The 288358-nt window shown below is 38.9% G+C and overlaps 2 protein-coding genes across 3 annotated transcripts; one reads left to right on the forward strand and one right to left on the reverse strand.

Moving 5' to 3' along the window:
* Positions 1–5354: 5354 nt before the first annotated feature.
* Positions 5355–114021, forward strand: LAMA1 (laminin subunit alpha 1). Its single transcript, XM_063149871.1, has 64 exons — positions 5355–5422; positions 13145–13344; positions 34660–34830; positions 35178–35290; positions 42312–42554; positions 47518–47697; positions 50457–50546; positions 51003–51120; positions 52174–52352; positions 53815–53920; positions 54421–54581; positions 57428–57568; positions 58511–58684; positions 60243–60344; positions 61052–61263; positions 62428–62539; positions 63453–63563; positions 64319–64446; positions 65042–65128; positions 65378–65589; positions 66087–66193; positions 67138–67318; positions 68583–68719; positions 71299–71535; positions 72616–72759; positions 73106–73285; positions 73893–74078; positions 74190–74317; positions 75264–75384; positions 75607–75744; positions 77440–77561; positions 78470–78556; positions 78801–78994; positions 80593–80735; positions 83577–83675; positions 84654–84765; positions 84933–85095; positions 87406–87616; positions 87844–87960; positions 88057–88220; positions 88836–88974; positions 90161–90254; positions 91450–91566; positions 92967–93149; positions 93427–93581; positions 95344–95487; positions 96798–96931; positions 97108–97258; positions 97774–97898; positions 99178–99328; positions 100424–100568; positions 101156–101297; positions 102414–102528; positions 102718–102888; positions 103339–103490; positions 103982–104167; positions 104642–104804; positions 105917–106029; positions 107077–107266; positions 109201–109359; positions 110472–110625; positions 111630–111763; positions 112843–113065; positions 113521–114021. Exons 1-64 carry the CDS (start codon positions 5355–5357, stop codon positions 113679–113681), a joined length of 9480 nt encoding a protein of 3159 aa, XP_063005941.1. The 3' UTR covers positions 113682–114021.
* A 1240-nt stretch (positions 114022–115261) lies between these two features.
* Positions 115262–191972, reverse strand: ARHGAP28 (Rho GTPase activating protein 28). 2 transcript variants are annotated; one of them, XM_063166436.1, is made up of 15 exons: positions 191787–191971; positions 150871–151070; positions 146118–146335; positions 140500–140587; positions 138423–138580; positions 134148–134313; positions 133944–134035; positions 132553–132630; positions 129157–129319; positions 127927–128009; positions 124821–125018; positions 123980–124123; positions 121747–121901; positions 121020–121084; positions 115262–119193 (listed from the first exon to the last, which is right to left on the reverse strand). In XM_063166436.1, exons 1-15 carry the CDS (start codon positions 191915–191917, stop codon positions 119102–119104), a joined length of 2031 nt encoding a protein of 676 aa, XP_063022506.1. In that variant the 5' UTR covers positions 191918–191971; the 3' UTR covers positions 115262–119101. The 2 variants fall into 2 exon arrangements, with proteins under 2 accessions (XP_063022506.1, XP_063022508.1); XM_063166438.1 differs by lacking the exons at positions 121020–121084; positions 121747–121901 and having other exon boundaries at positions 191787–191972.
* Between the last annotated feature and the right edge of the window lie 96386 nt (positions 191973–288358).

The following is a 288358-nucleotide window of genomic DNA, read 5'->3' on the forward strand; positions in this document are numbered from 1 at the left end:
ATTTCACAGCCTGGCACACTTTTTCTCACTTTGCTCTTATTAGGACAGCCTAGGCCAATGCCTTCCATGTTTTTACCTGAGAATGGACCAGTGGAGTCCAGCAGTGCTACAGGAGCAGTTTTTTCCTAACCAGCTTCTGGAACTGCAGTTGTACTCCCTGGTGCAAACAGGTCTACATTTCTTGCAATACTATATGTACAGCTTTTAGGAAGTATGAAGTTTTTCTATTGCAGCTTTAAAAAAAAAAAGGAAATAGAATTAGGCAAGACACTACAGCACTAGCTCCCAGCTCCCTGTTATGTGCTCCATAGTGAATCCTTCTCCCTGTGCTCCATAGTGAATCCTTCTCAAGACACCAGTGAGCACAGTTTCCACTACACAGCTCAGCTGAGGCGTAAGTTTTGGCATCACCACATTTGAAAGAGCTCAGCTCCAGCTCCTGCTCTGTGCTGACCTGAAAGCAAGGGTGTCCCCTGATGAAAACTTACTTCCTGAAACATTTAGGCAATTTGGGGTCTTCTAACACAAGTGCTGACAGATGAGCTTTGTTTCAGACATTAAAAACACACGTGATATAAATCCCTCTATTCTTGGGAGATCCCCATTGACAAGAGGTAAGCCCATCTACAAGACAGGCTGGAAGGAGGATCTGGAAAACTGCAAGCGTGTCAGTCTGATCTCAGTGCCAGGGAAAATCATTTGAGTGGCATTATGTGGCATACTCGGGCCAACCAGAGCTCAGGCCCAGACAGCATGGGTTTATGGAGGGCAGGACCTGCTTAACTAAACTTTCATCTCCGTATAGGTGGCCACTATTTTCATATGGTATAGATATATATTTCCAACATAACTCTTGAAATTATGTCAACATTATACTGTGTTCTATGTATGTTTTATATATGTAAAAACAACCTTTTTATGCAATCTATTGCATGCAATCCATTTAGATAATTGTGACTGTGTGAAGCTATTTTGTATTCTGGGGCATTAACCAGACAAAAATGTTTTCTAAACAACACGTCAAATTCAGAATCAATGTCAGTCAATGTTGTTTATTTTGGAAGTCATACCTGTTAGTTTTCAGATGGAATATGACCCTCTGGCTTTGCATCTTAAAGATTCACACTTATCTCAAAGTCAGAAATGGGGGGGAGCTTTCATATAGACCCTTGCAATTACATCTCTGCATCCCTTCCTTATATCTGAAGCTAGAAAGAGCTCTGTCCAGTGCTTATTGGAAAATTATGCCAGAACAGCTAATTTCCTTTAATATAAACTCTCTATTGGCATTTTAGCAGCAAATAACTGTACAAAATCCATTGGATTTGTTCAGTTGTTGTGGCAGGTAAGACACATGCCAAAAGACAAGTGCAAGCCTCTACATCTTCATTGAACAGAGATTTGCAAGCACTACTGAAGTTATTAAATGTACATCATATCATTTATTAATGGAAAGCTCATTAGTTCCTGACAGAAGCTAGGAAAACAAATAGCTATATAAATATTTAAGGTATTAATTCAAAGATTTTTAAGGAACATGCAGGGGACACTGGAGTATAGGAGCCAGGGTTTGTGTAAGGCTTGTGATTGCAAGATTCCTTTGTGAGATTTCTTCTCCCTAAACCACTGAGCATCCTAGTAGAGTGTAAAGGAGCATTGAAGTGCTTCATCAATTATATAAGAATAGGTGCTTAAATATACCAAAATATATGTACAATTCAAGACTGATTGTCTCAACTGATGATGTGATTAAAATATGCCAATATTGTTTGTTTTCAGGAAATATTCAATTGTGCTTGTATTCAGATTACAAAAAATAAGAGTTGAAGCCTCTTATAATTTTGTCTTATTTAGAGAGATTTTGCAACTGAGATCTTTAATATTGATAGGTGGATTAAAGCATTGTCCACCACTGGCTCTGACTGTGTTATTTGATCTTCCAGGGGACTGCCTCACAGCTTTTCTGGAAAAGCTAAAAATCCATGTCACGTACTTTGGTGTTTGCAAGACAGGAGATGCTGCAGAAATAAGATGTTCATATTACTGTGGATGAAAAGTGTTCAGCTCTGGCCAGAGAGGGACACACTGCTCCACAAGCAGCATCTGGCCCGCCTTTAAATCCACAGCCTGATTACAGATGCCTTTCTCCTCTGCCTCTGGAGGTGAGGATGGTAAAGCTTGGCCAGAGACTGGGAAGGCAGCTCAGAATCACTCTGCCCAGAGCACAGACATGGTTGGGAAGCTGGAAGCTGGGGCAGAGCCATTGGGTGAGTCCTTGTTGTGACCTGGATCTTTTATTTTGGAGGTATTAGTCTTGTTTTAGCCATGTAACTCCCAGTTTATGTGCCCTTTATGCAGATCACACTGCCTTTGGTACCAAACTGTGTGTATTCCTGCATCTCCAGCATTTCTGCAAGAGGAGATCACGTGGGGTATCACTACCACTATCCTGTACCTCCATCTCTTCATGGAGTCACTGGCCATTTTGTAGCTCTGCGCTCTGAAATCTCATCTATAAAGCAGAAATTTGGTACACTGGCTCTTCAGAGAACAGGGGTAATCATGATAGCAGAAATATTAGTGCTCCAAACCCATTTCCTCACAGTGCCTCAGTCCTGATTCAGAAAGATTGCTTTTAGAGATAGAAGGATAATTCAATCATCATTTGGTTTCTCTTCCTCTGAGACTCCCAGCCAGGAATGATTTATTGAAAATTGTCATGATGGCTGTTATATTCTTGGAAAGGCTCTGTCACAATGTGTAGCAAATTCACATGGGCACAAAAATTAACTTAATTTTAAAGACAAGTGTTTTAAAATACATATTAGAGGGAAAAAAAAGATTTTGAACTGAACAGCTATTAGCCTCCCTAGATAATATTTTTTTAGTAACAATTGCCTATTAATTATTTACTGCTAGCAAAAGATTTGATCTCCAGCAACTTTGGATTTTGTTAGCTTTGCTGCAGTTGCTGCTGCAAAGTCTGGCATGTGGTAATTCTGAATTCCAGGCTCAGTTGCTCAATTCTTTTTTTTTTCTTTTTTTTCTTTTTTTTTTTTTTTTTTTTTTTGTAGTAAAGTTCAAACCGATTTTAATGAGAGATTTGCTTCAGGATAGGATGTGGAATTTATTATTTTGTCGGTATTACACCACATTACACAAAATATATAAAAGTTAAACCCATTACCTTGGCAAAGCAATTAAACCCATGATCTTTGAAGGTGTCCTACTTTTCAAATGCAAATAAGCTGGTTCAGTATGGTACCTGGAGGAGCCCAATATCAGAAAATTTTAAGTAATAAAAGGCTCCTGAAAGTTGTTTTCCAAAGGGATGAGGGTAATTTGGCATTTAGATGAAGCAAAAAATAGACATTATGTATTTAATGTAGTAAAATGCTACAGCCAAGAAGCAGCCATTGTACTCACAATAATTTTCAACATTGTACATTAGTTCCAGTACCCACACCCCACTCCCACCCACACTTTTGCAACCTACTCTGGACTCTGCTTCTTGCAGAAATACTATCAGGGGAACAGTGTGTGAAATAAGCCTGATAATGTCAATCTTTGGGCACTATATGCATGATGAGGACAATCACACAGCTAATAAGTTACATCAGGCCGTTGAAAAATAAATGCATAAGACTCATGCTTTATGAGACAAGCTAAACTGTTTAGAAATGGAAAAACTCCCCTACAGACAGCCTGTCTCATAATTTTTTTTCAATCAGAGTGGCAGTTTTGCCTGTCTGAAGCATCCAGAGCTGTCCAGCCTCTGGATCCAGTGTCACCAGCACCAGGATTCTGCCTGCAGTGACAGCAGCCGGGTCTGTGAGACCCTGAACCTGAGGGTGCTGATTTGCTTCGGGGAAGGTGCTGGAAATTAAAAAAAAAAAAAAAAAAAAAACCATTAAAGAGTAAAGTGGTGGGATCTGCTTTGCGACGACTGGTTGCATTGATTTCAATTAGCACATTGAAGTGGGTGTTAGCAGGAGCGGAGTTCGAGGTTTTGACTTGCAGTTTTACAGTGCCATCCTGTGGCTGCCTTAAATGTTGCAGAATAACATCAGAAACTTCGAGTTTACTGAAGCTTTCTCTACAGAGCAAGATTTTCTCAGGTCCTGACGGTAAAACTACATTAACTTGATTAATAGTAGTTTATATTCCTTCTTTTAAATAGTTACGTTTTATTACAAGCATTTTCTCCCTCGGTAGTGGAATCCTCCACTACAAGAAAGACATTGAGGCTCTGGAGTAAGCCCAGAGAGGGAAGGGCAACAGAGCTTGTAAAGGGCGTGGAGCACAAGTCCTGTGAGGAGCAGCTGAGGGAGCTGGGGTTCTTTAACCTAGAAGAAAAGGGGGCTCTGGGGGAACCTTATCACTCTTTACACCTTCCTGAAAGCAGGCTGTAGTGAGGTGGAGGTCAGTCTCATTTCCCAGGTAACAAGATGGGACAAGAAGAAATGGGCTCAAGTTGTGCCAAGGGAGGTTTAGTTATCAGGAATTTTTTTTTCCATTGAAAGGGTTGTAAAGCATTGGAACAGACTGACCAGGGAAGTGTGGAGTAACAACCCCTGAAGTTTTCAAAAAACGTGCGGGTAAACTTGAGACATGATTCAGTGGTGAACATGGTGCCATCAGATGGTTGGACTTGATGATCTTAAAGGTCTTTTCCAGCCTTAACAATTACAGTACTCTATGATTCTACAAAAAAAAAAAAAAAAAAAAAAAAAAAAGAAACCCAACCTCATTGGGAAGTTCTTAGCCTACTTGTTAGTCAGCTGGTTTGGGATTTAAAGTTTGGAGTTTTTTTCTGTAGGGTCATGCCTTTGTGGCTTCATTGCCATGCCAATTAATTCAATCTTACATGTAGGTGTCATCAGCTCACAGAGATCATAGAGAACTGTGATTTCCCCCAAAATCACAGTATAAACTCCACATGCCAACATATATAACCTATGTTTCTTTTATAGTTGGCTTGTATTCAGTCATTCACTGTCAGAACAACTTCCAATCTGCTGTAGTTTTTTATATTTTATCAAAACTCCTACAGCAGTAATAGCTATATTTTATGATCCTTTATAGCATTTACAAAAGACTCTAAGGGAAAAAAGAAGAAAATTAAAAAAAGAAAAAGAAAAAGAAAGTTTGCTTGGTTTCACTGTGCTCGAGTCACCAGTCAGTTTTTTCTTTTGCTTTTACACAGGAGGAAAGCTGGAGAAAAAAAAAAAAAAAAAAAACAAAAGAGAGAAAATGGTTGTTTTGTGGGCAGCTCAAGATGAGATATGCAAACATTATCTTCAGGCTGATGGAGCCTCATACCAGAGATTTGTGCATTCCTGGGAATACCTGTGATGGGGTCACCTTTGGCTGCAGAGCAGTGGGAGGAAAAAGGGAAAAAGAAGAAAGTTTTTTCAGCTGGGTAAGAATTTTAATTACCTCTCCCAGGACAGTACCTTTGCCTGCTCCCTGCAGACCACCAGAAATGTGCAGGGAGGAATCCAGGAGCAGTAAATCCAGCACTGCAGTGTCACTGAAAATCATAATTGACTAAAGTCTGATAATGTTTTCATTTGTTTAAGCACAAGCATTTCTTGATTGAAGTCAAAGACAGCTAGTGAGCTCAGCTTCTAATCTCTCAGCTCATCAAACTGATTGGCTTTGTGTCTTGTTCTCCAAAACAAACTTCCAATTAGCACTGGAATTTACACAGAAACAGTCACCTTAGTAAATACAGCCTGACGCCTGACGATCCATCCATCATGTGCATAACATTTGTGTAGTCACAGAGACATCCTCTTTTCACTATGCAATTCAGATTCTAAACATTTCCAATACCTTATAAATTTTTAATTATAATTCTTTTTAAAGTGGAGCTGATACCTCACTAGATATTAAAAACTGTTAGACTGCTTCTTCACTGATGAGCCTTTGTTTACCCAGCACAAATGAGACAGCAAGCACTGCCAGCCTCGGCAGCATTAAAGACAGACTTTGCACTGTGGATAGCTATGTAGGTAGAAAGGGAATCTGAAAATAAGTTCTACTCAGTGCAATTCCATTTGACAGGAATTAACCAAAGATTGCCCCATTGCAAATTTTGTCCTTTGCAACATTATTTATGAATTATTAGGCATCTGATTTCCCCTGGTTTCCAAGTCAGGCTATTCTTTCAACAAAACTTGAAGGCTGATCCCATAACTACCTGTAATTAGATAAATATAAGAGTATTTAATTAAAAAATCATACACCTCAAATAATGCAGAGTTCATTTTAAAGACAATGTAAACATTAACTCTGTTTCCATCCTCTATACTAATGGTAATGTTTGAATAGTAGAGGATGCCTCTAAATAGCATTATAAAAGTGAAGCACAGAGATTTCCAAGTCACAACTTCCCACTTCTATCTACCTGTGAAAATTCAGTTGAAACTCATGTAAAGGTGGCCATAAGGTAGCAGCAAAGCACAGTCACCTGCCTTTATAGACAGGAAAAGCTGGTTCTGGTTTTAAAATAAGGCTCTCTAAATTGCACATTAGGACATTCCTACTGCTCTTCAAATTAGGAACCTGACATAAGTTTTTGAATTATTATTTTTTAAATGGCTTCTGGTTTTAGTCTGAGGAAGGGCTAATTTCTTGTAAATTGGAAGTGATAAATTATTCAGTTTGCTAATAATGGCTTTCTAGATAGGTGTAAGGCACTTTCTTGCAATAGCAGGAATGGCAGTTAAGGTTAAAAAATAGCTCACATTATGCTCACATTTCCTCCCACATTAATAAAGTTAAATTGCCTCTTGAATTGGATTCTATGGTAAATTTCTATAACAGAAGCTTAAAGCTGACATCAAATTCGTGTTTAATTGTATAAATAAATTACTTAATTTTAAAAGCTGCAGAAGACAACTGGAGATGTTCATTGTTCCACAAGTTGGACTAAGGTCACATATTTAAGCTCTTGGCTTTCATCTTATGCCTTCTTGAAGTTTTGTTTCTTGCATTATCTCTATATAACCTACAAAAAAAGTAATGAATCCCTAACTAATCTCACACCAAGATCTTTTAACACAGATTTTTTGCATAAGCAGGTGCATTCTCTGAGCAGGAAAAACTCACCACTTGCTAGTAAAAGATCAACCACCAGAACAACACTGGTGTCCTACAGATTTTTCCCAACTGCATACCCGACTACACTTGAAAAGAAATGCAAGTTCACTGAAAAAAAGATCAGAGGGTATGATTAACTGATTAACTCCTGTTTAATAATTTTTTGCAAAACAATAAGAAAGCAATAATTATCCACAAAATACAACTGCTCTCACAAATTAATTGTGGTTTAAAAGTATGAGCTAAATTATAAGTTTTTGATCCACTCGGAACTATCTGAAATGTTAGAAGCATAAATTAAATGCCATTTAGCTTTCATATCTCTGTGAAGGCCAAGTCATATTCTCACTGCTTCCTAAAACAAATTTGGAGGTGATGGATTTGGATCCTTCAAGTTCCACAAGTTTTTCCACAAGATCAGGTGGGAGATGAATAGTAAGTTTTTTCATGCTGTTAACATTTATTTTTCATGTTAAATATGCCTCTTGTGAACTTTATGGTGGCTGTTCCTTAGCCTGCATTGGCTACTGAGGCCTTCAAGTTCTTGCAAAGTTTAATCAAAACATAAGGAAAAGTCTCATGCCCAGACTGGGAAGAGCATTCTGGAAGGGTTGTCGCTGCTTACCCGTAGGGACAGTGTTGGAGAAATTTGCTCAGACATGCCTTGAAGGAAAAAAGGCCATGAAAATATACAGCTGATGGAAAAGTAAAAGGCAGCTGTGAGGGGCAAATTCTCAAAGCCTGTTTCTGTAAACAGCAAGAGTTCTCAAGCCTGTCTTCAATAACAAGTAAATACCTTGTCCTTGGATAAGGTATGGGAAAGCAAAAGTGACAAACATGGAGGCCTTGAGAACCATTCGTATCAGGGTGAGAACACAAATCTTGGTTTCAATAACAAACCACAGGTATTGAAAACAAAAGGAGGGGTTGATGTCTAATCTGTAACCTATGATGAACTCGGGTTTTGCAATATGTATGAGCTTAATTAACACTGTTATAAAATGTGCCTGGTGGATCAATAAATTGGAGTTCGATGCTGATCAGAGGATGGGTCGTCTCCCTTTGCTTCCACAGGACAGCATTTCACCCTTGCCTACAGGTTCCATTTTTTCAACAAAAGAAAAATTATTGTGAGTTCTCTCTGATCTTTTGGGGGGATTGTATTTGTCATAATTCAGTACACCATCCAGTCAGTCCTGTTGAATAATAACCAGTTTCGAGCATGTGATCTGTATCACAGAAAAATACTGAGTCTTGCCTTCAACATCATTGATGCCAATGAGTCTGTTGTAGCAGGAAAACAGCAGAAATCAATCCACAGAAACCCATTGCTTTGCAATGTGGAACCAGTACACCTCTAATAACCTGTTTCCAAGCCAGGGCACCCTTTGCAGGCACAGCTTAGGGCTGCCCTGTGTCTCTTGCTGCCTGCCTCTCCTGCTTCGGTAGCCATGAAGAGCCCAGAGTTACAAGCAGTGTCTCTGTAGTCAAGCATGTGCAGTCAGGCATGTGTGCCTAGGCACAGTACAGGCATGTGATGTATTTGCTGCAATATAACAAAACAGTTCTGTATTTCATTTCAAAACAGAGAGTCTGAGAACTGCACTGCTGTCAGTGGGTCTATCCAATGCTCCATCAAAGCAGAGTTCCCAGGATGAAGAGATCTAGGAATTACAGTCTATATTCCTCTTATTATTAAAGCACTTTTTAATGCTAGTAGCTGATGTGCCTTTTCTATTTAAATTGGGGAAGGACCCTGCACAACCAGGCTGTGATGATGCTTCTGTGCTCTTGTGATTCCTGCCCACATCCCCTCCTTGGCAGGGCTTTGGACCTCTTTGCTGTAGACCTTGGTACCTCCTTCTGAGCAGCCTGACAGGAGGTGTCTGGACCCTTTGCCTTTCCTTTAGCTCCTGGGATAGATTCCAGCTAGTAATAAGAGGGTGTGACAGACTATTCACAGCCCCTGGAAAGCTGGATGGAAGGGTACCACTAATCCTAGGTGCTGTCAGTGTGAGGGATGTGGAGCTGCATGAATGTGGGGCCATATACCAGGCATAGGCAACATCTCAAGTTTTAAAAAACCTTTGTGGTATGGCATTTATGGTTCTAAGAAAAGTATGAATTTACAAAGTTTCCTGTTTTGTTCTGCTCCCCCTTTGTGGCATCCAGGCTGTCCTGGAGCTCCTCCTTTTCTCCAAAGTCAGCCCTGCTATTTGGTGAGCACTTCAGTTCAGGCAGCTCCTGAGGTCAGTGAAGCTTGTACCATGAAGTAGCCAAGCCCTTGTGGGACCTTGCTCTTGGGGGCAGCTGATGTGGTGTCTTTTCTGGCTAGGCAGGAGGCACTCAATTTGCTGGTCCCTTTTGCACTGGCCTGTGACAGCTTTGTGCAGGCTCCTGGAGCAGCTGTTTCCCAGATTCCTCTGAAAGATCAGTTTTTCTGAATCCTCATGGAAGCCTTTGTCTTCTCAGACCCAAGTAATGTGGAATTCAAATTACAGCTTGAAATCACTTTCAGGAATAGAAAGGGCAAAGACTCTTGCTGCTGAAGCAGAGTGTCAGGCTACCAGCTGTGGAATACCAGGAGGAACCTGAGAGATATCTTGGTCTACATCTCTTTACGGTTGCACTTCCAGCCTATCAAGTTGTTGAGGTAGTGTCTCTGTTTAGAGGAAGTTGTAGGCAGGGTGTGCTGTGAAGAGCTTTTTGCTTTGAATTTACTCCTCTCTTTAATCTGTCTCAGCTCAGATTTATTAACCTCTGGACATCCTACTCTGAGGGAGGGAGAAAAATACTTGAAGATTTCTGGAGAACAGCTGAAAAGTTATCTAAACCAGCTTTTAGTAGTGACTGAATGTTTATATTAGTGGCAGACAGGCAGTTTATTGTATTGTTTTTACCTCTGGTCACAAGTGATAATAATTTCCAAAATGCTTTTTCAGAACGCTCAGGAGGTGCTTATGAGATAACGAGGCAGAGAGGCAGAATGGATTCCAAGTGTGTGCAAAAAGCCCAACAAAAATTAGAAACTCTTTGTTGTACAGTACAGCTGCAGATAAAAATCTCATTTAGCCATTTGATGTAGCTTTGTGTGTGTTTATCTACTGGTAAACAATATACCTCCTTTTGGAAATTATGCCAAAATCCCTATCCCAATTCCAGCAGCTGTTGCACCAGTGGTGTTCACAAGTGTAGTGAAGTCCCTAAATGCATTGGGAGCGGGGTGGATGGTAAGGTGGGATGGTGGGATATGCAAGTTATTAAATGCTATGGATGAGGAAAAGCACAGCACCGCTGACAGCTATGAGTGCCCCCGCTGCCCTCTGGGGTCAGGAGGTGACCTCATGCTCCTGAGGGGCCTGAGGGAACCTGCCAGTAACACAATAGCTCTGCCTTCAGCACAGCAACACAGACAAAAGCTGAAAAAACATAGTTGGTGTTCTCTTGGAGTTTACTTACGTGCAGGATAGCAGAGTGGTTCCATGCAGACTCAGTATTTGGGTTTTCTCTGTTTTGAACTCTCCCAAACCTCTGCTTTTGTCAATGGCAATGTTTTCATCCATGGTTTATTATCTGTGGATGGTTGGATTAACATATCCACTTTCTGCTACATCACCCTAACTATCAGGATTTTCTATTCCTTTGCTACTGATGCACTCAGTCCTTAAGACAAATGTAATTAATGAAAATAGGTGAGAGAAAAATCAAGATTTTAACAAGTTCCCTATCTCTGAGTATTTTTCTGGGTATTTACAGATTTTGTCTTACCTTTCAAATCTGTTTGCTTGCTTTATTTTGTCGTACATTTTAATTGGCAAGACCAGTACGTGTGAGGCATTCAGATATTACAGTTCCTAAAGTCTGTGCAATCTCTGTCTTTCTTTCAAGTGAAGCTGGAGCAGCAGCAATTTATTTATTTTTTTTAACATAGATGCTTCCTGTACTACTTGAATGTGTAGTTCTACTAGCTGTGTTATGCATACGTGATACAGTGGCATTCAGAGTTTCAGTTTGTGCAGATGTTTTATGGGGAATGTATAAACATGCACAAAAGTGCTCTAAAACACTTTCATTCTTGCATTTCTTCACTCATTCGTGGTCTTACCTGTACCACAGCATTCCATTTTCTCATTGGGTTGGTTTGTCAAAGACTAAGAAATTTCTAATCTTCTCCTTGCATTCACTTTCTAATCTTCACCTGTTGCATTCACTTTGGGTAAACATGAAGTTACGCTTGCTTAAGAAGGTGAGATTCTCATCCGTCCTCATAATCATTCAAAGCTCACTAGAAACCTATGCTAGGAAAAAATTCTATTAATGGTGCCGTACCTTGCAACGAGGACCATTCTGATTGCCTGGTACTTTATAATACCAGCAATGAACTGGGGGAAAGGAGCAATAGAAAACACTGTAATCCTCTTCTCCAAGAAGGTTCATACTGAAATGAAATTTCAGAAGAATCCCTTTTCTTAGGAAATCATTATAATAGGCACCGAACAACGCTGATATCCTCCTGAAAACTAATTAGATAGCATTTTTTTTAGTTCTATACAGATGTTTAGTCAAACTATAATAATCAATTCAGATGATAAAGTCCAGAGAGGGATCTCAGTTTACATTTCATAGCTCTTGTGTAATATTCTGATGAGGATAAATACATGTAATAGTAAACTGGCATTTATCATTCCATGGTTGCAACATAGTGCTCTTCAGCTTACTGTTACTTGAAGAAATGGTTAAACTGATCATAAAGCTGTAAACTGGCAGATTTTATGTTGCACAGATGCTCCCTCTTTCCCTTTCCTTTGTACTTGGCTCCCAACTGGTGCTTATGATCCTGCACAGAGGATTCCTTAACCTGACCTCTATGATTTTAGACCAAACGACATTTTGGCTCTTGAAATTTGTTGACTTTTCTCTCCACAGATGTTTTGCTTTGCTCCTCCTTGCCTGTCCTGAAATTTAAGAAGTTCCTGGTGTGAGCAAAGAATGGATCTGTTGGAAGGGACAGATGTGGAGTGTTATTTATTTGCAGGCTTGAAGGCCTTTGATAAGGTTTTATGGCAGAAATTTTTCATTTTATATCTCCTTGACCCATAGATATTTCTCTTTGTCTATGTTTTGAATATAAACATTGCTATACTTTCTCAAGTATAACTCACAACTCTGAGTTACACAATACAAAATTGCTTTTATGTAAAATATGTAACTCACTATTATTTTCCTGAGTTTTCTGACTTCTCTCACTTCCTTGATCAATCAAAAAAAAAAAATCTCCAGCCAACCAAGCTGAAGTCCAAACTTTGCAAAAGAGCTGCCCACAATTTGAAAAATTGCAGCCTAACTCTGCTCATGCAACTCACACATATTTTTGTATTCTGAAATATGGTTTTTAATGCCATACTGCAGAGAGGAGCACAAGGTTTTCCTAAAAAATAAACAGCATTTTTTAAACAAACATACTTTTTTTTCTTAAAAAAGAGGGAATTCACATTTGAGAAATGGTATCTGTTGACTCAAATTCCCCTGCCTTAACCAATTTTTGGCATAGAGTTCTTTTCCCAGGAAAGTGTTCCCTGCTGGACCTTCCTTGAAATACTCATTAGGGAGTATTGTAAATATAAGCTCTGTGACCTGACAAACCTTAAAGCAGTAAAGCCTAATGGAGATGAACTTTCCCAAAGCACCAAATAAATGTGTCTATCTCAAGAAATCTCTACAACTTTTTTGCTATGTTTTATACTAGTTTCATAAAGTAGCTGATCATCAAAAACCTGCAAAGATTTCCTATGGGACAAAAAAGTAATCAGCCTCGTAGTTTAGCAGCTGAGAACTCATTCAATTTACAAACATGGCTGTTTTGTTGTGGTTATGTGGAAAAGGAGCTGGAAAAGTATCAGCACGGGAACGAAGTTTCAAAGGTGGGGGTGAGAAATTTATAAGGAAAGTCTTAACATATGTTTGTTTGTTTATTTATTTATTTATTTATTTACACGTGAAAATATCAGCCGTATGGAAATGCTGTATGTTGAATTAGCTTCGCGGTGCTTTCTCCCTTCCCACTCACCTTTCCCTTCTTCCTCTTCCTTGCAAAAAAAATCCTCAGTTTGACAACTGCGGCTTTCTGGAACTTTTTAGGCACGGGGCTGGGGCTCTCCGCACTCCGCGCATCATCCGCAGGATGCAGTCGGGACCGCAAGTGCCTCAGGGGCGGTTTTGCGGGGCCGGAGACTCGAGGTGCGTGTGTGTGTGTGAGGAGGGGACAGCGTGTGCGTGAGGAGGGGACAGTGTGTGTGTGTGAGGAGGGGACAGCGTGTGTGTGAGGAGGGGACAGCGTGTGCGTGAGGAGGGGACAGCGTGTGCGTGAGGAGGGGACAGTGTGTGTGTGTGAGGAGGGGACAGTGTGTGTGTGTGAGGAGTGGGCACTGTGTGTGAGGAGTGGGCACTGTGTGTGTGAGGAGGGGACAGCGTGTGTGTGAGGACGGCACAGCGTGTGTGTGAGGAGTGGGCACTGTGTGTGTGTGAGGAGGGGACAGCGTGTGTGTGAGGAGGGGACAGTGTGTGTGTGAGGAGGGGACAGTGTGTGTGTGAGGACGGCACAGCGTGTGTGTGAGGAGGGGACAGTGTGTGTGTGAGGAGTGGGCACTGTGTGTGTGGGGAGGGGACAGCGTGTGTGTGAGGAGGCGGGACTGTGTGTGTGTGAGGACGGGACAGCGTGTGTGTGAGGAGAGGGGACTGTGCGTGTGAAAAGCGCGCGCGTGTGTGTGAGGAGGGGTTTGTGTGAAGGAGTGTGTGTGAGGAGGGCTGTGTGTGAGGGGGGTTCTGTGAGGAAGGGTGTGTGAGGAGGGGAGGGGTGTGAGCAGGGGTTTGTGTGAGGAGGGGTCTGTGTGAAGGGGGATCTGTGAGGAGGGGTGTGTGTGAAGGGGGGTGTGTGAAGGAGTGTGTATGAGGAGGGGTGCGTGTGAAGGGGGATCTGTGAGGAGGGGTGTGTGTGTGAAGGGGGGGGTGTGTGAGGAGGTTTGTGTGTGAAGGGGGGTGTGCGAGCGAGCCCCCGGTGGTGCGGGGCGGGGCGGGCCGGGGGCGGCGGGGGAGCTCATATAAGGCGGGCGGGCGCGGCGGGGCGGGCAGCGTCCCTCCAGCGGCGGCACCAGCGATGGGCAGCGGCGGGCGGCGGCTGCTGCTGGCACTGCTGGCGGCCACTTCGCTGCTGTGCGTGCCGGGGCAGGGCCAGCCCCGAGGTGAGCGCAGAACGGGGGTGCGGGGGTGAGCAGCTTAGGGCAGAGCAGGGCAGTGCCTGCGGGGGTCTGCAGCCGCCCGCCGCGTCCCGTGGCAGCCTTTGGCCCCCGCGGGGCTGGGGCAGCCTCGGCAGAGTGTCCCTGTCCCCGTCCCGCCGGGCACGGCCGTGCGGGGCCGCGTTGGGCTGCAGAGGCAGCGCGCTGGGGGAGGCGGGCTGGGGTCCGGCAGTGCCGACCGCACGCTTCCCGACAGCCTCCCCCATCCCTTTTATCCCTGCTCTCTTCCCCCATCTCCACGTTTTGCAGCCGCCCTCCCCCACCTCCCTGAAGTCCTTTCTCCTCCCTCGGCGGCGGGGGCCGCCCACTCCCTTTGTGGGAGATGCTGTGGAGCGGCAGAGACCCGGGGGAGGAGGGGGCGACCCCGCGGGCCCCGCTCCTGGGCCGGCAGAGGGCTGCGGCAGCCCAGGGAGCCCCCGGGGAGCCTCTGTCCCGGCGGGAGATGGGGGCAGAGCCGGGCTCGGGCCGCTGTCCTGGGGGTTCCTCTCTGGGGAATGAGAGGAGCCGGAGCCCCGAAGGATGCCGCACGCTGTCGGTAATACAAACCATACTGAGCTCTGTTATAAGGAGCGAGAAGAGTCCCAAAGCACTTTCCGGGCAGAGGTAGCATGAAGAAGTAATGGAGACAATTTACGAAAGTTTTCTTTTTTTGCACGTGGGCTGGCCGGTGCGTTGCGGCCGGGACACCGGAACAGTTCTTACCCTGCCAATGACTTCGTCATGCGCTCCCTCTTTGTTCCGAGTGCCGTAACTTGGGCTGGTTGTCCTGGTGAGACCCGAGCTGCTGAGCACATCGGCTCGCTCTGCTGCTGGGCTAACAGTGATTGACTCTGCGGTGTGCTGGGTCGTGATGGGAAGCGCTGGTAGACACCGATGCTCTCACCTTCGGATTGGGTTTCCATTCCACCACAGAATTTCTGCCGGTCCCTACTCCCTGCACATGAATCCCCAGTCCCATTAGGTCTCTATTAAAAACAAAACAAAAAAATCTTGAATGGAAAATGGTTGGAAGGCATATGTTGTGCAGATGCATGACTTGTTTTCTTTATGGCGAAGCAGGGTGTTTGAGATGGATGTAGGGTGGGAGATTAGCATCTGGATGTTTACAGGCTGCCGTAAAAGCCAGTGTTTATTAATATAATTGTGTGTACAAAATATTCTCTAGGTAAAAAGGACGAAATCAAGCCCAAGTAAATTTCAGAGGCCATATGTCTCAGCTTGAAAATAAATACGCTTTACTTGGCTTATAAAAATTCAGTTGTAGAAACAAATGAAATGTCAGACAAAGTGATATCAATTTTGCTTTTTCGTTTTTTTTAAGGTACCATCTTGCATCAAATAACCTTAATTTAATACTAATTCCTATTTGAATAAATATGATAGCATGCAGTATAAATAAGAATTTTCCTGAAGCTTGTCATTATTGGTGACAAGAGCAAATACCAGTTTTTTCACTGACATTTGCACTGATCTCTCTGCAGTAATGTGCAGCTTTTATATAGCAGCCCACGGGTGCTAGAGGCATCTGGATAAAATACTTGCTTTTTATGTCAGTGATTGAAGCCACCAATAAATTTAATTGCTTCTAAGCCGCGCCTCCTGGGAATATTTAAATTCATAATTATGTTTTTCTAGTTGAAAGATCAGGTCGAGAGACCATTCCTCCTATTAGATTAAGTTGATAGAATTTTTTTTCTCAGCGTGAGAGCACAGATCATCCGAGGAAGCTGCGAGTTTCAACCCCCTGGTGGTGAACTGCCTTACAAAAGCCACAATTCAAGATAACTGATCCTAAAACAATGTGAAGAATGTGATGCAGATTAGAGTAGCAATGTTGCTTTTACAGAAAGTAAACAACTTAAGCTCAGAATTGTAAGCATCTTGTTGAGGTAAAAAATACATTTTGAAGTGAGGATGGGAAGGTTTCTCAGTGCAGTTGTCAAGAGAAGTTTGGGGAAAAGGTATCTTGGCATGGCTGTGGAAAAACTCAAAGCATTTCTTGTTTTTCTGTTCAGTTTTGCTTTGTCCTGTCAGCAAATGAAGAAACTGGGGGGTTCCACAGCTGCAAGGGTCTGTCAGAAAGTGCTGAAGTCCATTCTAAGAAAAAGAAACACATGGTACTGAAGCCACTGCACTGAACAGCTTTGAAAGTTAATGATTGATTCTTTCAGCCTAAAGATTAATATCTACATAGCTATAAAATTTAGTTGGAATTCTAATTACAGGTGTTTTGTTAAAGTGTTCCTATCATGGTCAAAAGTTTCGTTTGCATTTTCTGTTGAGTCTTTTGTATTCACTAATGGAGGAACTCTTCATGAAGCATGTAACTCAGTGTCTAGATACAGAGGAATTATTTTATGTCAGAAGCAAAAAAGCCATTTTGGAGGCTTGTAGCAGCTTTGGTCTGTTGGAACACATTCTTTGTTATACTGGAGTTTAGTGATACATGTCTTCAAAGTGGAAAGGAAAATCAGTTAATGATTTTGAACACTATTGCTTGTATTTTGGAAATCTGACTTTGCCACTGTCAGGTGATTTTTTTCTATAATTAAAAAAAAAAATCTTGCTACTGTAAACCTGTGGTAGTGTTAACTTGGAAGGCTATAGTTGTAGACTAAATATTTCCTTAGCTGCATCTCAGTTTGTTTGTGTAAGCTGGTGTGCTGAAGTAGCCTGCTCTGTTCCTGCCCGGGGTTTTGGGTAAGTGCTGGTGCTTGGGGAACTGAATGGCCGTGGGAAGGTGCTCCATCTGGGCAGAGATGAACTTAGGTATTTCAGATGCCTGTCACCCTTTGCGCTTCAGACCTGCTTTGCTTCAAGAATCTGGTTTAGTAAGTATTCTTAGGCTATGATAATATGTAAATTACGACATTATGATCAGCAACCACATTTTTTGCTGAAACATAAATGATATAAATTATATTGTTAGAGCACATTCCCAGGCAGTGGGAGATTTATGTTAATCTCCTTACTTTGAGGTGGTTTGAGGTGGTTTGAACCCACATTTCCAATCTCTAAATAGATTGCTGTATTACCAAGTTGCTGTGACAGGTAATGCAGAGGAGGAGGAGGAGGAGTGTGTGAAATCTCTCCAGACCTCTCTTTGGAAAGGAGCTACTGTACTGCCAAGATGGCAAGTTTCCTTCTGGAAGGACAAAAAGCTGATGCTTCAGTTGGATCATTGCAGTGCTCAAAATGTAAGGAGAAATAAGTACAGGCCTCCATCTCTTTTTTTTTATTTGCCACAAGCAGCAATAATGTGTTTGACTTCAGGAGAAACTCTTATTGTACCATTGTCTACTGGGACTTGTTTGTTTGTTTGCTGTTTTAGTCTTTAGTTGTTTTTTACTAGGTTACTCAAGCCTGGCACCACTCATGGGTGCCACTCACTCTTCACCACCTAGTGAAGAAGGGCCCTTTGGTGCCTAATTCAGGGTGGTGAGTTCCACCTTGAGAAGTGATGTACTTCAATTGTAGGAGTTACAGCATTTGACAGAAGTTTGGGGTGTTGTAGATTTGGCTGTTAGTCTGTGAACCTGGGTAGGTGGATCTTGCACTCTCAGCTGCCTCACCACAACCTCATGCATTCAAAGGTGTTCTGTGCAGTGAAATAGTTTCTTGTGACACTTTTAAAACAGAGCGACAGACTTCCAGAATGTGCTTGGAGGAAGTTTTTTTTATGGAGTTTCAAGATGACTTAGATGTTGCATTCAAAATTGCTTTCTGTATGAGATGAAAAAAGAATCTTAAGTGCTTCACCATACTTCACCAATCTTGGGTTCCTGTATGCTAGTGACTTGAATAGACCTTGTTGCCATCAGTCTTAAATATCAGTTTTTTTCCAACATCTGCAATAGAGTTAACTGTTCTAGAAAATGAGAAGGTTTCTATTCCCTGCCAAGTTTGACTTTACTTCTAAATATTTTCCTTTAACATTTCTCCGATGTTTCCACCAATGTGAATATTGTTTCCTGATAAGAGAACACTAAAAGAAACCTCAAGTTCCTTGAGGCTTGTGGAAAACTTAAAAGCAGCGCTGTTTGCAGCTTGCAGTGTGAGGCAGGAGACCAGTGAGCTAAAAATATGACAGGAGTTTGAGGCAGAATCACTTAACATTGTGGTAAGGTAAAAACTTCTTAATTTTTGGCAAAGTTGGGTACGGTGGTATACTTGGCTTAAGTTTCCACTTTTTCCTCAGGGTTGGAAATCTCAGTTACACTGAACCCGTACATCCCTTGTGTCCTTGGGTGGGCTAAGTAGCCGGGCCCCAAGATTTTTATTAGCTGTCCACACTCTTATTTAAGTTCTTAGATTGCTTGAGAAGTCTCATGTCCACCCACAAATCAACACGAGATCAAGGTGGAGCAACATCAATAATGAACCCAGAGAAATGAGCCCCTGACAGGGCTTTTCTGCTGACAGCCACTGATGTGTTATGGGAGCAGCTCTTCAGAGCTCACAGGATGGGGTGGTGGCAGCCTGCAGGGGTATGGGACCCATCCTGGAATATACGGGAAGAACATTTTGGGATTGCACAGGACTAATTTTGGGATGAACGGAAGGGCCAAATATACAGGGATCAAAGTGACTGAGCAAAGAGTGAGTGTGTAGGGATCCATTGTGTGTGTGATGGGGCTGGTGTGTGTGCAGGACAGTTTGTGCCTCCGTGCCTGGGGTGCAGCTGTGGGTCCCAGGGGCTCACGTGCCAGATGCCGACAGTGGGGAGATCTTGGATATGGAGGAGCACAGTTACTGGATCCAGTGAGTCTCCAGCTTTGGATATTTAAGAAATGCACGCTGTGGATGGGCATTGAAGAAATCCATCTCTGTGAATGAATCCATGTTTTTCCCTGGAGCAGGGAGCAGGATGAAACCATTGGTGGTGATTGCATTTGTGTATCTGTGTGTCTGGCCATATGCATTTGAATATATCCATATATCCATTGCATTATGTGTGTGGATTTTTATGTGCCTGTTGGGAATACTTGCTCAGCTTTACTGGTGGCTGGGCCTGGGAACACAGAGCTGCAGCAGCCACCTCTCTCTTGGCCTTGGTACACCCCAGCAAAACTGTGGAAAAGCAGATGTAACTCTGGAGCTCTTGGCTTTTGTTTCCTCTGAGCCCATTTGACTGTCAAAGCCTTAATGTAGTGGACTTTGTTCTATATAACACTCTAAAAAGGTCAATTTTAGATGACCTGTTGATGATGTCACCTCAACCAGAGGCCACATTTCATGTCCTCAGGAATGCTGATTTTGTGGATACCATTGTGTTCAAGTTACAAAGTTCCCTAAGTTCATGATAAGCAACACAAAAATATGTTGAAACTTTATGAAATAGAAATGAGGTTTTATCTTATTATAAGGAATATGTAGTGTAAAAAAGTAATTGATCTCAACTAGGGACAAATTTTGCTGATTGAGACCTGACTTGTGGTTGGGGGGAGAAGAAGAAAGAACTGAGAAATGTCATTTTTTTCTGGTAGTCAGAAAGGAACATCATGGACATTCTGTGGGGAAAGTGTGCTTGGTGTTGATTAAAGCCCTAAATTTAAAATCTGCTTTGTGTTTTGTTCCCTGATTTATTTTGCAAGAAATTACCAACAAGCCACAGACCCATTTTCTTTTTTTCTTGGAGTACAAAGGTATGTGACAGAGAAAAATCCCATGAAAGCATTCTAAGTTAGATTGAAGATTAAGATAAAAAAAATATTTGTCTGTCGTAAATATTTTTCCCCATTCCCTGAGGGGTTAGAAAATGCATTTCTAGAAGTTTAGGGCTATCAGTGTATGTTGATCAGTTGTTGGTATTTGCATCAGTCTCAGAAAAGATCTTCAGGTGGGGTTTGTTTCTGTCCCCTACTTTTTTAAAAATTTTTTCTCTCTTTTTCCCTTCCTGGCCAAAGAGAGGAACAGTTTGTTGCAAAAGTTTTGCAAGGAGGATTGGTTAGGTCAGCTTTCAGGAGTTGTGATTTGTGAGTTGGTGTTAACCTTAGGAGTGCATCAGTCAAAATTTTTTATTTATGCTTTTAGGTACTTAAATGATATCTGAGGCTCTGTACTCTGCCTCTGAGCTTGCAGATATGGGAAAAGCTGCTTTTCCCCTGAAAATAATTACTTTATGCACATTTTTGAGTATTAAAAGCTATATACATAACAATTTTACATGAAAATGGGAAGACTTCTTTTGTAATTACAGTAGAGATAAAAAACAGTCTGAAAATAGGAAAACGTAAAATTGTAAGACTAGAAACTAACTCTCACTATTCTAATAGCAAATATTATAGATGCCCATAATTTTAAGTTCTCTTTCTGATGTGAAACAGCAGTTCCAATTCCTAAGTAGTGCAGGGCAAAACATAGAGATAGAATGCTTTAGTTTTACCTGAAAACCTGATTTTTTTCTTTTTTTTTCCCTTCTAAGTATCTCTGGAAAATCACAACTGTTCCAGTGTCCCTGTGAGCTCAGAGAGCCATTGGAAGGGAGGTGGATTCATGGCAGGCATTTTCACCCACTGCCCTTTCCAGAAGTTCAGCTTGGCAGGGTTTGTAAAGCAGCAGCTAATGTGGCTCGATGGGCTGACACGGTTGGTTTTTTCCTTGTCATTTCTGGGCTTTTCCCACCAGGCAAAGGCCGAGAAGATCCCACTGCTGCTTTGTGTAGGCAGAGTAGATGTCAGCCTTCAGCAATAAATTCCTTCTGTTTTGTCATCTTTAACTTGTTAGCTTGTGCTGATTTTTTTTTTTTTTCTGAACTGTCATTTGATACATTAACAGATCTGTCAGAGATATTCCCTAACCAATTTTCTTTTAGATTAAAGATTCAGATTTGAAAGTTGTTTTGCAAGCATAATGTAATTCCTTTCTGTGAGCTCATTTATTGCGCTGCGGGACTCAGCCCCCGTCTTGATTCCCGCATGAAAATAAAGCTTAAAAAGCTGTTTAAGAAATGGTCTTCCCAAAGTGGAAACTTGTTTTTTCTCCTTGGCTCTGCGTGCATTTTTTATTGCTGCTTGCTCAAAAATGACCTTGAAAGTAGCTTGATGTCGACTACCTTCTTAGCTGTATTTCCATAACTTTTATTTGCTCAAAGTCTGAGAGGACAGTGCAGAATCTGTACAGGTAATTCAAAACAACTCCTCTAATCTTGATTTGATTCTTTGATTAGTATTTTTGTCTTGTGGACCCAGTGGAGCGAGGAGTTTTTAACAGCAAAATCCTAACTCTGCAAGTCAGTGGCATAGGTCTCACTGACTGTAAAAAACATTGGAATTCAGTCTTTGAGCATAAATGCGAATTGGAGCTGTCGTTGATGGTAACTTAGATTAGTATTGATTGCTTTTATCAGGTTTTTTGAAAGCATGCCTGGAATTTTGCCTTCTGTCACAAAACCCAAAGATGTGTGTAAAGAAATATTTGTGTGGGAAGGAGAGGAAAAAAGCCCAGTAGCAACTGAGACACCCAGTGCAATCTGATTGTGGCTGGGTGCAGCCTTGCTGGGGAGCATTGGAGCAGGGATCCAAGTCATCCCTTATTTTTTGTGGTTGCTGGCAGAGTGAGCTTTGCAGGAAGCACACAAGGTGTTGGGCAGGCTGGGTGCCTGGGAGGGATGGCAGCCTAGGGAGCCTGACTGCATCTCTGATGCTCCCTACCCAGGCAGAGCAGCTGCCAGGCTGGATGGTGCCCAGCCAGCCTTCACTGACTCCTGATCCATCCAGGGATATCTCGACAGTGAGTGAACTGGGAGAGTCTAGCACCAGCAGTAGGCCTGTACTTTAAAAACCAGTTAACTGGATTCCACCTTCTCTGTTTCTAGCTCTTGCTTTACAGAAGTGAGAAATCCAGCTCCTGAAAGTGCTCCACTACTGATAAAACTATTGAAGAGATTCCACTGCTTTTTCCTGACTGGTTTTAATTCAAATGCATGAATAGCTAAAGTGTGTTTTGCTATTCTCCATGCCACACCATTCATATATTTTACTTTCCTTTGCTGTGCTGTCTTTTGTGCATAGGACAGGAAGGCAGAAAAGGCTTGTAACAGTGTGCCAATGCCTCTGAAGATTAGGCAGTTTCTACTTTATTGGCTGAGAAGGGCTAGATAACAGAAGTTTGATGTGAAGGTTCTTTGAATTGTCAAGATCTGTGGATACTCTGGTTTAAATTAGCGTTGTGAAATATATGCTGTTGAAATTTCTAGGATTCCCTTTATTTACTTTAGCTTGTAGTCTCTGAAATGTGTGCTCAATGCCTTCTACTAGAAAACACCCTTTAAAATATGCTGAAGAGATAAAAGATTTGATGGCAAAATTAAGGATTAAATCTGCTTCACTGGCTTGGGGAGAGATGCTGTGATTAACATTACATCTAATCACAGTTCTTCATTCCTTCAGTAGCTGCTAACTAATGTGTTCGTTTTGTGTGTCTCTTTTAATTGCCAAAGTAGTTCAATTGATAATACATCTCTTACCGTGTAAAGAAAAAGGCTTGTATAGATAGAAAGCAAATCTGTGTCTCTGTGATTTTTTTTTTAGCTGTAGCTAGGTTATTGAGATATTATCAATAAATCTCACGACAACTTGATTAGAAGTTTTTAGGAACCACATATTTTTTTGCTAATGCAAAAATATGAGCTTGATACGGAAACTGTCTTTAGATGTAAACATGAATTTTAAACTAAAAGTTGCAGGAATTAAGTAATTTCCAGACTTAACCCAATTCATCTTCCTTGAAGTTGGTTTACAGTGTGTCTGCCAATGTTCTCCAGAGCAAGTTCATCAATGCTAAAGGCTTGCAGCAAATGCACAGTCCGTCCTTGGATGACCACACTTTACTTGAGAGTGGTCACACTGGGGACAGCTTAGTTTGTGCATATTTGATCACATTGTAATGTGGATATTTCTAATTGAAGAAATGATTCTTCAAAGTACAGTGCAGGTTTTCAGTGCCGTGGTGGAGGCAGCCCTTGGCAGGCAATGAGAAAGAGATGTATGTGATGGGATGGGATGGGGAACTTCCAGATGGATTGAGTGTCTTTCCATAGTGATGAGCAGTAGGATATGACCTAAAGGAAGTGATGAAGCAATAGGTACAAAGCACGGCTGCTGGTGTACAGATGTGTTCAGTGAGTATCTTGGTGTGGGTCAGAGGTTGCCATGCTGGTGTTCAGCTCCTGTGATGTGTCAGGTTGCTCAGAAACTTTGCTGTGGATACTTGGTGGAAAGATCTGCTTGTTGCTGTGCTGCCATGGCTAATAGTGGTAATAGAAACATCCAAGTTTGGGTGTTTCTAGTCGGCTGAGAATCCTGCAGAGTGATAGGGGAAGAAGGTCAGAAGGGGATTCTTGGTGGTACAGTGGCAGGGAAGAAGTCAGGACTTTTGCCCCAAGGAGGAAAACACTTTTTCTATACCGCAGAGTATTGACAGATGATACAATCTCTAATTTGAGCAGCCCCCCCCCCTCCGTCCTTATTTTTTCAGTTCTTAAGGACAATGGGAAATAAGCTGCCCACTCTGCAGCTCTACCCATGTTGCTGTGTTTCCCACAGTCATCAGCAAAAAATGTTTGGGGTGTTTCAGGAAGGATCCAACTGTGCCTCACTATTATTTTAGCGTCACTGTAACATTGCTGAATTTTGAATTAAATTACTTGAACTCTCAGTCTGTTAGAATTTTGCTCAAAAATTGTGCTTTGGGCTGAAATGCATCATTCTTGTTTTCAGGCCAAAGGCAAAATACTTTCAGAACACTTGATTAAAATTCCACGCGACTGGCTGAGTTCTTGAGTATTAATGGCAGTACAGAAGAGAACTTGTTAAAATATTGTTTTCTTTTTGCCCATGTTTTTTGCGTACTTAAAATGACACTTTTTAAAGAATTTGACCTGAGTGACACAAATGCTTTTGAAATTCATGGAGGTATTTACTGTAAAATAATGAAATAAGAATTTGCACCTGGTGAGAATTTGAAGCATAAAAAATGTGCAACAATTGACTCAGTATGAATTTTTTTCAATAGTTGCAGTTTCTGCCCTGTATATTTGTTAAACTGTGTGCTTGGAGACCAGCAGATGCAAGACCAAACAAAGCATGGTGATTTGCACTTTTATTTTGTTGCCTAGAGTAAAATGCTTAGGAAAAAAAAAGTAGCAAGATATATTTTACTTTTTACAAACAGCAGAAAGATATCTTTATATCATGTTGAATAGTTGGTGACTACTGAAATAAAAAAAAAAAAATCCGAAAAAATACCCTGATAGGTTTTTCCCAATTAGTGTTGAAAATTAGAGATTGCTAAGTCTTGTCAGTAGAGATCGGGGAATGACCAAGCTTTGCACGTCCTTGGGGTTACGCAGTTGCAAATCCTTTCAGGTCCATTCAAGCTGGAGGAAATGTGCTTCCTTCTACCCAGGAAGATCTGGCACTGATACAGGGCTGTTTATGCCCTGATAATGGTTTTGTGCCTATTGGAATGAAAACATTTTTCTTCCGTGTCTGAAAACAGGAGAGCTGGTAGTTCTGAGATGCCAAAACCTCTTGAACTTGAAATACTTTTTGTTAATAAATGTAAAAATTCAACTTAATTTAAATAGAAATTTAGCTTCATCTAACACAGCTGCAGTTTCTAACATTAGAGGAAGTGACAAATCTTTTTTTTAAATTAAGAAAATGAAATAAAGTTTGGGCTTATGTACAGGTAGTTAATAACAAGCTTTCATTAAGTGAAAAATACATTTCAGAGTTCTTTTGTAGTGCACCTACTTCATTTATGATCACAAGGTGATGCCAGCTGTCTCAAGGGCATTTCTAACTGTTTTAACCTTCTTAGTGTTTGCAGAGGGCAAAAAGCAGTAACACTTTGTTTGGTTGTGATACTGAGTCACAGTACCAAAGTGAATGGGACCTCTAAGCCTTTAAAATTCTTCTCAAGCTCAGGTCTCCCAGAATTTGCAAGTGATAAATGGAAATTTAGAATCAGAAGAGGGCTAATAGATACTTGGGTCATAAATTCCTTTTTATTATAATGAATGATAATGAACGATTTGGTGTGCAGACTGAGGCTGCACATTTATGCATGCAAATTTAATTAGGATTAAACCCAAGAGGATTTTCATTTGCTAGACAGTTGCTTCAGGTTGAAAACTAGTGATATAAAAGAAGTTCAAGGGGAGATATTATTTAAGGAATCATATTAAGGAGGCATGAGGGAAGTCTACTCTGGATCCTACATCAGTAAGAACAAAAATGTTTCATTTTGTTGGTATTGGGGCACATCATAAGTGACAAGTGACTGAGGTCCCTGGTCTTTGTCATGCCAGTCACACTGCCAGTGCTTCTGTTATGTTGCTCTAAGCTAATGCTATGTCTTAGGCAGCATAAAAGTAAAACTGACAAGACACTGAAGTCTTTAATAGCTGTGGCTTGTATTTACTTCAGGTTTGAGCAAAGATTGTTCCCAACTGATGACTTCAGAAAAAAAGCTAGTGTACTGGTAAAAGAAATAACAACCCCCAGACCAACAAGCACAATGATGCAGACTCCTCAACGTGTGGAAAAAGCTTTGGGTGAACAAGAAAGAACTAATTTCATGGTCTGGCAGGTTTGTTGTTCCTTGGCAGCCTGCCCATCTGTCAAATTGTGGCTCTTTTGCTTTGGTGCAAATGCTGTGACAATTTCTGGGCAGATTCTTGAACTGGCCAACAGTATACAAAAAATCAATACTTGCAAGACATGACTTGACAGCAGAAATATTGATTATAGTTTGAAAATGCATGGTAGAATATTCAAAATTACTTACCTTTCATATCAAGTTGTACTGTATGATGCTGAAAACTAGCATGAAATCTAGTTTTCTTTTATTCCACTACCCCTTAGTTTGTGCTGATCAAAATAAGCAGTAAGTTACTGTCAACATTGAAGGTATTAGAAATACCTGTGATAGATTTTTTTATTTTTCCCCAGGAACTAATTTTTTTTTTCTTCAAATCCGTGAAATCTGTGAAAGGACCAAGCCATAATACTAGGAACCACTTTAGGGCTGGGATGTAAGCTATGAAACGTATTGAATTCACCAATGTTTTCTCTGCTCAGGCTGTCAAAGATGATGTGCACTCCTTTGGGAAACAAGGAAGCACATTTATAGGAATGTCTGGTTGGGGCTGAAAACTTGAACTTCTTCAGTTTCAAGCATCTGCACCCTGACCATGTCTTTGCAGCCTTATCCTCTCCTTAGTTTTCCTATCATTTTCTATAGCATGCTTCATATACTTGGAAATTTAATTTTTTTTTAGAACCCAAATTTTCTACCTTCCTTTGGAAAAGAAAAAGCACTTTTTTAAAACCTTGTTCAAATTCTGTTACATTGGGCCTATCAGCCTGGCTTTGTGCTGGTGCTTGGGAATTTTAAGGAAGACATGTAAGTTATGCCAGACACTTGCTCCTTAACCTTCACAAACTATATTGAGGAAACTAGTTGTGGGAGAAAAGTGCAGCTGGTGCTCATTCTTGACTGAGCAAGCTTTTGCTTACTTTGGTTCCAGCCTGAGTTTAATGGAATTTTATTAATCTGTAGTGTTATGACTTGATTAACTTTATTAATTTGTAGCGTAGTTATTTTCAATACATTTCTGAGCACACAATACTAATTAGCACATCATCGAGCCTAAGGGAGACCACAGTAGGTAAAATACTTTTGCTGTAGTACCCTGTCTGCATTATGATCCTCATTAATAATGCTGAGTGCACATAAGCAACTGCAGAAAAAAATATTTGGCAGAGAAGACTTTGCCATTTAGAAGAAGGGGCAAGGTTTCGTCCTCTGTAGCTTGTTTGTGCTCTAACAGCTTGTGGAGTTCAAACAGAATGTTTTCTGTTACATTAACTGGTGTAATGAACTTGTTTTGTTGTCCTTTTTTCTGGGGCTCCAGTTGGATTGCTTCCGTGTGATTTGCAAAAGCTTGAGTGGATCAGAGCTGTAAAATAATCAGCAGACTGTTCTGAAAGCAAGAGGTTGAGTGTTCAGCAAATGGCTGCAAAGTAATCTGTTTTACAGATAGCCTGAACGCATCCAGGGTCTGATGTGGAGTATACTTCAGCAGACCAGGATCTTTTGCTTAGGTTGGTGAGCACTGCAAACAGAACAGCAGTACCTGGAAAAACCACAAAACTTATTCTCACGTGTGTTAGCAAAACTGTCAAAGAGTTTAAGTTATTCTACTCCAGCTGGTGCTGATGAGGTCTGAGCATCCAGACTGTTGGAAAAATGCAAGCTGCCAAGAACTCAGGAGGATAAGAAGTTTAGAAGGTGGACTGTAGAAAGACGGAGAGGATTGTTTACATAGTCTGGAAAAGGGTGTGTGATAACAGCTCAGGTAAACAAAAGTTGTAATCAAGGTCATGACTGATGACGAATGCAGCGAAGAGGACTGAGAATTTGTAACTTTTAAAGTAATTAAGTGTCAGAATAGACTTGTCAAGGATGTTGAGGAATAGCCTCATTGGAAGCTCTTGAGAACAGACTAACTTAGTATGTTCTTACATTAAAAACTGATTAAATTAAATAAATGTAATCTTCGCTGCCTAGTATTTCTGTGATTGACTCATTAGCTTTGCTCTACAGCATGAAAAGAAATAGAGAATGGGATTTAGGAAAAGATAATGCTCTGTCATGGTAGAGGTTTATTTTAAATCTGAAGTAGTTTTATTTAAATATTACAAATTTAAATTAATTACAAGTTTACAGATGTTCTGCTAAAAACCCCTAAACATACTACATAGTTAAACTTCATGTTTTGCTAGCAGAAATTCTCCTCTCTGTTGAGCTACAGAAACAGGAGTGTTCAGTTTTCAAAATAATTTCTAACTAGTGGCTTGCTACCTAAGCTTACTGTGTAAATTGTGGTGAAGCTTTCAGCTTTTCAAGTGGGTTAATGCTGCAGCTAACAAACTTTAAGCAATGTCTCCACAAAGTGGATTATAAGGCAAGTTGAGTGTTAAACCCACATTTCTTGCTGACTGTAAGAACAGAGAATTAGTACCTTAATTCCTGTAATTGTAAGTTAACAATTTCAGCCCATTTATTTTAGGGAAACCAGCCTAGATATTTGATGTGATTACGGGGTAGGATTCTGATGAAAGTGTATGGAGAAGGTTAAAATAGGGGTGCTTGTTAGTAAAATATAATGAGAGTAAATCTATTGGGCAGGCTAGGAATCTGAACCCAAGCCTGATAGTTCCAGGGTTTTTATTTAGTAAACTCATTTAATCCAAAACTTGAATAAAACAGAATAACTAAATTAAATCTGTGCTATTGAAAACAGTCTGAGAATGTTACCAAGAATGTGACCTCAACTTGTGTGTAATGCTATTACATATTTTATGCATTCTAATACTGTGACATTTTATTACATTTTGTCTTTAGTCTGTTTGGTTCTCCTGAAGTGCATCAAACTGTTCTGAACAACTGTGTACTCTGTGTATGTTTTCAGTGAAGGGAGAATCCATTGCTTGTGAGCAAACTTCAGCATTCCCAGCTTGTTAGGAGCTGCCGATTGCCTTTGCATTTCTAAAAAATGCAAACTTGCAAATGAGATTAGACCCCTTCAAGTATTTCTGTGTTCTCAAAAATGACACAATAAAAGCTCATTGTTAGTGAACACATCAGCTCTTTATGTTTTTTAAGTCAGATCTACTTTGTTCACTTGCAAATTACTGCCTTATTACACTCAGCACAAAAAAAGCCAAAATACTTAGGGAGCAATCAGGCTGTTGGCATCGCTGAATGTCTCGATGTTGCTCACTGAAGTCTGGGTTAGAGTCTTCATTGTATGCACTGATGAACAATCCAGAAAACTTTCTGAACTCAGTCCTTGGCTTGCTTCATATAATCTTTTGTGTTCATTTCCCATTAGTCTTCTTTGAAAGAAAAAAACCAACAAAAAAAAACTAACAAGCACCTCCCTAATTTAGCTAGCTTTCTAGAAATATCAGACAGATCAGTGAATCTGGATTCAGGAAGAAGCTGTCTTAAACATGGCATTTCTCTAAGAGTTTTGCCATCCTTACTGTGTTGATCTGGATACCAAAATGTATTGTCTTTGTGTTTCTTGAATATATTTGGTGGTGTAGTGAAGCCCATGTACAGTAGAACTTTCATGTGCATCCTTCTGTTTGTGCAACTGTTTTTAAAAGAAATTATTTTAATCAGCTATGCCTTTGCAGGGAAGATTTTTATTCTTGGGACTGTCTCCCTTCATGTACCATCTGTAAAAAGTAGTTTTACCCTGTCTGTCACATTGTGAGGATTCATACAGTTTAGGATGGTCAAAAACACAGATCGTGCATGTGTTTTGCCAAAATGCGCAAGTCCACTTATCTTCTACCCAAAACCCAGTGATTAAATACTATTAATCTTCTGATTGAACAAAATCATTAATCAGAAAATGCGGTTGAGGTTTTGTTGGCATATACCTGTACAAAATGCAGCCAAGGGTCCTGCATTGAGAAAACTTGAATAGAAGGAAGGGAAAAAAGAATGTCTAAAAAGACTTTCATAGATGGCACAGAAAAGCATGTGATTTCCATATTTTCATTTAGTGATGAATATGTGCTGTGGGCTGAGCATGAAGAGTAAGTCTAATGTTATACTGCACTGATGCTGCTCAACATGGACAGGATATCTGAGCTGGACAAAATGCTCAGTAAGTCCAGATGTGTCAGACTTAGTGCATAGTACTATGGAATGATTATAATTGCTGTGATCTGCTTGTGTGCAGATCAGGTGTATCCAGAATGAAGCAACAAATATGCATTGACTGCAGTTAGAGTTACCAGAATCCTGCAAATGTCCGAAATCCTTGAAATAGTGAGAACTTCAGGGTGTTTGGTAACCTATATATGTAACAAAGTTAAAACTTACAAACGCACAAACTTGAGTCCTCAGGAAAGATTATGATATTTACATCAGCAACAAGGAGCTTGTGAGGACTTCTGTATAACCAGGTTTAAAGCAGAATAATTCCCAAAGAAATGTAGGCTGTATGCTCGACCATTAACTTTACAATAGAAGGATAGCTGTCCTGGGTAGAGATGTCTTTTACTTAAGCAATACCTGCATGAATTATCAGCACTGAATCTGCCCCAATAAGCTGCATGTTCCACCTGTCCCTGTTCATTTGAGGAATCCGAGTCAATTAGGCATATTGAAGCACATAAAATAGAAATTACCTCATCCACCTTAAGGCTTTTTGCCTGTCGTCTTTTCCCCTGGCATTCTGCATGCTGACCTGTTTATAATTTGAAAATGTTACAACTGGCTTCATCATGAACAAGCCTTTTCCCTGAATTTTGCTGGAACACTGATGCTATGTTCTTTACCATAAGGTCTGCCTGCTAGCTGTACATACAACAAATGCATCTACCCTCTGAATTACTTCTTGTCATGTCCTGACAGATTGAATAGTGTAGAGTGTGGATGTGACAAATTCTGCACTGTCCACATTGCAGGTCACTTTACTAGGAATGTAATTCCCTCCATTTCCTCTGAGCTTGAGGTCTTTTGTCTCTCTAGGAAAGCTCTGAATGACATAATTCTGACAATATCCACTCAGATTTTCAGTTCTCCCTTACTGAGTTTTAGTCATGCATCTGGCTGAAACCAGGTCCTTACAAATGAGAGCAACTTGTTTAAACTTCTAATGAAAACATTGTGCTTAGCTTTTGTGCTGAGCGGTGGTGGAACCAATTGTTATTCTTTCTCAAGGTCAAATTAACATCTATACACTTCATTTTCTGGCATTGGGGTGTGTGCGAATCTCTGGTTTGAGGCAAATGAGCATCTGAGTAGCTGGAAAATAATAAAGGAGTTCACCTTACCATGAAAAGAGCTGGCCAGCAGTCAGAAGTAAATGAGTTTAGTTTAAAAATTCTTCCAGCCTTTCGCAGGACCACCGTAGTCTCTTGCAAAATGCTGAGCAGTAATTCCCATGGTTTTGCATGGAGCACTTGCCTTCCTTTCTAGTGAGAATAATTTAATAAATCCAGTTTTATTTATCATTTGTGCTGTACTTTAGATAGAAAACCTAGAAAGCTAAATGGATGAAAGGTGTAGAGGGTAAGTCCTATGAGGAGGGACTGAGAGGGCTGGGGTTGTTTAGCCTGGAGGAAAGAAGGCTTGGGAGAGGCTTTATCACTCTCTGTAACTACCTGAAAAGGAGGGTGTTGCCAGGTGAGGGGTCAGCCTATTCTCCCAGGCAACAAGTAGTAAAATGAAGGGACATAGCCTTAAGCTGTGCCTGGGGAGGTTCAGGTTTGACCTCAGGATCGGAATTTCTTCATGGGAATAGTTGTTAAACGTGGGAAATGAACTGCCCAGGGAAGTGGTGGAGTCACTGTCCCTGGAGGTATTCAAGAAATGACTCTGTATGGCACTTGGTGCCATGGTTCACAATGTTGTAATCAGTTAGAGGTTAGATTTGATGGTCTCAGAGGTCCTTTCCTAAGGTCTAAATGATGCTGTGATGGCCTTAAAAATGCAAATATCATTGCTAAAGTTTCAGTTTACTGAAATATGTTATCTTCTGATGGAGTTTTATGTCAGTTATGGCTGCTTGCATTTCACACCAAGATGTGATGTCACTTGTTTATCTGTAAATGGCTTATTTCAGTGACCGATTCTGTGGTTGCTCATCTTTATCATACCTACTTACTGCTTCCTACAAGGCAGAAAAATATGTTAGCAAATGTTTGGTTTTCTGATTTTTTTTTGGGGGGGAGGGGGGTGGAGAAATGAGGGAGAAGGGAGTTTGTCAGAGCAGCCTCTAAGCTTTTGAACTTGTAACTCTGAGTACCTGGCTCTCCTTAGTAAAAGAATAAAGAGGAACAATGTTCTTTGAAGATGCAACTTGTTTATTTGAAATTTGCCTTTTTAAAATTGCATTTGTTGCAGATGCTTATTGTTTCCTAATAAATCATCTCCAGCACTATCCTTGATCTTCCCTGAAATCAGTGGCTGCATCTCTGCAGTTTGCCTTAAAATTTAATTGTGGTAAAGAGATTCAGAGGTGAACATAGTCATCTAGGATCTGAAGAGATGCAGTACCTTGCAGGACAAAGCTGACAACCTCTTGCTTTTCATTTGGTCCTGGGGCAACTCGCTTGGATTGAAGTGCTCTATTTTTCAGTCTGTGGGACCCAGAAAACTCATCATGAGATAGTGTTGCTGATCCTTTGGCACAAGTCTGTTGACTGAAGGTTGTTGGAGGCAAATTATTTCACTATAGCAAATTGAAAGAAGTGGCAGGGTTACTGTATAATGTGAGTGAAGGTAATGGGTGACCTGGGAGATAATGGGTAGCTCTTGAAGATAGGCTGCGTGAGCAGTAATTAATACTGAATAAGAAAGGTTTTGTGTATCTCTCGTTGGAGAGCAGTGTTAAAAAAGGTGCCCTCTCCTACCACTGAGCATTCTTGTGGAGCAGGAAAACAGAAGTAGCATTTTTTCTTTGGCTCCAGCTTTACATCTGGAGATGTATAGCACACATACTGCACAAGGTGAGAGAAGCCTGTGCAGAAAATGTCTTGCTGGCAGAAGAGCCTTACTGGAGTAGTCATTAGGATGTCTTCAGCATCCTCTTCTGCATCAGATTTAGGTGTATTGAGATCAAGGCATCTGACCTAGTCTGGATTTAACATAAATGAAGTCAGGATTCAAAATAATACAAAGTTCCATCTCCCTCCTATTAAATTTCAAGTATATCACAATTGAAAATACACAGTTTGTTATTCAGATGGTGGTGCAGAGGGTTAGAATTTAGCCAAATTTTCAATAGCTGAAGGCAAGTCTTAAATAACACTAAAACTTTTCTCCAGGATTTCTAGGGTAGTACAATTACTGGCCAAAGGCACTTGAAAGGAATATTGAATGTTGCCTTGTTAAATCACAGAATTGTTTGGGTTGGAAGGGACTTTTGGAGGTCATTTGGTCCAATGACACTGCCAAGGCAGGGGTCACCCTGAGCAGATTACAAAGGAACTTGTCCAGGTGGGTTTTGAACGTCTCCAGAGGGAGACTCCATAACCCCTCTGGGCAGCCTGTTTCATTGCACTGCTGCCCTTGGTGTGAAGAAATTCTTCCCTATGTTGAGGTGAAACTTCTGTTTTGGTTTATGGCCATTGCTCCTTGTCCTGCTGCTGAAGAGTGCTGAAAAGAGCTTGGAACCCTCATCTTGGTACCAACCTTTGAGATATTTATATGTATAAACTGTTAAGGAAAGCAAAACTTTAATATTGCGGTCTCTTTTTTGATGTATATTGTGGATAATGAAGTAAAAGAATTCACACAGTTTTACTAGTGGAATAGCAACTTTCACAAATATTTCACAAATACAGCTTGATTTTTATTTTTTACATATTCCTTTCAACAGAAGACAAAATATTTTGATGCCTTACTGTTGCAACACAAGCTATTCTTGTGTCATAAAAGTCTCTAGCTTTGATTTTAGCCCACTGGGTTTAATTCTCTAAAGACAGAACTCCTCTTTCCAAAATTGGTTGTTTTTCAGAGTTACTTATGAGTGGAAGTGGAGTATCTTTGTTACACCATAACCATGCGAGAAATAAAAGCTTTTTAGCTCATGAGGGACAGCTGGAAGCTGACTGAGAAACTGTGCTTAACTTCTGTCACATACAGTATTCTAGAAATTTTATCAGTAGCCTTCAAACCAAAGTAAAATGTTACTCCTTTTAGTAAAAGTGAAGGATTCCTGGTCTGGTAACTGTAATCTTGAAACTTAGTCTGTTGTTACGCTATTCCAGTGCACAAGAGCAAAACTCTTTGAAAGTACACTGAAGTGTTTGTATGAAGATTAATAAGTGACAAGCAAAATATCCCTTAGACATTACAGAGACTGCAGAAGAAGTCTATAGCAAAGGTCTAAAGTTCAGTCCTTAAATCTTTCGAGTCTGGAGTGTCCTGTTCAGGCCAGTGGGGCTGCTGCTGCAAAGAGCTTGTGTAAAATGCTGATTTCCACACCAGCTGTGTGTGCTCTATGCGCCCTCTTTGATTCTGACAGTGGGCAGTTGTCCCCCAGGGTTTGATCAATTCACTATGTAAGGGAAGGTTTAGTATCTGAGAGAGTTGTTTTGCAAACTCTTGTGTTCCTCAGCATAAAGCATCCAAATGTGGAGTGAAATAACAGGGATACTGCTGCCAGGGTGCCAGCTTTTCATGCCTTACAATATGGCTGATAAATATTATTTCTTTCAAGGCCTGTTTCCTGCCATTTTGAACCTGGCCAGCAATGCTCACATCTCCACCAATGCCACCTGTGGAGACAAGGGACCGGAGATGTTCTGCAAGCTGGTGGAGCACGTCCCCGGACGGCCCCTGCGCAACGCCCAGTGCCGCGTCTGTGACAGCCACAGTGCCAATCCCAAAGGCAAGCTTCACATGTTTTGGATCTTGTTTGTTTCATGAGTTTGTGTCTTTTTTTAACCCTTACCCTTGAATGCAGAGTGTATTGGAGTCAAATGTGTTTTGGTTTTAGTCTGTCGACTATGGGAGTGCAATTACCTTGGAGCAAAAGGCTGACAAAGTGTGAGCACCATGTATGATCAATGAGCACTGCAAGATCCAGTGACAGCCTTTTTGTCTGAGGGCAGATTTCAGCTTTTACTTCTTTATGACAGGAAAAGATTGTTCTCCATGTGAAACAAATATGCTGGGTCAGAAAACTTCAGTGAGATTTATTTTCAAGAGATGTTTAATTTTTTTGCTTTGAAACAGAGCAGCACCCAATTTCCAGTGCAATCGATGGTACCAATAACTGGTGGCAGAGTCCCAGCATTCAGAATGGAAGGCAATACCACTGGGTGACCATTACCTTGGATTTAAGGCAGGTGAGTAACATTTATGTGTGCATCATTAAATGGATGTAGGATACAAGCCAATACAAACTGATTGCAGCTCTTCTGTGTTTAGATTTAAAAAAAACAGTTTTTAGTAAAAACTATCTTCCATCTGTATCAATTCCTTTGTCTTGGTAACTTTCCTCTGCCTAACCTTCTGTCTTTTCCTCATGCTTCTGTCTTTTCCTCATGCTTCTGTCTTTTCCTCATGCTTCTGTCTTTTCCTCATGCTTCTGTCTTTTCCTCATGCTTCTGTCTTTTCCTCATGCTTCTGTCTTTTCCTCATGCTTCTGTCTTTCCCCCATGCTTCTGTCTTTCCCCCAGCACTCCTATGATACTGTTTTCCTCCACCTTTTATTTCTTAAAAGTTGCTTGAAGTGTGTGTTTTCAAGGACTTATTTTTAAACAGGAGTATTTTCAGGGTATTGGCCAAAGCACACATTTTATATGTGAGGATGCATCTGACTGATTCCGATCATCATCTTGTTGGAAGGAGCACTGGAAAAACATGTTCTAAACTATATCTTCTAAGAACTTTTGCTGTCTGCTGTTCTGCAGAGCTGGGGTTTAAATTTCTGAAACAATGATTTGTGACCCTAGGGAGTCTGGAACTGTCTGGGCAAAGTTGTTTCCTCTGTTTTGGCCACTCTGTATAGCCAAACTTGGAGGGATTTATCATTCTTAGACAGGAGCATGCTAAACTGTACAGGGAGTTTGCTAATTTATAAGTTTCTCTGCTAGGCGTGAGAATCAGAAATCTCCTACCCTGCTCCAAGAATAGATAAAGTAATTGGTGAAGAGATTAATTTTTCTTGGCTTTTTCTGATTGTTTTGCTTTGAACAGATCTATGTGCTGGCCTACCTAAGTTGTTTGAAAGTCATAGCTCAACAATTCCTTATTAATATGGGGATGCCTCCCAATTCTGGAAGAACAGCTTTATTACTTACTAAGAAATGCTTACTTGAGGTGTAGAGTTGGTAAGAAGCTTCTGCAGGATCTCTAGACCCTGCTTAAAAGTCATTTTAAAGATTAAAACAGAGGGTTTAACTTTGATGTTTTCCAATAAAGCATAGATTAAGCAGGTGCCTAGTTTACTCTTTAATTAGAAAGCAGAACTGTTAGGGTAATGATCACAGGGTGTCTTTTTCAGTGACAGAAGGTTTGGATAGGATGTTAGTGTTGTTTGAAGAGTTAACTTTGTGTTTGGTTTGTAAATGGACAAACAGGAAGGAAAAATGAAGGAGGAGGTGATGCCCTTAGTTTTTATCCTCCTAGAACAATTTCACTTTGGAGACAGACCAGCTGAGCTGCCCTCTGAATCATTTGTTCTTCAGTCTTAGTGCTGTTGATGTTTCAACAAATACATATCTTTCCTTTCCTGACCCATGCTCAGTTTCACTAATTCGATTTGAAAAGTTTCCCCTAAGGGGCCTTTCTTCTGTTTTCCCTAGAGAGTTTGAGAGAGAGAAGGCATCTAAGGCTATGCAAACTGAATGTAAATTACTGCTCTGTGAGAAAGGATTTGGTTAATAGAGATGGCTTGAAGTCAGTGAGTTATTAGAGCTGACTTGGTGTGCTTACTTGAAACGAGTCAGCACAAGTAAAGAAAACACAAAAGAAAAGCATATAAAGGACCTTAGTTATTTTAGCAATTGTTTATTTCATATATTTTTTTCAGAATTACTTAAAATAGGACTTGTAAAAATATTCCTGAAAGTCAGTACCAGTGTTCAGTATAATTTGATCATTGATACATTTCTTTTGCATTTCAAGCATTGTGCATTAAATCTGTCAAGTACCATAATAAAGTAAACAATTCCATCAACTTTCCTTGCTAGAGAATAGAATATATTCAAATTTTTTGTGATGTTAAATATCACGTCATTAATTATGAGTGGTTTTTTGTGCAATTATCAGAAGTTCTAGGACTAAGAGGAATTGATTGTTACTTGGGATTATTACTAAGGCACAGTTTAGTGATATAATCCAAGCAGTTGGGTTGGTTAGTGCTGAAACATACACTTGGGTGGCAAATATGGGGAAGATTCCCAAAGCTGGTGAACACTGACTCCACACCAGTTTTCCTAGGTGAACGTCTATGACTATTCATCTCTTGGCTTCAAGTTGAAGGGAATAGAGGATGTTCTTTTAGGATATATCCTACCTTGTTCTTATGTATGTAGTCTAAAATGAGCTGTACTACAGAGTAGTTTGATGGGATCTCAGTAAGAAAAGAAGGCTAGCTAATAAAATTGGCATTGAAATTGCCGTTTTTATCTTTCTCCTTTGCAGAATCTGTGCTATTTGTAGCTAATATAGCATTTTAGAAGGATAGTGGATGCTTATGTTATGATTTTCTAGCTCATACACATCCTGATAACTAGGTACATTTACTCTAGTGTGCCTTTCAGTCTTTCCAGGACCCACATGTATGATAGCCTTTCCTTCCCACGCCCTACACCACTGCCTCCTCCCCCTTTCCATTAAATGTATGGCAATGATCCAGAACTGGGGAAAGAGCAGTGTAGCAATGAGGTGTAGGATTGATGTACAAGACACTAAGATGTGATTTATGACCTTGTGCTTCCTACACTGGTAGTTCTACAGAAACAAAATACACAGCAGTGGTTTTCTATAAAAACAGTATTTTTTTTTGTCTGAGTTTGACTCCTCTGGGCAGTTGCACTGTGAAATTACAATTCTAATAAATCCTGGCTATGATACATTTTACTGGTGTGATTGAGCCAGCTGTAAAATATTACTCTGTGACACCATTAAACAAAGATGACTTACCTCAGTTTTATTACCATGCTTTGGACTTTTAAAGGTATTTAAATGAATTCTGTATCCTCAGTGTAGCAGAAAGGCAGATGTTGGTATATCAAAAAGTTCTTGAATTGCAAAACAAGACTAGTTCTTGTTGGAAGACCCATAGTATCATGTTGAGTTGAGAAAACAGCTCCACTTCTGATTAAGTCATAGCTTATGAATATTCTATGAGTACTGGATTACCACTTGGAGGCTGATGTAGGAGTAATTTGTAGTTTCTGCTATTACAAAGTAAAAAAGAATGTAAATATTATAAAATGATTTTTCTAGAGCTTTCATCTTGAAATCAATGGGCAAGAACAGGTTTCTGTAACAATACATGGTTTGCTGATGTCAAAAAAAGGTATTCTGTTGATTGTACAGGACTAATGCTGATTTATTGTATGTGGCAAGCTTTCTTAAAAGCCTTTTGTGGCCTTGTAAAACTGACATTGCAAGATTCAGGGTGTTCATCTGTATATTCTTATGATAAAATTCTCAAGTAAAATGAATTTCCCTTCAATTCCAAATTAATGTTTACACATAATGAATCAAAATCTTGAAGAAAAGATAATTAATGAGACCAGAAGTTCTTCTGGATTTAGTGTATTTTGCACTTTTAATGTCACAGAATCGTCAGAGAAAAATATTGCAAACAATTGCTAGGCTTCACAGTGTCTAAGAAGATGAAGCTGTCTTTTAACTCTTAAAATGATATTTCTTTAAACAATATAAGCTGGTAAACATCCCTTCATCTAGTCTCCCACTCTGAGAGTATTCAAGAATGATGCATTTGGTGTTGCTGGATCAGCATTCAGGGAAAGAAAGTTTTTAGAAAGTCTAATTAAAGCAGAAATTTCTTGTTTTTTTTAGCATTGCAGCTATGAAAAAGGTTTTTTAGTGGAAGTTTTTTGGCTGATCTTAAAAATCAGGATTGAAATTCCTGTAAAATGGCACTTTTAATATATGGCTTGGGAACTACTAACTTGCTCTGACTTGCCCTTTTTGCCCTTGTAGTTCAATAAGGCAATTAGTTCTGAGCAAGTTATACAGTCAAACTAAAGTATACAAATCATTAGCTCTTGCTCAGGTTTATCACGTGGCTGGTTGGCGGGTGCTGAACGAACATGGAAAGTGATAAGAAACTGCCATTGATGTTCTAACTTGAAGAACTTATAAAAGTCAAATTCTTTTAAAAAGTGCTCAAGGGAAAAATCAGTTTTCATTACATGGATTTCTTGACCTATTATGGGTTGCAGAGTCTGTGGGATAGGAGGTCTATTACAGATATTCCTTTAAACATCTTCATCTGTGAACATTGTGAGCACCTTGGTCCCTTTCTCCAGCTTCATTCCCTTGCTGGGAAACATAATCCCTGGGAATACAGGTTCTCCTGGTAAGCTGTCTTGTGACTTCTAAAGTTTGAGAACATTTAAACAAAATCCTTTATTTATTTAAGCTATATTATTTTCAGGGGCTGACAAATTTTCCTGAGGTTGTTGTTATTCATTATCCTGTCAATTTGCCTGTGAAGTAAAATGGGATACCTGTGAGCTATGTGTGTACATGGAAGACTTGAGAGGAGATTCAGTTTGTTGAATTATGCATTGAATTTGTGCACAGTTGTGGTGAAAATGTTAATATTTAACTGTCTTTTCCCTCCACTCCCCCCTCACCAAGGAACTTGATATTTAAAATAAGTTTAACTTGCATAATCTTGTGAATACCTTTTACAGCAGCAGTTAGTTTGTGATGGAGGATAGCTTATTGTTACTGGTTGGAACTGGATTTAAAACTAGCCACATCAGCTGCAGACTATAATGGGTCTTGAAAAATCTCAAAGTAATCAAAAGTAGATCATTTGTTGTTCAGCCAACTGTGTAATAAGTAGGGAAGCAGTTTAGTTGATGACAGCAAGCAGAGTGGGGAAAAAAAAATAAATAAAGGACATATGAGAGTTTTTGAGGGAGATTTTTTACCAGGGCATTTGAAAAAGGTTTGGTTCCAGTCTTGCATCTTTTATGCATTTGAAAAAGATTACTGACTTCAAAGGAACTTGGAAGTGCATAGCTGTTTCCAAGCCCAGTCGATAAAACTTTTCTAGTTTTAATAGTTTTGTTATGTTCTCATCTGTGATGGAGGAAATACCCATACAAGCAACTCCTGTCACATACAAGTGTATTCAGGTTTTGGGTACTGAAATGATGGTACACCAGATTCTGCTTGGTCATAACTGAGTGCAAAGCTCAATACCACTAACTGAATCAATGAAATCCAGATTGTGTGTAGGGGGAATATAGTTGTTTGGTTTGAAGTCTGCCCAAATGGTGTACTTTGTTCCTTTAAAACCATGTGTTTTGGCTTTTATTTTTCAGCTGAAGATTGTTGGCATGATGCAGGTTTTATTTAAAAGGCATTCCTCTCTTCATGGAAGCTGAATTATAATTCTTGATATTCATTTAACTTCGATCAAATTTTAAGGTTAGGTGATACAACAAAGGATTCACAGACCACAGAGAAATTTTATTTCCAGGACTGACTAAAGAGTGAGCTGGCTTCTCCTTTTGCCTGCATCTGCTTGCATTGCTGAAGGGTCACAGTAAAATCCTCATTTTCTATAAATTTTCATATTTATTGCAACAACTAGAAATGTTCTATTTGTATCTGACTGATTTTAACAGGATAAAACTGGAGTGCCTGTAAAGAAAGTCAGACCAAATGAACATTGTAGTTTAAGTTGTCTGATTTAAAAAACAGTAAGATTGTTTTACTTTTTAAAAGTTATTATATGTAGTAAATCAATGGAAGATAAATATCACCAATTTTTTTTCTTCTCATGTGTCCAAGATCTCCTAATCAAAGCTTTGTTCACTTAAATAATATTTTGTCTCAAAAGTCGTTTCCTGAATTGCATACACAACACAGTTACTATTTATTTTTGTGAGTTTATTTCCCCATTTCGCAAAATCAAAACCTGCTTTCATGTGGCAAGTATTGTTCTTGCCCTGGCTTTAATCTGTACTACAAAAAAAAAAAAGTCCTAAAAATTTAAATTTATAATGTATGAAAGGACTGATTGCAGCCAGATTGGAGCTCAGCACAGTATTAATATTGCACATGCAGGCAGGAATTATGATGATAATAGCAGCTGACCAGGCAGCCTGCTCAAGTGGACGTATATTTCTCTGAGATGGCTGAAAAATACAGAGTTTTTCTTTCATCTAAACCTGGCTTCTTACTCCAGTGCATATGAAACATTAAACTCCTCTGTAGAAGCCTTATGAGTTTGCAAATGCAGCCTTTTTGAGTGAGGTGATGTAGCAGGTACTGGCTAAGGGAGAACGTGGTGGCTCTGCAGTAAATGCTCTTCAGTGTTCATGTCTGATGCTCTTGTGAGCTGCGGGCCAGTGCTGGTTGTCTGGCTGCATGACAAGATAATTTAAAAGGTGATATGAACTTAATTACTGCCCTGCCTTATCACAGAAGTGCTGAACAGTCCTGTTGTGTGCATGGGAATTTCACTTTGGGTTGTCAGAAAAATAGTCAAGATAGCTGCATAGTTCACATACATCTCAATGTTACTTAAGAATATTAGCTCTTTTTATCATGGTTATTTTTGTCACGTTCAGCTTATTTGTCTCTGTGTATTTTTAGCAGTGACTGTAAGTAGTCTTCTGCTGAAATAACTTCAACAAAGGGTGAAATTGTAATGCAAAGAGCTTTTCAACATAGGGTATAAAAAGTTTTTCAGAAATGTTCTTACAGAGAAGATTACATTCCCTGCTACATTGTAAACCAAAGAGCTTTTTGGTCTATATCTATAAAAAACCTCACAAAAACAACCAACCAAGCACTGAAAACAAACAAGAAAACCCAACCAAACTGTACTTTTTTGAAGCTCTCAGTGGTTCAGAAAAGCTAAACATTTCCCACAGATTGTTATACCCAACTAATTCTGAAATATGCAGTATAGATATAGATTTCAGCTATTACATCAGCGCGAACGGATGCCCTGGACACAATTAGATGGACCTCTAGTCAAACATTTGTGCAAAAAATTTATCCAGTTACTTTACCAAATTTTACCCTCTGCCCAGGCAAGCTGTATCCTGCTTTGAAAATTTAAATTTATTACCCAGTTGGCTTCTGGTGGTGTTTTACAGTACAATGAAGTGTTAAAATTTTCTTGCATTTTTTTCTCAGGTCTTTCAAGTTGCATATGTCATCATCAAAGCCGCTAATGCTCCACGACCTGGAAACTGGATTTTGGAACGCTCCATAGATGGCACGGAGTTCAGGCCATGGCAGTACTATGCAATTAGTGATACCGAATGTTTAACTCGTTACAACATCACACCAAGAATTGGGCCCCCAACTTACAAGAGGGATGATGAAGTGATCTGCACCTCCTATTATTCCAGACTAGTTCCCCTGGAACATGGAGAGGTATCTTTGTGTTTGTAGCTTCAGTTTGTGATTAAGGACATGGAGTGATAGCAATCTGAAAACATTTGAACTGCAGTTACAGAATATATCATCCTCAGCACTACCAGGTCATCTGTTATTCTTTTAAATAACATTATCTTTCTATCATGTAGTATAGCAAACTTCTAAATCTTGGGATGAAATGTGTCTTTGGTTCTATGTGTTCCCATTACTAAACTCTTTGTTCTCTCTTTCCATATGATTTGATGGTAGCAATTAGCTGTGAATTATTAGTTCCTTTATCCCGAAAAACTATAACAGAGACTCTGTGTTCTGCCAGTTTTTTCATTTAGTAGGGAAAACTCCTGTGTTAGGAGCACCTGGTTGTGTGAGATAAAGCAGCTGACACTGTTGAAGTGCTCAGCACAGCTGGAACTCCTAAACAAGCCTTGTCATTGTTTCAAGGATGTAGCATAATTAAAAGGGCTACGAATTGTGCAGTCTTGCTGTTGATTGTTCTTTCTTTTAGTAAACTCTATTCACGGTACTTGTGTAATTTATTATGGAGAGACAGCCACACAATGAAATGATACATTAAAACCAGTGGTTATTCCATCGTGAATGCTATAATGTGTGACTGTGATAATAAGCGTGGTGTTATCCCATGGAGGGTGCTAGTAACTCCTAGCTTCATAGAAATCAATATGTTTTTATTTCTTGGTTAAAAAAAGGATTGGACTGTGTGTAGACATTCACATAAAATTAAAACTAACAGCAAGAAAAAAAACCCAGTGAAATTCAGTAAAATCACACTTACTTTAATTCAGTGTTTATTGCAATGTTGTGAGCATGTGATCAATATAAAATCAAAATAAAACTGACAGATCAGATGAAACAAAGAAACCTAAACCTGTTTCTCCATACAATGAACCAGAAAACCCTTATTGACTGTATAGGAAGTTGACTGTATAGGAACAGTGCTGCTTGTAATGTACATTTAGTAGGCTGTAAAACTACAGCTCCTGGGATACCAGAAATTCAATTTAATGACTTTTTTTTCCTCATTCTTTTTTTCCTGACGGTACATATAATTAATTGGGCTACACTATCAAAACACTGGGGTTTTTTTCTGAGTGTGGTGATGGAAAAACATAACACAAAAAATTGGAAGAATTAAATTTCTGTCTTCTATGAAGAACCTCAGAATCTTTTAGATTGGAAAAGACTTTTAAGGTCATTGAATCCAACTATTACTCCTACTAATAAGGACTAAGGTCATTGAGCCCATTGAGTCCTACTATATGAGTTCAGCATTGCCAACTTCACCCCTAAACCATCTTAAAGTGGCACATCTTCATGTCCCTCCAGGGATGGTGACTCCATCACTTCCCTGGGCAGCCTTCTCCAATGCTTGACAATCCTTTTTATGCAGAAAACTTTCCTAGTTTCCCAACTAAAACTCCCTTGCACAATTTGAGGCTATTTCCTCTTTTATCACTTGATGCCTGAGAAAAGAGGCCAATCCCCATTTGGCTACAGCCTCCTGTCAGGTTAGGGAGTGATAAGGTCACCCCTGAGCCTCCTTTTCTCCAGGCTGAACACCCCCAGCTCCCTCAGCTGCTCCTCCTTGTCCTTGTGCTCCAGACCCTTCACCAGCTCTGCTGCCCTTCTCTGGACACACTCCAGCCCCTCAATGTCCTTCCTGAACTGAGGGGCCCAGAAGTGAGCTCAGGATTTGAGGTGCGGCCTCACCAGTGCTGAGTACAGGGGGACAATCACTGCTCTGCTCCTGCTGGCCACACTGCTGCTGACACAGGCCAGCAGGCCATTGGCCTTCCTGGCTACCTGGGCACAGCTGGTTCAGATTCAGCTGCTGTCAACCAGCACTGCCAGGGTTGACAGTGCTGGTTGACCGCAGCTGGGCAGCTTTTCTGCTGGGCAGCCTTCCAGTGACTCTGCCCCAGCCTGTAGCACTGCCTGGGGTTGTTGTGACCCAAGGGCAGGACTCAGCACTTGACCTTGTTGAACTTCATCCAATTGGCCTCAGCCCAGCAATCCAGCCAGTCCAGATCCTTCTGGGGAGCCTTCCTGCCCTCCAGCAGATAAAGGCAGATACATAAAAGCTGTCATTCACAAAGGACAGGCTGCTCCCTTGTAACTGAATTGTCTGTCAGACAGGAACATTGCCTGCACAGAATATTTCACAGTCTACGTTAGTGAATCTTGAAACTCCATGGAAAATATATGTATTTAGAGCTTTGTAGTTTGTTCTAGCCAGTCTGTTGCACTTAAGAATGGCCCTGCAAATCAGCTGATCTCTGTAAAAGCCTGCCTTGTATGCAGCATTTGCTAGCATCTCAGTTTTCTGCCATCAGCTTGGAATGTCTTGATGTGAAATAACTGTTAGGGTAAAGAGACCACATATCTAAATATGGATGCCATTAATAACATCCTTTATTTTGCCAAATGTGACATTCTGCCAGTTTGGCTGCTAGGTTTTTCTCAGGTTTGAAGAGATATAGCTGCTTGGCTGTAAGTTCTGTTGTTTACCTGATTTATACTGCTTGAAGATCTGCTTTTGGCAATTTATGCAGTCAGTTTATGACTCATGATGAATTGTAAGGCATCAGCTGTAGTTGTTTGAAAATGGTCTTGAATTATGAATGACAGGTAAGCCAAAAATACATAACATAGAAATATCAGTGTGTATAAGCTTATATAAGCAATATATTAGACAAATGTAGCAGTGTACCAGGAGTGTACCACTGTCCTTTCTGTTTCTCCCTTTTTCTGCTTGTTAAGATTCCTCTACAGTCTCTATAAAGATTTAAGTGTATTGTTACAGAACTTCTATTAATAGAATTTCTAGACAGTAGAATTTCTACTGTTCAAGCTTTAAACTTGAGAGTAAAAAAGTGAGTCATAATTTATATTTCATCACTTGAAGGCACTACTTTTGAGTAATGAGACTATATATTAGACAGGAAAGACAGTGTAGAATGAAGTGGCGTGTGACACATGGCCAATTGGTTGGGACAGGCATTTTTAAATGTCTGTTGTCTAAGTGATAAAAAGCAAGCACAATGTGTTACAAATTCTAGTGCCATGGTTGGGTCCTGTTGTCTTTGCTGAGAAAATCAAAGGATTGCAGCAAGCCCAGCAAAAATTCTATGTCTGTACTGAAAAGTAGATGAAACTAGGATGTGGTGCACCATGCTGAAGTTGTGCTCATCTATAGTTGAGTATATATGTGTAAATTCTTTTCAGTAAAAGGAGAACAGTGAAATTTGAATATTTGACCAACAATTTCTGCCTTGTAATTCCCAGCAGAAAACCCAACTTGTGAATGAATATGTCACAACCAATTTGCCTGAAGAAAACAGACTGAGATGTGGTGGGCATGTTCAGTCTTCAGTTGCATAAAACATGGGTACAAAGAGGAAAAACATTTTCTGCATGTCTGTGATAGGATCCAAGAAGAGTTTTGAAATTGCAACAAGGAAAAACATGGTTTAAAGATTAGGAGCATTTCTAACAATAAAGCTGAAAAGGCCTGGAATACATTGCCTTGGAAGGTTGTAAAGTCAGCACCAACACTGGTCTTTGAAAATGCGTTGGTCAAACATCTAAAAAAGCTCTAAATCCTGCTTTAGCAAAGGAAATGGACTAGAAGAATTATCTGTATTTCTATGAGAGCTGAATATTATATCAGGTGGTGCTAATTTGCAGGATAAGACCTGGGAAACATTTTGGTTTTCATAACTGTTATTCTGCAGTTGAAAAATGGATGGGGTATCAGAAAAATAGAAATCTTTGAACACGCTGTGTTAGGATATTAAGAAGGAATGGTGCTAATCAATAAATGTCAAAATTAAAATTTTGGGAATGTGACCTCTATTACAAGTCTGTAATGCCTTTTAAATAACACAATTACTCCCTAGGGAGCCCCTATCTCCATTAGATAATTAAGATTTTTTTAAAAATAATCATTTAAAAAATCTATAACCTGTAGGAATATTTTCAGGGGAACAATTTGACAGTACTGGACAAAGTTGAAACCATCAGTTCAAGAGTAGTTTATGAGACAAAATTACTCCTCATAAATGAGAATATGTCATACACTCTGAAATGCACCTGACAAGCCCAAAACTTGACCCTTTGTTTGTTATGGACACCAGGTGAACTGTTGAACACTTGTTCATTGTCTGTAGGGTAGGATCTTGTTTTTCTGGTTTTTTTTACATAAAATGGAGCAGGGACTGTGTGGTCATAGGGGACTATATCCTAGTGTGTTCCTAAGTAGCTCTGGAAAGAAGAAAAGGGCTGTTGCCAGAAAAAGCTGTGCAGTTTCATACCAAAAGTCATCTTAGTGGGCCAACTGTAATTGTGCAAGAAAGATGCAGGTCAAATGAGTGGGTTTGTTTTGACAACTTGCTTTCAGTTGTCATCTGTGTTGGCCTTCCCACTACATTGTCTTATCACTGAGTACTTCTTGCTGATTGTGCAGCCCTGTCACTGCTAGGAGTAGAATTAATGACCCCAGATTGAGAATGTGGACCAGTTTATGATTTGTAATAAGATCTTTGTATTTGCAGAGAAGAAATATATAAGGACAAAATTGAGCTTATGGCCACAGTTACATATTCTGTCTCAATGAGGGAGAGGAAGGAAGACTGCAGGACCTGGGGATTCACCTTGATACTGCACCTTGGTTTTTCTCCTTATTTTATCTCCACAAAAGCCCAGGAGACTTGGGACTATGAGACCACTGATAATGGTGGTTTCAGAACAGTGTGACTCAGGCAGCAGGAATTTTACCTGCAGACAGACAATGGGGAAATAAAAAGAACTCCGGGTAGTCTAACATGTCACCATCCTGAGTTGTTGGGAAACAAGATAAGTTCTGTGGTTTTGATTCTCAGACTAATGTTTATTGTGGTAAGTGAATCACGGTGTTTGTGACTAAGTCAGCCTTTCTTTCCAGATTCACACCTCACTGATCAATGGTAGGCCTAGTGCTGATGACCCTTCACAGAAGCTGTTGGAATTTACTTCTGCACGATACATTCGCCTGCGACTGCAGCGTATTAGAACTCTGAATGCTGACCTCATGACTCTCAGCCATAATGACCCTAAGGAGCTAGACCCCATTGTTACCAGAAGGGTAAGCTGATTATTCATAAATGGTATTCAGGATAGCTTGATGGGAGAGTCTATTCTGACCTATTTGAGAAGGAGAAATACTTAATCCATGTCATTCAGAGTGGCATTAGTAGATTTTAAATAATTCTTATCTTGCCTTTGACACCATTAACAACAATATCTTGTCACAAACAGCTTTTAGAAAAAGCTTTTCAAGATAGTTTTTGTTTTAATTTATTTGTTTGCATGAATGATTTGTGCTAGAAGCAGTGTTTATAATGCTTTATCGTCAAAATACAAAATGTGGTTTGGCTGATGGAGATGCCCTTTGAGGTTGCTCTTGACCCCACTGCAGTACTTTCTGTGGTGTTATCATGGATTTCAGGACCCAGTGCTGTGGTTCATAAACATAATTATTTGAAAACATTGCTATTGTGAATTTTCATGTATTATAAGAGTTTTCTTCATTTTTTTAAGGCTGTTATAATCAATTGTTTTAGAGCTCATAAATTAATGTAAAATGTTTGTATAGAATTCCGAGGGCATTAACAGATTTCCAGGTTTGCTACTGCAACTGTGGAAACTGAGCCCCAAGCACTTGGGCTGACTGCTTCAGGTTCTCACATAAATTGGAAGTCTCAACAGTTTTTCAGCTGGAAAAGGATTTCTGTTTTGTATATTGCCATTTTGACCATCTTAATTTGCCCACGATTCATAGGTTAACACTTCAGAAGCTTCAAGTTTTCCTGTGAAAGTTGTTTCTGATGAGGACAGAACATAAAAAGTGTTTCCTACTTCCCTTCCTTTGTAGGTCCTTTTCTTGAAAAACATTTGCAGGCAACTCTTCCTTGTGCAGTAACAGGATCATTGCAGTTTGTGACTTCTCTGATACAGGCAATCCTTGTGCTGCTTGGATAGCTGAGCACAGAAGGGAGGAAGCAACTTGGATTTGGTCAGGGATTAATGGGTGCTTTCAAGGTGTCCTTTAAACTGCAGCATTGTAAAGTGTAAAATCTGGATGGTTTGCATTTTCTGTCAATGCTAGCAGGGAGACTGCAAGAGCAGAGTATTGGACAGCTGCTCCAGCTGTGCCTTACTTGTCAATAGGGAATTGCACAGCCTGAGAGGTGAGATGTTCCCACAGACCAGGCTGGTTGATATTTAGATCTATTGATAGTATTGGCATATCAGGACATACACCCCAGAAAGAAAAGTTTGACATGGAGGAATACAAACATACAGCTGGGAAACAAGAATTTGGAGGCCAAGCACTGCCACTGGTTTTATAACATACACAGTTGTGCAATCCAGGGCTTAGTACTTCTCCACCTAGCACTGCTTAGTTCAGTTTTACATGAAGAACTGCACATATTGGCCAGGTTTCCCAAATCCTGATGTTTCACCTTGAGTCTCACTTTGTTGTGCAACCATCTGCAACAAAGATAACCACTTCCAGCTTTTTGGATGCTGTTTTTATTGGCTTTGAAGATCTTGCTATAGTTGTTGATACCAATTATGTTTCCTGTACGTAGTATTGAAAAATGGCCAATCCAGATTCTGAGTGTTCAACAGCACCTTTATTTCTGTGTTCTTTTTATTTATTTCTGTCTGTAGCATTTGATTATTACTGGTTGCTCATTCAACTCCAAGCTGCACACAGCTGCTGTGAGCCATACACTGGCAGAAAATAAGACAAAGGACATGTAGTAGGGAATGCAGTGAGAAATTAAATTCTGCTTTTGTCCTCTTCCTTTCTCAGCCTGAACCTCCCTCTTTGTAGTTTAAGACTTACTGTTCATGGTAAGTCCCTGAATGATTTTTGTAGTTCAAGCCGATAACATTAAAATCCTCCCAAAACAGTGAACATAAGAAATTTAAGACCATAAAAAAATAAGTATGAAATCAAAGAAGATAGTTTGCTCCAACTCCAAGAGTCTTCAAAGAAATAACAGTCCAGGAGTCAGCATGTCTGACCACCCAGGGCTACCTCTCTTCCTGAACCAGCTGACATTAGGGGTGCTAGGTCTGAGAGCATTGAACTCTTCCCTTAGAAGTATCCTCAAAAAGAGTTTCTTTTTCATTCCTCTGTAGTACAAACTTCCCAGGATACAAACAGGCTAACCATGTTGATACTGCAGCTGTAACTGAACCCAGATGGTCATTTCCTGCCTCCTCTTTGCCTTGAAAATTAAATCCTTTCCTTATGTATGTTGTTTCTGCTCACCACCTGGCAATATTAATGGAGAGTGTTCTGCTGCATCTGCAATTTTTAAGCTTAGAGTTTGGATAGAATATTTCACTGGCTACACAGTAGTTGCAAAGAGCTGGTCTGGAAAAGAGTGTGCAAAGTGGTTTTGAGGGAGGGATAGTTCCCATTTTAAGGAAGCATTCTCTTAGTCCCCAGACTGACTCTAAAATACAGCAATTTTTTATGCTTTCTGGCTTCTTGTAAAATGGAAGATTAAGTTGTTTTTTTTTTTTCTTTGCAAGTATATTTCAGTTGAGATCACATTTGGTGGTCTTTCTCAAAGCTGAGGAATTTTACATACATACTTAAAAGTTAAAAGTCAGTTCATTTTTCATACCAATAGGGAAAAACATGGGAAAAATAAAACCCGCAAAAATGGAAGGTTTCCCCAAATGGCAAATAGTTTCAAGTATTTCTTTTACTTACACAGAGCAGTTGGATGCTGGCATTTCATTTTGCAGAGTAAGGCAGGGAAATGTAAATAGATGTAAATGTCTTTTATTCATACCTTTCTCACCTTTGTTTTTTTGTAGTACTACTATTCAATAAAGGACATCTCTGTTGGTGGCATGTGTATTTGTTATGGCCATGCTCGAAGCTGCCCTTTGGATGAAATCACAAAGGTATTCTTTAATTTCATTATTTTTGCAAAACAACTTTTCCAAGTAAAATAACAACAAAAAAATTCCTAAGGAGAATGAGAAAGAGGGAGCTAAAATAGATCTTATGAAGCATACAAATTATTTGCTATATTTTTCTTTTTTTTTCAGAGGAAGCATATCTGGGTTTTGTAGTGTATCTTTCTTGAAGTTAACTGTTCTTTGACATTGAAGTAAAACAATTAGAGGGGCACACGACATAGTCTGTCTTGCAGCACAGGAGATTTGCCCCTCTTGTTCTGGAAAGGCTATTTCCTAGCAGTTGATGTACCATGGTAGAGCAGTTCAGTGCCACTTGTGGGTATTTGAAGGTCATGCCATTTTTTGGAGTAAGCCTGATACCGAGCAGACTTCTGGCAAAATTGAAGAAATTGTCCATTAAAGAATGTTTCAAGAAAGTGGATTTTTTTTTATTCTTAGAAATTGCAGTGCCAGTGTGAACACAACACATGTGGAGAGAGCTGTAACAAGTGCTGTCCAGGCTACCACCAGAAACCATGGAGACCAGGGACCCTTTCTGCTGGGAACAAATGCGAGAGTAAGTAGGCACAGGCATTTAGGTAGTTTCATGAAGCCCTGCTGTTCTCTTGTTTGAGGTTGCTTTCATACAGATCTGTAATTTTAGTATGTTACTAATTCCCCAGAAATATGAACTGTCTTCATGGGATTGTTCCGAGGTAGAGAACCTACTTCTAATCATAAATGTTCAGGTGGTTTTCAATAATCTCTTCAGTGTAGCTCCTTGGCTAGTGGAGTTGTCATGTAGTATAGCTCCCAGAATGTCTTTTTCAAAGGGACTTGGGGATTTGTTGTACTCCTGTAGAAACTAGCAGATTTGCATCAATCATTTTGTTAGCTACTTGAAGTGCAGATTTCATCAATTGATCGTAAATTTTGTCAGATGAAGAACTTTGTTCTCATAGCAAATGTTTTGAAAGAAACTCCTTATTGGCAATTACACTTCAGATTGTCTGATAGATTGACTTAGGCTGTGCCAGTAGGGCTGAATATGTTCCTAGGGCTAGTTGGTGCATTTTCTCACTTCACATTACTAATGCATAGCACAAACTGCAGACAATTAAGAACCTATTGGATAAAATTTAAAGTTCCAGATGGAAAAGAAATGTTTTTAGTTGAAATCCTTGCACAAGTCATAATACCACTCTTTAAACTTAATAAAATTTATACTTAAGTACTTCTTTGACTTCTCAGATTTTGTGTCTAATATGAAGAAGGGAAGAATTAGGCAGCTTTTCATCAGTAATGCAGAGCACAGAACAGTTATTGCTAATTGCACTCATCACTGTTGACAACAGTGCTGACAAGGTTGTCTTAGCAGGATATACAGAATACTACTAAAAACAGTGCTGTTAAAATGATAACAGTGGTTTTGAAATTTGCTTACTTGCTAAGAAATATAGTGTATTATATCTGATGAAGCTCATGGCATTTTAAAGGGGGAAAGCATACTTTTGAGGTCAATTCATGGGCCCTTACATTTGAAACTTTGAAAAATGTCAGTATTCCAGGAAATGTTACACAGTGTGAATAAGAAAATAAAAAAATTGATTTCTTTTCCATTCCTTCTCAGAATGTAACTGTCATAACAAAGCAGAAGATTGCTATTACAACCAGAGTATTGCAGATCAGAAAAGGAGCATGGATATTCATGGCCAGTTTATAGGAGGTGGTGTGTGTTTAAACTGTACTCAACATACTACTGGGATCAACTGTGAAATGTGTGCTGATGGATATTTTAGACCACACAAAGTAAGATTTAGAAAATACCATTCTAATGTTTTGGTGAATTATAACATGGTATCATGCCTGTTTCAGCTGATTGTGATTAATATATTGGTTTATTTATTAGTTGCAGAATAGCTAAGAACTATAGAGGTTTTTTTTTTTTTTGGTAAATGACTTAACGCCAAAACTTTCAGAAAAAAAAAAGAAATGCTTGTCCAGTTGTGTAGGAGGGCAAATTAAGATGTTGGAGAAGAAAATTATAAGTGAAAATTACATTTGATATCCTAGTATGGAAATGTACATATTCTGATAGGAAATCGATTTCTCCTGTGGGTAAAGCTCTGAGAAGGTCCCAAGTATTAAATTTTCACTGCCTCCAAAATTGTGTACCATCCTCTATCAGCCCATTTCAACCAGTGTTAAAAAGGACCTGGCTCGAAGATTAAAATCTTTGGCTCATAAGAGGTTGCAACAAATGCTCTTCTTGATATGATTGTTGCAGAACTTGTTCTCTGAGTGTACTTTCCAGTATCACTCTTTGGAAAAAGGGCATAAACTCTACAAAACATTTGTTAAGATGTGGCTGACAGAGTTAAACAGATGAACTTAAGTAACTTAGCATTGCATATAACTGCAGTGTTAGAGGTCTGTATAATGAGACATTCTGAACTAAGTTTCTACTTCACATGGTCTTGCTCTGGAAGGTTCACACATATTTTGAAAAAATACTTTAAAAATCTGGCATAAATTGGTGCAGAGGGCAAGGGTGAGTCCATAGGAGTATGGGTATACAGCAGGTACAGCTCATCCAAAGAAGCAAATTGTGTCTCAGAGCTGCTGTAAAAAGCATTGAAGAAAGATCTTTGATCAACTCATAGCCATTAAATTTGAGGTCATTACTGGTTTGCTTTAGAGCTGAAGCACCTCAAAGGACAGTTTTCCTGCAAAAAAAATAAAATAATGCCATATGATTTTCACTGCCTTATATTTAAAAGATTTATAGATCATGAAGGCAGAATGAGTCTTTATTAAAAGATAAACTGTCCTTCCATTGAACACAGAGCCAAGGATTTCTTTAATTTCCTTCCTCTTTGAACCAGAATGTCTTTGCAAAAAGCATCCACTCTTGTCTTAAACATTTCCATATCTTTTGGCAAACCTTCACAGTGGTTAATTGCTGTTACTGAAAAAAAAAAGTCTATTTATGCTGAATGTGTCAGACTTCAGCTTCCAGCCATTAGCAGTTACTATATCTTTGTGCTATTGAAGATCAACCTTTGTTCCCACATTTAAGCTTTTTGTAGACTGCAATCCCCTGATCCTTCTGCTTGCTAAAGTTAGACTAGTCCCTTTATCTATTGCCCCATATTATCTTTTTCCAGTCTTTATTCATTTTAGCTTTGGTGTTTGAAGACAGGAAACAGATGTAACTTTACTGTTTCCAGTTAATAATTTGAGAATTTGGCAGTGAACTTTTATTTTACAGGTTTCTCCCTATGAGGATCACCCCTGCTATCCCTGTGACTGCGACCCCTTTGGCTCTCTGAGTTCTGTCTGTGTTAAAGATGAGCACCATTCTGACTCCCAGCGTGGTAAGGAAACAGCAAGTGCCTTTTCCCTGAACTTCCAGTCTGGCTGGAGGTCATTGAAGTTGAGGGAATACTACCTACCTTTGAGTGGCTGCCTTTTAGATACCACTTCAAAACACTGGTAAATCTTTGAGAAGGTGAGGCTGAGGCATAACATAATTTCATGATTTTAAGATATGTCAGGTCCCTGAACATGTTCTGTGGGGATTGCGGGCTCCTACTGTTTAAAACAATGTGAGGTGTTGCGATCTAACACTGTTGTTTGTGAATGCTGTTACAGCTGTAACAAAATTCATTTTGCTGCAATTTCTGTGTATTTGATTCTTTAAATGTGAAAAATAGATGGTGAGACTGATCTTGTACCAAGTATCTGCGGAATATGGCATGGAGTGTAATAAAAAAGGAATGCTAAGTTTTTTGTACCCTCTGACACATCTTGAATCCAGCCTATTGCCTGCTCTGATTTTTCTTTTTCCCCCCCCCCTCTACTTTTGCTACTCAAGGCACTTGGCCAGGCCAATGTCAGTGCAGGGAAGGTTATGCAGGAGAGAAATGTGATCGCTGTGTGTTTGGGTATCGGGGCTACCCGAACTGCCTGCGTTGTAACTGCAGCCTGGCTGGGAGCATCAACGAAGATCCATGCACGGAGCCTTGTCTTTGCAAAGTGAGTACTAAACTTCCACTTCTGTTCAACATGGAATCTCTGGTTTATTAACTCCTTTTTAATAGTGAAATTACTTGAGTAATGGGAACATCACTTCCTTTATAAGATGTAACCTGGTGTACACCTGACAGCCTAGAACTCAAAACTACTAATTATTCTCTGTACTGAAAAATATGGTAATTTATGTTGCATAGCTCTGTATGTTACTGATACAACATTTTCTATAATAATTGGCCAGACTGATGTTAAAATGAAATAAAACCTGTACGTGTGTGAGGCAGTCATAGAAAGTGAGAATGCCTAGCTAGGTTTGGTTTTAGGAATGAGCTGATATTTCTCTTCAAAGCCACTGATTGCTTGTAAACAAATGCTGTGTTTAAAACATCTGCTTTGTGTAAAGAAACAGCAGGCATTTGGAAAGAACTATTGGAACACTTGCACTAGACATATGTATGAAATATGGTTTAATTATTCAATTACAAAATATAAACCATAAAAATGTTTAAAAAGAGAGCAGTTTTGCAGCATTTTATTTTTTGGTAAATATCCAAACCTCTTAAAATTTCTTGCAGCTGTAGATTCCATTGAATTTTATTAAAAAACTGTGTTAATATTTAAAGAAGTTACTCAATTTTCTAAACCAAACATTGGAGCAGTTTATTATTTGTTGCCAAATATGATAGCAAACAGGAGCCAAAGATAACATAGTATGTTTGACAATTCTTCTGAAAATTCAGTCCTTCTGCAAAATTTATATGATCCAAAAATATCAAACCTATATAAATAACAACACTGTGGAAAAACAAAATGGCTCAAATTGCCAATTTAAATGCGCAAAAGGAGAGAAGTGCCTGATTTTGAGTCAGGGTAGCACTATATCAGCCAATGCAGCTAACTAGTGAAATTTTTTTTATAAATTGGACTAGAAACTGCCCCTTTTCAGTGCTGCTGTGGCAATGAGCCTGGTGTACAGAATTTTTAGGCCAGATCACAGAGAGCGTCACCAGCCAGTGGACCACCTACGGAGATGAAAGGAGAAAAGTTGTGCGCTCCAAATATCAAATGAAGGAAACAGGATTTCTAAGTCTTTGCAGACTCTATTCTTCTTTTATATAGTGCATTTTGTGATATTTGATCTTTCCTGGAACACAGCTCTTGAGTTCTAGTCATTGGTTAAGATTTTTATTTTTCATTAAGAAATAAATAATTTCTGTCTAATAATGTTAGACAGTGAAATGTTTGATCCAAATGCATTCTGAAGACTGAGAAATAAAAAAGCTGAAAAGAGCATACAAATAGTATTCCTGTTAAAATTCATGATTTTAACTTCTCATTATCTCAGGGGGCACTTTGCCTGAGATTTTTCCCAAGTTTACATATGAGCAAATAGAAGGAGCCATCCTCAACCTTTGCGTCAGAACTGGAGACCATAAGTTTTTAATATGCTTTGCAAACGCAGGTTGCACTTTGCTTACAAAAAGACATAATCTGACTGTGTAGAGAGGTTTTATGTAATCTTGACATGCCAAACACTGTTCCAGCAGGAAAGACAGTTGGAAGTCTCAGATTTCTCTCTGGTAAGCCTGAAATGTGCTCCATAGGACCAGATCTGATATAAGTCTGCAATCTGGAGTGATTCTTGTGACTGAAGTGAAGGTACCCTGGTAACTGCTTCTGGAATCAGATTTTGGTCCACAGGCTTTGCATTTCACATGGCAATGCAGAGCTTGTATAGGCATCTCCAAAACAGTAAGACAGTTGTTCTTCATAGGATGCTTGCAGTCTTAGTGTCCTAACTATATGTATCAGGGAACTTTGTGAGGTGTTCTATAAAGTTCTTTTTGCCTTTGTAGTGGAGTTTTCCCATAATTGAAAGCAAAGGTTGAGATTGGAGAGTGGTGTTCAGGTCTTGTCCTATACAAAGCTAGGACATTATAAGAATCTTGTCCCTGGCAGTAGGAAATGTTCTGTATCTTAGTGTGTGAAAATGGCCGTGGAGGTCCGCTATTTACACAGCTTTGTGGGTATTTATCAAACATTTTCTCTGCTGGTTTGTTTGTCAGCAGCAATTGTCTAAACTTTTTTAAAGAAATAGTCATGTATTTGCTGCACAAATTTTATGAGAACAGAATACTGGGTGCACTGTTTCGGATTTTTTTTTCCCTATAAATTCTGCATTGAAATATGTTTGTAGCGGTATGCTCTGAACTACCCAATTTGCATGGCAGAATACGAATGAAAGGAGCTAAAGGAGTGCAGCATCTCTACTTCTGGAGCAGGAGTTTCGGGACCTTAGCCAGAGCGTATTGGGTGGAAGAGTTGCCAGCTATCATAGTGTGGTGCTGTTCCAGGAAGAGGTGGCAGCTGTAGTGGGCATCACAGCATAAATATTAAGAGATGGCTGAGAACTATTCTGGCTGTGGTGGCTCCTAGAGCCTGGCCTTAAAGGTGAACTTTCTGGATTCTATCTGGTAAGATATATGAAAGGTAATCTGCATTCAGAAAAGTGAGATCTTTCTCCAGAGCAATCTACAAAGTCAAGCTACAAGAGAAGTAGACTGGCAAGCTGGCAGAAGCTTTTCAAACCCTGCCTGTGTGTTGAAATTTTACTACAATAGAACCCTTGCTGGGGCTTGTTTAGATTTTGATGATCTGGCAGATTCTGATGAATTTTTCCAATCTGTTTCAGTTTTAAAGCTCTGAGTCTTATTCAATAATCCTGCTGTGCTGAAATGTGTTTTCTTTTACAACCTTCTGAATGCTGTTATGCCTAAATCCCACCTAATCCGTGGTATTTGTTACCATAATAATGCTGATGTGAACCAAATGTTATATGCCTTTGACAGGAAAATGTAGAAGGTGAAAACTGTGATCTCTGTAAACCAGGATTCTACAATTTGCAAGAAAGAAATCCTCAGGGCTGCACAGAGTGTTTTTGCTTTGGTGTTTCTGATGTCTGTGACAGTCTTACATGGCCCATCAGTCAGGTATGTAAATGTTATGTCCATGACCTAATATTCTTGCTTCAAGTAGCTGCAAAATGTACTATATTTCTCTTTGACGTGTGCCCAAGTTAGCTTCAAATTCTGGTGTGTGTCTCCTTACAGAGGAATAGATTTCCAGTATCATTGGGCAGCTCTGAGGTAGTCAGCAACTCATCCCAGTGCAGTCTTTGGCCCTGCTGGCTTGCAGTCATATCAGAAGCATTGAGTAGTGAAGACTGCCATAATGCATTGGAAAAATGAATTTTTTTCTGACTGTTAAAGTTTTTTTTTTTTCATGCTGAAGAGATAAATCCAAACCTATTTGCTTGGCAATATGGCCAATATTGTTTCTTAGCAAACAGTGTTTATAAATATCACTGTTTTCTGATTAGACAGTTGTTGAGTTATGGGGCTTTGGGGCCACTCTTTTCCACCCATAAGGATTTTTCCTTATACATCTTTGCACAGCTAGCTACACTTTGATCTCCTGTTTTGTGTGCAACAAAAAGGGAGGAAAACATATCAAATTGACTGAAATTCTAAGGTGATTGAATAAAACTCTCTCTGTGAGAAGAACAAAGTTCTCTCATCTTGGTCTCTCTTCTGGGGCTGTAGTTTTTGCTTTCCTCCAGCTCAGCCCTATCTATAAATGGGGACAGTTGGCCTTGAAGCCTTTGAAATTCTGTGTTTCAGTCTCAGGGAGCTGCATAGGTGTAATGTTAATTTTGTTGGAAGGATGAAAATCACACTCATTATATTTTTGTTCCTGTTGAATAGAGAGGTGGAGACCATCCTAGTCTGAAGTGGCATATTTGCATGTGTTGGTGTCAACTTGGCTAATGGAAGTGCTCTACATCCATCAGTTTGAATGAATATCTTGGAAGAGGTGAATGCTTTCTCAGTGACACAACTGCCTGACTTTCATTGGTATTACTATTTTTGCAGATTTCAGACATGACTGGATGGCTTGTTACTGATCTGTACAAGGCAAGGAGTGTGCAGCCTCAGCGAAGCCAATTTGATGGACCCCATCAAATAAGCATTAACAACACTGAGGCTGTGAAAGTACTGAAAAATACTTATTACTGGTCAGCACCTGAGGCATATCTAGGAAATAAAGTAAGTACTCAGCTAAGAAGTCAAAACTCCTTCATAGGTTCTATTGTTCTAAATATATAGTCTCTGTAATTAAATCTGGCACATTAAAGCTTGCATTCAGTATTACCAAACTTCTCACTGTATCTCTGCTTTTTAAATGAGAATGTTCCTGTGCAGACATTCCCAGTACTCTCTTTTTGCACTTTGAGTTCATTCATCTCTTCACTTCCTTTCCTTCCTATCCTTGACACAATATAATATCTCTTGACTGTTACTGATTTATATGCTCACATTTCCCATGCACTTGATTCCTATCCCAAAACTTATATCCTAATGTCCAGTCATAGTGGAACAGATGGAACCATTAAAATCTCTTGCCTGCTTCTTATCCATCTTCTGTTTTCAAATAACTAGTGTTTAATTTTTTCCCTGTTTACTAGCTAAAGCTCTGGGTCTTCTGGTTTTTGCAGCAGAATCATAGAATATTTGAGGTTGGAAGGGACCTCTGGGGGTCATCTTGCTCAAACTCTGTACTCAAGCAAGGACACCTAGAACAGATTAACCAGTACCATAATCAAAGAGCTGCTTCTGAGTATCTCCAACGATGGCGTCTCCACAACCTCTCTGAGCAACCTGTGCCACTGCTTGGGCACCCTCACAATAAATGTTTCCTGATGTTCAGCAGGAACCTCCTGTATTTCAGGTTGTGGTCATTGCCTCTTTTCCTGGCACTGTGCGCCACTGAAAAGAGCCAAGCTCCATCTTCTTTCCACCCTCTCTTAAGGAGTTTGTATATATAGATAAGATCTCTTTTGTAGGTGGGGCAGTCCTGCTACTCTTGGTCTTTCCTTGTATGAAAGATACTTCAGGCTCTTGATCATTTAGTGGCCCTTTGCTGGACTCCTTCCAGTATGTCCACCTCTCTCTAGCACTGGGAGGCCCAGAACTGGAGTCAGAGCTCCAGCTGTGGCGTCACCAGTGGTGAGCAGAGGAGATCCTTGCAGCTTTACCTGTAATTATTTTCAGTCCACTCTCTCTGCCCGTGCAGCTGTGTTTATTATTAGTATAGTGACACAATAAATGAAAACAAGTGTAAGAAGTGTAACATTAAGGAGCAGATTTTGCACAGGACTAGACTCACTCAAATTCTGATTTCTTATTGATTTAATATAGGTCTAACTGTTTGTTAACTTACTTTGAAGTAGTCAGCAGCAGATGTGGGGCTAAGGACCCTGAAAAGTGGTGCATGGAATGTGAAAAACTCCCACATGCTGTGCCCCTTGGCTAGGATGATAGTGTACACCTCAGCTGTCTGATCAGAGTCCTGTCAGTGTTTCACTGAATGAGGGCACTTATCTCAATCACCTGTAGAGCCTTGAGCTCACCACCTGCGCAGCAACAAGCCAGCTCTTGTCCCCGTGCTGACACTCATGGCATGTGAAACTTTTTCTGCAAAGTGGTGTTTGTAATCCCACAATTGTCTTATAATTTGGACATTGTGCTGACCCATGTAATTTCTTTGTGTTAGCTGGAGGTGGAGGTTGTCGTGTTGTTAAGACTTTGCTTTTTGTTATTTCAGCTCACAGCTTTTAGTGGAGACTTGAAGTATACAGTATCTTACGACATTCCAATGGAAAGTGTGGACAGTGATATAGTGTCTAGTGTGGATGTCATCATTCAGGTGGGTTTTTTTTTCAGCTTGTTACTATTCAGATGTTATTAAGAATCTATGAAGGGCTTAAAAAATAAAATAATATTCCTATACTAGTAGTTTTGCCAGTTTCAAGTCCCTAAATGTCACTATCAAAATTTTATTACTACTCATTTCTCTGATTATTTAATCCATACCATACTAATTTTAAATGTTAAATACCTAGAATTTAATCTGTGTGTATATGGGTGAGTTGCTTATTACCAAATGTACAAAGCTGTGTTTACAAAACAAACTGCAATAAGCTGGAAAGACTTATGCCTATGAAAGAGGTGAGTGTGCTTGCTGATTGCTTACTTTTCTAGATATATATTGCAGTTAAAAAGTAAGGCTCTATAATGAATCCAGGCATCTCCAAAACCATAATTTTTTATATATACTTAGCAATAGAACAAAGGAAAAAAGAAATTCTGTTTTATAGAGGTATTCGATTTTTTGCAATTTAGTTTATTCTTTTACAAAAGAATTCTGAAGTCTCTGAACCGAGAGAGAATGGGATTGTGGTCTTGAAGCCACAGAAAATGTTGACCTTTTACTTACTTTTTCCTAATGCAAGGAATTTATTTTGATTACCTCTTCTCTGTGTTACATGGATGTGTATTTGACACTAAATGTTACTGCTTAATAAAATTTTCATGCGAATAAGGAAAATACTTTCTCTTGTCCTTCAATTTCAGGGTAACGGGCAGATTCTGAGTACAAGAGCAGCAGGCTTGTCATTACAGCCATATGAGGAGTATTCTAATTCAGTGAGACTTGTAGCAGACAATTTCATAGAGTTTAATACAAAAAAGGCAATAGACCGAGAAATGCTGATGACTGTTCTGGCAAATGTGACCCATCTTTTGATCAGAGCCAACTACAACATTGCCAAAAAAGCTGTGTACAGGTAAGTGAGGTAAAATATTCAAGTTAATGTATATACTTCTGTTATTTTTCTGTATATGAATCATGATTCTTAGTGGCAGTATTCCTGAAGTTTTATATTAATAGTTTCTAGAAAAAATGTTGTTTATTGAATTTTCTTAAGACCAGTTTTGGTCCCCAAGTCATATAGAATGTGTGGGACATTTGATTTTATAGGGGACATTTGATTTTAAAGATATCTGATAGCAATGTTGTCTTCTGCTTTAAAGTAGTAGTGCATAAAAGCCTTATTACAATGGCTCCTTTTTAGGGGGAAATGCCTCCAGAACTCCCTACAGTATTCTTATTTGGGTATGTGGCAAGTTAATCCATCACTGACTATTGAAAAACTATCAATAAAGATATTGATTGTAATTTCTTTTGATGCTTGTTTGTGGATATTACTGAGACTCATCTCTAAGGGAGTTCTTAATAGGAAAATTAGGCTGCAATGGATTAGCTGATCATTCTGCAGTCTCAAAGCAGCATTGGTACTATCTGTGTGAGACCTTACAGATCTTCGTTTCACCTCTTCTCCAAGATACAGGAATAAAGTTGTATTGCTCTCAAGGGAATCAGCTTCATCATTTACTTAATTTCCTTACACTCACTGACAACCTTTCTTCCTCATTCCCTAATTAGAGCATGGTACTAATAACACTAAAGTTATGGATTCAAATCCCCATATGGGCCATTTATTTAAGAGCTGGATTTTGATGGTCCCTTTCAACTCAAAGTATTCTGCGAATATTCTGTCATTTGGTAGCATTTTGTGTCAATAACATAGGAACTGATACCAAATTTGCTTTGTGCACCCACACCATTCTGGTGAAATGTATGTTCATTTAGGGATAGTGTTTGTCTTTATGGGATATTTGTAAAGATTTCTTACAAAAATGTGTAAGGCAACCTCCTGTGGCTGAGGAGGTTGTCTCTTCCAGTAACAATAATGATAACAGGAGACATCTGGAAATGCTGTGATAAGAATATGATCACAGACTTCTTGGAAAAGAGATCTGTGCCTGTTCCTTGGTTGTCCCTGCCAGGGAGCAGTGCTCAGTAGAGTTACCTCCCCAGAAGGAAACTGTCCTGCTGAAGATCAAGTCTGGGGAAACAAATGTTGAGATGTTTTCCTGCTTAACCCTAGGCTGGACTCTGTGACCCTGGATACTGCAAGTGCAAATGTTATAGATCTTTCTTCAGCTCCAGATGTGGAATTCTGTGAATGTCCTCAGGGTTACACAGGATTATCCTGCGAGGTAACCTCTTACAGTGTTTTGTGTATGTAAAATTATCTGCTATTGTAAAGGATCTAGGTTTAAAGGCAGACTGCCTTTAGTTAAACTGCCATTAAAGTGTATGTTCTGTGGTGAATTGCTGCCTACTATACTTTATGCAATCCCGAAGGTCTTTTCTTTCAGCTACTCTAAACAGGATTTTAAACTTATTGCTTGAATTCTTTTTCATGGCACTAAAATATGATGATGTGCTTCAGAATAACAGTGTTTCAGAGGGAGCAGCTGTTAAAGCTCTGTGAAGCAATTTTGAGCTTACCTTACTCATTAATAGCACTTTTTCTGGAGCTGGATCATGTTCAGTTTATTCCTATTACGTGCCATTAAGTTTATGGAGGCAATGAGGAGCCTTAGCAGGGAGGAACTCTAGCTTTTGGAAGAGCCCACAAGGGTGAAATGCATTGTGCAAGGTGATGTCTTGTGTATCTCTAAATAGAAGATTTAGAGAGGCACAGTCCTATTGCAAAATAGCAGGAATTATTTTGACAAATAATTTCAGTATGAAAATACTGAAATTGTGCTGTAGCATTGTTAATGATTCTGCAGAGGTGGTAGAATATCTTTTATATTGTCCCATAATAATAAAAGGAATTTCACATATTAAACCACACAAAAGTTAACTTTCATGCCTCCAGGGAACAAAGGGATGAATCAAAGTTTTATGGAGCTAATTCTTATCCCCTTTATCCAGTGCAAGTAAAAAACAACCACTTGAAAAGAGCTACAGAGACATCAACAGGGTTGAAAGAGCGTTCAGTTACCACAGTGTGAAAGGGTTGTATGGTGGGTGGTCGGAAGTGCACTCTCTGAAAAAGTTTTGATGTGTATTTTCAGCACACATAATGCTACTGCTTTTTCTCCCTTCATTCCTTTTCAGTCCTGTCTGCCTGGGTACTACCGTGTGGATGGAATACTCTTTGGGGGCATTTGTCAGCCCTGCAAGTGCAATGGGCATGCAACTGAGTGTGACATTCACGGTGTTTGCTTTGTAAGTCATCCTGCAAAGTTCTGTGTTTTAAGCATCTATTTGGGAGTTAAGAGAGCATTTTGACTGTGGGAGACAAGTTTACAGTGAGCATAATTTCAAGCTGTGGGTACCAAGTGTTTATTTTTGTTGGTTTTCATTGTTTAGTTCAGAGTATGTTTCAAGACTCCATTATTGTGTTTTCCAATAAACTGTTTCAGTTTATCATTTCAAGTGGGGCATAGTCAGAACTAATACAAAAATGTCATCATATACTGGCTGATAAAAATCTTGATTTTGCTTGCTGCAGGTTCCTGAAAAGAACCAATTTAAGCGGTGAATATCTGTTTTCAGATATATGTGCATCTTCCATGACTAACAACAGTGGAAATTGCACATTACCTTGTGAAGAGAAAATTTAGCTCTCAGATCTCTTCTAAAAATTAAAGGTTACTGGAGTAAAATGGCTAAACACCAGTAAAAATTATATAATTTTGTTACTGCAAATGTGTGCAATATGTGAAATACATTTAAGTATGTGCATAAGTCATGTGGCTGGTTTCATAAAGTATATTCTAAAATGTAGGAAAAACCAATCAGGATTGTCATAACTCAGAAAAAAAAATCAAACACTTATTTTCAGAGTTCTAGGCAGTTCTTCATGGCTTGAAGAATGGCTTCCTTGGATGTCATGCTGCATGCAGACTGGTGTAGAAGTCCCTCAGGGGCCGAAAAACCATCAAGAGAAAATACAAAAAGATTCTTTCTATGTCTCACAGGCTTGTCAACACAACACAACAGGACCTTTCTGTGATCAGTGCTTGCCTGGCTTCTATGGAAATCCATCCCAAGGAACAGCTGAGGACTGCTGGCCCTGTGCATGTCCTCTGAGTTCTGCTGCAAACAAGTAAGCTTCTTATGCAAGACTGTCTTTTGCATCTTCAGCAAAAACAGAAAGTGAGAAAAAGAAAAATATCATGACATCTGAAGGAGAAAGAAAAGGAATTTTTTTTCTTCATCTTTGTTTGTGTATATCTCATAGAAGCATTATTTTTCGAGGCAGTCTAAATATATAGACTAGGCTAAGACAGGCTGAGTGAACTGGTACAATTTTGCATGGTGGATGAAAGTAATAATTCAACCTGTCTTTGAACTTTGCATCATGGGTATCTTCCTTGTTTTTTCAGAAAACAGTAGAAGGACAGAAGTGTTGTATCTGAAAAAAAGGAACTCAGTACAGCAATATACTGTTTTGCTAGAATGAGAGCCTAGTTTTTAGGAAGTTTTAAAATCTTGCTTTTAAAGTACAAAAAACCCAAGAGTTTTTTAAAATTATATGTTTATTATTTTGACACATTGTAATGTTAAAAGCATTGATAAACTAGGAAAAATGGCAATTGTGTGCTTATATAGTTAGGTGCAAGGAAGGGTGGATATTGAATGTTTGCAGAAGTCTTGTGATTCTGTGCATTGATACCAGCTGCCATAAATTTTGTTAATAGTTTCAGTCCCACTTGCCAGCTGAGTGAAGAAGGTGGAATTGTCTGTGACAAATGTCTTCCAGGCTATACTGGTTCTCAGTGTGAAAGGTATGTACACTAATTTTGGGTGAAACATCCATATCATTGCCATCACTAAGTGCTCATCATCCTATCTTCCTTGTATTGTTCATACCACATGTACAGAACATTCTTAATAACATTTTCCTTCTTATTTAGTCTTTCATTGTAATACAGAGACACTTTAGATTAAAATTTAACAGGAAAAACTCCCTTCAGTGAGGAGAGTGTATGACATGACCATACTCCAGCTGACAAAGGTTTTAAATTCTGATGCAGGTGTGCTAATGGTTACTATGGGAATCCTCTTATGGCTGGACAGTCGTGTGCTCCTTGTGAATGCAATGGCAATGTGAACCCTCAAGAAGAGGGCCACTGTGATCCCTTCACAGGACAGTGCCTGAAATGTCTGGGGAACACAGCAGGTCACCACTGTGAAAAGTGTGCTGATGGCTATTATGGGGATGCGGTGATTGACAAAAACTGTCGTGGTAAGTTGTTATTTTTATTACTCTCAACATTTAAAGAACACAAAAATGGATTTCCTGTGTAAAATGGAAGGGGATGTGCACATTTGCTGAAAGAGTTAACCTTCAAGTTGTGAGTGGGCAAGTGCAGGTTGAAAACTCTGGGATTGGGTTAGGCTGAGGGAGGGGAATGTATTATGTTAAGGTTTTATACTTGGTATCCCTGGAACTTATTGGTTTGCTTAACACTGTCCCTCCAGTGACATGCTGGATACATTTCCTACTTCTTAATGTCACATATAGGGCTAGAAGAAAAATCTTTTCAAATACAGCTATTCAGAGGTGTTTTGTTTTTAAGTTTTAGTCCAAATTCACAGGCATTTCTGTGGTATATTAGCATCTGTGGGATATAAACAGATGAAACACATCATATACCAGGTTTTTAATTCTGTATAATAATGAATGCCTGTAGATACACATGACTAATTTTTAAATTTGGTTTCTTTTTGTCTGAACACAAGCCTGTGCCTGCCACGTGAATGGTTCCCTTTCAAGTACTTGTCACCATGAGACAGGCATCTGCTCCTGCAAATCAAATGTAATTGGAGAAAGATGTGATAAATGCTTGGTAAGCAGATATATTGCCTTTTGCTAATGTATAGATTTTCTTGCCTTCCTCTTTATCTATAGATTGTGATTTGAACAGATACAGAGAATAGCGGCAAATAGGTTTGGGGGAGAAGGGCCTATGGAGTGGAGACCAAAGTTTTTGTGGCTGGAAATTGCTCTGCATATGCTCCTTGCACATGTGAAGCTGTGTAATTGACTCAGCACCCTCCTGCGTAGGGCTATTCGGGCTGGTGCTGACAGTGTGGAGTGAAAGACCAAACCAAACACTGTTAACAAACCTGAAGGGATCTTAGAGCTGTGCTTCTGTGAAATGAAGTCTGAGTGGGGAATACCTGAAGAAATGTGGTTGGTGATAACACATACATCATGGCTGAATGCCAGCGAGGGATTCAGCTGAAAGGCAGGCCTGCTGTAGCAACGTGCAGATATTCACTGGTGATACAAACCAGCAGTTTCCAGTCTGTGCTAAGTGTAGAACTACATCAGAGACCAGAGCAGGAAATCTCTGCCCAGTTACTGCCTTCTGAGCCAGCCCAGCTGAATGACTTTGAGCACACATGTACCCAGGGTCAGTGACCTGCTCTGTTTTAGGCATTCATTCACAGTCACAGGGGTCTGTGCTTGATCAGCACAGCCCACCCTCACCTCATGCAAGTCTTAAATTTAATAACATCAGGCTTCAAAACATAGTGTCTTGCTTGTGAGATTAAGGACCATGAGAGCATTTCAGGGTTGAGTTTTTCACTCCAGAGCATATTGCTTCATAGCTGGCAACAGTGAAGACAATGCCAGGGAGTCTTTCCACAGCAGTCACACAGTGCTGGCCAAGACTCATGCAGGTCAGATATCATGGGGAGTAAACAAGAGAAAACAAGAGTGTATATTGTAGCATTTTCAAAAATTTATGAAACAGTACAAATCTATTTATTTCTTCTCCAACAGAATGGGTATTATGGGCTGCTTACTGGGCTTGGCTGTGTTCCCTGCAACTGCAGTCAGTTTGGCTCGGTGTCTGAGGACTGCAATGATCAGGGGCAGTGTCACTGTGTGCCAGGAGTGGCTGGAGAGAAGTGTGATCGCTGTGCTCATGGCTTTTACGCGTTCCAGGATGGTGGCTGCACACGTAAGCTCTAATCCACGACCCTCCCAGAGTTTGTCTGGAATTTCTTTCAGCAATATATTGTATGTTGAACTCTGGCAAAGGTCACTTGTTGTGATGACGATACAGAAGAATCTGTAGGAAGGTCTATTAATACTTTGATTAAGCCAGGGAACAAAACGTTTCTTTGCTTACTTTGTGGCTCCTTGTAAAAGGTGGTGACTATGAAATAACTCATAAAGGGTGCATGAGAGAAATATTACATCCTCAATGGCTCCTTTGTCTCTTTATTACAAAACCCTTCAGTCCTTCAAAGAGAATGAAACCTTTTTTTCTGCAGTTGGGAAAGCGAAGATCTACACCTAAAGATTTTTACTTTATTTTTCTTTCATTTAAATCTTAAATATGTGTTTCATACTTTGATATGAAGTCATTGGCTCTGTTTTCCCATCATCACCTGGATATATGCAATTTTTTGTCATGATAAGGAAGAAATTGTTCATCTAAAAGGAGAATATGCCATCAAAACCCAATTTTTCATGTTAATAAGATGCCCTTTTCAATACTGTATAGCTAAAGGAATGCCTGCCTTTTCTCCAGCCAGACAAAACCACATTTTAATGCCTCAAACAGTACATTAAAATGAAATATGCAATGAGATTGTAATAAGATTGTTTTGAAATTAATATTCTTTGTCTATACTAAGAATCAAAGATCTCTTGGATACCTTTAACCATTTCATTATTGGAAAATACTTAAATGTTACCAAAGAGATTAATAAAATCTATTCATTGAAATTCTGCTTTTCAACTGGAATAGTATTTTGTTTCTTAAATAGCCAAGTGCATCCTGCAGTAGTTAGTTATTACAAAAATAGTTATCCATCCCAATTATTCAATTATTTAGCATTAATCCTTGAGAACCTGCTTGAGAACATTAGCTTATCTCCTGATGAGTTTTGTGTCCTCTGTCATAGAAATGTTTCCTTACAAATATACTCTACTCCAAAAGTAACTTTATTTGGTGGTGTTGATCCCCCTGTGAAAGTGCTGCTCTGCTTTTTGAAACACCAAATAAGCTAAGTCAATCAGCAATAATAGGCTTCAAGTAAAAAGATGAAATGTCACTGTGGTCATGATTTGTTTCTCAGTGATTAGGGATGGCAAGAAGTTCCTAGTAGAACAGACAACTGTACTCCATAAGAAAAGTAAGACTATTGGCAGTCTTGGAATTCTCCTCTGTAGTAAAGTGTGGATAAAGTTTCCATTTGGTCCTGTTTCTCTTGCAGCCTGTGACTGTGCCCATACTCAGGACAACTGTAATGCTGATTCTGGACAATGCATTTGTCCCCCTCACACTCAGGGACAGAAGTGTGAACTCTGTGAAGAAAATTACTGGGGACTCTCTCCTAAACTTGGTTGCAAGGTATGGTAGGCTGGGTGAAAAGCCATGGCTGTTAAAAACAATTGCATTATGCAAATGTCAGAAGTGGACTCTTTTTCTGAGAACCATGATCTTTATTCTGTCTCAAAGTTAATGCAACATGCTCACATTAAAACAAAAACAACAAAACAACTGTTGGCACAATGTTTATTGAGCAACCTTCTAAGAGGGCTGTCTTTGAAAGTACTGTCAGAGTGCTTATTCTGGATAGGTGTATAGTTCACATTGAAATTGTGATGTGTGTATTCTATGTATTCTAACATTTAGGTGTTTAAGTGGTGGTACAAACCAGATTTACAGCAGCAAGGGGCAACTGGGAACATAGTTTCTGTACCAATCAGTAAGTGATAATATTGTGGATTTAAGAACATTGGAAGTGTCTTGAAAGTTACTGCAGGCATTTTTTCTGAAAATTTATAATTTCAATAGTATAATGTAGTTAATGTTTCATGGATGGAACATTGGTAGCTCCCATTATCTCAGCTTAATGCTTATGATTAAGCAATAAAATGCCAAGTCAGTGAAGATCCAAGGAACAGCATCCATTTATGCCTTTAGGTTTATGCAGTAAATTCTTGTCAGGTATGGCATTGGTCCAAACATTTCATCAATGTTGAGATTTTAAGAAGCCTCAATTACATGAATGTAATTGGGTAACTTCAGTGGAGAAACCACAAATACAATCAACTTGACAAAGTCTGTCATTACATGCAGTAAGTATTTAAGTGTCAGCCAAATTGGTATCCTTTTTCTCTCTTTAATTTTTTAGAGTAAGGATGATAAAGTAGGCCTAATAAGTCTTCACAGTTAACCATCTTAGTGATTTATAGTAACATAGTTGGCAACTGGTCTTTAAACCATGGCTTTGTTAGCTGTCAGCTTACTGTCATTCTTACCTAAGGTACTGCAAGTACAATGTGCTGGTCCTTCTGTATTTCCTTTGATGTGTTCATTTCATAGGGTGATTCCACATTCCTTGCCAATCATCAGGGGCAATTTAATATGCAGTTACTCAGTTTTTCTAGGTTATTTATCATTCCTTTTTTTTGCAACATCACAGTAATGAATGTGAAATATTATAAAGTATTTTAGATTCCTTCTTGATGCAACAAACAGTAACATGATCTCCAGATAATAGTCCCAACAGAGGGATATACCCTATGCTGAATAGTCAGATGTGGTAGTTTAAGATGAGGAGCAATGTCTTCTGGCAAATCCGGGAGAGACTCTTTGTGTGACCTCTACATGGATGAAATGGGGGAGATGCTGAGAAGCCCAGACTGTCTGGTTTTGCAACACGAAATGCATATGTGGTTACTTCATCTGGCTCTGTTTCTAGAGGTTTTCTTGATGTTTAGTATCCATTTCTGGATGCAGTAGTGTAGCAGAGCTGTAGTCTTGTTTAGATTACAGTGCATTGTACCTTAGAGTCTTTATTTATCTTTATCACAAGTAGCTAGAGATTGAATACATGTAAATTATTACTATCCTAGAGTTTGATGTTCAGAGTGTGGACCTTTACTGATACTGTCAACCCGTGTGACCAAAAAGGGTATTAAACTAGGCATTATAGTACCCAATGCTAGAGTAAAAACTGCTTAATACAAAGAGTGCCGTGGGTAACCAGCAAAATTGTGAAGAATGCAGAAGGATAGACAGTAATTCTTCTGGAACTTGTGGGTCATGGCATGCAGGACTTGGCAAGGTAAAGGCTTTTCATCTCAAAGAGAGCTGATGAGCAAAATAACTCACTGAAAATGCTCAGTAGATGGTGATAGATGGAATGTACTTTTTGCCTGTTTATTTAGAAATAACCACTGACCAAAACTCCATTTGTGAAGTAACCACAGATAAGAAATTAAGAGTGAAGGCTAATCTAGACTGCTTCAAAAAAGAATGACAAATAAAGTACACCCACTTTGCATGTTTGTAATACCAGTTTCATATTACTGATTGCATAATGAAGGATGCACTCTGTCAGGAAACAGTTTTCCTTTGGTACTGAGCTGCACTGCATGTTGAGCTTCCCACCTTTGGGATGCAATGAGATTCTTGGTTCTTCATCAAATAGTACAAGTAGCTTGAGCATGATGCAGAAGCTATTAATACCTCTTGAAATCTTAGCAGCATGTTAGTTTTAAGATTTTCCTTTCTGTCATATTTATAAAATGATGATACAGATTTCTTTCATTCAGCATTTATACAGCATTAGTTAATTTACTTGCTGTACTCAATTACTGGTATTGTAAATTAAGTATTTTGGATATATTTTTGTTTTCTGGAAAAGCTTCCTTCAACTCCTTTGGTTCCCAATCCATATTTGGGAGCCAACAAATCTTCTAACTTTTTGCCATCCACTGTTTACTGGAGATGCAATTCTTTGCTAAAAAACAAACCAACTTCATTTCTGTGTGGAATTTCTTCCCTTTTATTATTGTACAGTATTTGCTGGCAAACATTGAGTTTTAAGGGTCATTTTAAAATTTATTGTGCTGTTTCACTTGTAAAAAATTTTTTTTTAAAGATTTGCTATTTATGAACCTTTCTTCTCTTCTGCTAAGGCTTGCAACTGTAGCGGCGCTGGTTCAGCCAGTCTCCAGTGCGATGTGTTGACAGGCCAATGCCAGTGCAAAACTGAATTTGGAGGGCGAGACTGTTCCAGGTGTGCCTTGGGCTACAGGGACTACCCAGACTGTGTTGCCTGTGACTGTGATTTGAGTGGAACCAAAGCAGAGATGTGTAATGGCCCCGAAGGAGTTTGTGGTTGTGAAGAAGAAACTGGTGTCTGCACCTGCAAGGTACTGAATCATTCTGCCCCTTCTAGGAAAGCATTAGTACTTTCTAGACATTGATTGCATTGAAGTCAGGGAAGATACAGGGCTGAAAGGACTTCAAAAGGCAATCTCCATCATTTATGGGTACACCTAGATCATTGCTAAAGAATTTCCTGTGACAGATCTTACTATCAGTCAGGAAAAATCCAAAACCATTGAAGTTTTTCTGTTTGTACACATTTGGTTTTATTAGGTTGGGGAACAACACATTAGTTCAGATGATGCAGCCTGCTTTTTTAAAAATTCAAATTATAATGATAGGAAGAAACAAATAAATACTAAATGGAGAATCTCAGTGTTTTTTGAAATACGTTTGTGTTGCGAGTTTGAATTGGTATTAGATATATTGGTAATAGTGAGTTCTGATATTCTTGTATATAGGGAAGGAAACATTAAAAACACAGATAGTATGGATATTTTTGACAAGATGGGTATAATTTCTTGAGAAACTGAGTGATAGAAAACTTACTTCAAGACAACAAATTTATTCCTTCATAGGTGTCTGTCCAGTCTCTGGTTAAAGGTACCAGTGGGCATTGACTGTAGTTTTGGGTGTTTCTTGAGGTTCAGCTCACCAATTGGGAACTGAATGCAAAAAGAGAGACTTGGGAATAGATCTTTTGATTCCTATTCATACTGAGCAGTTTATTTGGCTTTTAGAGCTCATTTTCCAGATGCAGGATTGGGAGGAAATTCTGTCTTGAGTTGAAATACATAGCTGCTAATTTTTGATAGACAGTCAAATATATGAGCTTAGCTTAAATGTTCTGTGGTTGTTTGAGGGGAGTTTTGTGTGTGTGGTTTTTGGTTTTTTTGGGGAGTTTTTTGTTTTTTCTTTTTTTAAGAAGGAAAGCAAAACAGTATTGGAAAATAATGAAAAAAGTAATGTACTGCATGGTAAAACAGATTGCATACAGTAATTGATATTCTGCTATGTAGTTTATGTAGCAACTAGTTTTTCTTCAAAAAAATAATAATCTTTCATTTAGGTAGTGAAGTATTATGAGTGTACTATTATTTTTTTTTTTTTTTAATATCCTCCAGGAAAATGTTTTTGGTCTACAATGCAGTGAGTGTAAACCTGGAACTTTTGGTCTGTCTGCTAACAATGCACTAGGGTGTACTACATGCTTCTGTTTTGGGATGTCCACATCTTGTTCAGAACTAGAAGACCATGTGAGAATTCCTGTAAGTAAAGCAATATAATCACACAGAGACAATTTGCTGTTTCCTCATGTTAGGTATCATGCTGGTGTGCACATTTAATGGACTGGGCTGAGTGTCCTGACTGGTTTATGGGGCTGGTGGCACAGGTCAGAACAGAAATGAAAGCAAGTGGTAAATGATTATACTCTTATTTCTGGAACCTTGTGTCTCTCTCTTCACTTCTTAAAAAAGTAAATATCAAGTGTGTTTTCCAGTTTTTTGGGTTGGGCATTTATTACTCTTAAGATGGATTATTGACTGTTTCAAAGCAGCTAAAATTGTTAACAGGATATTTTGTTGAATGAATCTTTTGCTCTTTGTGTTGCAGATAACATTAACTCCAGATCAGGCTGTTCTGCATGTAGTAGCTCAAAGTAACCTGACTGGAACAGTGGAAGGAGTATTTTCACAATTTCCTGATGTTTTATTGGATGCTGCCATAGTCAGAAAATACTTAAATACAGAAACATTTTACTGGAAGTTGCCAGAGCAGTTTCAGGGAGACCAGGTAAGAACATTACATAATTGGAATGCTTTGTAGATAACCTTGTTGTCTGATAGACACTCCTTTACTTTAGAATAGTAACTTTATCTTCATAATGTATTTCTATGTTAGTTCTATTCTTGTAGGTCATAATATTTTAATTATTCAGTGATAGAACTCTCATACAGCAAGTGCAAATAATATGTTTACATTACCCTTTCCTAACAAGATTTTTCTTGACCCTATAAATTGGTAACACTCATATTTAATTACTTCACAGATTCTGTGTGGGGGAAACAGGGATATATTTGTTGTCATTTTAGAAACATAAAAAAAATTAACTTTGATGCTAGAATCAGTATATTGATCATGGAATTTTCTGTTGTTTAAGATTTGAATGTAAATTGGGCACACACCTTGAGAGGGTCTAGTTAAAGAAACTAAGACTGCTTTTTAGAAATATATATTTAACCTTGGTGGAAAAGCCACTGAGTTTAAGTCAATTTTCATGTTTTATTGCCAATTCTTCAATGGACTGGCAGTTTTCCAGTCTACAGGTGATTTTAAGATATTTTCAACTTGTAGCTCAGACCGTAGAATAAATAATAGTTATAATTTTTAATCCAAACAGCTTATGGCCTACGGAGGGAAGCTGAGATATACTGTTGCCTTTTATGCTTTGGATGGCTTTGGAACCTCAAATTTTGAGCCACAGATTCTAATGAAAGGAGGTCACACCAGTAAGTTGGTCATCTATGTCGACATCCCTTCTCCAGAAAATGGAGTGAGAACTGACAAGGAAGTAGAAATGAAGGAGGTGAGCCAAAACACCGCAGGAACACAGCATTACCTTAAAGTAAACATGAATGTTCCTGGTTTTAATAATAAATAAATAAATAATAATAATAAATGTGGTGTCTTTCCCTAGGATTCTTGGAAGTATTTTAACTCTGTGTCTGACGAGCCTGTCTTACGTTCTGACTTCATGTCTGTGCTCAGCAATGTTGAATACATCCTTATCAAGGCATCTTATGGCCAAGGATTACAGCAAAGCAGGTAAAGCAACCTCTGACTGCATTTATTTATTGTACTGCATTTACTGTGATTTAGTTTACAAATAGCCCCAACTGAGCTATACAATAAAGACTTACCTCAGAGAAATTTACAATTTCCTATTTATGACTTCTGCTCTTCCTCTGACAAAAAAAGTCATGACTTTTAATTGCAGCAAAATCCCTCTTGAATTATCTTTTATGAAACACTAAATGACTCTGCTGCTTACTTTGATAGCAAAACCCACAAAGGAGAACAGGCTGATGCACTGTTGAATTTTCTGTTTCTTTTATCAGTTGAAGCACATGGTCCGCAGAGTTCTTGGGTTTGCATCGATCTAGGTGTCTCCTGTAGCTTGAAAAACTATGGGCAGTGGTAATAAAATAGTCCTAGCTCAGAATAGTAGCATGTTATTACCATTTTGTCCAGAACTGTTACTAATGAGAGGGAGGGGATGGGATATCATCCTTTTATCTGTCAATCTGGAAACAAACAAGACAAGCAAAGATGCATCCAATGAAAACCCAATGTCTCTATGTCTTCACAGCTCTGAAGAAGTCTGATTCCACCTCCAGATTTTATGCTATTTTTGATTCACATGCCTTCCATTATCTTTTTGTTAGCTCTGTCCAAAATTGTGGCACAGGACAAATGTATTTGTCTAATATTTCTGAGGAAGTATTACATACCCTTGCATGGTGGGTTTGGGAAGTCTTCGAGATCAAGAGGGGAGGGATCAGCCTTTATTACTTTTAATAATTTCTTGTGTTTGGTTGCACATTCTTAAATTCCATAAACAAGTAAAAAATCTTCAGGCTTTGAGATGTTTGCATGGGAAATTATGGAAGATTATGTATTGTAGCCCTGCCCTTAAAGCCTGAAAATGTTTTTGGATCTTGTTTTCATACTTCTTAAGATGTTCACACTCTCTTCTGCATATATCTTGTAGAATTGCAAATATCTCAATGGAAATTGCAGTCAGGTTTGAAGAAATGCATCTAGGCAGACCTGCAGCTCATCTTGTAGAGCAATGTAGGTGTCCTGCTGGTTACACTGGATTGTCCTGCCAGGTACTGAACCCTTGAATCTTTTTTGTGTGTCTAATAGTGTGAAAGTAAAAAAAAACAACAAAAAAACCCAATATTAAAAAAAACACCAAAAACCCCAACTTTATTGCTTTTAAAAATTGTTGTTGCTGTTAAATCCCACCTTTATTGTTTTTAAAAATTGTTGTTGCTGCTGATAGCTGTGATAATTTCTTTAAAATTTTACTTTACTCCCCTTACAACTAGAGCTGTGCTCCAGGATACTACAGGGGGAAGCATACAGAATTCAGTGTAAGAGAGCCTCACACTCTGATATTGCCTTGTGTGCCATGTCAGTGCAACAACCACAGTGAAACCTGTGATCCTGACACTGGGAAGTGCTTGGTATGTAGATCTTACACGTTCTTCTGTTGATTTCACCTGAGGGAAATGGCAGTGACCTGTCCAAGGAGTTCTTAGGAGAAGTATACAGCTGTACTACGTGGATAAAATGTGAATTTTTTTTCCCCCAACTCTGAAAAATGGCAAATCTGAATAGTTTCCCTTATGCTCCATTCAGTAAAATTAGCAAGATTTTGGGGCATTAACATACTCAAAATCATTAATTATTTTAATTTAAATTTTAATATTATTTCTATATTGGTTGAATTTGTCTGTTTTTCTGTGAGACTTTTTGGGCTTCTGGACAAGGTCTGCTTAGGCACACAAAAAAAAAAAAAGGATGCAGTAGGCCATTCTGCACCACAGACTTAAATCAAAGGTAAATTCTTTCTCAGGAAGAGAATCCTCTGGGCAGCTTTAAATGAGGCTTTTTTTAAAATGCCCAGAGACTATAGTATTGTAGGGATATGCCTCAGCTAAGTTGATTTGCTCACTTTTCTCATTTTATCCCAAAGGCTGCAAAGAAGGGTCACATATGACTAACACATTTCCTCTCTCTTATGGGCTGACAGGCCATGGACAGCAAATTCTCAGCTAACCAGATAAGACATATTAAACCCATTCCCTGGCATTGCTTAGTATTTTTTTCTAATTACTTCCCCCCAGCTGCTTTATTTTTCCAGTGGTGACTGGGTTAATTCAAAGTCGACTTCTGCTGAATTAATTCTTGAAATTAGTTTTTAAGTGAGTTTCTTTAGTCCTTCAGGCTTTTCTAAGCCATTCTTTTGCTTTCAGGTTTGTACACAAGCATGTGTCTCATGAGTAAGAACTAAGGTTCTCACTTTTGCGAGGCTAAGATGCATAGGTCTTTCACAGAGGTGAATATTCATCATTCTTCCTCTTAGTTTCTTGTTGAGGGTTAGCAAGTCATCTGTGTCTTGGGATTACTGCTCAGACATTTCCAGCTGAGTGGAGAAGGCAAGAGAGTTGGTTTTCACCTGACTTCTGCTCCCATAAAATAGGAGGTTGCGTTGCTACTGTTTACATCACCAACCAACCTAAAATACACACTAGCAGGTATATGAAATACAGAATAAGAAGAAAGAAAAGTTAAAAGAAAAAAGGAGAGGGAAAGGAGAAAAATGTTTTTGTTTACTCAGGGGACTAGTCAGTTAAATTGTTTATAATACCAATTCAGTGTTTTAATATTAACAGCACTGATTATTGATCAGTACTCTTGAAAAATAAAATGTAGTGTCTGTTAATCCTAGCTGGGGATAGTCCTCAGCATTTGCTGAAATACTGAAACAGAAAAGTGAGGTATTCTGTTTAAGTTTTCCTTTTTGTTTGTTTCTTTCTTTCTTTTGGTTAGATTTTTTTGTTTTGGGTTTTTTTTAGGATTTTTTGTTTTGTACTCTGATTTCCTGACCTGAGTTGATTAATAGCAGCAAAAAATACATAGACTTTATGGAAATTTAAAAAAGAAATTAGGTCAGCCTGCCTGAAGGGGCATTCACATAAGAGAAAATATGCTGGCATTCTGTTTGCATAAAAAGTTTTTTCACTCAAAGAATGCTGACCAGGGGGTCGTGACATGTAGAGATCATTGTTGGAAACTGTACACATGTATTGATAAAGTAGATAAAGTTATTCCTGTTGTTTATTGTTGTTTTAAACCATCTGAATTTTGTGTCTCAGAACTGCAGAGATAACACAGTTGGTGATTACTGCAGTGCTTGTGCCCCAGGCTACTACGGGAAGGTAACTGGATCTGCCAATGATTGCTCTCCCTGTGCTTGTCCCAGAGCCAACCCTGTCAGGTAACCAGGACTTACTAAATCCAGTGCACATTTTACCATTCCCATTTCTTGTGTTGTTTGTCCAACCTCCTACTCCTTCTGCTCCTCCTACACTATGAGAGTAGGGGTTGGTTATTATGTGTCCTTAATTTTTATACATTTGAATGCTGCCTATTTTTATTTAGTAAATGGAGCTTGCATTCTGAGCTGTACTAGTATGAAACTGAACTGAACTGTATGAAATTTTAAAATAAAAAGATTAAGTGATAGATGAGTAATTTTTTTCTCTAAGACTATAACAGACACATAGACTGTTTTACAGATAGTTGGCAAAGTTGCTGTGACATTGTTTAATATCAAATGTGAGTCTCCTTCATTCAGAGAACACTACTTTTGTATTTACAAAGATTCAAGCCATCCCCACTCAATGCAGGAACTTTTCATGAAATCAGTCCATGGGGAAGAACAAACACTCTTTTGTCTGAAATTTATACATCTGCTTGTTTGGTAGAGGCACAGTTAACATTGTATTTTGAAAGACAAAATGCTGAACAGGCTGTTTTTTTTTTCAGAAGCTTAAGAAGCATATTTGTTGTTTGCATTTGTATAATTGAGTCAGAATGAGAGTCTAGCAATTCTTGTCTTCATGCAAGTCTCAGTTAAACACATGCATTAGCCATATCATACAGCATCCATTTTACATTGTCTTACCTTTTCAAAGGAAGGCGATAATGGGCCTTAGCATGTTCTGCAGTAATGGAGCTGCATGGGGAAAGCAAACTTAACTAATTTAAAATACAAATTCAAGAGAAATGCAATCAGATTAAACAGAAGGTGCTGTTGCTTACAGTATTTAACTCGTGACTGAAGGTGTTATCTGTCTTTGTATGGTCTTATATGAAGCAGGTATTTGTTTATCCTTCCCTTAGTTTTAGTCCCACTTGTGTCCTGAAAGGTGCTCATGATTACCACTGTGATGCCTGTCTCCCAGGATATGAAGGACAGTACTGTGAAAGGTGAGTTACACATGATGTTCCAATTTATTCCCAACTCCCCAGAGCAGTTTGGTTAATATGAGCCATATGTGCACTGAGATTATTCAGTGTTCATAAATAAGTGTATAAATGAGCGCTCAAGGATTTGGAGAGATTTGCTAGTTACTGTTGAACTATTAATAACAACCCCAAGCTGTCAGTACATGTAACATCTGATGTCATGATGAATTCCCTGTGATGTTCAGTGTGCCATTCCTCCCTGTAGGTGCTCCCCTGGCTACTACGGTGCCCCCCAGCTCCCTGGTGGCAGCTGCCGCGTGTGCCAGTGCAATCCGGGCGGTTCCGTTCACGGGAATTGTGACAGTGCCACCGGGCAGTGCCTCTGCAAGCCAGGGGTGGCAGGACAGCTCTGCCAGGAGTGTGAGCCCAGGCACCTTCTGCTGGAGGACCAGTGTGTCTGTAGGTGCTTTTTAAATTGTTCACTTTCCCAAGGGGCTCTGGTCTGCTCCAGTGGAATTTATGTGCCTGTAGTTATTCCCTGGATGGGTTTATGATGTCAGGCCCTGTTCTTTCTGTGAAGGAAAGAAACCTATTGGAATAATTACCAATATAGCCAGACGGGACGTGCCTGAGCTTGTCTGGCCCTTGCTGACTGACCAAATAGTGGCACTGTGGTGATTTCACCCCAGAGATATCTTTTGGCTGGCTGGATGCTGCAGCTGGGCACTTGGAGGCAAGTCCAGGCATGCAGCAGCTCAGGTTTACCTCTGGTGGAGAAGCTTTAAGGTGGTGATGAAGTAAAGGAGTCAGTTCTGATGGAGGGTTTTGATCCAGAGCTTTATTCCTGGCCCATGGGCCTCTGAATCCAGCAACAACTCCAACACAACTCTCCAAAGAGCATGGTTTGCTCATCCTTTTACCTGAGGGAGAGGAGGAGGGAAGGAACATGGGGACCACCAACCAGGTATGGGAGGGGAGGTCTCAAGGGACAGAGGACACCTGGATGGCCAAATATCCCCCAGGGCTGAAAGGCATCTTTGAATGCTGCCAATCACTCAACACCCTTCTGGAATGCCAGGATTGACAGGCAATGCTCAGCAAGGGGCAAGGGAGGGGGAAGGAGATGTGACTGACACACCTGGCAGGGAATTATCAGGGAGGAACTCGGGGTATTTGAGGCAAACCATGACATCACACTGCAACTGAAACCCTAACAACTTACTATTTTTGTAAAACAGAGAGGTTTGGAGAAGGTATTCTCTGGAGTTCTCATCCAACCTCAACCATTCTGTGAATGCAGAGGAAACTACAGTAGAGATCATAACGTCAGCCAAGCAGTTAATCCTTAAACTGGCTTATTCAGTGTTACAAACAAGTTTAAGGAAAGACAATTTTAAGACTTTTGCTGAAAAATCCTGAATTCCTGAATTATTTATTGAAAAATCCTGAATTCCTATGTCATTGACCCATTGGATGTGAGGTTCCTGTAATAATGCTTTTGGAATTATGCCAGGTTTATAGGTATTCTCCACCAATAATAAGTCATATTCCCCAATAATTACTCTTGTAATTCTTTATGAGAGTATAAGTAGCAGAAAGACACATCTAGTACAGCAAATCTGCTTCTGCAATGAATCAGGATTTAGAATTCTGGTTTTATTTTGTATAAATAAAAAAAAAATCTGAGAAATAAATGGAATTACAGGACTGTAGGCTTGAATTTCCTGTCTGCCATACCTATTTGACTGAGTGGCTTCAACATGGATTTATTGCAAAATAGCTCAATAGGCTCAATAAGCTTATAATGCAGCAAGCAGCTCAGTAGTTAGCAGGACCAATAGGACTCTAATGTGTGCTAACCTAAGGAGAATGTGTTTGGAATAAGTTCACTCTTGGGCAAGAAGGGAAAGGCAAGACTACAAATCTGTCCATTCAGAGTTATTATACTTTATCACTTCTAACACAGAAGATGAAGGCACATACTGTCTAAATCAAAAGTGCAGTATTTCTTGTCTTCATTTTAATATTAATACTGCTTCCTTAAATTTTTTATTTAGCTTGTGATGACAACTGCACAGGAGTTTTATTAAACAGTTTGGACAATCTCGATGAGGCCATGCTTTCAGTGAACCTCACTGGTATTGACCGTGTGCCCTATGGGTTATTGTCAGAGTTGGAGAATGCAACACAACATCTGAAGGTAAATGAACACATTAACAGCAGACATATTCAGTCACACTTTTAAAGCAAAACTTGCAGCCACCCACAGGTGCTAGTAATTTGACAGCCTCCTAAAGTTCATAGCTTGAATATGTGTAAGTGATACCAGATTAAGACCATTATGTTTGCTGTGGAAATATACCTTAAGTTATTTGGCTGCCTGTATAATTTTATTTTCACTGGCATTTAAATAAATGGATTGATATGTTTTTTAGTCACCAATCAGATTTTCTGAAGGTGCTGTATGCATGTGCTTTGTGTAGATTATGTGCCTTCTTAAGTCTGGCTAGCAAGGGGATTAACTTTCAGTGGTGAAATAGAAACAGCAGCAGGTCTTCTCCCTTTTTGGTCCCTTTGCTAAAGAGCTGCCAAGGCATAGAACCAGAGGCTGTTTCCCTAGAGTTCCCTGGGTCCTTCCCTGGATTGATATGCTGCTTTTCTTTTGCAAGGTTGCTTGGGGTGCAGCAGTTTGCTTTCATTTTGGCTGTGTGGCACTCCAAGTGCTTTACTCTGTCCTTCATCTGAGGACACTAAAGTCAGGTGGAATGTTTCAGTGTTGGATATTTTCAGACTGCTTCGGGCTAACTTCCCTTCAGCTCCTCCCTCCCTTAAACAAAGCATGAAATATCACTTTTTGTGATTGTAGAAGGTCATTTATTGTTGCTGAGGAATAGGTTCATGTGGCCTCTGCACAAAAACAGAGATAAACAGGAACCTCCCTGCTTCATGGCTACTAAAAATAAGCACATTTATTGGTAAGAGTCTTCTCAGCAATAGTCAAGAAGACAAGCTCTGAGTCAGAAACAAAGCTATCTTCTTTGTATTTTACCAAATCACAAGAAAATCAAAATAATGTGAGTCTTTTTGTGCTGCCAAATCCAGCAAATTAAAATTTTGAATTATAATTTCTTCTATTTAAGATATTAGGCAGAATGAGTTCTAATCAGTGTACTTCAAAATGTTAATAATTACAATAATTGATGGCAAACTTGATTAAATTACATGTTTATGCTTCAGCAGAGGTACTCTTATCCTTTAATTTTAGTTGCTAACCTTTTAGTTTGAAAGCTTCAGCTATGCTTCCCTTCCTTTATGTCCCAAGGCATAAGTGTACTGAACTATTGTAATACTTCAAGGATACAATTCACTTACTTTCTATAATTAGTTTGTGTTTGTTTGCTCCTGCACCATCATCTTTTACTTGGAAACATTATTCATATGCAGTTTTATTGAGCACTTTATTGCAAAGAAAAGTCAAATCTTAGGTAAAAATAAGGGCAGTTTAAGTTTCTACTTACTTCTTAAGTAAGTTTAGCTTTCTTAACTATAGTGAGTTTGTAGTAAGTTCACCTTAAGTAGTTAAGTAAGCTTCTACTTACTTCTTACTTTTAAAGTTTTAGTATATATTTTTTCAATATTAAAATTAAATCAAAGCCAGATGTCACTGTCTTGGAAGTGGGGTGTTTAAAATGATAAAAAACTTCTTGTGACTCATGTAATTTCATTTATGTTGGGCCACAGTGTTTATTAAATAACTTAATTGTAGGGATAAGTTGATAGTCTTTTAATTTTTTTCTGTTTGGAAGCAAGTATTCTCCTTTTTCTGGACATTTAAAGATTATGTTGCCTTTTGCCTTGTACCAAAGAAACTGTGGCTGGAGGCCAGAAAATCCCCAAGGTTATTTCTGTGAATTACAGATCTTCCTGAAGGGCTGTCCCCTCACTGTGTTGCCTCTGCCTCATGCTGGTAGCTCAGGAACTCGACTATTTCTCTTTTTTGTACCTTTCTGTGGGTCCTTTGGTAATGACAGCGTTATCAAATCAGGTTGTCAACTGGAAGACTCAGTAGTTCTGTTTTTCTAGTTAAAGCCTCCTGCTTCACTCCTCCTGATACACCTAAACTTTGTTGCTGTCCTGTCCTTCTTTTCTGACCTAGGCTTTTAAAGAAACCTGCTGGGCTTTAAGGCTCAAGAGCTTTAGCTTTCTCTTTCATGCTTGCTTTTCATGCTGAGGAAAAGACTTTGAAATTTCCATTTGACACAAGGCTGTTGGATACTCTTGTCTACTACTTTTTAAAAATTTGAATTTTGCTTATATGTGTGTAATATATATATATATAATTATTATGGTATTTACAATGATTGGCTCTGAAACATCTGAAATCTAAAAATAACCTTTCCCAGACTTACTCTCCCTGTAAGAGATGCCCTAAGTTTCTTTGCATCTTTAGAGAAGAGGTATTCTGTTGCAGGCCTTGACTGTATCAAGTATAATAGACTTGGGTACAATGACCTATTTATTGCTGTATGGAGCAGGTTTGAGGTGACCTTGAAAGCAAATACAGCCTATTATTCTTTCTTATTGACAAAGGGACCCACAGGACCGCTGATCTCCAGGGTCATCTTCACAGATACACCCTAGTGCAGCTGTTCTGATGGGACCAGCTGCTGAAATGATAGCAGCTGTAGGACTGGATGAAATATTTAATTTGAATGGCCTTGGAACTCCTCAAAGGAGTTTATTTGGGCGGCTCAGACTGTGGAGAAATTGAGAATCAGGAATGCAGAACTGCTGCTTCCTTCCTTTTTACTCAATTAAAAATACAATGTGTCTGAATTCTTGCTTATTTAAAGAAATGGTACACCGTGTTGCATGAACTGTATGTATGTAATTGCTTTGTCATCTTGTGTGCTTTGAAAATCAGTCCTTTCAAACATATAAATAATCTAAATAGTGTGCATAATTATTTTCTTCCCAACTTTTATGGACTGACAACAAAGTGTTCAAATTACAATGAGCTGTCACTTCTCATTTCTTATAGAGGTCTGTAGTTCCTAGAGAAGACCCAACTTACTTGTTAGATACAGCAAAAGAAAATCTTCTGAATTTGTCAGGAGGAATTGATTACTTGCATGAAGAGGTAGGTGCTGGCTTCTTTATTCTTAGCCTATCTGGAGAAATAATTTGAGATTTCATAGCATAATAATGTAATGCTAGAGACTTGTTCAGAAATTATTTAAAATCTATAGAGCTCATTGAAAGAATTCAGTCCATACTGTAGTCTTCCTGAAAAGGGGAGTTAATTGCTTTGTGGAAATCTTCTACAAATGACAGCGGTTTATGATATTGTCCAGGAAATTTACATGGTTTCTGTTAAAGTTAAAAGTTTTTTAGTACTGTGTTCATTTAATGTCCTAGAACTGGAGAGAGTGAGTTATTTTCTTCCATTGGTTTTCATATGTGGCGCTAATTAAAAGTTATGTCATAACTGTATGTTCACCAATAAGTCCTTGATATCTGTAGTATTATGTTTAAAATTATCTCAGGAGAAAGAAATCTGTTAAAGTCTCACAGGAAAGATAGATAACATCTGTATTCTTTATCCATTCTTAACAGGAGAATAATTGTAGGTAGGAAATAGATCGTAGTACTTCAGCCATTAGATGTCATTTGCTGAACAAATGTTCTTATAATTTTCTGGCCATGTATAGAGAATCAAACCAGGTGCTTCCACTGAGTGCTGTTATTGCATTGCATTAATATTGATGTATCCAGAACTGTGATTTTCTTAACAAACATTAGTTGTAGCTAAAAAAAATATATATAATATTTACTTAGTTAAATAAATACCTTTGCTAATTATGAGCTTACTGATTATGGAAATAATTGTTAACTCTGATCTGAGAGTTTGGAACTTAAAACACAATTAAGGCATCTGCAAGGATGGAAGCATCAGAGATTTGTAAAGCAGTTAGGTTTACCTTACCAAAAGGCATTATTTCCTTAAACTAAAATATTCTCAGTATTAAGAAAATAAGCATAAAAACTGTAGCCAAGCATCAGGAATTAATCAGTGTTTTAGGAAAACTGTCAAATGTCATCTCTGATTTTATCCTAGACAACTAGATTTTTGAAAAAAGCTCAGCAACTTGACACAATGACTCAGAAAACCAGGAATAAAAGTCAAGAACTGACTGGCTTTATTGACACAGTGCATACAACCATCAAAGGTATCCTGTTTTTAAGATATTTCCATTTCTTTACAAAATTTAGTAAGGGTATGTTGTTTGCCACTCTTAAAGTCCTATCTACATGGGAAATGCTACAGTTTGCACAGGGAATTCAAATACGTTCCTTTTTTTGATGGTATGACTAAATTGTTTATTCTCCTACTCAGTACTTGCTGAAGTTGCTTTATCGCTAAATGAAACACTGGGCCTGGATCTGCCACTGTCAAATGCTACATCTCAGAGCCTGCAGGATGATATTTCTGCCCTTTTGGATGCACTGCGCAAGAAGGATTTTGTTCAGCAGCACCATAATGCTACCGCAGTCCTAAAGTAAGCCTGTTCCACCAAAAACTTTATTTCACATACGTCTCTGCCATGCAACACTGCTTTTTTGAAGGGATATCTGGAGAAACATTTTGCCATAATAGGTGGCAGTGTGATAGTTAGCCCAGGTGGAGCTATGTGAACTGTGCTTTGAAGTTACATGATTCGGTGATGCTTGGTCATCCCATGTGATACAAATCAATAATAAAGTCTTTTAGAAGTCTGTAAAATCAATAGTAAAGTCTGTTAACTTGGATGTGATACAAAATTCCCTTGCAATAAGTCAAAAGACTCACTGATTTCAGATTCTTTCAGATCTGACCCTAATACACATCTCCTTGTTGGTTTTGGCTGAAAACTCTCTCAGTAAATTGCAAGCCCAGGACACGTCAGGCCTGCTGAAGACAATTGATTGTCACTGGAATATGTAACAAAAAGATCTGCAAATAAAACCAAAGCATTTTTTTAAGCATTCTGAGCCATTATTTAGGACTATGTTCTTATGTCTTGATTTGTCCCCAGTTGAAGGCTATTTTGAAATGGCTTTTATAGTCACCATTAGAGCTTACTGCCAGACTTGGCAAGATAAAAAATTACTGTTCCGAGAGTCAGCAAATATTTTGTTCCACTTCCAGAAATACTAACTAATGCTATATCACACCAAAACCTGTAGGAATGTTAACATTGGCTTTAGGGACCAGGATTTAGACCAGAGTAGAGTACTTCTGAAAATTTGACTTTTTTTTTTTTTAAGTACTTTGGATTAAGCAGGATAGAGTGTTTGTGTTGGTAGCATGTCTCATTTTGTTCAGCAAACTCTTCTGCTCAATATAGAACTGTATAGTAACTATACAGACATGAAAATGGACCAGAAATGTACCATTTATTCTTATTAGGAACTTCAAATATGTCTCCAAATGTGTTGTTCCATAATAACTGCATGTTCTGACTTTCAACATCAACAGCTTTTGAGCTGTTATAGAAGGTGTTTGCAAATTAACTTTTTCAATTATAGTCTCTGTTGAAATTTCTGAAAGCTCTCTGATAAGGGCCCCTTGACAGATTGAAGAAGAGAGCTAATAAGTTCTATAAGGTTGTTTGCTCTGCAGAATTTCTTAAGAAATGCAGCTGTAAGTTCAAAAATTATTTAAATAAGCAGCTTGCTAGTCTGTTTTTTACAGAGTAGATGTTGCCACGTGACTCACAGTGGACTGAGTTTGTGATAATGTACTTTAGGCAACATTTGTAACTGAGGTCTCCACACATTTGCCATGAAAGGCAAAGGCCCCAGACAATTTGGAATGTAACCTTTTTACTCTATGCTGAAACAGAAGCCATTATTGACTTGTAAAATACTTTAGATCTTGTAATTTTTTTTAAGGCTGTGGCTTCTGATTGAAGGGACTCTGAATTTTTGGCTTTAGGAAATACATGCAAATGCACATCTGCTATTCAGTAAGAAAGATGGAATGCATTTTGCTGTATATAACTGTGAAATAAAGTAGGTTTCTTTCACTTTGGCTAAAGATTTATGTTATAAGCACTCAGATTAACAAGGACAAACATTTATGTAAAAATACCATTTCAGGAGTTGCAATGTTCAGCATATGTGCTGAGATGAAGAGAAACGAAGGAATAGACTTCCAGGATAATTATAATTTCTGTTCCTTCAGTTCTGGAAAGTGTTCAAATGAAGATGCAAATATTCCCAAATAGAATGGCTGAAGCAATTAACAGCTGACAGATTTTGAAGAATTTAATATTTGCCTGATAATCTCTGTTGCTGATTAAATATATAAGCGCAGAGATTGTTCATATCAGTGTTCATTTTAATGAGACTTTATTTTTATTTGATATTTAAACTTTTCTAGCCTCTTGCATATATGTCTTTCAGTTCTGGTTACTTGTTTCTTTCTAGTGCCAGTCCCTGTAAATGATGTTTTGATCCTACATTCAAAATATGAATCACTACAATTAGGATATAGAGTAGTCCCAGAGGAAAGTTTCACAGAGATTTTGATGTGGGCGAGTATGTCCCAAATCAAATCCAAACAAAAGTGATTCATACTCACCCCTTTTCCCTCTAGTTCTTACATGCAAAGTTTATGAACTGTATTACTGTCCTCTCCTCAGGCAGTCATCATTATGTGTGGTAAGATGAATAACTAAACCATGCTATTCTAGAAAACAATGGCAGACTTAAGTAGGAAGATGCATATAAATTAATTTCACATGACACCATTTTCTCCTTAAGAAATCCATGCCTAAGTTTCTCCTTTGCTGTTTCTTTAAGTTCTGATTCCTCTCCTTTTTCAGAGCTGCAGAAAAGTTGTTGACCCAGGTTCAGAAAGAATATCTCAAACCGCAGCAGGAACTTGATGAACTGATAACAAATGCCAGCCAGTTCTTATCAAAGCAGAGCAGCAGTCTGCAGGATGCCCAGGACCTGGTGAACGAGGCGCTCGCTAACATCAATGAGACCCATCGCTTGTTTCCTCTCATCTCCAGCAACTTGGCAGAGTTAAATGTAAGACTGGGCCGTCAGTGTTGCTGCATAAGAAATACCAAATGTGATTGTGTTTAAAAGCTGATAGTTTACATTTTTAAACGTATTTAAATACTTTAATATATGCGATACCTTAAAAATTTAAAGGAAACCAGACCTCTGTTTGAAAACCACAATATTATGTTATGTGAACTCATCAGTATAGCTGGCTTATCAGCCTGCTGTAAAACACTTGATTTATGCTATAGGACAAAAAGCTAAAAATAAAGGAAGGTGAAGAAGTCTCGACCATGCTCATTAAAGAAGGAGAGGTCCTACTGAATGATGCTGCTGCTCTTGCCCAAGATGTAGAGAACTCTACATTTGTAAGTCCTTAAGTTTTAACATTCTCTTAGAGACTCTTAAGTTTATTTTGCTAGTGAAACAAAAAAAATAAAAAAGAGAAACATTTTTTTTTGCAGAATGTGGAAGTCCACCAGGATGGGTTGGTCCTGTGGAACACCAAACTGCGACATCACGTGGATGAGCTGGTGATGCAGATGTCTGTGAGAGGAGTGCTTGACTTGGTATACAGAGCTGAGGAACATGCCACCCAGTTCCAAAGACTTGCAGATGCACTAGAGAGGTGATCAACTCAAGAATTACAAAATTATGAGGTTTACATTAGTGTCAGATCTAATAGGTAGAGGCCTAACTCACTAAACTCATTCCCTGCCCATGTTTTGAAAACAAAAAATTTTGCTTGGAATAACATTAAGCAATTCTTGACCTCACCACAGCTAGATAAATTCAATAAAGCAAAATTTAATATAGTTTAGATTTCAGATGCTTATAATTTCCTCCTAGATCCTGTGTCTATGCTTAGTTTTTGCGTTTCAGATAGGGGCTTGTTTCTGTTCTGTTTAGGCAATATTATTTGTTTGTTCTAAGGATCTTTATAAATTGAAAAAATTAACATAGGCCAAAGGGAACAAATTAGGAGAAAAAAATAAAGATGGAATGGAAAAAAACAGAACAGCAACTAACAAAATAGAGAAAAGCCCCGAAATTGAAAACCTTTTAACATGGTCTTTCACTTCAAAATAATGAATTGAAAGCCCCTTATGCAACACCGGGCAAGGTGTGCTTGTTTTTTTTTCAAAATGCATCATGTATTCTGGAAAGATGTGCATGTTGTAATTGAAGATATGGAACTCAATGCTTGATTGAAAACAAGATTGCTTGTTAATTGGCTCTTCAGTGACCTTTCCAGAATAAGAAATGTGACTCTGAACACAACTGCTGCTATCTACACTCATTCCAGCGTTAAAAGTGTGATTGAAAGAACAGAAAGTTTGGCAGATGATGCATCTAGAGTTGTGAATGGCCCCTTGGATGTAGTAAGTATCAAAATTAGTACTTTAATTTATGCCAGACCCTATCTCATATAGGAATATTTGTTTGTGCACTTGCTGAAAACTTGAGTCTTCTTGATGGAGGCAAGTCCTTGATGGCAGCCTGTCCTACCAGCTAGTGTGTATTGTATCCTGAATCCCTAATCCAAGGCAGTAATGACACCACATCTCAAGTTCTGCTTACCTTGCTTTTCTCTCTGCCACAGTACCATTTTTCCTTTGTTTTGTTTGCTTTTTAATGTCTAATGCATGTTTAGCTGGACTGTACTTGATTCTGTGAGGATTTATATCCAGACATTTGACATGTATTCCTGTAGAATTTAAATTCCCAAACCTCTAGTGCTTCCTTCCACCTTTGGAATTATTCACTGATCTCCTTATTTGACCTATCCCTCTTCCATTTCTATCTGGATATTCCCAACCACAGGTACTTTGCTTAGTAGAGGACATTTCATAACAAATGTATGTTTGTGTCTCATCTACAATCCCTCTGCCTTCAAAGATTATCAGATTGTTACTGAAACTGTAGGTTAGAAAGATCAGAGCAGTTCCCAATCTGATCTTAACAGTTTCCTATAATTTTATTTACTCCCTCACATCTCTTTGTCATGCACATTATACCTGCACAAGCAGGTGTGATAATGCATTTAAATGACAGGGATCAAAATAACTGACACTGTTTTGTGAGCTTGTATGTTTTTATATAGCACTCTGTCCTGCTAAAGCTGTCTACAGCATGAATCCTTCAAGGTGTTTTTTCAGTTTTTTTCAGTAGGAGAAAGGTAAAAGAATGCCTCTAAGACTGTGATTTTGAAATATCTCACTTTAAATTGCTCAGAGCTGGAAATTTTGAATTAGGTCTGGAATTAGAATTTCCAAAAGACAACCGAATCACTAGCAGTATTGAAATTAAAATTTTGTATGTTTTGTATGCATATTTCATAGTCATATTTTTTAATTATTAAACACAAATACACTCAATGTCGCATTCTTGAATAACAGGATAACAACTTGTATTGTTTCTAATGGATGCTTAATAAGGTAATGAATAGAATATCTCATAAATGACAAGAACATTCAAAAACTTTATGTAGGTGTCTATAAATACTTAAATGTTTTCAATTGAATTTCTGTTTTGCATATGTGGCAACTTAATGTCTGTGTTTTTTAGCCAGAGGAGTCTTTCAGTCTTCAGGGAAAAGAAACTCTACAGCTTAGCTCCAAATTTCAGAATGAAGCTAAAAATCTGAAGAAAAAAAGTGATGGTCAGTTCTTTAGAATTCCTGTTTCTGCCTCTATTTCTAATCCCCATTTTCCGGTTTGTGCTGCTTTTTTTTCTGTAGTTTATTATTTTTTAAAATGAGCATAAGCTAAGGTAAATATATATATATATATATGACTATGATCATATTATCATGCAATTAAGATTACTGTTTTATGGATTCTCATAGTATTTTCAATTTTTGGGTAAGAAAAAAATTTTTCTCCGTAAATGTTTAAAAATTTGGCCTTCGCTATACCCCATTTACTTGTAAGCAGTGCTTGCAATGGCTTTTTCTTCAAACTTTATGAATTAAATCATTAGAGATTGCGTACTAGCCAAAGAGAAAGCATAATTCTTGAAAATTCAATTCGTTTTTATTTAATAAATCATGGATGACATCAGTATGTAAGATGACATGTTGAAATCCTAATTGTTTTTATTTGTTCCTGCTGGACAGCTAAAATACAAAAAAAAGCTGAAGTCCTTTGTCTCCATAAACTCAAAAATACTTTTGGTTTTTCTTTTACTCTAAGGCAAGGCATTGAACCTTGATACTAGAAAGGCATTGAAGTCTACACCATGAAAATTCAAAAGCATTTTGAACAAAGGCTTGGTGTAGGAGCAGAAGCAAACTTTAAACTAAGTTAAATGTTTGACAAAATTGGACAGAAAGGGAATGTTTCACAGAGATAAACTGTAACTGTAAAATAGCGTTGTCTTGCAATACTAGTGGTTTACAAATATGTATAACTTTTATGTAATTCAGATGGACAGAATTACCTTTTTTTGTTCCTTCTATTCTAGATATTTTAATTTCTAATGAGAGGATTCTGCAAACAGATCACAAATATATAGAAAAAAGCCACTTCTTTGGCTCCTGTTAGATAACATAAAACGTGAAGAACACTGTAAAAAATATTAGAGTTCACATTCATGGAATAATTTTAATTTGTAGCTATTTCCTCACTATGTTTGTAGCCATTCAGTCTCATGGAATTGGCTAAAAAGGATAGTTTTGAACAGAGCAGTGCTCGCAGGAGCTTATCTATTTATACTGCATTCATTTTGCATTCCTGTTTGTAAAATGCTCTTTCTGTTGGGAAAAAAAAAAAAGCTCCATTGATGAAATAAATGAATACTTTGTTTTATGTGGGTTGTATGGTATTTGTTTATGTGTATATTATTTCTTTCAACAGGACTTCTATTTGGATTGAATGGGTTGAACAAAAAGGTAGAAAAGATTCAGGAAAGTACGAATAAAATTGGCAACCAACTTAACGATTCTCTGTTGACACTCAGAGCATTGCGTAACAGTAAGTGAAATTTATATTGACATTCTCCTTATTACAGAACTCTAGTACAATTGTAATAAAACCCTGTTCATTATCTGATTGCAGAAACCTAGCAATAATCTATACTGGAGACTTCATTTAGCCTCGTAAATATTTTACATCCTTTTCAGTAAACCCATTAAACATATTTGGGTTATATTATAAGGTCTGTAGTCTGATTCACATTTCACATTGCTGTGAATCAGGAGGGACTCTGATAGAAATACAATTGCACTGATATGTAAGGACAGTGAAGTTATAGACTGTTTATTCCCACATGCAGAGACATTTCATAGATTTCATTTTTCTGGCTTGTTTCAAAACTGTTTATATTAATCTATGAATTTTACAGCCTGCATGTAAATGTTTTCTTGTTGTAAATGCAGACTTCATTTAATTGATTAAAATATATTTTCTGTGCTTTTCTAAAATGAAAAAATTCCTCTTTTTTCAGTCATTATTTTGAATAAAGGCAAGACCTAAATTTCATGGAAACTAATTGAAAAAATTACTTTAAAGTTGTGAATAAGAGGGTCCAAAATACTTTGTCAATCTAAATTATGTGTTTTAAGTTAGAAAAACAGTGATAAAGACCTCTTGCTAGGGTTGTTTGATTCTACTGTGAATCTGGATTAGAATGCTAACTTCAATGCCTTAAAATACCCATTTTGCAGTTCAGAGACCTAATTCATGCTAAAAGGTAATAATAGTGACGATGTTACGCTGGATATGAACCACGGGGTGCTATCTATCATGAAGATACACATTGACAATTAAGTTATTAAAATCACAGTAGTGTTCTTCTTAACTCATAGCTTAACATTGTTTGATTTCAGCTTTGTTGTTACATTTCTTGGGGTTGTCTCTTTTTTTCCCCTGGTCAGAGATTGATGGTGGCATTGCTCTCTGTGTAGAAGTGGTGAAGGAGGATCCTTGGGGGTCTAACTCTGGCCTTTTTTTGCCAGCTGCAGCCTTTTCCCACCCTTGTGGGCAGAGGGTGTGAGGGGCAGGCTGGGACTGGGCGTGATGCACCCAGTATACAGGTGATTGTAGCCAAAACCAGAGGGTCTAATAGCCCTTCTGCCTCACCAGCTTTGCATGGGATTCAGATCTTCAGTCTCAGATGAGTGTCTCTGAGTGCCAACACTAATTTAGGAAACTTAAACACTACGAGCCTGATGCATTTATACAAATTTTCTGATGAGACAGGCAGAATCAAGTTCCACAAAGAAACAAAAAATTCTTACTATGACAGGAATGTAACTGACAGCATTCCTAGTATTTGACTATGTTTGTAGCTGCTGCTACAAAGCCAGGCATTTGTTAGTCAGAAGAATGTATGAAAGTTTTGAATGTTTTTTAACCTTGGAACTGTGTTTCAGATACCAGGAAATACATGCTTGAAGTGAAAGAGCTGGCTGTGTCTGCAAATGCCAGTGCTGTGGTGGATTTAAGTCACTTTGGGGAGTTCAGTCAAAAGCTAATGAATACATCTTCTACATTATCCCAAGTTAATGACACTTTGAGGAAAACAAGTGAACTCATAACTGATTCATCCAAAGCTGGTAAGTTTGCTCTGTGGCAATGTCACTGCTAGCAGAAGCAATATTAATATTCAGTTTTAACAGGCATTAAATAAGAGACTGATGGACTGAGAGTTTATTCCTAATTCAGTAAAAATATGCTAACTTTTAAAAAAAGTCCTCTATAGGATTCACAAGGGATGTATATCCCTTACTGATGTTAAAAGTTGCTGAAACCAAAATGATCACAAGGTGGCTAACTTGGCTAAGTATTTTAGCAATTTCACCCTGCCTCAACATTTCTTTTATGTTTCCACAGCATTCACAGCTGAAAAACAAGTTAAAGAAGTTGAAGCACAAGCAAGTCTTTTATTGGATAGACTCAAACCTTTGAAAATGCTGGAGGAGAACCTCAACAGAAACCTGTCTGAAATTAAAGAACTTATCAGCCAGGCCCGCAAGCAGGCAGCATCTGTAAGTTCTGTCATCCCAGACTTAAATGAATTTTCACTTTCAGCAGGGAGGTTGTTTGAGATAAGGAGCCTAAAATTTACTTTCCAGGTACCTGGTTGTTGTTGCTGAGTCTCAGTGAAGTCCAAAGAGCACTGACTGATGCTAAAATCATACTGGCAACATTTTAAGGTTTTAGCATCAAGGTTGTTTTTGCATTTGTGAGTATGTCAGAACAGCTAGCTAGTAATTTATCTGCTATTTCCTCCTGTTCCCTATAAAAATAATGAAACATAGTACACCAGAGAACTGTCATGAGAGATTTTGATAAGAAAAAGACAAGTTGGAGGATGGAACAGCTACTCTCTTTAGTACAAGATGTTAATTTTTGAGGTTATTTTGAGACTGATCTGGGGTGCCCCATATGACATCAAGTACCACTACAAACTTCTTGTCAAGAGTGTTGATTCTATCAATAAGTTTGCCATCTGTGGCCTGTCATGTCCATATGTTCTTTGCAAGAAGCAGCTGAGTATCCAGAGTACTTTAAGGCAGTGTACTTGTTTTTAAGTCTCTGCTTCTACGTTAAAGACAGCAAAAGTGAATCAACTGTACTATGGATCTCATTAGACTGTGAGAGAAATATGAAAATGGCTTGGCAATGAGTAATTTTTGGTATGCCTTGGACATACTTGTGGATATATTATTGTAAGGTTAAAAAAAAGGAAGAAGGCCCTCAATTCTTTCTGCAAATCTTCTTAATTATATGGTTATTGCTTCTCTGTCACAGTCTACTGAAGCTTAATGAATCCACTGCAAAAAAAAGAGAATGGTATTTTCTGAGGTGTCATAAGCCACAGAAGTTGCTGGCAAGGTGAAAAGAAGTGTTAGCAAAGTCCCATTTTCCATTTTGGGTGGAATTTGTTCTGTTTGGTGGGGGAGGGGTTTAAGGGTTTTGTTTTGTTTTGTTAGTTTGTAATTTTGTTTGGTCTTTTTTGTTTGTTGGTTGGTTTGTTTGTAATTTTTTGCTACACAAGAGAAACTTTATGTATCTGTGTCCAGATGCATGCATACACACACGTGTGCTGTATGCATTTAGTAGTTACAAGTATATTCCATGAAGTTAATGGAATTAAGGTTTTTTTCTTGCTAAGAGGAAGCTGCTGGAGGTTTGGTTGCATTTGGCTTGGATCAATTTTTCATCAGTTTACTAAACAGTGGTTTTAGGGATATGACAATAGGAATATTATTTATTTAATCTTTAAAAAGTGGAACTTGCCATATATTCACAAATTTATTTTTAAATATTGTGTAAACTGTTACAAATTTGAAATAACTGGAATTGTTGCAGACAGTCTCCTTTTTAATTTGTAAAAAAAAAAATCTCTCCATATAGACTAGAAATGGTTTCTTTTATTTTAAAACATTTTTAATTTCTGTATCTTTATTTTCTGATATTATGACATGGCTTTTTGCAGCTATTTGATCTTCTGACCCAAGACTTATTGTTTTTTTCTGAGGTATTTGAATAATTTGTTTACTGATTCAAACCTCCCAATTGAGTGAGTGTATTGAGATAGATTTCATACTTCTCTATTGTGAATCTCTTTATCAAGTGATACCTAGAAGATTGCAGGAATCTAGCCCAGGCAGCAATACTTACTTGCATGGAAGGATCTCAGCAAAAGGTTTGCATTTGTTGGTCAGAAGCTAAGTACATACTCCACAAAAGAGTGCTTTATTCACTGAGATTTGTTTAGATTCCATTTTTTTCTTGTCTCCCCAGATTAAAGTTGCAGTATCAGCAGAGAGAGATTGCATTCGTGCCTATCAACCCCAAATTTCATCTACAAATTACAACACCTTAACACTCAATGTGAAAACTGCTGAACCAGATAACCTCCTTTTCTACTTGGGTAGCAATGGAAAGGTAAGTTTCTGGGGTACATTTACTGAAGGTGATGGTAGTCAAAAGTTTTAAATATGCTTTTTCTTTGTGGATTCTCTGCTTGTTTTTTTACCTTTGTTGGGGTCAGGATTGAAGGCACTTGAGACTATAGTTCATGTTTAGACTCAGGCATTTATTGTTATCAGTGCTACAGCCTCACAACTGTGAGTTTTGTAGTCTTTCATTAGTAAGGCAAAAAATTGCTTAATTATCACTTGTTACAAGGTCTTTTGAGGCTAAACTATCTAATTAAGAAATTATACTTAGATTATTTTCCCTTTTAACCTAATAACTGCTCCCTCGATGCCCTCAATGTGGACTTTTCTGTTTAATTACAAAACATCACCCAAACCCATGAAGAAGGAGGAAGAAGGTAAAGAGGAACAACTTGTCTCTGCCTTAAAACCTCCATCTTGTTTCATATTTATTTCTGTATTCTAAAACCCCAAACTCTTAAGTTTTCTACTCTGTAATATTATATACTTCTTACTAACTACACACTAATAAGCTTAGTGCTATCAATCAATTTTGGAAACTTTCTCCACAGCCTCAGGTCAAATACAATGTTCTCTTGCGAGTCTGTGCCTTTCAGCACACAGAAAGTTTCAAATTCTCAGCATCTAGGGTTCCAGCATTTCTTGATTTCAAACTAAGTAACCAAGCGAGGCCCCTTGCAGACAGATGTGTTCACTAGGGGTGGAAATATTTTGATGCCTTAGATGATTCCAGAGATTTTCAAAGGTAGAAAATAAAAGCACCGGATTCCTTTGCCACAGCCTCTTGGCCCTGTGCTGAAATTCTCCCTTCCTTTTCCTGTGTTGGGCATTAACCACATGGAGTGTAACAACCCCTGTGATGCTTTCATACAGCATGCTGGAGTGCATTAGATGATTTGCTTGGTAACACAGCTGAAATTCTTGAAGCTGTCCCTCATGAGCACAGTGCATCCACCCACTTGGAAGGGAGTGTGATGGCTAATTGCTCTGCTTCATTCCCTGTGTGATCCCAAGAAATGCCCAGCAGTTAATTCCTTGTGGCACACTATAATGGGATAGTGCTTTTTCACAGACTAGTAAATATATGTGTATATATATAAAGAAGACATTCAGCTACTTGCATATGACCTGAGGGAGTTTTGTCGCATTAGAAGTGAGTGAAAATCATGATTTTGCTAAATGTCAACTCCTGTCATATGGGATGTAGGGACATGAATCTGGAAAGACTTTCTCCATGTTTCTGGTGAAAATGCACATTTGATTCCATGAATTAGAATAGGCTCTGCTGTTTTTCAGACAGACTTCCTGGCAGTGGAGATGCGACGTGGTAAGGTAGCTCTTCTTTGGGATTTGGGCTCTGGACCAACAAGAGTGGAATACCCTGATTTCCAAATTGACAACAACAAATGGCACAGAATACATGCCACCAGGTAATTAAAATGAGAATGTCATAAGTGGTGTACACAAAGCATCCACTGTTTGGATGATGTCCACTCATCATTTTCAGTGATGAGATTTTTCTTGTCCTTAGAAGGAGAAGCCAATATTATGTGTTGATTAGGCTTGGTGATGTCTAAGACTATTTATTAGTATTTGTATTTGGCAGGTTTGGAAAAACAGGTACCCTCAGCATAGAGGAGATGAACTCCAATCAGAAGCCTTCACCTAAATCTGGAACCTCTCTGGGGACAGCCAGCATATTGGATGTTAACAAGTCAACCCTAATGTTTATTGGAGGACTTGGAGGGCAAATCAAGGTTAAATTCTGAGATCAGCATTCTGTTAATTGTTTTGAACATGTTTGAGAAATACTTTTGCATTAGAAGTAATTGCTTGATTTGGTTACTTCATCAAGAGATGCCAGGTACTCTGAGCATAAAGCAGAGATGCTGCAAGGGTCTTCTTGTATCCTGAAGTTAATTTTCCCTGGAAATTTTTGCATAAAGTTTAACCAGGACAGTCTGTGTGTGCATGTACCATGTATAGACATTAGCAAATGGTTTTGTTTGCTTCTTCCATGGCAATTGTAATTCATGGCATGAGGGGTGTGTAAGTAGGTCAAGGACATAGTTATTTTACTTTCTTGATGTACTAATCTATCATTATTTCAATTATAATTGTTAATAGTTACACTAAAACATGTTGTTCTCCTATTATGATTTATATCTAACAAAGTTGAAGTTCAAGGAAAACAACCAAGCAAAAATTTTGCTGCATAATTTTCAGAGTACTCAACATTAATTGTATTCATGAAATATTTATTTTCTTATAGAAATCACCTGCTGTTAAGGTGACCCATTTTAAAGGGTGCCTAGGAGAGGCATTCCTGAATGGCAAACCTATTGGTCTTTGGAACTACATAGAAAGAGAGGGCAAGTGCAATGGCTGTTTTGGAAGGTATTTTGTCTCACTCTCTCTTGTTTTTTTTTCAACTTGTTTAGAGTAATTTACATTTGTAATATTATATTTTTGTGTTAACTAAGCATATGGAGCTCAGACAAATTGCAGTGTTTCACTGATTATTAACTTACAGTTCTGAGCACATTAATCTCAATGTATCAGTGGTATCAAATAATTTATTTGCATGGAATTTCAATTTTTGAATCACTTTCTCAGAGGAGTTTTATTGCTGCTCTCTATTTTGTGCATGGGAAGTAGGGACTACCAGTGAACCAAAATGGTGTGGAATCTTTCCTTTTCAGTAGTTTTCTGTAAAACAGATTTATTCTTTCCTAGGGTAAGAAACAGTGTAAAGCAGTCTTATTAAAAAAAATGATAGCAAAACTGTAGCCACTGAGGTTGGTGCCTTGAGCAGATTACTATTTTTATGTTTAAGGAATAAAAAAGAAATATGCTTGTCCATATTCCCTTTGCAGAATATTTCATGCAGAAACAGCAGAGGGTGCTGCATGATTGTATGAGATATTTTTTACAGGTCTTGTACTGCAAGGAAAGGGGCTAATAGATCATGTATTGTAAGTGCAATTATGCAAAGCATTTTGAGAAATGGATGACATGTTTTAATTTAGAGGGTGTATGCTGTAACAATTATTTTTCCCTTAGGAAATCACTGAGTTTGCCTTTCATTTTTGTATATAAGGAAGAACACGTACCTTGTGTGCATCCTTCCCCATGGCTAAATTGTGTGTTGTGAGGTTGCATAATGAAAGTGGCCGTTGGCTGGAATCCTTCAGTTATTCATTACATCAATATTGAAGTGTTTGCCCACACTTCATAAATTGCTGCCTGGAGGCTGCACTGACTGAGCAGCACCTGAAGGGAGCCAACCAGGAAGGTGGAGAGAGACTATTTACAGGGGCATGGAGTGACAGGACAAGGGCTAATGGATTCCAACTGAAAGAGAGTAGGTTTGGATTAGAAGCTAGGAGGAAACTCTTTACTGTGAGGGTGGTGAGATGCTCGAATACAATGCCCAGAGAAATTGTGGATGTCCCATTCCTGGAAGTGTTCAGGGCCAGGTTGGATGGGGCTCTGAGCAAACTGGTCTAGTGAAAGGTGTCCCTCACGTGGCCGGGAGGGAATATGGGATCGGCTCTAAGATCCCTCCCAACTCAAACTATTCTGTCACCTAACTTTTCTTATATTTATATAAAAAAAAAAAAAAAAGGGGAAAAGCAAATGTTAACATTTTTGTACTGGTTTTCTGCTTCTGTAGCCCACAGGATGAGGACACTTCATTCCATTTTGATGGCAGTGGATACTCAGTTGTGGAGAAGGCACTCCGCTCAACAGTGACTCAGATATTAATATCTTTCAGTACCTTTTCACCAAATGGGCTTCTTCTCTATCTTGCTTCAAATGGCACTGTAAGAAAATGGATCAGATTTCTAAACTGTCATTCAGCTTACATGTATTAGAGCATATCACTACTTTTGTGTAATTCATCACCTGTGACTGGCATCATAAGCTGAAGGACTAAAGACAGGAACCCTAGAGGACAACTTGTTAGAGCAAATATCCTCCTAAACTAAGGGCAAAGTTAAACAATGAAAAGAATTCCTCACAATTTATTTAAATTTTAGAATAAAAATAAATTATTTTTGACTAAAATTAATGATTACTTAGCTAAAATTTAGAAAAGGAAAAGTAAGGACAGCAAGCTAGTTTTTTCAGTTGGAGGAACCTTTTCAGAATGTAAAAATGTTTTGGAATTGAGCTTGCAGAAGGACAATATAATAATGAAAAACCATATTGAATTAAATCCATAAGATGGGAATTCAGTAAACTGAAACAAATTAAATAAAACTTCTGCAAAAGCAATATAACCCAGACCTATCAACAGACCTTCATTGTCTTGTCATGCAGTTTACTGCATACTTAGATGGTGGTTTTCTGTTCCTGAAGGTAGGAAAAGCTTTGTTTGGGTACAGATTATTTCAGAGTTACTGCATAATTCATTTGCTGTATGTACTCACTGCCTGAATACATTGCAGTGTATACAATAATATCTGATTTAAGCTTTACAGTTCAGAGGGGGAACCTTCAATGCAATTCAGAAAGTCTTCTTTACTCTGTGAGGACGGTCTTTGCTTCATGCAGGAAGAACATCGTAGTGTTTGATCATTATGCTGTCAAATCAAATTACTTTCAACTTCATCCAAAAACAGGAAAATGTGACTTTGTTATTTAACCATTCTTCTGCTGAGTAATCAAACCTCATGATGTATTTAAGTAAGGGTAATAACAAAACAAAAATACATCCTTGTGAGGTACTTGTAACTTAATTTTCCTAAATAAAGTGAGCCTAACAAATAGTCCAGGTACAAGAGTTACTAAATATTTTCCGCACAGTGGACCAAACCTGCCAGGCATGCATTCTTTAGGAAGATTTTATTTCCAGGAATGTAATCTGTTTGTATGTAATCTGTTTTTTGTTTTGGCGGTTTTTTTCTTCCTCTCAGAGAGACTTCTTGTCCCTTGAGCTTGTTGATGGCAAAGTGAGGGTGACTGTTGATCTTGGCTCAGGACCCCTTGCTCTTACAACGGAAAATCGTTACAACAATGGAACGTGGTATAAAATCTCATTCAATCGGAATAAGAAGCAAGGTAGGCTACAGATTGAGAAGTCTGGGTGTTTGCACATTTACAAATACAAATATCTAAGATAGCTGCAGGGAACATCACTGCAACCAAATCTGATCACTTCCAATGCAGTGTCTTAAGCAGACACACCTAGGGTGCTTTGCTTTTAGAAGGACTAGAGTGTAAATCTTGTGCTTGGTTTAACACATCTCACAAAACATACCAACAGTCTTTAAAGACTGAAAGATTTTTGTCCAAGTCTGTAGATGAGGGATCACATTTTTTCTCCTGCATTTTAATATTACTTAGTACAACTGTTTGGTGGGGGCCTGTGTTTTGGCAATAACATGTATGTGCTAATGGTTATAACATGTTCTCATATGTATCTTATTTTCCTGTAGACTTCTCCAGATTTGGTTTTGGCAGAGAGGAATGAATGAGATTAACAGAATAGCTGGCAGTGCAATAAATTGCTCATTCTAAAAATAAGAAGATTGTCCATACATCTCCGAGTCAATGAATACATTTTCCTTTATTATGGACAAGATTGCCAGAAGGGAAGAATGTATATTCATGTTCTTCTCCAGATCTTTACTCCCTTTTCTTTGCAGGAATTTTGGCAGTCATGGATGCATATAACCTTAATTATAAAGAAACCAAGCAAGGAGAATCTCCTGGGGTTGCCTCAGACCTGAACCGCTCTGATAAGGACCCAGTCTTCATTGGTGGGCTGCCAAGATCGAGGGCTCTGAGGTAAAGTGTGTCACTTTTGCACCTTTGCTAAGACTCTTGTAAGGTTGGGGGAAAAATTCTACACACTCTTATCACCTCTGAAATTAGAGAAAAACAGTGAATTCTGAAGTTTAGTTTATGGCCATGTATACCACATCGGTCCTTTGACTTCAAACTCTGACATGGTACTTTCCACTGGTGGGTCTGATGCTGCAGTTCAGATCAGAAATAATTTTGTTTTCTTCCTCCAAGGGTGATTTCCACCACAGCAGCAGCCCCCCTGCTTCTTGGGGCAAGCATCCAGCATTGCTGTCTGCAGTGATGCTCCTTTGATCACTACCTGTGTAAGCCTTGTGTTTTCCAGATGTCATTTATGGGCAAAACTGTGCTTAAGGATAAAAGTTGTACTTGAGAATTCCTGTAATTCAGTAACTTGGAACAGAGGAAAACCAACTGTGAACAGATCAACAGAAAACATTGCAAATAGATATTTTATAGCACGTCTCTTGTTTATGGGTGTTTTTTTATTGCATGTCTGTACTGAACTTGCAAAGTCACATTTCTTCCACTGACTTCACTGTGAAAGGATAAATATGGCAAGAGAAAATCTAATTAAACTTTCTGCATGCTCTTGACAATAACGTAAATTCGAGTACATTATTGGTCTCTGCACAGTTACTACAGAGTGCAGTCTTGTTAATCTTAGGTGGCATTCCAGCCTTTAAAGAATTATGGCAGGATAACCTTAGATTTCTCAGCCTTAAACCAGGAACCAAATCAGGTATGCTCCAGACTTGAAAATGAGAAACTGCGTGGTAGGCAACAACAGTTAGCCTTTTACACAATCCCTTTTCTTTCAGCTGAAGATTCACCCTAAAGTTTTGGGAAATTACCTGACCTGACAGCACAGCATTACACACTTGTATGTTTTAATTCGGGCACAACATTATCTTGATTCTTTTTAAGATTCGATTTAGTATCTAAGAGTAAAACTTAAACTCTTTGCACTTACACCAGACCGACTGCATCATTTAAAACAGATCTCTCTTTCTTTTCTTATTGAAGAGAAATTAATCTTTTCTCCCAGGAGATTCCAAGTACTACTCCTTGGAAAGAAAGCCTTGTTTTTTGTTTCAGGAAAGGTCTTAATAGTAGAATGTATGTGGGATGCATCAAGAATCTGGAAATATCTCGTTCCACCTTTGACTTGCTTAGAAATTCCTATGGAGTACGAAAAGGCTGTGTATTGGAGGTAGGAGACTTTAAAGTCTTGTGATCTGATCTTTGTTTTAATAGAATAATGAATAGTGGTGTTTACAGTGATTTGTAATAGATTTATCTTTAAAAATTCTAAGATAATCTAATCTATATTTGATATTTTTTTTTACCTGACACTATGTATGGATGAATTGAGTAATTACTTCTGTTCTTCATAAAATAGCCTATTCACAGTGTAAGCATCATGAAAAATGGATATATTGAGTTGGTACCTAAGTCCTTAAGCCCAGAGTCAGAACTGATGGCAACTTTTGCTACAAAGAACAGCAGTGGCATCATCCTTGCTGGGATCAGCAGGGGACTGGAAAGGCGACAACGAAGACAAGCACACTTGGCAAGTACCAGAAACAAAGAAGTTTTGTGGATTATTTTTGCCATTTTTATTTTGTAAAATCAAGGCAGCTTGCTATATATATTGTGTATCTGAGTGGGAGCTTCTAGAATCCAAAGAGAAAGTCTTACTATTTTCTGCTCTAAGAGAAGGAGTGTGTGGGTGTGAGTGTATAAAGAAACCTCCTGCATTTTACCTATAGTGTTTGACCAGAGAAATGTCCAGCTTTTTTTTGTGTTTGCTGTTAGAAAGCTTTGCACTCTGAGAGGTGTGGTATTGGTATTGGTACTTGGAGGAGTCCCGATACAATTCCTACTTGTCTATGAGTTTCATTAAAAAGTTTGCAACAAGTTTGGAGGTTAATTTTTCCCATGTATGTTCTAGTTAAACACTAAATTAGTGTCTTGAAGATTGAGCTAGAGTTAAAAATTAATCCTCTGATTAAATCTACAGCCCTTCTTTTCCATCATGCTGATTGATGGTCATCTTGCAGTGCATGTTAATGCTGGAGATAGAGCAAGTACTAGGAAAGTAGTTCTTCAGTCTGCTAATGGAACATACAGTGATGGACAAGAACACTCTGTCATCCTAATTCGGAATAAGAGGTACATGTGACTGCAAAGAGTACTACCTGCTTAATTATTGCATATTGTTGTCAGTTCACTGCACTCTCTGAGGAATTGCCTTTGCTAGCTTATTAGGTGGGATAATCAGGGCTGTGTTTTTCTGCTGTCAATGCAGATGTTCTGATTTACATGGTAATTGTATACAGCATACAGCCACTGATAGAGGTGTAGCTGAAAGCTCTCAAAATCTCTAGAACAGCTTGGGGCACTTGAGTACAAAGCATACTAAATAGTATTAGAGAAAAGATACACAGCTATCAAAATAATTTAGAAAGGTATTTGACAAAATTTTACATTTTAAAAATCATCAAAAGAATGGCTTCCAGTTTTAAGATATTGAAGTGATTATCAAAGTGATGGAGCCTTTATTTATTAGAAGAGGATGTTTTTGAGGCTGACAGGAATGCTTTTCATCTGAAAATGAGTTTCTAAGACCTTGTTCAATGTTTTCCCTACTTTCTCTTTTTCAGGATCATAACTGTACAGGTGGACGAAAGTAAACCTGCAGAATTGAGGCTTGGTTCAGCAGCAGAAAATAGCCCCATTAATATTTCCAACTTCTATGCTGGTGGCATTCCAGCAGGAGAGGGCATCTTAGGGCTGAAATTGGCCGGCTCCTTTCATGGCTGTATCAGCAACCTTATTTTTAACAAGGAGTAAGTCAGAAGGGTAACTGCCTAGTTTTGGAAAACCACGTACAGTAATTGTTAAATGTAGTTTGTGATCTCTTCCATGACACTTCTTTTTGCCTGGTTTTTAACATAAGATATGCATGATGCTCACGATCTGGGTATTATAACAGCCAGAAAATGGGTATTACCAGCTATATTTTTAAATGGTATTTAAAATGTCTTTAATTTTTATGGAGATGCTGCACAAAGCACAGCTTTCTCTACTATAATTTCATCTTCAGTGACAGACAAAATTATTTTCCAGAAATATTGTAGATTTATATTGTTCTATGGACAGATTATTTGCTGCTTCTCAATCCGTTTGTCACAGGTGACACTTTTTTCCTTTTATCCTGATATTACTGAAAGACCTTGTTAAATACTCTCCTTCTGCTTTGGAAATAAGCAGAAATGCACCTTTTAAAATGTTTGTTTTGTTTTGTTTTTTTTTTAATATAGGCTTTTATATTTTACCACTTCCATGAAGTATGAGCACGTGGATATGGACAGCTGCTTTCTGTCAGAGAAGCCTAAGACAGCTGTACAGCCATCGGACATCATGATTCAACCTGAACTTCAGGCTTTACCAGTTCCCCTGAGACCTCTCACAGACACAAAAAAAGTATGTATTGCAGCAAAGCTCTGTTGCCACCTCTTTTTTCCTTTCTTTCTGGAGAATTATCAAATTATAGATTGCATATATTTGCTTCCTCTTCACTATGGAATGTTTCAATGGATGTTGATTTGAAATTACTGTTTCCTGTAGAAAAACTGATACTATCCCTTGCAGCAGCCTTTGGCCATTTGGAATGGAAAAGTAGTTAGGTTTATCACTCTTCTGGCAGCAACAACAACAACAAAAGAAAAAAAAAAGAGAAAAAAAGTGAAATGATTATCTCCCAACAGAAGGACTTGACAGTAACTATTATCTTTAGTGTATTCCTGCCAAAGGGACTTGGTGCAGATTTGCATTAGCTGTGCAGTTCTGCATGATATTTTCTTGGTCACACTCATGCAGTGTCTGCTCTGTGTCAGAGAGGAGGCACAAACCACTTGAGAGAGACACAGTGTCTGAATGCAGCTTGCTTGGCACCTGTTTCCTCTCACACAGTCCCTGTTCCTAAGAGAGAAGGCATCATTACTTCTCTCCTCCTGCAGCTGCACATCTTTATAATGAAGGGTTTCCAAAGGATCCTGCAACCATTTTCCTGTGGCAACAGAAAGCAAGATTTCATGCATACAGGTTGGGACTATAAAAAGAAATAAGTTGCCCTTTTTAGAGCTAAAATGTAGCTTTGGCTCATGCTCTTGTTACTCAGGTCTCTATACCCCAAATCATAACAAAAATGTGTTTCCTCATAAAATAGTAAAATATTTCTACCAAACCTTTAAGATTTTCACACTAAAATTGAACTTCCAGCATTTGTTGTTAAAAAGGCTGTCAATTAAGACAAAAAGTGAATTGAATGTGTCTCAAGCTACAAACATTTCTCAGTGGAAAAGGTCAATGCTGTCTACAAGACATAGCTTAATCATTAGAACCAGTTCTTTTTGAGCCTGAAGATAGGTTGGAATGATTATGAGGTTAGTTAATTGATGTTTTTCTGTGTACTTTGTGGTTTTCTTGTGGCTTAGTTTTGCTTCCTACAAAGCTCTATGCAGGCACATTGTCATTCAACAGTTGCTGGGCAGAACCTGACACTATCCTACTTAATAAATTCCTTTCATTAACAGGTAGTTTGTGCAAAAGATGAGCTGCCTGATCATGTTCAAGGTGCCCATCAGTTTGGACTTGCCAAAGGCAGCCACTTGACCCTGCTCTTCAATCAGTCTGCTGTCAGGAAGAAGTGAGTATATCCTGAATTACACATGCACACAGTGTTATTTTGTATTGAGCTGCAAGAAGGGCAGTGATGGGTTCCATGATTGATTGCCAGCTTTGAACATGGTCCTCACTTCAGGTTTCTGTGGGCTCCTCACGAAAGAAAGTATCATATCCCAGGTTTAGTAACTCATGGTTAGAATGCTGCATTTTTATCCCCTCAGACCTGAGTCTCACTTTACCTTCTGTAAGTACTTTGATTTCTTTTTCCCACATGCAGAACTCACATCCAGTTCCCATTCCTTTGTCTGATGCATGTGACATCTCACCCGCTCCTCTCTATTTTCTGCAAGTACACCTTCCATCTTTGAAGGTGCACTTGAAGGAGAGAAGACTACTGAGAAGAATAATTTTGTTGGGACCTAATGTGTGATAGCACCTCTGCCTCTTTTACTTGTTTGAGAGTTTCCCAGCAAGGTTCCCATCACACAGCCTGCAAGTCACTTGCATTTGCTTCTTTCAGCTCAGGAAGTCTCTGCAGGCATTGAGAAAAGAGTGTTTTTTCCTTCTAGCCCTTCTGTTACAGCTTCTGAGCAAAGGACATTGCAGAGGATCGATGCCATCTAGTCTGAACCTGGTGTCTCCATAATAAATGGCTCATTCATCTCTTCTACCTTTTAAGCCTCCCTCTGTTCTCAGTCTGCCCATAATATCCCAGCAAGCCTGCCTAATAGTAATGGATGCCATAAAGTTACCCTGGAATGGGTTCCTTTCTTGGGGCAGTAAGCAAGCTTGCAGTCACAAACAGCTGAGCCTGTCCCTCTTAAAGTTCATCTCACTCTTTGACAAGCACTTTTTCTACTTCTGACAGGTACAGCACTGATTTCCATTATGAAATACATTATAAGTCATGCTTTCTTAAAATCAACCTAAATTCTACTTCTCTGGCCTTTGTAATAATAAATCTCCTTTCATAACAATAAATTTATTTAGGCTGTTCTCTGTGTCCAGAAAAGCTTTTCATCACTGCAGAAGAAATACCTTTAAGTAACACTGAATTTTTATTGTCTAGGCTTTCCGTCCAGCTGAATCTCAGAACCTTTGCCTCCAGTGGCCTGATTTACTACATGGCTCACCAAAACCAGGTTGATTATGCAGCCCTACAGCTTTATGGGGGACAGCTCCATTTCTCATTTGATTTAGGCAAAGGAAAAGCAGTAGCTCTTCACCCTGCTGTTGTCAGTGATGGAAAATGGCATACGGTAGGTGGTTGCCAATCTTGTGCTCTATTTTCCCTTCCCTGGAGGTACTGGTATGGATTTTTCTTGCTTTTTCTTTGTGATTTCTGTTGCAAAAGCACGCTGGTTCTAACCCAATCATGAAGTCATTCAGAAAATTTTTATTTGATAATTATTTCCTTTTAGAATTGTCATTAATTGTACACCAAATCCATCTTCCAACTACTGTCAAGTATCTCAAACTATTTCAGAATTAAATAGCTCATCAACTGTGTACTGACAGTCATCTTCAACAGAGAAGGACCTGATAGAAAGGTACAAAAAAATCTGACCTTTTCCACAGAGAGCTTTCAGTGCATTATGCCACCAAAGACCCGCACTTCAGAGTGGCAGAGATTTGTGGGTGCAGCGTTTCTCTTTTCTCCCACTTACCCGCTTATTGCCTGAGCATGTCACAGCAGCTAGTGACAACAGGGAAGCACTGTCTGTCCTTTCCTTGGTCAAGGCAACATGAGAAAGGGGGACATTTGAAATTAATGGAGGACTTAGGTAGAATTGAGTAGAAATGATGTCTGCAGCTTGGAGGTGTCACATAGCACTCAGGGCCTTCTGCACCAAGATTGCGTCAGTCTCTATTGGCCCAATTCCACCGAGCAACCCACCTGCCACTGGCTCTGGCTTTCTGTGTGAGAAGTGACTGTGATGTTTGCAGGAGTTTTAGAAGTAACTCTGAGGTTATCACTTGTCCTAAAGGCAGGTGAGGATGACAATTTCATCCTGCTAAGTTTCCCCTCCCTTATCTGTATGTGAAGCCTTCACTCTAAGAAGTGACTTCTGTGGGACAAAGTGATTGATGACACAAAGCTGCCAGCTTTCCTAGGTGCCTTGGGAATCAGCAGAGTTCTTTTTGCTTTTCATAAATAATCACCAGAAGAAAAACCAGCAGAAATTAACATGAAGAAAGGAAATGTGAACTTCTGTCAGAGATATCACAGTTAAGCTCTGCTGCCTACCCTGAAAGAGGAAGAATGCTCCAGGACTTACAGCTGCATGTTTAAAAATTACACATACTCACATAAAACTCCTACTGACACTCTCCACCTTTTAAGAGCTGAACAGATTCCATATAAGAGCTGACCTATCTTTACTACCCAGGACACAAAGCAGGAGCTTCAGCCTTTTTTATTAGAGATTAAGGCTGAGTCACACCACTTCCCAGCTGGGGGTAATCATTGCAGTCCCTCTGCAATCTATGCAAACTAATATGCATTGCTACTGAAAAAAACACCACTTCTTTTCATTCTCTCCCCTCTGCTCATACCACCCTGCTTTACGCCTTTATCCCCTTACCAGCCCAAATGTTCATGAAACTTTGGGTTGAACCTACTCATGGTTCTGAGTGGGGCTAAAAGTAAATAGAGAAGACTAAATGGCTAGCTGACTTCCCTCAGCAGCATGTAACTATTTTAGGGCAAGGCAGGCATAAGGGCATAAGTGAACAAGATGCACAGAACTGGAAAGCTTTTTTGGTCAAAACCAGTGTAGCACTGCCTATCATAAAATGACAGCACTTCAGAGACCTGAGATGTCTCAGCTGTTGGGCAGCACAATAATTGCAGGAGGCCAGCACAGAATGCCTTTCTGCAAACTCAGTGACCTGCCCATATCCTAAGGCAATAAACCGGTGATTTAAAGAAATAATAAAACACTGAAAACCTTAGGACGGACATTATGAAATCATTGTGAGCCCTTGGGAAGGCAAGAAAGCTGTTTAACTGCTTGGTTGTATTCAGAAATAGTCTCAGCCTCAGGAAGAATTTCAAGAGGTTGCCTCAGAACAGAATGTCAAAGCAATTGAACCACTAAACAATTGTCTTGCTCTTATTTCTATGGCAAATGATGACTAGGTAACAAATTTAGCTTACTCATTTATGTTTGCACACTTCCCTTTTTTCCAGGTAAAGACGGAATATGTTAAAAGAAAAGGAACAATCATTGTGGATGGACAGGAGCTGGTAGCAGTCAATGCCTTGGGAGATGGTAGCACCTTGGATGTGGAAGGGAAGCTCTATGTGGGAGGACTCCCCTTAGACTACGTGCCAAAGAATCTTGGGAATGTAAGAAGGCTTGGGGTGGGGGGTGCCTCTGGCATTTTGCAACACAAGAATGAGCATAGTGCAGGAAACTCATCTAAATCAGCATCCTGTCTCTGACAGGCTCAATAGAAGTACTTAGGGAAAGAAGCAACAAGGAAAGTAATGACCCTTTACCAGATAAATCTTTCTGTGGCTTAATGAGTCCAGCTACACTTATATCCTTCTGTGTTAGTAATAGCCCTTAGCAGAACTTTTTTTTTTTTTTCATTCTGTTTGTCTGTTAAAAATGAATAAAGAATCTAAATTCCTGTCTTTCACAGTATAAGGTAAAAACATGACCTACAATATGAGACATTTTGGTACCTGACTTCTCTTGCATTCAAACAGAAATTAGGTGCCTTAAATATCTCTGAAAGACTCTGAAAGAAAGCGTTTAGCTGTCTTTAGATTAAAGGATATTTTTAATACGTCCTTTTAGAGGGTAGGTTTTGTCACCTTCCTCCTGGTGCAGCCCACATTATATTAATGAGGATTCCGGTGATATGATAATGTTTCTCATAGAATTGTAGAATGTCCTGATTTGGAAGGGATCCTCAAGGGTCATCAAAGTCCAATTCCTGGCCTTGCACAGGACACCCAAGAGTCACACCTTGTGCCTGAGAGCATTGTCCAAATGCTTCTTAAACTCTGTCAGGCTGGTGCTGTGACCATGTCCCTGAGGAATCTCTTCCAGTGCCCAGCCACCCTCTGAAGTGATTCAGATGAATCTTTTTGATGATGAGAACTTGCAAAATGTCCTACAGAAATTTTGATTACTCATTAATTTGCTAAAGCATGTTTGGAATGTTTTTACTCCTGAGTGTATCTCTGCTCACAGTCAAGCAAATACAATTCTTCCTGTATATTATAGGCAGTGTATGTACTCTGGTTCTAAACTATTTGATTTTGACTCTAAGACATTATGTGCCTTACATAATTATATGTAATACTAGAAATTTAATTATGGAAGTATTTTAAATTCTGCTGTGTTTTGTTCGGATAATATTTTATCTACAATAAGATCAGGTGAATCCCTAAGAGAGCATCACAGCAGTTTATACTAAATATTCTCTCTTATGTCTCCATATGCTTAGGTTACTCACAGTATTCCTGCCTGCATTGGTAGCATGACAATTAATGGCAAACAATTGGACAACGAGAGTCCTGTCTCTATCTTTGCTGTGAATAAATGCTATGAAACAGTGCAGGATGGTACCTTCTTTGATGGAAGTGGCTTTGCTGCTCTTGGTAAGTGTCATTAAATGAAAACAGTGCCTGACTGAATTAATATTAATGAAAACATACTCCTTTCAGGTCTTACTGGAACTGTGTGTAATTAACTGACTCCTCACACAGTGAGTGCATGCCCTGCATGTGGATTTCTAACTGAGTCCTTTCACTTCATTCATCCAAAAGTGGTCATTTCTGCAAAGGGCTGTCTTATAAATAAAAGAGATAACGGTTTTAGCAGTGGGAAAGAAATGAGCTACATCTTTATTAGCTAAGAATATCCATGTTCATGATGTTAAGGTCTGATAAAGAATATTGTTGCAGACATCTTTTGTGAAAATCTTTTTTTTAGGATTTTTTTTCTTTCTGAGAAACTGAGGCCTCAGGGCCTCAGAAACAAAATGTAAACAATAGTTATCTGCTGTTGTGGAATGCATCAAGTAGATTTTTGATTGGCCCATCTTGGATGCTTATAATTAATGGCCAGTCAAGGCCGAGCTATCTCGGTCACAGTCCAAGAGAGCTGCCTTTTGTTATCATTCTTTTCTTTCTATTCTTAGCTCAGTTTCCCTTCTGAGAGGGAAACATTTCTTTCTTTTCTTTTTAGTTAGTTATAATGTAATATATATAATAAAATAATAAATCAAGCCTTCTAAACATGGAGTCAACATTCTTGTCTCTTCCCTCACCTGAAGACCCCCTGTGACCACTGTCACAAATATGAAGACAAAAGACTTGTGAAATAACATGAAGGATTGCATTTGTGCTCTTTGCTGTTTCTTACAGATGAGATAGAATGGATTAAATGTGAATTAATAAAAGAAAACTTATTTGGGAGTTTATCTTTTCCAGTAAAAAATGGGAATTATGACTTTGGAAAACTTATTGTCCAGAGGTATTGCAAGGTCAAATGCTAGCAGCATGATTAACAAATTTTTTAGACCTTTTAATGGTAATGCATATATTTAGCTCTGTATTGTGGGTTGCAAGTCTTCTGCTAGAAGCTTCTAACTTATTTCCAGCCAGGGAAGGCTACAAGGTGCGTTCTGACGTGAACATCACGCTGGAGTTCCGCACCACGGCGGCGCACGGCGTTCTCCTGGGCGTCAGCAGCGCCAGGGTCGATGCGATCGGGCTGGAGATGGTACACGGCAAGGTAGGCTGCCCTGTGCAGGCACACTGCTGTACACGGGGCTTGTTAGAAACTGCGAGGCTAGAGCCCTTGGAATGCATGAAATATGCACCAGTCAGGTGTGATGGAGGCACATTCCCACAGAACAAATGCGGGACAGACTTTGTCTCGAGGTTTCCAACTGCCATTGTATGATAAAATGTGCGATTAGCAGAAGTCACTGGAACTTTTTGGATTTTTAATTAGTGTAATTTATGTTAGTGTGCAGCCACTCTGACCTCCTGTACTACATACCTTGTATTTTAGACCAAATATATATCTTTTTTATTGCTTAATACTTTTTCTGCCATAAAGCTATCCTTGTCTTTGAGAAAAATACTGCATACACAATGCACACTGTTTTGTAACCTCTTCTTCAATATTCATAAGCAATTAACTCATTCTCTACTTCTACTGGCCATTATGCTCCATAAACCTTTTAACAATCAATATACATAGTTTTCCAGTCATCTCTTGCATAAAAAAACATACACTTGATTGCTCTTAAGTGTTTGTTTTTGCAGAAATAGCTCATTTTTTATTCAAAGCTTCCTAGCTGGAGACAGTGTTAAATATCACTGTTTTTGTGGGACATACGTTCCCAGTATTAATATGTAATATGTACATATTAATCCTCACCGCAGAGTTGAGGAAATGTCTGCTGCTTTGAAAAATAAATGCATGAAAAAAATAAATGCATGTATTGGCAATGACAAGTGCTTTCAGGCCATTCTTCTTTCTCTTCAGTTATATACAGTGATTCATCTTTCAGATCTGAAGTCTCGGGTTCTGTGAAAAAGGTCTTGATTTGTATTTGTAAGAAACATTGAAATCCCTAGTGAAGTGTATCAATGGACCATTGCATAGGTAGACCTTATTGTTTAAAATTTTAAAAACCACTTTAATAAGGATCTACTCTACCCATCAAAGTAAACATTAACTGCGTGTATTGCCAAACATTTAAAATGGAAATCTCTGCACCAGTGTGATTGTGCTTTTATCTAGGCAGATTAGTTCATGTGTTCTTACTTTATATCTTCATTGGCATCTGGCTGTTTGCACAGGTTTTATTCCATGTCAACAATGGAGCTGGCAGGCTAACAGCTTCCTACGAACCAAGAGGCACAAAGAGCTTGTGTGATGGGAAATGGCACAAGCTTCAAGCAAACAAAAGCAAACATCACATTTCGCTGATAATTGATGGGAATTTGGTTCACACTGATAATCCCTACGTCCAGTCAACATCTGCAGATACAAACAACCCCATTTATGTTGGAGGTTATCCTGGTAGGTACAATAATATTTCCTTTCCCTCCTGTCCCTCCTCTGCTCACTCTCACAAGAATGACTCTTAACATGTGCTCCCTTTTTGTTTGCCATGTGACTGTGTACAGCTCAGCTGTTGCTTCATATTCTGCTAGTTTCTATTTTAACTTCATAAACACCCATGCAGAGTGGCTTTCTCCTCTGTTTTTCCCTCTCATCTTCCATTGTCCCCTGGCAAAAACTATTTCTGCAAACTCTGCCAAGTGATTGCTGTGCATGACTTATGCCTGAAAAGAGCAGTGACTGTCCATGTTGGGATGTCACACTTCATCCAAACATGAATGGAACTTGATGCTCCCCAGGTGTTGTTTGTATTTCTCATTTCAGAGGGGGAGAATTTTAATAACCTGGATCTTTGTAATTTTTTTTTCAGTTTGGTAGAAATAGATTTTACGTATTTCATGTTTGTTTTTCAGCTGATGTCAAGCAAAACTGCCTCACAAGCAAGACCTCATTCCGTGGCTGTTTGAGGAACCTTGTTTTGACCAAGGGCCAACATAGAGAATTGTTTGACTTTAGCAGAGCTTTTGACCTGCGTGGAGTATTTCCTCATTCCTGCCCTGGGGCTGAGCACTGAACTGTAGCAAAGCCTGTCTGGATTGAGAGAGGGTTTGTTTTTTGTTTTTTTTTTTTGTTGTTGTTGATCTGTTATTTTGCATTCTCCTTTCGTAATGAAAAGAAGAACTGATAAGAACCTGCATCTATTTGATTTTTCTGGTTGTTTTCCAACTCAGGTCATTTATTTTTTTAATCAGAAACTCCACATCTGCATTTTAACTAAATGGTTTTAAACAACAAATACCTCTACAACAATTTTAATGGCATTATTTGGGTATTTTGCTTTTGGGAATTTTTATTAATCAGTGTTTACAGTATGTTTTCTTTTGATTACTTGACAGTATTTCATTTTATTATGTGTTGGCAGTTTTGTAAGAAGGTAATAATTTTGGACCACATAATAAAACTACAATAAACTGCATTATTTCAAGTAGTTCAGTTGTCCATGTATTTTAGTTAGAAGAAAAAGAGCTGGAAGGCTGAGAAGTCACAAGTATGCCCACTACAGGGGGTTTGGAAATAGATAATCTTTAAGGCTTCTTCCAGTCTGGGTCATTATATGTCTGATTATATGAAATGTAAGTGGACATAGTCCAGCAGAGGGAGCAGGAGACTGACTAAAGTCCTAGTTTTGAAGGTCTCAGATTCAGAGTTTAATTAATAGAATTTTTTTCGTTACACTTCACAGGGTAGCTCCAGCTCCTTTTCCTTGTGCCTTACTATCCAATGCTTCTGACACTCATTATAGATACATTGGCTAGATGGATTATGTTCCTGTTCATGCTTTCATGGAATCAGCTTCAGGACAAGCAGCATCTCTATGACATAGAGATGCCTGTGAAGTGATGTGCTGCTGAAGAAACAATTTGGGTTTTATTTGGGAAAAACTCTGTATTTTGGCAATGCAAACTATTGCATCATTCTTTGGAAAACAGTATTTTTTATAGACACTGGGAGGCAGTTTTGAGGCCAGCCTGCAGTTGTATCTTTGTCTTTTCTTACTGTGCTTGCCTCTGTTTTGAAAACTAGTCTTCCAGTAGCTGTTCTCAAGCCAGGTTTGGGGGACGTGTGCTAAATCCCAATCAAGTAAGGACATCCATTCATCAACTGGCCAGGTCACCGAGCAGTAACAAATGTGTCTCATACTTTAATATGCATCTATAATAAGCAGAGTTCTTTGCAAGTTCCTTCCATCTCCCCCTTTTTTTTTCCTCTTTGAACTAGCAGTATTTTTGTTTGCTCCTTCCAATTTTATTTGGCTTTTACTATGCATCCATACGATTTGGTCTAATGTTAGTTTTTCTCTATGTATTTTGTACTAGTTTAAAAAATATGGCTGAAACAAAACTCCAAAGCAGTTTGCCATTGCTTTCAACGAGGCAGGATTCCAGTGTGTGTTGTGCATTGCGTATAGGCAGGCCAAGGGAAGAGCTCCTGGAGCAAAGAGCTCCTCCAGTTCAGCAAGGGTGGCAGAACATGGTCCTCTGTATAGCTGTTCAGGTGCTGTAACCACACAGTTGCTTTTAAATGTTTTTAAGTTGCTTTTCTGCCCCCTGCTTCTGCTTCTACCCAAAATACACGTGCTTAGATTTGAAGAGCTGGCTTTGTTGTATTGTTTTTATTTTTGACATGGATACAATACAGTGGACACACTGCTGTACAAATACACTTACATGGCGTACTTCAACAAAACACATAACATAATGAGGATTGTAAGGTAAACATACATACAAACACTTCACTTTGATTAGTGGCATTGTATTATTTTCCAGAGAAGACACACATGAATAGAAACCCATTGAAAAATAAAAATGAAACACTGTGTTTGTATTCATTGTCTATTAACCCCAACATCTGATCTCACAAGGTTCACATTTCAAGCATAATTTAGGCAACATGTTTTGGATAAAATATAATCCATATCCAGAAGTATGTATTTTACTAGATCTTTTTCTGTAATTACAAATCTTGCCTCATACAAAAAGAAATACTTTGTCAACATCAATGTGAAATTGCTAATAGATTAAGTAGTAAATGTCTAAGCCAAAATATTTTTCCTGGAAAATGCAGAGTGAGGTAGTTAATATTATACATGGACACAGACACATTTGCACACATGCACACTTTCTAATGACATTCGCTGCATATACAGGTTAAATCATTCCAGTCTGTTTTGCAACACCTGTTTTTTACAATACTCCCTTCTCTATGTGTTGATATGCAAAATGCTGTCCTTGTAGAACCATGGAGTATATAAATGATTGAGGCATCTTTGGAATTTCAGTAATTTCTCTTTGCTTGCTACCACTTTCTTACTAATAGCTTTTGACATTGGTTACTTTTTTTTAGGTGACAATCCTCTTGCAACTTAGTTTTGACTTCTGCTTCTGTTTGGAGAAACAAAATTCCTCATGCCTCCACCAGCATCTTGAAATACAAGACCTCAAGTTGAAACCTCGTATTTCAAAATGCCATTGAGCTTGTTCCATTTGTCTGCTGCATATTAAATCAAGTTAGTGTACCAAAACAATACAAAACAACTTATTGTGGAACAGTATTAACCACTACACATGGGTCATTAGGGCCATTTGTATCAAAAGAGAATCCTGACATTCTTTTTCAGAGACAGGAGGTATTTGGCCACTCTATGTAGAATCTAGTTCATCTGCTAATATGCATGTCTTACAAAGTTATAGGCAGTTTCAGCATAAAACAAGAGCTCACAGGGTGGATTTTATGACATGATATTTGACTTTCCTAAGTTGTGAAGTGGTAAAAGTCTTCAAAACCCCCTGGTACTCTATACAGAATGCAGGGAGATCTATTTCAAATAGAAATAACATTGATGAGGTCCAGAACATGCTGAGCAAGTTGCAGCATGAACACAGGGCTGCTCTGTCCTTTCCCTTGCACAGTCATTGAGAAAACAGAGTGAAATGAGGGGGCAAGATGGAGGAGGTCAATATATTTTTCTGAAAGTATTATAGGAAGTTAGCTCATTTGCTATGACACTTCAAATAACTTTCTTAATTTAGGCTTTCTGTATAGTCACAGAATGCCTTTTATTTGGCTATAGATACGATGCTTAGCATTTATCTGATTCTCTTTATATTCAAAGCACTTTCACATATAAAAGCCTTTGCTGAGTTTGTTCTTCCCAGATGGATGTTCATTACTCCTGATCTGCTCAGGGAATTGTTTGGCTACATCTGAGAGTAGAATTTAACTCAAGTAATTCTCATGTTGCCTTCATATGGAAAGTACAAGTCCTGCTGTACAGCTGACGTTCAAGGCCAGCACGAGCACAAAGAGCTGTCCATTGCCACAGAGGGAACTAAAGGGTATCAGGAGCAAAGCACAAGACAAAACTTTTATGCTTAGGCCTACAAACAAGCCACAGACCGACTATCTCTTGTATACTTAAAATAAATAGTTTTCAAAATAAGGAGTGTATTTTATAATACAATTGTCCTGGTTTTTTTCCTGGTTGCAACTGTGTCTCCTTTAGTGTTAAGAAGAAAAAGGAAAAACAAAACAAAAAACCCAAACAAACAAGAACAACAAAAACCTACAAAAAACCCAAAAAACCCCCGAACCCAAACAAAAAAAACAAAACAAAAAAATGTGTCAAAACAACCAGAAAGTTAAAAAAGTCACTGTTCTAAAGAAAATGTTGCTAATTTTTCATCATTTTTTATTAAGAAGATAAGAAAGAAGAAGACAGGATCTGCCCTCTGTAGACATTATTGTTGGTGGTGAAGTTACTGATTCAATGTTGATTTCTTTCACTGACCACTAACAATGAAAGTTAACTACTGGAGAACACGATAAACTTGACACATTTTAGAGGGTCTGCTTCTGGTTCAGATACTCATTGCACAGCTTCAGCAGAGCATCACAAGTTACAGGCTTTCTCTGCAGGACAGCAGACTTTATTCACCTCCAGTTCACCTGGAGGACTTGCTTCAGAGTGCTTTTAAGTTGCTATGTAATAAACAGAGCTTCTGCCTCATCCCTGTGGCCAGATCAGGAACAAAAATCATTGCTCAGGCTGGGGGTGGTTTCACTGTGCAACAATGACGGGGACATTGCAGTGCAGTTGAAGGCATTGGTTCCCACTTTTTGCATATGACACAGATAAAAAAATACTTTCTCTTTTCCAGAGATTTGTGATTTCCTTACTCAACAAACCTCTAGTTCAGCACAGCTGTAAGTGAGATGACTGAACACTGCTTGTTCTTGTGACTAGCTCCAAACAAGACAGCCTATCTGACATTCCCAATTCAGTGGCAGCCCACGATTCTCTTGTCAGCCTGTGTGTTTGCTTAGACTGCATGCCAGCTGCAATTTGCTATGTATTTGTAAAACCCCCAGCACAACTGGGCTTAGACTGGCTACAGTTTTAAAGACCTAATGTGTAAATTATTAGTCCCTTTTCTCATTGGAAGCCCTGTTGGTTCTCCATGCTGTATTATACAAGACCTGAACAAAGATCTCTCTTGTTGATGCAGCTGAAGAGTATAAAAATTGCTTACATATTAAAGCTAAAATAAACAAAATAAAATTAGGTTACAAATTGGAAACGATAATGTTTAACAAAAAAAGGTGATGACTGTAAGTGGCACCATTAACACATCTCATAGTGTGGCATTACACAGATTTAATTCTGAGAGTATCAAGTAAAAGGCAGAGCTAGGGGCATATGCCCCTCCTCACCCAGCCTTTGTCTCCTGAAACTTGTGTGACAGGGGAAGGGAGGGGAGCGTGGTTTGTGCCATTACAATTGCACACAGCTGAGGGATCCAGACAGATGATTTTGGAAGACTGGTAGTGAGATACACAGTGGTATGTACACTAGCAGTACAGCTGTCTGTAGTTCCTCCTCCTGCCTCCCTCCCCCAGCATCAGGTACTCATGAGGAGTGACTGAGAGACACAAGCCCTGCAGTAACACACACTCTATGGGTTCACTTCCAGGAGAAGGGTTTGGTTTCCACACAGCTGTCTTGGGATTGCTGCATCCTGAACTCCCACCTTCCATGCCTGACAGACACCTTCCCTGCTCCAAGGTCTGTCATGCTCCTGTGTCATGCTGTGGTCAGTAGTGTTTCATTCAGCGGATGCCACTGCATTATTTCCAAAAATTGTTCTAACACCAGGTCAGGAAACAAACACCGTACCTTGGTCTGCCCTCCTCACCTCCTGGGCCAGCTGGCACAAGTGTAATCCATATGGAAACATAACTAATGTGATATTTTTCTGATGGTTTGGAAGCTGGAATACCAAAAGTCCTATGTGCTGACCATCAGCTGGACAGAACAGTAGGAAGGAATGATGTCCTGTGGATACCATTTTGTTATGTCTCTGCAAGAGCTGCTTAAAATGACAGGCATCACTCTTGTCCATGTGGCTTTTGTCCAGTGTACTGCTGCCTTCTGCTTCAGCTGGCTTTTGGTTTTATCACCCATTCTGCCTGAGGATTTGCACGGTAGACATCTAGCATGAACGCATCTGGATCCAAACAGTGCTGACCTGGAAGGGAAATTGTCAGCCATGAATCATAAGATGTTCTGAGCACACAGGGACAGAGCTGGGTTAAAATGTCCTCGAATGTTTCTCTGACCTGCACACAGCAAGCCTAGTTTGGTGTGTCCATCCAGCTAACATCTTGCCTCGATACAGAGAGGGCCTTTGGTAAATTTGCCAGTGATTTTACTCTCTGACAGTCATGAATTTACTGCCACTTCCAGGCAGGATGTTCTGAATTACACTGAGTAATGGACAAGACATTTAGTCAAACGGTGAATATGGTCTCTTCAGAAGCATCAACAACACTGTTAGTGCTGTAGTTTGGGGGGGTTTATTTCTTTGGATTTACTGAGCTGGAATTACAACTCTCTGACTTCTACACTATTTTTAAATTATGAAAAAGTAGCTCTGTAAACAATGTGTTCCCATACAGTAGGATCTTGGAAAGAAATGCAGGGACTCTAACAAGATTTTTGGGAGTTGCCAATTTGCTCGTTAAAAAAAAAAAATCCTTTGCACTCTGGCTGTTTCATTAGCTGGTGATTGGGAAGTTGTGGCTGCCTTTGCCTGAATGAGGATTTTGTGCCTCTTAGTTGAGTAATAAGGCAATAAATTCTAGAGTTAAGTTGATTTGTTGGACTATATTGCATTTACATGGGGTAATGAAGTAATTTCACTAGTAAGGTTACTTTGCTGTGACATAAGATTATGGTAAAATTTTTGTACAGTTACTTTTGAGGTCACTGGGGTCCTAATGATTTTACTCAAGTGAAAGCAATATAAATGAATTAATGCATAATCAGTGGACTAAGGTAGCCTGAAGGATCTAGGACTATAAAAATGATTTTAAATGAAGATGCAAATTAAATGTCCTAATTTTTTGGAAGACCATGGTAGGAACATTTAGGATTGTTTCACAAGGTCTCTAGGATCATTTTTCTATTTTAGCATCAGTTGGTCATCCTGTTTGGACAGGCAAATCAAATCACTAATCCAATTTAGGTTTTTTTATCAGTAATAAACAGTGATTCCTGATTGCTGCTGAAGTAAGTCTGTGATGTTTTGTAGTAACTTTACAGTAAGTCTTTAGAGCTGAATCTAGAAGAAATAAGGAATTATCTAATACGGTAATTCACAACTGACGCCAACACAGCATCCAGAATTTTGGCATGAACAGAGAAAGGAGGGAGTAAGAAGAGAAAGGATTGTGTAATATCAAATTAAAATATGTTTTTTGACCTTTAGGCCAGAAACTTGTGGGCCACTGTTGTTATTATAAGAAGTGTCACTGCATGAAACAGAAGAAGACAAAAACCCTGTTGCAAGGAATTTGCAATCTAAATAAAGCACATAGATTGATGTGAGTACAGAACACCTATACATGCAGGGGCTGAATTCACAATTCTGCAGGTCTTTATTTGAGGGAGGTTAACACTTGCATACAGTAAGAAAGAAAGAGATCTTGGAAAAATGCTTGACAGCAAGGTAGAATGTGCTTGCAAGAGGAAGACTAAGGATCTCTTAGCCATGGAAAAATGCTCAGTTACAAGAGTGAGAGAGGTAAAAGCAAGAGGTCAGATGAATTTGGCAAGACTGTAAGAAGTGCTGCTGAGATCCAGCCGCCGGGTTCGTTCTCTCCTGGGGTACCCCTCCTGTCACTCTGGAGTGGAATAAATGATGACATGGATTCTAACCGCTTTTGGGTCAGGCTCCTTTCCTCCAAATGGACTGGAGGGTAGGAAAGACCCAGCTGCGTCAAAACATTGCTGACCTGAGGTATTTTAGGAGGTTAAGGACATTAAGAATTAATTTTCAAAATTGAAACCTACCTATATTTCCTCCAATTTCATGTAAACTTTGGATCTGGCCTCTCACATTCTGTGATGATCCACGGCTAGGATAGAAAAAAAAACTTTCAGTTTGTCCTTCTGTTATAACCACTGCCTCATCATCTACCATCTATGGTAAACTAAAGTTTCATAATTTTTCCCCTGTGAACTGCCTTATTAAAACCAACAACTTCTACCAAATGGACCACTACAGAATAATGAATCTGCCACAGAGGTAGATTACTGCATCACAATCAACCAAACCTTCTGTATTATTAATTTTATATTATTTATTCAAAGTACAGAATTATGTGGTAACATGGGAAGACTTTGCAGAAAAGACTTTCAGATAAAATTTACCATTTCCCATAGCTGTTAATAATTATTACCTTAAAGAAATAAAAACATTCTAGACTTATGGAGAGATGTAAAACAATCCCTTTGGGTTCAATATGTGGCAAGTCTATAAAATATACGTTTAATGTACATTTTTATTAGTGGTATGAGGGAGGGCAGAATGATTCTGTATAGGAGCCAGTTATTAAGTAGAATAAAAAGAGTAAGATAAGTGGTTAAAATTTCTTTGATTGACATAACCATAAATTAGCAATTTTAGTTTAGAAAAAGAGTTATTGTAACACAATGAATCTTTGAAGAGGGAGGAATCTATTCCTTTGTAGTTCTGACATTGTTATTCAGGAAAAACAGAATGTTCTGCTTTACCCACCTGTTTTCACAGTGGAATCGAGCCAGGATGTCTTTGGCTTTTGTTTGGCTGTTGAGTTGAATTGCCATAGAGACTTTTGAATGCAGTGGAGCATAAACTCTTATCACCCCCTCGGGTATGTCAGACTGCAAGTATGGAGGGAAAGTGACAGCTCCCTAAAATCAATATTCAATAGAGTAAGTCTAAGGCAAATATTGCTCTAGCTCAATTTGGAAGCTGTTCTGCAACCTCATTTGAGGTTGCTTGCAAAATTCACTGTCATGCATTCTCTTGGCTATTCAAAAGACATTTACAGTCATACAAATGGAAATTTGTAGACACAAATCACATACAACACAAAGACACAAACCCTTTGGTAAGTAGCACATAATTGCACACAGGGTAAAGCCCTTGAATTGTAACTTTAACTGATTTCTGTTAACAGTGGTCAGTGAACTCGCTGCTTGTTTAAAAACATAAAAATGATTAAGAATATCTCGTTTTCCTTCTAAAGATGAAATTCTCCTGGGGCATAAAAACCCACTTCTCTGTTTCTGCTTCCTATAACTTCAACCAGATTGAAGTGTGTGTACAGTAAAACATCAAGTACCATATGGTTTCTGTTAATTTGAAATTTGACCTTGTGTAAGGTTCAAATGATCATCTATGAAGTTTATGCACTCTTCCATGATTAATGGTGGATAAATCAATTAGCAAGGTTTGCATTCCAGTTCTAATCCAGTTAATACCATGCTGACCAAAACACAATAGTCTCTCCAGTCTCTGTCTCTGTGTAATTTAGAACATCTGAGACCTGGGGATTGCGTTAAGTGCTCTCAACATTAAACTCAGTTATCCAAACAGAGTCTGCGTCCAATTTACCCTTCATATTTCAGCTCCTTGCCATGGCTACCCTCATTTTTATTAGATGTAAAGCCAATTACTCTGATCAATGGACTTGTCTTCCCAAAGGTGCAATGACTTCAGTAATGGACTCTCCTCAGAGAAGGAGTCTATCTGTGCTCATCCCACGCTGAAATTAACTTTGCAGCACAGTAGTCTACACTGCCATGTTAAACAAACATCTCTGTCTCCATCTGCAGCACCAATGTATGTCCTACCCTACCTAAAATACTTCAGTCAGTGCTGGCAAATCCTTGAGAAAGGTGAATTAGAATGTATTCACCATTCATACTTAACATTTATCTTTCTCCATTTTCCCCCATACATTACCTTCTGCATTTTCTCTCTTGCCTGTAATAGTGGCTCATTCTCTAGTTCTCATAACCTTGTGATATCATTCCTTCCTAATTTGTCTTTTCTTTTGTTCTTCAAGACTATTCTTCAACAATTACAGAGTTCTTCACCATTTCCTTGATTACTTCTCTTGTAATTCACCAGCCTTCCTTCTGTTAAGGAGTCTTCATGGAAGACTCTAAATACTTCCTCTCCAGGTTATTAGTTACTACATGGAAATACATGTAAGTTGCTATAGGGACTGTGTAGGTTGTGCACAGAGACATGATATGTCTTGTTGCCCAAATTCATGTTGCACTTAATATGTTTTAGTTGCCTATCAAAGCAGGATACTCCAAGTAAGTTTCTAGGCAGTAGATAAAAGTTGGTGGCTTTAAGACCTTCAAAGAAAGGTTTTTCTATCAGATTTTCTTAAGCCTAAACTGCTACTGGAGCCCTGGAAATCCTCAAAATTATCCACCTCTCTCCTCTGACTATACAGGGAATAACAATACAATCTACTTCACAGAGCACATTTGGGCACAGTTTCGGTGTCTGTGGTAGGCAAACTGAACTTTCTCTCTGCTTACAAAATTAGTGCAAGCTGTAAGACTAAATCTTGCAAGAAGAACAAGTGGCCTGTACCAGGACATTGATAAATGCAATAAATCCTAATATGGATCACTCACTATTCATCAACAGATCCATGCATTTGTTGAGTATCTACAAATCACTGCTGCCAGGGACAGTCCACATATAACCATTTCTTATGGAACAGGTTGAAAACCAGCTTGGCAGCTTTGGCTGCTGGAAATCATTCTGACTTCCTTACCTCTTCTCAATCAATTCTCAAAACTTTGTCTTATCAGAGTGTTAGACTGGGAAGCACACCTTTCAAGACAATTCTCAAATCAGCTTAATCAGTACAGCAAAATTTCCTCCCCACACCCAGAATCCTTAATGAGATAAAGGAGGTAGGCTGTTTAAGCTGCTCTGAAACCTGATCTTTTTATCACACCTCTGGTCTTTCAGGTCTCTCCCGTTCCATGGTCTTTCTCCTCAAAAGTTTTCTCACTCCTTTGTCAAACATCAGCTGTCTCTTGCTGTTGTTCATGGCTGCCTCATTCATTTTTCTCACTTGGGAAATCAGGAAGGATGGGACCTAGGAGGAGGAAACCAGATCTGAGAATATACAGTAATTTTTCCCAATAGTGTTGGATCTTTAGAAGGGCACCGAATTTTAGGCAGCAGAAACTCTGTTTATTCCTAGAAGATACATGCAATCAGTAGCTTCCTCTAACAACCTACAGTTATCCTTTGGTGAAACTGCAGATCGTCTTTCATGCCATATGGAACTTTAAAGTGATGTTTGCAGCTGCAGGAGCTTTATTAGGAGGTAGTCTTTGCAACTCCCATTATACTCTCCCTCTGTTATGAGCAAATAAGCTGAGACTGTCAATTTGGGCCAACCTTCAGAAGCCCAAAAAGTTGTACACACTTTTGTCCCATTTTATTGTGGGGTAGACTTTAAACAGACATCTAATCACATTCAAGTTTAGATGTATCACCTACACATCCAGATTAAATCATTCTTTTATGCATCACTCTGTATAAACAATTGTGTGGGAGAGGGACTTCCAGAAGGCAACTGATCCTAAAATAGATGGCTTAGATAATTAGGTAATAAGTAGTTTTTTCAATCCAGAAGTATCTGCCAGGGTGCCTCATTCTAGATATGGAAGACTCCAGTCAGTTTCCAAAGAAACTGTTTCCCCTTGGAAGGTGGGTGGGTTTATTCTGATTTCTGTGCATGTCCTGCACTGAGATGGGACCATCAAGGGGGATCCAGCAGTACTCACAGTCCACAGGATGTCCTGGTACCGGATCAGAAGCCGCACAATGTGCGCGGTGGTGGCGGCTGCTTGCATTTCCTGTTGGTTTGCACGTTTCCCTTTGTAGATGAAGAGGTTTGGTGCAACAATCATAGACACGTTCCACAAGCTCATCTTGTTTTTCCCTTCATTAGCAACCACCTTCTTCAGGAACTGAAGAAAGGCCTGGAAAAAAAACAATACTTGTTTAATTTCAGGAAATAATTTACTTTTGAAATGCAGCATTTTCAAATGTAAATGTCTGGCTGCTACATTTGCACTTGGAAGTGAAATTTAGTGGTTTTTTTCATAGTATTTGGATTAGTCTGATATTTGTTGTTACAACAACCTATGTCAACCACAGAGGAATAATTAATGTTATCAAAACACACATTAATAAATTATCTATCCCTTAGACAATAATCTCAAATTTATAAGGCAAATACAGTGTCCACAATAAGGCTCTGAATCCTACACTAGAGATAAGATGTACATGTATTGCAAGGGAATAGTTACTTTCTTCACAGATGACAAAGTGTCCATTTTGATGCATCTAACCAATGCTTTTTATGTCACAGTCACTTGGGGTGATTAGTCTCTCCAAATCTGCACCAGTCCCACATGCAATACAACATGAAATTTCTGCCAGCAACCCTCAAACTTTTATTCTGGGATAACAAAAGCAAGAAGAGCTAAGTGGTTGTCCATTGATGTTACTTCTGCACATGCTTGGCGGAGTCCAAGGAAATTAATTTCCCCTTTTGGGTAGTTTATTCAGAATTTTGCTTGAATGATTAAATAGCACAGACTGCAGTTGTGCTTAGAGTTGGGGTCTACCATTGAGTCCTTCTACAATATTGTTCTGGTTTCAGGCTGGGATAGAGTTAATTTTCTTCCTTGTATCTGGTACAGGGCTGTGTTTTGGATTTAGGATAAGAATAATGTTGATAACACACTGATGTTTTAGCTGTTGCTAAGCAGTGTTCACACTTAGTCAAGTGTAATCTTCAGCTTCTCATGCTGCACTGCCAGCAAGGAGGCTGGGGCTGCACAAGGACTTGGGAGGGGACACAGTCTGGAGAGCTGACTCCCAAGGGATATTCCATACTACATGGCATTGTGCTCAGTATCTAAACTGTGGGGAAAATTGGTCTTGGCCCACTGCTCAAGAGCTGGCTGGGCATCAGTCAGTGAGTGGTGAAAAACTGCTTTGTGCACCACTTGTTTTGTGTGTTCTAATTAATTAATCATTATTATTTTCCCATTCATTTCTGTCCTACTAAACTGTTATTGTCTCAACCCATTAATTTCACTTTTTTTTCAGATTTTCTCACCCATCCCACTGGGAGGGGGGAGGAAAGAAGGAATGGCTGTGTGTGCTGGCTTTAGATGGAGTAGAGTTAATTTTCTTCACACTGACTGGTATGGGGTTATGTTTGGGACTTTTGCTGAACACAGTGTTTATAATATAGATTTTTCTTGTTACTGCTGATTAGGACTTGCTTAGAGCTAAGGCCTCTTCTGATTTTCATACTGCCACATTGCTGAGATGCATGAGAAATTAGAAGGAAACACGGCCAGGAAACACGGCCAGGTGACCATATTCCAGACCATGGGACATCATGCTCAGTGTAAAAAGGTGGGAGGAAGATGAAGGAAGGGGGAACTTTTGGAGTGATGGCATTTGTCTTCCCAACTGTTACATGAATGAGATCAAGCCCTGCTCCCCTGGTGACAACTGAACACCTGCCTGTCCATGGGAAGTGGTGAGTTCCTTTGTTTGCTCTGCTTTCATGAACAGCGTTTGTTCTTCTGTTAAATTACATTTATCTCAAGTCATTAATTTTCCAGCTTTTAGACTTATTCTCTCCTTCATCTTACTGATGAGGGAGGGAGAGAGGAGCTGCATGTGCTTGGTTGCTGGCTAGGGTTAAACCATGACAGTATTAGCTGACTCTTGGTTAAACCATGAAAACCACATCATTAAAACACTGTTTTTGTACCCTGACATAGCAATTAAAACATTTTTACAAACCCAAGAATTACAAAATAGAAACTCTGCTGGAGAAGTTTCTAAAACCTCATTAGAGAGTGGAGATGTGCAGAGTTTCATCATCACTTATATTTTTGTACAGAAGCGTAACTAATAATAGAGTAATAATTAAGAGTATTCCTCTAGCATGTGTTTTACATATGCAGCTCTATACTCATATGAATTTTGGTAGCAGAAACAACCCCCATTCTTTACAGAGCACTAGCAGACCTCCAGGTACTTTGAAGACATTTGTTGGTCTTGTCCCTTGTTACTGTATAAATAAATTCAGGTAAAGAAGGCAGCTGAACTCACAAGGTTGTATCTAAACTGATTAGTGAAAGGCTTTCAGAGGTGGGAGACCTGCATGGTCCTGATGAGCAGGGGACCTGGTGAAATGTTTGAGGTTCCCAGGAAGCTTGTTCACTCAGGTTTCCTTGATGTGGAAGCAGGCCCAAGATGCAACCAGTGTCTCTTAGGATCAGGACACAGCTGCAGTCAGATCTGGGAGCTCCCAAGCATCCAAAATGCTTGCAGCCACTGTGTTTGTATCAGGAAGCAGGACATGGTGGGGGGCATGGGTTTTATAAGGCAAGCCAGCTGAGGGTGAGCTCCTGACATCTGTGCTGCAGATGCATGCTTTTACTTTGCACTACATGCTGCAGTCTGCTCCAGTGCCCTGAAAGCCCTTCCAGTACCAGGAGTGCACTAGGCAAGCTCCTACAGGGCAGCTTCTCTTTTAAATTCATCCTGGAGAACTTCAGTTATACAGAAAATCCAGAAACTAGACCTCCTCTGTACAAACTAAGTGAGGAATATGCCTCTTTGAAATGAGTGCTCCATAAAAATGATGCCTGAGATCCAGCAGGTGGATAACCCCAGCAACTATTTCTTAATTGCTTGTAAAAGAAATGACATCCAGGAAATTTGAACATCTTTTCAGGGAAATCATCAAAAAACACAGATGAACACTTTCCCAGTGTAGCATCTGAAAAAAATGAGTCTCTCACTTAAAGGTCAAAAGCACCACAGATGGTAGGTGATAGCAAATGAAGAACTTACCTTGGCTGTGTCTCTGTTGGCTTCAGGCATCAGCATGATCAACAGATGCAAAGCTTGTAGTTGTAACTTGATCTTGGAGATTTCTAAGGACATGAATAATTAATGCTTTTGAAATCCCAACTGCAATTGGTTTGTTCTAAAAACCTTGTGTGTCAGCAGTTCTAGACATATCAGCTAGTGCCTGTTTGAGACTAGCATGGTGTTAGATAACCATAAAATAAAAAATCACCTAAATGAGTAGGTTTTTTCTCATCATCTTGGATCTTTGTTACACAGGGACACAAGGCGCTATAAAATTCTATCTACATAGTAACAATCCAGTATTTTTTAGTACTAGCTAGTTTCTCTTAGATATCTGTGTATTTGTTGTAGGGAATAAGGTCACTTTATTCTGCACAGACATCTCCTGCTCAGTCTTCTCTAAACTGCTGAGCCATTGTAACTGCATGCAGCCTGGGACTCATAAAGAGTCCACACACACTCAGGTATGTGAAGTTTATGGAGAGAGGTCACCTCCTTCTGCCCTTTAAGCTACTCATGGAGACACTGAAAGGGTGACTGTAACCTTATGTTAAGTTTTCTGTACCAATTTGCTAATAAATTCACCATCCTGAGACTTTCAGTCTGTCCTAGCTTGAGTGACTTTACAGTGAAGTCATAGGTATGGCAAGGTACAATTGCATTCTTCCTGGAAGAGAAATGAACAAAATGTACTGAGATTGAGAGGGTGTATGTACACTGGAAACAAAGCCCAGCTGCCTGAACCTTTCTGTGCTCACACATATCTCTGTACCAATGTTCTGACCTCAACATAAACTTTAACAGAAATAAAATACCTCCAGTAGGTCCAGTAGATAAAGGACAGTGATTTGAGTTTACCTTGCAGAAATTTTCATTTGTGAAACCTACAGTTAATGTGAATCAGAGTGTATACATGAAAGTCATTACTCAGTTTACTCACAGGTTCCAAATTTTACATTAACAGTTGTTTTGTTCACATAACAAGCCTGTGCTATTAGCTGAATGCAGACACCTTTCTCATTTGAAAACAAAATTTTGCAGAAAACTAAAATGTTTAGGCAAAGCACTGGGTCTGTTTTTCTCTCTACTTCAGAGGGAGAAAAAAATTACATCACTTTTCGCTATATACTTCAGAGACAGAAAAAAAAGTAATGTCTGCTCTTGCATTTTATCATATTATCAGTCCATAATAACTCCATTTCCACATACTTTCTACGAGTGTGATGAATGCAGGCAGATATTCTACTGTGAAGAGTGGGCTGGGGAGTTCTCTTATAAACATTTTTAGCAGTCCTGCTGCATCATTATTTCGTACTTGGTCCCAGTCAAAAGTGTCTTCATAAAATTTTGCCTCAAGTTCTTGATGGAGATTCTGAAAAATAAAAGAAACATTTGGCTTTCAATCATTGCTGCTGATCCAGCAATTTGTGATCACTTCAGAAAGCCCATTACAAGCAGCAGACAGGTTTGTACAGCACTTGAACTAAATCAGCCCTAACCCAGTTACAGCCACGTGGAGCTCAGAGCAGGTTAACAAGTCAAGTTCCTGCAGATATTTGGCAATCCAGGCTAAATTTAGTTTGCTATAGCTAGACTTCTGCAAATTCGAACCACCTTAAGCAAGGCATTTTGTGCAATGTCCTAGAACTAGAAGCAGAAAACTCAGTTAGCACAGCTAACTGAGTTATTTTGTTTAAAACACTCTCCAGAGGTTTTGACCCTTAAGTCACAAAGGAGTGGTGTTTCTTCCTCACTGCCAGTGAACTTGCTAGATACCCTGAATCCATGGGCCTTGAGCAAATGGCTTAAAATTCAGGTCTTCCCATCTTTGAAAGGAAGTTTTATGTTAGGATAATTATAGTTAGATTTGGTCAAATTGTAGAAAAATAAAGATTCAAAACCATTACTTACTCAGAAAAAAACCTTAATGCATAAACCCCCTCCCCCCAAACCTCTAAAAACACAGTAGAGGTTTAAGATAGAATTGATGATGATACCATTTTAGGTTCCCATTTAATCCCCCTGTTCTACAATGGCAGCATCCTGCTCCATAACAGAGGTCAGTTAAATTCTGGAGGGTCACTAGCCAGTGTTCAAAACACGTATGTGAAAGGGAAATACTCAGCAAGGCTCCTAGCAGGAACAAGATTTGGCTTCAAACCCAGATCATCATTCAAAAAATTGCAAGCTCCTCAAAAAATTGTTGAGTTAAAAAGATTGAAGGACAGTATTTTAACATAAGGATGTCCATAAATAATGCAGCTTTCACAATTATTACTGGCCGAACACTGTCCTATCCATAGGAAATTTGTTGCTGCTTTTTATGAGACCATTTATGACAAAATATATCTCTAGCAAATATTTGGTTTTGGATCATGATTTTGTCAGTTGTACTTTAATATTATGCAAAAAGTTCAGTCCATTCAGGCAGAAAAGCTCTTAGAAATGAATTTGGCTTGCCACGTCTCACATGAATGGAAGGAAATTACATATCAAGTACAGTCACACATAATGAAGTAGAATGGCTGCACAAACGGAAGTAGAAAGTCGTTCAGGATTTGGCATAAAATGCTACAGTCTCATTTTGACTAGCACATTTTACTGGTTTTAATCTGGGCTATCTCAGCTTCCTCTGTATTCACATCTTTTGCACATAATCAATACAAACACCTAGACTGAATTCTCTCCTGTAACTGACTGGAAATGTGGAACAGAAATCCTCACCTCATCAAAAGCACAAGAGGACAGAATTCTACTCCACATTTTTCTGCTGAGAACTGGGGAAAACTCACAAAAACAGAAAGCAAGATTTTGGAAACATAAACATTTATATATATATATATATATATATATATATATATATATATATATCCAGTTATATATATATATCTCTCTCCACACGGGTAAGGATGTATTTTATACACTCAATTCCCTCCCTCCCCTGCCTTGTATACATGTATCTCTGTATGCATCTAATATTTTTAAAATATGTGCTACAATTTTTTTTTTAACATGACTGATCCTTCACTAGACTATCATACAGTTTCGGTTCACTGCAGCTTTTGTTACAGAGGAAAACTTGTATTCACTTCTAGTCTTTGTTTCATAGAAGAGCAACCTTTAATCATTTCCACATGCCTTTTGTTACTCCAAACAAGACTGAAATAAAGTTGGAATGCCCTTAGGTCCTAATGTCATAATAATGTATGAAGGCTTTTGAAGGATGAAATCTGGATCTGCTTTGAAAAAATCTCTCTCTTGCTCATTGGTTTGTTGGGCAGACTCAAGTGAAACCAAAACTCAAATAATTAAAAAACTTTTATATGGGCAGTTTAACTTACCACCTAGTATGGAGGAGGTGCATATGAAGTCGTATCTCATAGCAGCTCCCAGAACACAGGTTGTGAAAAAGAAGTGAACAAGACACAGTGCAGTGTATGCAAAGAATATGAAAATAATTGAATTAGAGCACAGCCCTGCTGTGTAATCTCCATGGAAAGACTGGAAAAATTTGAGATTGTGTGAAATAACATTCAATCATTTGTATAAAAAAGTGAGGAAGCTGAAAAGTTCAGGGCAAGTTAGGAGCTCCCATCTGCAAGATGTGGCACTTTTCAAGGCTTTGGGGACTTTTATCAGTGCATGGAGTCAAAGGAACTGGGATGCTGCTGCCTAACTTTGGTGTCTTTCATGTGATGCTGCTTTTTCTTATTCAGCCATCTTTATGATCCTCAGCCCACCCAGGTGTTTAGCAATCCCCATCATTTGTGTGGCTGCCACAATCTTGAGACTTCTTGCCTCAAAACACAAAACCAGCTGAAAAAGTGGGAGTAGGACACACTGTAAAGTGTTGCTTAAACCAGATAAAAAAAGAAGCTTAAGGGAAAAGGAAAAAAAAAGAAAAGAAGCAAAAATCTGGGAAAGAGATAGACCCTACTAAGCCCAGAAAAAAGCTCAACCAACCAAAAAAGTTTCTTGTTTTTCTAATTTGCCTCCTCCAGCTCCTGGAATGAAGTTGGTCTGGAGAAACAATTGCAAATATTACTGGCCCAGAGTGTCAGGTTATTGGGTGCCAATTATACTGTGTTCATAGCCCACAAATAGCCTGTGAAAATGCAGTACTTCAGGCTGCCAGCAGTGAACAGAGGCCAAATTTTTCTCACTTGGATCATGAAATTTCGAGATCACAGATGATAAATGGAAAATAAAATGACACAGAGGTTAAAATGACAGAGAATAAGATCTTTATCTGATGTTCACTCAGTTTAGGAACTCTGCATTTCTGAAATAAATTAAAACAGAGATAAGATCACAGCAATTTTGGATGACAGAGATAAACTGAAAGGATGTCTCCAAGTTTTGTGGAGAAAAATCACATTCAACATCCTCTATGCTTAATATAGAACGTTAACTAAATCAAAGTAATAGACCAAATGGTCTGTAATTTATTGGTTCCCAGGAACTAACGTGACCTTTCACTGGCAGGAGTAGGAATGCTGAGCTACACAGATCAGTATTTATGTGCCGTCTGAATTTGTGTGTATGCTGTATTATTTTACATAGAGTCTGTGGTCCAGAAGACAGAAAACTGGCTTGAGTGTGTACCTTGACTCTGGAGGCAGATCCAGGAACCCGTAGAATTCCTTCAGTTTCCAAACCTGTTTCCTCAAGCTTGAGCAGCAGCTGAAAGAAGAGACAAAAAAATCACAAGTGCTTAAGAATACTGCTGACTTTCTTTTCAATCTAGGTATCCTTGAAACTAATCTGAAAAAGATACATTTCTATGAAATTAGCTAATGAGATCCAGCCAGTTCATATAAATAAATCTGCCTAATTTGTCTCCATAGTCTCGATCCTGAAGTAAGGAGTATGCAGAGTATAGAAAACTGCTAATGCAATAGGCCCCTCTGTCCTTGACTTGAGAGTTGGCACTGCTATAGAACAATTAACACATAAATATATTAATGAAACAGCAGAGATGCTTGAACACAATGGTGTTTTGAAGGAAAAATAACCTTTGAGGAATGTTTAAGTGTGCCCCAAGGGGCACAAGGGAAAGGTCTATAGATAACATAGGTTTTTTGGAACTGAGAACTCTGATTAGGAAGCGATCCCAGGATATTTTATTTTCAAATTTCTGTGAATAGAGGACTAAACTTTCCACTCCAATTGGTTATTAAAAAAAAAAAAAAAGCTTTGATATTATTTAATTTTGAACACTGAGGAAAATAATAAAAATTCCAGCATTTAATCATACAGCTCTGGACTTTCACCACCAGATCTGCTTTCTGCCCTAACCTTGATTCTTCTGATTTCCATAGTTATCTTGACAGGGCAGCAGTGGAGCTAATCACCAAGTCATGTAAATGCTCAAGTTGTGTCAGTGTTTCCCTTGACACTCCCCAACACTTCTTCTTTTGTCAGTATTTACAAGGAAATCTGTTGCCATTTTGAGTCTGTGTAAATCTGTGCACCTGCACACTTGCGTCTGTGTACCTGTGTCTGTGTACCTGCCTCCAAGACATCCACAGGATATCCCTGGCCCAATATCTCATTTAAATACCATTGTCTGGTCATACAAACCTCAATCAGAAGATACCACCTCCATTCTGCATAGAGTAGCCACGTAATGTCTATGGTTTGAATTAATGTTAAATTAAAACTCCTGAAACAACAACTCATCTCTGCCTCTTCTGCACACACATAATTTTGCTTGGCTCTCTATTTTAATGAAAAAGGGAAACAGAAAGACATTTTTTTCCTGTGTGGTATCACATAATTACAAAAATCAAAAAAGGTCCCCACCAGAGATAAACAGCCAAAAAAAGAACAGATTTTCTCTCCTTGTCACAAAGTTTTCAAACCTTAATATTCAGTCAGACAGTCTCTAGACACCTGAAAGTCTAAAACTTCTCTGATCCGATGACTCCTTTGAGTGTCAATGCAAATGGTGAAAAAGCAAATCCTAGTGACCAAGCAGGCCAAGCTATACTCACTTTTTGGAAGATAAGGGGCACTTTTATTCCAGGAACCTTCTTTTGGTCATTCTCCAGCAGCACCGTGAGAGGGACTCCGAAAAGACCGTTCTCTTAAAAATAACAACAACAAATGTGAAAAGGAGGAAACAGAGCCTCGGAAGCACCTTCTTCTACAGCTGGTGGACACGAAGGTGGCTGCAGAGGGGCTGCCACACACGGTACCTCGTCCCCGCACCCTCTCCACGCGGTTCCTCTTCAGCTCCACGCCCAGCGCGTCGTAGAAGGCCGTGAGCTCGATCAGGGAGAGGTAGCGGATCTTCTTCATGTCCTCAGGAGACAGGCCCCCGACCTCCGTCAGCCCAAAGCGGCTCTTCCGAACAATGAATTTCTGCAGCAGAGATGGGTCGCGTCTTTAGTTGCACCAGTTACAGGGAGTGAAATTTTGTTTATAAAGAGATGCACAAATGTGACTGGAGGTCACGTTCAGGTAGATGGGTAACAATAAAGAGATAAATACAGCCCTGTAGATTGGCCTGGCATGCTGACACAGCTGGCATCCACCTGAACGTAAAACTGAGCTTCTTGCTCACCATGCACCCTTGCAGTTTGAATGGGAAGTGCCTGTACTTCAGCTAGGACAGATAAGTTATGTGCTTCTTTAAAAGTTTTGCCCAGTTTCTGCAGGATGTAGCATTTTGCTCTGCTCCTGCCTTCCCCAAAACATCTTTGAATGCGGTTGAAGTGGCCGGCACGGTTGATCATGGATATGGTTCTGTATCAATTGTGTGTGTGCAATGAATCCATGCCTGCTTTGCATAATGCTATTAACTTATGAGGTCTTACAGGGGAGTTCAAACTCAAGATCTGAGGAAAAGCCCAGAAACAAAACTGCTTAGTTCAGAAGCCAACCTGCCAACTTAGGGGTATTTTTTATTACTCAAGAAAGCTTAGAAACAGGACTTCCAGCAGCCAACAAATAATTTATTCAAGTAGACTTAAACTAAATGATACTGAGTAATTTGGGGGCATGTGAAGATGTCTACATATTTCAGAAACTGCAGTGTCAGGGACCAGAGCCAGGAATGTTGCATCATAACAGATGCATTTGTACAAATGTCAAAAAGAACAAACACCCATCAGTTTCTGACATAACTGTTAGACATAATAACAAATTCATAGTAAAAAAACATGGTAAAAAACATGCTTTTCAAAGAACTGTGGATCTTTGGTATTGTATTTTTTTTTAAATTTAAACCAGGCATTGTCAATAAGAGGCATAAATAAATAGTATTACAAAATCATCTCATCCCTTTAGGGAACTGAGTGGAAACCCAGTCTCTAGTAATGTTTTGCTTCTGGAGATTTCAGCTCAGTCCTTCATTTTTTTTAACAAATTTAGACTCAAAAGATTTAACCCATCTTTAATTTAAGCCAGTCAAACTGATTAAGAAAAAGGTAAACAAAAAACCCTAAACTTTCGCCAGATTTCAAAAGGAAGAGAGTATAAAGGACACCTAGATCATGTAGCTTAGGACTTCATAAACTACACTGCATATGGTCTTTCAACAGGGGTTAACAATAATTGGGGGAGAAAGAGTGTAGGGAATGGAATAACTTTTTCACTTGCTGCCTGGGGCATTTTTAGCCCAGAATATTCCTCCTTAGAATGCACTGTTAGCTTTTTTCTGAGACTTATTGTAACAAAAGCTGCATGGGAGTTAGCCTTCTGAAGAAACATAAAATACTAAAGAATATCTACACATTCTGATTCCAGTGATGCAAAAAGCAGTTGAAATGCAATAAATCACCTTGAAAAAAAGGAAAAAAACCCAGACTGTATACATATATTTTCTGGGGGGGAAGAGAAAAAATTCTAAGCACTACAAAACTGATTAAAAAGGGTACTACAAAGATTTTCCACAGTGGCTGTTTGACACCTAGGGGTCACTATGATGTGATGCTGTGGTTAATACAAACTTTGGGGCTGGCTCTTTTTCTCTGTCTTGTGTCACAATTTTCCAGTGGTTTTTTGTGGGATCTCAGCACCTCAGGACTGATGTGCAGAGTCACCGAGATAACCCTTGGGGGGCTTGGAGGTCCTGGAATGTTGCCAGAAGTGTCTGGTGGCTGGACTTTGATCCTGCACAGGAGAAAACACCTGTATGAGGATGGGAGTATCTCACGGGGATAAATGGTGATGGGATAGGTTAATTAGAGTGTGAAACACAGGTTTTAGAATTTCGGTACAGGGGGGTCTAGAGAAGCAAGATGGAGGAATTGGGGCGTGTCCTGTCCTCCTTCTTCTTCTTCTTGGCCTCCATCTTCTGTGGTGGTGGTGGCACTTTGGGATTGGTTCTTACTAAAAGTGTACTTGTCAATAAGGGTGAAAGGCATTGGGGAAAATAGGTAAATATCTTATACGTAGTTTTAGGTATAAAGATAAGTGACCGCCCCGGGGGCTCGCAGTGTGCTCACGGCTAACATGCTGTGCGGACCTCTGTCGGGCCGAGAGAAAATCTTGTAGATAAAAACTAATAAACACTGAAGACCGAGAAAAATCCTGAAGACTCTTCTCGTCCTTTGGAGCACGGGCTGTCCCAAGGCCATCCCGAGCCTTTCCAGGCCATCAGAAGCAGCCGAGAACAGGACAGCTTTTCTTACAGTGGTGTAATATGCAAGTCTGAAGGAGGCTGTGCTATCCTGAAATTAGATTACCAATGTTTTGGCTAAGGATTGAGTCTGTGTTTTGCAATGTTGTTTCTGTGCAGGGTACTCAGACTTGTACTTCTGTGGTATCTTCAACTCAGTCACACGGACCATGGTCCCACATTGGAGAAATCACATGTACTCTGGGGAAATCCCTATGCTCCTGGGGATGTTGAGTTGACTCTTGTAGGAGACAGAGGACTCCCTGCTGCAGGGGACAAGCTATTTTATGATATACAATATCTGTGCAGCTCTGTACACACCATCAATGAAATTGGCTATGTTGTCAGGCCCACCCTGGAGAAAGTGTGATGTTCCACAGACTCCAGTGTAGCCCGATTGTCCTTCTGAGTGTAGGTGACTGGCTGCTCAGGGTAACAGAGTGAGAGGAGATTTTCTGCTGAGGCCCATTATGGTCTGAGTCATCACAGGAAAGAACCAAACACCACGAGCAGCAGCAGCAGATGAAGCAGGGGAAAGGCCAACATCAACAGCCATGATTGCTCACTTTTTTCAGAAATGCTCTGCAATGACCTGGCATGTTTCATGTGTGGCCTTCTGAGCTCATAAAATTATGTCCTGCATGCAGGGCAGTTCAACTCCAGCACAATACTGGCATTTTCTCAGGCTTATCAATTATGAATCCACAGATCCATGATATTCAATATGGCATCTTCTCTTCCCTCTTTGTCATCAGTTTCCCTGTTCTATAAACTGGGAATTGTCTGTGCTGTTGCAGAGAATATTTCGTGAGTGTGCATGTGGGTAGTAAAGACCAAAATCATGATGAGTGTAGAGATGCCCTTAGTCACCACCAAGTTATCCCCACCAAAAAACCCCCAAAAATCCAAACAACCAAAAACAGGAAAAACCACACAGGGATTTCACATAAATTATGTAATCTATGTGGTGTCTTATCATTCAGCATAGAAGCTTACTTCTGCATCTCAGCTTATTGCTTGATGGAATCTGAGATGGACAACAGACTAATTCTCAGATAATTCAATCTCTGTGTGGATTGTAACAATTTCAGATTAGTTTGGGACCTCAGGACATCATAACATCCAGGAAATTTTTCCAAATACTTTACAGCCACTTCATAAATGTCACTGAAAAGGTGGTACTGGAAGCACTAAATTAATGCTCCAGTTTTCAGTGATGGAAGTTGTGAGGGCTGATGTGAGTAGAAAATTTACTTCCATGACTTCATGACATAATTCCAGATAATGACACAACTGCTCAGTGCATGTCTGGTTGGATGATATGGCAAACTTTTCTTGAACAATTTGTGTAGATTCTCCTATAGTGTGATTTGCACTCAATACTGACTGGAAACAGCCAGTACTGCTGCAGGAACAAGGTTTGCTTTCCTCCCTTCATCTGCAAAGCAATTTTAAATCCACATGTTAACAAAGGCAAATAATCTGTGGGGAAAAAAAGTAGGAAAGCAGACAGATAACAAAAATGGTTGTTAGTTTTAATGCCAATAAGCAGTTTTTATTTCTGGGTGAAAAAACTGTGGATGATGCAATATTTGAGGACTGAGTTACACATACTCCTCTGGGTGCACATGTTCATGATGGGAACAAATGAAAACCTGGCTTGGATATCTGTATTAACTTTGGGAATCAGTCACAGGCAGTAGGCAGGCACACAGAGAAGCCTCTACAAAGCACACACTGCCAGGGCCAGATCATGTATCTCAAAAGACTCCACTGTGCTGGGGATATGAAACAGGAAATTGCTGTGTTAAAGAAAACAATCGAGGAAATATATGGAGAAGAAACTTACTGGCAAAGCCAAGTCTTCCTTTTTGAACCTCTGGTTTTTTGGCCACTCTTGGGTTTTCGGAAGGACTGTAATGGATTCTGAGAAAGAGACATCATAGGAGAGCTCTTCTGTTATGGATGGGCTGCCTTTATCTGTTCCACAGTCTAGACAGCTCTTAGCTGAAAATAAGGGAAGTAATATATGAATAATAAATTGCATTTAGTATGGAGACATTAAAAATTTGAACCAAGAAGACAAAATTCTTGAGAAAGTAATAAAGGAAGTGCTTCAAAGAGGAATTTCAGTGCAAACCACAGCATGTTCCTGTTTTGTCTTGAGGAAATAACCCCTTAGAAATAAAATCCCTATTTTCGTTTTAGATTATTTAACTTGTTGCTTTCTGTGAGAAAGATAGTCAAGCTGGAACTTCCTGTTTATCAGGAATTACCAAGTTTTTTTACTCCATCCTTGTCTTCCCAGGCCAGCAAACTGTGGTGGCACTTGTCAAATGAACAATTAAAAATAAAAGATCTTGACAGAAAAATGCTGTTGACACAGTTTCTCAAGTTACTGATGACTTATATACAATCACAAGACATTGTGCATATATTTTATGTAGTGACATACACATTTCTCATTTTTGATAGTTTAAGTGTATAGCATCATAAAAGGACAAACCATGCAATTTTCCAGTTTGAAAAACACTATATCTACTGGCATTTATAGTAGATATTGTGAAATGACTTAATGCTAAAATTTAGTCACCTCCTTAAATCGCTGGATGTCAGAGGAAAATTTTTGAAATCAGTACAATCAAGTCCAGAAATATGCTATTGTCATGGAGGCCAAAGTGTGAAAACATAAATGAGTTAAAGGGTTGCCAGTTTTCCTGATGGATCTCTAGTATCTCAGAAAAATTTTTAGTTTTCTTGTAAGGTTCAGCTCCTAAATCCATTTGGGATGGAGTAATAAATTTAATTGAAAGTGAAGTAAAATTTCAGCCCCCAGGACTACAGAGAAGAATTTACTAACAGGACACAAGTGTATTCAAAAGCCATGGCAATCAGGAAGTGAATTAAAAAAAAAATTACATGTCTTATAAACATGTAATTTGTTTTAATTCACTGCACCATGTTCTCTGAATCATTGCATTTACAGTTACAGGGACTTTTCTGCAACACTGCATATTTTACAAGTTTGATATGAAAAAAGTTAAGTGTGTTATTAGGTGGCTTCTGGTTTCTGAGCTGTGGCTTTAGGTGTTGTCTAATGTCCAAGCCATTTAAGGTGTTTTCCATCTCTCTTCCCACCTCTCTTGGACATGGCACCACAGACTGCTCACGGTACCTCTGGGCATTTGGTTCCCCATTTGTTTCAGTAAAACTGCTTGCAGAGCAGAAGTATCAGCTGAGCAGCTTTTGCCACCAAGGAAAATGTCTGTGCCACTGTATCCAGAGGTAAACATCCAAGGGATTAGTTTAGAAATTTGGGTATTAATATCCCTTTATTTAAGCCCTGAACAATGGTGATGGGAAGAGCTTTCAAACTAAGAGATGAACATTCTCATGGAAGATTGCTGACAATTATCCAGACACTGTGTAGAGGGGAGCTATTACTTTCATTAGTACTGCCAATCACTGTCAGGGCAAAGAATTTAAGGCATACCACCATTCATAGATCAGAATAACAGGGCAGAACTAAGAAAATTATAAATTTCTAATACTACAATTTCTGCAGTACTAGAGAAGAAATGTGGAGGAAATATACTTTGATTTGCAACAAGAAAATACACTGATGACATATTTTGGACAAATTCTGCATGATATTGCTTACAGATTATTTTTACATTCCCAGCTTTGCAATGATCAGCATTTTTAGATGCTGATGCCTCAAGGGCAGCAATCTGTGTCTGTACAACATTGACCTTTAATGGCAAACTTTGGTTCCTGCATGACAATAAGCTGACAATGATTTTGAAGAAATATACATAGCATTGCCCCAACATGAAAGAGGGGACTAACCTCTGAACCAGAAAAGGATCTTTCTGTCTGTCATTCACTAAGAGAAGTGAACACTGGTTACATGTTGTCATACTCACAGCTAACTGATTTCCAAACTGGCTTCTGCCCAGGAAGCTGGATACCATTAGAAGATACTGGTGACACTGGAACTGTCTCAAATGTGGGCTGATAGGCAAGGAAAGACGATCAGACTGCAGTGAAGGCAAACGTCTACGGACAGAAACTGCTACAGTTCAAGCAAAGGTGTATCATTCCCAGCTTATACTCTCTTGACAAGATTAAACAATCTGTTGTGATTCTTCAGAGTATAATTTTCAAAGCCATGCCTGAGAATCAATCTTCCCCAGACTGCACAGATTTGGACCGTGTAGAGGTCAGTAATACTGCAGCTTTCTGTACCTAATGAGTCCTGTCCTATAAAATGACTGAAATTAGCTAAGTAAATTGCTGTACAGAATTAGGCTAACTGAAAGGTCCTCCTCAAATTGTAATTCATCCTGGCTTTAATAATTTTGGTCACAAATCTTTTTGAAGACTCTTTGGCACATGTTGAATACCCGCTATTCCCAGGGACTTGTCAGAAATCAGTCAGTCTGCTACCTCTTGTGATTTGGGCACCAGAAAGCTATTAAAGGATGGATGTCCTCCCGCAGGTTATACACTAATACTTTTATCAGTGAATTGCAACAAACAACTTGAGGGAACAAAGAAACATTTTCCATATTCAATTCATTTCTTTCCACTCCAGAAACCATTCTGCACTGCTGAGAGGTGGCTTGGCAGACCAGAGGGTGACTTTCAAGCAGTGTCACCTCTTCTTAGCAGCGGAGTTTTGGCCTTGTCCTTAGCAGTTTTGTGGCTCATAAAGACAAATCTGAGTGTTTGTGTTCCATGGGTAATAACAGCTCAACTATTCATTCTTGAGTAAAAAAAAAACAACAAACAAACAAAAACAAGATCAGGAATTATAAAACTGCTCTGAAGGTTACTCAGTGAAAGGAACTACAATGTGTACATTTTTTCTGCTGTTATTTGTATCCTTGTGGGAAGAAACCAGCCCTCCTCAAACCTGCTGTCTCACACACCCTGAGCCTGATGGAGCAGACCCAGTTTTCCAGCTGAACCTGTAGCTGTAGGCCCCCACGAGCCCTTAATAGCAGCTCTTTTAATTGCTCTTTAAATTGCTAAGTCAGCTGTTTATCAACAAGTAGCAATGCCTCAGGGCAAAAATTCTGTTTTCCCCAGTTGTAGTCAATGTGTGGGAAAAGTGTTCAGGCTGTCAAAAAATGTCAGATATTTAAATGACAGGCAGCTCTTCTAATTGGAAGCCTGAAGTAACGTTTCAGTTGTTTTATCCAATCTTATCCTTTAGCTATTTGGGTAACAAAGTCAAATGTAACAAGAATAAAATCTCTCCTGAGAAAGTCCATTCAATGGCTTGTGAGCTTGATAGCAAACAGGATCTGAGTCACATAGGCTTCCTTTGCCAGAAGACTGTAAGGACCGTGGATTTTTTAAAAAAGAGAGCTGGATACTCATGATAAAATCCCACAACATTTACACAAAAAGCTTCAGGACATAAAAAAGCACCATAAATTTCATGTGGGAGTATAGACGTGGAGAGGATTGCTGAACTTGTCTCAGCAATTTGGGAAAATCAACCATAAAAGCAGATATGCTTCTGCTTAAGACCCAGATGGAGAAATTAATGGTAAATATTAGCAACTGGCTCATCTACTTTCAGCGCTCAAAATGTCTGACCCTTTGAACAATACTCAGAATAGATTTATGGTAAATCAAATTTATTTAGAAAAAAACTCTTCCAGCCTTGTTACATGGGTGAAATGAGTCGTGAAGCACCTGCAGTACCCTGGTTCTGATAAGCAGGGCAGAGCTGGCAGACACAGATATGGAAGATGGAGTGGACTGCACACTCTGCCTGGCACCAGCAGGACTGGCAGCAGGCAGCCCTAGCCTGGGGAACTGCATAATGTGAACTGTGCACAATAACTGGGGTACCTGAAAATCTCATATCCTCAGTCCCATTTCCCAGCCTCCACAGTGAGAGTCTATAATGAAACCAAATCTATGTCTCTTTTGTTAAAATGTCTTCCTTCCTCCCCGCCCTTACTTTTTTTTAATGTTAGAAAGACTGGGAATAAAACCTTTTTAATGCATGAATTTAAAGATCCAGATTATTTCTGCAGGGTAAAAGAAAATTAAAGAACTTTTGAAGACCTTTTCCCAATGAATGTGAAAGACCAAGAGTCAAACTGTGTCCTTAAATAAACTGGGACAGCTTTATTCATTTGCCTGAGGCTTCAGCAAAGGTGAGGCTTCCCATATCCTTATTTTGACTGAAAGTGATTCATTAGACACACTAAAAATGAGCCCACTGTTTACTGCTACAACATACACAGGATTGTCCAATGGGAAGATGAAATCAGAAGAGCAAAGGAGAGGATGGAGATGAGGAAGACAAACAGTTCTTTAGTAGCTACACTCATTGTAGAGATGTAAAACCAAACCATTGGAGCACCAAAGAGACAGAATTTTATTTTCAGCCCTGAAGCTAAAGGAAATAAAGGCAAAGGAGGATAACCTTATAGCTGTGGCCAGGATACAATTTGCCCATGCTTTGAATATATTCACATTTCCAAGCACTGCCACCACAAACACCTTTTCATGCAAATAGCTCTGGGTTAGTAAGGGATTTTTCTTTAACTAGGACATGATTTTGTCATGCATTGATGTGATGAAGTAAAATGCTTGTAGAAAGTCTTCAGGAGTTTTAGTTAATTACAATGTACAGGGTTGGGCTGTTAATGAGCACAGTGCTTCATCTCCTCTGTCCAATAACACAATGAATGTATGTGTGTCCCCCATTTGTATGCTGCTGTTGATTTTTCTAAGCTCTGAGCACTAGCAGAGCCGATAGCTTCTGATGGAAGCAGCAGGGTACCAGCAGTAAGGAAAATCAGGCCACTGTGATTAATAAACCATCCAATTTAAAACTCAGTAGTGTGGCTGTCAGTCGAGTCTGCTGGCTGTGGACCTGTCTGAAGCAGAGCAAAAGCACGTCAGCTGGGACAGGCTGCTCTGCTTGCCAAGGCATGGCTTTTGTAAGCACAGGGCATTGTGGTACCACAGGGGTAGCATTTTGCCCCTAGGGATCACAGCTCCTTTCCAGGACGGGCAACAGAAAAAACCAAAAAACCCCTAAAAGCTATCAAAACAAGAAAAGGAATAACTGCATTTCCTTTTATTTCAGTCCATTCTGTCTGTTGAGGGGAACACTCCTGCCAGGGGGGCATGGACCTCAAGGCAGGATGGCTGGAAAGGCAACTTTTGTTCTGTGCTGACCCACGCAGAGCCTGGCCACTAGGCAGTAGTAGCAAAACATCTAGTAGGAAGGGTTTTTTCAGAACAGAGAGGAAAAAACTAGGGCAAATCTATCTTCTTCTTCCCCCACTCCAGATGACAACTAATTTATGCCTCTTTAGTGGTCCCCTAAATCTCATCTCAGGTGACCCTAAAGAGCTAATCCCCTTTTCTCTCATCATTAGCCAAGGAAGAGAGTAATCCATCCTGTGACCCATCCCTCTGGGCTCTTGTGATTCTTAGGTTGTTGGGAAGAGATGTAAATCCACTCTCCTAATGGGGAGGATTATAGAGTTAAGTGAAACAATTAGACCTGATTTGCTATTTGCAGCATGTTTTGTTTACTTCTGCCCTTCCCAACTAAAAGGCAGGATGGGAAAGCAGAACTGCATGTCATTTCAAGCAGTCTCTCTTCCCCAGCTGTGCAGAAAAGATTTGCTTGTCCCCATCTCCAGCCACTCTTTTCTTTTGGCTGGGTTGTTTCTAATGTGCTTCACTTCCCCAAACTGATAAATCTCAAAGATTCTCTGGCAGCTGTAGGACCATGCCCAAAGAGGCAGCAAAGCTCCAGGGACTGCTGATACCCCCTTAAAAAGACTACCTGGGAAACCCTTAGGTCAGGGACTCAAGCCCTCCTGAAGTGTGTTTATCCCTGAAGGGCTGATAATTAGGACAAAGTTTCTAAATCCCATAACAAGCAGCAGAGATAGGAGCACTGGTGAATAGGAAAATTAGAGTGCTGGGGCCTTGCAGGCTTTTAGAACTAAAACCTTTCACAGGCTGCTGGAGGGAGGTGATGGTGTGCTCTGCAGTTGTGTTTTGGCATCTGGGTTTTACATCTAGGTCAGCACCTGCAGAACTGCATATTTTTGTGGGAAGAAGAATTAGAAGACTTAATTACTGATTTGATCTTATCTTTTAGACTTTCACAATGCAGAACTAGTAAGCAAACTGAATTTTGGAGGACGTAAAACACTGATTTGAAGTGCAGCTGCTCTGAGCATCCAAATTCCTTTTGCAAGTGAGAAACTTTATCAAGTTAGAAGGAGAAAATAAGCAGGTCAAAACCAAATCAATAACGTTCCAATCTGAGAGGAAACATACAACTCTTATTTGGCTGACTTAAATTAATTAGGAAACTGAAGCTTTTGTAAAAAAAATTATACACTTTATGGTTTACAGATACTTGAATCAGGAGAAGTGAGCTAATCTAACTAGAAGTACCACTAGCTTTTTAATGTTCATGCAAAAATGCCTGATATCTCTCATTAAAGAATGTCTGCCCATAGGAAAGTACTGGATGCTTCTGGATGTATTAGTGGGATATGTGCAAGAGGTTCAAAAGAATCCAGATATTAAATTTGGAAACAAAAAGTTTAAATATCTGGACACTGTATCTTTGTAATTTTAACATAACTATGCAGCTACAATTTTTGTTCCCAATTTTTTTTTTATTACTCCAGGATATCAAGCCTTGAGGAGATGGTAGAACACACAGGAAAGGACAAAGCAATGCCATAATGAAAAACAGTTTGTGGGAGTTTCATAATGGCAACAATTTTAATATTAATTTCAAAGGTGAGCTTGTGATCTTATTGGTGACTCCCATTTAAGACATCATAAGTGATAAATATAAAATCATGTGTGTTGCTTTGAGCAGTGGACTAAACTCACACAGCTGACTACATTCACCAGAATCAAAACATGTACTGACAGGAACTGGTGTGTTCAGAGCTATCCTCAGGGAAAAGTGGATGAAACCTCCAGAGGTACTGCTGATTTCTGAAGCCATGAAGCAAATGAACAGTAATAGGTTTTTGTTTGCTATGTAAGTGAAATGTAACTGCCAGTGTACAAGTTACAATCGTGCTGGCAGGTGTTTAATTGCTCATGCATATTTGAACCCCAGTTGCTTCATTAGACAAGTTTTACTTCACCACTGAGACTGCTGAGTAAATAGCAAGTGTCCCCAGAAGCCATCAAAAATTTGAATAGCTGCCAAGAGTAACTCACCAGTTTGCAAAAAATAAAGGAGCAAATGTTAGTCTTGACATGAGGCTGCAGGAGGATGGCTGGCAACAGATACAACTTTAAGTTACAGGTTAGTTACAAAACTGTACCACTGCATTTGGTTTTTTCCTTTCCTCTCAAATGTACTGTATACAGCATTAAAAGTCTGGTGTTATGGTCAGAAACTGCTAATGACTGCCTGTGCATTGTTAGCAGGAAAGGGTTCCTGTCTGGCACAAACTTTGGTGAGCTACTTGCAAACTGCATAAAAGTTAAGATCAAAGGCATGCGTGGGGACACTTACAGAAGAGTCACTGGTGCCAAAGATGTCTCGCACATCCCGGACTGTGTGCTTGTTCTTCTTCCTCAGGGTCTGAGTGTAGGTGTTGTACCTCTTCTGTACAGCTGCAGCTTGAGTTCTGGTCAGAGTGGACAGCAGGGCTTGGCCATCCTCCTCTTCAGCTCCTGAGATCAATGTGGATAAACCTACATCTTGCAGCCATTCCGCCTCCAGCTCCCCTTCTGTGGAGGAAGACAGCATGTTAATAACCCTGGCAAGAAGGGAGAGGGGGCTGAGGAAAAGAGTTGGCATGATGGACTGCTATCACAGCCTTTACCTTGAGAATACTCTAATTCCAACCTTTCTTAGGCCACAAGGGCAAGTTAAGTTAGGTTTATAAACATATTGTCTTCAAAAAACTTTCAGTTTATCAGCATCTGCACAAGAGAGGCTTATGAGGAGAACAGAAGAGGGATTTCATCAGCATATGCATGTGAAGAAGGCAGCAGAGTAACCAGCCTGACAAAGCAAGGTCCCTAAAAATTAATTCGTAATTCAAAAGCATAAATCCCCTCAGTTCCCATTTATGCCACGCTCACCATTTGTAACATGGTGTACTGGAGAATTTATTTCCATTTGGCTGATGGAAATAAAATTGGCGTTCCAATTCAAATAAACAGAAATACTGGAGGTGTGCATACAACAGAATAATGGATTTGCACTCTAGTGGCGCAATTCCAGAGGGTCAGCTGGTAGAGAGTGAAGAAGCCACACTGAGAGAAGGGTGATGTCCACCTAGTCCAAGTGCTTGTTTTGAACAAGATGACTAAGAACCAGGACTGCTCACTAAAGAACAAGGGTCAGGAAGGGCTAAGTGTCTAAGAGGTCATGTAAGGGAGGAAGACGCAGAAATAGCCATCCTGGCAAGCCAGGTATCACTCTAACTTCTAATTATTAAAGACTCATTAGCACTGTACACCTCAGCGTTTTTTGGGATCTCAATGTTAATACTTTCTTTAATCTGTTCAATACCTGCTTCCCAACTGGTTCAATACTGCAATTGATTCCATAGTAAGGGCACGCATTGTGGGAAGAATTGTTTTCTATCCTGGCACTGTTGGACATGGCAGATGCTTCTGGCATCTTTTCACAGAGCCACACCTGCAGTCCTCTCACTACCAAAACCTGTCCATGTGAAGACAATATAGGTTTTCAGCTTGCTACCTGTTACCTGAAATGAATGTGCCTTGTCACTATCTGGCTGTGGAAAGGTCCAAGTCTACCTTCTCTGAATCATTCAGTAATTTTAAACTTTGCTCTTACTGCTTTTTGATTTGTGCTGTTTTTAAAATAAACAGTCATAGTATTTTAAAATCTCTCTTCACGTAGGAGATTTTGAGGACCTTCATTTCAGTTTTGTGAGCAATCCTAGCTCAGCAGTAAGCTGCTTGACACAAGACAGTAATTTCATTCCAGCCCTGACTGAAGAAGAGGTACTACAAATAAACATGTCAAACAGGAAATGGATTAATTTGCAGCATGTTCTATAAAACAACTCGTCAATGCTCTTATTGTTCTTGTCCCAGCACCAGTGTTAATGGCAGGTTGGTATTTCCACTCTCCCTTTATTGCCTCTTCTTGACATCAGAATGCAGGCTGATTGATGGACACCAGTTTGCTGCACTTTGGCAGTTACATACACAAAAGAGAAAATTACAGGACTGGGCTGCAGGGACAAGCAAAAGCATCTTATGCATGTGCCATCACTGACTTCATTGTTAACTGCCCTGCCTCTTTACAAAGCACTACAAAAATAGCTGCTTCTAAACCCCTGCTCTGTGTTAGCCAGGGGTGTGACCAGCCCTGTATCCCATGAAAGAGCTTGTCTCTGCTCTTATCCTTTCTGTATCCACAGACAGGATGAAGACTGTTCCTTTTCCTTCTCTGAAAGCTTTGAACCAGTGATTCTTCTGCCATTTTCACTCTTCTTTCTAAGAAGGTCTCTTCTCTTTCTTGCGCACTGCTGTTGGAGCCACATCTGTCCATATTTCAGCTTTTAAATAACATTAATTCTGGCTTTTGTCCTGACATATTCTTTCCAAGAACTGAGCTTGTAATCAAACTTGCTATGAAAAACATCAGGGCAGACATTAAATTCTGCCTGCTTACGAGTCACCCTGTGACTTGTTTTCTCTGGCTTTTCCCTTTTCCTGTTCCAACCACACACAAACAATAGACTAACACATAATGACAACAATTAAAGGAGTAAAAGTATTAAAGAGAAGAAATTATTGCATTAAAAAATGCTCAAAATTTTATGACACATTGGTATTAAATTAAAGTTAACCCCTCCCCTCCCCCATGTGGCTTAAGAAGGCATTATTTTTAGAGTTTTAGTTACTAATAGAGCACGACGGTCTTGATACTGTGTTTGATTCTGCAGCACCAGAAGACAGATAATTGAGAGAGTAGTTCTCTTTTTCTCATAGAGTTTGCTAGGAAAGACATGTGTCTTGCTTTGAATCTCAGATATAACCTGAAACAGCCCAGAGATATAACCTGAAATAACTCCCAGCATCCAAGCCTCGTAACAAAAGTTGTAAAGCAATTCTGCACAGCATGGGCATCTTAAATACACCACGACTTTCGCCTCCCCTACATTTTCATCCCTTGTGTCACTTGTCATGATCTTCTGTTCCTTTTTTTACTGTATTTGCTAACATCAACAGAATAAGTATGCTGTTGTCTGCCCTTTGCACATGATGTCTGGCAAAGCACACTGAGGTTTTGACAGTCATGCCTGCCTGGCTTCTATCACCCTTTGGCCTCCTTCTTAAGGATCTTCATCTTCTCCTCTCAAAGACATCTGAAATTAATATTTGCTTTTATTTTGCCCTGAGGGTTTCCACATTGGTTTTTAGTGTTTTGATCACTGGCAAGGAGTATTATCCTATTAGGACCCTAATATAATTCACTATTATTTCCAAGATTTATGATCCCAGACTGAATATATTCCTGATGTTAATAACCAGGACAAGCACTGCCTGATTGTGCGTGGGTGTATGCAATACATATATATGCATTTAAGACAACAATATGAAGGTAAATGAAGTGTGGAGATGTATTGCATTTTGACTTGCAGACTCATTTTTAATTCAGGGCAAAGGGGAAAAAATCAATGTGATTTCATGAGGTGTACTCAGACAAAGAGTAACACGGGACTGCAGCAGAGTTCAGGCAGTTGAGAAGATTTAGTTTAGCACTGATGAAAGTGATGGAAAAGTTTCTGGAAAGTAAGATCTTGTATTGCCTTGTCCTATTAAGTTATCCAACTTGGCAGCTCACAGATTTGTGTCATTCCCCTGACTGTGCAGAGGAGTCAGGGATACCTGTTAGTTCGTGCTGACAATTACATGGAGGAGGCACCAAGAGGCTCATGATCTCCTTAGGGAGTCTCCAAGCTGAAGAGTATGACCAGACAGGAGTTTTCCCAATAAGAAACAGAGGAGTGCAGAACAGTGGATTTAGGCCGACTGATCATAATCCTCACAGCAGACCAAGATTTCTGGTGGTCTTCTCCTTTTGCTTCCAGGAGAGTCCAGCTGGAAACTAGTGAATAGGAGGTGTTCCCCATGGAAACAGCACATGGCTGGAGCTAGATACCTCTGCATGGGTTACTTACCCTGACTGGTTGCATATTTGATTGCTTAACAAATAATAAAGCAGTACTTTCCACCATTCTTCCTGGTAGCAGAATTAATGACATCCCATTGCATGTCAAGGTAGGAAAAATACATCATTACTCGTGTTAATAATTGTATGGAAAGAGCATGCCATCGTTTCAAAATCTATCCCTACATCAGTAGTTACCAGACCAGGGAGCCACAGAAGGGTAGCAGCAGTTATCAGCAGGTCACAACCTCAGAAGAAATTTGGTTTCATTGTATAGTAACACCTGGTATTTTGTGTTACACAATCTAATACATTTGTGACGGGGGTCCTAACTGGAAAAAAAAAAAAATGGGAACCACTGTTCGAGGTGTTATCAAATCATCTAACACAAAGGTGCATTGCAACAAGCTATCACATACTGAATGTTTTTCCAAACACAGTGCCTAACGAGAGGGGAAAACATTAAGGTAACAGAATGAGGCAGTAATACCTTGCAGGACATGTTGTATAAGCGATGAATTAATTTGGTCAAGTGAGAAGCCCGAACAATATAGGCATCCTTACATTCACACTTATCTCTAAACTCTCCTTGAATGGTATCTTAATTGGGCAATCTCAGAGAAACAGGCAGATATCAAATTCCTGATAGGAGAATACTACATCTAACCAAAAACTGCTTCAACGCTTTAATTATTTCTGAATCATATCCTATGAAAAGACAGAAAGTTTAAAATTATAGCATACTAAATTAACATTTTGCTACTTTAAATGTTTTGGTTTAATCTATTTAATGCTGTAAATTTAGTTTTCATTGAGTACCTCTCTTTTCTGAATTACACTGTATCTGTCTTCCCAAAGCACAAATAAAATCAATGCAACAAAACTTACTTCAGAAGTTAATTAGTGGCTCCAGTGCATAAACCAGACAATTATTGTTTCTTGCCAGTGGTTAACTGTGATGTTCATAAGAGGAGTTACAATGATTATAGACCCAGACCAGTACTTCTGCTCAGACTGAGTGACGCGAGGAAGGAGATCAGGCCACGACCCTTTAGAGAGGAGGCAAAGCCAGGGAACGAGGAATAAGTGGTGTTCATGTGCTCACCATCAGCAGGTTTGAACTCCAAGAGCATTGCTTCTTCAGGTCCATCTTCTCTGCTCTCCTTGATGCTCTCCACCTCACACCAGAAGTCCTCCATGGAAGTGCTGTCCATGGAGGCCTGAGAATTGGAGCGACTGAAGGCAGGAGGCACTGACTCGTTGGAAAGCATCCTGTTAATTCTTCGACAACGAGAGAAAGACTTTCTGAAAAGAGAAAGCCATATAAAGAAAATCATCTTTCTATCACGCTAACTTGTGCCATTCAAACGGAGCAGGCAACCAGTGCTTGACCTGTGGCTGTACCAGGAAGTAGGGAACAAGATTTCAGAGGCCAAGTACACAGTCCTGGTAATTTCATGATCTCCGTTGCTCACAACAATAAAGGCTGGACATGTATTTTGCATCTGATAATTTATCTCTTTAATGTCCTTCAGTATTTCCCAATCTAGAGGGAACTCAGGAAACACAATTTCTATTTCTAACACTGAAGAGACACTGGGAAACTATTTTCACTTGTTTTTGCCTCAGTTTCTCTTTCTATCCCTTCCTGTTTTGCTTACTGGATGAAATTCCTCAGTGAAAACTTCTCTGGGGAAAAATAATGAGAACTGGGAACACTGAAATATTTTACAAACTCACCTTCACTCCAAAAAAGAAAAAAACCTTGAAATATTTTAATTTGAAAAAAGAATTACTTTTAATTTGAAAAGCCTTTAAAAAAGATTTGGGTTTTTTTTTTCTTAAGTTAAAATAATTTTAAACAAAATCTGACTTTGAATTAAAGTAGTATATTCTAGGTCAAACAGAGGTTTTGATCAAGGTTCAAAAAATTATGATTCACCAAAAAACAAGTTTCAAGTTAAGATTCAATATAGGTATTGAATTAAAACTAGGTTTGCTCCTTGCTCTTTTGTTCTTGTCTTTTCCCCACCGTAAGTACATGCTGAAGAGAGTTATACAAATTCATTCGAAATCTCATATAACACCCACCATGAAAATCGCCTGACTTTGTTCTTTCGCATTATTATGGCTGCAATACTGTAAACAGCTTTTGTATGTGTAATTGCAGTAGATACAGCAATCAGTAGTAATAACCACAACAATATTTGTACAAAGGAGCTAGGAGGTAACACAATTTTGGCAGAGAGCTAGACCATAGGAATTAATGGAAAATTCTGACCTAAGGTCTTCTGACCTTCACTTATCTGAATTAATTCAAATACAGTTTCCCTTTCTCTTCCTCTTCTGTATGGCATGATCCTGCCAAAACACCTTTGTTTAAAACCACAGGCATCACTTTTACTCCACTAGAAAAAAAGATATTTCCTTTTCAATGTTTCCCTCCTTATCAAAGTTTTCCTAATGGATCTTTAAACAATGTATTATTTCATAAAGCTGACTGAGCATGCTTCTCCCTCACTGCGCTGCTGCCTCTGCTTCATTCTTCCCTGCCAGTGAAGGGCTGGATGCTTCCCTGGGGCTTGCAGGGCCTCCTCACTTTATCTGGGCAGGTCCTTCTGGGCTAGATGTGACATGATCAGGCATTATAAAAGGCAAAGCTCAGGCCTTCGCCTCTTTTTGAACACTCATAGGTGTAATATGGATGATTCATCTGCCAAATCAGCCCCTGTGCTCTTGGAAGCAAAGCTGGGAAGCAAAGCTTTCTGATGGGTGACGACATTGCAGCAGGAGAGAACACTCAATGTGGTGGTGGAGACAATCTCTGGAAAGATAAGTGCTGTCTTCAGTGTTTCTCTCCGTTTCTCCCCTCATAAACAGTTTGTTTGCTTTAAAACACAGTGCTGAAACTGTTGTTGTTTTAATTAGAACAAGCCACAGCCACCAAATGCGAGAGGAATTTGTGACACAACTGTGGTTAAAACGCTTTTGTTGTAGCTCTCCCTCTGGGGAGATGTGAGTTTCAGTCGGCTTTTATTCCCAAAGCCTCACATGGCTGGGGTACCTGATAAATTATAATCACTGGAATTATGCATCTGGACATGTCGGCCTCTGGGGTTTTTGTATGGATTTCCCTTTCTTTTGTGGATTCATCTATGTCTCATCCTCACATTAGCAAGTAAGAAAAATGCAAGGATCACTGGATTTAAATATGATGAGTTTATAATGTACCAAGCATCCCTGAGCAGAGCTTTTAACCAGCAGAAGCAGAACTCCTGAGAAGCAGCCAGAAAATCCCATCTCTTCAGCTGGAAGCTAGGTGGGACGGGGCAAACAGCACCCACCAACACATTGCTTGTTGCTGTGAAAACCTGAGCTCTTTTGTTCAAAAGGTGATAGTGAACACGAGTAAGGAAAAAGGCAAAGCTGCCTGGAACTCCAATGGTGTTTGGGGCCTCCGTTCACTGGACATTGTGCAAGCAGAGGAGACACCAGGGGCTGTCTGTCCTTCTGCCACAGCTTGTCTCTCACCAGCTCCTCTTCAGCTTGGGGCCTGAGATCCCAACATTTCTGCTCACTGAGAAATTCATGTCCCTGCTTAATATAAACCTTTGTGGAAATCAAGTCCCTATACATGCTATATAGCACAGCCCAGAGCTCTCGAGCCAGCAACTGCAGGAGGGAACGCTCTCACCATTCTGGAATCAAACACGAGCTGGGATGAGAAGAGGGCACCCCTGATAGCATCACTGGCTCCCATCATTTAATCATGGTCAGGGAATTTAAACATTTCCTGCCCTCCCAGTGTGAATCTTGACCACGACCTTTGTGCTCTTCAGGCGCCACACCACACTGATCCTTGGGCTTTGGCTCCATCAGCACTTCAGCTGGCTGGGACCAAGGCTTTTTATTTCACCATATTAGGAAGAAAGAGGCTTAGTGGGTTGCTGCTTTTCTCCCCACAGTGAGTGTGCTTATTTTGTAATATTACCATACCAGAAAGCTAACTGCTTAAATAGATCATGTGAAACAGCAACAACTGCTGTGGCAACCAGCTTTGCCAAATACGTCTAAGGTTCCTGCGTAATTAATGTGCATTTACAACAATATTACAAGTATGGAGCTTATTTGGAAAATCAGCTGAACAAAGTTCCTGAGAACTTAATATTTGAGGCTTGTTATCCCAACCCAGATTAAATCAAGCTGTGTAAAATTCCGGTAACAAGAAAGGTTAGGCAGAGGTGCTTTATCCTTATTGGTAAACATCTGAAGCTTGCTTCCAGGTGGTCTGGTACAAACCTTCTCCAATTATTCTGAGTCTGCCTAATTAAAGCTCATGTGTTTGAAAGCCTTCCATCTTTTTTCCAGCTGCTGTTTTGACCCATATACCTGTGACTTTTGTCCTGGAGGAAGTGGTCTTGCCTTTATGTGATAATGGCAGTTGTCTCCCATTTCCTCCAGCCAAAACTACTCAAAACAGTTTCAGGAAAAAAAATCCTACTGAGGAAGCAAAGCATATTCTTCACTGCTTTAATTAATTCTTGAAGGATACTGTAAGAGCACTGACTCAGCAATCTGTCTGTCTCAGAAACAGCTAAAGAAGCCCAGGCTGCCTGTTACCTGGGAACCCTTGCAGCAGACAACCTCTGTTCCTGACACCTTTTTCACCCTCAAGCCATCCTTTGTTTCGGTCCTTTTTTCTCAGTGTCTCAAGAGAAGTTCAGAACAATAAAAAGTTTTCACTAAGCTGATTCTGCTGCTCCTACAGGAAAGTGGTAAACCAGTCCTTTTAAGCAAGCAGCAGTCACAGAGTTCATGCTAAGTTTCTTTTGTTCTCTCACACACATGGGTAGTAGTAGTGAGCTAATCTGAAATGCTGATTAAATTAAACACAGGAGGGATCTCAGATCCTGGCTTCCTCGATGGAAAAAGTTGGGAGAGGAGTATGAAACTAAAAGCACTGAGCAAAAATTATAGCAACTCCACTGAATGAGCTGAAATGTTTTTCAGGGTGGAATAAAATAAAAAAGAAAAGCCACACTGAGAAAAAAAAAGAAAAAGAAGAGAAAAGTGTATAAAAACTAATGTTATCAAAGAACTTGTCTATTACTGGATACTTGCAAAAGGAAGAGTTAAAGAGTGTCAGGAAGGAGAAATATGACATAATTTAGAAAGCTTTCCATGGAAAAACTATTGCAGGGAAGGAGGGTATTTCCACGGGGCACTAGAGAAAGCTAATTCAACTGTGTTTGACTTTGGTTTTGGCCTGGTGTATAACACTGATGAAATGCATCAGCTAAACAAGCCTCCTGACCCCATATTTTATCTTGCATATGTACTGCAGTAGTGTGCTCAGGATCTGATACCACCTATCGATTTCAGGATAGCCAAGCCAGATCCAATAAGCTGTTCCCACCCTATCCTCAAAATAAAGGTTTGTAAAACCACACAAAGAGCTGGCTCAGTGACACTTAATGATTGCTCACAGGCTCAGTAATGATAAAGCCAAGCTTGTATTTTGAGTTTGATTAAGTAATGGATGGTGAAGAATCCATAAAACAAATTGAAGCAATAAAGCCATCTTGTAGTTAAAAACAGCACTTGACTGTTGTTTACACAGAGGGAGAGGACATCTTATTCTTGTGGGCTGTTATCCTTCATTTCATTCAGTGGGTCCTGAACCTGCTTCACCACAATTAGTCACTTTTATAAGACTGGGAAAGGTGAAGCAATCAAATTGTCCAGGTCATTATAGGATGAAGATTCATCTTTTCACACTGCAATAATTTTATCAGGATAACTACCTGTTCAGCTTTTCCCATATCTAAAAAAGGGGATAGTAGCTTGCATTGACAGGGAAAAAACATTTATTCCTTGTTATTAAGAACTGTTCTGAATTTTTAGCAGTCATGTACCAATACATCTCTTTCTTCTAAATAAAATGTATACAAATTCCAGGCAAAGGAAGAGACCAGCAATGGGAAATAGTACTTTTGTGCACAGTTCACTCTTGACCCAAATCTCTCATCTTCTGGTTCCTTCCTGGTGACCTTGTTCCTGCACTGTTTGTGGTCTGCTTATTTCCTTCTCCCCATGCTTCATGGCTTCTGATCACAGAGAAGGGAATATATCACAATATCCCCCCAACTCCATCTACACACTTCTGTTTCTGATTATCTTGCAGATGTTAGGCAAATTGTAGACAGTGGATGCTAAAGCTTCCTTGTCCTCTCTCTAGCATCTGGCATAGCAAATATTTAAATATCATGCTCACTCTTGCTGTCACACTGCCCTGCTTTGTAAAAGAGTATTTGAGTGAGAGGCAGAGAAAGGTTTTATTTCATTATTAATTTTCTCATCCTGTGGTCCAGCAGAACTCCAAAAACATGTGAATCTCATCACTCTTTTGTTGACAAAGATGGGTTTGAAAATAAGCTATCACCTTACTGTATTGGTTAGATTTCAAAACACAGGAATTCTCAATTTTGCCTATCTTTATATTCTACAAAAGATTCTTCAAAATATGTTTCTGTCAACTTGAATTTTACCCCAGATTCTGCACCTGGGGCGGGTCAACCCTGGGTATATACACAGATTGAGGAACTAAATACTGGAGAGCAGCACCACAAGAAAGGGTCCTGGGGGTCCTGTTGATGCCAAGCTGAACATGAGTCAGCAGTGCCCTGGCAGCCAGAAGGGCCAACCCTGTCCTGAGGCATCAGGGACAGCATCACCAGCCCAGCAAGGAGGCGATTGTCCTGCTCTGCTCTGCACTTGGGCAGTTTTGGGAGCCACAGTGTCAGATATAAAGCTATTAGAGACCATACAGAGGAAGTCTACAGAGATGGTGAACCGTCTACAGGGAAAGCTGTATGAGAGGTGACTCAGATCACTTGGTTTTTTCAGCCTGGAAAAGAGGAGACTGAAGGGAGACTTCACAGTAGTCCACAGCTTCCTCATGAGGGAAAGAGCCCGGGCAGTGACTGATCTCCTCTCTGGTGACCAGCAATGGGACATGAGGGAATGGCATGAACCTGTGTCAGGTGAGGTTTGAGCTGGATATCAGGTAAAGATTTTTTCAACCACAGGGTGGTTGGGCACTGGAAAAGGCTCCCCAGGGAAGTGGTCATAGCACCAGCCTGACAGAGTTCAAGAAGAGTTTGGACAATGTCCTCAGGCACATGGTGTGACTCTTGGGGCTGTCATGCACAGGGCTAGAAGTTGGACTTGATGATCTTTATGGTCCCTTTCAACTCAGGATGTTCTATACTTCTATGGTTTTTAGGATCAAAAGGGGTTGTCTACTGAATTTTTAGATTTAAAGACTTAAAAGAGAAAAGATCTGTAATATGTACAGAAATTAAAAGCTTTGTTTATTTTATTATATTTTGTCTGCAATTCATCAAGGTAGTAACAGAAGTTAGGAGATTGAGTTGCAGAATTTGCATGCCAGTGTTACCTGCCAACATTTAAAAATGCATTTTACCTTGGGTTCTTCAGCTGTCTCTTACGCAACGTCCCTGTAAGTGGCAGGGAAGTTCCCTGCCCTAACAAAGGCCACATTGTGGCCCCTCTTCAGCCAAGCATGGAGATTGCAGAAGAATCTCTCTCTGTTTGTGGGTTCCAGTGTGAGGGCTCTCACAATCAAACCCTTTGAGCCTGGGGAGTTCAGGGAATATAGTCTCTAGGTATTGCCTGCTGGCAACAGTGACCTTTGGGGACATAACCCAGACCTCTCCTGCACTCTGGCAATCACATCACTTCAGTGCTGGCCCAATCCAACAGAGACAGTGCACTACATGGCTGCAATGTGTCTGTCAAAAGCTGAAAGGGACTCTATTTCATCTTCTTTCTCCTAACAAAGCTGTTGCTAAAGGGCAGAAGGGGTTCCCAAATGATTAACAAGAGTATGTTCTGTTAACCATTTTTTTTCAAGTTAATTGGAAAGAATTCTTTTCATATACATTAAGAGGAAGAAGTATAAGCCAATTTTCAATGCTGATGACTTAAGAACATGAACAGATCATGCAGAGTATGTCACATGGAATTTTCAGTGGGTATGGGCAAGATAAGAAACATCTGGACATGACCCACAGGAGGCAAAAGCTGGACATGAGCAGCTGGTTCAAATATCTTAAACATTTCCAACATATATTTATTGTTAGAACTGCCAAATTCTTTTGTTGTGTTGATGCTTGCCTAAGACCTATTTATTTTCTATGAGAAACGAATCCATGTACCCAGGGCAGGACAAAGAAACACAGGAATGTTGGCCATGTACTGTAGGCTTAGAAAACCCTGTGTTTCCAGAAAATGTTTGCTCTATTGTGCCTTCACAGTACAAATGACTTGTGTCTGAGCACTGAACCCACTGGATGTATGTCACACTTCATCATGAAAGGCACCGGGCTCACTGCACATGCACTGTACAATTTATCCACTTCTGTTGAGTAGATGTCTCCATAAATTCCATCTGGCACTCACCCAGAGAGATCCTAGTTAGCTAAGCACTCCGAAATCCAAGGCAAACCATTCAGATTCCACCTGGACTGACCCTGAAAATAGGTTGTGTGGCAGCCCTGCATTTACTACTAGTCCTTGGCATGAATTACTCAGTGAAGGCACACAAATAGCATGAGGCAGAAGTGTTTTGTTCTGCAGTTCAGGGCAAGCAGTGTGTTAACTAAAGTAGAAAGCAAAGATGGTTAAGAGTCACATGAAGGAAAAGGAGAGCAGGAAGCACAAATAAATTAGATTCTGTCTAAACACTGGTACTGCACGAAGTGTGATGCTGTTCACTACACGCACTCAGTGCCTCCTCAGAGAGCTATCTGTAGCAGTGAGGAAAACCTCACAAAAGGCAGTGGAAAAGCTGTCACGCTCTTTTGCTTCCTACTGCTCTGATGGTGTCACCTCTAAGGTAACCAAGAGCCCTGTAAACACTCCCTGGGTACAGCATGGTCTCACGTCAGCTGGAGTACATCAGGCCACTGTGCATCCTTCTGCGTGCAACTCTACAAGTACCAAGGAGTTAGAAGGAGGAGGAAAGTAATGCACAGACTGATCCAGAATATTTTTTTACAATAAAATTGATTAGCCTCTGCCAGCAACTCACATTTAGCCAGATTCATTATTTATAACACAACAGGATAGTTAAAACTGCAGGAAATGCACAGGTTCAAGAGCTCCAGTGGGGCCCAAATCATACACCAAGCAAAGAAGCAAACTAAGTAAAATCCATGTGAGATGTAAACTTGACAATCTTAGGAGAGTTTTGGCTCTAGAACCACAAATTAGGGTTTTTAAAGAAAAATAAATACCAAAATACTCAGCAGACACAATGAAGCACTGAAACATAAGGGATCAAACTTTGTACAGCTTTCAATACATCTTCAAACATTGCCTCCATTTATGACAAAAATGGGAAAGGAGGAGCTATCCTTTCAACCAGAATTATTATTATCATTAAGAAACTCAGAGTATTTGTATGATTTTCTGAAACACTTCAAAAGACAAAGTCTGTCATGTCATTTTGGTTGACTTAAGGTAACAGCATAAGGAACTGGACTATACTGTCTACTGGAAGGCATCTCATGAAACTGCATATATTGCAAATGTAAGCACTTTAAGGTCCTGATATAAGCAATGAAGGGAGCAGATACTTCTAGAGAGTGGACATGTAAACAGGAGCCTAAAGTCATGCAACATGTGTTTGAAGTTTTCTTTGTGCTTAGTTTTAAGTGAAGTCCAGCCGTTACTTTCTTCCTTCCTATAATTAATGAATGCTTTTAAGTAAATGTCACCACTCCACCCATTACACTTTTTTCAAAGGCTTCAGGACCTAAGCAAACAAGCATTACTTGAGTTATTGGTTTTTCCTTTAGATGTTTTTAATGTATATTGAAGGCCATGGCTGAGCTACAAAATATGAATAAGTAAACTAATGTATTCACTTACCTTTTCATAGTAAATGGTATTCATGACAAAATGTTTTGAACATTGAGCTTAATAGCATTCACAGGATCAGACTGAAGAAATGTAAAGTAATACACTGAGCTTTTAAAGCTATGCAAAACACTACCTTTAAAGTTATTTTATTGAAAAAAATGCATATTCACTGAAGATATTCTTGAATCTTCTGACAGAGTGATGAACAACTTCACATTGTCATGAAAATCCTGGATCAGATTCTCAGATTGCAATAAACTGTTACAACCCCATTGGCTTAATTTATCCCTTATGTTTAAATTCAGAACATCCTTCTTTGTGGTACTGCTAATTTGAAGTTATTACAAAACACAAAAACTTCCTGAGCAAATGTACACCATTTAAATTTTACTTGGCAGTTCTGGGTTGGCTGTCTGGCAATTCTGGACTCTCAGCTTGTATTTTCTGTGCTGTATTGTACTTTGTGCTATACAGAACCAGTCAGAAGGAATGAAAAATTTGCTGGAAATTTCTGTAGCCAAACAAAAATCAAGATATGGGCCTAATTTTATTTTCTGCCACTCAAGTACATTGGGAAAGATTTTATGAGCTACTTTGGAAAGTGTTCCACACTTGTTGAATAGTCTGTTTTTTTTGTTAATGAGACTGCTTAAAAAGCAGTGTAGATAAAGAATGTGCAATGAATAAAGAAACGCAGGTGGAGAATATCTCAGAGCACTGGCTTTCTATTTTTACCTGAACAAAAATGGTTATACATCAGCTGAAACTGATGGAAAATACATCAATGTGGAAACTCCAGTCAATGACCTGAATGGTCTGTGACTTTATTGTTGATGACCTGAGGCAACGTGAGGCCTCATCTCTAATTTTGTCCCCCTTTCTGTCTGCAGACATCCCTGAACCCTGCTTCTTTCCCTTCCCCTTCCATTTTCCAGAAATCAAGTGCTGCTGGGTGGGTGAGAGGCTCTGCACGAGTGCAGCAAGCAGAGAAACTGAGAAGGGCTCTCGGTGCAGGGGGGAGGTGACACCAACACCAAAACACACAGGGAGAGCATCAGATGGGCATTGCAGCTGGTGGATGTATTCCCACGTCTCTCCAACAGCATTTGCCTGTCGTATTTCCTTATCAGCAGAAGTCACACACCAGCCCCTCTTTCCACTCAGTTCCAAATATTTGTAAAAAGCTCAGTCAAAGCAACGAGGGTGCTTTACATTCTGCAAAAATTAATGAATAAAAAAATCCCAAACAGCCAGGCAATATTAACAGAAGTAAATCCTCTTGTCTCTGTTGAACCAATAGATGTTTTGCTAATGTGGTGCACATTTCACCTTCAAGAGTTGAGAAGAAAACTGTATCAGAATAGGCTTTTGACCCACATTTTGTGGGGAACACTGAAGGTTGCATTTCTTGCTAATTCACTCATCTTCTTTTGGTTAAAATTTTAAGCCATTTTACTCACTTTAAAATTAAATTTCAGTATATTATTTGATAATCTATTCAGGACATCAGTAACTATACAAACGTAACTGTGTAAACATAAATCTGATTTTAAATCAAAAACTGGTAGAAGACTCCTATTGAAGATTGGTCTAGAGAGTTTTCATTTAAAATGTAGGTACAAAACTGTGCTGGCAAGAACCTTCTGAGCTGCCAGATAAGTCTAGTAGCATTGCCAATACTATGAAAGGTCATGGTGAGATGATGGCAAACAATATCTTAAGAAATGACACAAAAGAGCTGAAAATGAGCGGAGGCTAAATTTCATGGAGACAAACACAACAGACAGGGAACGCTAAACAGGTTCTCACAGGCCTCTAAAAAGCAGAAATTCACAGTTTCGGAGGAAACAACGGACCACAAAATCAAATTTAGTTTGTTATATTCTCAGGTCTTCAATGGAGGAATGAAGAAGTCAAGAGAAAAAAACCAATGCATTTTCTTATACTTTGGCCATGCAGTTCCTCTCAGTGGAGTATAAAAGGTTTTCTGTGACCTTAAAGTGATTTTTAGGCTTATAGTAAAGAGATGGAAAGAACATCTTCATGAGAGCTGTCAAGGTAACACCCTCTAGGTCTTAAGTGGTAGTTTTCTAATTGTGTCCAAATTTTTGTACTACATGCCTGTGAAAAACATGACCTTTCTATGTAAAATGAATCAGAGGTGCTTCCAAACCACTAGGACTCCAGTGAGAGCAGGAAATGTTAGACTAAGACACACGTCTTCACAATACCCATAAAAAAGGCAAATTCCAGAACAAGAAAAATCACCTTTTAAATGGGAAAACTAATGCATGATGCACAACAGCTTTCCAGTTTTCTTCAACTACCACTTTCTCCAGCTTATATAATTTTTAGGTTTGTCTCAAATATTTCATCCATGAGGACTCTGAGGAAAGCTATAGCATGCCAGGTATTTCAAACTAGGTTTTCAAATATACTGCAGCTCCTGAAGCTCTCAGAGCTACAGAGGCTATTAATATTTACAAAATATGGTTGGTGCCTGAGTGATGAGAGTAATTCTGAATCCAACAAGCAGCCCTGTTGAAGTCAGCCAAGTGACTCCTGTGTGTAAGGTTTGACTTTCTTAACGTTTTAGTATTCATGCTGGGGGAATAAGATGTAGCTCTTGGAAATCTCACAGAAAAAAAAGCTCTTGTTGAGAGGAAGAGAAGACATAGAGGCAGGGTACCTTAGTTTGAAGTATCTTAACAAAGGCACAAAATGCCCATTCACCTTCTCCTGGGAAGTAGAAACCTTAGATGGCTCAGAACTGCACTGGAAATTTCCTCAGCACCTTTTGTAGACATCACGTATTACAAGAAGGGATAACTCTTGGTTATTTTGACATTTACTGTTTTGTACTGGCTTTTTGTAAGCTCTCTGGGGTTTGTAGCGGGTTGTGCTGAGACAACGGAACAGAGGACTTGAGAGAATTGCCTGTTTAAGCTGAGTACTTCCCTGCCAGTCACAGCCCAGAGTGTGAACCCAGATATCAAACCATCATGCAGTAGATAACAGCAGAATTTGGTGATTATCAAAACACCTCAACCACTCCCTGTAGCGCGTCATTAATTATATAGGCAAGAGCTAATTTATCATATCCCAACTCCAAAGACATCAATTAAAAATTATGGAGGCAGGTGAAATGAAATCTCCAAAATGACACAGACGTTTTGTTACAGAAGAGGGCTAAAAATACAAGTGCTATTTTGTGACTTAAAGCCATGGTACACTGTGAGTAAAAGGACTGCTTCGGTAAGTCCTACAGAGCTTGGCTGAAGTTTCCATCTGAGCTTTGCAATCCTGTACATATTCTTGTCTAGATAACCACTAAAAAGTAATTAATATTGCTATGCAAACATAGTAAATCATGTCTGGAAGCTCACATACTCCTGTCAAAGGAGTACAACTAAGCTGTTGTTGTGCCCTCTGTCATTGTGGGTTCATTCTCCTCTTCCCACACCTGCCTAGATAAGAGAGCCATGATCCATGATAGGAGGTGAAGATTCATCAGGCATTCATCCATCTTTTAATGACTGTGTTAGATCTTTCACTGTGCAGGCACTTTATGAATGTTGTGAAACTGTAATGCTATCCTTCCCATAAGGACACCAAATTACTTATCCATGCTTTTGATATAATGCATCTTGGCTGAACTGCTGCAGCTCTCTCTCTCTGGATGATTTCCAGTCCAGGACTATATTTACGTCAGTTACAATTGATTCAAAATGCTTCCACAGGATCTTGAACAGGCTAACACATCTTTGTGAGTTTAATCCAAACCAGATGACACACGGCTTTCCAGTATAACAGGGAATAATGGTGCTTGTACCTTTAGTTCTTTGGTTTGAGTCAGTAGCCTGGGTTGATATTCAGCCTCTGCTTGGACCAGAACAGGTTTTGGACTTTCAGGTGACTACAGATTATCCTTCCAAAAAGGGACTAAGGCAGGCCATCAACCAACTTCTCTTTTCAAGAAAGAGTGAAGGATTCCAGAGCACAAACCCTATGGATTTATAGGAAAGTAAATGTTCCTGTTCTCAAAGTCAGTTTTGACTTAGGCCTTTATGTCACAGGAGAAGTTTTGAAAATTTGCCTTCAACTTAACTGTATATTATTACACTCTTTGTCCTTGGAGTTCTTTTTTATGTGGGTATTAATCTTGCCCAGGTTTCTGGGACTTTGACCATCTAAATTCAAGCCTTATCTTTTAAATTTGTCTTTGATTAACACAGCTGTTATTTATTCTTTTGCTTGGCAGGATTTTCTGCAAGACTGCCATAAAGTCAGCCTGTTTGTATTGTATTCTACTGTTAATCTCCTTTCCTTTATGACATACATTCACAGTATCCTAAGGGGAAGATTACTATACATTTATATGGATTTGTATTCACATATAAATAAATGTATGAATATACAACAAAGATAGCAACAAAAGGAGGGAACATTCTAGTAATCTCCTAAAAGCCATTGTGAAAAAGTCTAGATAATACATAAAATGGAATGTTTTATACAACATGAAGCAGAGGATCAACATTAATCAGTTGCTTAATGAAAGCATAAATCAAAATAAGAAAACTTCTTCTTCAAAGAAGTTGGAATCATTTGGGTGGGAGAAAGATCTGACAAATTAGGAGAATGCTGTATCATTATGATAACTTACACGCTGCTCACCACCTAAGGTTTTCCAAAATAATGCATTTGAAGAGACTTTCTAGAAATAATTAAAAGAGTTGAAGAAAAATACAATATTGCTTAGAGTTGCTGGGTTAATTTTCATCAGAATCTGATCATCATCTTAAAAGCTCAACAGTGGAGAATTTTTAGCTGTCTAGAATCATCTACATTCTGGCGCTTCACAGAGACTTTTTGAATTAGGAATCACTTTGCAATTTTCCTGTAAAGCCCTGCCTCAAAAAGCCCTAATATCTAAGAGTGAGCTGCCTTTTCATGGTATATACATGATCACTGGGAGCAAACATAGGAAAACCCAGTGATGGGAGATCCTTCAGATTTCTTCAACTCATATGAGAAATGGGTCACAAAATCAGAAAAAGGAGCTTGGATAATAATTTATGCCAGTAAACTCTATCCCCCATGCTGACAGAACACTGCTGGGACTTGGAAACTCTACTGGTCCTAGGAGTGTAAGTCTCCAGTAGAAATTTCTCAATAATCCCACTGATTAGACTAACTTTTCCAAACAAATCAATCTAGAATTTAAGGATCAAATGTCAAACCTCCAGAGATATTAGCTGCCTGGATTTCCTTTCAGTGAGACTTCATATTTGACAAGGGAAGAAGAAAATACTTGCTCTTTCATCCTGATCAAAGTCAATTAAAATCAATTATGTAGTCATCATCTTGACCATGGTCATAATTTTATGCTGCTCTACAGCATCTGATGCAATTTCAGACTTCCCTTTGACCCCCAGTACAGGCCTCCTGCTGCCCCTATGGAGGAAATAACAGGGTAAGAAATCCTTGAAAAATTTTCCCCAAGGCAAGGAGTATTATTTCTGCTGATGGTCATGACCCCAGTTCACGATATTGTGCTGCAGGGGGACTCTGGAACCAGAAAGGTTGTGCTGGCCATTTCAGTATGTGAGAAAACTGTCCCAGTGCAAAAACAGCTAAAAGAAACTCTTCAAGCACTCCTGATGTTTACTCTGGAGGTGCAGAGCTGTGAGTGTCATGCCAGGCAGTTCAGCAGGAGAGAAATCCCCTGGAATCCTTGTGCAACAGAGGAGAGAGCCTGTTTATGAGTGTTGGGTTGATGGTCTATTGTTCCCATTTATTTAGACTACATTAACAAGATTCCAGTTTCCTTAAAACTATGTGGACAAGTCCTAGTTTCCAAGTCTCTTGAATTTCTCCTGTTGTCATTATTAGGTAAACGGTTTTAGCTGCTCTTCCCCACCAGTCTCCTGCCACACTGGATTTTTACCTGGTTATCAGATAGAAGCACTTTCAAACTGAAAGTAGCCATTAGAAAGAGATTGTACTATCTGCAAATCCTTGTCTGCCAAATGTACAGAATCAAGCCAAATTTGAGCACAATTTGAAAAATGAGGATTAGGATAATGTATTTGTCAATGTAGAAGCCTTTTAGCTCATTTATCCATGTAATCTCTATGAATGCATCACTTCAATTGTCAGACCTGGCTTTCCTCCCATGGAATAAATCATAAGTTTCTTCTTTCCTTATGGCTAAGCTTGCACAAAGCTAAGTTAGAGTCTGGCCATGACACTGAGCTGAAATCCACATAATTGCCATAAACAACCATATGACCTCAGAAGGCAAAAGTTGAAAAAGGCAAATTTCTGACCTCCAATCAAATGAGAGCAAAAATAGGAAAAATTGTGAACAATCCAATTTGAAGTGAAGGTTCTTCTCTCTCTGGAATATTATTCCAGAGGAACGTGTATTATTACAGAGAAAAATAAAATATTATAACAGAGTATAACTTCCTAGATGAACACCATATTAATAAAACCTTGAAAGGGTTTATATTAATAGATTTTGAGACATATTTTCATACAGCTTAAGTTGATCAAACCATGCATATGCACTTTCTGAAGTAGCTTACACTTGCACTGCGTCCAGTTGTTTATCTACAGTGGAACATTTTTTTTTGTCCCCCCTTTCCTGCCTGGTAAAGCTGGAAAATTCCACTGGTGATAATTCTGACAGCTCACTCCCCCTCCTGTTGCTCCTTGTTTAAGAAAGCGAGAGGGAGGGAACATGGTCTGAAAGGCTGAGAAATCACTGATTTAGTAAATTCTGCAAAGTCTTACCTCAGAGGAGAACAGAGCCTTGCTGTTATCCTTAAAGGAGCAGAGCAGAGTCTTTCTTAAACCCAACTTCTTCATGCTCCTAGTGGCAGTGAATCCCTCTTCAGCCTATAATCACCAAGTTGCATATTCTGGGAGTTATCTGAAAGCCTGTGACAGGATATTCTGCCTCTAGTCACACAAGGGCTGCGGGAACAAAGAGTGGTGGAGCTTCTGGCCCTTCTGGGAAATGGACTGACACTGCTCCATCACTATTTAAAGAGCAGATGCCTTCAGGATAAATCCTCTTAGTATGTTTTCCTGTTTGTGTCAGAACTTAAACCTTTTATCCGTTTCCTAAGAGGAGAAATAAAAAAGTAATCAGCACTAAGCTTCTCTGTAATTCAGGAGAGTCCCTGTGGGGTGGCTCAGAAAAAGACAGAGCCAGCCTATGTGTTTTCTTCTAAAGGGATATGAGACACTGTCATTAGCATAATGCAGAAGCTCCTAAATGGCCAGATGCAAATTAATGAGGAGTTCTTTCTGCATGGAGATGGCTGCTCCACCCAGAGGAGAAGCCTAGTGTGCAAAGCCAGAGAGGAAGGAGAAGGGAGCCAGAGTACAGCTGTTAAGAAATGAAATATTTATGGGGAAGCCTTTCTTCCTTTCCTTACAGTGGGATGATCAGTGGGGGGCCCAGATGAATACTGAAAAAAGCACTCACCAGGTTTATATGAATAGTGGCCCAGAATTGGGTTGTGGCCACAAGATCAGTAAAGCTGTGAGATTCAGGGGATGGTTTTGAGCTGCAGCTGGGGGATGAGAAAACACTCTGTGCAAAATGCTCCCTGCCACAGCCAGCTGTCAAAGGAGCCCTAAGAAATAACTCCTGAACATGAAAAACATATGAGCTGGTCAAACTTTACTCCCTCCACCAAACCTTTGTTTATGCACTGAAATGCTTAAACAGGTCTGTCAAATTTACGGCATTCCTGTCATCATTCCTCCAGCCTGAAATACAGGAGGAAAAGCTAACTTTCTGTTTATAAGCTTTCTGATATCCTACACTTCCTCCAAAGACATGGCTAAAACCCTACAGCAGAATAAAGGGAAAAGAAATCCTGTTATTTAATCAGAGAAAGAAAAAAAAAAGACTGAAACAAAGGAGAGAGAAGGGAAAGGACTTCCTGAATCAGACACAGATTTCCTAAGAGGCAGAAAAGAGCAAAACCAGAAGTCATTTGGTTTTACAGTTCATCTTGAAGTTAAATTTGCTCCGTGTTTTAAACTTAACGTCACATTTCTTTCTTCTGGGAAAATTTTATGATTGTATAAATCCTTGAAAATTTTGAAAACTTCTAGTTGTTTACCATTGTCTGTAGGTCTGTCTGGGGACTACTAGGTCATGCTTTAAAGGGCAAACTACAAGGAAGAGAGAACATAGCTCAGGAATTTGGTAGTGGACTGTGGGGCTGTTCATGCTACAAATCCAGCTGATGGTGATGGTGACCAGAAACTGCATGGAAGCTCCTACTGCATTATAAAATTATGCTAGTCCGTATCATCCCAACTAAATACCTCTACAGTGTTACTTTCTACAGGCATTCAAAGGCAACCTCTAGGCTGAATAGTCATGAGACTGCCCTCTCTGCTTCCTTCAAGGATGTCATCATCTCAGTGAAGTGATATACTGTCCCCACTATTGCTCTCCTTGTGTCACATAAATACAGATTTAGGATTGCCTTTTCCCAAGGTTGCTCTCTGATGAAATTTATACAATCATCGGTAACACTGACTTAGGTTTTCCTAGGAAAAACCTAGGAAATTTGAAATATGAAATTTTCAACCCCCGTTCCTTGTAGCTACCTGCCCATGGGGTAGAGGAAAATGTTTTTGGGAAGGCAGATGAGGAAATGGAGGTCAGCTTGGAGCAGCAATTTACAATGAGTGTATCTTCCCTCTGGCTGCTCTTGGCAATTAAACACTCCCCAGACTCCAAGAAGTCCTGCATCCTGTCATTTCAGGTTGTGTTGAACCAGGATGTGTGAGTTAGGATGCTGCTTGCCACATCCAGCAGAAAATCATCTCCAAAGAGCAACACAGCTCACCCTTGGCTGGAGGTTTCTCTTGCTGTCCATAAAGGGAGAAACAGAGAGGGACTCATCAGAGACCTAATACATGATGCAAAAACTGCTCACTGGGCATTTAAAATTAAAAGTGTGACCCTCTAGATACACTGTCCTACTTAACATATTTTACCTCCAAAAATACAGTATTTTCTTTAGCTAAATTTTAAACAAATCTTTAGGTTTAAAGTCTTGCCATAGAAGTGTGTATATATCCCTAAACATAATTTTCTGGCCTCACTCTTTCAGGACCAGCATAGTGGTGAGCCCTAGTCCTATGAAAAACAAAAAGTGGTGAACATATACACAGGTGTCCCTCTGAGGATCTGCTTGCCCTGGAATTTTTATTCATATTTGAGTTTTCTGTCTTACAGAAAAGTAATTCTGTCTTGTAGAAAAGTAATTCTGAACCAATTCCTTATATGGGACATAATGATGGAATATTTCAGCAGATATACTGAATGCCATACATCTGATAAATACTGACACATGGTTTCATGCTATTCTTTTTCTAAATTTAAATGTTATGCCAGTCATAAACAATCAGCTGTGTCAATAGCTGATTTTTTTCAGGGCTTTGGCCAAACAAGTAATTGAACAAGGTCTTAATTTAAAGTTATTCTGAAACAAAGCCATTTTCTTTTCCTTTAGAACTTCAGAAGAACAATAAACAGTTTGATCTCAGAGATTTGTTTTACTTTTCTGTTGAAAGTCAAATCCTCATAAATCAGAAAGAAAGCAGTTATTTTAGAATATGTTGCAATGAAATGGTTCAGGCTTTTCTGATTTTTGCCAATTCTTTTCCTTGGCTCAAAACATGTTCTTATAGATTATTCTGATCAACCCAAACTTTTTTTTCCCTTGAAAAAGAAATGTTCCTTTTATTTTGGTTCCACTTCTGAATACAGTCTCCTGTTTTAACAGGTCATGGCTGCTGGGGAATAGCTTTAAGGACTTGTCTAACTGATGCCATATGGCAGGCATGAAAATAAAACTACAAGGAAGGAACTGGAATAATTATCATTGGATTAATTATTCCACAGAAATTCAACTGGCATAATTATAACTGTGTGGTGGTTTCTTCTGAAACATGACTGCTCTTTCCAGAGTCTCTATATACTGATCTATTCCAGCTGTAGTGAGTAAAAACCAGAGGTTCTTCTCCAAGCTAGATTTTACATTAATGCTGGGATACATTAAGTGCACATGCTCCAAATCTGCCTTGTTTTTTTGTGGTATAAAAACAGCAATATGCTAAAATTGAATAAGTGATGTATTTGAAAGCAACAGTATAGATAGAAAGAAAACAGTATTCCATGGCCAACCAGTCCAGACTTGCCATCAACTCCTCAGATGCCATGGAAGGTTAAACCTTCACTTAGGAGATCTCTGGAGATCTGCTTCCTCTGTCTGGGCCTTGGCAGAGGATCTGTGAAATGATCCTCTGCCAAGGCCCAGATCATGACCTACACTCGATCATGACCTACATTCATGATCGATTAAGATTTAATTGTGGTCTTACCTCTGCCTAGGAGACCATTAATTTACAGAATAGGGATTTTTTCTAAAGAGAATACTTAACCTCAAGACCACTTAGAGAATAAAAGCAGTCAGACAAGAGGAGAGGGTTTACAGAGCATGATAAAAGAACTGCAAAATGTACAGCCTTTGTTGACAAAACCCGTGGAACAGAGAAATCCTTGGAGCGCCAGTAGGAAGGGTTTAGATTGGCGACGCCCCTGTGCCTCCTTGCAGGAGGCCCCGAGCTGGGTTTCACAACCGCGCTGAGGCGGCTTTCTTTATCTGCAGGAGCGCTCCTGCAGGCTGGGAAGGTCACCTTGACAAATGAACTTGCCTGGCGGAAAACACCTCCTCCACTGGTAAATTAGCAGGAAGGGACTGAGCTTGTTTTGCAGGGCCCACTGCGATAGCCATAAGCCAGGGCCATATATACACTGGAAACAGTGGCTGGAGCTGAGTGACGGGGGCGCTGGGTTTTGTGCTGAATTCACAAACACAGTTTTTCTCAGATGGCTCTTTGATCTTTGGACAAACACTATTTCCTCCCTTCGTTTTCATACAAATTGTCAAAGATGACTTCTGAAAATATTCTCCTATTAGGATCTTCCAAGAAAAGCCTGTATTGCTTCTTGTGTTAAACAGTACCATAGAAAAGCTTTTATTTATCCTAATTCCAAAAATTTACAGAACAGTTCCGTAAGGAAGCCACTTAGTGTCCCTTAGAGTCATATTTCTTTAAAAGCTGAACCAGGAAGGCCAAAAATAAAAAGATTGCAGTCTGGAAGAAGAGTTACCAATTGAGGAGGACATGAATAACAAACATTCCAAGTCACATGGCAAAAAGAAGAAGTAAATAATTGCTCATATTGCTGATGTTGCTGATGCATTGTCATAAACTCTACCACTGATGATATTGCTGAGGACATTTCACCTGGAAAGAACAACCTGAGATGATTGTCTATAATATTACCATTTTCTATGTTCTCCAGAACCAATTTCTCCCAACAGCCTGACGACAGAAACATAGAACCATAGAATGTTAAAATACTTTGTGTTGGAAGAGACTTTTAAGATCATTAGTTCCAACCTCCAACCATGTTCCAACCCTTCACCATGAGTCCAACGACACTTACACCCTGAAACAACTGTTGCCTCAAAGAGGCTTTTCTAGGTATAGTTTGGATTACTCCTCAAAAGAAGTGAAATTCTGACCTTTAAAAGCAATCTTTTCTGCTGGTCCTTCCCCATTTTGCTTTTTCTCATCCCAAACCATCTTTCAAACTTGTTTTTCTTTTACTTCTGATTGATGTTGCTCCATGTCTTTGACGCACAGGGAAATGTTAGGGGTAGGGTTCCTGCTGCCTAAAATGATTGCCTGCCTCTCTACTCCAAAACAAGAATATTCATAACATATGATGTGGGCTGAGTGTTCAAAGATTATTATAAAGAGTTTAGAAAACCCAGGATGCATGACATCAAGGGCTAAAGGATTACTGCAGCTTGAGAAAAAACAGAGGAACATTATTTAAACCCAAACAAAGCCAAGCAATGGGTAAAAGCTCTGGCTTACTGATTGCCAAATACAAGACATTTATTCCCCTTCCTCCCTTAGATGTTAACCAAGTACTTCTGAACTAACTACAGCTAAACCACTGTAATGTATCAAGATATTTTTATATTAACAGATGTTCTTCAAAAGTATCTGCTCTTTGGAATATAACTTCAAAAGTGACTGCCAGATTCATATTTGGCCAGTAACTTTTATTTTAAGAACTGGGGTGAGTTTCTGATGACCAATTTGTTTCTCCTTAAAGGTGCAGATTTAATTTGGACAAAATACCTTACTAGTTTCACTTATTAGGTAATGTTAATTTAATCAGCAATATTACTTGAGTGAGACGGTAAATCATGAAATGTGTTCCAGTAAAATGACTTCTAAAAATGCCTAATAGGCATCACATCTGAGAATTCTGTTGGAAAGAAACAGACAAAGGAAAAAAGAAGTTTTTACTTTCTGTACACAATCATGACTTTGAATATGCTCAATCCATCATAAATTGCCCATTCCCAAGGTCCATTCCTTTAAACAGAAACATACATAAGTCCAAGACATATCTAATTACAATGTATAAATATTAGGTTAGTCTAAGATTTTGCTAATTATTTGACATGAAAGCAGAACTGGGACTGGCAGTCAGGCAGAATTTAGGATGCTTGTCTTTTACAATGCAGTGAAATAGAAGATAGGCCAAAAACCTTCTATTACCAAGTTTAAAAGTTTATGTTACCCATTCTGTCACAGACATTTCAACATAAAAAACAAAAAATACATGACATGTGAAAATATTAGTATGAGATTTAAAAAAAAAGTAGAGACAGTACTATCTACCATTGCCATAGGGCATGAACTGTAGCTGACACCACAGATCTGTTTTCCTGGCTTCAATCCAGAGAAATAGAGCCCACCATGGTCAGCACTTGGTACACCCAGAGCAGCCAAACTCACGTCAGTGCCACCTAAGGAACTAAGATCATCACTAGCACTGCTGAAAGTGGTGTTTTTCCTTTAATTGTGCAGATCTTAATGGCTGAAGGTTATTATTATTATTATTATTATTATTGTCATTGCAGATCTTAATGGCTGAAGGTACTGGAGACTCAGGTTGGCAAAGACACTGGGAAATGGGCATGCTCCTCGTCAATGTACATGCCTTCAAAAGCCTGAATGGGGTTCCTGCACGCTTTCAAGATCAAGGCTTTCCTCAGCATTGAGAAATCTCTGGCTTCAACAGCACTGTCCTGCAAACAAGATATACATGGACCCAGGGTTTTCATGAACAGAGATAGAAGAGCACTTCAGGGCCAGCCTGAACCTGCCCTTCACAGCTTTTGTTTCCCAGTCCCTCTCACACTTGTACAAACCCAGGTGGGAAGCCTGGGGAGGACACCAGCCACATGACAATGTCACAGGTGTCATGGAGTCCTGCAAGATGGTTATCTGAGAGTTATTTCCTCTTGCATCACTGCTGCAGCAAAGCTCTTCAGCTCCCTGTTGTGCATTTAACAGCTGATACTGATCCCAGCACCAATGGTTTCACTGGCAGTGCTTTTTTGGCATTGGCAAGACAGAAGAAAATTGTTGATTAAAACTAATAGGAAGTTCTGGATCAGAGAGACATAAAATTCAAGATATTTTATAAAACATGATGTTTCAAACAGGCTTTTGTGGCAACACTGCCAAGACTACCGTAAGAGTCTTCTTTGCCAGCTGATGCAATTGCAGGCGGTGCTCTTCAGATGTTCCAATGGACAAGTGTTTCATGAGGCCTCATAAGAGCTGAGAACGCAATTTATGTCTTACAGGACATGAGTTGGTAACTCAGTGGTGGGTTATAGCTGGTGGGGAAAAGCATGTGTTGTAAAGGGGAGGCAGTGAAATCTGACAATGCCACCCACAGAGGATACATACAAGCACTAACTGATGAAGATGCCCTTTACTCTCTTCCCCACCAACATCTAGTTGGGGGTTTGGGTATAAAAAATCTACCAGGAATTCCCATGAGAATCCATTTCCTGACAGGTCTGCAGCGCTGTGTCCAGTATTCTGGACAAATTCCAGCATACACCCAGCTCTGTTTACAGTGATCATGAAATTTCACTCTGCTGCTTGTGCCACCTCTGCTTATGCCACCTGTGTCTGTTTCTGTGTGCTGTGAAAATGTTGCTGTGTACTATTATTATTATTATTGTTATTATTACTCACTGGAGGTGTGAGTCAGACACAAAAGCCTCCTGCTTGCTGTCCTTTGTAGCAGCTACCCTGAAAATTACTGTTTACCATCAGCAGCCTGCAGCCCACCCACGGCCATGCAGAGTGCTGTGATCCCTAGCCATGCTCTGACTGCAATTCAGGCAGAAAATGTCACTTTATAATCCTAAGATGGCTACATTTCAGTGATGGAATTGCTTCTTTATCAGTAATACACTCAGAAACTTAGCAGTATAAGAAAAGCATAGCAACAAAAACAAAAAGCCAGAGATTTTCCCATACCCAATTACATGGCAATTTTAAAGCTGCTGTTTTGCCCTATGAGGCACAGTGCTCCGGTCCAGTGAAGAATGATTTCTAGTCTCAGAGGGTATGCCCATACCCTCTGAGACTAGAAATCCAATCCAATCAATGACCCAGAACTATACTTTTGTCATTTTCAGGACCTAGGCTAATCTTATAACTGAAGAAAAGAGGTACATATTTCCTTTATTTTTGTTTTTCTTTCTGGCTGGCTGTTTAGACACCACATCAGCTATTTGAAGACAGATAGATGTTTGCAATGCCAGGAAAACTTTGTCGTAGTGGAAGTGGTGAGGGAACGGGAGGCAGGTGAGCAGAAGTGGTGTTCCTAGTGAGTGTGTTTTTCCACATGGCACAAATGCTGGGTGTCTGCACCTGAGCAGCACAGCTGATGCACTGCAGATGACAAACACACCCCTCACAAATACACACACACATACACACATGCATGGATGCATGTGGAGCACAGGCAAGACCACACCACAGTGAGTGTGTACATCTCAAGGATTTTTAAAGCATTAAGGATCAGCTGATAGAGGAATTACACAGCCTGACCCTGAAACTAAAACCTTGAGCAGATTTGCCATGACAGCAAAAAGTGTCTCTGCTTGCTTCATCATTCCTTTCTCACCATGGTCTTCAGACTACTTGCAAATCTGGCTATAAGATTTGAAAATTTACTTAGTAATTGTAATTTACAGCAGCTCTTCACAAAGATTCACTATTATTGGAAAGAGATGAAAGTCGAGTTCACGGAGGTTGCACATCATCTTGACAGCCACGTTTGGAGTTATCGACTCGAAATATTTAATGTAGTGTGTGCTGTCAGACACACCACGAATTCTGGTTTGGTAGGGATTTCTCTGATTTGATTTAACAGCTTATTGCCCCTTTGGAGTATATGCTGAGTATGCCCGAGAATTTATTACACGCTCTCTGCTCTATAGCTGAAGTTTTTCAAAGGCTGAGCAAAAGGAGTTTTGAATAACTCTAGGTAGGACCTCACTCAAGTGAAAATATTGTGCCCTGGAGTTTCCTCAGAGGCCAGCTGTCTATTCTGGAGTTTCCACTGTGGGCATTCAGTGGCCTAATCCTGCTTGGAACTGACTACTCAGAATGAAGTAGTATTGGGGTGGAGTGCAGAAGGAAAAATCTCACTTAGAAGTGCCAGGATTCAGAGCTGGAAAGAGTTTTTTTACAAACCAGAAAAATTAAGCAAGGTCTGATTCCTTTGAGGTGCTCAGCACACTGGCCATGATCCAGCAAAGCACTTAAACATTAAGTGTGCTCCTGGAGAGTGCCGTAAGGAACAGCCTGAGCACTAAGTACCCAGCAGGATCAAGCTCCAAATAGGGACCAGACATAAACCAGATGGCATTATGTCAGCTTTGCCATTTTAATAAGGTTTTTACTTTGCATTTTAATCTCTCTCTTCCTTTTTCTCCTTTTTCTCCTTTTTGCTTTGCCTTTTCTATAAAACAATTCATGTGTACTAGCAGAGGAGGGCAATGCACTGAAACTGCCCCTTATCACCTTTTCACAAGTACGGAGTTAAAGCAAGAGCTGGGAAAGCGGCTGCTTGTTTGGTTTTTTTTTTAAATCAACAGTGCTTGGTAAAGGACCATCAGAAGTTTGGAGCTGCTGAAGGAAAGAAAATGCTGACTTGTCCTCTAATGAGCTCTCCAAACACGTGTTGAGTGTGCTACTGTGCTACTGTACTTGAGAGAATCAGTGCCTGCATCAGAGGTTATTTTAATGCCTTGTGGTTTTCTGGGGATGGGGGCAGGTAGGATGGCTGAGCAGGAACAGTGGAAGGCAGTTTTCTGCCTGTTTATAAGCTGGGTTCAAACTGAACTGAAGTGAGAATGCTGCCAGGCAGTGTTCAGCACTCATGCATCCATAGAGGTCACCAGCAGGAAAAAAATCAAATTCTAGTTGCTGCTTTGTTTTTTCAAACAAGCTCATGGCTTTGCCCTTTTTCCTTTCCAGCATGGTTACAACTATCTCCAGAACTTCCTCAGACTTGTGATTTGTGCAGAGGCCAGTTTTTACGTGGATGTTTTTGAAATTGAGCTCTGCTGGACTGGAAGCTGTCCTGGCTGGAGCCACTTTGCTGCAGGGAGGACGTGGGCTCCAGCCGAGGGGGGACATGTGCCTCCTTCCCTGCACTGCTGGCACTGCTGGCTCTCAAGACAGCGCAGTCAGTCTGGGCTCAAGTCCGAGCCTCAGAGCTTGGATTAGGGCACGCCAGCTGGCTGCCAGGCAGGTTTGGGGTATTTCTGCACAGGCTGCAAGTCACCACTTTGTTGGAGCTGTGCATGTGTGTGGGTTGTGCAGTTAGGACTGAAGAGGAAATTTCTGTGATCATTTCAGCATTCAGGCGACTGGAAAAGGAGCTGATGGATGCGCCAGACCTTTGCTTTCATGACTGCATTAATCTTCTCCTGGCCTTGGAGAGAAGTTTTAGATGAACTTAACATGTGTTCTCAGAGCTTTCATTCTCAAAGTTATTTATACTGTGGCTCCTGAACTGATGAATGATAATGCCAGTGAATTGGCCAAAATAAATTAAACCTCACTGGATAATAATTTTAGTGACAATTCCTGCTGCTGTGTTGTTACGTAAGAAGCTGACAGTTGACTACCATGACCTGGAACTTTTGAGAAACTTGGATTTTCCTATCACAAAAGTTGGTGGTGGAGACTGGAGGATGCAGTACTGCCCCTTTATTTTACATCTATGTATCATCCAAGAAAAATCTTTTCTTAGGTGTAGTTATGGAGTTCTTGTGGTCCAGGGAAAGGAGTTTCAGATGAATATAAGAGTTAAGACAAATAATGTTATTGCTACTGGTAGAAAAGTTCCTAATTAGCAGCCAAGCTATATTAACTGCCATGTGAAAGTTCTGTCCATGGCAAATGTGACATAATTCAAAGTAATTCTGTCAAGAAAGAAGTAAAAACCTAGTTAAGTTACTTTTTATTAGCCATGTGCTACGAGCAAGTCTCTAAGTGGTTATTAAAGCTCCCAGTGTAAGTGGCAGTTTGTTTTGTCATCACAACTTGGTTGTGATTCTGAGCCCCAACTGGAAAGAATGAAAGTAGTTTGGGGATAGCTAACTACCAGAGAGAACCTATGAGTTTGGTGGGAATTTGGCAACAACTTTTGATCAAGCAAGGAACAAACTGAAACTAAGCCATTTTGCTTTTATGAACTGCCTAGTCCTCTAGAGCTGTCCCATCAATGCAGTTGTCACAACTGCAGGAGGAACACCAGGGTATGGGCAGATTTTTCTTTGGTTCTCCTACACTTTCTCTCCATAGATTTGCCATAGAGCTGCAGGTCTGAAAACTGACAGGGAAAGTTTTCTGCCTTCACTGTAACATTTTAAGGCAATGATATGAGCTGAGGAAATGGTCAGGAGAACCCCAGAGCACACCCTGGCACAGCCCACGTTCAAGCCTAGAAATCACCTGAATTTGTCCTTCATGAGCAACTGGACAATGCAATTAATTGCCCTGGGTGCCCATCTGTGAAAAAAAGTACAACCCAACACTTTTGTATAGAATATTTCTATATGAAACAGAATATGACTAACAATGTGCAAATCAAGTCCAGCAAACCTTGCAGGAAACGCAGGGCAAGTGCTACTCAGAGTAAGTTTGTGATAAGTTTGTGTCCAATGAAAATTAGACAACCACAGCAACTCAGAGGAGCCACAGAGCTGCTCTCATTATTTATCTTGTCAATGAGATTAAACTAGCCCATCCATCAAAAAATGTTCAAAGTACTTGGAAATACTGTAAATCATCAAAATTTTCTATCGTACAGACAGTACATGTGTCTAAGTCAAGGCTTTCCACTCAAGATATTATCTGATTGCTTTTTTCATGCAAAACAAATTAATTTCATTTTTTTTAGGCAAACACTGGATAGTAGCATGAGGTCAATCTCAGCTAACCAAGAAGCTACGCTCTTATCATAATTTCCAGGGAAGCAGGACTTTCCTATTTACATATTGTACAGGATAGCAGTCAAAACTCAAATGCAGTGCAGTAAATCATTTGGCTGTTGGCATTTCAAGGGTTGCATCAAAGAAACGTACAGAAGGAGTCAAAAAGCTTCTGCCATTACATCTGCTATGAATGTGTACTTTCAAATGCTTTCTTTGTGAAAATGCCCAGTAACATGTGTTTCAGTTACTTGTTCAGACTTCTGAGTAACAATTTTTACAATCCCTATTCAATATTCTAGTCACAAACATTCTTTTCCACATAATCCAATCACAGAACTTTTCAACAGCTTTAATTTCAACAAGTGCATGATTAAATCAGTAATTTAAGTAAAGCACCACATCAAAACAAACCCCTGAATTCAAGAACAAGCCTCAGCTAAAGAATTTTGATGATCTTTCATCTACTTTCATCGTGGTTTTAGTCTATCCTTCACTTTACTACTTAGTAATGGAAAAGGGTATCTACTCAGAAAGATTTCTTCCGATGCTGTCAAATATTAGCCATTTTCAAAGAAAGACTAGCCAAGATTTTGTCAACAACAAGGAAAATGCAAAAAAATCCTGCAACCACCGAGCAAGAGGCACTTGTGGAATAGCCATTCAAGTAGATCTTAGGTATGTTTTTTTTTTTACTAATGTACTTCTTATTAAGTAATTGCCACTTTACCCTTAACTTTTGAGTTTTCCCCTAAGTTCCTTTGGATTCTATTAATGATTGGAAGTTTTCTTGCTTAAGGTTCAGATGTATGCTGCATTATTTTCTTTCACCTTTGCGTAAGTGATACATTCTGAATATACAGATAGGATGACACAGATCTTCACCAATCTTCTTATCTTAGGCAAAATTATTTACCTAAAATTATTTCAATTGATGTCTATAAAAAGAATCAATTCAGTTATTCATTTTAGAAGACACAACATCACCCACAAAAACCAAAACACCTTCCCCATTCTTAAAATCCACAGGACTCATTCCAAAACCACAAGACTAACTCAGCAAAAGGCAAAAGTAATACGAAAAGCACACAGAATAACACAGGTAGAGGAAAAAAATCCCACAATTAATACTTACAGAATTTCTTAAAATCTAGCTATGTCTTTCAAGCTGCTGGCCAGAGGACAGCTGTGCATGAGGCAGAGACACAAACAGTACATCCTCTGTTACCTGTTCACAAGACTATTTGAAGTCCACTAAAAAGTAAACTTCTGTTACAAAATGGCAAAATAAGATGAAAGAAAAACATACACACGATTTTGCATCAGGTCTTGCTTTCTGCACAGCAATTCCCATGAAGATTGCAACGTAGAAAATTTTTTTTCTGTTAGTATTGTTCACTTTCAGTTTTTATAGCTGCTTCGAGATCTGCATCGTTGTATTTGATTTCAGCTAATCAAGCATACAAATGAACAGGAATGCAGACTCACAGCACTGTAAAACACACAGAAGGAAGTTTTTTCAAACAAAATCCCTTTACTAGGCAGTGGTTCCAGTGATGCAATCAGAATAGGAAGGAAAGTCTGTGTTGCTTCATTGTTTTGTTTGGATTTTGGGGTCCACTGCTAACTTGTGATAATATTTCCATTTGTAAGTATATTTCTCTGAGTGCAATCCAAAAAAGTGACTGTGATGAATCTAAAAGGAAAAATATCCCATTGAACTTGCTAAGTTTTTCCATCATGAGTGACCATTACAGAATTGCCCCACTCAATTATCTTTCCTGTGTAGCTCAGTAGTTTTTGGCTAAGTTCATTGTTTTCATCAAAGTCCAATAAATGCACAAAATAGATGCAATAGAAATGCAGTTACAGAGAAATTTAATAACTGGTTCATCCCTGTGTGGAATTTAGGAGTTTCTAAATAAGAGAATGGAGTGAATAGGATAAATGACACAAAAGAGAAGAACTGTATTGTATTCAAGATAAAGAGTTTGCAGAATGCTGCCACAAGCATCTAGATCTTCAGAGGCAAGCCCAAAGCCTACTGTCACCAGGAGGAGTTCTAGGTCTGACTTGCAGTGAGGTGAGATGTCAATCAACTCTGTCTAGCCTCCACAGTTCAGCAGTTAAAACAAACATGTACTCTTCTCCAGAGTGACTCATCTGATCAGCCCACCACAGCACCAACTCCAAACAGGATTTTCCAGGTGTCATGAACAGAGCACTGTGTTCTCTCTCTGGCTTTAGATATCAGAGTTTAAGTGTGAGACAGGACAGAAACGTCAGCTCAAGCAAAGAGGAATTTTCTGTATGTCTCCCTAACATAAAATGTGCAACAGCAGTCTTGCAAAGTGAGCAAACTCTTTTCATCAAATATGAAACTGATATCGAAGATTAAGAGGTTTCCTTCCCTTCTGTAAGAACATGTCACTCCTCTCATTGTATGTAAGGATGGGTCGTTCACTGTTTATCTCTGAGATCTACTCATCACTTTCAAGTGATCTTCAGGATTTGCTAAGTTTGGTCTGCTATAACCACATTACAGGGCATTATTCATTTTATAGGTACTTAAAAATGATGGAAAAACAGTATAAAGTTTTTAACTAAATGCAGACCATAGAAAAGTATAGAAAAATAAACACTGAGTTTATTATCTTCAGCTATACCAGCTGCTTAAGTCTACTGATGTCAGTGAGTGTTTTAAGACCCTGTGAAGATGGCCAAATCCATAAATATATGTTTTCTCTAAAGATACCAGAAGAACTCTTTCCACTGTGTATGATTTTCCTGTTTTTTTTCTGGTATCTGGTGCAAAGTGATGTACTTAATTTTAAAGATTAATCCCATACTAAGTTTAAATTTATTCAAAGTCCTCAAAGATTGCCTTTCACGTGTTATCATTATGTCCAGTGAATTAACAGGATATGGCTATTTGTGGGCTTTAGGGTAGCCCTGCAGGTGTGTATGTATCATGTCAGAATTTGGGCCATTCCTATTGTTGCACAGCCTGAGGTCCCCTTGGTTTGTATGAAATACAAAATCTATCCCAGTGATGGAAACTCATCACCAATAGTCTCAAAGGAGGTAACTTAATCCAGCCATCCACTCCACTGATATAATTAGGAATGCACTTTGTCAGCCTTTGAGGGTTTAGCTACAGCTGGCTGGGTTCAAGGCAGTCTCAGAAACCAATCTGTTCTTAGTAACACCATCTCCTTCACAAAATTACAGACATACTTTCAGCAGATATACCCAGCTGACTGCTGAATGATGTTTTTCCACCCACTTCTGCAGTGGTCAATGTCTTTTTCAGCATAACTGAAGCACTGGATCAATGCCATGAAATGATTCAGAAACCAAAGGCTGAACTGACAGCTCAAGAATAAAGGTTATAAACCTTATTTACAGTGTTTGGATGTGGCTCAATACAGTTTCTGAACATCATCATATTTCTGATCTGGCTGATGAAATTTAATTAGAAGGGAGATGTTAATGGATATTCAGATGCTGACTGGCCTCAGTCTTGTTTAAGAAATAAAAGGTTTTCAAGCTCTATTCTTCCAGAAAATCAGAACTCTACTTTTCAAATGGATTACCTAAGTTAAAGGGAAAAAACTCTAACCTAATAAAAATGTAAAATCTTCTTTAAATTTATTCATCAGAACTAGTGCTGGATCCCTGCTGTACGCTTGATTGTTCTGCTGGAGTCTACAGGGACTCAGATGATGAATACTTTCATATTGTCGTCAATAAGCTTTTCTAAGTGAGTATCACAAGCAGCGCTCCTTTTTCATGTGTTTTTCCCTTGTAGGAATCTGATTTGCACAAAAGAACAAGTTATTCTGCTATGGTTCAAATAAGTTGGGTAAAGCTTCCCTTCCAGGCTGCAAAGCATTTGAGAAAAATGCAGTGTAACTTTATACCTGTTTATGTACTTAAACCTGAAAATACCCAACCTAACCTATTAATCAGCAGAATGGCTTGTTCAGAAAAACACATACCATTTTTTTCCCCTTATCAGTCCTGAAGCATTAGTTTAAACACTCTGAATTCCAGCCTTCAAGTTCCCCACAGCCGTGTCGGTGGGATGGACACGGCTCCCCAGGGCCAGAAGCCAGCAGCTGAGGTGGTGCATCACCATGGCTGCTTTTTGGCTTGGGCAAAAACTCCGTGCTAACGTGGCCCTACAGCTCCTGGACACAGGCAGAGGGAGCTCAGATTTGCTCGCAGCCCCCCCATGAAAGTATGTTCTGAATTCCTGTGTGCATTCGTTACGTGGCAATCTTGATATCCACTAAAGCCACGGATTTATTATCTTGTTGTTAAACCACACGATGTCAGGCTGAATCTCTTTGGTTTTATATTTTCTTTTCACTGCTTTATTTGGTTCTTTTTTGTCTGTAATGCAGATTTTCAGCAGAATACAGACATCACAGCTGGGCCTTAATACTAATAGTACATAATCTCCAGTGTCCTGTGTCTAAGAGCAAAAAACGCCCTGTGAAATAAAAGAGCAATACACATCCTCCTTACTTCAGAAAGTTTCACGTTAGGAGGAGGAGGTTACCTCAGAAAACTACAACTTAACTGTATCTTTCAGAATTCTTGATAGCACTAAGTGTTAATTATAGACATCCTTGTTATCCAAATGAATACCATACCTCATGTTTGAATTTGGAAAGAGAAAATGAGCCTGTGAGGACATCCTATGACAATAAACTCCACGTACAAATGCATGATTACTTAAAACTAGCGATTTATTGTTGCATGACATGTAAGGTAATTAGCTGCAGATTTGCTTGTGTTCAGTGTAGACCGGAGCAAGCTGTTTTGGCTTGCATGATCTTACTGCAATGCTGAGTGTGGCACAGTTGACTTCAGGCCAGGGTTGGCTAAATCTTGTAAAACAAATTTAGTAGTTAAAAAAAAGGCATAAGAGATGGAGTCCATTAAGGATGAAATGTATTTTGACCACACAAAATAGCTGCAGAATCAACGTCTCTCCCAAAAATATGTGGTGTGCTTCCTAAATACAGAACATGGAGGTCCTGTATGATGAAGAAAGCTCTTCAAAAATTGACATAGGTTCTCTTGTTTATTTATTTTTAATTGCTACGCTTTCTCAGAGGCAACAGATGGTTTGAACAAATATGCTTGAAGAAAATTCCAGTTAATATTTGACTTGCAGGACAAGTAATTATAATGTTTGCCACATACTCTGTGAATTGTCAGTGACATACGGGTAACCATAAACTTCATGCTCCATCTATGGGCTTGCACATATTCTACATGCACAGATAAATTAGAATAAACAAATACTTCCCGAAAATTCAAATTACCAGTAATATTAAAATTCTCATGGGTTAATTGCTTCTGCTAATTGAAAGAAAGAAGGAGAGAAGAAAGCAAGCAAACAAGGCAGCATCAAGGAATTGCAGCAGATCACAGGGTCTTATAGTGAAATGCATCCTCTGAGTGGAAGATGTAAGAAAGACCTCATATAAGGCAGACACTATTGTTTCAGCAGGTGACAGAAGATTCCCGTGTACTTAAAAGACTTCTTTCCTTTGTCTGGAAGGCTGTCCTGGCTTCCTTCTCCCCACCCTCTCTCCAGAAGTGAGAGGGTGCAATTTAAAATCCTGCTGCAGCTTGAGTACCAAGGCTTCCCTTGTCTCTGTTCATCAGGATAAACTCTTTGCTTCCGTTCACCTCCTTGCACGTGCATGACATGGGCACCATCTGGCCCAAAATGGCAAGGACAGCCGAGCCTGAAAAACTTTTTTGCAGAATGTCCTAAGCCCCCTTGCTCTGTGTTTCACCTGTATTTACAGCAAAGATTTTATAATCATCTCTGATACATTCAGACAAATATTTAGAACTCAAGTTTTCAAAGTATTTGAGTACCGGAGGGAAGTGCTGCAAAAAGATGACAGGCCTAGTCACTGTTATGTTTTAATCATCTAAGACTTCATATGGATGCCCTATTCTGCAAGAATACTGTTAAAGAAGTCAGCCTGACTTGAGACACAAGATAGCATAATCGAATCATGCTCTGTAAGTTAAATTAGTGACAAAAATATATGAGCTCTAATGACTTACTCCATTTCTAGTAAATTCAGAGTAATTCCTCTATAACTACACCTAAGTGTTCTTTAATTCAGTCCATATGTACAAAGAAGACTCATATGCCACATGCTGTTTAACTGCCTGATTTATTATTGATTTTTTATTAAATGAGAATTAAAAAAAAGACTAATTCATATTGGCTTGAATGTTACAACTATCCAGTTCTTGCTATTATACCAAGGTTAACCTTAAAATGGGTCTGTCATTCTCACTTCTAAATTCCCTCTTGACCACTAGGTATGATAATCACTGGGCCAGAAAAGATGATTGGATGGTATTTTGTTCTGAGTTTTCATTCACCAGAGAAAGAGAAACTGATGTTGAAGAGGCTCTCCACTGCCATACCTGTATTTTGCATTGATTAGCTTGGAGTCTGGCTCTCTGCAGACTCTGCAGGGGTACAGTTAGCAAAGAACCTACTATTCCATGAGTCAAATTCAGGCCTTTATACATTTCTTATGCCCTTCCCAAGTATGACCATTTGAAAGCTAGTGGTTTTTTTTATAACCTCTAGTAAAATATGAAGACTTACAGCTCTAGAGCTTCTTCCATCTCTGGTAGAAAATTTTGAGAGTGACCTGATGGCTGATGTCCTGAGGTTTCATGCACAGGTGTTTAAAACACAGTTCCCTGGCTTGTCTCTTGCTTTAATCTTGCCTTTCATCTGGTTAATGATGTCAACACAGCTGGACATCTACATCTGATACTTGTTCCCCACATATACTTGTTCTCCTCTGTCTCTCTCTGGTAGGGCACTTCTACCTTCCACAAAAAGATTTATGGTCATTATCTTGCTCATTATCTGCTCAGAGGACCTTCTGCACCAAGAGATTTTAAAAAAGGCCCACCTTCTGCCTAAGCATCCAACATAAGTCCATCCTAAACTGGATGATTTTACCCATCTGAAAATCCCACACACCTACAGTAGCTGAGTATTACACAGCATCCTAAATGAGACGACGTAACTGTATTTAAATGAACAAGCTGATAAAAGGCTCCCTGCTCCAGTGTTTATTCCACTCTCCTCAGAGACTCTGACAGCGTCTGGAAAGTTGAGATATGGCAGGGGAAAAAATGAATTACAGAAATGAGGGATCCCTCACAGATCATCAATCTTTTCCTTGCATTAATTACAAGGGATGCCAACTCAAGCACTTCTGCTGATCTCTGCTGAAATAGTCCTTCAGGGTGAGAGAGCACTTTTTCAAACAACCTGTCTTTTAAACCACTTCATGTTTTGATTTCAAAATCACTACTTAAAAATGCTATTCCAAACCCCATGTGTTTGGTGGGACTTGAGGCCCAGCTGTAAATTTCCCTACCACAAAACAAGATTTATGAGTTATTTCTTTTCTGACTCCAGGTCCTTTTATTTGCACACAAGGACGCGAAGCAGGTAACACACCTCGGAATGTGGTCCTTTTTGTGTCCTCCTGTGCTCCCCTCTTCTTCCCACCCCCTTGTATTGTTTTTTTGTCTCCCTGTTCTGAGTCCCTAGAACTCAGACAGGACTTGGAAGACCAGGGTGGTATGAGTTGATTTTCACTGAGAAAGTAGGAGGCAGGAAAAGGGGGGCCAAAATGCTAGGTAGGATGCTTTGCCTCAGTCACCACTTTGGGATGAGACTCTGGGTTCTATTCTCTGAGTACGCATCCTGTGCTCTCTGAATGCACCCACCCTGGTGGTACCTGAAGGCTGCAGAGAGCATGGTCCTGCCCCTCTGGCAGATGTGCTGCCAGCTGGGCTGGCTCTGTTGTGCTGGCTGGCCAGCTGGAGCTAGGCATCGCAGTGGGCCAAATGGCTGCTCTACTGTGGTTAGCTGAAATCCAGGATGTCAGCTTGGCTGTTTGCTGTGGATACCCCACACTATTTCAGGATGTGATTCTATATTTGTACAGCACTAACCAGATGCTTTTCAGATCCTGCTCTAGCTAAGTACTTTTACTAGTACTCCACAGTCGTGTCTCGCAGTCGCCACCTCTCCACATTTTCCACACATTTGCACTGAATTAATAATATGATCTCCTGTGCAAAAGTAACACTGAGGTTGTGGATTCCTGGCAGTTTGTTATGCCAGTGATGTCAGACTGCAAGATGCAATCTGAACATGTCTGTGTAGGGCACGCAGGGCTCTCAGGTCCTACTCTTTTTTTTGCAGGCAGCTCCAACACTCATGTAATCAGAGATAAGTGACTTAGTTAAAAATGAATGGGGCAGCTGGCTGAATGCTCAACCCAACAAAATGATCAAAGGGACAGTGCCAGATGTTTTTCATTAGCTCTACATATGGAGGTACCAGGGAGAGCAGCAGGAGCACCAAACTAAAAAGAAACCAGAGAAGCCAACTCTAGTTTCAACCATAACATGAGGAGCTGGCTATAAATACTACATTCCTCAGTGTGGCTCCCAGAGGACAAGGATATTTCTAAAACCTACAGGAAAAGCGTGTCTGCTATTGTCTGACTTATTTATATGCATCCTCCTGGTAAATATTTTATTAAGAATTATCATTCTCAGCATCTATAAAAATATACTTTAAAATCATATTTTAGAAAGCTTCTCTAAGTTGCAACAAGGGTTATTTTTTCCATAAAATTATTTTTTGTGCAGCTGGTGCCAATGCTGTTTTTTCCTAGGCTACTGATTTGTGGGATTTTCTTTACCACATTTAGTACATTTTAAAATTTTAAATTCATAGCTTTGGAGTCCAAGTTACTGCAAAAGGCTCAAGTCATGTCAAGATTTACTGTGGAAAAGGAGCCAGATTTTTATTTTTGTTTTCTGGGTAAGTTTATGATAAGGTGAGATAAACATCCAAAATAGTCAAGGTTGTTTATCCTGCATCACCAAGAAGACATTCTTGACATCACTTGTATACAACTGAGCAGGAGAGCTGCTCAGTCAGCACTGACAGAAATCCAACCCAGATCACCTGGCCCCGGGGCTTACAGACCTTACTTCAGTGTGATAAAATCTCCTTCTGTTGGGATAAAACCTGAGCTGTTCACATAGCTCCTCCTGTCACAAGACAAATTTTGGTGCATAAAGACAGCTCCTGCAGTTGTATTCCTTCCAGGGAATTATTTAATGATGCTTTACCTCACCTTGACATATATCTGTAGTACCTTGAGGCTTGCAAGGAGGAATGAATCCTACAAAACAATCTGGTGTCATACTTGTCCAGTGTAATGACTTGACTGTCAGCTCCAACTCTGCAAGCCTTAGACTTGGAGAGCAGCAATCCTGGAAGTTGCCAGTAGGGAACTCAATCCACACAGCATTTTTCAGCCAATATAGAAAATATTCCTGTTCTTTTTTGACTTTTGGTTTAGTGATGTCTGCCTGAAAGTCAGACATCCTTCCTGACAGCAGGAGGAGGGAGACATGCTGAATGCAAAGAGATTGGGAAGGCATTTCTCTGAAACAACTGGAAGTACCAGACTTGCAGTTGACTAGGGAAGACAGTATGAAGGGCTCTTGGCTGTGTGGATCAATAGTGCTGACATCTATTTCGTCCTTTACCTATGCAGCAAGCTCTTAGGTTTGGTAGTATATATGCTGCTCTTTGCATGATTATTGATTGAGAAGGTTACTCCATGTATAAAAAGCTTAATGTGCACTTTAAAAGCTGCTCTCACACCATTCTGCGGGAGCAAACCCTATGAACATGCTTTTTCTTTGCCCTAATTCCTATTTCATGCTCACATAAGTGACAGCCACTCATTGCAGTGAAAATGTGATTTGCTGTGCAGGATGAGTTCTGTGCTGGTAGATGTGCTGGTAGCAAACAGAGGAACACACTAATTATCAAACTGAAGTCAAGGAAAGCTGGAGCATGACTCACTTAGGAATGCTTTGTCTTCCCCTAATTGCATAATTACCTTAGAGAGCTCTCTGGCCATTTGGCATAGAGGTCATGCCTGTTTCCTTTGAGCACAGGAATAACTCCTCCTAGCTACTCCTAACAGGATAAAAAGGGGATGTGAGAAAGACATATGGCCATGGCCCCACTTTTCCTCTATACAACCCAGGAGCAGTGTTTGTACACAACTACAAAGTCCTTCATTCTCTGAAATGAGAAGCCAAAGTTGACCATTATGTAACATAAATTAACACTTTCACCTTTGCACTGAGACAGATCTGTACTGACAGGCATAGTGTGATATTCTGGGTTCTTTGGTGCTGGTATTTGTGACATCTATTTTCTAACAAACAGGATTTTAAAAAAGTGATGGAGCTGCCACAAGAACAGCAATCTTTACCACTATACTTGTATGCTGTAGAGCTAGCCTGACTTCCAAGCAAACAAAACAGAGATCTCCCCAACACCTCATTCTCACAAGCAATAAATAAAAAAAATATGACTACTATAAATGCTTATAAAATGCACATAAAAGCAGATGGCAAACTAAGGAAAGAGACCTTAATATCCCATGAGAAAATGGAAAATGAACTTGCTAGTTATATTAGCATTAAAGGAAGGTTTGTCTGGAGAATTCTCCTGGAACTCCAGGATATTCAACAGTGAAGTTTCAGTGCTCATCCCAGCCCATGTATAGAACAGGTTAAATAACTCTTCAAGATGCAACAAACGGGGAGAGATAGAATTGAACTATATGGATAAGTGAAGTCAAGATATTTAAGTCTTCATCATCTCTCTGATGAACTCTTGTTCTGGAGGATGGGTAGCATCTGTGGCCCCTTTCTTAACCACTTTATTGATATTATCCAATGCTACATTTGGAAGCTAGAATTCTCCTTTGCAAACTGGTGATGGCATCATTATGCAGTCAAACTTTCATTCCACTCTCCTCTTCACTACTTCTATGAATTTTCCATTCTTCGCTGCAAACTGATCCATCCTCCATTCAAAGCAATTTAAGCAAATTTTCTCCTTACATCCCACCACTTACTATCCCCTAACTTATGATGGAGCATATACCCACTGGGCTTAGAATTGGAAATGCTTGCAGCTGCTGTACTTCATGCTCACCCTGATGCTGGCAGTGAGTTTTAGAAATGCACACAGGATGCCAGCCTTTGAGAGCTGGGCATGAATATGAATCCAAGTGGTCTGATGCATCTGTTAGTATAACCTTTCATATAGATGGGCTACCCAGCTGTGTGTCTGAGTTGTCAAGAGTGTTTAAGATTACTCATTTGTTTAGGGGCTTATAATGGTTACTTGAATCTTTCCTTCTTTTTTTATCAGTGTCTTTTTAATGGTGAGGAGTGGTGCAGTTAATTGCTGGCTGAGGCTGCATTAGATTCCACTTTTTGTGAGAAAACTCTGATCAGAAGGTTTCCAAAGGGAAAGTTTTTTGCAAGAGAAAACAGCTGGAAGACAACTCCACGCCTGACTCTGGTGAGTGGATCTATTCTAATATAAAGAGTGCATCACTCTAAAGCAAGCAAAATGTTATGAAAAGACAAAGGAAAATGAAGTATCTTGATTTCTAAGAGGAGAGAGAATTGGTCAGCAGTTTACCAAATCAAAGGCTAATATCCAAGACAGATTGTATTCCCATGGATAAACATCTCAAACACAGAGTGCTTTAGAGCTACATGTAACTTAAGCAGCCGACTTCAGGCTCTGGGTTCCAACTGTTTTTGTTATCAAACAAGAAAAGGGTGACACCTCTGTTCTTTTCCTGCTTTTTTGAATTGTTTTCCTGAAGAGTTAAGGAGTTAACATGCCATAGTGTGGGTAGCTGCCCTAGGGATCAAGGAACACCAGACAGAACTTATAATAAAAGCTCTTGCATTAGGATGGTGACAGAGGAAACTATACAGAAAATGCAGTCCAGGAAAGAGTTCTTAGAAGATGAAGTAGGGATTAAGCCAGAGCCTATTTTACCATTTGCTAAAATACTCAGTGCATTTGCCTTCATGGGTTCTGCATTCCAGAGGACTTCATGCTGGGTTAATAAAATCACTCTCTTGAACAGGCTTTGGAAGCTCAGACAGCCACTGACTGCCCATATGGCAGAATTTGCCTATTGCTATTAGACAGCTGTGGGAAGTTGAAGACAAGAAAGGGGAGACAGCACCAAAATCTTATGGATATGTAGACATGGAGAGAGACACATGGCTTTGGCTCATGGCAGGAGCTTCCAAAATACGTCCCTCATCCAAATGTCAGAATCCGCTTTAGTTATTTTCTTTCAGGAACTGTAATTGGCACTTCTGCTTTTTGTAGGTGATATGCATGTGATTTATGTGTGTAATTTAAATCCCCAGACACTCTGAGCTTAAGTATCAAGTGCATTTCAAAACAAGTAGCACACCAACACGAAAACCAGCAAAACACCGCATTTCTGTTGCCCACAAACTTAAAGGGAGATTGAGTTTAGTACTCTTCTTAAGGGAAGAGCATAGGGAAAAAAACTAAGTTTCCCTGTAACTCAATGCCAAACCACTGCTCTCTGTTTTGAGTAGCAAATGCCATTCTTACTGCGTCTAAACGCCCAGACTCCAGTTTCTTTTCTCAACATGTAATTGTGTATTTTGGTACTGCTCTCCTTACCAGAACAAAGGAGTTATCTTTATGGGACAGCCAGGGAAACACACAAAGAACAGGAAGATGCAGCTAATCTAAATAATGACATTGAAAACAAAATAGCTACTGGGCTATAAATAAACAATATGAAGTAAATATCATTATTTTTGTTAAGAGAAGACCCAGACTTAATTCATGGAGATAATGTCATCTGCTGTTTCCTTAAACTTCTTATTTTTTCAGTCAAGCCATAATGCAAGATTTGCTACTTTCTTCAACTTTTTACAGTATGAACTTTTATATATCACTTCTTTTGGAGAAAGTTGCAAAACTCAGCATACGTATATTTAGGATAAAGATCAGATTTTCTAAAATAGTAAAACTGCTCAAACCGCTTGGTTTTGAACTGTGCAAATACATGCATTCTTACAAGGCAGGAAGGTAAACATACACGCGACTGCATTAATTAAGACAATACTTAGCTTCCTGCAACACAAAGGAATTTTCGTATTTAGACTGAGTCTTTAGCGATGCAGTCCCCAATTGTGCGTGCAAAGCAAAGCAGCAACCTCAGTTTCACAGAGAGAAGCACAAGGGCTGGCTCTGACCCGGCGAGTGAACGGAGAAGGAATTAAATAATCCTCTAAACCAAAGCCAGAATCAACTTTCTGAGCGCCAAGCTCAGCCGGTCCCACCACCTCACTCTTTGGCAGCACAGTCCTAAACTGTCCGAGCAGAAGCCCGATTCACGTGCCTTCTTTCCTAGGGATTGTCTTGTTGAGTATCCTAGGCAGGAAACTGGTGATTTACAAGATTTAACACAGGCACTCGTGTTTCCCCCTCCCAACCCCAACCCTCACCCCGGGGCTGAATCACTTCCCCGGGAGGGACGAGAAATGAGCGAGGAGCTCTCGAGTGTCCGAGCTCTCAGGCTGCCACAGAACACGCGTCCGAGCCTGGCAAACACCGGCCCAGGGCACCGCTCCCCCCCTCGGCCTTTACCTGCTGCCGGGCGAGTGGCCGGGGGACACATCCTGCACAAAGCTCTGCTCCATGCCCGGGATCCTGGCGGGGCTGTGGGGATGGTAGGCTGTCAGCACCACGCTGCCCGAGTCCTTCATCTCCATGGTCATAGGCACATGTCGGCCCCGCTGCTGGCGGCAGAGGCGACCCGAGGGCCGGGCGAGGGACCCTGTCACAAGCGCCGGCCCATGGCCTGGCCCGGCGGCAGCGCCCGCCACTGCCGGCTGTCAGCCGAGCTGTGGCACCGGGACACGGCTCCTCTCCCTGTCAGCCAAGCTGAATTAGCATAAATTCAAAAACACCGCCCACAAAACAACCCACGGGGAAGTTACTACGTTCCTAGGAAACGAGAAACCTGAGATAATTCTGCAGTCCTGCAAACGGGACGCTTCCTCCCCGCGCACAGCGCTTCTTACTTCTTCCCCCAATAGTTTTGTGCTTACTTTTTTTTTTTTTTTTTTTTTTTTTTCTGTTTCTTTTTTTAACAGCAAATTCGTTCCACTCCCCCTGGTCTTGAATTAGTCTAGTCGAAGTGAACCGATCTGGTGGAGAGGAGCGCTACTCAAACACAACAAACACATGGTTTGGTGGAGCAGGGAGAGTTACAAGGGACGCAGAAACCGAGCGGGATCTGCTCCGTTTAAATCACCGGGAAAAAGTAGCGGGAGCTGGGATTTCCTACATGCCGGATCATTTCTATAGCGGGGAACTGCATTTGCTGTCTCCTGAAAACAGATTAAGCTTTCATTTTGCCTGATATGGCTGTGTACATAATTTGAAAGGCACTGGAAAATGAGTGAATTACTTTTACAACAGTGTATGTTCTTCTGGAGCAATCCTGTAAATAAATACACACCAAGATGCTTGGTAGTTTTTCATTATTTAACTTGATCTCTCTATGTTAATTAAGTGCTTTTCACTCAAAAGCAGACAATCACGAAGAACAATCAGGTTCTAATTCTGGAATAATATTCAGAGAAAACTGTAGGACAAAGTGAGAAAATCTGCAAATCCCTTTATTTTCCTCTGCCACTCCTTCAGTGTTTTTTTTTTTTTTTTTTTTTTTTTTTTTTTTTTTTTTTAAGTTTCTGATAAATGCCAATTCCCGAAAACTATGAAATCACGTGAAGGATGCCCCTAATTTTACGCATTGGACCACAGGTCTCTGAGCACCTTGTGAGCACAGGTGTGAAAAACCAACCTCAGTGCAGCTTTGTCATAGCTGCCAGGGCATCCTGAGCTCAGGTTCTCTCCAAAATGCTTGTTGGTCTCCTCTTTTGCATCTCTCTTGAGTGAGGTTGCTCTCTCCAGCACTGCTATACAGTGCTATATTGTGCTGTCAGTCTCTCTGGTGAAGTAGTTCAGGTTTTGAATCACAAAATTATCTTCTCAGCTCTGCCTTCCCCCTGAGCTGGAGGGACACGGTGGTTTCGGTCAAACACGTTGCTGCGACTCATGTAGGCAGTGCCCAAGTTAATTTTAAATTAGCCAGCGTAGGACACTGATAAAGGTACACTTGGCAGCACTTCTTGTCAGACTCACCCAGGAAGCATAAATATTTGAATGTACAGAGCCTCTAAGCCTGCTCTTGCTATGCTGTTAAGATATCCTGGATTAAATATTTTCAGGCCAGGTTGCCCGGGATAAAATCACGGGTGCTTACATGGCAGCATGGATACCTTCTAGGAGCTTCCATGCAGCCATGGAGAGATTATAGAAGTGAAGAAGAAGGCTCTGAGCTATCTCTGGAAGCACCACCAGGACCACAGGCAGCGGTTCCACCAGTGATGGCTGGGGTGAATGCAATGACCACTATTCTGTGATTACTTGGATATTCAGTTCCATCCAGGTTTTACATTTTCCTTCCTAGACCAGAAGGTGAGAAATCCCCTTCTCTGATGAGGGGGAGTAAATTGTTAATAGAAATTTATACTTGGCACAAATGCAAATAGATGTTTTGAATATTAATCAGCCAAAATGTATATATCAAACAGGATCTGAGAGAGAAAACAAAGGATAAATATATGTTATAATATATTTGCTGGCATCCTTTAAGCACGTTCTTCACAATTTACTTCAAGAAATTAAACACCTGAAAAAGTATACATAGTGAAAGGAACAAAGAACTATCAAAAAGCGAGTGGGCGTCCTTTAGGAGATCAGGGTGTTGACAAAATATTGGCTTAACTTCAGGAAAGCCTTTTTTCTCTCCTTTCTATCATAACACTAGTCTTTTGGCAGTACCATCAGCCGAAAAGTGATTATTATGTGCTTTAAGCTATGTATAGATAAAGCCCACAGTAGAAATGCAATATATTTATAGTATTATTTTTATTTTCTCTTTCCATAATAAAACCCCTCAAACACCAAAATGATTTAGAAAGTATACAGATACCATCTCAATAGAAAAATACATATAAATAAAGGAGGCCCACACTTATTAAATGGGATTTTCTCTCTAAGAAAAATAAACATGGAAGATTTTATTTGGAGATTTATAAAGTGCTGATGCACAAACTGGAGGCATATATGGAAATGGCAGACTATTTGGCACAAGTACAAATAGATATTTTGAAAACTGATCAACCAAAAGACATGTATCAGACCAAGAGCTAAAAATGTTTATATGCCTAATGGCTCTTGGGGTTAGACATCTGCATATTATTGAAATCCCAAAAATATGCTAAATCAACTAGACACATACATCAGCTTTAAACAGAGTTTTAACTGGGCTGGTGAGCAGCCATAAGAAAAGTGTACAAGACAACATGAGCTGGACTCCAGCTCTATCTGAGCAATTCTGTTCCCAGTCGAGAAGTTATTTTCCTGGTTTATAAAGAAACAAGTAGGAAAGTATTTTAATCCAACATGTGTGTGTTTCTGCAAGATTCCTTTGAATACTGGATTGTGAAGTACTCAGGATTGTGACTGTTTTAATTGTTCTTTCAGATAGTTAATAGCTTTCTAGACCTGTCAAATACTATGCAAATGCCATTTCAAAATATTGTGAGGATGCTTTTGGTGGCAAGAAGTAAAGTGAAGGTGCAGCAAGAGAAGAGTCTGTGGGGAGTCTGTGGCCCATGATCTCATGAGCAACTCTCTTGGGTTTCGTAGGCAAGGGGCTTGTGCTTTCAAATTTTATGTCGTGCTTCTGTCAAGGGGAGTGCTTTGCACTTTCAGACATTTGGCAAAATAATTAATAAAAAATAATTGTATAAGGATTAGTGGGCCTGAACTTGGAGAACTGGGAGTGAGAAATCTTCACTGACCTGTTACTTCAGAAATACACTGTATATTTGTATGACCAAGCCTTCAGCTTGTCTGTTGAAGAGTATCTGTGACAGACCCTGGAAATATAAACACACAGAAAGTCACTAGTTCAAGCTTACTGAAATGAAAAAGAAAGTGTCACTGTTGTTAATACAAATTTTGTGTTTTCATTCAATTAATTAATAATCATTTTGGCAGGAAATTGATAGGCTACCTTTGCATAGCACATTTAGTACCTATTGCTTCAAAAGGAACTATAATTTTAAACAGATTTTAAGCAGCCTTTTCTGGTCAAGTTCAAGGGGGTGTTCTTACTTAAAGGAATGGGATTTGTCATCTAGGGGTTCTTGTCCTGACATGGTGGGAGCATTCACCATTAAATTATAAGAGTAGACCCACAGAGCCCTGGAAAGTGGAGGATTCCCCTTTGAACTATGAAACACACAAAAATTTCTGAGTATTGAATTTCATTGCTCATTTCCAGCTTTAATTACCCTGGGCAAAGTTAGACAAAATTAGCAAAACCCAGAAGTTAATTTTGGACCAGATTAATTTCAACTTGGGTTAGATTAAGTTTTATAAGGAAGCTGTGTAAAGCACAGCATTTTTCTCTGATTAAATCAAGGGGAAATGAGTAATACAGAGAAAAATGTCATCCTAGCTCTGTGTCTAAATTTCAGCATCCCTCTTGCAATAAATTTTGTATCTATCTGTATGAAAGTAACCAAAACCAGAACCACTGTATTTCTTAATCTTTTTTGGGGGGATGGTGGAGTGGGGGGGGGGGGGGCAGGGGCAAAGGATATCTCCTACTTCTCTCTAATTTTTTCATTTGGATGGAAGCATGTTTGAGGGGTGGGGAGCAGAAAGCCTCATCCACCAAAGAGTTGGTGGCAGCAGAAAGCACCTGGACAGTCTGAGAGCAAGCAGTGACGCAAACTTGCATAAAAACCAAGGGCAATGGTGTGTGCATCTTCTACTGCTCAATTCACATGAAGAAAGTGTATGAGAAGGGGCTGACTTTGTGTCAGGAGAATTTTCACTGTGTCTTGAGGTCTATATCCTTTCAGATAATTTTATGTGTCATGAAGGATAGTTTTTAATCTTGGTTTAGCCTCTGAACCTTATATTCTGGTGATGTTGGAAGGATTAGAGTCCTTTTTTCTACTAAAAAGGAGAGCTGTTTGTGTGCCTTGTTGTGGTCAGCTGGGAATGTGAGAGTATGGGTGAGACCTACTGCTTTTATACCACTGAAAAAGTCATAAATCAAAAAAATGAGAGAAAAATCTTTGTTATTCTGATTTGTCTTTTCAAACTGAGAACAGAAACAACAACAAAAAAAAAAACCTGTTGCTTGTCCGTTAAAAGCAGGTTAATTAACAAAGCTATTTAAGCAAAGAAATCAGGTATTGTGGCAACTGATGGTTTTGCAAAGGTTTGTAATTAAAGTATGAAACAAAACATTCATCTTTGTTAAATATAGCTTCACAAATTGCAGTTCCAGGCCCAATTTAAATATATATCCCATTTTGGTGAATTTTAACATGATCTTTTTAAAATTGATTTACTATGGTTTCTTTTATCCTAGAAAAGATACTAAGTATAGAAAAAAAATATTTAGGCAACTTTGTGCAGTTTCTTGCTTAACAGTGACCCTCATTTATTTTCTAGGAGCCCAAAAGTTGTTTCTCCTTAGCCCAGATGAAACTACCCATATATTATTCCCATGTTAATTATGTTCATAAAAGGAAGCTTCCTTAATCTGTCTCCCACAATAGGGCTTTCTGGAGGTTTACTTTAAGAAAAAGCTCATATCCTTTCATTCATCCATGAGGTTTATGCTCCTTCATGACATGTTGATCTAAGCACTTCAGCTGGGACAGCTAACATCCACAGCTGAATACTGTGGTCTGGTTTTTTTTTGTTGCTGTTCTGAGGCAGTAAGTTAAAATTACATGAAGGAGTGGTAATGTGGTTAAGAAAAGTAGCACTGGGAGAGGCCGGTTCCTTCTTTGAAATGTTCCTCTAAGCACGAGCTGAAAATGGGAATTTGTTTCTGCAGAATGGAAGGGGAAAACAGTTGTGGATAGACAGCAATGAGCGTTTTCAGTACATATATCCTGGTACCTCTGAAAGAGCAGAATTGGGTTAGATATTTGAATTTGGTGCAAGGAAATGGAGTCCTTATATTCAGATGACACTGATTTATAAATATTTATAGATTACACATCATACAAATAGGTTAGGAATGAAAAATGAAATAGGAAGATAGGTTTTTGTATAAAAAGCCAACCAGAAAGAGATTTATAACTTCATTCTTTTAAAAAGTACTGTTTTCTAGGGGCCAGTCAAACTCCTAAGAGGCTGTGTATACATGTATGTATATGTATTTGTTTAGGATATGTATATATATTTACATTACACCTCCTCACCCTCAACCTTTATCCACCATTTTAACATTTATGAAAGGTATTCTTTTTTTTTTAGTCTACAAACAAAAAATGCAATTTCTGAAGTTAGTAATGATTTGTGAATCTACCTTTGCCCTTACAGCAGCGCTTTGGTAGTATATCCAAACACAAGAAAAAGACTGTTGCCTCTTTCTTTTTACACTCATAAATCACTTTACATTCAGCTTTTTTGTAACATTTTTAACCCTGAAACAGCAACATTTATTAAGGATGGCTTTAGGTAAAATACAATGCGTATTTCCCCATAACCTTGTCAATGATTTTTCCATTTCGCCATTATGCCATTTCATAGCTGAGGCTGTTTCCCAGGCAGTAGCAGTAGACCACAGCTCTGCTGGTGTATTTGTTCACCAGAGGAGTGCTCTGTTAATGAAACCATGCTTTGAGCTATGGTCTGAGGAAAATGTGAGAAACTTGATGAAGCAAGGTAGAAAGGTGTTAACAGGAACCACTAATGTTCCTCGGGCACATAGCCAGACATGTCAATATCAGCTACCTTGTTTTGATTGCATTCTACTCCTTTTTTTAAATCAAGAGTTTTTTAAATTTACAGAGTCTGCGTTTTTTAAAATTACAGAGTCTAATAGCACTATTAACTGGATTTTTCATGTCTGCATACAAGGGTGAGACCTCAAATTCTCCTTCCTGTCTAGAGAAGAGGGATGTGTTTCAAAAAGCATAGCTTACATCTTCATCCTGCTTTCTGTGGCTTGATGACTTGAATTCCCAAAGTTACTAAATTTACTATTGCCTTTGCTATGCAAAAGTGAAGAAAGTTCTCTTCTTATCGGCTAATTTCTTCATAGTACTGCCATATCATCACAGAAATAGTTATAAAGGTTTTCAGAGGAAATCTTATTCTTTTATTGGTCATGCAGCAGTGATATCTCAGAACTTCCCTGCAATACCTGTGTTAGGTAAGTTATTGCACAATGAAGTGAGTTAGATTCAAAAGGGATTTTGCTTTTTTGATAGAGACATTTTTACATGTTACTAACTTCAAATTTAGATCTACTGCAAAAGTAAATTGATGTATGTTTATTTACAGCAGCTTTAAAGATTTTCAGTAAGAGGAAGCACAAATAAGCCCAATTAAAATCTCTATAAGTAAATTTAATGCTATAATTTACTTGAAAGTTTGTTACAAATTTAAACCTTAATTGTATAATTTATGAACAGTAGGAAGAGGATGTTTATAAATTTAAAATAAAACAGACTAAATATATCTCAATTAATTTATTATGCAGCAGAAAAGCACTGGATGGCACCATTATTAATATAAATGTATTTTCATTTTGAAATCATATTATCGAAGGTCTGCATTCACTTTATAGCATTACTAACTTAAAGATACCTTTGGGAAAGGCATGTTTCATAAACCCCTCTATGAACACTCTGTGTTTTAGGAATAGAGACATTGAAACACCACCTAGTAGGAAAGAAGACTGACCTGATGCAGAAGGGAGTTTTTCACAAGAACTCAGGGGAAAAAAAAGGGTGTATCATGTTTGGAAAAAGGGGCAGGTGACTCAGGAAATGTTTAAGGATGTCATTAGGTCATACAGAAAGAAAATTAGAGGCAAAATCAGGATAATAAAAAGTGCTTTTATAAATACAAAAATTAATTAAAAAAAAAAAAAAAAAAGGAAGTGCAGTGAAAATCTCTATTCTTTATTGGGGAGATGTGGGGAGAATATAGTTACCAAAGATGTGGAAAAGACTGAGGTACTTAATGCCTTTTTTGCCTCACTGTTCTACAGTAAGACTGGTTGTTCTCAGGGCAGCTGGCCTGCTGAGCTGGTAGACAGGGGTGAGGAGCAGAATGAACCCCCTGAAATCCAGGAGGACGTCGTTAGTGACCTGCTGTGCCACTTAGATGCTCACAAGTCTATGGGAGCAGGTGGGATCCATCCTAGGGTGGTGGAAGAGCTCACTAAACTGCTTTCCATCATTTATCATCAGTCCTGGCTAAATCAGGAGGTCCTGGATGACTGAATGTTTGGCAGTATGACACATCCACGAGAAGGGCTGGAAGGAGTTTTCAAACTTCCAAAGAAACTTTCCAACCCCAAGTGTGGCCAGGATGAAAGATTATTATGACTAAACAGGAAAGTCCACTCTCTTGTAGCCCTATAAACAGCACAGTAGAGTAAGTAGTAGAGTGAACCTCATCAGCAAACTTTGTTGTGCTGTTGCTTTTATATTGAACCTGGTTTTTTGGTAGCTTTTCCAATTATTCTTTAAGTGCTCTTAAACACTCATTAATGACACAAATATCTGAAAGTAGGTTGTAGCCAAATGGGGATCAACTTCTTCTCCCAGGCAGCTAGGGAAAGAACAAGGACAATAACCTTAAGTTGTGCCAGGGGAGGTTTAGGTTGGACATGAAGAAGAAATTCTTCACAGAAAGGATGATTAGATTTTGGAATGGGCTGTCCAGGGAAGTAATGGGGTCACCATCCACAGGGATGTTCAAGAAAAGACTGAACTCAGTGCATTGTTCCAGTTGACATGGTGGTGTTCAGTCATAAGTTGGACTTGATGATCTCAGAGGTCTTTTCCAGCCTGAGTCTGTGATTCTGTGATGCTCCAGCTGTCCTTTGCAGGAAAATGCCAGACATAACTACAGAGGGAACTGCCTGACTCACAGTCCTGTGCCCTAATCACATGTGAGGTTGCAGCTTAATTAATCAACAGTTTGGGAAGCACTTTTATAAAGGAATGGGTAAAAAGATAATGCATTTAATCAGCCACAGAAGCAGAACCACAACAGGAGATATAGAGAGCATACCATGTGAGCTGCAGAAATGGCACATCTTCCCTGGAAGTGGCTAGTTGGAGATTTATTCCCTGCAGTGGGTGTGTGCCACTTTTGGTGGGGGTATCTAGGGAGACCTGAGGGCTTTCCACCTAATGGTTATTAAATCATCCAGATTAGCCCTAAGTGAAAACACATACATGAACACAGCTTTGCTAAATATATCAACAGTCATGTTTCTAGCCTACTTTTATGTCACGGTATTGAACAGTGTGAACTTAAACATGTTTTAGAAGCACTAGAAATAAATTTCGTCACTTCTGCAAGGAGCTGGTTTCATCACCATAGTGAACTAAATGAGTTATCCTAATCAGGGGGTAACAGAAGGGAATTTTGCAATACCAAGGATCTGGGAATTATTGTCTCGGGAGATTGCAAATAACATTTTAGATTCTTTTGCTTAACAAGGTCAGTACGAGCTTTTCCCTCTCTGATACTGGCACAAGGAATTTTGTTTCATAGTTGAAAGTTCTATCAGAGTTTAAGAACATGGAAATTTCCCATTAAATTTTGTCATTGCACATTGTTCACGGAAAAATAAGCATTCCCAGGGTTCTTGTGTCAATTTTGTTAGTGTAAATTGCTAGTCTTCTCAACACAACAGAAAAAATTACAGTTGTTCCAAAGGCATTTCTGCTAGAAAAAAAAAAATAGCATGCAGCCATTACTTATTTATTTCATTTGTTTTGGGTTTTTTTATTCATATGTTTTTTATCTGTGGCCTCAGTGGGCTACAATCCATGGTATGCAACTCTATCAAAACAAAACAAAGTCCCACCAGGGATGAAATAGATACATTTTCTCCAGATTAATTTAATAGAGAAATGTTTCACACAATAAAGGAGCCAAGACTTGCAGATGAGTTGTTTTTGGTTTGGAACTTCAGGGAACAGATGGGAAAGTGGCAACATTAATGTACCTTAATGGATCCACAGGACCCTGTTTATTATTTGGCTTCAGTTCAGAATTTATTTTTTCTTTTTTTTCCTCTCTCTCTCTTTTTACTCTTTCTTATTTTTTTTTTTTTTAGTGGCTGTGCTCTGCTGAATCACTTCAGAATCTTTTCAGAATCTGCTTCATTTTTCTACCGCACTTTCCCCCGCTTTTGTTCCTACCTTTGTTGTCGGGATTACAGGTTTCAGACTCAAGAAGCATGGAGAGTCTCTAGCTGTTTTTCCAAAGTGAGAACCATATGGGGGTATGCTGAAGGGGATAGACAGAAAGGTGCCCCCTTGGCCTCTGCTCCAGGGACTGGGAGTATTGGGGAGTACACATAGAAGAGCCTGCAGGGCTCAGCTCATGTGCTCTTCCTAACCAGCATCTCCTCTTGCTGCTGTTGGAGACAGAGGAGTGAGCCAGATCGACCACAGACCTGACCTTCTGACTTTACAGGGACTTTCTTGTGGTCTTCAGCTCACAGAATGAGTTTTTATTAACTTACTTATTATTTGAAGTACTCTTACTATTTACCCTTGTCAGCTGTCTGTCCACATGGTGCACAGTAAGGCTTGGCTTACTTTTAAACACAAGATCAAAAATCTCTGGGCTGCTGCTGAGAGTGCTGTCTTTTTGTGTATGTCTTCTGCATGGTATTTACAGCATAGCTTTCTTCTAGTTCTTGCAAACAGCACTTTCCTTATTTCTCTCCAGTTGTTTTGCTCTCTGACATTTTGTTCTTTCCTACCTTCGACTGAACTGGAAAACAAAACAAAAAAGTAGGTGAAACTTGAAAGAAAGAGAGAAAGTCATAATTTATTAAATATGGTTCAGCATGAACCAAATAAGGACAAAGAAGCACATAAAAAAATACAGGTACTGGCAAATTGGGAGTGGTTTGTCCTCCTCAAACTCTTATCATTTGATGAATGAGATACTCCAGGTCTTTAAATACACAAAAACACATTTCTTATATAATCATACCAAGCATGCATGTCTCAGCAAAGATTTAATGATGAGGATATGTGGATTAATCTGAATTATAGAAAGCGCAGAGTTTTATTTAGTCATTCAAGTCTTTACTCAGCAATCAAACTGGCATGTCAAATCTGGTATTTGCTTGCATAAAACAGATAAATAAAATGCTGAATAAATCTCATTTTCCTGGGAAATTACTGGTATTGCAACAAACAAAAAATTCTTTCACACACAGAATGCAAGGCCATGCGTTTTCCTGGGTGATGCATTGTGCCCAAAGTGTGTGTCACTCTTTCTCAAAACAAGAGCTATAAATAGGCAGGCATTTTGTGCCATTTTAATGCTGAGTATTACACATTCCAGCAACTTCAGTTTTTCAGCTGGTTATTTTTAGTTTCCTTTGTTGTGACTGAGCAAGTGTACCCAGCCTACTGAAATGCCACCCACTCCTTGAAAGAAAAATCTAGGAATAACCTGAAAGGTCAGGAAAGAGCTCTACCTAGAAATATGCTTGAAACAAGGAGGAGAGTGCAGAAAACTGAATGAGAAGGCTGATCTGGATAGAGTGAGTATTTTGTTTGAAAACAGCAATGATCTTTTGTCTGAAAACCACTGACTTAATTACAAATCCCAGTCCCTAGCAAGGAATATCAGTAGGGTTGAAGAGGTTTCTGTAGCAAGTCAGAAGGCTGCCTGAAAAATGTTACTTTTTTAATTTTCATTTTTTTATTTTAATGTGGCCCCCCATTGTTTCTATACCCTGGGATCTGGCACTCAGAAAGCCAGTCGTTTCCTCTGAACACTATTAGAAAACACCAGGAATGATATGGAACAATAATGTTCCTTAAAAAGAGTTTCACTTCATGGGAGAATTAGTGCAATATGAGGACTTGTTTATAACACACTACAGTGACTTCCTCACCCTATTATCATTAGCAATACAGCCCTTAAAGTTGCAATTACCATCCTGCTAGTGAAAAATTCCCAAATCTGCATTCATGTCAGCTATGGTTTCCTGGATGCCCTCTGTGTTAGCAGACCTTGGTGCAATGCAAAGCTTTTAGTGTTCTCCTGACTGCTGAAACCTGTGCTGGACCTGAGCTCTGGTGTCCACTGGGCCTTGTGTTACCCATTTAGGCAGCCTGGAATCTGTCTGATGGGAATCCCTTATCCCCTTATGGCAGTCCATGACAAAGGGCTGTTCCTGTTTTGGAGAAAAACACCAGCAGAGCCATCAGCTTAATCTTAGGCACTTTTGTTAATGGTAGAGGTACAGAAACAGAAAGTCAGAAAAGCTGCATCGTGCTGGGGCAGTTGTGAATGCAACCATGAAACTCTGTGTTTTTGGAGGGTGCACATGATGTTTTTATGGGTTATTTACCAGCTGTTTTGTCCAACCTGTCTGTGAGAGTACTCTAGAGGATAAACACTCAGCAAAGCTGACCTTGAGCTAACAATAAATAGAATGGATTTACTGTCGCTCTTCTGAGGATTTGAAAGTTTAGTAATGAATTATAGAAAACTTCTGTTCCTGGGAAACATTGTCTATGTGGGATCACAACTATTCCATAAACTGGCAGACTGTGATCCTTGTGGTCTCATATTATTGTCACTGCAGTTTTATTCTGGGCTAAAATTCTCTGATGAAAATAGAAGTGCTCCTTATTTATGCCACTGCAAACAATGTTAGCACAAATGGTTGATCAAAGCAACTGCTCCAGCTTGTAATGGCTGGGTTAGGACGAGTGCTAGGAGCTGTGACTCTGAGGTTCTGCACTGCTCAGGAAAAGGCTCATTCCCAGAAAACTTTATTACCCTAAAGTTCTGCTGCAGTTTTGGCCCTTCTTTAGACCACCCTCCTAGCCCCCTGGCCCTGTGCCATCTCTCCAGTGATTCCTTGAATACCACAGACAAGGTTGCAGATTGGTTCTATCATTTCAGTTTTTAATTTTCTCTCTGGGCTGAATATTGTTTAGGACAGTTCTCTTTGGGCAAATAGGAAAAAGTCAGCTTGAGGACACCCAAAGAACATCAAAGTGGTGGTGCATATACAGCAAACAATACAGGACACTGAACATGTGGAGTTAAACAGAGGAAAAGGCTTGGACATGACTGTGTTTCCTGTGCTGCAGCCTGTGCTCCTAGTAACGGCTGTCCATGGGAGCCAATTTTGCCTTCATAAGCTGATGAAAACGGGTATTTGTGTTTGCAGCAGCTAGGAGGGCAACCATCCAAATGTGCTCTGCTCTGTAACACACACAGGGCTGCCTCTGCAGTGGCAGCAACCCTTGGTGCTGCAGATACCTTGATAATTTGCCCTTAACTAATCAACCTAACTCCTGTTCCCACTGTTTGTCTGAGAACTGTATCCTCATCTAGACTGCAAAATTCTTGCAGCCTGTGTATGCTGAAAATAAGTTGAAAATTATATTCTTTATCTTAAGGATGAAGAATATAATTTAAAAAATATTTTTGTGATCCTGAATAGCCACCTAGATCTTCTTGCTTTGCAATTACTGCACCAGCCAAGAGAGATTACCTCCATCAAATCACTCAATAAAATGACTTTCTGTCAGAGAAACCTACTCACCTGACTTTGTGGAGAGGATCAAAGGGATTTCTTACTGCAAATGGTGTGCTGGTTCTATTGGAATACAGTGTAATTATAATACATATGTGCCATTTTAAGTTGCAAGTAACCCCCTAAAGGGCTTTAGAGTATTCTGCTTCACTGTGCAACAAAGGTGCAAAGAGGGAGGCACAGTCCCCAAAATTGGTATATAGTCCCCAACTTTGGCTCTCTGACTGCTGTGAATGATGAATTTTGTGTTACTGTTTTCTAGACCGATACTACTAACATAGTTTTTAGGAAAGGGTTAGAGTGGTAGCAGTTATCATATTTATGGAAAAAAAAACCCCAAACAACTCCACAAATTTTGGAACTTTGCTCCAAGAGTAAAGCATGCCCTTTCACCTGGACTGTACAGCTAGGAAACAGAGAAGGCAGCATAAGAAATGTTCAGCACAAGGACAGGAAAAGCCTGTCCGACTCAATATGCCCGGTATTTTCTTTCTGCCCTTGTTTATCTGAAACTCACTTCCCTTCTTTTTTCCCTCTGCTCCTCTAACTCATTCTCAACTTGTCTTTAATTTCCAGCACTTTTTCCATTAGCACTACATAAAGTCTTGGCATAAAGTAGTTGTGATGGCAACATTTCCCACTTTCTCCTGTTTTGAACTTGGGGAAGCTCTAATCTCTTTGCCTGTGGTTTTAAAGGCCAGTGCCGACAGTGAGCACACAGCTTTGGTCTGATAGCTGTGTATGCTTTACAACTTTGCTGAGTTTTAAAATTCTTGTGCCAATTTAGATTAGCATGAAAACTGCTCTTATAAACTTTGAGATAACCACAGTTACCACGCTTTTTGACTAGTTTGGCATGAAGAAGTCACATCAGTCTTTCTTTTCCTATTTAATCATTGTCAGGACAAGGGAATATTGGAAGAAATCTGTAAGTTGCCCAAGTCCATTAGTTTTTAATCAACTTGGAAAAATCTCTCATATTGCATGTGGCAGGTAAATTTGTGGTAGTTGTGAGGGACAAAGCTGATACATTGCTTCATAAACTGTCCCCATTGATTTATAAAAGTCGCATTCAAACTGCACATGCCTTAAAAATTTCAGAATGTTTAAAGCTTATACTTCAAGTAACCCTACCAATCTCTTTTCTTCCTTAAAAATAGCTATACATCATTTTCTTTTGTTCTTTGAAAAACAATTTTTGTTCCACTCTAGCTCTTAGTCTTTGTTCTATACCTTTTATCCAGTAATCTTTGATGTAGAGCAGTGCTAAGTATCCTCTCAAAATCTAATTAAATTGGAATTCCCTTTATCTATCGTGGCAGTAACATCTTCAAAGAATTCTCACAAGTTAGTTAAGGTTGAATATTTTTGCTTCAATATAGTGCAAGTATTTTGAGATGTTATCCCCCTAACAGAGAGCTCTTTTAAATAGCTTTCAATAATTCTTAAAACAGTCTTCAAAAGTTACTGGATCCCCATTTCATCCTATCTCTCCCATGTAACATTTTTGATAATTGACCTTAAATTATGTATCTTTGTTGTATTATACAAGAATCCCCATAAGATATTGAACTTTGTATAAAACATAAAGTAAAATTTATGTTCAAAGGTTCTCATTCTCTTTCTCCTCTTAACTACATGGACATTGTTTTGATTAAACGAAACTATACCAACGAATTACATTATATACCTAACAGAATATATTCTTTCCTCTTTGACTTTGAAGAATGATTGCTAGTGAGAACAGTTTGTTTTGCATTTCCTGTACAAAAAATGGAACTATAATATAGACTTCATAATTCTATTGTATTTAACCCCAGATTAACTTTTCACTTTTCAAAATTCCAATCAATATGTAATGATAGACAGATAGACAGATAGACAGATAGATAGATAGATAGATAGATAGATAGATAGATAGATAGATAGATAGATAGATAGGTAGATAGATAGATAGATAGATAGATGGAACAAGAGCATTTGGATTCACAGAAGGTGTTAGTTTTGAAAGTTATCCTATCACTTACGATGGATTAGCTTTAATGTAATCTTAAAAATATAATGTAATCTTAACAATAATTTCCAGGGTTTGGTTTCATTTTTTTTTCCCCCTTAATATTCTGGTAGTGCCAGTTTGCCAACACCTGTTCTGCTTGCATAGTTATAAGTGTACCTTAAGCTGGAATAATTTAATTTTTCTTAGTAATTTCACTGGTGCTTGCAAAGTACCAGTTACCTTCCCAACACTTGTCTCTCCTGAGCTGAGGGGCTGCTGGGCTGATTCCATTCCTGTTGCTGCCAGGTCCCTCCCACCATGTAGGGTGACCTTTCAGTTCCTTTCCCATAGCTTCCATGCACACAGAAAGGCTCTGGGCCTCCACCAGCACTGCCTTAACCAGATCCTTTTGCAGCCTTGCAAATCATGGCTAAGGAGCCCAGCTTAAACAGCAGTGCCCAAGGAGGGGGAACTCCTCATCAGCATCCCCATTTGAGGACTTGAAGCAGCCCTGTTCCCGCCTCTGCTGTGCCAAACTGCAGATTGGGTTTGCAGTGGTCTCTGTGTCTGGTGGTGTCAGTGGTACAAGCATTTCTGTTTAAACAGAGGGACTTTAGTGGTGCTCTGGTTTACTTTAACAGTACTTCCTAGGTATTTGCATGAACTAAACAAAAGTTATGAAAAATCGGGTATATTGAACTGGAACCCCACTTTTTTTCTGTTTTGTTTAGGTGGGACATCCTTTTTGGCAGGTTTACAAGCATGTGTCAGACAACTGTTTTACAACAAAAACATTTTGCTACGGTCATGGGTTGATAGAATGACTGATTGTCATTTAAGAGGCCCTTTGTTCTGACTCCTCATATGTTTCCTCATGTGCTTACAGTCTGAGATTCATTTCTCTCCAAAATTGAATTCATATGTTCTGGAGAAAAAAACCCCATCCCCTTATTCTTGAACTATGAGGTCTTTTTCTTTCCCCCCATGACTGATTTTCATAGTCCTGTAACTGATTCTCATAGTCTGAAATGATAATTTTATAACTGCAGTGAGCATGGAGGAAGTGAAGCTCAGCCCCAGGAAGCAGATAAGTGCCTGGACTACCTGTGGAGAGCTGTGCTGAGACGCCCGTGTCAACTCTGAGAGAGGAGCCTTGGGCACAGAAATATCCCTGTTGCTGCTTCAAGGAGAGGACTCCCTGCTCTCATCCCTCTTAGCATAGACCTCAGGCACAGACATTAATTAATAGCAGCCTGCTGAGGCAGTGAAATGCTATACCTGTAAGAATTGCCTGCAGTCACAAGCTGAAACAGAGCCAGGAGCTCAAGCCAGCCTGGAGTTCCAGTCTAGTGCCTTTTACCACTTCCTTCTCTCACATGACTATTTACGTTACTGACCTTTGGAAGAAAACAGCAACCCCCAACTAGATATTTATATATGCTCATATTTCAGCACAGGATTCCTGCTTTTGAAACATCTTTAATACCTCTGCAGTCCAAAGGTCTCAGCAAAGCCCAGACTATCTGAGGGAAGGCACATACTGAAATTGAAATTTGAAATCTCCTAACATTTATACAGAGATATAACCAGCCTGGTAAATCCTGTTTCACCACATTATTTCCCTTTGGCACAGAATAAAGGAATCTAGGGACAGTTGCTGGGTTGCTTCTAGGAAAGGTGAAGTAGCAAAGTGTCAAGGTAACAACAATGGTTTAGCTCTTACAGGGATTTCAGGGGTGTGGTCTAGGTTGCTCTCCACTGCAGACTTCAGGCTAACCATCCTTGAGAGGAGAGAATTTCCGAAGCTGAGCAGTGGTCTCAGCTGCCTCAGTTTCAGATAAGCATATGGTAAGAAAAGCATCTATTTACTTTGTGGAAGTAAAAACTCTATGTCTTGGTTATCTTATTCCCACAAGTTTATTAAGTTTTGCATTTTTTTTTGCTTTATTTGCTTAAAATTGAAAATTTTAACTCACTTTGACTGATTGCAGAGCCCCTCTGGATATCAAAGTGTGTGATGTGGTTCAACTAGACCCTGCCATCAGGGCATGTGGCCAGCTCTCTGTGGGAGAGCATGCTGTCCCCCTTTGCTGAGCAAATGCTACCTGAGCCCAGTCCTAGATCACCAGCCTCCACCACCAAATACATAATTTTGGCATGGAGAGGGCACCACAGATGCAGTGAGCAAATGCAGCATAGCAGTCCCTCAGTTACTAGATAGCCTTGGGGTCATTAGAAGTCACTGTAATTCAAAGCAACCCTTATGTCCTCCGAAAAAATGAAACTACTGTAAAAGCAGAAGACTGACATGCAAACCTCAAATTAAAAATAAGCAAGGATAAGAATGACTCATCTCTTTAGGTTTTTAGAGCTAATTCATCTACAAGTGTCATTTCATCATTTCAATATGATGTGTCAGCCTTTTACAGTATCTAGCATAAATTAAACTGGGAAAAAGTCATCTTAATCTGAAATTAAGGGACTATTTGTTACCTGCCTCGAAAAAGCTTTTTAAGGGAATTCCTTACATGTCTGTGTTATCAGTTAGCATGCAAAATGAACTGATACAAGAATATATGTAAAATACAAATATTGTACTTTGAGGTTCCTGCATTCTAATGAGTGGTACTGTAGTCTGGAAAGAAAAAGAGATTTTTTTTTTTTATGTTTTAAAGAAGTCCAAATGCACCAATGATCTTTGTGTTCCTACACAGGCAGCAAAGTCAAAACACAGCTGTGAGGTCTAATTTTAGGGGCCAATAACCTTGATCATGCTCTTTTAATAATCCTCCTATTTGGGAATTCAAAGATTTGAGGAGGGTGTAACCTTGAGGCTTTTAACCAGTCCTTGAAACCAGTATTCACAATGTGTCATCTGATTTTAGAAACAATATTATCAGAATGCACTGGTTAGATAGTGGCTTGACCATAGGATGCCCTGGAAGCTGAAATGCCATTTTAAATATAAACAACACAGAGGGTTCCACAAGAATGTTTCAGCTAAAAGAGATGTGCGAGAAGTCTAGTATCACATTCCTGTGTCAATCATAATATGGACAATGCACAGAAATGAAAGTCATTCACTCTTTAAATCTTCCACCAAACTACCTCTCATAACAACTCTGAAGAGAAACTTTGTCAGGGTTTTCTGGTAAATACATGGGGAATTACTGAAAAGTCCTGAAATGAACCTTATTCTTGAATCTTCTTTTGTCTTTTTTTTCTTTCAGCATGCCAGGTTGAATCTTAGCAAACTAAAGCTTTTATACATTTTGGAGCCCTGCTGGTTTTGCAAAGCTGAAGAATTTGCTACTTTCAAATGTATTATTCATTTGAAGACTTCTTACATGACAGCTGACTTTTAGTAAGCAGAAAAAGTATGTAAACAGTGACTATTAATGTAATTTTATTCAGTTAGAGAAAGCTGTGATTTCTAAAAGGAATGAAGTAAAACAAGACTGTGCATCTGTGGAAACATAAAGACTATGGGAGATTTTACTCCTGTCCTGCAGTGACAGAGTGGCTCAACAGCAGCATTTGAATGATGCCCTGCACAACTGATCTGATGGTGCCAGAAGGACAATCCCAGTGTACAGAAGGGAATAGAACTAAGCTGAACCTGGGTGAGTTAAAACGGTGCCCATCATGTGCAGTGGTCTCTGTTGCTGTTAAGAATCCATTGCCTGAGCATTACCGGCAGCTTTTAGGTTTGCTTGTGATGGCACAGATGAATAATATTCCCAGATGGATTAAAGAAAAGTTCCAGAGCATAATCTACTCCCTATCATTCTTCTACCTCATGACCACAATGCTGTACAGTCCCTCCCACATAACTACTCAGTAGTATTTCAAAATCAGACTGATTCCCTGCATTCCTGGTTAGCACATTCAGAGGTTAAACATAAACCAGAAACCAACACTGATTATCATTAAGCATTCCTGTGCCAAATACCTTGGTGAAGTAAAATGATAAAAGTTCAGCACATAATTCTTGGCAGGTATGGCTGATATTTTTTTTTTATGCTTCTATTAATATTCTTGGTTTACTATGGTCTCACAATTACTTTTATTTGTCTATAAAATTCCACTTTGTTTAGTCTTGTGAGCTATTATTTCTGATTCAGTACAATACCACACACCAAAACCAGGCTGCAGGAGTTCACAGCTCATTATTATATATTGTAATGAACTAATGTGGAGCTGAGGTGGTACCGTGTGAATTGGCAAAGTGCTATGAGAAAACTAAAACACTAAAAGGCAGCTGTGGGAAATGGGGATCTATTTGCTCACAGCTTTTACACACTTAACCTGAATGTGCACAGGGTCTGTGGGATGGACTCTAGTTTGGTTTCTACATCCTGCCTAGTCTTGTATTTATTAGTGCAGACTGTTCCCCTCCATTGTCAAAATTTTTTTCACTGATCATGTTCTTCAGCATGTAGTAATGCTTTTTCCTTGCTACTCTTTTCCAGGGGCTCTAGGCAATCTAGAAAAGGATGAAAAGAAAAGAGCAATTCAGAGGCTCCAGTCTGTGCATCTACAGGCCATGGAATAAGCAGGCTTTCAATTGGTTCATCACTGATACAGTATTTTAAACCCTGTCGTTATCAAAAAGCACTTGTTCCTGATAGTGAAAATTCATGAGGTTTTCTGAACTTAGTTGAAAATGGAATCAGAAATAAAGCCACAAACCTAAAAAAACATTAACTAAAGCCCGTGGGAATATTTGAGACACGTATGCAATTACATACAATCAATCTTATGTGTTATATCCTGCTGTTTCTGGTCTTCTCCATACTCTGATGAGTTCATAGAGATTACAGGCTTGATGATGGGAAGGTGTATCAGTCTCTAGAACACTTACAGATTTGATTACACTCCTCCAGAATTCAGAAGTGACACACATTACCAGGATCTAGCCAAACCCCATTAATTCCTGCACGAAAATTGATAAAAATGAAAATAGTGTCAGCACATAAAGTACTTGGCAGTGCGATTGAACTTATTTTTTCTTGTTTGATAAGTACAGTGTTACCATAGATTCATAACACAATGGCTTCTGCTTGTGCAATAAAACTCACCACCTTATCCTACCACTTTAAGTCCAGCAAGAGTTGCAGATATAACTTCCAAGAAAGGCTGCCAGACACAGGCAGAACAACTCATGGAAAAAAAGGAATTTCTGGGGTTTTTTCCCTTCAAGGGGGAGAATTCACATAATTGGGATTGCCTTTGTTTACTGACACTGGAATAGCTTTTTATACAGGCCACTTAAAATAGTAAGAGGATAAACATTAAAAAAATGCAAGACATTGTGAAGTAAATAAAGTTATGGAATCCACCTGAGTATTTGAAATAGCTTTAAAAATTGACTAGAAACCCTCAAATCTGATTGTCTCCAAAAGGGGATCATTTAGATCCTTTTAAAAGATAAAAATACTGTGATAAAAATTTGACTTGCTTAGCCTTTTCTGGATTAGGTCAAAAAGACTGCAAAGGTGTGAAAGACTGGCAAACAAAAGTGTTTTTGTAGATATATTTTCTTTAAAACACCTTCAAAACGTCTGATTTTTAAAGTCCTTATCAAAATAGCCAACCAAAAAAGAGAAAATTAAACTGTGCCTGGATAGTTCTTTTGTAAGCAAGAGGAAATGCATCATGGCATAATAGGGATTTTTCATGTCATCTTTCTAACCAAAATAAGTGTAGTTGAGAACTGAACTGAAACATTAAAAAGCAAAGATGATCTCTCCTTCCTAAGAGCTTTCTTTTTTTTTCTCTCCTTCTGACTTGAGACTCCATTTATCTCCCCATAAGATCAAAAACATATTCTCAAAATTAGAAATACTTCTTCTCCAAAGATTTTGTGTTCTTCTTCTTGATCATGTTTTTAAGCGTCCCAATAAAAGCAGAATTTCCTTGCCACAAAGAAATTCCCCAAAACACCACTGGGGAAGTCTATAACTGAGATAAAAAACTTCCTTTTGAGGATTTTGGGATTTTTGCTAAACTCTCCTCTAGGTCAAAAAGCAGTTAACTCTGCTCCTAGGAGGTATTTCAGCATTTCTTGTTTCTTTCGTCAACTATTTTTCCCCTAGAAAAGGGAACATCCATTTTTACTTGGCTCTTTCCCACGTGTGTTTTGCTGTGAGTGTCTTCAGCACTCATCAATCTTATCAGATTTTGTCATGGAGCTTGAGTAGGTTAGAATTTGTTTCTTGGAGAAATAATGATAAAAAATACTTCATAATCTGAAGTTCTTAGTTTATGCACTCCTCCTACATATCTAAAACATTTTGAGACTACTAGTACTAATTTTGGAAGATTTTCTGACTACATTTAAAGAACAAAATTATGGGAAAAACATTTGGCCATGGGCCAAAGCATTTTGCTATGTTCAGGAATGTATTCTGACCTTTTCTGCTTGTTCATTGCTTGCTGCAGTGTGAAAAATTAATCTTTAAGCCTTTGGACTATACAAATCACTGTTTATGGGCTGCCAATGTTTATTATTCTTCCCACCAAAATCCCTATTCAGAACAAGAATGAAGACATACGTTTTGACCTCTGTTTAAGGAAATATAAATTTATCTAACTATTTAAATCCTGTTCTCATTTAGCCATGAGTTTAGGCAGAATAACTTAGTTCATGCATCATGCAGTGTGACAAATCATCTGCATGATGCATGAAAATAATGATGAGGCATTTCATTAAGAAAAGATACTTTAGCATAGAAAGTTGTTGAGTTTCAAACACAGCTATTGGGACACAAGAGGTGTAGCAGATGTGTCTCTAATACTGATTTTGTCTGGGAGGAGCAGCTATTAGGCCGTCATTAGACACCAGCCTCTTCCGGTGATGCAGGCTTGGATTTTCCACAAAACACCTGTCTGGCTACTGCTGGCTGTGGGCCGAAATACCTGTGACAAATACAAGCATCTGTTTATGAGCTGTTGCTAATCCTCTGTCACATTGAGATGATAGGAGATGTGAATGGAAGAAATTAATCTTGTAACAGAAAATTCCAACATTAGAAGACAGCTTATCAAGCATGGAGTATGTACTTAAACTTTTCTTATTATTACTTAGAAAACTGAATTTTAATTTATTGCTAAAAAGTTATAATTTTTTTTTCAAATGAAACGTGATGTTGATTACCTTTTTTTGGAATTCACGATTCCTTTATTTAATGTTTTTTTCTTGTTCTAAATGACCTTATTAAGACCATGCAATTTAACCTAGTTAAATGAAGTTCTAATTTAATCTAGTTCAGATCACAAGAGCAGAAATCCATCTGTTCACCTACTTTACATGTGAAACCATTATATAACCTAGTTTTGTATGAAATATTAAGCTTAACATGCTGTTCAACATCCCTGGGCTAAAAAGAAAGTGGAGCTTCTAGTAAAAACAGAAAATAGTTCATCTGAACATAATGAATCCTGAAGTTCGATATGCTACGTTTTGTAGAGGACAGAAGTAGACGTGTATGGTTTAAGGACATCATGAAAGCATAATGTTTTCCGTTTTTAATAGTAACAAATGGTCAGTTTCTGCTGTCCTGCTGCTTATAACAATGTGGGCAGATGGCTCTCAGTGTAGGAGAGATCAGTCAAACGATGTCAAACTCAACAAAAGTTGTGATATGAATAACCTATAAAATGAAGCCAGTTAAATATAGTGCCTATAATGAAAATGTAAATTGATGTAACAATATTACTGTTTTGTACTAAGAGATCTGGTATTTAACAGGATCCATATTTTGAACTTAGCTTACCCATCTTATTAAAAAAATAGAAATGACAAGCCTTTTCAGCTTTTATTCTTTCCTGCTGTAATTAATCTTATTTTATAATTGTCAGGCCATTCTGAAAGAATTGAGTCAGGTTGCTCTGGGACCAGAAGTGATTTAAATTCCTAATATGCATGAAATGATCCTTGTTGGTTTTAAGAGTAGTTTTCTGAATGGATCTCCATCAAATATAGCTTTTTACTAAATTTTGGTGAATGAGGTAACAGAATGACAACCTGTTCCAAATGTGATGGAAGGACCAAAGGCCATAGCAAAGCCAAATATGCTAGATGAGAAACGCTTGTCACTAAGAAGGGAAAATTCAAATGTAAACCATTTCAATTCTTTAACCCATATTGCTATTTTAAGTATTGGTATCTCTGGAGTAGACAAGGTCATTTTAGAAAGGGAACAGCAGCTGCTAATTTGAGAGTTAGAAAGACAACCAAAGGTATTTATGGTAGTTGTAATAGTATGAGGAATGACCTCCACAAAATCTCAGGAATCTGCAGGGAAGCACTCCAGTAAAACTACTCTAATTATTAACAAAGCTTCAATTACACCCCACACCACATGCCAACAGTTGTCTGTGGTTACCATACTAAAGATACTCAGTGATCCTACATAGATGTAGCATAATTCTCATTCTCTGTATCCCAGTTGTCTGAACTTACTTATTGTTCATGTTTATGATACCACTACCATAAGTATTTCAAACATAAAAGCTTTTCTTTTCAAACATCAGTGAGAATATGTCTATTTGATCAGATCAGAAATGTACTGAACTGTCTAGGAAAACAGAGGCAAGTATCTTGGTGAACTTAATGCGAGAACTTTAAACTGCAAGTTGAATTCATTACTTTAACCTGCACTTGCTTATCTGGCATCTATTGTCCCTTAAATGCCTCTACATCCATATATAGAACTCACTTCTGAAAAGATATCTTGCCTTGTTCTCAGGCTGGATATTATAGTAATAGATCACATTTAATTTGTGGTTACAATATCCTGCAAATCAGATAGACCTATCCTACAGAAACCAGAGTGGCCAGTTAGTCTGTCATGGCTACTGAGGATGCTAATATTGTGGACAGAAACCAAAAGGTAAAGCACAGATTTTAAAAAGATTTCACAAGAAGTAAGTCTCATGCAGACATGGAAAACTTTGGACAGGAGGAGAGGGGAAGCAAATAGACCATCTTTCATGAAAGAAGAGGTCCAGATGACAACATGTGTCTTCTTGAATATAGTTGCCATACTCCCAAAGGTTCCCTTAAAGAAAGGTAAGATACCATTTACTTTCAGATGGTTGGTTTTATATGAAAAAAAGGTGTCAGAGATTTGGGAATGCCATGTGTGTGAAGCAGAAATACTCAAAACTGCATGAAGATCCTGAGAAAGATGGGTGAAGGGTCCTTCTGGGAAGCCTGTGCTGGACTCAGTGTCAGGTGGCTGTCTCAAGGGCCCCTTGTCAGAGGAGGTGGTTGGCAAGGTTCCACAATCACAGAACAAGAAGGCGCACAAAAAAGGAAATCCTGATGTTCGATGGTTTAATGTGGAGATTTTCACTGAATGAATTTTGATAAGAAATGAACCTAGGCCAACTCTAGTGTCAATTTTAAATGGATATCACATTAAATGGATGACGTGATGTCTGCCTGCATCTCCCCTTCTGTGTTCTGTTCATGTACACTTTGCACTTCTATAGATTTTTCAAATGCTGTAAAGCCTTTTTCTAGCAAAAGCGAATGACCTCTCTATAACCTGTAATGTAAGCATTTTGTCCCTATTTTATGGGAATCTGGTGCACTGACTGATTAGTTGAGTGACCTGGTAAGACACTCTACAGAGCTGTGACAGAACTGGAAGCAGAACATTGATCTTTTCTATGGCTTATTACCCTGTGCCTTCTTATGACAGAAAGCCAAACCATTTGCATCAGTTCATATCCTTTGTACGTATACCTTAGCCTCAGAAATCTGCCTCAATACCTTCAGATCCATCCTCTTGCATCTTTTATGTGAATTCTCAGAATTTCTCAGCAGTTTTAGCTGCCCTCCCATTGTGGACTGGGAGGTATGTGCCATAATTTGGCCAGCAGCTTATGCACCATCTGGCACATCAACAGATGAAACATGAAAGATAATGAGTTAACTTTTGTACAGAAAGTCCACTAACTGGGTTTTTCTTCCCTAAGCCTGTGACATTTTTTCTGAAATTCATATGAATTTAAGGGTCTTTAAAATTTTCATTCTTCCATCACACCTCTTTATATAGCCCTAATCAAATTGATTAGGTGGTGCAGGCTTGACATAAAAGACATGATTGCAACATACCTTGCCTCTAAAGGAACTAGTTAAAATCAAGCTTAGTCTAAATCAAATATAAACTCCATATTGAAGAATAAATTGCACTGAAAAAGTAGAAATTAACTTATGTGAGGTTATTCCTAGAACAACTTACTACGGAACTTTTCCATGTTCCTTTGGAGCTTCTTGTAATTGTGAATATCTGAGGTGAGGAATGAGACTGCAAAGTTAAGGCATCAATCTCCTCCAGTCACAGGAGAAACTGCAGGGAGGAACTATTCTGTATGGCAACTGATCTATGAAGCTGAGCTAGATCATTCAGTCTTTCACCCCTAATTGTTTTATGGATCCATTACATATAAGGACTTGTCCTAGCCAATATTTGGTGAAGGAAAAGGCCCCTGCTTGACAAACGGCCTTTTGGTTCCTGTTCTGTCTGGGCCTCCTGGTCCCCCTTTGTTTCCCTGTCTGGCATTAGCCTTCTGTTTGGCTGAGTTACAGGTGGGTAGTGTTATTACACCAGGAGTGCTTGGCTTGTGTAACTACATTTCTGTCAGTATTTATCTTAACAAACACTTTTTCCCTTTCAGTGGATTCCTAATTAGAGTCTGAAAGCTGTTTCAAGGCTGTCTTAACATATCAAGGCCCCAGTTCTTTCAAATACATAAAAGTAAGACCAGGGCAGCTAATAGAATTATTCTGTTGATTTAGGCCGGTGAGATAGAGGTCTATTTGGGAAAAATAAATAACTTGATGTATTTGTTGTGTTAATAGCTTGATGATAAAACGACAGTTTCCTTGATGAAGATGATTCTCTTTATGCTTTATTGCCGTGGAGAATGTGTGGTTGTGATGAGCACCTGCTGGTGAGAAGGCTGCAGGCAGATCCAACTTAGCTGTCTGTGGCCAGTATGGGTTAAATAACCTTTGAAGAGCTACAGCAAAGGAAAACAGTGAGGACAGGCTCACTCTACAGCTGATGACAGGATTGTCCAGAGGCACAAGGTATTTTAGGGCTCTATTGCCCCTTGTGCAGATAATGTCAAGTAGAGAAGATTGATAAGGACATTTCTGGCGGGAATGTGGTGTCTCCTATCTCAGGAACAGAGAGCTAAACTGAAGATCTATTCACACTTGAGCAAGCACGCTGAAGTGAGCACGCTAGCACTCAGGGAATTGCTGTAGCAAAACATAAAGCCAAAAATCACCACAAGACTCACTCCAAAGGAAATCTGGCATACAGATAATGTAGGTGAGGGAGTATTATTTTTCACCAGGGGACACTTCTTATTTCCAAATTCACCCTGAATGAATATGCTGAAGGTTGGAGATGTTCACATAATCTGCTATAAACAGCATAAATGAAGAGCTTAGTTCTTTCAGTCTAACTAGGAGACACAGGGTTGTCCAGCCTTATCATGCTCATTCTTAAAGTAGTCTCAGCTGGTTTTCTTTAACAAAATTGATTCAGAACAATCATAGGAGATTTGGATTATTTTCAGTTAAAAATGAAGGATTCATATTCTCTCTATCATGCTAAAAATCATAAGGACTTTGCCTGGCAAAGTCTTATAGGGAAATAAATCCTGAAGATGACATTTCCTTTTCCTTAGATCAATGTGAATGGAGCTCTTAATTCCCAAACCTTTGCTCTTTTTCTGTTGCTTAATTCAATCCTTCAGTTATAATTCCCAATATGGTTTGAACGTGACAGTTTATTTTCGTTACAGGACATCTGAAGTTCATAGTAGTTTTGTCATTGAATTCAACATGCAAATGTGGAATTAGGCCAGTAGAGCAGGAAGGAGATGCCCTACAGTTTACTGCCAAACTAAGGCATAACTCTGTTAAATCTCTTTTTGATTTTATTTTTCCTGGGTCTGTTGTCTGACCAAAAGGATCAGATTTAGCCCAGTGCTGTGTTTGTTCTAACTTTTGATGTCTAGAAAGATCATAACAGAGGAATCACTTGTTGATAAAAGATGAGAAGGTAGAAAAACAACTAATATGTTTACAGACTTTTTTTTGGTTGTTTTTTTTTTTTTTTGAGAAACCTATGAAATAAGATGTTACTTCATACAGGGTAGGTATTTTAAGTTCCAGAACTCCAGAGATAATTAATGTGTGTGTGTCACTCTGGTTGGTACCTCTCTTTACCACCTTAGAGCAATTACAATTACTTAGGGCTGCTGTAAAAAAGCATACTGTCATGTGGAATCTTACAGCTGTATCTGTCTGTATCAATTAAATTTGGATAAGACATTAGCAAACCCAGGCACATGAAAAACACAGAATGTTAAGATTTCCAAACCACTGTACTGTTTTCCAGGACTGTATCTTGATTAAGTGATTCATGACCTCATTTACAGGAACCAATTGATCCCAGAGTAGAATATGCTGAACAGCACATTCCTGAAAGGAATTTGCTGATGTATTAAAAAGTGGTGATCCTAAGCTGTCCTACTTTAAATTTGATCAAGCACTGGATATCCTAGCAACATTTAAAAGGGAGGCTGAGTCCTGAGAAGAAAATGAGTGTAATCATTTGTGGAACAGCAGTGGCATTTTTATGAAGAAAGCCATCTGATGTGACAGGGTGTTTTCAAAACTTTTCTTGCAGACAGATGTTCAATTGAAAAAGCTCTGATTTTTCTGCAAACTTGCAAGAGGAGCCAGAGGCACTTTGGGAAGTAGATTTGTTCACAAAATCACTTATTTTTGATGTATCCTTCACACATGGATAACAAACGAGATAATCAAGCCAGTGATCACAGCTGTTAGAAAACAACTGTGTCAGGAAGAAAAGCATGTGCTAGGAATTTCCCACAGAGATGCTTTGAATAATAGAGTTACATTGCTGTCCATCATGCAGATGCCTTTTCACTCCCATCAAAATTCTACACACAGTATAAAGCTATTCCATGTAAAATCTACACATAAAAAATAGTTTTAGATTATTTAAGGAAAATTAAACAAAATTCAGCACCTTTACATCACAGAAAAGTAGCTTCAATAAGATTTTACAAGCTACAAACTTTCTACAAAAAAGTAGAGATTCTGAACTAACAAAGTGCTAGTCTGATATCTGAGACTAAAATGTATAGATGTGCATTAATTTTAAGCTGCCAGGACAAAAAATTTCCAGAGATCGCAACTTGAGAATGAATTTCCATGAGTGTTTTGCCCATATGACTCAGTTGAATACTCAACTTTGATTAACTGTTGTTGATTGCAGAAAATTTCAGCTAAGGTTCATTCGTCATTAGATTACAAATCAGAGAGTTTCTATTTCCTTTCCCTGTTTTTCTGTGTTTACAGTTTCAGTCATTTTGGAAATTGGTTGTCAATGTTCCTCTACACAGAAGTACAAAATAGATTTTAACATAGTTTTTGAGATGCATTGGAAAACAGGTGAAGTATCAACTAATTTCCTTTCAACAGGAGTGCAAACAGAAATCTTCATAAGTTTCAGAAAGTGATGGCCATATGAAAAGTCCTGATAATCTAATGGTAATAAAATTTTACAAGAAATGTCTGGTTTCTGGTAATGAATTGATTGTTGTCCATAACAAATTCTAACCAATCTGGTTCCGCAGTTTTTCTAATAAGTTTCTATCCTGGATTTAGATTTTTGTACTGTTCAGAATTTGTTGGACATGGTAAACTTCAAATCTTATTTGAACTTTCAAGCAATTAACTTTCTTAGTACTCTACCTAAGGATATGGGGAAAAATATCCTCCTGATTTTCATAGGTCAAATCTTTATATTCTTTTAATTAGCTTTGTCAAGCTGATTTGATATTTTTAAAGTCATTGCATTCATGTAGGTAATTACAGTGCACATAACATAATAGTTTAATCAGGTAAATAGTTCACCTCTTCAGTGAGGAAATGACTGATCCTCTTTCAGTAAAACAATGTTGGATATATTTCAAAATACTTTTTCACTGTGATTGAGCTAGATCCAGACAAATGGAACCAAATAGAGCTAAAGGAAGAAGAAAAACTCTACAGTTGCAAGTTGTTTTCTGCTTCAGAGCTAATGAGAATGGAATTCTTGACACTAAACTTTCTGTAGATTGCAGCTGTTTCTGGCCACCCAATATATTTAGTTCACATTTCCTTGCAGCCATTTGGTGGAATTTAGTTTAAATTTTATCTTTAACATAAGCACATCTGGGAGTGTCTCAGGGGTTCATCCCTGCCTGGATGTTTGGATGGCTGAATTTGGGCAGGGTGAGACCCTACTCCTTTCCAGCCTAGGGGAGATGGACACACATACAGGATCCATATGATCATGGAAGCAGGATTGCATATTTTCTGTAGAGTATACCTACTTGTGCAGTATAAACACAATTTCTGGGACTTCATTCCTTGAAACAAGTACACCGTCGGTTATAACACCGCTTATATTTAGAATAGGGCTTTTAAAACTTTTTTTAAAATACAGATAAAAAAATTAGTAACACAAATAAAGGGTCTGTGTGATATTTATGGCATTAAACATTAAATACTTCTTTGAAGCAAAGGAGTATTCAGTGAGAAAAAATATGCTAACAGAAATCCACACACTTTGTTAAATTTTGGAGCTGAAGCTGCACAGACACTCAGACCAGTGCTGAATAGGGGTGTATATTAAAAATATGATCTGTCTCAGATAAGAGTAGAGGTAATGAAATCCTGAAACAAATTATATATCATGTTTATAATGAAACACAACATTATTAATGATGTATTAGGTAATTGTGCAACTCTTCCAGTACAGAACATATTTACAACGAGTTGAAAAATAGCAATCTTTTTGCCAAAGACGTTTCCCATTTTCTCCTTTGCAAAAGGAGAAAAGTTTAAGCCAGGTTTGTTTACAGAATGTGATTAGACTCAGTGGAGTGCTGGTAAAAGGAAACTTGTTTAACTTTACTCAAGCCCATGGAATCAGCAGAAATAGGAAACCATCATTTGGAAACAAAATCTGTGCAATGCTGCCTGTGTTTTCCACGTGGAAGATATTATTTGGCACTCTAAACCAACATATCTGTTTCAAGCTAGTTGTCCATGTTGTCCATTTCTCAAAGTTAATGATGAGAAAAGTACAGCCAAAAGGGCAAATTTTCCCATCTGAAACAAACATCTATAAATTCACAAAATTTTGTTTGGATGGGTCAAGAAATGAGCTACAAAATCACCCGGCATTTTTTCAGATGGGCAAAAGATAAAATTTTCCGGACATTCATTCTTACAATTAATGCTGAAGAAATGGTACAGTCATGATTCAGAGTGAAATACAAAATATTAATTGCAGAACTATGTGATTTAAAATTATTTTAAAAGTGCAGTGCCATGGGATTCTGAGAAAATTATCTTTTTACTATGGAGAAAATAGAGAAACTGAAAATGAAATTTATAACATGTTCCAGGTGTAAAAGCATTAAGATTACATGTAACTACTCAAATATACATTAAACAGGAAATGCAGTTACATTCCTTCTCTTTAGCTGTTCTGGTAAGACAGTTAAAACAGTTTACTGTAAGTGCCAAAAACCCATGTTCATTATGCAGAGATTTTATTTTACATATTTTGTTATTTTCTAAATTCTAAAATATAATTTATTCCAGTAATCTTTTCCAACCAAAAAAAAAAAAATAAAATCCTCCAATATCATCAGAATAAAGGCAAATTTTGATAAAAGGTGAGAGCAAAGAGCTTTATGAATGAGAAGACAGGAGAACCTGCATCTTCAGTTAGTTGCTGATTGCATTTGCAAAGAGGAGTCTGAGTGATGCACACAGATTATAATAATACTTATCAGTTTAAAAATTATCTCAGATTTCCTGTTGCTGTATGTAACTTCCAGAGAGACAATTCTCTTCATAAATCGAAGCATAGTGTGAGATCTGCATTGAAAAAGACACAGAATGTGAAAAACATTCTTGTTTGTTTCATATATTATCTAAGTATTTTCCATTTTAAAAAGTTCACTTGGTGGTATTATTATTATTATTATTATTACTATTATTATTATTATTATTATTATTATTATTATTATTATTATTATACACTAAAAAGCAAACATGCAGAACTTGAAGTTTTCACACAATGAAGTTAGCAGATAACATAGTTATAACAAGGAAGGTACAACGTGCATTAGAAACTGTACAGACAGACAGAAGCATCAAGACAGATTTTCAATAAGATAGAGAAAAGCAAGAAGCTAAAAATCAGTCTAACAAATCAGTCTACCATATTTTTATCTTTTAGAGACATATTTTGAGCAATGAGGGTTTAAGTGGAGATAAAAGTACAAGCAATAGGTGATATGGCTGAGAATTCTCAGGCAGCTGCTGATGGAAGCAGAAAAGGTAAAACTGCAGTTCTGCAAGGCGCAGATAAGGCAACAAGAGAATGCAGTTCCTGCTAGGAAAATCACTGCAGGCACCAGCACTGCCATGACCCTTAGGCACAGAATTATTCAGGACACCAAAATCACCAGTATTGCCAAGGCTGTGTAAGGATGGTGGGAGCTAAATTCTTATCAGCTCAATTAGTACGATAAGAAATGTGTTGGCACATCTTTAATCAGATACAAATAAACTATGTGTTTTCAGAAATCTGAGCTTAGTCTCTACTGACTGATCCAATTTTAGTTTTTGAACAGTTCATAAAAGTGACAGAGTACCACCACTGACAAATCTGATTACTAAGTGCCTGCCTCCCGATTCCCAAGGGCTCATTGAATGTGACATGTGCTACATGTAAAAATATTTTGCCACATTTAGTATAGCACAGACAGACTTCAAAAAACATGGTATGTTTTATTTGCTAGTTGTCTGATATTGACCAGTCTGATTTTCCTGTAGGACACAAAATAGTTCCTATGTTCAAAAAAATACCAATAGCAGTAGTTACAGATCTAAAAGGAATTTTGATCACCTAGTTCATCCCTTTGCTGTGGTATTTAACCTGAGACTTCTCTCTTATGCAAGAGAAAGCATAGACTCTTGTAAAGAATAATATATTTTCTAGATCCTGGTTTGTCCTTTCCCATTCCTGTTTTTATTTCAAGAATATAACACAGTTTATCTCTGTTCAGTTTGTGTGTCATGTGAGCCACAGGGCCTTTTTTACCTTTAATTCCTTTCTGTATCTCTGTGTAACTAAACAGATCTTTTGCAATGTGATTTCCTTACTGAAAATTGCAATAATAACATTTTGAACTAATATTTTTTCTTCTAACTTTCTTGGATCCCATACAGGCTTAATTTGAAAAACATCTTTCTTTACTGTCCAGACTATTAAGTTAAATGTGTAATGCCAAATCCATGACAAATTACTGTATCTTTTTGGTTGCTATGGTATTTATCTTAATTTGTACATGATTATCCTTTTTTGTATATTAATCATAAGGTCTCAAAAAAAGGAAGTTGGTCACAGAATAGCATGGTACAGTGTGAGAACCTTAAGAATAAACCCCTTTCACTATAAAAATAAATCCTCATCTATCTGTGACTAAAACTGGACCATGTAAGAGGTCATTAAAATTAAAAGAGAGACACCCAGAGGAGGAAAATAAGGAGTGGACCTTGCTGAACTGTCAAACAAAACCAAATGTATTCCAAGTGCTGGTAAAATTCTAGGGTTTTTTTAGTGGTCTTTTTTTTTTGTTGGGGATTTTTTTTCTAATGTACACTAACTTTGTTCCATTTTACAATTTAAAAGTTTTTTTATAATTCCACTCTACTTTACATAAAAACCTCAATGTGAAATTTTGTGTTGATGAGCTTAGCTGGTGTGAGAAAGCTTAGAAGACAACCAGCCTCTAAAGACTGCAGCAATAGTATGTTAAATTGTATGAATAAAGATTAAAAAACAAATTTGGAAGAATTCCTGGTGAATGCATGTGCCAACTTCTTCATCAAGGAGTGTTGCTCTTTGAACATGTTCCTCCATTAATTTCCCACTCCAGAATTCAGAATAAGAAACCTCCAATCCAAATGAACACAGAATGTATGACAACAGGGTCCTGAGGTGGTCAGCCCTGCCCTTGGGGTAACTAAAAAGACCTTCTTAAAAATCAATAAACCTTGCTCTTGATACTTGATAACCTGACCCGGCCAAGCTGAACGGGGCTCTGAGCAATCTGGTCTAGTGGAAGGTGCCCATGGCAGAGGGTTGGAACTAGATGACCTTTAAGGTCCTTTTCAACCCAAACCATTCTGTGATTCTCTGATTCTGTGATCACAATGAATGCTAGTAGAGTGTGGAAAAACAAATGCCATATATTTGTGTATAATCCAAATAAAAATTTAACACAAAGTTGATTTCTAAAGCTGATGCACGTTCTGTTCCTTCTGGCTTTGCAAGCTTCTGGTTAAAGCATCCCTTTTAGTAATTGCTGCTGATACACATCTGCAACACAAATCAAAATATTTAATCTCATGAAGTGATATTGCCAGATAGATAGATGAGAACCCTGTTACAGTCTTATCTCTGCAAGTAAGTAATGACAGTATAAAGCTTTATTTGTAATAACTCCAAGTTTCAAGAATAAGCTTTTCCATGTAACCACATAGAGTGTTTTGACTAATTACAGACTTAAGAAATAAAAGAATTTGTATTTAGTGTTCACATGTAGAGGAATCCAACCTAGTGTTTAGTTATCCTAGGAAAAATTCTAGCACATGCTATGCAATGTAAGAAAAACATTCAGGATTTATTTATGACAACAACATTATTCTTGATATGATACTAATAATTCAGATAATACCAAAAAACTGAGAAAATAGCATGTCTTTACATGGAGTTTCTGAATGTTTTCAGAGAGCAGCAGCATCAAATCTTCTGCTCTATCCATTATTAGAAGCCAAGAATATATGTATTTTGAAAAAAAATGTATTTTTCTAAGGTGGCTCTACTCATTAATTGCAATGAAATAGCTTTGAAAATTTTCATTCACCAATTTTGCAAAATTACAAGTATAGATATGTTTATTATTGATGTTCTCTAGTTATTTTCAAGGAATGTATCAATAATTATCTACACAACTTACTTTTTTCCTGACTCATACCTCTCAGGCTGAGTTTTATTTTCAACACTACAATGTATCTCTAAAACTCAGATATAACTACTCAGAAGATGCACTGCATCTGGACCATGGTTGCATTTCCCCCCTTAAACCTAAGGAAGGAAAAGAGGCACTGATACTATTTATGCCCTGAAATTTGGCAAAGTTGTTCTGGATGTGATGTGATGATATTCTGTGGATCCTAAGTTGACATGCCATGCAGACAAGGTACTAAGTGTGGGCCAAAACCATGGGGCCAACAAAACTTCAAAGCTCTCTTATGAAGTGCCATTGTGCTGAAAGAGGGTAAGGACATGGTTATGCCTCCATGAAGTCAGAGTGGCTGTTGAACAGCTGAATTATCTCCTGGTCTCATGTATGAGTGGTGGGAAAGTCAAGTCCTGGTGCTCCCTGTTGGGGAAACAAGCAGAAAATTGTGCTTTGTTAGGCAGGGTTGTGGGGTTGACAAAACTGAAAGACAACCACGAAATTCACTAACACATTAGGGACTGAGCAATTATTTATATTCTCAATATTTGTCTCAACAGGCTGATCCTACTTAATCCCTTCCAGTGTTATTCTTGGTTTAGAATAGAGGATAGAGTAATTTAAGAAGAATGAGGATGCCATCAGTAGTGTAAGTAGCAGCAATCCAGGGATAGATTTTTTTTCCCCCTAAGTCATCTGTTAATCTAAATTCTTCCTCAAAGAAAAAAAAATACACACAATATTAAAATGAATAATTACTTACAGAGCTAGTTGTCAGTTTGATAATTCAATAATATTCCTCAACATAGGAAGGAGAAACTGCCTAAAAAGAAAAAAATTGGAAATGCTACATTGTCTAAACTTCTGTTGATAAAAACAGTATTTATTGCTATGATTCTTAACATAGTATTTATTTACTGTAAAGTTTCTAGAACCAATGATTTTTCATGCCTTTTAAGGATTTTGCAGAAGGCTGACTTTGGAATCTATAAATTATTTCTATTTTTATTGGTCAAATTTATCTTGGTTCATATAAGTGAACCTAAACTTCAGAGGTCTGCAAAAGGGATTAACCATAACGAGCACATTAAGGGGTCCGCTGAAGGTTTTTCAGATGTCTGCAAATACAAGTTCTCTCAGATGAATAATATTAAAAAACATAAATCTGTCTGTCTAGCTGTCTTCAACAGACATCTGCAGACAACTCACCATAACAAGCACAACAGAGTATCTCTATTTATACCTGCTCACGTCCTTTGGCACTGAACCTGTCACTTTTCTTCACATTAGGGTCCTGTTCAGATGATAGCTGATGCAGATATGATCATATTCTAAAAATTAGTGCTGCAAGTTTGTGATGTGTCTGCTGTTTAACAGCTTACGCTTGATGAGACAAATAAGCCAACTTCCCTGTTTTCCTTAGACAAGTCGCTGAAGTTGCCTGCAGCAGAAGTTCTTTGTGTGAATCCCCTGGTAACTGCTTTGGAGCAGAAGAATAATGGGACAAAACTAAACCTCTTTACATCTTTATGCAAACCCCATGGATTGTGCAGTAGTGGATTATACAAGTGCAACATAGGAGAATCATTTATAAGTGTCTTTGCCTTGCTTTCAGCAAAACCATTATCCAATTCCATTACTGTAAACTTTCTTTTAGTGATCAAAAATAATGATCCAGTTCACTTTACCATCTAACCGAATGAGTCCCTTTCATTAGAAAAAGCATTAGCAGTCCTAATTCTAATACAGTTGGTAGTTTTAATGTGCAACTTTCTGGTAGTTCCCCACACTTATTAATTTTGCATTTTATGGTTCTACTCTTAAGGCTGGAGTTTTAACTCACAAATAATTGCACACCATTCCTTGGACTCAGAGTGAAGAAGTTTTGAACTTTTATTATCTTGAGATGGCTTTGGATTCCCTTTGGAATCTGCATGGTTATTTTATGAAGATCCTTAATGCTTAACAAGCACTACAGGAAATTTCAGTTAAATGAAGTTATGCTGGTGAAGGATAATAGAAGGACAAAACAAAGCTGTTTTAGCAGCTTGTGTTTTATGAGAAACAGAGGTAAGGGAGAAACCACCCACACGTTCCAGGGTGGCAGAAACAATAAGAGAGAGTGTTCCCTTTGAGCTTTCCAGTGGTATGATAATCAACAGAGCTAATAAAATGCAGCAGTTCATGGGCTTTTGGCAGCGTGAGCCTTCAGAAGGACATAAAATTATTGCCAAAAAAGAATCCTAAAACCTTGGTTTTAAAACAAATATCCTGCCTGTTTTCTCTAGCAGCACTAAATTGTTCCTGAGGTTGTTTGTGTAATCTGCCTATCTCCCTTTATCTGGATTAGATAAAGGAAACGAGGTTATTGTATCATTGATCAAAACAGTGTATTAACGGACTCCTTCTGGACTGGGCCAAAGATACTGTCTACATTTGATTTACTCAAGTTGAGAGAAAGCCCGCAGTGTTTGTGAACCCTGGGTAAGTATGCTGGGTACGAGTGTGTGACACAGAGACAGCAGCAACATGCAGACTGCTGCAAATGACAGATGGTAATATTCAGTGTGAGTTGGTAAGATTAGTCAGTCCAGCACAGCAGCCAAAATCCTTGCCAAGGTTGTCTCTCTCTCTGAATATACTCCTACCCATTGAGAAAATGCTCACACACACAGATTGCTATAAATTTATTAGAACCCTCAATGCAAAATCTTTACTCTTTCTTGCTTTCCCTCCCAGGGAACTGCTGTATTTATTACCTGGACTGAATCTACTCCCCACAGACTGAGCAGGCAACTAACTTTGCCAAAACAAATGTTTACACAGGGCTTCTCTAAACTGTGGCATTCAGCTATTGTCAGGCATGCACAGAGTTTATTTGGGTTTAAAATGCCACATTTTGGAGAGTGGAAAGATATAAAAAATAAAATTCCTTGCACTTACTTAAAGTAAGCAATAACTTACTAGGTTACTTACTTACTTGCCTACTCTAAAGTACTTAAAGTACTTTAAAGAAAATGCTTGTGTTTACCAATTGACAAGACCAGTAGATATGAAAAAGGCATCTTAATAGTGAGTGTCATGGTATTATTAAGCTCTCAGAACAGGCATCAATAAATCTTCACAGGTCCCTGTACACCTCAATATATTGACTGTTTGTAAGGGGCAAATCTTGTAAAGTGGCTGCAGAAACCCTGTGAGAAATTCACCTCTTTTTTTCCTTCCTGACATTTCAAGAACCATTTGCCTGGCTCCCCTCCTGATGTATCTGTCAGGTCCTGAGGTCTGATCACAGAACCACAGAATATGCTGAGTTGGAAGGGGCCTTAGAGCTGCTCTGTTCTGCTGCAGGTTCTTACTGCTCCCTTTTATTGCTGGAGCTTGATCCAGGTAACACCTATGAAGAAGAAAGGGATTTGGGCCGCAAAGTACGGCCAGCTCTATCCCTGGCCCATGCACAGAGGGTGTTAAGATTAACACAATAGGATTCAAGCCTGAAACGTTGTTTAAAATTATAGTTAGAGAATTTCCAGAAGGCTGCTTCTGAAAAGAGAGCTTAAAACAAACTAGAAACAAAACATTTTATTTATCAGCCAAACAGATCCTAGTTATGAGTGCTTTCAAGTTATTTCCTCTTGGCCAGACTAGTCCAGCTGGAGGGCTGCTGCAGACTGGAGGCACCGCAACCACAGCAACTCACTCCAGCTGAATGCTTCAGGAAAGCAGAAACACAGGATAGTTATTCTGCATTTTAAAAGCCAAAGTAGTTAAACTGTGAGGTGGAATTGTAACAGCTCTAGTCAGATTTTCTGGATAAAAGTGAAAAATACCCCACCAAAAGCTGTGACCTAGAGTTGCATTTCCTCTATAAACTTTTGTTTAAAATGTCAGATAAGCATAAAATTTGGCTGTGTAAAAGAAGGAACAATAAGCAAGTAAGTAAAAAGTGTATAATGGCAGATTTATCAGAGAGGAATTAGACTGGTACAAATGTTGGGTCATAACATGAAATTTCCATGTTTTAAAGTAATGCACTGCCAATTTTCCCCTGCAAGTACTTTCTGGCAGGAAACCACTGAGTACAGAGAGGTAATGAAAAGAACATGTGTGTGACCTGTGCAACCTATACAGATTCAGGCGATCTCAATGAAATGAGACTCTGAAGTTTAATCAGAATGATAAGGTGTGGAGAAAAGGGTGAGGAATTTCTTAACACAAGAAATTGGAAAGGCTCTTACAGCAGGCCCATCTTGAGACTGAGGTTTCTCAACACAAGTGAAACTGGGACAGCTCTGCTTGTGATGGCCAGGGCAGGAAGAGAATGATCAGAAGAGAAAGAAAAGGGAGAGAGAAGGCAATGCCATTCCAAAGCTAGCCTGGCAGCCTTCAGAGTGAAATTTTTCTTATACAATTATAACTAGACTGGCCATGAATGCATACCAGTTTATCCAGGATTGAAGAAGTTTCTGGATTGGGAAGGTAATCATCCCTCTGCATATTTTCCATTCTCCTTTTCTTCTGGCATAAGGATATCAGAGAATCACAGAATATCTGATGTGGAAATGGACCTCTGAAGGCCATTTGGTGCAACCTCTCCTGCTCAAGCACAGCCAGCCAGAGCCAGTTGCCCAGAGGGGTTTTGATATCCTTCATATCCCTAGGGATGGAGACTCCTCAACATCTCTGAGAAACCTGCGCCAGTGCTCAGTCACTCTCACAGTAAAGAGGTGTTTCCTGACTTTCAGAGGGACCCTCCTGTGTTTCAGGTTGTGCCCATTGCCTCTGGCTCTCTCACTGGACACCACTGAAGAGTTTGGTTCTGTCCTCTTTGCATCCTGTCCCTGAGGTGTTTGTACATAACAATAAGATCCCCTTGAGCCTTCTCCTGCCTAGGCTGAAGGGTCCCTGCTCTCCCAGTCTTTCCTCACACATGAGGTGCTGGAGACCCCAAATTACCTTTGCTGGACTATGTCCACGTGTGTCACACACTGAGGAGCCCAGACCTGGACACAGCACTCTAGGAAGGGACCTCATCTGTACTGAGCAGAGGGAAAGGATCACCTCCCCCAAGCTACTGGCAGCACTTTGTCCAATGCAGCCCAGGATGAACTTCTTTCCAGCAAGGACACGTTGCTGGCTCATGGGCAGCTGGGTGTCCAACTCCAGGGCCTTTTCTGCAGAGCTGCTTCTCAGCAGGATGGCACCCAGCATCTCTGCTGCCTCAGGCTGTTCTATTCCAGGTGAAGGATTTGGCACTTCCCCTTGTTAAACTTCATGAGGTTGTATCTTGGGACAGAAAAGAATCTGATCTATTATTTTGCCTACAACTGGAAACTTTATATTTCTAAAAGCTTTGAAAAATATTATTCCATTAAAATATACAAATATATTAAAAATATGCTATATTTTATGGGGTTTTTTTCTAACTCTTAGATACCAAAAAGGTGTTCAAATTTATTTTGTTTATATCTATTTTCTTCGACTGTGGGGTTTTTTTTGCAAACAATGAAAACAAGATGTATAGTTCTAGAATGTATGAAAGTTGATCAATGACTTGGTAAATATTCACCTTTACTGAAGCCACAATAGCTTTTCCCAGGCAGGCTGTATTTCTCAAAGAATCCACTAATTCTACACTTGGTTTGTACTAGTAGTAATTTCCTCAGTAAAGAAGGCAGACTTAGAGGTTTCTTGATCCCAAAGGAGCTTTTAAAAATATAGCACATCTGTGATACCACAGATGCTACACTCCAGTCCTCAGGTGCCATGGGAGCCTTAAAGCAGAAGTTAGATGGTGCTCTTAGTAACTCAACTGTTTCATCCTTGAGATCTCTCAGAGCTCTTGGGGGCACATGATCTAGGTCTGGTGATGTTTTAGTGTTTGTTTCATTCCTTTGTTCCTTGTCCCTCCTGCAACCACTTCAGTTTCAGACACGGCCTTTGCAGAGTGCACTACAAGCAGGTTAAAGAAGGGGAATTTTTCTTACTTCCACAATGAATGTCAAGGCAAAAAAATTGTGTAGCATTATATCCTGATGATCAGCTGTCCCTGCCTAAAGTCTGTGGTTTTCTTCTGATGTGTGTGAAGGATTTAGTACTAGTTTTCATTTTATCTTCTTAGTATTAGCTTAAAATTCTGGTTTAGCCTGCACTGGTTTTCATTTCATTTGATATGCCTGAAGTTTAAATAACACCTTTGTTATATTAATTAGAACATGTATGATTTCAGCAATTTGAAAGATGGTTTTCTGTTTCTAGCAAAAAACCTTTCCTTCCCATTCTGTCTTGTTTTCATCCTTATTTAAGCCTTTCCTACTGCAATACAATATGCAAATCATCTGTAAGTATTTAACTTTGTCAGCTCCTTCTTTCAAACTCCATTTTCACAGGCTCCTTACTTTTACATCACTCTGTTCCTTCAGGACTCATGAAAAAGTGCATGAACTGGAAGAATTGTTTTGCTTGTGGAACCATTCTCTTTGGGAGTAGGTTGTATGAGGCCACAAACTGTGTTCCTTTATCACCAATGTTAAAACCACCATACCTCAATAGAAATGGACTGGATGATTTCTTGAGTGGTATTTGTATCAGTTGTGATGGAGAATGATGGTGTAGATATCATCTCCAGATCAGGAAGTCACTACCTAATTGCTGAAAACCGAGATGGAGTACCAGGGGAAATATTATCCTTTATGCATTCTCCATCTCATATATACCTCCCCAAGCATACCAATCACGGTCTAGAACAGGATATTGAGGCAAATGGCGTTTTTGGTCTAACTCCATAAGCTAGTTTTTATAAAAAGTAAATCTGTTAGGAAGAAAATGCTTTTGGAGGGAGGTTAATTTCCCCAGAACTTGATTTCAGGGGAAAACAGCAGGAAAAGTTCTGATGTTATTATATCTCTTTCTAGGGAACCAGTTTGCTTGATTGTCTTTCTGAAGTGCCTGTACACAAATGCACGCAGCATGGGGAATAAACAAGAAGAACTGAAAGCCTATGTGCTGTCACAGGGCCATGATCCCATTCCAATTACAGAGACAGCTTGGAACTGCTCCCATGACTGGAATATTGTCATGGATGACTATGTACTTACAGAAATGACAGGACAGAGAGGTGAGGTGGTGGAGTAGCTGTTTATGTGAAAGGGCAGCTGGAATATATCGAGATCTACCCTGGGACAGACACATGATTTGAGAGTTTATGGGTGAGAATTAAGGGACAGGCTAGTACGCGTGACGCTTGTGGATGTTTATTAGAGGCCACCTGTAGTAACCATGAGATGGTGGAACTCAGGATCCTGCACAGAGGAAGCAAGTCGATAGGCAGGACTAGAACCCTAAACTTCCAGAGAGGCTAACTTTGGCCTCTTCAAGGACCTGCTAGAAATCCCATGGGTTATGGCTCTAGAAGAGAAGTGTGTCCAAGAGACACGGTCAAGATTTAAGGACTACTTTCTCTAAGGTCAAGACCACTGTATCTTCATGATAAAGCAATTGGGCAAGAGGAGTGGGAGACCTGCATGGATGAACAGAGAGCTTCTAGTGTATCTCAGAGGCAAGAAAGAAATCTATGGGCTGTGGAAAAAAGGACAGGCCATGCAGGAAGACTATGGGAGCATTGTCAAAATATGCAGGAATGAAATGAGGAAGGCCAAGACCCACCTGGAACCACAACTGGCAAAGTACCTCAAGGACAACAAGAAGGGATTCTACAAGTATATCAGCAGCAAAAGGAAAATTAGGGATAATGTCGAGGTGCTGCTGAATCAGATGGGTATCCTGATAATGGAAGAGAAGGTGGAATTACTGAACACCTTATTTGCCTTAGTCTTTACTTCTGAGGATGGCTCTCAGCAGTCCCAGACCTCAGAGGTAAGAGAAGAATGCTGGAGAAAGAAAGACTTCCCCTTGGTCATAGAGGGCTGGGTTAGAGGTCAACTAGGCAGATAACACCAGTAAATCTGTGGGCTCTGATGGGGTGCATCCATGGGTGCTGATGGAGCTGTAGATGTTGTTGCTCTGCTGCTCTCCATCATCTTTGAAAAATCACAGAGAACAGGGGAGGTGTCTGAGGACTAGAGGAAGGCCAGTGTTTCTCCCATCTTCAAGAAGAGCTAAAAGGAGGACAAGGGAAACTACTGGCCAGTCAGCCTCAACTCCAGCCCTGGAAAGGTGATGGAGCAGGTCATTCTGGAGATCATTGCCAAGCATTTAGAAGAAGGCAATTAGGTGTAGTCAGCATGGATTCACCAAGGGGAAGTGATGCTTGACCAATCTGATAGCCTTCTATGATGACATGGCAGGGTGGGACCATGAAGGAAGGGCAATGAATGTTTTCTGCCTTGACTTCAGCCGGGCTTTTGACACTGTGTCCCAGAACATCCTCATAGGTAAGCTCAGGAAATGAATAGACAAGGTTTTGATCAGTTGAGCAGAAGCCAGTTGGAGGTCTGTAGTCAGTAGCATTCCCCAGGAAGCAATACTGGGCTCCGTCTTATTCAACTTGTTTATCGATGACCTGGACAAAGTGATTGAATGCACCCTCAGCAAGGTTGCTGATGATACAAAACTGGGAGCAGTGGCTGATACACCTGAAGGCTCTGCTGCCATTCAGTGGAACCTTGACAGGCTGGAGAGTTGGGCAGAGAGAAACATAAGGTTCAACAATGGCAAGTGCAGAGTCCTGCATCTGGGGAGGTTACTCCAAGAACCAGCACATCTTGGGGGCTGATCAACCTGAAGTTTCTCGTGTTTCAGAAGTATTTTTCATCCAATCTCTTCTTTTCCGAAATGTTTCACTATGGTCAGTGTCAATACTTTCAGAGCATCACAGATCTTGCAATCTTGAAAAACTTTCACAAGTCAAAACATTTAAAGCCTTGAAAATACAGTCTCAAGAATACACAAAATATAAAGTCCTTCCTGGCATATAAGAAGAAAATTGGTCATATTGAAACAAAAGGCTACTGTCCATTGTTTTCTTGCAGTTTCTACTATAGGAAGCATCAGGGCAAAACCAGATGAAAAAATGCCAATTTAAAAGTAAGTTACAATCAGGATGCAATTTGAAATGCTTTTGTCCTCTATTCCAGACTTCCCACTCACACTTCACTAAATTTGGTTACAGCTCGATTTCACCTTCAAGCCTAAATTATGGTTTTTCCCCTAAAGGAGCCTGGTTAGCTTACCCAGATTTCATCCTGTTAACAATGGATAGATATAGAGCTTTATTTCTTTCTTTGGAAAGGTATTTGATTATAAACATCAACTGACTTTAAGGGTAATTGATGGTCATCAATTTGAAGGAACACACACAGTTTGTTGTGATTGTGAGATGTTTCTGAAGATCTGCCCATACAACCTGCTAGGCCACTAGGCATTCCAGTGAATTTGGGATGTCCTGTTTGTTTGACCTATTGTGGAATGTAAAAATTCTTAATTACACAGTAAATTTTAACAATTAGCTGTGACATATTTATCAATGTTTATCCCTAACTGCTTCAGAAGGTTTCTTGTTCTGCTTGCTGTTTTATAAGCCACAATGTTGTACCAACTTTAATAAATGTAAGTAAATAAAACAATTTCATTAAATGATTTTATATTGTTCAACATACGTATGGAAATCCTCATGAAGAGGAGCAGAAATTTGGTTATTCTCAACAGCACTATCTGACTTGGAACAGGTTAGCATAACTAAGAGGAAAACTGTGTTTAAATTAAAATGCAACACTTTAAAAATAAACTTTGAAAGTGAATGAACTTTATTATGTCCTTTGAGCACTTACATTGCAGGAAAGGTTACTTTTACCAAAAGGGCTCTCATCTTAAACTCCCAAGAAAAAAGTAATCACTCATGTTATTGCTTGGCCTGTATTGCTTGAGCATATCCCTGGTAGGAAACTCACTGTGTAGATTAAGTTTGTATGGGGCTTTCCCCACAAGAGGAAGGATAATGTAACTTATTTTAAAACCAGCCCTGTAGTAATTACTTGGATGCAGGTATCCAAAATGAGATGTGTGTTTCAGAATCCATGGTGCTGTTTCCCTCCTGCTGTCCAGCCTTACTTAAAAGGAAAGCTTTTTTCAAAGATATCAATTTACTTTGGTAAAAATTGTCAGATATACTGGATTTTCCTGTGCTTTTGTCAGGATGTGAATTTTGCCTTTATAGCTTTCCACATTTTCTGTGAAGCCACAAGCCAGCTCCTCCAGTCTGGTTATAAAGCTGTTACCCAACTGTCAGCTTCTACAGTGATACTTTTAATAGCTCCAGTATCTCAGGCTAAGTCTGTTTAGGCTTCCAGGAAAGATGTGTTCTGCCTTGGATGCGCTCAAGTGCACATCAGGTTATTCCCTTCAAGCTATCAACATATCTATTCACTTCATGGTTTCCCTTCTAGTCACAAAAGAAGAAAGTGCAACTCTTTGAGCATCACCTCCATTTATTGGCTCCTAAAGTCTTGCATCTTGTCTAATGCTTAATTCTTATACCTTTTCTCTTTTTATTTCCTCTGAGTCTGTCTCCTTCCTCTGCCCTTGTTGAAGCACATACATTGCAGTACAGGAGGCCTTGCTGCTACCTCCACAGCACGCTCCCAAAGGAACAAAGATTATTCTTCTTGTCTCCCTTGGTTTTGGAATCGAAATTAGTTCTTCCAAGACTTTCCCTATCATAGTGAGGAATGAATCACAGCTTTAAAAAAAAAACACAAACCCCAAAAAATACTCTCTTTCTCACATAACTGCAGTAACAAAGGATTTTAAATAAGACATATTAAAAAAAAAGGCATAGCAGAATATTCATGTAAAAATGGAAACACAGCTGCAATATATCATTAGTCTTTTTCATGATGGAAGGAAAAAAAAATCTTTTTGGAGAAAATATAGAAAAATATCATTAAATTTGGACCATTTTTAAAAAGAAAAGTCTGTTACAATATAATGGCCCTTTACAACTGGGGGACTCTTACATCTTCTTTGCTGCTAGTTTTTTATTCCTTCTTCTACATTAGGGCAAGTTGTTTTATATCCCCAAAATACAATAATTTCTAATTGTAATAATTTTAACATGTACATAAACCCTTAAGAGACATTGACAAAAGGTGTACATGAGTCCAATTTAATATCAAATTTTAGATGTAGAATATGAGTCAGCTAGCTCATTAAGTACATAGTTTGCTTGAAGTCAGGGATAACTTCATTGACCTTAGCAATGCTATTAGCAGGTTTACCTTAATTTTAAACCCACCAATGTCTCATTAAAATAAATGACACAGACTACAAAGACTTTAAACTCCAGCCTGGGCAGATATTACATGATTAATCTTTAGTGGGTCAAGACCACAATATTCACTATCTGAAAACTTTATCACTTATGTGCAATAAGATACACAATTAAGTATGACTGAAGTTTCTCTTGTCTGGACCTACTCAAAAAAGTATATATTCCTGCTTTGGAAGAGTAATGAAATAATCTTTTTAGCTTGTACAAAGAATATATTTTCTTTACTCATGCTGCACAAAATCTTCCCTTCATCAGACACTGACCAGGATTCCTCTCTCCTACGTCCTTTCTTGGAGATTAACAGATCTTTTATAGTTGCAACATCTATGAAAGAAAAGTACTATAATGATTTTAGAGGAAATGTACATTTTTTTCAGAACTGCCAGAACATATATTTCATACCTTACAGTGTGAGTGCATTCACAGCTTTGAAATGTAGAGCCTTTTAATGACTCTTTCTAGTCACTTATTGCAGTCATAAATTTTGTAACATTGGATGGAGCATTTCTAGGTGGGTTGTCGAATAGGAACTCGATAGTTTAATGTGCTGTGCTCTTTACATAATGCACTGTGTTAACAATCAGATAGAGTTTCCTAATTAAATGTGGTACAAGTTGTATAATGCAGGCATTAGTAAATCTGTGTTACTGACGCAGGAGCAAGGCACGTTAAATTATAAATGATGATCACCGGAAATTGAAACATAGCATGTGCAAGTTTAACAATCAAGAAACAGTCAATTAAATGTAGGCTTAATTTCCCGTCTACACTCAGAGAATGTATGCAGGTAAGAGGGGTAGTATTTTTTTAGCATAATATGTGCTTTTAAATCTGATACCTCCCAGCTGAGCTTAGTCATTGTCAAGGTCTTTAACCATGGACAGGATTAAGTTTTTGCAGTACCTGCGAGGGGGAGGAGCCTAGAACAGTGTGGGTGTGGCCAAGACCCAAATTATTCAATGTTATTTCATGTCATTGCCAGGGCATTCCTTTCCAGTGGAGCAAGCCTGGCAGATGGAGCAGTGGGGTAATGCTGGTCCCAGCCAGAGGGAGCAGTCTGAGTGGCATGGCTGGGGGTGGGTTGAGCTCCACGCTCTGCCTTTTGTATGCTTTTGTTATTAATATTGTTGCTGTTACTGTTCCTTTTCTTATCTTGTTGCTGTTTCCAGTTGACTGTTCTTACCTCAACTGGTCATCTTTGCCTTTTGTGCCTCCAGTTCTCCTCTCTGGCCGCCTATGGGCAGAAGAGAGGAGGAGGGGAGGAAAGAGGGAGGCACTGTGGTTTTGGAGTCCTGGTGGAGGGGGCACTAAATACCATTCCCAAACCACAACAGTCAGGAAAAACCCCAATAAAGCTCCTATTATAGGAGCTGTGAAGGAAATGCAGTCCACAGCTCAGGAGGCTACAGACCAGAGGGAGCCATTAGCTGCTCTGTGTGACAGACAGGTGCCTCTGATTGCTACCCAGCTCTTGATCATTACCTTGCTAAGGAGCTCCCAGAAGCAACCACGCAGGAAATTCCTGAGTATCCAAGCTATAAGAGAGATGGTTATCGGGCTTGGAAGTAGCCAAGTAAGTAACAAGAGAGCTGGGAGTTCTTAGTACTTATTGATAACTTGCAGACAATTATCATTAATATCAGGTAAAAATTCAATGGATTATCACAGTATTGAAAGCATGCACAATTTTTAATGGTATTCAAATCAAATAATATTCAAAAGATTGCATTAAAAAGCACAGGACCCCTATGTTTTAGCAATGCAACATACAATTTAATCTGATGTAACTGAAAGTTAGAATTCCTGCTGGATGGGTCTAATGTGCCCTGGAGGAGGTGATGCTAATGGAAATGTTTATATTAATTTTTTAATCAATGTGCATTGATATTGTGAATTAGAGTGTGAATTTTAGAGTGAGCATATATGAAGCAATATGAATATACATAACACAAATCTATTCATAAGAGCTTAGACTTGATGGCTTTAACAACAAGACTTACAGCAACCATTTTTTCTGCAGAAATTAGAGGTGTTTATAGTGATGTGGAAAGAAGCAAATCAGGGAATGTTCTTCTGATGCATTAATTACTAATTTTCTCACCCTTATTACAAGGATGTTCAATAGCTAATCAAGAAATTAGGTGATTAACTTGGGCTGTCTTTACTTATTCTGTGATTACATTTCACTCAGACTTGCATGACAACAATCCTGTTGTATGCCAAAGCACAGAGGATGCAGTAATGATTTGTGTATGTATATGAGTTTATATATGTTTATCTGTGTGCTCAGGTCTGTTGGCTGATTTTAAGTGCCTTGCACTATCTGAAAAGAAATATTTGAAAAGTGTTTACTGAAGAAGCTTTAATGCAGAATAACTTTTACTCACAGATGGATAAACATTATATTTATATACATGATATCAATGGCAAGTATTAACTGAATTTTTTAACTTGATCTATTAACAAAAAAATTTGCTAATATAACTAAGTATTTGGAATGTTCTAAGATGACTTCCAAAGACTCTGATGAGCTTTGCATACCTGACATACAAAGGTATACAAAAAGATGAAATTTCATTGACCCTTCCATTCATGGCATTTTTATTCTATCTATTGGAAAAGCTATGGACAGTTTGCAGTGCTAGGCTCTTTCAGTAATCTTTGTATTGTTTATGTATCTATCTGTGTATGCATCTTTAAAAATTCAAGATGCTTATAATTCATTATTAAAGATTAAGGTGCATTATTTTAGACTATAATGATGTGGTGAAGATACATCAGTAGCTGAGATATCATCTGGTCACTGTTACTAAATGCCCATTCCCACCTAACAAGTTATGGGTGCAGTTGGCAGTGTTTTATTTTCCAGACTGAAACACCTTAATTTCTTAAGGCACACCTCTGTACTGTTGTACTGTTGCTTTTTAAATATCTACATAAGGCTAAAATTGCTGTTATTCAACACTTAAGTAGGCAGACAGGATAAGCTTTGAAGAGTAGCTACTGTTCTTAGCATACTGACAGTGTTGCACTGTTTGTGTGGAATAATCTGCAATTTTTAAACATCACCACAGAAGAAGTGAAAATACAAGACAGCTGTCCTTCACAAAGGGAAATATTTATTTTCCACTCCTAACGTGTATAATTATTCTTAATGAAGAAATGTAAAATAAAGAGTAATTAAGAATTAGTATCACAAAATAAAATACTGCATAACAATTCATGGCATAATGAACATATCCATAATTAAATATTTCAGTTTTAATGTGATATGTCGTAGGAAAGAACATTACTTGTAACACAATCATTGGCCATGTACTGTCAAAAACCAACATTCTGAAAGAGTATGAAAATGCCTATTGCTAATCTATGTGCAAATGCAAACATGAAACATTCCCAGATTTCTTTTCACACAAGGATCCTCTATATTCTGTTGAAAAAATAGGTGTGAAGGCTAAATGCTAAGGGAGTATTTTGCCTGTGTGATGCCAGTAATAGGTGATAATCCCTACTTCTGTTAGCTGAAGGTACAGATAAAGATAGATGAATGTACTGTCTTTATTCTGCACCAGCCATGATAACACAAATCTTTTTGTGCTTCCATCAGTCTCACTGCTTTGTTTGGTCAAAAAATTGTTTTTAAGCAACATTACTTAACTGCTCGTCTCCTGTTCAGTGACACAATCTCATGAGTCTCACGAGTTTATTATGCAGTCAATGAACAAGGAAAGGAGCTGCTTGAATCAGGACTTCTGCTGGATCCTAAGTGTTTCAAAAGAGGTTAAATGCACCTTCTTAATGCAGACTCTGCCTTTGAAATCTTGAGTGCTGCTGGCTGGAAGCTGCAAGTGCTCAGGCCTTGCTGTGTGTGCCTTGCATTTTTACATTTTCCAAACTGTACACTCCAGATGGCACTTTGCTCTCATTCAGCTCCATATTTCTTCAGATTCTGTGCATTTGCATAGTCATCTGAAGGCAGGTAAGACTCATAACAAGGGGCAAGATTTCTGAAACCAATAGCATGGCTACACAACAGGAACTGATGCCAAGTAAGTTTTCCCCAGGCAGCGTTGTCAGGGCTTTCTATGCTCAGACCCTATGTGAGAATCATAGAAACATGCACACTTTTACCCAAACAGCTAAGGATAGATTCTCTTCATCTAAGAAAATAGAATGACAAAATTATTGGATCCTACCAGGGGAGGTTTCTTGGTCAAGTTATAATCAGAAAGCCTTGTAGGGCCCTGCATTTTATTTTTTTTTTTTTTTTTTTGCTAAGAAGTCCCATGAGGCAAATGACCAACTTGAGTCTGTCCTGGAAGGAAATCCTGGATAAGGTGGAGCTGGAACAACACAAAAGATCCAGCTGTTTTTGCAGTCTAGGGTTTCCAAGGAGGTGACAACTGCTGAAGCCACTTGTTAATGTAGTAACACAAAATAGTCTCCACAATCACAGTAAGAGCCAGAAGTCTTTGGCACAATCTTCTAACTGGGAATTGTTGGCAAATAGCATTGAGCAATGGTAAGATGATGAAGGGGAAATGCTAAGGAAGACTGGATAAATCATGTAACTTGATTATTTCAGTCTTTCATTCATCAAAGTAAAAAAAGAGGCTTTATTTGTAGAAACTGATTTTTGTAATTGAAAACTTGAAAACTAATTACAGAACAGTCCTATAAAGAATTTACTGGCTTTTGCTAATAGTAGAAATTTTATCCTGTGTTCAGGGCAAAACACTGTTACACTGCAAAGACCTCTGAAGAACAGATTATGAAATGAAAGCTAAAACTAACATTTATAGCCCAAAAAACTTACAGAATTTGTACTGTTGCCTCATAATTGCATGAAAGTTATGTATATTGGTTTGCTGGGAAATACTGGGACAATATTCTACATATCCTTTTACAGGATATTTCTAGCAAGCTACTCATTACCAAAATATGATCCATCTTGCAATTCACTATTTTAATTATATGCAGATACATGTTCATTTCATGTACAATAGTTTCAACAGCAAGCAGTTCTTTAGCTCAGAAGCATTTCAGGCTCTGCATTTAACAGCAAGCTCTTTGATGACGCATAAAGTTGCTCTCTTAGGGAGAATGGTCTATATGTTTAATTTAAGGTTTAATTTCTTTTCAACATAGTTCTGTAACATCCCAACTCTTGTTTCCAAGGCTCAGACACAACATGAGACAGTCCTGCTCTCTCTCAGGGTGAAACTGCAGATTTCCTTCCTGGTTTAATTTCAGAAGTTACATGCAGCAACCTTGGCCTCCTGAGTGCTGCTGAACCCGCTGTACCTAATTTGTAACTTGAGCAACGTTTTAGATGTTTGAATGTTATATTGAAAACAAAGATCATTATTCTTAGATTATTCAAAGACCATTATACAACAGACATGGTTCAAGCAAAAGAAATTTTAAGAAATGGCATCCAGATACTTGCATCACAACATATTTATTCTACCAAGTATAAACTTTAGCAGAAGTTAGTGGTTTTGTTTTAGATTCAACAAAGATTTTGCAGAGGGTTTTCAGGCTGGGAGTGAGGAAAGCAGCACAGTTCTGGGACAGTTTCCACAAGAGACCTAATGAGACCTGCATCCTGACACTTTTTAAGAAAGAATTTTCTTTTGTTTTTCTTGCTCCCTTGAACTTCAGGAAGTAGAATATAGAGGCACTTGATTCTGCAGGAGAGCTCTTGGATCTGTTTAATAAAATTAGTATAAGCCCATGTTCTGCGCAGGCTGCAGAAATAATTCTGATTGCCTCACTACTTTCCAGGAGAATGTCCTAATAGGGGTTATGTCATCTGCTATCAGAGCTCAAACAAAATCTGTGTCTGTCAAAAGTCATTGCTTACTTATGGCTGTGCTCCTCATTCTTCCATCACATGTAAATTGTGGGTACACAGGCCCTGTAAATATGAGCTGTGAGAAATAACAGTGTTGCAGGGGTACTTTGGGTCCCAGAGAGGCAGAGGCTCAGGTTTATTCTCATCTGTGTGCAGCTGGCTAACTCAGCTCTCTTATTAGTGAATCAGTTCACATTGGCCAAATAAAGCCTGACCTCTCATCTTCCTTCTCCCCTTGGCCTTGGCTGATGTGACATGTGCTCCTTCCTCAACTAATTACCCATGGCTGCAGGACCAGTGGGGCCAGCCTGCCTTCTGACCTTGTAACTAACTCTTCTGTTATTGACACAGCTTGTCCTAGCAACACCATGAGTTTTGCCAGGAGAATTTGTAAGGACTTCCTTGAATGCACTAAGCTGAGTGAGAATTTAAGATTTTGATGGTCTAACTGGTGGAAACAAACCAGTGAGGTGAAGTAATATACTTGCAAAAGTATTTTATGTGTAGACATAACCAATGTGAACCTTGTAGAAATAAGCAGAAGAACACAAAAAGAAGTGTCTGTAGGTAAAATATTTTGTTATTAATACTGTAAGATTAAAACCAGTCCAGGTCTAAACCCTCCTCCTTCCTAAAATCAACTCTTTCCTTGCTGCCAGCACAGTTAATGGCCCACATGTTTCATGCCTTAGACAAAACCTTAATGCCTTCCTCACCTGCCTTCCTGCCAGCCTTGCCCCCAGCCCCTTGGTACTGCAGCTACTGTGAGTTCTCTGTGTCCAAGGCCTCCAGCACTCACTGGAATCAAGTAGGGAGAAAGAAAAGGGTGAGAAACTCTCTAAACCTTGTTAAAGAAAAGTTAGGGTGTAATTTGGATTGGTCTACACAAGCAGACATTATAAAATAGCCCTGCTTTTTTATCTCAGACTAATATGAATTTGTGCAGCAAAATGTCCTTTTGCTGCTCTTTACAGAAGAGCATGTGTGCACGAGCTTATGGTCTTAGAGCAGCATGTTAGCAGACACTTAATGCTCAATATAAGTACCTATATTTGAAAAACTTATGACCTTTAATATGGTACTTCATTTTCGTCTTTTATTAAGGATCTTTCATGATGTTACAGTTAATTGAACACAAGATGATTTCAATCACTGCTTTATTAACAAGAGAAATCACAAAAAGTCGGCCAGAGTTTTCAGTGAGCAGCAAAGAATTTCCTGATTTAGCTTGCCATGCACTATTTTATGGTGAAACTGATTGACATCCTTCTGGTTACTATTTACTTAAATACTAGCTTTCTATCAGAGACTAAACAAAGTATAATCCCTACAGAAACCTGAGCTGCTTATATTAAAGTCAGATGGGATGTAAAATGGAGAGTTTCTGTTATTTTTGGCTCAGTAATATGCAGTTATGGTAATTTCCACCAGCATACTCAGTGCCTTGTGCTTTTGTGACAAAACAGAAGAGGCCTTTGCTTAGCTGTTTCTTTTCCATTAGTGACAGGATGACTTAAAATGTTAATGCAGCCTAGAGACGTTGTGTCTCAAAGATAGCTTTGCTTGCACTTGAGAGACAGAGGAAATGTGTGGAGGGTTTTTTTATGCCAAGTTCTTTATTATGCACAGGGGCACATAGGTGCGTGTACATGGAGGTTCTTATTTCTCCCCAGTGGCCAACATCTTCCCCAGTTTAATGGCTAACTCCAAGAAAGAGGTTGCTAAAACCTTGCTGGTAGCTGCAGGTTTAGCCAAGTTCAGCTGTTTCTTAATAGAGGCTCAGAAAGCACTGGAAACAGCAACACAGTGAGCAGCAGGGAGCCAGGCTACTTTGTCCCCTACTTCATTAAACATTCCTATAAATGTCAGGTATGGGTGAAAGAGAGATAAAATCTTTTACCAGAATCTCCAAAACTCTACTAAGAAGAACAATGGTTTCAAAAGTAAATAAAAAAGATATTTTTTAATTGTAAAAATAAGTAACTTCTTTGTTACCGGTATGTGACTAGATCTGCTGAAAAAATGTTATAGAATGAAAGTGAAGGGATTTTTTAAAAAATATATTTCTATCCTTTACAACTAGCTTGGCAGGGACAGTGAATGAGAAAGAAATAAACTTGCTTTGCATGCTGGTGGAGAGGATGTTGGATTTCTTCCACTCACGCTACCAGATGTGAAGTAAGAAATGGTATACCATGTTTGCAGGAAGAAAACAGGTCTTGTGATTTCTATTTCCACTTAGCATAGAAAGTGATAGAAAAAAAGATTAGAACAGAATTAAATATTTTTTCCTTCACCTGAAGGAAACAATATGAAGGGGAGTAGTGTGATTTCTTTTCCAGACAGGAGATTCTTATTATGTTTGTCAGAGGTATCTAAGTAATAATATTGATTCTATTATTGTATGTGTCATTAAAGGAAAAACTTAAAGTTTGCCTGTAATATGCATTTCCTGAGTCATAATTGCCATTAGCTTGAATTGTAACTCTTCAAATCTCAGAACCGTCATTCATTTGAACTGTTGGTATTTGCTAGCACCTACTAATGATTTGCACATAAATATTGTAGAAAGATAGTGTTCTTTCCTTTAAACAATTGACAATCAAAACGGAATTTTAATATTCAATCATTATTGAACATTAAATTGAATCAAATTCATATTTTTTAAGCAACTTAAATCTATTTCAGTAGAGTATAATAGGCTTATAATCAAGTATTTTACAACATTAATCTGCTGTTCAGATGAAGGAGCAGTAAGTTCTGTGCTTCCCAAACCAGCTGGTCACCCACGCCAAGATAGAATATACAAGGTTCAAGATGAACTGCTTGGTGTGTCTTAATATTAACTTCCCTTAGGAACCTGAAATATTTTCAAGTTTATGAAAATTATGTGATGGGTCATGCATTGACAAGCTGGCATCTGGGCTTTGCAAAGTGCCAAACCCTTAGACAGGGTAAAACCTTGTCTGCATTACCTCTGTACAGTTTGCAGATGGGTACTGTAATACAAGTCCTACATAATTGCTTTGTGAACTTTGAAGAGCAGTGTCATTGCTGCATTCTGTACCTTGGCTTTGTCACTCTGTGGAGTTCAATGCAAACACACAGCAACTTAAAGTAAAAAATAGCTAAGTTAATTCTATTTCCCTTCACCAAGCACTGCTCTCTCAGAAAGCCTCCTTTTCACAGGGGATTCTGACCATGACTCATCAGCTGGCTGAATAAAATCTAAACAGATAAAAAAAATCTTTTATACATCTTAAGGGCTATGAGAACCCGCTAATTCTGCTGCATATTATTGCAAAGTTGTATAATACCTCTGTTATTAGGTTGATTCAGCTCAGAGGGATGTGATATTTTACTTTTATGACTCTGTATAATCCTTTGCCCTGAAGTTGAAAATACATTGTCCCCTGAGTCACAATAAGTGATGAATTACAAGGTAGTGCTGCCAATTTTCCAATACACACAAGATGAGAGATATAAACAATCATTTCCTCATAACAGCAGCATGAACTAAACCGGGTTCAACAAAACCAAAGGAAAACCTGCAAAACAGAAAAACTAATTTTTCCCACAGACTGTGATTCAGTACCTCCTTTGGGTCCTATATTTGAAATATTGGTTAAAAAAATGCAGTATTCATTTCAATAAGGCGTCAACCAGTCAGGACAAATTCAGAATAGCATTAATCTGTGAACATGCACACTTATGTACCTACATGCATGAACATACATGCATTAGTTGTCAGTTTTATTAATATTCAACATAGTATGACAATTCAGAGCCATAATTTCTTAAGCCCTCAAGTACCTCCTCACTGTGATTTCTTTCCTTAATTGTAGGTGGAACATTCAACATCTTTAATTTTAAACCAGAAAGATTTCTGTCTTTTACCCCAAGTTCAGTTTTTGCTAAAAATGCAAGAAAACTTAGAAATATTTTCCTTTCCCCCAGACCCTTAATCCTGTATTGTATTCCAAATGCTGCTACAACAAAACTACAACTTGTTTATTGCATGTCTTGGAGCTTTGTTTTAATTAGATTGGTAGTTAGTGGCTTCAGGGTTGAAAAATCTTACATCTTCACCACTCTTGCCTTTGTAGTTTGTAGAAGTAAAAACCCAAATTACCCTGTACACTGAGACACATGGAGAAAAAGGATACATTGTAGGTCAGTAGGGGAAGAGCTAGAGAGATCTGTACAGATACAGCCATATGCAAAAATGCAGTACCTGCAAACTCAAACCTTGGGAAAATTCCACCCCACCTTTTCTCTGCCTTCACTGGGTTTTTTTCTGTAGTAGAAAATGTCATAATTTTCCACCATGTTTGACCCTGTAGTTTTTCTGTATATATGAAAGGATGTAACCTTCCTTCATTAGTACCCATAGAGGCCACTATATCATCCACAGCTTCTTTGCTTAACAGGAATTGAATTCTCTATCAAGAGCAGAGTTTCTCATGAGAAGAAGAGGAGGAGAAAAGTGATTTGCAGTCAGAGTGAAGGGGAACTTTGAAAGAGAGCTAAAAACCAAGACCAAAACAAGTAATGGAATTGGAAGAACAAGACATACGACTGCAGGCAAATAGGAGGAGAAGATTTTTGACTAAGATGCTATGATTAGTCTGAAAAGGAGACTACAAAATAACAAAATGAAAGAAGATGTTAGAGCAGGGGTATGAAATAACTAACCAGGAGAAAGTGGTGGCAGAAACAGTGGGACTTATAGGATTTTGTGAAAAGGGCCTTTTCCTCCTTTTGGAGGATGTGAAGAGGGAAGGGTTAGAAAAAAAATCCATAAAAACAGATAATAGAAAAGCAGATAAATAAAAGAAGGGAAAGGAGATAATTATTTAGGCCACCTTTCATTTTTAGTGGGCCAAGATAATAAAATCTGCCAAAACGCTTGCAAAATGCAACATTGATTCAAACTGGGAATTTGGAAGTAGTGAATTCCCTTCTCACTTATAAGAAATAAGAAACATCATGCAGGGCAAAGATATGTAGGCAATTTTGGAAAAGACTACCCAGGCAAAAAGCAGCATGAGTGCCATATGTCTTCTGCCATGCAGCCCAGATGTGGATAAGCAGCAGGAAATTCGTACTCCGGTGCGTGGAGGAGGGTCTTATGGAAAATTTTTTTTACTAGGTCGCTGTGAATGTGATTGTATAATGTTGTGTGCAAAAATAAGGAGGAGACAAGATACTGCAGGTGCCAGTGACTTACTGAGGAAATGCTAAAAGGAAGTTGTGATTTAAACGTTTGCCTTCTGCACACACAGATTGTCATAGCACCAAGAGCTGTCTGGATTATCACCTCTTGTAGCAATTCTCATTATCAGGCTAGGTTTTGTGAGGCAACCATTTTTGGCTAGGATTTTCATGTTAGGTTGAAAAGAAGAGGGCAGAATAAGGAGCTGAAAGAAGTGAGCTGAGGGATGAAAAGAATACTGACAGGATATTTGTGTTTCAAAGGCATCCCCTTCAAGCAAAGTTGTTTTACCTAATCTTGTTTGCAAGCTCTCTGTGGGCTCAAACTGAGACTTAAGTGCTGTTATCCATGGCATAGAGGCAATGTAGAAAATTCTCTGCCATTCTGGAATTCTGGATGTGCAAGACATGTAACGACAATAGAGCACTGAGAGTAGATACTATCACTATACCTTATCAGATCCAGTACTGGTAAGGTAAGCTGGACCAAAGTAGGGGCACAAGCATCTGTACATGCAAGTATCTGCATCATTGAAGCGAAAGTAAGAGGCAACATTGTGCATAGTTTTGTAGATGTTCTCAAATTTTACCCAGAAGAAATTTATAAGGTTTGTGTTTAGCTGCAACACAATTAATTTTTTTTTCCAGTAAATAGTGTCTGTAAAATCTTCCAGGTAAAAATGATCAAGCTAGAAATACTATTTTCATTCACATACAGTCACTTTCCTCATCTCAGATAAGAAGCCAGAGAAAAAAGCCTTTCTTTATAGTCACCAATGATGTTTGAGCTAATTATAACTACCTTTACATACTTTGTTTTTTCATCCAAACTTCCACAGATGCAAGGAAATTTTGCCTAAGTAGAAAAAGACCATATTTCTCAGAAGCTGTGGTCCATAACTACTTCCACCCATGTCTTGAACATAGCACTACCAACAAACAATGTTGTAATCAGCCAGAGCCCTCCCTCAATTCCCTGCAAAAACACTGCCATGTTTGTTTACACGTTCAGATGGTTTCTGTCTATGTCTTATTTTACTGGCAGTTCTGGAAAGGGCACATTCTCTAGTGATGATGCACTCTTGGATTCTGCCCCAAAAATGCATCAGACTGCACAGGATGTGTTGTTATCTGCTCTGTAACACATAGACAGTAAATTAACTCCTATCAGACAGATGACAGACAGCTAAATTGAATGTTTACATATACTTTAATTTGCTGTGTTTCTTGATAGCTATCTTTCATGAGATTCCTCTCATATCAGATTTGAGTAGATTAAGTCTGTCAGAATAATGGAGAAAATTATTATAGATAGCAAAGTTACAGCCCTCCATCAGTGGCAGGCACTTTTCAAACTAATGACTTGTAGTGTGTATTACACATACTCAAAACCCCTTGTTTCATTGTTCTATAAGTGTGTTTTATCTTATTAAAGAAAAAAAAAAGAGAGAGAGAAAAATTCACAGTTTTCTCAAATATGCCAGCAATTTCTCTGAGTCCTCAAGGGGCCTAAAAAAATCTAAAAGTTTGATATTTTTATGGTTGTAAAAATTTTTTTTACATTGTTGTGACTTTTTAATTCAGTGCAATCAGATTCCTTATGCAAAATAAATTTCAGCATGAACCTGAAAATTGTAAAAGCACAGAGTATAATTTGGGAAAACTCTCCTTTCAATCAAAACTAGTAAGTAAGGAAATCCAATAGTCAGAAAAATGGCAAATTCCGTCACTCTGTGAATACTAGATGACACTTTCAGTACATGTTTCTCAGTTATTAGCTTACAGAAAAAAAATCTTATTCTTCTGTAATATGTGCCAGTCTTTTATATAGAGATCTGTCTAGGAATTTAAAAAAATCACTGAAATTTCTTGTTACTATGTCACCTGTCATGGAAAGTATAATGCTAGTGCAGAATCCCATGACATGAATTCATGTTAATATGGAAAAGTCTCTGTCCTACTTTTTCAGGAGATGGCCATATCAGGTTTTATAGCCATTCTGTTGTGCGTCTACACGGCTAAAAGAAAATAAAACCCTTGAGATTTGTCACTTCATCATAAATGTGATCTGCTGCACAGCGCAAGTAAACAGAGATGTTATGGTAAATAATTACACTAAGGAGCCCTGTTAGTAGCAATTATTTCTGGCTGAAAAGGAGTTTCTTGAATTGCCATGTATGATGGCAGTTTGTACTTGGTTTACAAAGGTGATTTATTTGAAGGATAGGCAGCAATAATTTGCTGTAGAACATAACAGTATGGTGAACATGATTGCACCTCATGCAATATGTTATTATGTTGCCTGAAATATTCTCAAGAATCCACAGAGTTCTGGAGGGGCCAGTCCTTGTAACAATGAAAGTGGACAGGAAAGCATTGCAGAGGATAAGGCAAGCATTCCACAGACCAGAAAGTTGCATTTTTACAAAAAAATACATATCAAAAAATGAATACTTAATACAGCTTTATAGAGGGTCCTTTAACATGTTGTATTTTAGATCAAATGTATGCAGACTTGCTATGTTGTAATCTGCATCTTTTAGTAAAACTCATTTTCATATTTCTGCACCCTCTGTGCCCTTCATGGCCAAGTGTGTGTGTATATATATATATATATATAGTATACATCTATATATATATGCCTTATCAATAGGTGAGTTTTGACTTTCCTTCTTTCTCCCATGTCCTCCTAGCATTGACATTTGGACCTCCAATCTGCATTTTTATTGACTTTTGTGGGGAGACAAAAAGTTCTCTTTTTTCACTAAATTATGAATTATTGAACCACTCTACTTAAATATATTGTCTGTGTTTTTAATTCCCAGTGCATTAGATGCTTCTAGTGACATCAATCTATTTTATTATACTGTCCTCAGATCCATCAATGAGCCAGATTTCAGCTACACAGACCTGCAACAACCTTGAGTATGCCATTTCTGTACAGTAACACAAAAGATGATTGCAAATTAATTTTTTGTAGAAGTTATCAACAATCATACAGAGTAACAATTTAATAAAAAGATCATAAGAAGAGAATTGTGCTTTGATGTAAAAATCCCTTGAGCCTATATACTGATCATCATTAGCCTTGACAAATTCACTGGGCTTCATTAGATAACCTCATTAACCAACCACAGTTTATCTCAAGTCACAGATGCATTTTCAAGGTTAAAACTGATAATCACTTTTCGTTTTAAATCTGAGGTTGAGAAAAAAGGTTCTTAATTTCCCATAGATCGAAAGTGGAGGATTTCTTGTGTTTTATAATGTTTTGGCTTTGTTCTTCTGGAAGTAAAAATCAAAAGTTTGGCAAGAAACGTGGGAATTTAAAATTAATAATGTCTCTTCTTCTCAAAATATTTCTCTTGATTTTGTAGCCATGTACTTGATAACTCATAAAAACAATAATAGTTTCAATGCCAAAGTACATTTACTCTTACAAATAAGAGAAAACAACCTGAGGTAGAGGTTTTTCAAAGATAGAGATAATACAGAAACTGAGAAATATGTGAGGGGGAAAAAAGGGACTGTTTTTGTCATGTGAGGGCACATGGAGGGCAGTGATTAAATGCTGGAAGAGAGGGGCAGATGTCAGGCACTCACCAGCATGCAACACAAGTGAACTTTTAAAAACCCAAGATGCTTTTGTTGCCCTAGGATAGCTCATCTCTCAAGCAAATATGGTAAATATGAAAAAATCAGCAGTTATCTTCAAAATGTCTTGAGTGATGGATAGCACAGTTTTTTAGGTCACTCTTTTTAGCAATTCTGTTGATTTTTTGAAAGCAAATAAAAATCATCTGAATGCAATTTCTCATATTCGAATGCCACAGTGGGATGAGAAAAGAATTTTATTCATGCAGATTTCTTTGTGATTTCTTTTCATATTCCTTGGTACATATTCATTACATAGACTTAATTGGCTGAATTGTGAAAGTATCCTCATGGATCCACTGCAAGTTTCTCTATGTAATCTTGCTTTCTGCATTTGTGGATTATTTCTCAAGTGTCTTGGGGTAGAAGCTGAAGTCACATCCGTGCCATGATAAATGTCCATGAGTTTATGGGTGCTTTGTACACCAGACTGGGAGGGAGCTTCACTTTCATACTGAGATAAAGAGGTTTATTTTTTGCAATGAGGTTTGTTTCCAGTGTGCTGGTCTGCTAACAAGAATGTATGTGCAAGAGACATAGGAGTGACTGTTGCTTTTTTATTCCTGTGTAATGAGTGTTTCATCAGTCTGTCTTACAAAAGGTGAAATGTTCACAGTCCTGTTTGGTTTTGGTAAGATAAACAGTTTTCTAAGATATTGGAGGACTTAACCAAAGCTTTAATTCTAGTGCTTGTATGTTTAGTGGGAGAAGACTGAGTTCAGGACAAATATGAGACAAATTGAGTAAAAAATACCCATGCTTATGGCTTGGTGATGTTAGGGAACACAACTGGTAATCTCTGCTGGCGAACATTCAGAGTGGTCCTTGGCATGGAGACCAGCACCAGCTACTCACAGCACAACTAAGGGATTTGTGTGGGCCAGGGTACCAACCCCAAAACACAGTTTGGGTGCTACCAGTCACTTCTGAAGTGTGAAAGAGTTTAAAATACATATAGACTGCTGATCTGATTACACCTATAAATAGATTGAGAGATGCTGCAGGATGCCAGAGGAATGACTTGGCTGAAATATTGCTCAGTGCCTTCTAAAAGGCCTTCAATTGAGTTAATCTCTCTGGCTGTGAACAAAAAAATGACAGTAAATAAAATCACTTTCTAAAAAGAGTTGTGATCCACTGCTAACAGGCAAACTATGAAATTTGCCTCTTTTTGGGCACACTCCTCCTCCCCTCCCCCTGCAGGGCTTAATACTTCTGCAGTTAAAGAAAAGAGCATTTAGAGCAGTGCTTTTTTTTCCACATATTCCGTGGGGTTTTGTGTCAGGCAAGGATCAAGCTTCACATGTGATCCAACAAGTAACATAGACCTGGAAATCCAGAAATAAAAGCACATGTCATGTAACACCTGCTGATTACTGACAGGCTTCACAGTAGAGCTGTAAGGAATCACACTGAGACCTCACAAAATCTGACTTCTCTTCCTCTCATGTCTCTCCCACCTCATTTGCAGACTTAGGCAAGTTTTGCCACCAGGAGTCATCCGCCCTCAGTGTTTTATCCATCCAATTTATCCACTCATCCCATGCGCTTGTAATCTGTAGTAAATTTAGCTTTTGTTATTGGCAGAATTTATGAGCTGGAATAAGTCTATCTTTGTAATAAAGACTCAGTGGATATTTCTATGGCAATATGCCACAAACAGTTTTCTAAGGGAATAAAACCTTAAAAGTTAGCCCAGCCATTCTGGAAAAGGAGATCAAGATTCCTTGGAAAAAAATCCCATAAAACTATTGAAACTAATACTAGTTTTAGGGTCTGATTTTGTAAAGACATTTGAGTAATGCATTACCAAGCTTTGCATATCTTATGTCCAGTTTTGGGCTTGAATTTGTCAGTAAAGGTGAAAGCCTTGGGTTTACCTGGCAAGGTTTTGGTAGGAAAGGGGGAACTATAGGAATGGCTTCTCTTAGAAGCTGCCAGAAGCTTCCACAATGTCCAGCAGAGCCAACACCAGCCAGCTCCAAGACGGACCCGCAGCTGGCCAGGGCCGAGCCTACCACCAACAGTGGTAGTGTCTCTGGGATGACATACATAAGAAGGAGGAGACAAGTAAAAAAATACCAAAAGGCAATCAGAGCTGGGAAGACGAGTGAGAATACACAAGATAAACAGCCCTGCAGGCACTGAGATTGAAGAAGGAGAAGGAGGAGCTGCTCCAGGCACCAGAGCTGAGATTCCCCTGCAGCCTGTGGGGCAGACCATGGTGAGGCAGCTGTGCCCCTGCAGCCCATGGGGGTCCACAGCGGGCAGAGATCCACCCACAGCCAGAGGACCCCACGCTGGAGCAGGTGAGCCCTGAAGGAGGCTGTCCCTACATGGGAAGCCCACAGTGGAGCTGGGTCCCTGCAGGACCTGTGGGCCTGTGAAGGGAAGAGCCCATGCTGGAGCAGATTCGCTGAAAGGGCTTGTGACTCTGGGGGGACCCACACCAGAGCCATCTGTGCGTGAAGGACTGCAACCCACGGGAAGGGCCCACACTGTTGAAGCTGATGAAGGACTGTCTGCCATGGGAGGGACCCATGCTGAAGCAGGGGAACACTGAGGAGACCTCATCCTAAGGATGAAGGAGAAGCAGAGACAGTGTGTGATGGAGGGGAAAAGGGGGAGAAACCTGAGAACAAAGCTGAGCCTGGGCAGGAGGAGAGGAGTTAGGGGTTTTTCTCATTACCCTATCTGATTTGATTAGTAATAGACTAAATTAATTTCCCCAATAGAGTCTGTTTGCCTGTGATGGTAATTGGTAAAAGACACCTTGTCCTTATCTTGAACCACTATTCTTTCATTGTATTTTCTCTCCCTTGTCCAACTGAGGAGGGAAATGATAGAGTGGCATTGGTGGGCACTGGGCATCCAGCCAGGGTCAACCTGCCATGAAACTACAAAAGAAACCTGATGGTGCCAGAAACTTGGGGCTTTGAGCAGGGAAATGGGGGATGAAGTTCTTGCAAACAGAAAAGTGACCTGAACCTGAATCTCTCCTATTACAGGAAGGTGCTCTGATTTCCTTACAGTTTACAGGATACAGGTGTTTATCTGCTCTGCCTTCAGCCTCCTACCTCCCAAGTTTTCTTTAGAACCAAACTGGTAAGTGTGGTCTGAGAAAGACAAACCAGTTTGGGTCCTGCAGGTCTTTCTTTTTTTTTTTTTTTTAACTACCTTGCCCCTTAGCATTATCAAAGTTTCAGTACTGGGGGTTGGAAAGGACCTAAAAGTTCATCTAGGTACAATGACCCTGCATGGACAGGAAACTTTAAACTAGGTCAGGTTACTCAGAGCCCCATCCAGGTTGTCTTGAGCAATTCCAGAGATGGGGAGTCCACAACCTCTCTCAAGCAATCTGTTTCAGTGCATCACTGCCCTTATAATAGAGTTTCTTCTGTATAATCAATATTAACCCACCTTCCTTCAGTTTAAAGCCATTCCCCCTTGTCTTAACACTGCATGCCCTTTTGAAAAGCCCCTCTCCAGCTCCCCTGTACTGGAAGGGAGATGTCCTTGTAGGCTTCTCTTTTGCAGCCTGAACAGCCCCACCTCTCTAAGCATGTCTTTATAGGTGAGGTATTCTTGCCCTGTGATCAACTTAGTGGCCCTCCTCTGAACTTGTTCGAGCAGGTTCTTGTCTTTCTAATGTTGGGAGCCCAGACCTTGAAGCAGAACTCCAGGTGGGGTCTCATGAGGGCAGAGTGGAGGAAAAGCATCGCCTCTCTTGACTTGCTGGTCACAACCCTTTTGAAGCAGCTCAGGATACAGCTGGCTTTCCAGACTGGGAGTGCACATTGCTAACTTATATTGAACTTTTTGTCCACATATATCCCCAAGTCCTTTTCCCCAGGCAAAGTCTCAATCCATTCTCTGCCCAGTCTATGTATTGCTTGGGATTGCCTCAATCCAGATGCAGGACCTTGCACTTGGCTTTGTTGAACTTCATGATATTAATGAAAACTCACCCTCTCAAGCCTGTCAAGGTTCCTCTGGATGGCATCCCTTCCCTCCAGCATGTCAGCCACACTAGGTGCCTGATTAGGTGCTTCTCCCATGGATGCTAATTTGTTGAGCTTTGTTCAACTTGATCAACTGTCTGCCACAAATTGTGTGGTCCAACAGATCCAGCATGCACATTTGAATGCTCAGATTATTAAACCCACAAAAATTTGGATCTTCAGCAACTTCAATGCTAAACATTTTGATCCCTAAATTACAGAAACACTCATACTAGTTATTGTGAAGAAAATTGACTACCCCAGCCAGAGGAACTCCGGCAGGGCTTTGTGGGATCCAGACTTGGAGGTGCTGAGTATGCATGTTTCCTCTTTTGTGAGCCTAGTCCTTTGTCTCATTCAGTGTCAGAGGAACTTCATCTTCCACCTGACCAAGTCATGACTAAAAGTAAGTCTGGATTGTCTAAATATCTTCAAGCTTGTGTTATTAGAATAACTCAGAATCACGCTTGCTCTCAAAAACCTGGTCACAGAACAGAGAGATAATTTCTTCTGATGGCTGAAAAGGAGAGTCCTGGGGAAGAGGGTTCAGAAAAAGCTTCAGAAGCCAGAAGCTTTTGAATTCATGGTGGAAGGTGGAAGAGAAGACTTCCTTATCAGGAAGTTCCTGAAGGCTCTGCCTCCTAGCTCTTAGTCTTATTTTCCAAGCCAACACAGACCTTATCACATTTCCTTTCCCCACAGCTTCCTCCTCTCCTGACAGCTCTGAGTGGAGCAGAACACAAGTAAATTCCTCTGCCCTGGCCACAGCTCTCCTTCTTTCTCCTGTGCTGTGCACGGTTGCACCTTGTCATCAACATTTTCCCTGGCTGACCATTCAGACTCAGTCCTGTCTGGTGACAAAGCACATCCCAGCACACAGAGAAAGAAAAGAGAAAGCATGGAGGCTTCACAGGACCACGGGTGGTAGATTGAGTTGTTCCACGTGCACCCGTGTGTGGACATTTAGCATGCTCATGCCTTCAGAAGTGAAGGCCCAAACATCATTCTGAACATGAGTGCCATTCTGATATGCTGCGCAGCTGGTCCATGCTGTCTCAGCTCCAAGAGAGGAAGGAAGAGCAGGGACCTGAAATTCAGATGATGTGGGGAATATTTGTCACCCCTATATGGGGTGATGGTGTATATATGACTCATTGTCAATGAGTCATATATACACCATCACCCCATATAGGAAGGCCTTTCTTCACAATGGGTGTACTCTCAGGCTAGGAAGAAAAAAGTTACCATTCCCTTTACCATTACCCTACACCAAGTTGTATTTGATTGATCAGCTACCAAAAATGATGCCAGGAATGGTGCAGGCAGCAGACACTGCACTTGCACTTCTTAAATAACTAACACAGAATGAGAAAGAACAGAAAAAACTTCTTGCTTTACATCAGAGCTCATACAGGAGACAGCAGTAAGGCCTGATACATGCCTCCAGAATGACAGTGGGACAGATGGGAAAGACTGGGACTAAATCCCCAGTCTAGAGGCTTCTTGTCAAATGGGAGAGAGAGGAGTCTCCTCAAGATCATGAAGAATTACTTTAGGGATTGAAGCACGTGGTTGTAAAAATCCAAGGTAGAGTAAGACAAGCCAGAACAGGAGTTCTTGGGGTTATTGACACCAAAACAACACAACTCCAGCAACCTGCAGCTGCTGACAAAGTCCATTGCATGCTGGATTTTGTTGTAAATTGACAATCTCAGAGGTTTCACCCAAACTCTGCAGGTGGTGGCAGAGGTTGAATTGCATCAAAGGAAAATTTTCTCTGACATCCATCTTTGAAACGTATCCATCTCAGCAATGATGCAGTTTGACAATGAATGCCAATGTTAATATGTGAGATAGATAGATAGATAGATAGATAGATAGATAGATAGATAGATAGATAGATAGATAAAAAAGATAGATAAAAGAATGATGGGATGGATAATATACACATTAAGGAAAGTGAAGAACAATGACTATGAGAGCTTTTAATATTAAAGTTGTCACTAGGATGAGCTTTAATTGTGGTAAGGCTGAAGTAAGTTTCTAAGTTTGGATGCTGAATCAATGCCATCTAGTGGTAGTAGGGTTGGGGTTTTAGTGGGTTTTTTGTTTGATTTGTTTTGGGTTTTTTGTTATTTTTTATTTTTGGTTTTGTTTTGTGGTCATGAAGATCACAGCCAGTTTAACATCATCAAAAATTCCACCTAATAATTATCTTTCACACCTTTGTGAAAATTGTCCAAATATTTCTCTGAGCTGAGGGACTGAAAGCCACAGATATGTAATGATCAAAATATGAGCAAATTCAAAGATATTTACATTTCCATTTATTCAAATAACTGTATCCATCACAGACTAAGACTCTTTTCTACTGAAGCATTGCATTACAACTTATCCAACACTCCCACTTTGAAAGAACATCTTTGCTTCACTATAACCCAGGGAGATGGGGACATCGCACTGACCAGTACTCTCAACCTTATGCCAGTTTGTCTAACAGAAGGTATTTCCTCTGAAGATAGGCCTTACAATGAGAAGCATTTTCTTAGCTTTTAATTATGAAGATCATCAAGTTACCAGGTGTTTGTCATCACACCTGGCTCCTTAGCAATAAATTCTTTTATGTCAACAAACACTGACAAGAACAAGACTTAACAAGCAGAAACAATTTCAAAGCTTCATAGATAAACAGAGAAGTTCTGAACCCCCCTGCAGTCGTATATTGTAGAAAGAGCTACTTTGGTGGTCTGTTGCTTACTTGCAGAATGCTGGCAGAAGTAAAATGTTAGAAACAAATGTAGTGTCTTGTCATTACCCCTTACGGATTGACTGTGGTACTGAGTGTAAATTAGAGCACACACACAGTTGTGAGCATGGTACTTTATACTCATAAGACTGGTGTGCTAAAAGTGTATCTACTGATAATTTCCTAGACTGTATTCCTCATGTCAGGATTTATAGCAGAGTAGACACATTCATAAATGTTTGGTATTCTCTTCAGTGGTAATCAGCTCTCAGATAATAAATTGCTTCAATTTGTTCCTAATGTCAGTGCTGATCTGCAGTTCATCTGGCAGCAGGAACAAAGGAGATGAGGGTTGTACTAAAATGTGAAAAGGTGGTGTGCTGGGTACCAAAATTCTGCAAAGACTGATTATCTCAGACACAGGTAAAGGAAGCAAAAGTGAGGACTCTCTGGGCAGGACCTTATAGCAGCCCTTGGAAAATTGAGGTGAGAGGACTCTTTACTCTGTGTTTATTATATATATATTTTTTATTTGCTTGTTCTTTTTTTTTTTTTTTCCCTGTATTGTCCTATTTTTATGTTTGTCCTAACTCTTTTTTTTTTCCCCTCTTGGGCTCCATGAGGCTAGTCAAATTTGCCCTTTTACAGAGAGGCAAATCCAGCCTTAGCTTGTAAATGATACTGATAAATGAGATTGGAGTTTGAGATCTTGATAGCTGCTTTAAACTTTTTCCCCCTGTGAAAAAGTCCTCTGGGACTCTATGAAAGGAATCCAACAATACTGGAACTACAGGTCCTAACAACTGTGTAACTAATACATTTCTACAAACAAAGTCAATGAATCAGAAGTCTAAAAAATTTGTTTAAGCAAAGAATCTTTATGTACATAGTACATGAAAAATCTGTACATACACATTAACATCTGTAACAGATGCAGATATAGACAGTATTGAAGGAGCTAAGAACTTCTGTGGTCTGTCCTTGCGAACAGGAAAAAATAAGCAACAAATTAAGGAAAACATTATCAGTGATGCATTGCTTGAATTATATTTCCATTAGAGACAGCTGGAACTGTTGTTACCTTTCAGAAAAGTCAATTTTTGATGGGATTTGATACCTGAACTCTATGACTTTTACAATCCCTCACAAATTATCAAAAAATATCTGCATCACTGGACCTGTAACATCTTCCTTGTATATATTCTCAGTTGCATCAGCTAGGGCTTCAAAAGCTTGTAAGCAAGCTAATATTATTGTCAAGCACTTTGCTTTTCTTAGGCATAAAGTCACGGATATTCTAGCTGAACTGGATGCTTGGAAATTATTTCAGAGGAGTGTTTGAACTTTGAGGTGTGTTTGTGAGAATGTGGTATGACCACAGCAGCTGGTGAGAGTGTGAATGTACAGTACTTGGTACTTATCTTCTCCTGGACAGTCGTTTCAGCATTTACTTTAATTATTTTCAAGGACAGCTTCTGCATTTAAAATCTAGAGAGCTCAATAAGTTAAAAATACTTTTCCACCAAACTCTTTAAAGCTACATAGGGATTATGCTTGAAATTTAGATTGTCCTCGGTGTTGAACTTGCCTGTTTAAAGCCAAGAGCTCCTCTGATGAAAAGCTATGGGTAAGCCAGCTAGAATAGGCTAGGCCATTCTCTGCTTTCCCCTCTACCTTTGCAGTGACCTCCAGTGCCCAGCACTGCCCAGACAAGATGGTCCCTTGCTTTACCTACAGCAAGTATCACATGTCACTAATAATCAAGAGAATGAAAAGCAGTCACTAGTGGAAATTTTTATCTTGTAAATATAACAACTCTTGCCACTATCACATTTGCATTGCCACTAAGTTACAAGAGTTGAAACTGTGTCCTGGCTTGTGCTCACTTCTGACCGCATTAAATTCTGAAATGAGACTGAAATGGTAGAGTCAGACTATCCAGCTGTAAATCGGACAATGCTGTTTGTTCTCATCAGCTGTAACACACACTATTGTAAAGCCAAGCTTGGTCAAGTGTGGGAAGCAGCTCTCACATAAATGGTCACAGAACAGCCAGGGCTGTGTGGGGCTATTCTGTATGACTTCATTTTTGTAGATGCCAGCTGTATAAGAGTTAGGTAGTTCAAAAGTGAAAAAAAAAATTATGTCCTTATGGTCACATGTAATAACAGAAAACTGAATGTTTTTGGGCTTTGAGAAAAGTTCCCAAAACCTCTTGCTGGAATGGTTTGCAATTGCAGCAGAGGAGTGGGGGATGGTGTGAGGAGCACTCCTGTCATTGGTGACAGTTATTATGATCTACTTGGTTAAATAGCACTGGCCTCTTTTGAATATGTTTGAAGATACATTTAATTACAAAATCCAATGAAATATCCTTCATGCTTTATTAAGAAGCAAGAACTAGTAGTCACCATTATGAAGAATTTTTTGCTGATGGAAGAAAATGAATGTCAAATAAAAGGATAATGAAATATCACTTATTCTTCCCTCCTGTGAATGAATATGGTATTAGAGTTTTACTTTTGCAGAGCTTCGGAACAGTCCTGGTATATCTTTGCACTGTAGAGAGCTCATGGCAATTCCTCAAAGAATTACATCATAAGGATATTACAGAGCTGTAGCTGTGCCCTACTTATAGAGACAGTACCCAGAGGCATTTTCTTGTTCCTCTTCTAATTTCCTTGTGCTTAATATTTGGTGGTTTCTTAAAAGTCTTAAAAAATGCCTACTTTCTGCATATTTAGGTGATTCAAGACCTTTGTAAATCTGAATGGAAGATGGTTTTAGTCAAGCACTTTCTTGTTGTATAGGTAAGTATCAAATGCAGTGACTAATGCTCTGATGTCATCTTTCTACTGAAGAATCCACTTTTCCTGATGTAAAAACCTCAATCACTTGAACACAGTATAGGCCTTCTCTTTTCAGTTGCTGCTCCTGCCTTTTCTCACCAGGTTTTTTGAAAGAAAGGACTGTTTTCCTAAAATAAAACCACCCAAGTTTACGGAAGTGGTGGCCAATCAGCCATTACCAAGACAGAATACTTTTTAAACCACACATTCATGTCTAGTGGTGCTTCTTTTCTCTCAAGTGCCAATTTTCATGTGCAAGACAACTTATCAAGTGCAATGCAATAAAAATTCAATGGAAAAAGGATAGCACTAAAAATGAGTTCCCAAAATGTCCCACTGTTCAGGGAATGACTTCCCCAGCAGTAGAATCTCCTTTCCTTTAAAATTCATTCTCATTTTTACATTGAGCATCGACCTAACTCCATGATTCAAAAGCTGACTAGAGACTATGAGATGGCTTTAGGACAGAAGCATTGAACCGATGTAATAATTTTCTGACAGTAGGTGAGGTAAGTCAAATCTCTTTTACTGCCTGATAAATGAGATTTCTTTTGGCAGAAGTGAAGCAGATAGCACATATCTAATTAGATGACACAAAGGCACTGCAGTACATGCTCATCAGGAAAATATCCTCAGAAGATATTTTCAAAAGCTGCTCTTGAGCTAACTCTCAGTTTTCTGGAGGAGAAATCATGCATCCTTTGATGAGGAATAACAGCCTTGTCCCCTCAATGACATTCAAAAATTTAGCGCCGTGGGATCAGAACAGTCACGTGTTGTGGACAGGACTTGTTTGGTATGCACGGGTATATTCCTGCAATGAAATTGCATTTCATGAACTGCACTGGTACAGCAGCCCTCCCCTCAAAACAGATGCTGCCTCGTCCCTCTGCACAACCACTGACAGAGGGGAGGATAAAATACACTTTTAAACAGTCACAGCTGTCCATCGCTGGGCCTAATCATCAGCAATTGTGTCACAGAGCTCAGTAGCTCTGGGATTATGCATTTGAAATAAGCTTTAAATCGAAGATTGTGGAGTGTATCAGAGCTCACCCAATGCCTCTCTCTTTTGACAGATTTCCAGATTTCATCTATGCTCAAGGACTTCAAATTTATTTCCAGCTTTACCTCTAGTTTCTTGCTTCCTGAAGAAAGCTGCAACAATTTGCCATGAGTACTATAAATATATTTTTTTTCCCTACAATCAAGCAATACTTAATTTCTATTTCTGTAACTATGGCATCACACAAGCAGAAAAGTTTTTATTTCATTGAATTTGTTTCTTTGAGTTATAAATATTTAAATATCATTGAATAGTGAGTCAGAAAAGAAATTCCAACTACTTTAAAAGGTTATACTGATTTGTATTTCAAGTGATATGAGGAGATAGAGAAAATAAGATCTAGATTATAAAGGTGAGCAAAAAATCTAAGAAAACACTAATATAACAAGCACACCAGGAAATTTAACACTTCACTGAATCCTACAGTTAGAAAAGGCACAATTGTCACAAAAATATATATGCTTCACTGCCTATACATATTTTTAAAGTGAAAATATATATAACATGTTTTTCAGTGAAGATAAAATTACAATGGCACACTAGTGGCACACACCTTAGCCACTAACATGGTAACTCTGCTCTAGAATTACTCTCACAAATAGAATCTACAGTCACATGTCCATGGGGAACGAAAATGAGTTAGAGCCCAGAGTCAATGAATAACTGGCACAATCACTGCAGTAAATCAGAGCAAGAAATTAAGAAAACTGGAAAATGCTACTTGATAGGAACAGAGTTTAAGAGTAGCCTCAAAGCCTTTCTCCATTGTGCTGAATCAAAAGCAGCAGGAAGAAGAAATAGCAGCCAAAACACAGGAAGTACTGACCAAGGTATTTTGAACTGCAGCAGCAAAAATGGGTATTGTCTGCTAACAGTGTTTACTTAGCTATTCACACATTAAATGTTCAATTAAAGTAATAAGATCAAAGCAGATGGCAAATAGTGCAGGAAATGACAAATGCTGTTGTATGAATTCTTTGTGCTATCTCAGGCCTGTGGCAATCCACTTTAGCCTGTCTTTAGAGGTGGCTAGTTTATCTGATGCTGCAAGAAACAGCTAATAAAAAACCCAGCAAAACAGAAGTGATGCTGTTGGACAAAATTCCACTTTAGTTTTGTCAAGATGCTGAATGACACTTTGGAACTTGAGGTTTAGTTATAATACTTGTCTTAACATAAACCTACCAGTGTCAGGAGGGGATTAGGAGCTCCAAAGGAGTTGGGTGAACATGTTAACGCAGAGCCTCACATTTCAAGAGCAGGATTACTGTTTGTCTAAGCTCTTGCCTGACACATTTCCTACACAGAGGTTGGAAAACGTGAGCTCATTCAGGCTTCTATGCCCAAATAAAGAGCACCTTGAAAATATTTCTGAAAACTGTGCTGTGTCATGCTAAGAGTTTTTGGTGATGGCCTTTTCACTACTGTCCATGCTTACACTGGATGATTTTTACACCAGATGAGTTTCCATGGCTTCTAGTAGAAGCAACTGGACCCTCTCATCAGCTCATCAGACCCTTCAAATGATCTTGTATTTGTTCCTGTACTCAAACACGGTGTTCAAGTTCTTTGTGGTCTTCTTGGGCAGCTGAATGAACGGAAGTCTTTATGTACTTATTAGAAATGTTGGTTTCCAATTCCTGCATCTTTCAAAGTATTTTGAAACTTTTCCAGTTTCCATAGCCATCTTGAAACACAATCAAACTGCTGCCAACTGAGCAGCTTGTAAGTAAATTCCTTACTTTCATGTCTCCATCCCAATTTGCACAGCTAAAACATTCCTTCATTGTAGAGACAGAATCAAGTAACTAGAGAAATTCTGAGGTCATTACCCAGAACTTCTCACAATCACTCTTTTCTATGAATTAATTTCTCATCCTGCAAGCATTCAAAGTTCCATTTTTCAAAATATCCTACTTAAAGAGTGAAACTCTGTTAAAAATCTTATTTATAATGGAAGTTTATTTTGGAGTTCATACTAAGAAAAACATATTTCCAGGTTTTTTCCATTCAACAAAAAAGTATAAGTGTTGTTATAAGAGGATACCTATAAACAATTAATTAATTTGATTTTATACTGTCATCATTGCACAGTCACTTTTCTTGAGATACTGGTTATCCAATAGGAGGATTATACAACTTGAGAAGAAATTAATCTCTTTGATTATCTAATCTTATTCTAAAGTCTGCACTATTTTAGAGTATTAGAACTATTTTTAGACTTGTAAAGAGCTTGGTGAAACAACTGTCCTGATTTCTAAAGCTGTGTTAGTAAAATGTGAGAATTTTGCAAATATAATTAATTTACATTTGCTTCTAAGTCATGATGATTGAGGAAGGTGATCCTGGCCTCTCCTCAGCCCTAGTGAGGCTGTATCCAGACTACTGACTCCAATTCTGAACTCCTCAGTACAAGAGATATATGGAGCTGCTTTTGACAGTGATAACATTTTATCACAAGGCATGTGATGGGAAATTTCTCATCTTCTCCAGCTTTTCCATATTTGACAGGTAATATAAAGCATTTCCATTTTATATTGCACTCACACAGCCCTTTATTAGTCAATAATGATCATTCTTTGTCAAGAGACACCAAATCTAAGGCTGATTTGAGGTAATTTTTTCAAACATGCTTGGGCTAAAGATACACATGAGAAGATATTATGCTAGTTAAATGTTTCTAAGTAGATATGATACATTTTATTGAAGAGCCTGCAATAAAATCAGATTTGTGACTCGTGTTATTTACACAAGATAAACATTATGTAGACTGCAAATATTTAATAATTCTAATTTTATTTATTCTCTCTGATTTAATAGATTACTTTCTTTTTATCATTCCAGCTAAACTTTGAATGCTAAATAGCCACCCAGATCAGCAGCTGCTACAACCATAAGCGGAGCTGAATTTTGATTATTCAGAATGCTATGAAACGATGGATGAGTCTGTTCTAAGAAACTGTGAGCCTTCACTTAGCAATGGGCTGTAATCATCACAGTTGATTCACTTGACCATGAAAACAACCTGATCAGAGTCAGAGCAAGGTATCAACCTGTTGTTTAGGTCGGTAACTAGGGAAAGGGAAAACCTGAGTTGTAGTAATTTCTGAAATTCCTTTTTAATTTATATACTTTTATGTACTATGAGAGCATTCCTACTGCTGGAAGCACCTTCCATGTTGTTTTTGAAACCTATTTATTTTTTTGGTAAATCCTCAGGGGTATTTTTTATTCCAAACTTCATGGAATTTTCTTTCCTATCAAAGAACTTATTTTTCTTTTATAAATTAGGTTATACTCTGCAATCAACTTTAGTTTACTGACTATTTGCCATTTTGAACGTGGATAAGCTGGATTTCATGCTCCTGGCCTCAAGTGATGTTCATTAGAAATCAGGACATGAGAAGCAACTGAGAAGCAAGAGAGCATACAGTGGAAAATAATTTTAAGAATTCTGGAAACTTAAAAAAATTAGCCTTGTTGTGACTGGACTGCATAAATGTTGACAATCATGTGTGGTGAAAATGCAGAAGAGGAGGGAAGAACACAGCCAGGAGAAGCAGGGAGAATTATGAAGGCATGAATCAGTAAACTAACTGATTATCTCTTTGAATATTGTACTATTGGAAATATTGCTTTTCTGGGAAAATGCAATTTTGTAAATAGCATTAAAAGGTTTTCTGTACTTACAGCTTTCTGATGAAATTAATGTGGGCAAAAAATGTATCCAATTACTAAACTGCATCAAGATGTTCACAACATGGCACATAACATCAAAAACAACTGGGGTCAGAAATGCAAGACAATGTAATATATATGGAAACTTGTGCTGTCACTAATCTTCACATGTATTGCATTGCCTTTTTAATAACTATTATTAGGAAATACCATAATAAAATAGATTTATTTAACTCAATCTTTTTGTAGAAATTATTTTTCATGAATTATTTAAACTCTATAATCCATTTGAGTAATATCCATATCAGTGATCTACAGAATTAAGACTATATTTCATCTCCAACAACTATTTCTGAAGCCTAATACCAATAAGCATAATAAATAAAGCTTTAATATGCTGAAATAGGGAGTGGATTTTCAGATCAGGAAAGAACTCTTAAAGTAAGGTACGGTTTGCACATTTTTCATTCTAAATGAAAACTTCCTCTTGTAAATCTATATGAATTATACTCTCTTACTTTAGAGAATTTCTGGTTTTAGATGTTTCATTTAATGAAAAATATTTAAATAGATCACACAGACTAAATTATATTTAAATAATTTCCCTAGCAACAATGTTGAATAATATTTTCCAACTTCCTAATGTTTTAGTTGTCATGAAAGTTGTCAGAAACACTAATTGTGAATGAGGACTGGATATCAGAAGGAGAAGAAGATGATGAGGAGGAGAATTCATGGCTGTACTGAGGGTGGGTGCCAGCTGAGCAGCCTGATTGCCCTTGATGATACAATGATAGTCTGGATGAATGAGGGGTGGGCAACAGATGTCATTTACTGTCACTGACCATCTCCTGTATCCTTGAGTATGAGCTGAGCTATCACAGTCTGGATGGAGGGCCATGAGGATGATTGGAACTGGAACACTTGTCCTGCAGCTCTACTGTCCTGTCCTGTAGTAGAGGTTGAGGGCCTGGGGCTGCTTCAGACAGGAGATGAAAACATTTTGGGGGCAGCCAAAGCAGGAGCAGCTCCTGGGATACACCGGGTGACCCTGAAGACAAAAGCAAACTCAACAAAGAGGCATGTGGTGGGTGGATGAGAGACAACAGGCATAAATGGGAACTAGAGGGGCTCAGACTGGATTAAAGGGAAGTTTTCAGCCTGAGGAGAGTCAGGCAGGGGTACAGGCTGCTCAGGGAGGCTGTGCAGTCTTTGTCCTTGGGGGTTTTCATGACCCGAATGGACAACGCCCTGGGCAACCTCACTGGATCTCACAGCTAATCCTGCTTTGAATAGGAGACCTCCCAAGGCCCCTTCCTTCAAATATTGTTGTGAGATTAAGAATGAGATATACCTGCCTAAAATACCCACTGAAACGACATAAATTTCAAGCATTTTGGGAGATCCTGTTCCAGTTCTCTCAGGTCTGTGAAGAACAGATTATGCTTGCAAAGGGTCCCATTGGTTATTAAGAATGTTATAATATCCGCAGTTTAATCTCTGAAGAAGCAATTGTAGACAGCTTTGATATAAATACAGTAATCAGAATTCATTCATCTGACAGTGTAACATGGCATTTCATTTTACAGACCAAAAAAAAGAGAAAGAAAATACTTTCAAAGGAAGCAGAAATCTTTTACTTCTCCAGAAAATGAACACAGTCTGGCACTCGCAATCACAGCTTTAAGATTAAATGGAGCAGTTTTACAGATAAAGGGGTTCTACTGTCACAGTGAAATTTCTAAAGGTTTTTTTTTGGAAGTCAGGAAAAAGGGACAATAAACCTGGAGAAAAGCAGACTGATTTTCAAGCATATACTTGAGTGTTTGTCTGGCTCTTCCCATGAGCTCTCAGTCACAGGTGCACATGGCAGATGCTGTGTGTGCTACATGTGTTTCTGCACATGTGGGGAAGATGTGCATTTAGCTCAAGTACTGTCAGTCTTGCTGTCATACTTGAAAATACGAGAGTAAATGGGAAAAGTGTCTGTGGGTCCAGTGTGTGAACCTCAAAAAACCATCCTACACTGTATGCAACAAGTTAAAACATGGAGAGTCAGACTAATGTCTGTCTCTTCAAACAAAACTTTGTTTGTGAATGCTACACCGTGGTAAAAAGAGTACACTGGTATCAATACTGCCATGGTATTACAAAATATGGGCAGTGTTGACTCTTAAACTTCCTGCACTAAATAACTGCCTCTGGAAAAAGCACAGGCCACACCGTTCCCTGCTCTTCTCTTTCTTTACAAACCTTTAAGCAACATTAATTTCTTTTAGGCCAAGAGAGAATTGTTAGGTGCTTTTAGCTCAATGAGCCCATCTTGTTGGCCAACTGCATTCTGGAAAAATATTGCCTGTAGTATTTTCGCCAGCTGCTGGCCTGCTAAGTAGAAAAAAGGGCTAACAGGTATCATGGGGTGATAATCACAAGGTTACCAAACCAGTCATAGGGTATTGCTGGTACTTTGCTGCCAAAAAGCCCAGTAATTCCAAGTATCCATGTTTTGTGACAGATGTATTAACAAGCTGGAGCTGCGCTAATTTTCTTATAAAGCTTATAGGAAAAGTGTCATTAATAACAGCTAGCCATCTTTGAAGAGTAACATTGATACTTTCAGTTTCTGTTAACACAGAGACATTGAATGAAATGGTAACTTAAATATTTTGTGAAAGATGGCTGCTTCACAGAAATCTGGTCACGTTCAAAGTCTCCTCTGATGACACAAAACTGAAGTGTGAAGGAATATGTAGTACTGTGGCCATTTGAACATTGTTCATCTCTGTTACAGGATTTTTAACAGGACCATGGGGCCCGCATGGAGATGGCTCACGAGCTCTACAGCAAGGGTAGCTTTGATTTGAGCAAGGTTCTAAAATACCAAGTCATGTAGTCAAGAGCAGTTCTTTAACCTGTTTAACTGTTCTTTAAGAAAATTATCTCTGCTATATAATTTTGGGGATAGGGATCTGTAACTATGTGTTCTTTTTTAATAAACTAACAGAAGAAATACAGTATTGTGAGCAACTGGTGGATTCTATCCATAGTACAAACTATCCAAACCTACAACAATAAACATTAAGAAAGCATATTGGGAGATTTAATGTTTTCTTGTTTTCACATAGTGAATCTCCCTAAGGAAATTACTGTCTGATTTTTTAATAGCAGTCACATAAGAAATGAATCCTGAATTAATTGAAGTCCATGATAAAACTTCAAAAGGATCAGCATTTCTTCCTTGCTTATATTGTGGGTTTTATGGAGAAGTTTCCAAAAGGCCTAAACATTATGAAATGTGACTGTAGACATTCTTCTACAACAAATGCTGAAGGAGTAGGCAGCATATTCATAAGCTTTCTCCAAGAACCTCACTTTTATTCATGAATCTAAACAGTCAATAAAATGGTATTAATGCAAGTAATTGTTAAAAGTGCATGTCATTTTCTGTCTAGAAGAAAATGAATTTTAATATACACTTTGATAGTTGATGGCATTTTAAGGCATGTATTTGTCAGGACATTTGCATGTTGAATATCAGAGTGTAGCATTTAGTCTTTAACCAGTTTATCAATCATGTTGTTCTTTGCAGTTAAGGCAATAACTTCTAACAAAAGGAAAAAAGTGAATGTCTTTATAGGAGAGCATGCCAAATTATTCAGTGTTTAAGTATCTGATTTGTCAGGCTGTAACCTCAGACTCCTGGCTCCTCCTGTAGACAGGAGACAAATAATTGATCAGCGAGGAGAGCTGTGCTCTTTGCCAGTTGGTTCTGCCAAATTATTAAATGAACCCTGACTAAATGGCCAGGGAAACTCTGTTTGAAATGTGTAATTCAGCGGATGCTGAGGAATGATTTTGAACTTGATTAGTTTAAATGACAAAGGGTTTTCAAAAATTGCTGAAAATCTCTAACAGCCTGTCTTTGTATCTTCAGAGATATGCTGGAGAGAATACTAGGCTGTATTATTAAGCTATTAGTGAGCTGCATAAAGAGAAGCACAGAAAGGAGTAAAGGCAGTGCCATTACAGAAATCATTGGCATATTTTTGAAATGAATAGTCTATACAGAAATTTGGTCACTGCATCAAAAACAAACCCAAAAGAAACAGAAGCAGCCCAGCAGTTCTGACAGAAAAATTACAGCTCTAGAGATCTCATCTTTACATAAAAAGATGAGATAAATATCAATACCACCTCATACTGAAATAGTGCCCATGTGAGGTGATGTGACAGAGATTTGGGAAAATGCATGTTACTACAGCTGTCATTCAGATGTCTTGGAAATACAGAACTGCAAAAACCCCTTGATTAAATAGAAGGGAAGGCAGGAAGGCAAGCTTTCGTTAATGAAATGTATACATACAAGGAAGCAGTGGACGGAAAGGTTAGGAAAGAGAATAATTCTTAACATTCCTAATGATTTCTATGATAACCATAGCAAGGTTATCATAGAGGTCTTCTCCTGACCTCTCCACAGGCCCTGGAGTAATGCTTGGATAGCTCTGGGCAACTCTTTACCCACCCTTATAGCTGCTGCCCAGTTCTGTGTCCCACATTCAGACTCTTAATCTCAGGGATGGCTGGTTTGACAAGGCACACAATTTCAGCCTAGAGCTCCTCTGGAGGCCAGGCTGTCACTGGTGTATTCAATGTCAGTCACCATTCTTGGGATCAACAAAGCTGAAATCGTAGCAGCTGTTGGAGGGTGAGAAGAGATAATGCAGCTGAACTCCCAGCTTCACAGCTCTCCAGCTCTAAATAATGAGTGAGAATAGTTTTGGACTGCTGTAAGTCACGTCCAGCTGCCTACCACCCCAGTACAATTTTGGAAGTAAGAACAGATAGAGCATAAGGACCTTTGACTTTCCCCCCATGGCCTGGCTATCTGAAATATCACCCATTGGTTTCATTTCAACACAGGAAATTCTTTAGCACAAAGTTCAGCTGCCCTTCTGAATGTTTCACTGGACAGATACCAGGCTCCAATCCTAGACACTGACACAGATTTCCCCATATCTATTTTACTACCTCCAGGGAAATCTTGTTCTGCTTTTCATCTTCCTTTTTGCCAGCATTAGTCAGCATTTCTTGTTGTATCTTGACTTCAATTTGGTACACAGCCTGAGTGATAATAAGTGTTTGCAGGATACCTGCATCCCACTGACTCCCATTAAAATATAGCAAGTTCTATGAATCTCTTGGGATCTGATCAGTAGACTCTTCCTCTTTCCAACAGCAACGTTTGTAATGCATCAGGAACTTTTATAGAGCTATCAGGAGAAAATATATAGTGTAAACAATTTCACTGTGCAATCCCAGCATCCAAGCTTTAGCCTAGCAGCTACTATGTGCCTAAATCTTGCACACAGGGGATTCTGAGTCTGTGTGTTATTTATAATATAAAGCAAATAGATTTTTTTATTATTTTAAATAACAACAGCAACAACAGCAAATTATCAGGGTAATTGCACTTTTGGGCTTTTTCCATTAAAGTAAAATCCTTCTTGTTTCAGGTTGTCAGTGTCTATCATTAAAGAGCACACCTGTTCTCCATTGCATGACAAATCTTCTGTTCTGCTAGTCAAGGCAAAAATCATAAGTATACATGTCCAGGGTAGCAACCTTATTTTGGACAGATTTTAGGATATGCCAAGTACTCTGCAGATACAAGCCATGGTTTCAGCTTCCTGCTAAATCAGTTCAAATGATTGCAATGATGACAGGTGCTGTGCCTCTTGTGTGGAAATTTTTTTCTCTTCCTTTCTTTACTGTTTTATTCAAACTCAGATCTGCTTCTGACTGGAAATATGTGAGTGCTTTTGGAAGTAGAAGAGCCTAAAGTTTGCTTTCCTTAGCCAATTGACTTTGACTAGTGCTGTTCAAATTTTAATTTTACAGGATTCAAATTCATTTGTTATTATTTAGCTGCAGAAATATCTGTGCAGATTGTTATTCTTAGTTAGAAAGCCTATTTAAAGAAAACATGAGAGAATGACTGATTTGTATATCAATGCAAACACTAGATATAGAAGGACTTGATTTTTGAAAGATGAAGGAGACCAATCTAAAGACATCAAGAACTTGAGCCAAAAAGGACAGTGTTAAGAGTGAACCCACCTGTGTGTATGTGTATGTATATAAAAGACATATGCAATATTTTTTTTAAATCTTTTTGCAGGAGTGTGGCAATCACTTCTGTTTCTTGTAATTGCTTTTGTTATGCTGCAGTTGAATAGGTATGTGTGTCTGAGTGTCTGTGCATGCAGAGGTAGGGAAAGTTGGAGACTGCAAGTGTAAGAGCAAGATGGAAGAGCAGAATCATATTCTAACACCCTTGTGTGATCTGTGATACATTTGAGCACTTGCACCGTATTTTCTTGAAATATTGCATGCTTTGCTACTTGCTGCAATTCAGCATAAACTTGGTTGCTGCATTTTTCCAGCTTTGTCACCAAATAAGAGGAGCAATAAAATAAATAGTAGCCCAAGGGAAGACTTTTCTGTCTGCCCCTTAATAGTGTAGCTGACACCGAATACAGAAATTGAATAAAATGGTAATATTTTCTTTCTGTTTTATCTTAATGAGAAAATGATCATTAGAATTAGACAAATGGAATGCTTGCTTGTGAAATAGCAAAAATCTGAACAAGATGCTGAATTAGAAAAATGAGCAATACTTTACCTCACTGTTGACTCACAGATGGTGACAAAGGGCCTGTGAGGGTGGCTACAGAAATGGAATCAGGATAACTGGGAGGACAGAGGTAAACCCATAGTGGCAAGATCTTGCTGCCTGGGGGTGGAAATCCTGATTTTGAAGATGTGTCATGTTAGATGCTCCTTCACCAAAGAGTCAGGCCATGGAAGAACAGCTTCTCCTGGCACTGCAGCGGCTGGTGCTGGGCTGGATGGTGAAAGGGCCTTCTCTGCACATTGTACCCAGAGCAAGCTGTCACACTGATCACACAAGCTTGAATAGGAAATTCTAGTCACTCAGGAATCTTGGACGTGGTAATGGACTGGCCAGAAGGCAAGATTTTGGAATGTCACCAGAGCAGGAGGTGTTGTGTGCTGAAGCATCCTCATGTTGGGTGCTCAAAAGGGCAGTCATGTTTCAACCCCAGCCAGCAGCTGAGCACCATGCTGCCACTCACTCCCACTCCCCAGCCAGGGGGCATGGGGAGGAGAGCTGGGGGAAAAAAATATAAAATAAAACTCGGGAACGAACAGTTTAATAACAGAAATAAAGGGAAATTTAATACTAATGATTTTAATTATATTAATGAGAATAGTCTATTTAAAAAAAATAGTAATAGCAATGAAAAGAGGAGAGAGGAAAAGAATAAAATGCAAGAGAAAAAAGTGATATCCGATAAAATTACTAATCACCTGCTGAGCGATGCCCAGGGGCACTTACTTGAGTATAAACTGGGGTTGGCTGCATTTTGCCAACTTATTAACTGAAGATGGAAAGCAATAAACTAAATTCTAATCCAAGGGAAGACTTTTCTGTGTGTACATTAATAGTATAGGTAACACCTAATACTTACTGAAAGAAACTTAATGATAGAGCAATATTTGATTTCTTTTCAGCTTAGTTTTTGTGAGAGATAATAAGATCTCTTTTCCAGGCAGTTGCAGATATTATGAATTCTGTTTCCACAGCCACAATTTGCTCTTTTCTTAGGTATGGCTATTTCATACTCAAAGTACACAACCCTGAAACAGGCAGGTTTCTCTTAATGGCATTCATATTGCAGAAATTAATTTAAGGTTCTCCTAGATGTGCAGATACATGTAATCTTTTGGGAATCAAGCCCCAGAATTACGTGTTATCATTACTCCCAGCTCATTTCTGACGTAAAAAGTAAGAGAAAATTTCAAAAAGGATCACATATCTATATTATCACTTATTGAAATATTTTCCTGATGTTTTCCTAAAAACATTAAAAAAAAAAAGCTAAAAAGTTCAAAGGAAAATAACTTCATATTTCTGTACTGATGGAGACCCTATATCAACTGTCGAATGTGGGAATGATATGTCATGTTTAGCATCAAACTCAAGTGTGATTCTTTTTACTGTGTTGGAATATGCAACACTGGTTTTCTGAATACTTCAGTGTTGTTTGAAAATGTCAGATTGATTCTAGTCTTTGAAGTAAAGAGATTCTCATCTATAACACTTAGTCAGCAAAGCTCATTGTTAGGCAAAATCATGCAAAACAAGACTGAGATTTTAAAAATGGAAACATCAAAGCAAGTAGCTAAAAATCCCATCCCTGAGAGCACACTATTTTCTTGCTCTTAAAAAAAATTAAATTTCCTTTTTGGCTGATGGACATTTTGGTTCACATTTTCACCCTTTTCTTTGTGAGAAATCTGTATTGTGAAGTAATGTAGGTATAAGAAGATAAGCAATAGATTCAAAGAAGGTACAAGAATAAGATGCCAAGAAAGACATGATGGAATTTTTTTCTTCAGAACAAACACATGTATAAACTCCAAGGCCCACCATGTCAAATTTTTTTTTGTGGCAACTAGAAAACAACTTAATCAAAATATGTCCATTTGAATTTATAATGGTTACTCCAAAAAAAAGGCATAAAAATTCTTTTCATTGCAAATAAACAGGTTTATATGATAACAGTTTAGCATCTATGATGTTCACTGAACTTTATGGCTCACATCCTGACAAATTTAAGTATTTCCTCTTCATTGTTTTTCATGCAGACACTTGGACAGTTGTAGCAGCTTCAGAAATTCTGTGTGTAGTTTTTGCACAGGTACCTGTTTTGAGCATGATTTTGGAAACTGAGCTATGAGCCTACACATTTATAATTCAGATCTGGACAGGGATTTGCACTGCCAATACTTGCCTAAGGATCAATTCTCCTGGCACTGCAAAATGCATTCAGTCATTAAGGCAAAAAGTTTCATAAAACTCCCATTCTGTTCTCAGTTGAGGGACTGCTGTGGTAATTAGTCACAACAGGCTTTGCTTTTTCTAATACAGAATAAAAAGTGATAATTTTGAAAACAATTTCTGATGGAAAGAAATACAGAAAAAGCAAATGTGCACATGTCTGTGTATTCATATTCATACATATATTACATTTGAAAGGGAGTAATTATTGTATGTAAGGTGAAGCTTCAGCCTGCACGGTTCCTATATGGTCTCCTCAATTAAGTATGGGTCCTGTTCCTATTAGCTGTCTTCAAATGAAAAAACACAGACTTTTGACATATGCAGTGCAGTCAAGATGACTTCTCTTCCTGAAAACTAGATTTTCCCAGTAATGATTTTAAAAAGGCAGGCACTAGTAATATTTAACTTGCAGGCAGGATTTCTCCACATGGAACAACATTCCTCCAAGTTTTAAAATATAAAATATCAGTTCATTCAGCTTTAATGACTTAAAAAAACCTACACGTTCCGCAGTTAGGTGGCACTGTTTCCTTTTTCTTATTGAAGCCTTAAAGCCTTTGCAGTCGCTGTGCTTCAGAAGCTCCAAAACACATCGCTTCTTGTGATTAGGGCTTCGCTCTGAAAAGGAACTGGACAAACATCAGACTGTCTCACGGTCTGAAATTATTCCCTTCCCCTCTCTTTGAAGGTGGCATGCGTTTCCTACAGTCTTTGTCACCTTTTGGAATGTGTCACAATTACTGTGGGTACTCTGTAGCTTGGAGAAATGCTTGAGGGTGAAATTTTCATCCTCGGCAGGCAGGTGCCCTGCACTTATTGCTGTGGCCTGCTTCCACTTTCCCTACAATGCCATTAAGGCCTTATATTCAACTAATCTATATTCAAATTGGGGATCCTCGACAGTAAAAAAAAATGTCATTTTCAGAAGACCCTTCCTTTCAGGAAAATTATGGCGGTGAAAGGAAGATGTAGCTCCATTTTAGTCATGGTTTTGTGATCCATCCTTCTACAGCTGTGCCTTGCAAACTAAACTGTCTTGAAAATAAAGGAATTTAACATGATTAAATGTGATTTTTTGTGACTTAGTATGATTAGGAACTAGGCTTTCTAACCTTTGCCAAATTCTAAATTGGGCTCATTGAGAATGAGAGCCTCTGTTGATATGATAGGTCACAAAGAAATGTGCAAAAATTAGAAAAAAGAAAGAAAATAGCAGAACCCATAGTACTGAACATAGCTAAAGCTACAGTATCAAAAATCTGCCTCAAATTATTTCATCAATATTTCAAACTTCTTATCATATTCATTCCTTCATTCCTTCATTCCTTCATTCCTTCATTCCTTCATTCTTCTTCTTCTGTAATAATAATAGTAATAATAATAATAATGATTTTAATAATAACTGACTTTAATAACGACTGACTTTATAAAATGCCTCATCTTGCCATTTTTTTTAAACAGGGCCCACCAACTATCAATAAGCCTTTGACAATGTACAAAGAAAAAATAATAAGGCAGTCCATCTTAATTTCTGCCAAGACAAAAATATGGTTCAAACACTTTGTGAAGTGGATGGAGATGTGTTGGAGGTATTGCTTCACTGAAGCACAGTGGTCTTATCCCAACAATTGTAACCCAAGTTTAAGCAAGTGATAAAGTTTGCATTTTTGGAGCTCTGCCCCATGTATTCTGCATCACAACCTGGTGCAATATTTTATGTCAAGAAAAACACTTAAAGTCAGCAGTATCCTTCTTTTTATTTTCTAGGCAGTTATGACAGTGATGTACCTTAGGAGTGGTTCCTGGACTTCTCTAATGAAGCTTGAATTTCAATTCATGTGTGGCCAAGAAATCACAGAAATATGCTGCACTGATCCTGTGGAACAAAAAATTGCTTTGCAATTTCTCAATTGCTTTTTCACAAAAAGATTCCAGTATGGTTGCCTGATATAAATCATCTTTCCAAATATTTGCTTAGTCTTAAGTAGTAGTGTTTCCCACTTGATAGAGTTTTGCAATATCTTGTTTCACTAAAACTACACTATTGAGTCATGGTTTGTGTCTTTGTGCAAAGCTACCTTTTTGGATGTAGTTTATTCTGCTCTATAATTTGGTGCTATTTTCAAGTGTGACCTAAAATAAAACATGAAACTTTTATTCTTTGTGATATCTGTGTTCTTCTCACCTTTTTTTCTAGCCAATCTTTTCCTTGCAGCTTTTCTTCTCTTCTTTGACTGCCAGTGGTCTGTGGTGTTACTAGAAACTTCATGAACTTGAGAAGTTACCAGCTCTTAATATACCCCAGGTTACTGAGCACCCATCAAGAATGTTTTACTATTCTAGTAATCCTTCTGTGAAAGAAGACACCAGGGAATGCAAAAGACCTAATGATGTTAGGCTGTTACTGCTATTTTTTTATTTAATGGTTCCTTTCTTCTCTATGGACATTTGTGGTGGGTTGACCTTGGCTGGGTGCCAGGTGCTCACTGAGCTGCTCCATCACTCCCCTTCCCTGTGGGACAGGGGAGAGAAAATGAGATGGAAAAAGAGAGAAAAAGAAGTTTATTCTTTGCTTCCCAGCGGCCAGTGATGGTCAGCAATTTCCTGGGGACCAGGGCTTCAAGTGCCAATGGCTGCTCCAGAGGGCATGCATTGTAGATAATGGACTTTCCCCTACTTTCTCCTTAGCTTTTGTACCTGAGGGATGTCATAATAGTATGGAATATCCCTTTGGCTAATTTGGGTCAGCTGGCATGGCTGTGTCTTCTCCCAGGATCTTGCCTCTCCCAGATCCTTGATAGAGAGGGAATGTTGGGAGGCAGCAGTGATACCAACACTGCTTGGCAGGAGCCAGAGCACTAGTGAGTGATCAATGCTTTTCTGGCTACCAACGCAAAGCACAACACTGGGTGGGCTGCTGTGGGAAAATGAACTCCAGCTAAATCAGACCCAATACAGCATTTAACTTAGAGAACTTTTCAATTTGATCAAATCTTTATAAGTGGTGAAGTTGCTAGCTAAACTTTCAGTAAAAAGTCCATCAGCCAAAAAGGAAATTTAATTTACTGTGGTTTTTTAAAAACAAAACAAAACAAAACAAAACAAAACTGAAAAATCCTGGCCTGCTCAGAGATTTGTAAGACATCCTTTGATGACGTCCTGAGGATGTCTGTGGACACTTCTGCTAGAAAACCTGGAAGAATGCAGAGATTTGCAGTAGAAGTTGGCTATTTCTTGTTCCTTACAGAGGTAGCACCTGTTCAAGGTTAGCAGGCAGTGGTTCCAAAATCTGTTTCCGAGTAATCTTTTGAACTCTGAGGAGGTAACAGCATCTCTGGGGAAGGGAATTGTTGTATCTCAATTTTTTTGGTAAGATCAGCTGATCAAGCTTACTCCTCTCGTCCATGCAACTGACTAGCTTTGCATAACAAAAAAAGAAAGGAAAAGAAGACTCACATTGTAAGTGAAATGTGTTGGGTTTTCTGTCCCGTCTGCAGGAAAATGTGGGGAATTTATCTCCCTTGGAAAGGTCAAAAAGGAAGCTACAATTATATTTTTTTGGAAATCCCTCAGTGATAACTGAAACAATGAATCATTTTTCTGCAGAAAGAACCTAGAAATTATTTATGATTAAATGAATATAATAAAATCAAATACTTCCACTGAAGTGTTCAGATAAATAATCAGCTGCAAAATGTCAGGTACCTGATACTACAGCATTTGAAATGAGTGTCCAGTATCGTAACATCCAAAACTGACATTTGCATTGGATATACTATTTATTAGTCAGCCTATTCAAGGCAGATGTTCTTCACAACAGCTGCTGGATAGCAAAGCAAAAGGAAGTTATAACATGTTTTAGGGCTTATATACTATAATATCACAGCTGCATTTTTTATTTGTCCATGAACTTTTTACATCTGCAATTCAGCTAAGGTCTGTGCAATGTGTACAGAAGGTATACAGACCTCTTCCTTTCCTTTATTCACAGAGTTTCACTGGCTTATTTTACCTTAAGAAACTATTCCCGTATGAAGTATCTGACACAGGGGAGCTGAAATATCAGGAAAAATGCAACAATTTCTTGAATAAATACACCCAGATTCTATGGTAGATAGATCTCAGCATACTCTTAGGTCCTATATAATCACTGTTCTGTTTTGTTCTTTTCTGATTTTGCTGTTATTTCTTGAGATATGTATGCACATAAATTAATGTAATTCATCAATATGACAGCTGAATTTTAAATTTAGGCTTGTTATTTTCTAAACAGTTCTGTTGCTTACTTTAATGTCAACAGTGGTTCAGGCGTTACATTATGTGCTTTTCGTCATCTTTAATTCCGGATTTATGTGACACAGATGAAGAGGAATGCACATATTCCTCAGTGGAGCAGACATTTTTCTTTTCCGGAGATCTGTCTCAAACAGCACTGTAAGCTCTTCTGGAGTCATGAGACCATCCATGTTTAACTTAATCTTCTGTTGGGTCATCAAAGTGACACGGGATTTACTCAAGGAGCTGGAAAAGCATGTTTCTGCTTCTGTTCCCTGCCAGCAGCCCTGCCTTAAGGCAGAAGTTCAAAACTGTTTTTATGACCTGGATCTCTCTGCTTCCGTATGTTTGTCTTTGAAGAGAGCATGCAAAAAGCATGCTCACTCATTCCCTTTTGCAGGCTAATCCGGTTTTCTTTTTTTATCTGCTGTTATATTTGTCTGCTGTTTTTTTTTAGCTATTGGGCCTCTGTTATTCTGCCTCCTCTCCTCCATCCCTGCTCCTCACCCTTCCCCATAAAACCCCCAAGCCACTGACAAAACAGGCAGGAAAAAAAAAATCTTATGAAAAAGTGTGAGGAGAAAAGTCTTGTCTAAACCTGGTTTTTAGCATTTATGACTGGGGCTTTAAGCTTTCCCAACAGGTGATCTTCCTCATTAACATGTTAACCTTAGGAGAAAAAGGGCTACCAATCCCAAACCTCTGGTTGCACCAAAGGGAAGCCCAGCTCTTTGCCTCCCTGAGAACAAGACCTGGCCAGCTTTCCTGAGGCTCTAAATTTGCTGCAGGTCATAGACCACAACCATGCTGCTGGATTGCAAACACCTTTTTCATTTTTTCAGTGGAAACTGCTGCACAAGCAGTGATACCAGCTTTCTGTTTGTTTTGAGAAGCACTTTGCCTTCGTTTCCATTCCATTGAGTCTGCAGCAGAGCCACAGCACAGTACTAGAGGTAATTTCAAATGACTAAACTTTCCACAAAACAGCAGCTGTCAGGCTTGCCATATGGGAAAAAACCTCACCCACAACAGAACGTGTATCCAAACTTGGGACTAATAACGTGATAATAGGGTGGCAGGAATAAGAAAACAGTTGGATAGTAGGCTAGAAAAATAGCCACAAAATAAATTATCAATGTACAGAATATTTTTATGTGAAAGTTCTGGATACTTTTACTTGTTTTGAGGGGAACCTTTATTTCAGCTGGCAAAGTGATTTCTGATTTTAGAGTCCTGTACAAAAAAAAGGACCTACAATGTTCAGACAAAAATTCATCAGTTAAAAACAATGGCCATGCTCTGCATACCCTTACAAACTTCTCCATGAAATGTGCAGTGGAACTAGCTATAATTAAATATATGCAGATATCACAATAATAAGAGCTTGATTAACTCAATTCTATAGGAAGCTGCATATTAATTTCCATAATGCTTAAAATTAGATGAGTTCCATCTGAATTTGAACATTTTCCCTTGCCAAATGAAGATGCTAATCGCACTATTCAAATGTTTGAAGAGAGGATTGAGAAGCTTACTGCAGACAAAAAAATCTATAGTGTTACCATTTTAGCAATACTCATGCGCCCGACGTAACCAATCATGAGTGAAGCCCTTTTACTTAAATATTTGGGAAATGTCTAGCACATCTCAACAAACCAGAATATTTTATATTCATCTACAGAGAATTAAAAAGGAATGGATGCTTTCTAAATAGATTACCATGTTATTTATTCTTCTTGAGGGAGAAAGTCATCATAATTTGATTGAATATAATATTAGCTGAATTTTAGAAGATGTTTATCTAAATCCTACTTTAGAGAAACCATACATGTTTTGATATCACTATTGCCTAGTGGTTGTTTTTTTGATACAAATGATTTGTTCTACATCTGGATGTTGAATCATCTACATACCAATAACTATTTGATCAAGCCAACACGATACATGATTACAATAATCAACACAATACTAGAATCAAGATACCATTTTTGAAGAAAAAAATGCTACTTTCCTATGACATTTCTTTGGTTTTGCTCAGCTCCTGTAGCTAAAATGTAGATTTTATTTTCCATAGAGCTTGTTTCTGATCCAGCTTTTAGGGATGTGTTGGGCTTAGCGTTTGTCCTACTTAAAATTGAGTCTGCTAGCTGTAAATAGCTACTGCTACTTTCAAGATGTTTTCAATTCTGGTACTGAGGGAAATAGCCCAGCCAGTTTAATTCCCAGCATGTGTCATGGGGGTTAAGGACAGTAAAGTGTTGTTTTATTTCTTCTGGAGTTACTAGTTCAATGTATCATGTTTTAAGTAATGACCAATGAGAAGTCTGAGATGAGTCCTTACTGTAACAACAAATTAACCACCAAACTTTGGAAAAAAAAGATTCTGTGACAGCATTAGAGAATCCATGGTTTTCTCTTATTCAGGCTTCTCCTATAACAAGTGCAACTGGTTTTAATCCTGCTATTTTAGACTTCAAAGCCTTTTAGGGTGTCAGTTTTCATTTTCACCTTATTCTCCTGCTAAGAGAGATGGTGTGATGCATAAAGAATTATTTGAGAGGATGTAGCGGTGATTGCAACCCACTACAGGCCAAACCTATTATTTTTATACCTCCTGGCTTATGTCTCAGCTTATTGATTTCAGGATATCATCAAGTGTCAGACACTTATTTAAAAATCCTCATGTCAGAACAAGAACATTGCCACGTAAGCGCTGTAAAAATTACACAATCCTTGGCTAAATCTTAATCACTGAATTTCTGAACAGACTGATGATGACAGCTATCATGGTGAAAAATGTCATAATTTCTGACACATGGTATGTGTTTGCAGAAAGACTGTAAACCACTACTCCTGCTGTTCCTAGATATTTAGGATGCAGATTGCTATTTTGCATAATTATGGCTGCCACAAAGGATTAAACTTGTACTAAAAATATATATCCCTATCTAAACACAGAATGTGGGCTTTTTTTCATTGCTCTTGCTGCCTCCTATCTCTATTCAATCTGTAACTCATTCTCTTTCTATTGTGCTGCCTCTGTTCTCTCTCCCAGTTGTTCTTTTCTTTATTCAGTTTTCCTTTATGCCTTTATTATTTCTCTGTGCCCCTGAATTTCTAAATCATTGTTTATTTGGGGGAAGAAAAGTACTTTTCAGCCTTTTTATTTTCTGGTTTTGCATCATTCTCAATTCTCTTTGCTTGTCTCCTTTTTTTTCGCCTAGTATTACTTGATTCTCTCCATTTCACATCATGGCAAATTGAAGTACTTCCCTTTTCCAGAATTCCTGGTTTTCTGTGCTTCCTCCAACAACTTATGTTGCTTCTTCTTCTAATAACTAATTGAATGTTCTTCTGCCTTCCTCCAATGGAATGTATGTGGATTTTTTTTTCAAAATTGTGAATACCAGAATACTTGCATAGGAGTGGATGCATCAGCAAAAATCCTTAAGCCATCAGCAGCTATGTATCCAGTACTCTACTCGTCTGATCTGTGAAAAACAAGAGTGGGCTGGAGATTTGGATTAAGAAGTTAAATGAAGCTGAAAAGGTTCAGTTGCACTGTGAATTTGGATGAAGGAAAGCTAAGAAGAAGACCATTGAGAGTGTTCAAGTTAAATCATGCTTCAGCAGAAGTGGAAAAGCAAAACTCTGTGACAAGGGGCTGTTAAAAATTTCTGTTCCTGCAGGAGTAGGTGGACTTTGGATCCAGTCTTCACACAAACTCTTAAATTTGAAGTATTTAATATCTTTCCTTCCACTTCTTATCTGATCAATCCTTCATCTACTGTTTCAATTTTGCCCTTGAGCATAAACAGGAAATTAGGCTAACCTTCCTGGCCGCTGATTTAGACAGTTTTTAAATGGATCCAGCTATCATTTAACTGTCCTGATAAGGTATTTACAGTTTGCTTACTAATTGTAAAGAACATCAAGATTATCTGCTTCAAGATAATTTAAATGCAAACTATTGTAATTTCCAAAAGATCCTCTGCCCTCAGAATTAAGTAGTTCATTACTCACTTAAACATGTAGCCTTCAAAGTTACTTGGTTTAGAAAAATCTATATCTGCTTTAGGTATTGCATTTACATGCATTGTGTGACAGAAAATTACTTTTTTACTTGACAACTTATTACAATGTCATATATAGGTTCTGAAATATCAACTTGTTATGCAATTCTTAAACAGAGAAAGATTTCAAAATTATAGCGATTTCAAGGCTTGTGTTGTGATTCTCTTACTTTCTGCCCTATGTGCATGCTGAAGCACAGAAAGAGCACTGGCTTTTTGCTACCTAGAAGGAATCTATAAATCAAATAGAACTTTTCCCAACTTTATGGTTGGGACTGGCAATCTGCTCTGACAGACTGCAGTAAGAACAATCTGGTAGCCGAGTCATTATCAAGGTCTTGCATCCTGCACTGACTTCTTCTTAGCAGTTTAAAAAATAAATCTGTTAGTTCAATCCCTGTTTTAAGACTACAATATTAAAAATCCTGGCTATGAAACTTTAATGTTGCTTAATTAATTTAAATTGTACTAACCATTAGCTTTCTAAGGCAACTGAGATACCCAGGGCCTCATAAGTAGCAATTAAGACTGTGAAATGGAAATTGTGATCAAGAAAATAGTGCGCTGGTGTCTCCATCTCCATGATCATTGTTGCACTACAACATTATTTGTAAAAGAATTTGAAAATCATAGGAGACATGATCCTTTGTTTTATTTGAAGGCCTTTTGACCTGCCTCATGTTCCTGAGCAGGGTGATGGCTCCACTTGGCCATTGTACATCCAGACAGTCTTGGTGGTGTGCTCAGTGGGATTTTTAGTCACTGGGATTGTTATACCACAGGGCAGGTGAACTCCCACCTGCAACTTCTGTTTCCTCCTACAAAAGGATGGTTGCCTTTCAAATATATATAAATATAGATGAGCAGACAGTTTGTGCTCACAAGGTTGCACCTATTTAAGTAGCTGAAGGAAGGAAAGGTCAGAACAAAGGAAATATTAGTATTCTGCAATGTGGCACTGAGGTCTGTATAAAGCCCTAAATTTCAGATCCTCAAAGGATTTCTTTGCACATCTCATTCAGCCTCACATGCACCTCTTCAGTGTCTCTGTGTGTCTGGTGGCATCTGGCCGCTGAAAACCAGAAAAGATGGTAGCACTCAAGCTCACTGGTCATTCACCATTCATCTCCTACATAGTTTGTATGTAGTGTAAAAATAGAAGGCTCTGTTTCTGCAGTCTGTTATACCATCCACTACAAGCCTGAGAAACCAAAGGGATAGTAGTGTGCATGTAACATTGATTTTTTTTGGAGGAAAAGAAGCATTTTAAGTTTCTAATAGGGAACTAAGAGTAAGAAGAATATATTATTTGATTTAAAATCTTTCTGAGTGCTCTGTGAGTTTCTTTGACTTTATTTCAAAACTCAGCAAAAATTTAACTTCTAGCTACCGTCTGTATGATCTATCAGGAATTTAGGCAGAGATAAATCCAATTTCATTAACTTTGTCCAGAGACAGCAATAAAGCTCCAAAAATATTGAAGTTAGATTTTCTCTGTTAGACTAGGGCCCCCACTATTTTTTCCTCCAAAATGCTTTTATGACTGATGCACTCTTTCTGGGTTAACTGTAGAGTTGTTTTAGATTAAAACAAACAAACAAACAAACAAACAAACAAACAAAATAAAAAAGAAGTTGGCCTCCTAAAATTGCTTTTTTATGCCTAAATTGCTATATGTTCAAACTAATTTTTTTTAAAAGAGCAGATCATCCACAATAGAACTGGTGCAGTATCTAGGGGGATATAAAATCATATCCTAAGAAGGTCACTGCTACAACATGTTTTAATCTTGGTTGCATCAGTATGGCATTTGCCTCACTGTCATCTTTTAGCACTCCCCCCAGCCTCATGTTGAAAGACAACTTTCAGATGATTTAGCTGTCAAATAATTTTCCTGAAAGCAGCAAGATAACCAGAGAAAGCATGGCACATGGGGCTGGAAAGGCCCCCAAGATGTCGCTCAGCCTGTGTAAGTTGGTCTAAGGCAGGACCAGCTGCTCCTAAAACACATCTTGCAGATGTCTGTCTGTTATCTTTTTCTGGAAGCCTAAAATGACAGCTCAGTATCAAGTTAGATATCAGGAATTTGTTTCTAACTGTAAGGGCAGGGCAGCAAGGATGTAGCTGCCTGGAGAGCTAGCCAGGTGGGAGGCATTTGGCTGTGGGTGAAACAACCATTGGCCAAGTGTGATGGAGTCAGCAGTGTCTGAGCCTGCCTTGGGGCAAGGATGTGGATTGAATGAGCTTGTCAAGACAGGGAACAGGAACTATCTGACATAGCCCAGTGTCCCTCAACAACAGCCCTCAGCACTCTCAATGCTGATTACCACACAGTGTGGTGTTTTCCCAAGAGGCTGTCCATCATCCAGATCACTTGTGCTGCTTTTCTCCGCACATTTTTACCAAGGAAGTGATGTTGTCTTCAAGCTGTTGTTGCTGGAAACTTGGGCTAAATGTATGCTCTCTGACTTCCACTTTTGAAAACACTCTAAACTAGCTCTGAAGCAGATGTTTTCAGCCCTGCTGACAGGTCCCAAATATGATTATGACTGCAGCTATTTATTCAAGCCAGAAAGGCTGAACCTGTTTGTGCCGCTGAACAGAAGCCAGCAGTGGGCTCCTACAAGGGAAGCTGAAAGTGCATTGGGCTGCATTGGCTGCAGTCTAAGCAGAGATTTGAGGATAGTGATTAGCCTGGCACTGTGGTGAGGCTTTATGTACATCCTGTTATTGATCTCCCCTCCTCAGTACAAGCAGAATATCAGCAAACAAGAGAGTCCAGCACTCATGCACCAGAATGTTTATGGGCATGGTTTATATGTCTTACAAACAGAAGCTACAGGAGCTGGATCTTCATCAGGAAATATTACTTACTGTCTTTGTAAACATCTAGACAGAAGTTGTCAAGATGATGAAGCCAGTGTCTTCTCAGAGATACACACTGGAAAAAATAACAAAATAACAAAAGCTACAGCAAAAGAAATCCCCACTAGTCATGAGGGGAAAAACAATGGAGTGTTCTAGTTCAACATGGAGAGACAATGGAAGTTGTTTTTTTTGAAATTTTCAAAGCTTACCTACAAAAAAGTTCTGAGAAACCTGTCATTAGCCCTGCCATTTTGGCACAGATAACCTTCAGATATGCCTTCCAACTCCAGTCTTTCTGTGGTTCTGATTCAGCCCCTTACTGTGCACTGTAGTTACCCTTAGACATTCAGGGAAGAAATGTCTTACAGAATCATAAAACAGCCCGGCTGGAAGTGACCTCAGAAAATCATCTGGTCCATAAATATTTCATGGGAAAGAGAGCCTAGATGAGATTATCTATCACCCAGTCCTGCTGCATCTTGAAACCCCCAGTGGTGGGGCTCTACCACATCCCTGGGGAGGTTGTTTCAGAAAATGATTGTGTCACTGCAGAAAAATTTTCTTACATCAAGATGAAACCTCTCTCAGTACAATTTGTGCCTGTTGCCCCTTGTCTTCTCCATGCAGCTCCTTGTGGAGAGAAAACCTTTGTCCTTTTTGGAGTCATCCTTTAAGTGCTGGAATACTTTAAGTACTATGAGGTCCCCACTCCCTTCTCCAGGGTTGAAAGACATGACTTCTTCAAGTCCTCCCTCATGGGGCAGGTACTCCAGCCCTTCACAGCCTTCCTCTGTACCTTCTACAGTTTGTATCTTCCTTGAAATGTGGGGACCCGATCTGAACTCCAGGTGTGGCCTGACCTGCACTGAGTAGAGAGGATCTCTGCCACTAATGCCCTGTGGATGCAGCCCAGGATCCAGTTTGCCTTTGCTGCTTCAGCCATGCTCTGTTGCCTCAGGCTCAGCTCGCTGTCCCCAGGTCAGCAAGGCTGCTCCCCACCACACAGATCCCAGCCTGTGCTCGGCTTTTTGGTTGTGTCCATCCAGGAGCAGGGCTCTGAACTTGGTAAATGACTTAAGTAAAATAAAACCCTTTGTATCTTTTGTATATGAGACCCACTCTAGCTGAAAATGTGTAGGAGGAGAAATCATGAGATGAGTATGATTTCATTTTAGAGTGTAAAATAGGATTCAATCATTCCTAGAACTCCTGGAGTGTATTGCAGGATATGATTATTAATAATAATAACAATAATAACAACTCCTGTAACTTTCTTTTAGTATCACATTTGTCCTCCACTGAATAATAATGGCATTGTTAGGCTAATTTTGAAAGGATTTGATGTAATCTGAGTATGAGTAAAGAAACTATGATTATGCCAAGGGAAATGAGAAATCAGAGTCTTTTTAAAAAGTACTGCATGAAAGAAATGATCCAGTGTTCAAAGTACTCTTTGCCTCATTTTCCAGAATTCACAGTCTTTTCCCTTTGCCATGTTTTATTAGGAAAAGGCAATTTTTTTTCCTTACTGAGCAACTTAGTGAATGAGTGTGTCATAGATAATATTTGAAAGGAAACTATACTATGTGTGTTAATCATCAATCAGAAGCACTCTTCACTCTTGTAATCACCATCATGTGAAGTCCAAGGACCTGTAATCAACCAATAGAAAAAAATCAGCTATGATTGACTTTTGCCTTAATGTGGGAAGTTATGTCAATGACACTACTTTTGGTAGTTATGCTTCTCCTGATCCAGAGCATATATCTAAGTCTCAAAGATGATTTAAGCTTTTGTACTAGAGAGATTTTTCTGCTTCTAAGAATGCAAAATTCCTTTTTTTTCCAGAGGTCAA

This window comes from Melospiza melodia, chromosome 1 (assembly GCF_035770615.1).
Source record: "Melospiza melodia melodia isolate bMelMel2 chromosome 1, bMelMel2.pri, whole genome shotgun sequence".
Classification (NCBI taxonomy): domain Eukaryota; kingdom Metazoa; phylum Chordata; class Aves; order Passeriformes; family Passerellidae; genus Melospiza; species Melospiza melodia.

Excerpts from the sequence above, each read along its gene's own strand:
- ARHGAP28 (XM_063166436.1), bottom strand. The coding sequence starts at position 191,917 with ATGACCATGGAGATGAAGGACTCGGGCAGCGTGGTGCTGACAGCCTAC. Across the intron at positions 132,631-133,943 it reads TGCCCCTTATCTTCCAAAAA|CTGCTGCTCAAGCTTGAGGA; the intron begins GTGAGTATAGCT and ends CTCTTCTTTCAG. Across the intron at positions 121,902-123,979 it reads AGAGACCTGAAAGACCAGAG|GGAGCTGTCACTTTCCCTCC; the intron begins GTGTGATAAAAA and ends TATTGATTTTAG.
- LAMA1 (XM_063149871.1), top strand. The coding sequence starts at position 5,355 with ATGGGGTCACCTTTGGCTGCAGAGCAGTGGGAGGAAAAAGGGAAAAAG. Across the intron at positions 34,831-35,177 it reads CCACAGTGCCAATCCCAAAG|AGCAGCACCCAATTTCCAGT; the intron begins GCAAGCTTCACA and ends GCTTTGAAACAG. Across the intron at positions 63,564-64,318 it reads ACATTCACGGTGTTTGCTTT|GCTTGTCAACACAACACAAC; the intron begins GTAAGTCATCCT and ends TATGTCTCACAG.